Source organism: Globicephala melas, chromosome 4, assembly GCF_963455315.2.
Source record: "Globicephala melas chromosome 4, mGloMel1.2, whole genome shotgun sequence".
Lineage (NCBI taxonomy): Eukaryota > Metazoa > Chordata > Mammalia > Artiodactyla > Delphinidae > Globicephala > Globicephala melas.
The window spans coordinates 78,152,599-78,440,956 of NC_083317.1; the positions used below are offsets into that span (position 1 = coordinate 78,152,599).

A 288,358-nucleotide genomic window follows, 5' to 3' on the forward strand; every position below is an offset into this window, starting at 1 on the left:
TGGGTGCATTAAAAAAAAATGCATTCCTTCCTAAATTACCCTCAGGTCAGCTAAAAAAGTTTAGCACTAGGGAGGAGTAAGAGGTAAGGATGCAACAACAAAACAACAACAACAAAAACCACTGCAGAATGGCTGGAGATTCTAGAGGAATAAATGTAGAGAATTTAAAAAATATGCTTCATACCCATGGCCTTGCAGACTTGTGTGAATATTGGTATTTCTGTACAATAGATCCTAAAGAGTAGACTTGCTAAATAAAACAAAAAGGATGGAAATTTTAAAACTAATAGGTGCTGTCAAATTCTCCTTTCAGACTATTGTAGCAAGTTATACTTTGTGCCTGGGGGCCCTGTCTTTGACATCCTGGCCAACAGAGTCTACTGAAAAAAAGAATAAGCTGAAAATTGGAAACAATCCATCAATCCATCAACAGTTAATGGATCAACAATTCTGGTGTAACCCTGTGGCGGACAACTACTGCACAATAAAAAGGGAAAAAAAGTCACTGATGTACACAGCATCATGATAAACTCAAAAGAATACACTAAATGAAAGAAGTCATACAAAAATAATACATAAGATTCCACTTGTTTGAAATCCTAGAAAAAACAAAACTATTCATAGTGACAGGAACCCAAGGCTGGAAGGGAAGTGGATTGTCTATGAAGTGGCAAGAGGAAACATTTTAGGTGGATGGAAATATTCTATATCTGACTGGGGTGGTGGTAACATGGGTGAATATTGGTCAAAATGCTAAGTATATCTCAATAAATTCCATTAAAATGTAAAAGAATAAGACAAAAAGAGGGAGGGGTGATCTCCAGGATTCAAATGTGGTTCCGATTGTATCTGACCCTGGATTCTAGTGTTTCTTTCTGTCACAACACCTTCTTTTAGAATATTTTATTTTCACTTTATGCTCCTCTAAAAGTTGAAATCTCAAGGACCAGGGCACTCTTAGACTCTTCCAGGGCTGCCAAGCAAGTAAATTCACTTGGTCTGTAGTCTTTTACAACCAGTGTAAATTTCAAGGAGTCACGTTCTGTATGTATACAAGCGCTTGCTTCCCTGAGACATCCATACCCTCCCTGGGCTACTGGAAGGCGTTAGGGTGCCTTCTTGCCTCCCTATCGTGTGCTTAGCTTGGCTTTGAGTCTCACTGAGCCCTTTCCCACCACGGAAAGCTTTGCACTTATCTCTTTTTACGATCTTTTGATTATATTCTCTTATGGTCCAAGGATTTTCCCCACAAAATTGAAATGACAGAAAATATAAACAGATTTCTAGATACACATGTTCCTACAAAACATTTTCACATGTCTTATCTCGTTGGTTCTTCAGCAACCCTGTAAAATAGGAACATCTCCCATCACTTTCAGGATGTAATTCCAACTCTTTGCGTTAGCTCACAAAGTCCTTTAGCATCTGGGTCCCTCTCACCTGGCTTGCCTCATCTCTAACCTGCAATCCCCTACATCCATCCACCTTTTCCTCCAGCCAGCCTGAGACACTAAGGCTTCCTATCCTTCCACACCCCTAGACATTAATACATGTTACTCTTTCTGCCAGTCACAATCTTCCATCTTTGCCTTCTTGCCTAAAACCTAATTACCTCTAAACGTTGGCCTGCGTCAACCCTCTGAAGTCCACCACTAACTGCTCCCAGGACTCTATTGTAACGCAAAGCAGAGCATTCTTATCGTGGTTTCCTGGATTTCCACTCCCACTGTGCGTTCCTGAAGGCCAGGACATTGCCTACTTTATCTTCTAGCCCCGCAGTGACTAACATGACTGACACATAAGAAGTACTAAAAAAGCATTTGCTGAATGAATGGATGTGATGTGAAATTTCTGGACAAAAAGATGACTGTCCAATGTCTAAAGTCTGAATTGCAGACTCAAAGGAGGAGACAAGATCCTGATTCTGAGCTCTACCCTGAGTTCTACACATGCCTTGGTGGCGTGACTGTAGTCTTTTTGTTTGTCAGAAAAGTCTGAGGCCAACTTAAGGACACAGAGACTGTAATTTCGCTGTGTCGATCTCAGCTGAAACCAAGATATTTTGGCACGAGACAGTAATCACTTAACTGCCTTGCACCTAAGAACACTAATATTTTGGCCTTTCCAGACAGGCTCGGGAATGTGATTAGGAGCCATTTGAAAAATGACACCCCACAGTAAAATGGAGCTTTGTGGCCTCTTCCTCAATCCCAGCTTCTGATCCTTTAAAACCGCCTTTAGAAACAATTATTTTCCTCTTCTTGTGTATGTTTATTTAAAAAATGAGAATAACAACTCTCTTCTCAAACTGCTCTTCGCTGTCAAATTATCCAGTATTTATTTAGGCAATATTCAAGTCTCCGTATTTAGAATAAACCTGAAATCTTCCTATCCAACCGACTAATGAAAGTCTATGCTAGAAGACGTGTCCAGTCATTATACTTTGCCAAAGGCATACAAGCAGAAAATGACTTTGTGAGTTAGGTCCTCATTTTTGGTCTTCCCCGTATCCTGCTGAGCCTTTGAGATCAATTTGTCTCTGTCGATGTTTTCACAGGGCCGTCATTAGCTACTAGAATCTCAGGTTTGGACTGGAACTTGTTGTTTGATCCTTTCTGTACAGCTCTCTGCCAAATGGCTCTGGAATTTCTGTTTGAAAACTCCCTCTAGAAAGAACTCACTAACTCCTAGGAACAGTTCATCCCATCTTTGAACAACACTGGCTACTTCACCTTGTGAAATCATTTTTCCTGGAGCTTCCATAACTTTAGTCCTACTCTAACCCTTAGAGCACAAGTATAATGCCTCCTCCATGCCAGCCTTCAGATGTATGAAAATGATAAAGATAATTCCATTAAATCTTCTGCAAGTGACTCCCTCATAGGAAGTGGCTTGAGTCATGCTCCCTAAAGATTCCTGTCAATCGAAGGTCTGGTCCCTAGATCTAGAACCTGCCACCCACATATGTTCTGATGAAACACATAGAGCAGGACCATTGACTACCTCCGTCATCACTTTACACGATCCCCACAGCTCTTTCCTTCATCTTATATTTTCCATTCTGCTTTCAAATTTCCCTTCCAGTTTATTCTTTCATGAAGCTCGTACACTCATTATATTGTCCTTCCTTTACCCGTGCTATTAAAAAGTGTAGCACATATGGTATTTCCAATACAGAAAACACAGATACACAAAGAAAACTGTAATACAGTACATTTGTATATAATCTTTATATATAGATATATATCAAGATATAAATCTTTATATATAGATATCTTATATAATTGAAATCCCAGTTCTGTCTGGTGGCAAAAGTTGTTAGTTTGTTATTTGACTTTGCTTTTTCCTGACCATGAGATTTTTCCAGATCCACAGGCTGCTATCTCTGAACCCTCCAAGTTGATGCCTGGAGCATTTCCCATACCTTCCATGCCACTCTGAGGCTGCAGACCCTTCTGAGGTACGTCTTTGTTCTTTTTTGCCCAGACATGATGCACCACCAATCCTTGTTCAGCGCCGCTCCTCTGTGTTAGACAAAGTATCCTAGAACCTGCTAGAATCCAGACAGGAAGTAAGCTCCTGATCAGCTATTAATCTCAGATCACCTCACCTGGGGAAAGTGTAATACTTAACCACTCACCTCCCAGTTCTTTCAAGTGAACCACTGAGTAGGGGGGAGTCACTTTCTCAGGAACTTTCCTCAGCTTCTCACTAGTTTGTTCATCTCTCTTCCCCATCTCCAGATTTTTATCTAGCTACCATCCATATGAAAACCATTCTAGGCTTCCTTCTAGGCCAAAACCAATCCATGCCAGAACCTTCATTATGAATTTCTAGAAGAGCCAGACTCTGAAAAGTTCTACCGCATTTGCTCTGAAAGTTTTCATTTCTGTCATGGGCTTTGAAAAGCCTAATTTGAAACTAAAAAATCAAGCCTTTCCCCCTATCTTGTTTCTGTGCTTCTGCAGTAACAATTCACCTTGACAGCGTGAGGCTAAAGAGAATAGCCCCAGGATCCAAGAAATTGGAAGGAGGTAAAAATATTAATTAATATCTAAAAATCTTATTCAGCTTTCCAGAAAACAGAATGTTTGGGATCCCTTGCCAGGAAGGAAGGGTTAAAAAGCACTTACAATCCAGAATTCCCATACCCCCAACCTTTCAATCATCCAGGAGCTCCTGCTGCAGGGTCTTAAGAGACAGGCTCAGATGACCCTGCAGGGTATCTTATTCCTCCTACTTTATTAATCTCCTATCCAAGTGAAATCACAGAATGTATCCCTATCTGATTTATCTCCTGTCCAGTTAAAATGCATGTAAGTCACAAGAATTCCTTTTGGCCCTTAGAATCTCAGGTAGCTATTAGAGTCCCAGTGCAGAATCATGTCAGCAAATGGACAGGAGGCCATCCTAGGGACGGCCTACGAGGGGATCTAGGCAGGCCCAGGATGCGGAGGAAGAGGGTGGCTGAGTCTGCTCAGAAGGCATCCGTATGTTGGTCTGCTAACCTGGAAAGTGGTGACACCTTCCTGGGTGGAAAAAGAGGGCACTATGAAAAAATCATCACCAGATGGAGGGCTATTCCACCTCTACTCACGTGCAAGCCAAGGCAGATCTCCACCGTCAGAGTACCTTTAAAAAGTTTTTTAATTGAAGTTGACACACCATTCTTAGTCAGTTCCTTATGGGTCAGTCAACTATTCAAATTATGCAGTGTTTTCTAGGTCCTAGTCTCAAAACCAGGTAAGCACGGGAGTGTGTTGCCACACAGGAAACCTCAGGGAAGTCCCAGGACCAGAGTCAGGCTATGTTGAATGGTCAGAATGGGAAAGACAATATTATGGCTCCGATGAGGGGGAGCAATGAAGAAACTGGTGAAAAAGAAAAAGCTCAGTGGCTAGGAGAGTCAAGAGGCTTTGAGAAGGAAGAATTAATCCGGGGTGTCATTTTTATTGCATTTCTAGCACATCGTTCCTTTGCATCCCAATTCTACCATAATCCACTGTGAGCTCAGGTAATGCAAACTCATTTTCATATCAGCAAAAGGGATTAAGAAGGTAAATCTTCAGAGGGAGAAAATAACCATGATGTATTTTAAAGCTGAATGCAGTATAAATGATTTTGTATCCGCTCTTTTGTATTATTCATGCCTCAGCTCCCTGTCACGGCCATGAATAAATGAAATTTAACAAATGTTGTTTGGTCCACAGTGGCCCAGAATCACCCTAGAAGCTGAAGATCAGCTGCAACCCCATTCCAGGAGCTCTTAGAGTATGAATGTGTTGGTCTTGGAGATCATCAAAATCAAAATTAAAAGACTTCCTCAGTCTTTTCAAGCTCCCTTTGATAAAAAAAAAAAAAATCACACGCCCACATTTAATTGCATTTGAAATTCAAGGTAAATTAAGTATTGTGACAAAAAGGCAAACCAGATCAATGGAACAAAGTGTGCTGCTGTGTATTCATGGCACACGTCTCCCTTGAACTTTTACAGACCCTCCTTGGCGAACTAAGATATGGGTCAGTGATTGGTAAACTATGACCTGCAGCCTGCTTTTATATGGCCCATGAGTTAAGAATGGTTTTTACATTTTTAAATGGTGATGAAAAAGAAGAATAATACTTCATGACATGTAAAAATTATATGAAATTCAAATTTCAGTGTCCATAGATGAAGTGTCACTGGAGCCCAGCCACACTCACCCTTATTGGCCGTGGCTTGCTTTTGTGCTACAGCAGCAGAGCAGAGCGTGTGCAAAAAAGATCATGTGGCCCCCAAGTCCTGAAATATCCACTATCTGGCCCTTTACAGAAAAAAAACAAAATTGTCTAGCCTTTGTAAACCAATGCTTTCTTTTAAAGATGAGAAAATTAAAACTGAAGGAGAAGAAAGATCTCAAGGTCACCCACCTGGTATTCGGCAGAGACATCTCCAGAATCAACTCATCTAAACTCCACGTGGGATCCTTTCTTATTATACCAAGTGGTCTGGAGTAGAGGTGAGGGGGGCTGTCCCCAGGATTACAGACAGCAAGCCCGTGACTGAACAGGCTGTAGGAACCAGAGCCATGGTTTCAAGAGTTCAGGAGCATACGTGAATAATGTGTTTCCTAAGGAGAAGAAAAGAAAAAACAAGACAAAACAACACTGAAACTAATTATGTAGGTGTGCAGCAAATTCATTTTGGCCCAGCACATGCTCTACTGTGAGATCTGGCCATCTAACCTGGTCTGAACTGAATGCCGCATGCCTTTCGGTCCCAGTACCCATCCACTGCTTGTACTTACTCTTACTTTGCTGCTTCCATTTAAGGGCCCTCAGAAACAGGGATGTGAAATGCTTCATGTAAGGGAAGGCACTGGGAATAAACAGAAAAGAGAATCTGGGGGTGAGGGAGAGAGTTGAGCTTGGTTTTCTGCTGGAGGCTACATTTTTATTTTTTTCCGACTGGCACGCGTCTTCTTTGTTTTGAATAATGGAGATAATTATACATTCAAGGGATCACACTCTAAACCCCCCAAATGATTAAGAAATCTTATTGCAGGCAATCATGAGAAAATGTAAGGGAGGATTACCCAGAGAGACAATGCAAATCATATATCTTCAAGTGCCTCGCTTAGCACAGAGACCTAATCACCATTCTCCTCTCTTTCCCATGGCTGGATTGTTTATATTCCAGGCCTCTCTCAGGGCACAGCAATGTTCTTTCCTAAACCCTGCTCATGTGTAGTCAAAGGTTCAGATGGGTCCCTCTTGGGAAACTGCTACCTCGGTGATTTTGATTCCGACCTGTAAGCTCCCATTTACCAGCAACTGGGAATAGAACAAAAGCTTGCATTATGTTCAGGCTGCAAGATTCTTTATCTAGGGAGAAAGGAATCCTGTGTATCATTTGCTCAATTCAACAAATATTTATTGGGCAGCAACCACAAAGCAGACATTACTCTAAAAGCTGGGATAAAACAGTGGAAAAAATATAATCCCTGACCTTATGGGTCTATATCTAGTCAAGCCAGATAGATAGACAAGGAAATAGGAAAATCAAACGTGTGTCATGAAGGAAATTAAAAAAGTAAGTCCAGATTGTTCAGGGGTTGCCTGGGTGGAGCAAATCAATTCGAAGAGTCCATGGAATTAACAAGGAAAAGAGCTTAGAGGGAGCATCTGTCAGGTGGAGGGGACAATTGTGAAGCCCTGCAGATGAGAGAGGTCATGGATTGTTGACAAAACTAGGGTGGGACTGATCAAACCTTGGGAAGGGGAACAGCAGACACGTGGATAAGGAGGGAAGATGACCAAGGATGGGGCTGGGAATATCAGCTGATGCCAACCAGGAAGGGTCTTGTGAGCCTTATCCCGAGGATATGGAAGGCAGGCATTTCGGAAGGCAATGCAGAGTCTCAAAAGTGTTTTGATGACAGTGGGGGATCGGATCAGGTTTATCTTCCTACCATACCTCGCTGTCCAGGGATCACATATCTGACTCACTATGCCCTCAGGTGTATGGTGTAACAATAATAATAATAAGAAGAAGAAGAGCTAATACATATTGTGTTAATATGTGCCTGGGATTGTGTTAAGCACTTTACCTGAATTATATGAGTTACTCCTTACAACAGTCCTATGAAATAGATATTACTATTATCTGTAACTGACAAATGAGGAAACTGAGGCACAGAGGTTGAGTAACATGCCGAAGAGTGTACAGTTCTTAAGGTGAGGAGCTGGAATTGAAAGCCAATACAGTCTACCTCCAAAGCTCAGACTAAACATGGGCCTGTGAGTGAAAAAATCAAATACAACTTCCAGCTCTGGTTCTCAGTGTGATCGTGGGCTTTCACTCTCTGGTCTCCTTGTCTTTAAATAAGAAGAATGAGCTACGTAACTTTCAATCCTCTTTCTCTTGTCTAATATCAAGATATTGTATTTCTCTTAGATGTCAGCAGAAAAGCAATAGTTCAGGGTAGTCATTTGACTCTTAACTGTTCTTAAGGCAAGAAATAGTTACAAGAAATCAACCCCTATAGAAGATTTATGATCTCTCTCGGGGATAATTCCAAATCTTTCTTCCTCTCCCCTCACTCTCTCAGTCGTCTTTCCCAAGGTTTGTGATGGAAATCCAGTGACAGAGTGATTTCCATAAACACGTGTTGATTGTCAGTGGATCAGAAAATACAATATCACTGGAACTTCCCCCCCACACGTCACTGTCATCAGGTTTTGTCTTCTTTGTGGTCCATCGACAGTGACAATAATCCAGGCTCTGTTTTCTCTCTGTCAATTACACTTTAAGCTGGTCAGGGTGAGACTTCTCATTAAAGAAAAATCAACGGCTCTGAAAAAGCAGGTGTTAAAAGTTAACAAAAGGATTGAATATTCATAATGGTTAAATTGTGTTTGTTTAAGCAATTTTTGTGTTTGGCATGGCCAACAGGTACCTTTTCCTGAATTTGCACCACCATCCATAACATAGAATGGAAGTCGTGACTGGCAAAAAAAAAACAAAACGGTTAGAGAAAGGTAGAGGACCATCCTATTTTAGTGTCTTCAGGATGCCAGGGGACTATCCATGCTCAGTTGGGTTTTGATACTAAAGACATAACTCAGTGGTCTCAGCTGCAGAATTCTTAGACTTCGTGGAACCACAGGTCTAAAATCTTGGCAAGCCTGAGTCATGGCTTCAGTCTCTGTCTCCTTCGAAAAAAATCTGAAGAGCAAGTGATTTATGGTATTTCTTCTTCTAGAAGAGCTCTCCAACCCCTGGCCACTGAATGGACTTTGAAATATGCCCACAGGGATCCTTTATCCACGGACAATCTCTGAGTGCTTATTATTCACTTTACTAGTGTAGAAGCTCTTTAATCATTGTCTCTGCGTTTGCTTTAATCTAGAAACTGTCAATTTATTAGCTCATAATGTGCCTGAAGCTTTTCACCATCTTACTGGAGAAAGACTTGTATAAATCCAGGAGATGATTCTAAAGAAGTCAGATTGATATGAGATAAGGATACGAAGAGACAAAATAATATAGCAATTAGAGTACAGAACTAAAGTTTATTTATGAAAAAAAGCATTCTATATTTTGTTTCCAGAAGAGTAAAATCATTTTTAACTCCACCCAGTGATAACTGATGAGTGAGTAAAAGAATTATTTATTATAAACATGAAATTATCCATCACAAAGGATTTTCAGCACCAAAGTCTTAGGAAGTTACCCAGAGTGCACACTGGAGGGATACTCCTGAAAATGAAAGTGGTTAAGAAATCAAAGACCATGAGCTACAAATATATATATATATATATATATATATATATATATACACACACACACATATACATATATATATATGTATATATATATTTCTGAGGTTGAAAAATCTCAAATGTGTGTGTATATACATATGTGTACGTGTGTGTGTGTGTTTTCATGGAGAATAATCAGAGCATCAAGAAAAATAATGTTCAGGACACAAAGATAAGTAAGGAGCCCAGCCCAGCACAAGAGCAAAGCAGCACAGAGTGCACATGCTATAGAGAAGATAGCAAAAAGAGTCTAGAGAGAAGGGACTGAAAGAATGACTCCACCTTGAAATAAAACTGTGGAATACTTGGCTTCCAGATGACCTAAAGACTGATCACAGCTAGTCTAATAGCTATAATCACTATGAACTCTACCTATGACATTCCTGATCTGTTGCTGTTTGTCTTCCATCTTTCTCCCAGGGTGGTTTTATTATCAAGTAAAATATTTGCTTCTTTCTTTTTCCTTACAGAAGAGACCTTTACAATAACCTAGTCCAATTCATTCACTTTACAAATGAGGAAACCAGGACCCCGAGAGGTTAAAGTGAATTGCTCAGTCACCTAGATGGAGAGTACCATAGACAGGACTAAAATCCTGAATCTTCTAATTCCCAAACCACACTTCATTGCAAGAGCCCATTCTTCCTCTGAAATAATTACCACTTTCCTCTTCATCATAGTGGTAATTTCTGCAAAGGCAGAGAAATACTGTGGGTGATTCTCAAAAGTTAGATGTTTAAATTAGCATTTGGGAACTATATATCTACATAGAATTACTGGAAGTTGAAAGGAAGACAAAATTATCACCTTTACTTTTAAGAGGGTCCCAACACAATCTTCCAGCATACTTGCTTAAAATTGGTTCTTCCTTCCCTATCAATTAGGCATCTTGTTTTTATTTTCTTACCAGAGATAGAATTTAATGATTCAAAGGATCTTGGAGATCACCTAGACTTACTTTCTTATCTTATAAATGAGAAAGCTGAGGTTCAAAAAGGATGCCTTACCAAATCACAAAATATTCGAATTTGAAGAAGAAATAATATTTAGTCAACTTTTTTTTTTAATTTAGAGAAATAGGAGAAGTACTTAACTATTATAACACCTGTATTTCTCACTACCTATAATTAATAATTCTTCATATTTTTCTATATTTCTTTCAAATATTTTATATAAGAAATAAAGCTATGCAGCTACAGTTGAAATACATTTTTCCCAACCCTTAGTCTTACTGACATCCTTATCAACCCAAGGACAGCCGATATTAGAAATTTGTGAATCCTTGTGATCTACTTTGTATAATTTAACATACACATATAGATATCAATGGACAATGTATATTCCCAGCTAGTGCCAGGGGATTGGGGATATTAAATCAAAACTATTCTGAGTTTGTTTGATTGTGTGTTATTCTTCCTAGAAATATTTAATAGAAAACTACTGTAAGACAACAAAATTGCAAACAGTTTCAATCTAATAGACCCGTTTATCAGGTCAGAGAGGTTAAGTGACTTGCCCCAAGTGACACAATGTCACCATCCAACTAGAACTCAAGATGTTTTCCCCCTACACCCATCTCCACTTATCTTTTCACTAGAAAACCCCACCTGATTGTCTCTTTCCCCTTAAGTCCTCTGGGTGTTTTTCTTCATCATTTTCAGAAAGCCACATTTCTCTCCCTTACCTCCCTTCAGAAAAGAAACAATTCTGGGGTTGAGAAATCTCATACCAGAAACAATATACTCTTTAACTTCACACTTTGTTCTGAACAGCAGGGCAGCCAGGCAGACACCAGGCTCACACACCATTATGAATCTGTCAGCAATTAGAATTCTAAACCCTATTCGGTTTTTACTTGCTTCAATCAACTTGTCACTGCAGTGAGGATTATCTACTTTCTCAACATAAACATCAACAGAAATGAGTGCAATGGCTTGCGTCCTTGGCGACAGCACCGCCAGGGAGAATGTTAAATAGAACATTCTGCAGACAGGAGGGATCTGGGGCCTTAATGGGCCATAATTAGAGGGGCAGAGCCTACACTAGCCTTTGTGTAAGGCTTCAGAATTCCCCTCCTTAGGATGGGGAGACATCTTGGGATATGCAAGGAGACTGCTGTTGTCTGCTTCTCCCTTCTCTGTTTCCTGAGCTAGAGAAAGAAAGGGAAAAGAAGAAAATGTATCCCTGCAATGTCTTCACTCAAAACCAAAGGACCTTGGGAGTCATGCCATTCAACCCCCTTATTTAAAGGATTAGGAAGCTGAGATCCAGAGAGGGAAGGCTGTGGCCAAGGTCGAACTCATGAGCCCAGTGTCCTGACTCCCAGTGCGGAACCCTGCTCCCTTCAGGGGGAGTAGAAAAGTTCTGAGTCATAAGCCACGTTCTAACCCAAATACCCAATGATGCAAAAGACCAAGCTACACAGTGCCACGATATGAGGACAGGGCAAGCCCACGGTGCCAGGGTCACCGAGAGAAGAGATTCACTCCACCTCAGATCCATTGTGAAGACAGAGAGTGTGTAAGTACACAAGTAGCAATTAATTTGATTCCTTTCACAAGTTATTTTTTTAAGGATTATCTAAGGAACTTAGAGTTAGGTGGGTCAAGACAAAGAAAGTTTGGTATCTTCTACTACTAAAAAGAGCTAAATTATGTATACTAACTTATTTAATCTTCATAACGACTTTACAAGGTTAGTACTATTATTTTAGTCTTTATGTTACAGATGAAGAAACTGAAGTATGGAGGGTTGGGTACCTTGTTCATGTTTTTGCATATGGTAACGGCAAAACTAAGATTGGAACCTGGATGGACTGGGTCCAGAGGCCCCACTCTTAATCACAAGAGTAGGGTGACAAACCGTCCTGATTTCCTGGGACTGTCCCCATTTTAGCAATCAAAGTCCCATATCCCAGGAAACCCCTCAGTCCTGGACAAACTGGGACAGTTGATCACCCTACGCATAACTATACTGACTCTGTGGTTTGTCAACGATTCAACCCAAGCCTCAAAAACTGGCCCAGTTATTCTGGTTGCCATATCCGTCTTCAAGCCTTGGGAGGCTGAACTCACAGGGAAGGACTTACTCATAGGTGCCAAGTATTCTTCTGAGCAGTTTTGAGGCTTTATGTTATTTAAATTCTCACAAGCACCCTAGAGGAGGTATATGGATAAGAAAACAAAGGATCCGAGAGGATTGGATCAGTTGCCTAAGATCTTAGTGTTAGCAAGTAGAAAGCTAAGATCTGAACCGAGGCAAGGAGGAAGATCTTGGGACTTCTTTAGAGAGAAATAGCTAAAATGAGGGAGTCTCAAAATCTGAAAGTCCTACCTACTTGGTGTTTTTTTCTGGAGGTGGGAATTCACACCTAGGAAATTAGATATAACTCTTTGAGAATTCCCTCTATCTGAGTAGAATTTTGTGCTTCCTCCTCCTTCTGACTCAGCCATGGGATATAGCATCAGCTGACCACAAGTTGGGCAACAACACCCTCAATGCCCTCCCCAACTCCATGCTGTGTCCACACTACTTCTCCCTCTTTGATGATCACCCCCCTGCCATTGTGTGCATGTAAAATTCTTACCCATCCTTTAAGACCTGGTCATATACTACCGTCCCCAAAAGCCTTCCTTGGACTTAGTTTAAATTAATCTTTCTCTCTTCTTCTTTCCCTTAGTCATCTTAAACCTTTTAAAAATAGGTATCCCAATCTGCCTTATTCTACAGTCACAGTGTGCAAGGGTGGGAGAGGGCCATGCCTGGCTCTCTTGCTGTGTGAGGGACTCCCACCTCAGCATTATCTTATTTCCTCTCTCAGTAGTTCACAGGACAAGAGACAGCACCTGCACATAGCCCGTAGTTTGACAGCCTCTTGAATGAATATATGTATACATCAGTGTGTTTAGTTATGAACTATGATGTTTGTATGTGGAGATTTGGATACGGAAAACGATATCTAGGATGTCTGTGTATGTCAGGGGATAAGTTCTTTGGCACTTCTAGGCTCGGTTTTACTCCCAAACTAAACGATTGAGGCAATTAGCTCGATGTTTGTAGTAGGCACCTAAGTCTATAAAACATACCTAAAGTATCTTTGCAAAATTATTTAGAGTTAAGAATAACGATTATTAAATGGTCTAATAGAAAGAAATACAGGGTAAGGAGTTAGTTTCCACTTTCTCGGTAATGACCCCAACTCACTGCATAAACTTTGGTCCTCTTTTTGCCCAAACTGTAGGATGATGGTGGTAGAATTACATGATTTCTAGGATCTCTTCCAACTCTACATGCCTATAATCCAATAATTCTAATACTTAGAGCAAGTCTTCCCCCACAGGGACATTCTGTTTCCTACTGTAGCCTTGGCATTCAGAACATTCTGGGTGAGTAGCAGAATCAATAACAAAGTCAAGGACCAGTCAAAGCCACTGAGGGAGAAAAGGGTGTTCTGTTTGAAGAAAGGAAGCCAGAGATTCTGGAGGGACATGATGTGTGAAATGCAGGCTTGGGGTTAATGAGTTTGAGGCGTGAAAACCCAAGCTTCAGGCCACATTCTCTGGCAGTGTTGAGCAGGGCATGTCTCCATGCCCTCTGTGGCCGAGTTCTATTTTAGAATGTACTCGAGCTTGAATCCTCTTAACACAGCTGTGACTGTCTGTTAAATTTTAGGCATGGTTCTCCATTCAAGCAAGTGGCTCTTGGTCTTACATTGACAGACCTGCGGAAAAGCAGCTAGAGGAGGACAGACCTGGAAACTGTCAGGGAATTGATTGGTAGTGAAAGAGGTGTATTTATTGAGATTGAGATGTAGTCAGTGTAGCCCAATGGACCAGGGTAGAGAGAAGATTGTTCTATGAAGGTCAGAAGCAAATGCGATGGGGAAGTCTCGCTGGACAGCCCCACCCACCAAGAAATGTTTCATTCAGCATTTGAGAGTCCCTTACGCCTCCTTAGCCATTAACGTTCCTTTCTAGCTAAGACACACCTCTTGAGACCTTAACCCATGGAAAAAATGAGAGCACAGTTGAGTCATTTCACCACGCTCCCACCCTTCTCCCTTCTGGAATCCCTTCCAGGGCCCAAAGTGCCGAGCTGTCAAGTCCTGCCCTGAATGCTTTGGTTAAGTGGATGCCCAACCCAATTGAGGAAGCTGTGTCAGGGCTGGGTTAAGCCCTCCAGCTGCTGGAAAGAGCAGAAGTGGTCACCATGGAAACAAGCCCCTCATCAATCTTGTAGTGACTCACAAGATCACTGGGATGCACAGGGGACTAGAGTCCCTGGAAAGACAACACCTTTTTCCTTGAGAAGAGATGACTGCATTCTTGAAAACCAAGGCAGCTGCTTCTAAAACGGAGTGAAAATAGCCAGGGTTGCTTCTGCCTCCTGAATTTAGGCCTAGATGATATGTGCCCTGAGACCATGAAGGCAGGAAGGTCCCCATTTGTGTGGATTTTGCTACTGCAGCCAGTTCTATTTGACACAATTCAATGTCAGAGGGAGAAGAGAACTGGGTGTTACCTAGTCAAACTCTTATTTTTTAAAGGAATGACTGAGGGGCCAGGGGGTGAATAACTTGTCCAAGGTCCATATTATGAATCAGTGGGAAAGCCAGGACTAGAATCAAGACTTTGCACTCCAAATCTGTTACTCCTTCCACAATCCTAGGGTCAGAGTGGATTTTTTGTGAAGCTAATAAAGATTAAATTTCAAAATACCTCCCTTAATGGGTCCATTCTGAGGCTGCGAGAGGGGCCCTAGCAATAGACGCCCATGGCCATTTTTCTTTCCTTTTATTCCTTCATTTTCAAAAGTAAATTTTATTTAACTGAAATTGGTTTAAAGTGCTGTTCCTTTCCATTTTGTCTCCCCCTTTATCACTCGTCCCCTCCAGTTGGGTGTCAGAATGACCATAGGCATTTGTGAGATATGGTTAAAGGGACGTTGAGGTAGATTAGCATTGAGTTGTGGTTAAGCAGGTAGGATAAAATTATATGGTTCCCACTCACTTTCACAAAGAGTTAAGTTATCCGTTATCTTGATTGAAGACTGGCCTCTACTTCCGTAACCAACTAGCAACAAGATTCAAAGAAAGGGCAAGACCAAAGTTCAGCTCCTATGAAGATACAAATAGTCCCTCAATTATCTGGCACAGGAAACATGAGGGTAGTGGAGAAGAACAACGGTTAAAATATGTAGAGCCAAGAGGTAGCCCATGAAAATTCTTCCAAATCTCATATCTCATATGTGGAAGAAACTTGATGAATATTTTGCATTATCAACAATGAATTGTAAAGTTGAATGAAACTTTTCAAAAGTATTAATAATAATTTTATGAAAATACACTTCAATAAACTGAAGAAAAAAATGAATGAACAATTCTCCTTATGGAAAATATTTTTTTTTCCTGTGTAAAAAGCACAATTTATTGCTTTTAGTATATTCACAGAGTTGTGCATCCGTAGCCGTCAATGATTTTAGAATATTTTCTTCATCCCAGAAAGAAACCTGGTACCCTTTAGCTGTCACTCCCACCCTCCCCACCACCCAGCCCTGGGCAACCACTGATCTACTTTCTGTCTCTGTGGATTTACCTCTTCTGAACATTCATGCACATGGAATCATACAACATGTGGTCTTTTATCACTGGCTCCTCCCACTCAGCATCATGTTTTCAAGGTTCATTCATGGTGTAATTTGCATCAGTGTTTCATTCCTTTTCATGGCTAAATAATACTCCATGGTGTGGATTACTCAAGCCCGTCTTCCTTGGTTATCCTTGGAGAGACCAAGGTGGACGGTCTGAGGGAACCTCACTCCTGGACCCCAGACCCCCTCAGGTGGAACAGCCTTTGAGGATCAAATGCGGAAGGAGACACAGATCTTTTTTTTTACTTTCTTTTTTTTTTTTTGGCCGAGCCGCTCGGCATGCAGGATCTTAGCTGACCGCAGTGGAAGCACGGAGTCCTAACCACTAGACCGCAAGAGAATTCCCTTTTTTTTTTTTTTAACTTTCTTAAAAAACAATCTGTATAAGTGAAATAGGTACCAAAATCTCGGCATTATCATTTTACTCTGCTGTTGCAGGCCACACTGTTGACTTCTGGCTTAGGACCCAAGGCCACCTGCTCCCCTTGTCGTAGGAAGAGGTAGTCAAATAATATGCAGTCACAATGAGTATGAACAAAGTATTATTACATAAGTGTGCTAATTAACAAAGGTATTATGTTATTTTCTGAATTTTTAATTTTGTAGTAAATTTCAGGTTTGTAATATCTATACTTTTTAATATTGATTGGGATGATATTTGATTGGTATGTATTGTGCCATTCAAAAACATTCATTTTTGTGCCTAATTGTGTATTTATAGTATTACAGTCTTTTTTGCTCAAGGAGAGCCCCCTTGTCATATAAGCTGCATAAAATCTGGATCTCTCTCCTGCCTGAGATACCTGTTTAATGAGTTTGCATTAATCACAGTGTTACTGAAAATGATAGTAAATATCCTGGGTCGGTTTTGTGGATCAGGAACCCATCACTACTGCACAATCATGCTATCACGATCCTCATTGGAATTTAGCAATTTAGAAGAGTGTTCGGAGTCATTTGCGTTGTGCACGAGAGCAGTTCCCAATGCCAATTCATTGGGGTCAGTTTCACTGCCGGTAACGGAAGTAAAGCCTCATAAGACTTCACTATTACTCATCAGTGTTATGTTTGTCTACACCTATCTCCCAAGTAACCAAACCACTTAATCTCATTTCCTTTTACACATTCAATTCATCTTCCAAATATGCACACTTGCAAAATATGTCTGGGGGACAGGTTATTCTACCCCATTTTAAAGAAGGAGAAGACTCAATGATAGGGGTGAGTTACTGACATTCAAATTACTCAATTCCATCTCTAATATGTTCTCTACTTAAAGAGTTGCTGTGAGGGGCAAATAAAATAATGAGTATGAAATATCCTAACCTGGACACTGGCACATGAGTGCTCGGTAAATGTTAGTTTAATGTTGTATGATTCTTTACCGATAGGTAAGCATTTGCCAACTTGTGTTCATGATGTACCCAGATGCCTGGAGGTATTTCTGCAGTTCCTTGAAAGAAAATGTGGCCACAGAACACAAGCTTCAAACTTCTCTGCTCCAAAATGAACCATGGATTTTAAACCTAAAGCAAGAAACCCAACCCGTTACTTTTTTGCAAACTTGAGTGGTCAGGGAACTTTACTGAGAAAGATTTGCAAGGTGATATGTCATCAGAAAACTTAACTTGACTGTCAACTTCCCTACTTCCAGTTGCATGACCTTGGTCAAGTCATTCTATTTATTTCTATTTCAATTTCTTTATCTGCAAAACAAGGATATTAATAACTTATAAGCCTGTAAGAAAATCATAAGATACTATATGGTAAATTTGGAGACATATAGACAATGAGTTATTATTTTTGCACCAGCAAAGTAAAACGGAGAACTAAAGCAAAGCATAGATAATTTGTCTCACGTTCCTCCTTCCACAAGCCTCATCACTTCTTTTCTCAGAATTACCAAGTGCAGACAAGTGTGACACACTTCATATGATTCCAGAACAGAATGTAAATGTTTATAACCTGGATAAGGTAGAAGTAAATGCATATTTGACAAAAGGCAAAAAATAAGAGTTGCTGGAGAAATCTAGAGTTATCTCACCAACATCTTTATTTTCACAGAGGGGAGATGAAATAGAAACTAATATTGATAGAGAAATAGAAGTGAAAATGTATTATTTAAGTAACAAATTTTATCAATAGAAAAGTGAAAATAAACAGGTAGAGAGGAAAGAGAAGTGTGAAGGATAGTATATGTGAACTAAGTCTGGTCCTTTCATAGAAGGCAGTCAACAGATAATATCTGATATTGACGAATCAGTATAGAGAAATAGAAGGTCACTACCAGCAGAACCAGAAAGAAAGGCTCTTAAGTTACCACTAAGCTGGAAGTGGGAAGAGGTGAGTTGGGAAGCTGTTGGTTTCCGACACAACTCTTTGGAATCATTGGATTTTCTTTACCATTTAATAAAATATGAGAGGGGAAAAAAACTCTCAAAAAGTCATGTGTTCTTTTTTATCTTTGGTGCTATCAATATAAGCTCAGATATTCAATATTGCTATTATTAAGTATTTCATTTTCAGCATCTTTTTCTTTATTCCTATACCTGTGCTATTCAATAGGATAGCCACTAGACACTTTTGGCCACATGAGGTTAGATTCGTTAAAATAAAATAGAATTTCAGTTCCTAAGTTTCATCTGCCATATTTCACAACAAACGGCCTACTGTGTTGAACAGCATAGAATTCTGGAATTTTCCATCACTGCAGAAAGTTCTATATCCTCACTCTAAGCAATTTCATCCACACTAAAGGTTTCAGCTACCACTCATTCTCGGATGACTCCCTGGCCTTTATCTCAAGCCAAAGATCTTGCCTCCTGAGCAACATACCTTCACATGTACCTGTTGATGAGACAGGAATATTTTCACTTATGTCCCACAGCCCTTCATACTAAACTTATCCAAATCTGAACACGTTGTATTTCCTGTGGAAGTCATTTTTACTTTCTACGTTCTCCACCTCTCTTGTCGGAATCATCATCTGAAAAGTCACTAGAATCAGTTGGCTGGCGTCTACTGCTTGCAGCTCACTTTCCCTGAAGCTGGTGGTAGCCTGGGAGAGCCTCAGCTCATCTCTTCTTCCTGACACACTCCTTCTGGCCAGAATACCTACCAGGTCATCATGTTCTGCTTATTCTAGGTGTGGCCTACACTTCTGGTAAACTAGCTCCATTCTAAAGCTGTCAAGCTCCTGGCTGGTGCTCCGGGCATCACTCAGCTAGTTTTCTTTATGATTTTTTTTTTACCCCAGGAAAATGCTATTCCTCACTTTCTGTAATGATGACACATTCTGAGTGTTGCTATGTATTTTTGATTTAACCACAACAAAGTCTGGGGGAAAAAAGACTTGGTAAAATCAATATATTATTTCTTTTTAAAGTCAGGGAGAAGGCCTAAGTGGGTCTGCTGCTCTCTAAAACCAGACTACAAAGAGGCAGTGTTTTCCTGGAAGCTTAAACAAGTGCTACTGACATGGATTGAAACCCAAATGCCTATGAGATCAGCATCATAAAACACATTTACCAATTACCTAGGTAACTGTGTGTGGTGGAGGAGAAACGTGGATATCGTCAAGGAGTTGATAATCAGGCTGAAACATAGTTCAACAGTTATCTTAAATATGTCAGGTTGAGGATTCAGTGCAATGACCAGCTCAACATCTCTTCCAACCTTGTCTTAGTAGGCTTTTTTTTTTTTTTTTAACTGCAGAAGTTAGAAAACTAAACATTACAATTCTCAGATTCCTTTGTAGCTAGATTCTGGATATGATTGAGTTCTAGGTTAATCCAGGTCTTCTACCAATGTGTACAGAATCTTGGCCAAGTTCCTTGGCCTCTTTGTACTTTTACTTTCCCCATTTCAAGATGGAGGTTTAGCATTAATATTATATTGAGAGATTCATTCGAGGATTCATTGATGTAATGAATGCAAAGATATTAGCACCCTGCTTGGTACCTACAGATACTCAATAAATTCTTGCAATCACTATTAAGAGGAATAAACAGAATGCTCTTCCCACGTCCTACTTCAGAGTAAGTAAGGAGGATGGGGGCAGAAGTTGTCATATTCATTTTGCTGGTACAGATCTAGCAGATGGAAAGAGGCTCTGAAGCCAACAGTTCCAGGAAAAAACTCCTGGTTATTGAATTATAGCTAAGGGGCTGTGCTCCTGGTACCTGCTATTGTGATAGCAGCCTCCTGATTGCCTAGCTTCTTGTGTATGGCAGAGATAACTAATCCTTGGGTGTGCCACTTTTGCAGTGTTGTTCTGGGAATCACTTCCGGAGTCCCAGCCTGTGCCTCCAGCCTTTGTAACAATGTTGTAAATACTTAATTCCATATATTAAAACACTTTGTGTTTAAAATTGTGAAATGGTTTCTATTACGTGGAAATGGACCCAACCTGATACAGGCAAAATGGAAGACGGCATCATGTCTCTACCACTAGGAAGCAGTGGTGGCTCTGTGAGACAACGTGGGAGAGTAACTAGATCACACCCCTACTCCAGATACGTTTCCTCAGTTATAAACTAGAAAGTAGTCTTGAAGCAGAACATGGAAATGGAATTCCATTTACTCTGCCCACTAGGAGGCGCGTTCTTCAGCATCGTCTTTCAGGACCACCATGGAGAAGATGTCACAGCTGTCCACGTCCAGGTGATGCAGCAAAGCATGCAGAGCCATCTATGAATCAGGCTTATTGTTCTTGCCTCAGTCTATTGATTGTAGGGAAATCTCCATGAAGCCATAGGTGTAGGTTGAGAGAGAAGAAAATGTAGTAGGAATAGGTACCATTGTTCACTTACTCATGCAGCTTGCTTGGCCCTCTGGACCTACTTGAGCGTTATCAGGTATATGTCACCTCCAACTGATAAGACAGTGCTGCTGTGCATGCCTGAACTTAAGACTTGGTGGGTCAGACTACATCCAGTTCATTATGGGCAGCTTAGGCTGCACTGCAACTTGATGGTGTGTGGTCAAGTGCTCAGTCTCTACTAGGGCCCAGGAGCAATCCAAAAGGAATACTGTTATCTAAAAGAATGGCATATCTTTGCTTAATATCCTGAGGTCTATCCAGTGATTCATCCGGAGGGGCTAGCCAAAGGTTCCCTGCAGCATTTCTATTTGCCACAGAGATTTTAAGCACCACTGGATCTACTGGGGATATAGCCCAAGGGACAAAGTAGCTTTCACAGCAGACTGGACCAGTTGCAGAGCCTTTTCCTTTTCTGTCCCCTACTCAAAACACCTGGCAGTCCTAACACCTGGCAGTAAACTGCCACTGATGATTTTTAATATCAAGTAAAAAAAAAAAAAAAAACTTGCCAGATCTATAACTGGCAATACCAGGTGCCAGGGAATTTATCGTTTCACTCAAGCAAAAAAAAAAAACAAAAAAAACCCCACAATTGGATCAACAATTGTAGTCAGTCAGCTCGTGATTAAATGTACAATAATCTATTCTCATTCTGCATTGTTTCTAGACTTATAACCAAATTCAGCTTCTAACAAATAAGTTAAAAAAATACTATTCATGAGAAGGTGCAACGTGCCCCTAAATAATTTTGAGGTTTTGCCAATTCATACTAACAGAAAACATGTATGGGAACTGATTCAAAGCGCATTAGATCTAGGTGGCAGCAATATAATGTTGGGACAAACAAAATGTTATTGATTAGAGGGTACCAGGGTAAGATTCTGAATTCAATGTGCTTGAGTCACTAAAAATGGCTCCAACAGGGGGGCCTGGCGCAGGGTGCGCAGAGAGACACGCGGGTGTGGGGCCTGATGTGGAGGGACCCACAGTGTGAAGGTGGCGCGGAGGGTATGCAGGCGGATGTACTGCCACCTGCCCAGGGAGGCCCTCGCCAGGGCCTGCGCCTACAGGGACCGCCAGGCACCCGGACCGGTACTGCCCCTCGTACAAGAGCCTGCAGGCCAGCAGCCCAGTGCTCCTGTCCCGGGTGCACTTGGAGAAGGGCACAGACTCAATTGAGCATATCGTTACTGCCATGCGTTGGGGCTTGGTCCCTTCTTGGTTCAAAGGAGCTGATCCTTCCAAGCTGCAGTTCAACACTCCGAGCTGTTGTAGTGACACCATAATGGAGAAACGGTCCTTCAAGGTGCCTCTGGGAAAAGGAAGACGCTGTGTTGTTTTAGCAGATGGATTCTGTGAGTGGCAGCCATGTCAGGCAAGAAGCCAGAGGCAACCCTACTTCATCTACTTCCCCCAAATCAAAACAAAGGTCAGAGAGCGTGGGTGCTGCATAGGGACCTGAGGACTGGGAGAAAGTCTGGGACAGCTGGAGGCTGCTGACAGTGGCCGGGATCTTTGACTGCTGGGGGGGTGGGGGTTGGAGGGGGTTCTTGTATTTTTACACCATCATCACAGTGGGTTCCTGCAAAGGCTTGAATCAACGTCATCCACCCCAGGAGGTCTGCCATATTAGATGGAGAGGAGGCAGTCTCTAAGTGGCTGGGCTTTGGTGAGGTCTTAGCTCAAGAAGCTCTGAAGTTTAGCCACCCCACAGAGAACACCAGCTTCCATCCAGTCTCTCCCTTGGTGAACGACTCCCGAAACAGCACTCCTGAGTGTCGGCTTCCTGTCCACTTACTGGTCAAAAAGGAGCAGCAGCCAGAAGATACTGCAATGGCTGGCCACAAAGTCACCCAAAAAGGAAGACCCCAAAACACTCCAAAAGGTAGAGTCAGATGTGCCCCTGTGGTCCAGCTGGTTCCTGCGGAGGAGCCTCCCCGGCCCCGCCCCCCCCCCCAAGAGAGGCGGGGCAGGACTCCTTGAGCAACGCCTGAAGCGGAAGAAGGAGAGGCGGGGTTGCTTGGGAGGAGGTAGCACAGTGTTAAAGAGTTGTGGCTTCTTGGGCGAGCGGCTGTCCTGGTTGAGACCAGGAAGCCCCCAGTGGGGTGGGTGGGCGGGCAGCCTGGGAAGAAGAACGGCCACCGCCATCAATTCCTGGTGGGAGGGGAGGGGCTCTTGTGCCTACCGTCGTCTGCTGGTAGGACCGGTGGGCTTTCCCTCAGAGCCTGACCCTGCTGGCTGTTCTCAGCCTGACCTGACCTGGTGCTGTTACAGAGGCTGTTTTCTGCTCAGCCTTTGGGCTTTTTCAGTCTTCTTTTGGAATTAAATTCTTAAAACACTGTATTTTTTCTGAATAAATTATATTTGATAAACTGTCTACATTTCAGAAAATGCTGCTGGTGGGAGGAATTCCAGGTCTCACTGTTTTCTCCTGGCATCATACCTAGGGAATGATTTTGTAACAAATGTGGGGCACTGGGATTTTCTGTGGACAAAATTGCTTTTTTGGAAACAATAAAAAGGCTTGGTGGGAGAAAAAATGGCTCCAATAATTTGCTTGCTTAATTGATTGAGAGGTGTACCCAGAGGAAGGGTATACTGAATGAAGTTGAAATGCTAGAAGGAGGTACCCAAAGGCTTAGGGAGATTGTGATGCTCAAGTGTATTTATTATGTAAGAGCTTCTCAGTTTCCCTCTAACTATATCCCCTCAGAAGATTCAGAGACACTTCCTTCACCAAGGCCAAGAGAAATACATTCGTGAGGGGAAACCCAACATTCTTAAACAGTTTCATTGTGGCTAGTCTCCATAGGCCAAAAATGACAGTGGGAATTATTGCCATTGAATTGGGCAATCTGCATTCAATGAAGATAATAGTATTGTGGTGAAACGGAGCAGGACCTTACGGTCCTTTCTCCCCCACGTCCTCTGCCTGCCTTTTGTCTGTAGAAAAACTTTAGCCAAAGAAGAACTTTAATCAGAGAAGTGAGAAAATGCAGAAACAAAGGAAAACAGTCAAACAGGACAATATAATAATAGTTTAGTCATTAAGCAAAGTCAAGGACCTTTAGCTCCTCCTCAAGGGCTATAGATAATACTCTGAGCCATATCCTTTGAGCTGTTTTGTAGAGACTGAAACCCCTACCAGCTGGAAGAAGTTAACTACATAATGACCAGACTGTAGCCATGACATAAGCTGCCACAATTCCGAGAACTGGCCTCAAGGAAATGGGAAGAAACTGACTCTGGAACTGAAGACTAACTGTACTTTGAACAATCAAGATGATGCTGATCAGACCACCACATGATCAAGTTCAAGATGACTGTCAGAGCTAGCTGCGCTGTTGCTGCATGTAGCCCCCTCCGTCTGCCTATACACGCCTGAATCTCCCCTTTAAAGGTCTTGCCCACTGGTTGTCAGCATGGGGGAGTTGGCCTTTGGACATGAGTCCACACTCCCCTCCAACCCCATTGCTAGCCCCTGAAATAAAGCAAATTTCCTTTCCACCAACCTTGTCTTTTTGTTGGCTTTAGAGTGGCAAGCAGCTGGACCCCACTTTCAGTAACAGTGGGGTGGTAGGTGCTGATTCAAGTCAGCCTTCTGTTTACTCTTGCCTACACAGACCAAATAAAACTTGAGTGGACTGCCCATCTATTTTTGCTCTAAGGACAAAATGATCAGCTAACCAATACCAAAGATCTCTATGGGGCTTCCCTGGTGGCGCAGTGGTTGAGAGTCCCCCTGCCGATGCATGGGACACGGGTTCGTGCCCCGGTCCGGGAAGATCCCACATGCTGCGGAGCAGCTGGGCCCGTGAGCCATGGCCACTGAGCCTGCGCATCCGGAGCCTGTGCTCCACAACGGGAGAGGCCACAACAGTGAGAGGTCCGCGTACCACAAAAAAAATAAAAAAGATCTCTATGGAGTAAACCATTCTGATTACTGTACCTCTTTGGCTCAGCTGCCCATCATGGTAACAATTCCCACTTTGTCCTCTAGACGGAAGACAGAAAAAAATTCCACTTAAAAATAATGTTGGTTGCCAGATACTATAGAAAAATAAGTCTGACACTGATTCTGGATAAAATATTAAATACATACTTTAGAAAAAATTTAACAAATAAATTTAAAAGTCAAAAGAGAAAAGCAGTGATTACTAGGAGCTAATCCAGGTTCGTTACAATTAATCCATACTAAAGTGGCCTCATTGGTTCCTTAAATGATATTATTAAATCAGAAAAATAATGTTATGCATTATATATAGTATGAAGTTGACCATAAGCTTCATGTGAACAAATAGTATAATAAAGAAAACCTGGATTTCATTAATAACAGTACATTGGCAAGTGAAGAACAACTACATTCTAACCTGCACTGGTCAGACCATATTTGAATTGCCATGCCAGTGTTGAATACAATATTTTAAAAGAAATGTTAACCAAACAGAATAGTCCACGAACAAGGAGGAGTTCAACAGGGGCTATGGATAATCCAGCACATGAAGAACGGTTGTGGTAACCGGGGGTCTGTGTCAAAAAACAAAAATAAAACTACTTTGTTGGGACAGCACCAGTTAGCTGCCTTTATTTGAAGTGTGGCCATATGAAATAGGAAATTGATTTACCCGGGGTAACTTCAAAGGAAGATCAAGGACCAAATAGGTAACTTTCCAGGGAGGAAGGTTTGGATGTAATATTTAGAAAAACTTTCAACTCACTGCAGTTGCTTGGCAGTAGAACTAGCTGCCGTAGAAAGCAAGGGATTCTCTGCCCTGGCAATGTTTTTGCAGAAGCTGAGCCTGCATCTGCTGTGTGTTTTGGTTGAGGGCATTCCTGCAATAGGTAGGAGGTTGAACTAGATGACCTTTAGGGTCCCTTCCAATCTGTTTCAATAATTCCATAAAGAGTGAGCAGGAGATACAAAAGGAAGGAAAAGTAGTTCCTGAGATGCATGAGGTAGCCCTGTGGACAGGATGTGAGAGACGAGGTGGTAATTCAGAGAAATTGATATCAACATACTCTCTACCCATAATGTAGCATCACAGTCTCTCATATCTACCTAAAAACATGAGAGTTAATTAAACTGGACCTATTGTTTTCTCACCTCAAAGTAACTTATGATACACCGATTTAGATGACAACTGTGAAACACTGATTTAGATGATATGCCTTTCCCTGGGAATGGGGATATATGGAAAGAGCAGTGGCTAGGAGCAGGAAAATGGAAGCTTTAGAGTTTCATCCCAGTATTGCCCAAAACTCACCATCTGCTTTTTGAGGGATTTCTTGCAAATTCCATTTAGCTTCACTGAAAAGGAGACTTTGAGTTTACTACAAACTTTTAAAAACTGAGTGTAAAATAGCTCATCAGATACAAGATCTAGGCTCAGAAGCAACCTCCTGACTTCGCCTCTCATATTTCATATTGCAGCCCTGAAATGAAACAGAGCTTGTGTTTTTTTGTCTTGGGTTTTGAGGTTAAAGGGAGGATTTCGCAGAGGATATCATAATTCCTCCCTGTGGCTATAGAATTATCCTAAGGGGTTGCTACAACTGAGTGGAGTAAGGTAAGTACTGATCAAGTCTCAGTCCCTCCCAAGGCCTTAAACTGAGTTCTTCCTTAATCTCTGAGGAACTGGTATCTGTAAGAAAATCAGGAGGCCTGGTCCCCGAACTGCCTTCAGAGCACATTGTGGGAGGTGCAGACCAAAGGTGAGTTTACACATCAGTGACTAAAGTTTCCTGCCACTAAGCATAAGAAGTCACTCATGAGCAGCGTCCCTAAACCACAGCTACAGGATGTGGGCACAAGCCCTCGTACAGTTGTTGGCCAAAAGCCAATGAACATTCATCCCTGTGCAAATACTCGGGCTTTGTTGTTGTCGTTAACCTTTGAAAACCACAGGCATTCATCTCTCTCTTTCTTCCCCTTGGCAGGAGTCATCTTCTTTTCTCCAACTTGGTCTCCTGTGTGTAAAGAATTTCTGAGGAGCTTTTAAGCCTGAATTTAATACTTTTGCCCTCCCCTCTTCTGCCCCACAAAATGCCAGGCAGAGGTAAGGCTGCCTTACAAAATATCTGCTGGCTTCCGCAGCTTTGTTTGGGCTTTTAAATCAGATAGGACATCAGAGAGCTCCATGAGTGACCTTAGCCTTTAAGAAAATACAGGTAATTTCTGGAAATTCCCCCTGAACAACGGTGACCTATTGTTTTCTCACGTCAGAATGAACACAGAAACTATGATACGCCGATTTAGATGACGTGCCTTTTCCTGGGAATGGAGGTATACGGAAAGAGCAGTGGAGCTGGAATTGGAGATTGGAAGCTTTAGAGTTTAATCCCCATACTGCCAAAAATTCGCCATCTGCCTTTTGAGCAATTTCTTTCCAGTTTCCAGGCCTTTGCTCTGTGTTCTGTGAAATGAAAGCATTAGATTCGATGGTTTCTTTGCTTCCTTAGCCCCAGGGCTCTATGAATCGGGCTTCCTTAGTAAGGCTTCAGCAAAGGGACAATGAGAAGGGGGTGCAAGGCAAAAGATCCTCATAAATTGGCTTCTCTTTTCTGCCTTAGAGGCTGGTCAAATGTCAGCCTCCAAGAAGGCCCGACTGCCCACTGGGAGGCCAGGCGTGGTGATTCATGGCAGCTCCCCTTCTTGTCACGTGTTAGAGAATCCATCAACCTTGGTTCCATAACCCCAATGCCCCACATTCAGGTACTGAAACACAAGCTGAACCTACTCCAGCATGGGAATGTTATTTTTAAATAAAAGAGATGGCAGATGGATGTTCCCGAATCTAAATCAACAGGAGAACTTTCTAACCATCAGAGCTGCCCAAGATGTATCAGAAGACTATGAGCAATCTGCCAACAGAATTGTTCAAATAGTTTCTGAACAGAGATTTATTGGAGATTTTCTAGTAGGGTTTCTTGAATAGACAAAGATCAGATAGAGAAAATGGCCAACCATGACATTTTTATGATGTTATGCTTTGTACTTAATGCCCCTTGTATCAAATCTTATTCCCAATCAAACCTAGGATGCCCCTTTGGGAGACGTTATTGGTATAGTTCAGATGATAGCCTGAAGGAAAAGCCCAGGTATACATATAGGTCTCCTGATTTGTGGGTTGTGGTTACTTGTCAAGCTCATGGACAAGGAACCCAAGTGAGAATACCATGTGTCAAATGGGAAAGAGGTGGTCGGCAGGTCCATGGTGACCAAAAAACAACTCCCAGAAGAACTGAATTTAGTTCCCTTGGATGGTGTCCCAGCTTCTGCTGCCAAAGTGACATTGCACTACAGGCAGATACTCAATGATTTTTATTTAATAAAATAATTTAACCTCATTTCCTGGAATCCTCACAAGGTCTTTATGAAGTAGACAAAAGAGATAGCATCGTCTCCATTTTACAGATGAGGAAATTAAACCTTAGGAAAGTTCAGGTAATTTTCCAGGGTCTCACATGATTGATTCAACTCTTTCCAAAAAAAAGGATGTATTACCTAATCATCGACAACAATTATTTGGAGAATCATAAGGTCTCTGGTTTTAAATGATTTTATCAATCATCCCTTTAACAATCCCTTTCACAATATCCACTTTATCTAGTCCCTACTAGTACACATCAAGTGATGGGAGACTCTTTCAAGGAGCAAAGCTTCCCATCTTTGGACATTTTTAACTATAAGAAGTTCTTTCTTGTCTTAAACTGCCATCCAAATCCCTGAATCCTCTCATCCTCTGGTCATAATCCTGCCTTCTAGATCCCATTTATCAGTTTCTGGAATATCCCACAGGACAATCTGTGTGAAATGTGAAGACAATTCTCATGTCATCTCTGAGATCATTCTTCTCCACACTAAACAACCTTGGTACCCTCTTGGTACAGACTGACCTCAGGGCTAAGAGATATTTCCCTCCTCTCATCTTTTCTGATTTGCTCCATTGATGATGCTGCACTGTGTCCTTTCGAAGGTCATTTGGGAACAGTCCAGCCTAGGTTACAAGGGGAATAAATAAGCAGAAAGAAGTCACTTGTCAGACTGATCCTTAAATGGTAACTCAAGAGAATGTGCTGGACATTTCGGAGGCTTCTGTCAACAAACGCCACTACCTTGAGGCAAATGGGGATTTTCGGGCAGTGGTGTTATAATAATTTGCCAATTGTGCCTGCTTCAGAACCACTGCCAAAACAATCCAACGACTTTTCATTCCACTACTGTTGACAGGACGGCTAAGGATTTCAACATTTCCTTTTACAGTCTGAAGAGAAGTTCCCTGCCTTGGGGACTATACCAATATTTGCCGTCATGAGGGGAAAAAAAGTGGGTGCTGGGAAATGGAAAGAGAGGGAGAGAACTACTAATGGAAGTAAACAAAGATAAAGACAAAATAAAATGAGGGTTATTCAAAGTTTGGATTTTGAATGCCTCCATCAAATTGATGTTTGTGAAATATCAGAGGAAATCTTTGAAATCGAGGAAGTGAGCATTTTGAAGAAAAGACTTTAGACTTCACACAAGCACCCCCTTCCCCCTTCCCACCCCCCAAAAAACAGCTGGAATTTTTAACTTGAATACCAGCCAAGGTGTCTCAACTTTGGTCCTTTGGACAGGCAAAGAGCTAATTATAATAATGTTTACAGTGCTCAACATTAAAAGTTTCTTTTCAAAATAAATTAAAAATACAATAAAATTGAAAAAAAAATTTAGAGATGAAAACAGATGAGATGACCTCCTGAGTTCTTCACAATTAGACCTAAGTCAAGGAGCGACAAAGAGGAAATATGAGAGAAAAGAAAATAGAAACAGAATGAGCTAGAAGAGTATTTTTGGAAACATTCTTCTTAAACTCCTGTGGGATCCATAGACATTCCACAGAGGCACTTCTGAGACCCAAAAAAGAGGAGATCAGTGGCATTCCCATCTCTATTTCAATCCTAGTGGTCCTACTTCTATCTGTTTTACATATTGGGCAACTGAAACAGATTTCATTAGAAGGAAAGGTCTGCTGTTAAAAAAACAAAACATATGAGCAAACAAAAAAAAAAAACCCTGCAAAAGGAAATGAGCCATTGAAAGTTCTTGAACAGGGAATGATATGATCAAATTGTGCTTTAGGAGTCTGGCAACCAAGTATAAAATGGATTAGAAGAGGGTCAGCCTTGGAGCAGGGATACCAATTAAAAGTCTATAACAAATATCCAGGTAAACAGAATTTAAAACATGATCTAATAACATACCTGTGAGAATGGAAAGGAGAAGGAGTATATGAACAGTTTTGAAAGAAGAATGAACCTTAAGTTTGACATCTGGGCATTGGGCACAATCTAAGTCACATACAGATGTGGTACTTCTATGGTCTGAACGTTTATGTCCCCCCAAAATTTATATGTTTAAATCCTAAAGCCCATTGTGATGGTATTAAACAGGGGGCCTTAGCTTATGAGGGCAGAGCCCTCATGAATGAGATGAATGCCCTTATAAAAGAAGCACGAGAGAACACTCTTGCCCCTTTACCTGTAAGGATATAACAAGAAATCTGAGCCCCAGAAGAGGGCCCTCACCTGACCAGGCTGGCACCCTAATCTCAGAATTGCAGCCTCCAGAACTGTAAGAAATAAACTTATGTTGTTTATAAGCCGACCAGTACGTAGTATTTTTGTTATAGCAGCCCAGACAAAGACAGATACTATATGGAATGTATCTGGCAAGAAGTTTAAAGACATCAAAACTGATGGATTTCAGGGATGATGACTGGGACCATTAAAATCCCATACAGAAATCCGAGATTTTGAAGATGCTGAGTGTAAGTGGCCATTGGAACACTGATATAGATGATCAGCAGACAGAAGTACAAAACTGAGTCTTAAACACCAGGGATGAGAATATGGATTTGGAAGTCATCCCCATAAAAAAAGGTAGCTAAAATAATATAGATTGAGACCCCAATGAGAGAGAAGATCAGGATCAGAGGGCTGAAAATAAAAACCCAGAACAAGCCTACATTTAGAGGACAGAGAAACAAGAACCCAGAGGGTCCTCCCCAAGTTTATGATCAGGTGTTCATTTGTCATTCATTTGCCAACATTATTTGATGGGCTCAGGAGAATTTATTTTCTGGTTTGAAGAAATTTGATTATCCTTATATAAAGTCTGAAGTGTGCATTTATCAGTCTAATCAAGCTTTTAAGTCCCCTAAGATACTGAATCTTCAAAATCATGTAATACTATTTAACAATAACTAATTGTTTCAGTCCAAAAATACGGTGGGCTGAAACAGAATCTTCAGTAATGGTGTAGCTATGGATGATGTACTTATACCCCCAAAAGAGTGTCAAAAACCAACATTCCCCCGGGCAAAGGAATAGCCAAGTTTGTTGCAGTTTCCAATGAATGACATCAGACCCGTGTAGGTCTCAATCAAAACGGGTTCAGTTAACACCATCAATCCCTTTCCTCTTCCAGATCCAGTGGAATTCCTGTGGGCATTCTGGATAGCTGGAACAAGCTTAGACATGAACCTGGACGACTAAAGAGGAGAAGGCACAGAGTTAGTGAATGCAGAGTAGGTCCAGAGACACCTCCTCCCCAGCCCGTGCTCACAATGGTTGACCACTCTCCTGGAGCTGCAGTTATTCTTACTTCTTAAACAGAAATCATATCTCAGAATTGTTAACATTGCTTCTGTTAGTCTTTTAATAAATTAATCCGTTAATAAATTATGTACATAATAAAATTAGCTACCACATCTTGTTTATTTTTCATTATTCATAACTTGTACAACATTAAGAAGTCAGTTTAATAAATATTTGCTGATAGTCTATTATGGATCAGACACCAGTCGGGTACTGCTGAAGATTCAAAGACAAGGGAGATATAGTCTCTGCCCTCACAGAAGTGACACTATAATAACATAAAAAATGAACTTGTGATGATCGTACAAAGTCCACGAAAATAAACAGCAAAAAGAGGCACATGATGCTAAAGAAACACAAAAGAGGGAGAAATCATATGTGGTTAGAGGATTAGGAATGACTTCAAAAGGAAACTCTTGAGACAATCCTTTAAGGGTTAATAGGGTTTCAATGGGTGAAATGAGGTTAGAGAGGGCCTGTCAGCAGCTGTTCTTTCCTAGCCAGCATCTTTTCCTCCATTTGAGACTCTTCTTCCAATAAGAGTACCTCGATTTTCCTTTGCAGAACCACATTCTTCCATTTAGTCCAAATAGCTTAAGCAGAGCTGACTTTAGCACATGACTCAGTCCTAACCAGTCAGAGGAATCCATTCCTCTGGTCGAGGAGATTGATTCAGGTATGGGCACATGACCAATGTGGCTGTGAATCTGATAGCATCCAAGCCCGGAGGTATTCATGGTCATTTTGGCCACACAGTGAGAACCTGACTGAGACTGAAACCAACAAAAGTGAAAGAACTAAGACATGGAGAGAGAGTAATTCTTCACAAAGCCATTTGGGTTACTGGATCAGCCTATCCTGAACTTTAAGTTAAATGAGTGAAAAAAAAAATTCCTTCTTTTGGTAAAATCAAGTTGAATTGGGTTAAGAGGAGGGTAATTCAGGGAGCACTGCAAACAGAGATATAAAGAAGGAAATGAATTAGGAAAGCTCATATTTTTGTATTTCCAATAAGCTCTTTTATATCCATTATTTCATTCCAGTATAAGCCTATCAGGTAAGTAAAAGAAGGTATCATCATTCCCGTGTTGGAAATCAAGACTAATAGAAGGTAAATGATTTGTCCAGAATTACTCCACTTTCTGCACCATGGTAAAAAGGAACATGAGGAATAAGGGCCTGCTCACAGTAAGATCCAAATATGTTTCCTAGGCAACTGGCTTACAAGTCTAAATTAAAACTTTTAGAGTATATTCCAATATCAATCTAAATTATTAAGCATGTACAATAAAGACACCATTGTTTTTCCTTTTCTCCATGAGGAGGCCAATCTTGGCTTTGAGGGACTGATACAGAATGACGATTCAATGAAGAATGAGAATGTAGTCTTTCCCCATAATCCCATTTTCAATATAGGTTTTATCCTGGATTCTTAATTTTATACCAAATTGCCCTTGGGCAACCACTTCTCCATTGGAGGTTTAGCTTCCCTGTTGGTAAGAAAAAGAATCTAAAATTTAGAATATGTCCATCACTACTATTTGACCTAACCTATAAGGAAAAAAAAGAAAGAAAGAAAAGCCATGCAAATAAAACTGCTGATTTACTTGCTCTGTGACATTGTAAATTCCCTTCCACTTTTCGAGCCTCAGTTTGCTCTTTTGAAAAGATGCATTTAAATCTATGGTTTTGGGATAATATCAGAAGTTAAAAAAAATAGTGACTTTATGATAAACAACATAGAGTTTGCTAGAGTGCCTCAGTATCTGTGGGTTTTCAAAATAAACTAAGGTACTTGTCCCTCTACTTTAGTTCAAGTAATATTTACCGAATTAGATAATGTCAAACCTTAATTTAAAAAACAGACTCACTTCTAAATATCACTGACTAAAGAATCCAACAGACAGGTAGGATTTTGCTTGCTTTCCATGAGCCTATAGTGACAAAGACAGACAGAAGTTACCTCTTATTACTAGTTCCCAGTCCTAGCATCCTCTTTAAGACCTTAGAATGGATCTAAATATTAGTATCATTGAATGAAATAAACTATAGTCATGTAGCCTGGGGATTCTGGAAAGGAGGACATTGTACCTTACAGCAAACTCCACCAGTTCTTTAGTTGATTAGATAAGAAAGCCAGAAAGGGGACTTCCCTAGCGGTGCAGTGGTTAAGAATCCACCTGCCAATGCAGGGGACACGGGTTCGAGCCCTGGTCCGGGAAGATCCCACATGCCGCGGAGCAACTAAGCCCGTGTGCCACAACTACCGAGTCTGCACTCTAGAGCCTGCGAGCTACAACTACTGAGCCTGCATGCCACAACTACTGAAGCCTGCATGCCTAAAGCCTGTGTTCCACAACAAGATAAGCCACCACAATGAGAAGCCCACACACTGCAATGTAGGGTGGCCCCTGCTCGCTGCAACTGGGGAAAGCCCGCACGCAGCAACAAAAGACCCAACGCAGCCAAAAATAAATAAATAAAATTTATAAAAAACAAGAAAAGAAAATACATCATCAGTATCTTAAAGAAAAAAAACAGTCAGAAAGAAGTGTTCTTTCTTAAGTTTCCAGGAGAGAAAAGCAAAATCGGAAGAATAAATTAATAACATGGAATAATCAAGGTCAGAAGTGATCTTAGGTTTATAGATTCCAGCCACTCATCTATTGTTTAATTTGCCTACACTCATCCTCTCCAAGAAGCCACACCCCTCTACATGGACATATACAGTGATATGGAACTCACTGCAATCTAACCATGTCCATTCCATCACTGCATATAGGGGGAAAAAAGTATGTTCCCTTGCCCTATCTGTTACTGATGATTAGACTTTGGAAAAATCATTTAATCTCCCTGAGCCTTAGTTTACACATCTGAAAATGGGAAAATAATAATAATGATAACGATGGTAAATATCAACCTCATTAGACCCAAGTGCATTGCTCAAAAATATTTTTAAAGCATACTATTCATAGATATAAATATTATCACTTACAAGCAAGAACGATTTTAGCTTCCTTAGTCCTATTCCCTTCAGTTTCAGACTTTGAATGCCATTTCTTTAATATGCATGATAGACTCCAGAAAGCACTTTTGTAAAAACCTGTGATATGCACTATTTTAAAATAATAAAAGTTCCCTAGATGCCAAAGGCTATATTAAATTCCACTCAGAAACCATGACTTCAAAAAATATGGGTTGAGCATCAAAGTACCTCTTCCAAGATATTTATCAATTATAAAGGGAAAAATACTAACTTTACAAAGGAGCAATATAGCATACCCCATCTTAGACAAGTGATCAAGGTTAACATCACTGGTAATAAGACATACAGGCATCGTGAGCCTGCAATAGAGGTAGTGAAAGGACACATCATTTCTGCAGTATCTGTGCCCCCCAAAAATCTAATTCAATTCAATCTAATCATGAGAAACCATCAGGCAAACTCATAATGAGAACATTCTACAAAATAACCGACCAGTATTCTTCAAAATCACCAAGGTCATGAAAATAAAGGAAAGACTGTGAAACAGAATAAAGAGACAGAATAATTAAATGTAATATGGGATCCTGGATTGGATCCTGGAGCAGACAGAGGACATTAGGAAAAACAAAACAAAAAACTGATGAAATTTAAATAAGGTCTGTAGTCTAGTTAATAGTATTGCACCAATGTTTAATTTCCAGGTTTTGATATCTATATCATAGTTATGTACATTGCTAGAAGCATTTGAATGAAATCCTAATATTTAGGAAAGAATTTATGTTCCTCTAAATAAATTTATGTTCCTCTAAATAAATTATGAAAATTTATTTTCAAAAGGGATAGAGAAAAAATCAGACTCAATAATTTTCATAACTTGTTCCTTAGAACACTAGATTTCTTCATAGGTTGGGTGACCATATAATTTATCATCCAAACCAGGATTCTTTTGAAAAGAAAGAAAGTGCTATTATTAATAGTATTCAAACAACAGATACCTGAGGATCTGGGGAGAAGATATGGAAGAAAAGGTAAAAGGTAAGCTTCAGTCCCTATAGTCACATCGATCAGAGCTGCTCAATTTTTGTAGGTTTTATGTATTTGGGTTCTGAGTAAGATCTTATTTTAAAAAGTCTTTTCCTTTAAAAAAATTTTTTTAAAAACCCACTGTACTAAGCTTGCCTAAGAACCTCTAGCTCTGACAGTCTGTTCAATCCACAAAGATCTATAGTGCTCATTTTTTTAACCAAGAAAAACTAAAAAACCAAAAATGAGTTTTGAAAAAACTCACTTTTCAAAACCAAGCTCAAATCCTATCTCTTCCATAATGCCCCGCCAAATACTCAAGGCAAAAATTATTTTTTATTCTGTTGCATTTCATGTATGCATCTCAAATATTTCATCCAGTTTTCTAAGAATTAAAGTCAGAAGTATGGCTGGCCATCTATACAACTAATCCAAGATTTCTCTACCTTGGAACTATTGCTGTTTTGGACCAAATAATTCTTTGCTGCAGGGGAGTATGTCCTCTGTATTTTAGGAAGTTAAGCAGCATCCCTAGCTTTACCCACCAGATACCAGTGTCACCACAACCCCGGGTACGGCAACAAATAGTGTTGCCCAGATATTGCCAATGTGCCCCAGGGGTAAAATCATCTCCTGTTGAGAACCACTGAACTAAAGGAAGTATATAGCATGATGTAACATGAGTATTAAGATAAAACAGATCTGCTCTTACATCGCAGATATGGCCCTCAATAGCTGTGTGACCTTGGGCAAATTACCTAACCTCTCTGAATTTTATAGTTTCCTTTCTATAAAATAAGGCTATTAATACCATCAAATTCATAGGTTGGTTACATAGATTAAATTAACTTTAATAAACAAAGGGTTTGTAATAAGCTCTATGTGTGTGTGCCCACATGCTAATGTCTTTCAGGAAGGGTTGGGGAAGGTGAATAAGATAAGGCTGGAATTTGGAGTCATATTGCAAAAGCATTAAAGGAAGCCTTATTGCCAGTAATGAATATTGTCAATAAATCATTAACTACATCATCACTGTCATCACGGAGCTATGATTTCCTCAAGTCCAAGGTGCAATTCATCAATTCACCTCAACATTTCCATGGTCAACACTCTCTGGATTGTCAGAATGCCTTTTCACAGATCAATATATATCAGTTTGGGTTACTGGATGCCTCCCCAGAGTCCTCATCATAAGCTTTATTTCATGAGAATTCTCTGTGGCCTCAGAATCAAAGTGCTGGAAAGAAAAAGTTGACACTATTTCATACTCAGTGAACTTGGCATTTCATTCGAGTCAGATGCACTTCATTTCTAGTCATTTCTGTGAGCCCTTTAAAAAGAGGAGGGGCTGTGAAGACAGAGGGACAAGCTGTGCATTGAAGGAGGCAGACAAAAGGCCAAGTCCCCAAGCTGGCTCTCGAGCATTTCAAGCACCTGAACTCAATCTGTGTGACAGGAACGCGGTGTCATTTGATATGAATGCCACCAGCCACATACTTTTCTCTAAAAGCTTTTATACACCCACCCCTGGCTCTCTCTTTTATTCCAGTCTCAAAAACAGAGGGTCAAGTTTTAACAACTCCGGTTACATAGGGTCTGTGTGCTGGTTAGGGTAAAGTATAGCTGTGTGTGTGTGTGTGTGTGTGTGTGTGTGTGTGTGTCTGTGTGTCTGTGTGTGTGTGTGTGTGTGTGTGTGTGTGTGTGTGTAATGTTCTTCTTGACTTTACAGCGATTATTTACCAGCTGAGTGACTGGGCCCCTGGTTTGCTTCAGATGCTGTCTGCCAGCAGTTCACTGTCCAGAGTCTCAGTTTTCCTTATTACAACCATCACTTGCTTCCTGTTTACACTGGGTAAAGAGACCAGGTTTCATGCCTGCAGGCCCACATTCTTTAGCTGAGCAGGTTTTCCAAGCCTTCAGGCTACAGGTTTCAGCCACCCCATGCAGCAAGTGAAGCATGTTGGAGTAAAACGTCCATCCAATACCCAGCAATGGAAACCCCTTGGGAAGCCACACAGCTGAACAGAAGATAAACAGATGTTTATATCATCCTTGCACGTATTACTTGGAATTATCTTTATAGAGACACCATGACTGTGGGTATGTTCAGGAATATAGATGGAAAAAGGAAGATGCGGCAAAAGCTTTTTTTCCTACACAAAAGGGTTGTTTCTACAAATCCTCATCCTACAAATTTCCATCCTCATCCTATTCCATTTTCCCAACCCTCCCCGTGCACACGCGCACATGCGCACACACACACACACACACTTTAAACTCTAGCTTAAGTGAACGACTCTTTGTCCAAGAACATTTTATACACTTCTGTAATTTGCAGCTTCTAATCATGTTTCTTTTATTTAAAATGTCTTTCCCCACCTGCTTTGATGCTTAAATCACTCTTACCTTGAGTTTCACATCAAATGTTATCACATTTGTTAACTTTTGGACTTAACTGTTCTCTCTGCTGGGCTCTGATAAAAACTTTGAATCTTTCTATCAACAGTATTTGCATATTAAATTATAATTTGTTAATTACATTTTTTGCCTTCTTCGTCTACACTATAAATATCTGGGGGCAAAATCTGTTTTATTCTTCTTGCTATCCCAACAATTATCTACAGCATTGCTCAGCATGTAGTACTCAATGCCAGGTAGGTATTCAGTAAATATTTGTTAGGGAATTCCCTGGCAGTCCAGTGGTTAGGACTCAGTGCTTTCACTGCCAGGGCACGGGTTCAGTCCCTGGTCAGGGAACTAAGATCCCAAAAGCCGCGTGGCCAAAAAAAATTAAAAGAAAAAATATATAAATAATTCAATAAATATTTATTGAATTAATGTAGCAGGAAACCAAGGGGTTAAGAATATGAAGTTACATTTGATTGCTAAAACATTGGTTCACTTTCATAATTCCCTTGAAAATAAGGAGAAAGATGCCAGACAAAAGCAAAAAAGGTTGGTCTGTAAATCACTTTGATTAAGCTGTAGAGCATCCACGATCCATTCACCATCATTCTACAGCTCTACAGCTCAATCACTAGTTCCTCTCAGCAAGACTCCACACAGTCTAAGAATCCAGCAAGACAATGTGAAACCAAGGGCAGTCATCAATTAGATCCCTTGAACTAAAACTTGCTTAATAAATACTATTCTGTAACCTGCCTTCATTGACTAAGCTCTCTTTAATTGTTCCTGCCAATTGCATGCCCTCCAAGCTTCATGTAGGTTAGAGAATATATCGCAAGATTCCTTTAACTGCCCCCTATAGATAACGCCTCTAACTTATGGGTGGCCAGAGAAACGGTGGCTTGAGTTGTTTTTCAGGAACATGGAGCTAGTCTTGTCCAGTTCAAACTGGTCGAGACCACTGACCGTTCCACTGTGTAAGTGTCCAGAGGAAGACCTTTCGATGTCAGAAGGCCAAAAACTCCACCCTCAGATTATACCAACACCATCATTTTCTGAATAAGCACCCTAAGAAGAAGAATGTAAATCCGATACGCCTGCACAGAACACAGATTACCTCAGTGTTTTCTTGCCTCCAATCACCTTTCCCCATGCCTCAGACCACCCTGTTTCTTTATCCTATAAATATCCCAAGCCCCTTGTCTTTGGGGAGGCTGACTTGAGATCTGTTCATCCATCTCCTTGCTTGGCTGCCTTGTGAATAAACCCTTTCTCTGCTGAAAACCTGGGCACCTAAGCGTTTGGCTTGCTGCCCATTGGGCAAACAAAACTGATTCTGTTACAAATGGTTAAAAGGGGAAAGATAATGCTAAAAGTTGCAAATATAAAGTGGATGGAACAATTGAGAATAATTAACCTTGGTTGTAAAGTATCATATCATATTATATCATAGCAAAGACTATAATAAACACACACACACACACACACACACACACAGAGTTCTTTCTGGTTTTTAACTATTTCCCTGAGCATTTGCAAATTGTGTGTAGAAATACAGTTATGATTATAATACCTCAGTCAATTCACTTAGTCACTCTAAGTACCTTCACTTTTAAAGTGGAGATAGCATCCTGCCCTCAAAGGGTTTTTGTTACTTGAATTACATGAACACGTGCAAATTGTAATCAATAAATATAAAGTGTAATTACATAACTGATGAGATCATTTTATGTCTTGTAATATAAAATCAATACCAAAAATATTATTTCCTATTTTCACAACTGTTTTATATGAATAATGCAAAGTATGTGCATGCACAAGTTGAAAACAGTTGGTAAGACTTGGAGATAAGCAAGAATGTCTGGAAAGAAGCCATTTGACCATCACACTTACCGGAAGTAGAAGTGATATAGAGTTAGTGAGCTGGGTAAAAGAAGTAATGTATTTTGACCTAGTATTTCATAAATTTGACAGTGATTTTTTTATATCAGTGCTGAAGGACTTAGAGATAGTATAAATTTGAATTTGAATGCAATTTTTTCCATTAATTCCTCTTCCTCAGGTACTTTTCTGACCAATCAACCCCATCACTCAGCTTCGACCCGGTGTTGTGTGGTATGAAACCTATATAAACAGCTCAACTTTCTCTCCTGAGCTTCGGACAGACCTAAATTTCTAACTGCCTGGCAACCAACTCAACCCCACATTCCATGGACCTTTCAAACTCAGCATGTCTTCAACTGAACCTTTAAACCTACTCTTTTTTCAGTTTTCCTCATTCAAATTAATGGACTCATCACCTACCCAAACCAGACCATGTCATCTTTGACTTCTTCCTCTCCTTCACCTATCATATCATGCCAGTTACCGTCTTCCATTGATACCCTGAATATCTCAAAATCTCTTCATCTTCTCTCCATTCCTAGCACTCCTAACTTAGTTTAGGTCCTTATACCTATCATCTGAGCCAATACAATTATGGTGGGAAATATACAAGATTAAACTCCAGCTAAACTGTCTGTCTCTAAGGTACTCCATGTACCTTCAACTATCTCCAATTCTCTTCATCTGATCCAAACTCTGTTTCAGTTCTTTAGCACTTATTTAAAAATCTTTGCATTTTTATCTGCATCCTCTATTAAGCAATGCCTTCCACAAAGGGAAGAATCTTGTCTCATTTATGTTTGTATTCTTAACAACAATCAGAATAGCTGCACATTTTAGGTACCAGAAAACATTTGTTAAATAGAGAGAGTCCAGGTTCTGTAGAAGAAAAGACTGAGTAAAAACAAAAAAATGAATTTTATAAAAGTACTTCTAAAAATAAGTTATTCAATTAGATTGTAAATAATTTGAAATTTTTGACTGTGGATATCTCAGCTGTACATGATTCCCTCTCCTCTGCCATAACAGGTTTGCTAACTTGAATTAAATTGCTTCAAGTGTTTTATTTAGTTATGCATTTCCCCCGTGTTCTTCTACTTTTTCCTATTTCATTCATAGGGGAAATGAAAAAACTAGTTTATATCACCCTTTTAAAATCTTATTATGTCAAAATATTCATACAAAAGATTCTATACCCCCAGAATTACTGTTCTTCTTATTTATACTTTCACACTAATAAAACTGAATATTAATCAAAGCCAATTTTGGAAAATGTCCTGAACACAAATAACTTCGTGACATAAAAACCAACAACAAAAGAGAAACCAAGACACAAAGAACTGGATCAGAGTAGTCATCATCTCATATCCCAGACAGAGATCACTTGTTTTCTTAGGGAGCTGGGACTCGGGGTGGCCTTTAACTGAGAAATGGCTTGGCAAATAAAAGTTCCAGACTGTTTTCAGGAACGAAATAAAGACTTTAAAACAATAATTTAATGAGAAAAGCCTTAAAGAAAATACACTTAACAGATTCAAAAAGTAGTTTGATTGACTGGAAACCAACCAACTAACTAACCAACCCCTCATGGTGCTCATACCCATGCATGCATGTGCACACACACACACACACACACACACACACACACACCTGTTGCTCCTTCTTCCATCCAAGGAGAGCTATATGAACATCAAGTTTCCCCTTTAGCCTTGGCTGACAGGAAGTCTTGGGCAAAACTTAATGCTCCAGTCTGCTAATTGTGTTCATGGGCATTTGGGGAACAGTTATTCCATTCCCCCTTTTTTTCCATTCCCCTTTTGATATTTTATTTTTTAGCTTCCTTCTAAATTATTAATTTTATTTCTCTATGGCAGAAAAACAATAAAGCACTATCAAGTATTAGACTAATGCAGTGGCATATCTCTGTAGTTCATACAATTTCTTTTTTAATCCTTTACCCTGAATTTCTTCCAGCAAAGGACAAGTACAAGAGGACAAGTACAAAAGGACAAGGACAAGAGAACAAGTGCTTAAACACACCAGATATGAGAAATAAGAGAAGACTTTGCCCAGGAAGTGATGGACATAATAACCCAGGCAGTTGGTATTTATTTTTGACTTAAAATAAAAAGAATTACTACTACTTCAAAATATATATTAAATTAATTACTAGAACCAGTTTTCCTTTAAAGGCAGGATATAGCTTTGGAAACATACATTATTAAGTTCTTTCAGTTGGATTAACAAGTGTTAAAAAGAAAAAAGAAACAGATAAATGACTGCACATTTAATAAGAAAGAGAAAAGGAACAGGAGTTTGGGGAAGAACAAGAGCAGGATAGAGAGAAAAGGAGAGGAGACTATGAAGCGACGTATCCGAGCATTATTATTAATAAGGTCTTTTAACAATAAGGAGAACAGATATTCCATTTGAATTTGGGGGCATTATTGTGATGTAAACTCCCACTCTATCTCCCAGAAGTCCTCAGTGAGTCTACTCTCACATAAATGCCTTTGTGTCAGTGTTATGTTCTTTCTGGTTTTCATTTTGGTTTTTTGTTATTGTTGATTTTGGGTGGTTAAGAGTCAGGCTAGGGGCTGATGTTGATGCATGGGTTGAGGTATTGTGAACTAGGAGTATAACAGGGAGACTAGCAAAACGATCCATACAAAGAACTAATTTAGTGCCTGCAAGAGCTTGGTGTCAGAGGCAAACCTGGAGACCAGAAGCCCCTGAGGACATCTGCATAAATCTTGAGAGGACAACTGAGCTTTGCTGAGAGCAGAATGGGATTCAAGCCAACTTCACCTACAGGTTAGGAGGAACGGAGGCCCCATCTAGCCTCTAACCACATACATTTTGCCTCAGATCCTTTTTCATAAAATAGGGAACTTACCAATTAAAAATATTTGTTTGTACATATACATATTCACTTGTATGAATAAATGTGTTTAAAATAAGGCAAGAAATGCAATGTATGCCATCCAACCACAGGACTTTAGATGTAGACTGTCATGTTTTGAATTTATAGCAAATAAAGTTATGCTATTCTGAAGTGAATGACAGCATATAAAGATAAACTTAGAGAGAACAGAGAAGGCAAGAATTTCTAGGCCGTAAGCACACTCTTATGTGAACATCTGGTTTTGTCGAAAGTACACAGGTTGCTCGTTCACTGCATTTACAGCTCCAGCTGTTTCACTTCCTGACTACTCAGAGTGTCCAAGGACTGCTTAAGTCTCCCTAGGGAAGATGAAACAATATTAGAAGGGGACCTCCCTGCCACTGATGAATTTTAAATTTACTCGGGGAGATGAAATTTAAAGGCATTAAAAATAACTCTTAATTGCTTTACGATTTACAGAACATTTATATATGCTTTATCCCATTTAACCTTACAATGGCCCAGTGAGGTTGAGAGGAAGGGCAGTTGTTCACTGTGTCCATTTTAGAGATGAGACTACCAAGTCCCAGAAAAAAAAAGTGACGTAAACATGACCACCGAGCCATATCTGACTTCATATTTCACACTATTCCAAATTCCTTCTTTGAATAAAATAATTCAAATTTAATTATACCCAGAAAATTTCATGTACCCTGTAAGCAATAAACACAGACAAACAATACTACTGCAATTTTAAAACAATATTACACTACAATTTTTGCTCAGAGATTAGCAAAGAGGAAACAGCAGTGGTATGGTTACTATAAATATTGCTATATATATTTTGTCAAATATAAAACATCTCTACTGTTTACTGAAAAAGTCCTATAAACTTTTATAGTTTTTATCTATATAAACCCCAGGTTGTATCTTATTTTTTTTTTTTTAACAATACCTGGTTTAAAAGCACATAGCTTCACCAACAAAGCTAATTGGAGAGTGATGCCCAAGCCGTCTCCTACCTTGCAGATTTCGAGAAACTTCTCACTGGTGTATTTCATAGGGTGCTCAGTGAAGGTAGCATAAGGCACCTCAGTGGACCATGGGTTCCAACCGGATAATAGTGACTGCTGCTCTGGACTTCCCCAGTACATCCTAAGGCCTTCTCCTTGTCTCCTGCAAGAAAGGAGTTTTTCTTTAGATTAGCCATTTTCATTAGATTAAAACAAACAGAAAAGTGTGGGAAGGGAAGGTAATGCCCCAGTCAGCCTTTCTATTGATGCTGAGATAATTGGCTGACCAACTAGTTAAATTGCTACAGGAAATTTAGGAGGTGAGAAGAAAAGTGTGGATTTGGTTGCAAACATGATGAGTTCAAGATGTTGTTGAGAATTCTGTGGGTAAATGCCTGGTTGGAAATGTGACACTGGTGCTCTGGACAGAGGCCATGGCTGGAAATATGGATACTGAACTCATGCCAATATTCTGGTGGTCAAAGTTAACAGAGGAAGGAAGAAGGAAGAGTCAAGGTGGTGGGACAGGAACTGAAACATGGAAGACATCATCAACATGGGAGACAGTTTCGAGGAGAAGGAAGATGACTACAACTACAGTATCCACTAAGCAGTAAACTCAAGCAAGAAATGACTGAGAAAAGAACTGGGACTTCCCAAGCACTGGGAAGAACTGGGACCTTCCCAAGAGGGTATGCCTGATCTTTAAGAGGGTTGATGACCAATTCAAAATACCCTGCGACCTCAGCTTCTACGTCTCATGGTTCTCTATTCTCTGCACACATTCCTTCTACCAAAATTGCAGCAACAAACACGTCAGAGCTCATAGGAAGACTATGCCTGGTCACAGTCCTGACCCACATTTTGTAGGAGGCAGTAACCATCTGTTACAGCGCAAGCCTGGTCATCTGGTAAACCCAAGTACAGAGCAAGAGAAAGTCAGCTTGGGAGTGGTGATGGGAGGAAAGTTGTGGCAGGGGAATGTGGCCACACTGGATAACAAATTTGTAATTTCTGCGGCCTCTGCTTTTGCATGTACCCATCAGAATTTATGGTTTATGGTTTTAGACATCTCTGAATGCAAAAGAGGTCCCTGGAGATTAAGCCTAGCTCAGGTGCTTTGTATTCGACAAGCTTTAAAACTAAGTTGCCTGTAATTCTAAGCAGACCCATGGAACATCACAGAGGTCTCGTTTCTTCTAGAAATTAAATCCTGGGATCTAGAAGGAAGAACCAGACCTCAAGGGAAAACTAGAGCTCAATTGTGATGCCTTCACAAAGCTGTCACTTCCTGTATTAAAGACAGGATTCCTCTGGGAATGTCACTGTGGTTTCTGAATGTTTATCTGTGTAGAAATGTCTGTAAACACAATCTCACACGTATGCATATAACACCCCAACGGGCTGATTCCTCAGCTTCTTCTTTCAAAAGAGAAGTAAGAAAAGAGCCTGGCTCATTCTGCTGCTCAGTTCTCAGATTCTTGATGATTATATTTGAAGGCTGATACCCACCTTTTTTGTACTTAATCCTTTGCCAAGGAAGGGGAAAAAAAGAAAGAAAAAGAAGAGAGAGGAAAATAAAAACATCATAAATACCTCTAAAGTTCCCTTTCTAACCCTTCATTTTCTCAGCTGCTATACTGACATTTATCTTCCCCAGCTGCTATACTGACATTTATCTTCCCACCCTGTACTTTCCTTCATTCTTTTTTTTTTTCCCACTGGCCTGGTAATAAGCCCTAAGCTCAATGAATATTCTATGCATGTTAGTTAATGGAGCATTCTGGCTTGAGTCCCTTAAAACAACTTGCACGATACAATTATTTACGCTTCATATGTCAATTTATGTGCTGGGTGCAATTTTGCTTTTATTCAAAGGCAATGAAGCTCTTCCAAGATAGCTTTCCTAGTAAATACAGTTTCTATCTTTCACTTTAGGGAAACCTCAAATGAAGTTTAAGCATGAAATTCAAGAGGGGCCCTATTTCTAAATAATTAATCAATTTGAGTGTGGCAATGCCCTTTCTCAGAGATGTAGTATACTTCTAAACATACAAGCTTAGCCAACCTTCTCTCCTGGGCTCCAAAGGTGATAGATGGGAAGAGAAATCTACAACCACGCAGTCTCTCCAAAGGTAAAACTAAGGTGGTATTTCTCAGCAAAACTTTTAGTACTAGAGTCGTATAAAAATCTATCATATTCTGTCAAATGTCTCCTTAGGGCAACTGCAGAGAATATAGTTCCCTTTATGACTGGGAATGCTTTATTAAACAGTTACTCGTGCTTACCATGAGAGTGGTCATCCGAGGTGACAGGAGTAGAGTAAAAAATGCAGTGAACAGGAGGTCAGGGAGTGCTGTGTTAGTCTTGGTTTTGACACTTAATGCTGTATGACTATGCGACTATAGGCAAGCTCATTTCTCTTTCTGAATCTCAGTTTCCCCATATGTCCTTCAGGGTGTCTCGATGTGGTGATATTCCATGACTTCGGTAACTGTGTAAATGGTATAGACAGCTATGGTCATGATGCTGCTAGCATTCACCCTGTCAAGGACATACAGGATCCCTAAGAAGCCTCTGGATTATGGCTTCTGTAATTTAGGGGTACCAAAATAGCCTCCTTAAGTAGAACAGATCTTCTGCTGCAAAGCCTACACCCAGTATTATCCCATCACTCCTCAGAAACTTTAGCACCTACCACGCTATTTTACAAACATGAAAAAGCACAAATCAGCCACCATGTGGAGGAAGAGTAGTTTAAGGTTTATAAACTGTAGAATGTCAGAGCTAGAAGGGCTTTTGGAAGCTATAGCCCGGTGTCTTCTTTCTGGAGATGAGTGGAGATGAGAAAATTGAGACTCAGGAAGGACTAAAACTTTCTCAAAGCATCTCAGCAGGCAGGGCTGAGCTGGTGAGAGCCCTGGTCTCTCAAGACTTCAGTTAGGGTTCTTTTCACCATCCTGGGCTATAGTCACAAAATACATTCAAAGTGAAGCTCCTGCCATTACACAACATAGCCGGCTTTATTTCCAATAGACACAGAGTTAAAAGAATTGCCCTTCGGAGCCTGCCATGATCTGTGGGCAAAAAACCTGCCCAGGGATCCTAGCTAAAGGTCAGAAAGAAAATCTCTGTCTCAAAAGGAACTGTAAATTTTTATATATGCTCAACAATAGCAATTATGAGATTATAGGAAAATAAGTTAGCACTAGAAGGGTAGGGGGAAATTACAAAAATGTTATGTTGTCAGGGTAAGAAGATTGGGTCTTTCTCGCTGAGCTGCTTTGGTCAAATTAATCAATGTGGGAGTATAGTCCCAGGTAAAGAATGCCAAAATCAAATTATTTAGCAAAGAAAGACTTTTGGCAGCTCTCTTCCCAATATCATACTCTGAGTGTAAACCCTGGCTTTCGCTAGCTCTGTGTCTTTGGGCATTTCACACCACCTTTCTCATCTTCAGGTAACAACAATTTTGTGAGGGACAAGAGGATAATGAATGAAAAAATGTTTTGTATGCTGGAAGGCTCTGTCCGACTGAGCAAACATTAAGTCCCTATTATGTACCATAATGCTTACTGGGTACTGTTAGAGCCTTTATATATTTTTTCATTTTATTCAACACTTATAAGCAATTTTTAAATGTTTTTGATAGAAATAGATGAAGTTAACAGGACATAAGATAAAAAGTACGACCAGGTTTAATCAGATCATCAAGTCAAGAACCACTAGTGGAAGAGAATAAAAAGAGGGAGGATAAACACCATGATCTCTGGACATAGACAAAACCAGAGGAGCAAATCTTTAGCACAGAGGAGGTGCTGGAATCTTCTATGTTCTGCTTCACCTATTAATCCCTTTCTTTCATCTGATTCTGAGTCCCAGGGTATTTCTTATGCATTCAGCTTCTGTTTCCCATCAGTGTATTGATGTATATAATTTCCTACTTAAATCCATCAGAGAGACTCTCATTCACCTTTAAACACCCTTTCAATTCTCTGTTCTTCAGACTGAATAAGCCCAGTTCTGTAAAAGTTTTATAATAGGTTAAAACTGATCTTTTAAATCACCTTAGAGCTGGTTCTCTGAAACATTCCTAAGTTGTCTATCTTCAATTCCACCACTTAATTAGCACATTCTCTGTGCAGTGTGTTATCTCGAGTAGAGAAATGGATAAGGCCCAATCCCTGAACTCCAGATGCCCATGCTCTAATGATCTCTGGGCGTATTTTACTATTATCTGCTTCCCAGGCCTAAACAGGTACACATAGAAATCTGACGGTCCCATTACGGAAGTAGAGGAGCTCACCTATTGCAACTTATTTTGTTCGCACTTTCTATCCTCAAAGACACCAACTGGATCTGGCCTCCATTGTCACAGTAGTGGAAGCAAGAAGGTTAATGTACCCTTCACTTCTGATAAATTTCAAAACCTCACAGAAAGGTATAGAAGTAAAAGAAAGGATCCATTAGGACTCATATAAGAACTTGGTAGAGGAAGAGGGTTTATAGTAATAGCTGGAGATTTTTAGGATCCTAGACTGAGTTGGAAGGCCCCTTAGAGGTGTGTTTCTAATTCTTTCATTTTATAGATATATAAACTGAGGACCAGAATTTTCAAAGACCAGAGTTCTTCCTTTAGTCATGTTAATTACACGTTTTACTCAGTGATTCAGATGCAAAATTCTACTCAAATACAGTTGCTGGCAGGGTGGAAGGCCCAAGCAATTACTACTTTAAACCATCACAGCAGCCCAGTAGAAGATTTGCTTCCTACCCCAGAAAAGCAAAGCCATGTTGAAGCGATGAGGCTTACACAGAAGAAGCTATCAAACGAGGGCCAAAGGACCAATCATGGAAAATAAATACGGTTTAACAACACAAAGAGGAGCTCAAGTTCAATGAAGGGAAAACTTTCTTCAATTACAAACTTTGTGAGACAAAAGTTATTTTTGTCAGACTCCTCTCCTTGAAGTCATTTTTAGCTGAAGTAGAAAAATATGCCAGCCGGTCACCAGTCTGGGTTCATTTGCTCATTCCACACATTTTTCTTTCTTCGGAGAGAAGCCATGCATCCTTTTGCACAGTGTGAGATAGCCAACATCTTTTCCCACGACGGCCCCCTCTCCTTCCATCCTGGCCTTCGCAGATGCTGTGCTGAGGTATAAACTACCTGTTCAAAGAAGCAAATGAGGAGTCTAGCTCCCCGGAAGGAGCAATAGCAGCTTCCATTACTACATCCATCCGCTGCCCCTCCTTTCTACTCATTCTCGACTCTCAAAGCTCCACCACAGAATTAAAAACATAGCTCCAGGCAGCAAACCGAGATTTACGAGGAAGCACAGACATTAACGCTTGCTCTAAACGCAGGGCGTGTGCTTGTAAGTATGGGTGAGCAAACAGAGGGAGGCCGCACAGGAGGAAGGAGGAGGGCGGGCAGCCAGGGGGAGAGAGCAGTTCAGAACAGCACAGTGTGTTTTCTAAATGGCTCCTTTTCCCTACCTCCCAGCCTGTATTGTTGAAAGGTGGGCCTTCTAGGCCCATGAAACGTTAGTTCCTTGCTTATTTAACCTGGACAAAAGGGGGGACTGGGTTGGCACCCTGGAGGGTATTCAGTGCTCCTCTGTTCAATGAATGACCTCAGAGGAAACATTTTCCATGACAAGAACCCAAAAGACGCTGGCACAGAGTCAGACAATAAGATTTGCAGAATGTGTTTACATTCTCTCCGTGTCCCCAGGCTGTTCCAAACCCAAGGCAGGTGCTGCCTTTATCTGCTCTCTTTGCTCACCTGGCTCCCTCCCAGAAGTTTCCAGGGCCTTGGACTCAGTGCGATTAACCATTTACTGGCATGGGTAACCAAGAAACTCTGTGAGTTACATTCCTTGAGGAAGAGGTGAGTGATAAAGTTAAAAACAGATCAGCGGTGTCTATAAAGAGAGAATTCAGGGGCAGTGTGGTGTCAGAGGTGGAACTTTGTGTGGCATTAGGAAGCCTGCATTCAACGGATTGATCTGCCACCCACTTGCCGAGTTACTTGAACCATTTTCTTCTCTCTGGGCTCCAAGGGTCCTCTGTGAAACCAGGTAGTTGAACTAGATCATCTCTAAGATCCTTTTCTGTCCCAATAAATTAATATCTGTGCAGAAAGACCAAAATAATGTGCATTAATAATGTATATTATTAGACAAAAAGCCAAAGGATAACTTAATGGCTAAGAGAAATTCTCAGACGGCTGCTGAGACCTGACCTTTCTCCTCCTAGAAGAAGAAGAAATCATCTTAAATGGCAGAATAAAAGACCTAGGGTGAAAACAAAAGCAGAACTCAGAGAAAGTGAGGGTGAATAATTACAAAAAGGGTAACAGAAAAAATGTATGGAAGCTCCAGGGCTGAAAGTCCTTAAAGGAGAAGTTGATCTGCTTGGGAAACTTTAGATGTGCTTGTCCTTGAGCTGGTCACATTCAGGGTTGAGGTGAAGAAGACTGAGGTCCAAACCAAAGGATGACCTTTGATGAGCTAAGATTTCATGGCTCACAGTGCTGTTGTTGCGTGTGTGTGTGTGTGTGTGTGTGTGTGTGTGTGTGCTCACAGCAAATACTTAGAATAAAGTAAAAAACATGGACACTTATAGTGCCAGGTACATAGCAATCACTTAATAATTCCTTCTTTAATGATGATAGATGAATAAATAAATTCACAAACCAAGTTAGGATGCCTACGAGTTTGAATGCCATATGAGTCCATCCTTAGAATGTTACATGTTATGGCAGTATGTTTCCTGAACTGGCAGTCACTAAAACCTGGGTCTAATCCTAGCACCAATGCTAACTTTCTGTGTGGCTTAGAGCTGGGCACACTATCTCTGGATCTTCATTTCCCTTTGTTACGTTTTCACAGTGTTTGTGTCCTCCCAAACCTTATATGTTGAAATCCTAATGCCCAAGATGATGGAATTAGGGAGTGAAGCCTTTGGGAGGTGATTAGGTCATGAGGGCAGAGTTCTCATGAATAGGATTAGTGCCCTTACAAAAGAGATCCCAGAGAGGTCCCTCACCCCTTCCGCTATTTGAGGACACAGAGAGAAGGCACCATACTTGAAGCAGAAAGCAGGCCTTCACTAGACGTTGAGTCTGCTGGCACCTTGATCTTGGACTTCCCGGATTCCAGAATTGTGACAGAGAAATTTTTGTTGTTTATAAGCTACTCAGTCTTTGATGTTTTGTTACAGCAGCCCCAGAAGACTAAGACACCCTTCTTATAAAATACTGAAGGTTCTAGATTAGTTCCCCTCTAGAAGACACTCAACTATGCACATATCCAGCATTTCTGACCAGAAAGAGCCAAGTCTTATCTACTATGGGGTTTCATTTAAATGACATACAGAAATTTTTTATTTTCCAGAAGTTGTATGAATGGATTATTTGGATGGATATCATTTTAAAACTTACATTATTACTTTCTTAAACAGTTTATATTAAAAATAACTAATTCTTTTATGGCCTAATAAAAATCATCACGAACCCCAGACTTTAAGACATGGAAGGGATTTATTATTCATGTATGTCCTATGTCCTTCACCCATTAACTCTGCCAAAACAGAGACAGAAATTTAGAAGAGTACCTAGATTAATACTTAAACCTCCATACTTCTTTCCTATCCTCTCACGTTTTCCTTTAAGAAAGCCAACTGTTGTATATGAAGAGTGAGGCTATTACTCAAGTTCTAAAACATTCTTGACTGCTAACTTTATTAGTTCTTATAACAGCTCTCTTTTCTCTCACCATCAGGCTGTCATTTCCTGCTGCTATCAACACTCCTGACTCCAGAGCTCTTCTTTCTAATTTGCTATTTCTGTACTCCTACTCACAGGTTAACTAGGAATGTGTTACTATTGGAGTCATGGGCAAATAAACAAACAAACAAACAAACAAACAAACAAACACACTTCTCAGTCCCTTTCCTAAAGGGAAATGTGTCCATTTTATAGCAAAAGCTTTGGTTTCACAGATGCCACTTAAATGGAAAGCTAATCCCATAAGGTTGAGGGCAAATAAGTTTTAGATAAAGGAGATGAAACTGTATGGTTCTTTTAGTCTTGGGCACCTAAATGCTCATGTTTTAGAAGGTCATTTGGAGCTCCATGCTTGTCAGAATGAAACAAATTGTGATCCCAGGATTAAAAATGATAACCTGCTTGCCACTGATGAAGATGACATGAAATTTTGTCATCCTTAGAGACATACCCTGGTAGACTGGCGTTATGATATTCTGTACAAGGAGCCTCATATTCTGATCCTTCCTTCAAACCTTTTAGAGTGTAACTCCCACAATATTTAGCAATTGCTTTGAGTGTCAACATTATGAGCAAATCCCTATTAACATTCCTCTATAAAGCCCAGAGAAATTGCTCTGGATAAAATTGTAAATAAGACTTAGAGATTGGAACAACCCCTTAGAGTTGAATCAAAGAAGGTTTCGTTTATTTAACACATGTTTAATGATCTTCAACCCTGTACCAAGTACCATGCAAAGAGCTTGAAGAACATATAACAAGTCTTCAAGAAACTCAGAGCAGTCTAATGGTTTTGTAAAGTAGATGGTCTTTTAGCTGGGGTTTGATGGATATGAGGACTTTGATAAGTCAAGAAGGTGACTGAAAAAGAATAGCATTAAGTGCACTGAAGACAGAGGAAATCATGAGAGCAAAGACTCATTTGGGTTGGGGTTGGGGAGAGAAACAGAGAAATTCAGTGTATGTGTCATGATTTGTATTTTTATGATGCTCTTATCTATTTCCAGTTTGACTACATACGAGTCAGCAGGGTAGTGGGAGACAGGCCAGAAGAAGGCTACATAAGTGGTAAGATTGAGGTTAGGTGGTTGATCAGGACTGTGAAAGGTCTGGAGCAGCCTAATCCTAACATAGAAGCTAAGATGGGACTTCCCTGGTGGTCCAGCGGTTAAGACTCGATGCTCCCAATGCATGCGGCCCTGGTTCGATCCCTGGTCAGGGAACTAGATCCCACATGCCACAACGAAGATCCCGTGTGCCGCAACTAAAGACCCAGTGCAGCCAAATAAATAAATAAATACTTTTTAAAAAGAAGAAGAAGAAAAAGCTAATGAGAAGCTATGGGAGAATCAGTGGGGAGTGCTTTAATTAAGTGAGAAAATATGTCCCTGACAGGCACACTCAAAACTACAAAAAATATCAAAAACAACAACAACAACAACCCAAACAAAGATGGGCAGAAGACCTAAATCGACATTTCTCCAAAAAAGACATACAGATGGCCAAGAAGCACATGAAAAGATGTTCAACATCACTAATTATTAGAGAAATGCAGATCAAAACTACCATGAGGTATCACCTCACTCCAGTCAGAATGGCCATCATCAAAAAATCTACAAATAATACATGTTGGAGAGGGTGTGGAGAAAAAGGAACCCTCCTACACTTTTGTTGGGAATGTAGATTGGTGCAGCCACTATGGAGAACAGTATGGAGGTACTTAAAAAACTAAAAATAGAGTTACCATGGGATCCAGCAATCCCACTCCTGGGTATATATCTGGAGAAAATTATAATTCAAAAAGATGCACGCACCCCAATGTTCATAGCAGTGCTATTTATGACAGCCAAGACATGGAAGAAGCCTAAGTGTCCATCAACAGATGAAGAGATAAAGAAGATGTAAGATACACACACACACACACACACACACACACACACACACACACACTGGAATATTATTCAGCCATGAAAAAGAACGAAATAATGCCATTTGCAGCAATACAGATGGACCTAGAGATTATCATACTCAGTGAAGTAAGTCAGACAAAGACAAATATCATATGATATCACTTATATGTGGAATCTAAAAAAATGATACAAATGAACTCATTTACAAAACAGAAATAGACTCACAGACATAGAAAACAATTTTATGGTTACCAGAGGGGAAGGGTGGGGGATAAACTAGGAGTTTAGGATTAACAGATACACACTACTATATATAAAATAGATAAACAATAAGTACCTACTGTATAGCATAGGGAACTATACTCAATATCTTGTAATAATCTATAATGGAAAAGAATCTGAAAAAGAATAGATTTGTATATATAGGTACAACTGAATCACTTTGCTGTACAGCAGAAAGTAGCACAACATTTTTACAATATAAAAATGTTACATAACAACTATATTTCAATCAATCAATCAATCAATAAAAAAAAGAGACATTTATCCCAACCAGTCGTTCATTCCCCAGTGAGCCAATGTAAAGACAGTCATTTTGTTTGTTTGTTTGTTTGATTGTTTTAACATCTCTATTGGAGTATAATTGCTTTACAATGGTGTGCTAGTTTCTGCTGTATAACAAAGTGAATCAGCTATACATAAACATATATCCCCATATTTCCTCCCTCTTGCAGCTCCCTCCCACCCTCCCTATCCCACTCCTCTAGGTGGACACAGGGAGGGGGAAGGGTAAATTGGACAAAGTGAGAAAGACAGTCATTTTGGAGCTCACATTTTCATTTGTACTCTCTCTTCATCTAAATTAACCCACCCTCTGCCTTTCTCCACAGTACTGATCCAGCCAGCTCCGAAACTTAAAGGCACTTACAGATGCCTATCAAATTCGAAACACTTGCCCAGCATGACATTCAAGCCCTCAAACAGCAGAGTCCTAGTATTCATTTCCAATATTCAAAGCCAGAACTCCTCAAGCCTCCAACCAAACAATTCAACTTGCTGAGCCTATCTTACAGCATGTGTGATCATTTCACCAACATGAAAGTATTCTGAATATTTGTCTTATATCATCAGATGAACTGGAACTGTTTAAGAATAGAGTCTATGTCCAAACCATGGCCACTGCCTTCACAATATCCACCTTGTAATTCATGGCCAGCCAGTTTTGAAATGAATAGACCCATGGTCTTTACTGTTAAAAATACAAATCACAACACAACAGAAATATTCATCCCTCAGACTAGATTGATCTGGCCGCTGCTTTTTCCTTTCGTTAGTCTACATTTCTGAATTTCATAGTTTTAAAAATGAGCTCTTGAATTGATTTTTGTTTGTTTAAGGGAGATTGGGGAATCCATCCATTCTGAGGTATACATAAAATGAGATTTTTAGAGAAATGCCCAGAACAGAAGGGGTTGTACTTTTGTGTGCAGGTAGTCTATCTGTGATCCTGCTCTGAAAGCACTGTGCTGCTGAGGCTGGCATGCCAGTCCCATATTGGGATCCTTCTGTGCCAAGAGGCTGTCATGTACACAGAGGAGAGGTTAACTCTTGCAGAGCTACCAAGAAAAAATGCCACACAATAAAGGAAACAATTTTGAGGCAACTCCCTCTATTATCAATTGGTATATTTGGCAAATTGCATTGGCTTCAGGCTTGTGTAAGTTTTTGTTCCTTTCTTAAAAGGAAGTTACTTTTAAGCACCCCCAAATAACCAAGTTTCAACAAGCACAGAGTAGCTAAGTTAAAAAAACAAACAACCAAAACACAGCTTCTTCTGAGAAAAACATTTTTTGAATCTTATCTGTTTCATTTCTTCTCAAGACAGGTTGAGAGTAGATTGTCTGGAATACATAAAAGGGCAATTAGATAGACCAGTTATTGTAAACTCCTGGCCCACCTCTCCATGGCCCTTTGGGAAACAACCAGGGTTGCCCAGAAAGGCAATGGGCAGAGAAGACTGACTGACAGAGCAGAAACCCAGATCCTCTCCTAACACTGCCCCTTGGATCATGCTCCGATGGCTGCAAACGTTTCGCTTTTCCAGTTTGGGGGAACTGAAACAGAATAAATTTCAAGAGACTGAATGTCATATACTTATTTATTTTTCCCTTTAAGTTTATGAAAACACTTCTTCGGGAAGTTTATTTATGGTATTTAATACAGTACCTTTTGTGGACAAAGCAAAAATGTCCATCTCTAACTCCCACACAAAAATGTAGTCACAATGAACATCACGTTCCCTCTTGGTCACGGTCAACGTGAGCCGTTTAAACTGTTCAGCAAGAATTGGGTGTTCAGTGGCCCCTTCCATCCCTGCCCAAAAGGAATATACTCTGCCTATCACAAGTGAAACTCAGACAACAAAAAGACCCCATGGTATTTAATGAGGTACTTTGATGTACTAAAAGAAGTCATAAAGTTTAGAGGATACAGACCTGGGTTCAAATTTCAGTGTCTTCATTTACTACATGGTCTGGGGAAGTCACGTTAATCCTCATAGTCTGTTACCTGGTTTGCAAAGTGAAGATAAGAATGCCTACCTTGCAGAACTATTGTAGGGTTATATATCGAGTGCCTGGTGCTTCTCAAAACAGGTTTAAAGCACTCCTTTAGCAGAGCTCTGTAAATTAAATCAAAAGAAGAGTCTGAAATCTCTTGCCCTCCTGCTAGTTTCTTTTGCATTTTTGCAAAATCTGCCAAATCATAATTTGATGGGGGAGGGTGTGTGACCAAGAAGGAACATGGTGTAAAACACTAAGCTATGTACAAAGTTAAGAAATTCCAGACAGTTCCTGAAATAGAACTGATTTACCTACATTCCACAGTGTATATTTGCTTTGAGGTAAGTGAGGTAGAGTTTACTTGGGGTTTTTGATTTATCTTCATGTTGAAATAGTATTGTTTTGCATACATATGAGCTTGGTTTTATGATTTTGTTTTTACTTAAGATTTACCTCTACCACAGAGCTTTATATTTCCACCCAGGCCCAGAGCAACAATACAGATAGAGAACTGAGATCCTCCCTCTTATTTCAATCCTTGTTTTCTCTCCGTCAGTGTGGCAGCTTTGCGTACATGAGTGAGAACGATTAGCCCATCTCTCCAACTTCCATCCATAGCTGTGCTTCCTAAATGGTCATCTCTTGGTCACCGCTCAGGCCTAAGTACATGTCCATTGGCAGCATGGTATGCTCTTGGGAGGACAAACCCATTGAAGAGCCCTGAAAGCAGGTGTAAGGCCACTTGGGCCAAGAATTCTAGCATCTCAGGTACCCAGAGCATGGTCTAAAACAATGCTTGACAAATTGTAATACATATTTGAATCACCTGGGGAACTCGTTAAAACACAGATTCTGATTCAGTTGTTGGAGTGGACCCCGAGGTTCTGGACTATACTTCTAATAAGCTCCCAGGTGATCCTAATACCACTGGTCCTAGTAAGAAGTAGCTGGGAGGGAGGGACATGGGCTATGGGTGGGCATAGCCCTTTGGCCCTAAATGCTCCTCACCCTGTAGGGATGGGCACAGCTAGATAAGGATCAAAGGAGGGCTATCTACAGTGAGGACCTAGGGCAGGGGTCTTGGTTGGCTGGTGGAAGGCACAATGGTTTGTACATAATTGCAAGGCAGGTATGTAAGAGAAGAGGGTTCTTCTGGTAATCTATTATAGTTCAAGGCAAAATCCAAATGCTAAAATTGAGACAGTTTTCCTACCATATAATGGAATTATAAAACAGAAACCCTCAAGAAAATTCATTTTTCATCAAGAAAATTGACTTGTATTAGGTTTGCTTGAAGATTATTCAAATGTTGACAGTGATACAGCTTTCTATCATAGAATCTCCCTCTGTGTATGTGTGTGTGTGTGTGTGTGTGTGTGTGTGTTTTAAAGCAACAACAATGACAACAAACACCTAGTTCCTTCAACCATTCCTCACTTGACAAGGTCAAAAATCCCTGATCAGCCAAGTTACCCTCTTCTGAATATGTTCCAGTTTCTCAATGCCCTTATTAAAGTATGTGGCCAAGAAAGGAAAACACCACTCCAACAGTGATTCAGGCACTGTGGAATACACTATGACAGCCCGCTCCTTTTTTCTAGAGGCTGCATATCTGCTAATCTATCCAACAACAACATAAGCCGTGCTGGTGACTTACCACACGGCTGACTTACCTGGAGTTTACCATAAAGTACAGTTTGTAATTCCTGAGTCTTTTTCACACCTGCTGCTGCTAAAATATCTTGTGAAAAGTTGATTTTTCAAATTGACTTTTGGAGAAAGTAGACATGGAAAATATAACTCATAGTTAAATTCCACCTTTGGCACCTGGTCTTTCATAAAGAAGTTTTTGATCAGAAACTATACGGCAGAACAAACAAGCCCTTCCGATGACTTATGTAGGCTAAAAGCTCAAGGCAAAAGCAAAAGGAATTCAACATGCTATATCATGGCAAGACAGGCATTGAATTACCAGCTTATCATACAATGTACCTCCATTTTAGAACTAATTCTTGAATTAAGGAGGATAGAACCTCAAACAGGTGACACTGATAGATAAATAGATAGATTGATAGATAGGTCTCCTATCTCCTAACCTGGCCAAAGGTTAAGAAATGACTTAAGTGTTAAAAACAAAAGAGATAGTTTAAAAATGAAACCAAATAAATCACCTTCCCGCAACATAATCAGGAAGTGGCAAAACATTTCAGTGTCTGGCAAAATTAATTCCCTTTGTATTATGAGCATTATCCAAAATGCTGTAAGAGCCACAAAGACAGTTTGAGCATCGTCTTTAATTAATCCTGCATCGTGCCTCATACAGTAGCATGCACCCTTGGGAACTTCTAATCACTGAAATTAAAATCTGCACATACGTGAATCCCCTAAAGATGCTTCCGGTCCAACTACAGCCTTCTTCTACCATATCCCCACATATTTCTACAGACAGCAGAGAAGAAATGAGTCTCAGAGTATCAAAGTAGCTTCTTCATAATAATTTAAAGGACAAAGAGACCAAGGCCCTTTTTGTAATCAGAGTGATGCCCAACAGAGTTTATGTTAACTAAGTACTGAATACTAAACAAAGATGAATTTCCGTTTAAAGCCATAGAGACGATCGAGTTTTAAAGATGTAAAGGATTGAACTCTATCTTAGCAACAATAATATTCATTCAGCAAACGTGGGCTCAGTGGGACCAAATACTGCCCTAACAGCATTCACTGGTCCAAACACTGCCCCAGCAGCATTCACTGGAGATAAGCCAGGGAAGTCCTCTGCATTAGGCTGTTCACAGTCTACTGGGAAAGACATACGTGGTCTAAGAAAGAAGGGAGGAGAAAACCATGAAAAGAAAAGCAAAAAGAGAGATTTCACCACTGACTTAACGATCAGTGAATACTGAAAGAAGTAGCGATTGGAACATGAAGGTATAAGAAGAAGTGGATACCCATAGATGAGAAAGGTCATTCCAAATAGAAAGACATGATACGAAGGCATGAATGTGGGAAAGTGTCGGAGTTTTTCTACTTCTCACCCTAGGCAAGATGAATATTGAGAACTGTCAATATTAATATTACACTTAAGTCATGAACCAGTTGCTCCCTGCGCTAAAATAAGGGAGAAATTCTCTCTCTCCACTGCCCCCATTGTGTGTGTGTGTGTGAGAGGTGAGTGATTGGGGATGACACAGAAAAGGGGAACATTCATGTTCCGCATGGAAGCACGTAGTGTGTACATAGAGAGCTCTCTCTGGTAAGTCATGGCCTGGTATGATAAGAAACATGGCTGTTATTTAATAATCAGACCGTTTACATTCATTGCCTGTACACCTTATAGCAATCTTTCAAAGCAGATATCATTTTCTAGATTTATGAGGAAATTGAAATGCAGACTATTCAAAAAGCCTAGCTGAAAGTAGTGAATTATTGTCTTTGGTCTATTTGACCTTAAGGCCTATGTATTTCCCCCTAAGATACACAGCCTACTCTTCATCTCTCCAAAGCGGGTAGAGGCAGGCTGGCAGTAGGTTTTACCCGGCCAAACTCCCTGCAAAAATCGTGTAAGATGCAGAGTCTTTCAGTAATGTTAGTTTATCATTCTAGTTCTACCTTTGCTCAGTCTCCCCCACTCAAGAAGTAAACTGGGTCCCAAGCACAAATTTTACTGTCTCATATGGTGATATTATGCCATCAATCTGATTGTTACATTATTTAGAAGTAGTTCCAAGAAAAGCTTGCTTTTTTCTTTTTCTTTTTTGTTTGTTTGTTTGTTTTGTTTTTCCCATCTGTAGGATCTTAAATATCACTGTTGCAGAAGCAACACAGTCTGAACACTGAATCCCAAATCTTCTTCACACTAATCCTTCTCTACAAACTTAAACTTCAGTTCAAATCACCAGTCAGTCCCCCATGGGCAGAACCAGCTGGTGGGAAGGTTAAACTGACAGGGAGACATTCACATATTTCATATATCCAGCTACTCCCTTGTACTTAGAATATTGCATCATATTCCCAGAAGAAATTGTCAAACATTGCACAGAAAATGTTGAGTATTCCAGTGTGACTTAAGCCTGGTATACGTGGGAGAAGTCAACCCAGAGGTTGGACAAATAGACGGGAGTCAGGTAATAAAACATATTGAAAACTAGGCTAATGAGTTTATCCCTATCCTGTAAGATATGATCCTATCAACAATTGGGAGCTGAGGAAAGCTTTTCATAAGAGTATAGATATGAACTTAACTGCAGCTTTGATTTAAAGAAGATTAAGTGGTCAAAACTTGAGAAGCAGGTTGGATTGGGGAGAGTAAAAAGTAAATGAGATCATTTAGGAGCCTCTGCGTGAAGGAATCACAAGACCTGGAACAAGGAAGTAACAAAAATATTAAAATAAAAATAATAATAATAAAAAAAAGAACTACAAAGCTACAGTAATCAAGACAGTATGGTACTGGCACAAAAACAGAAATATAGATCAATGGAACAGGATAGAAAGCCCAGAGATAAACCCACACACATATGGTCACCTTACTTTTGATAAAGGAGGCAAGAATATACAATGGAGAAAAGACAGCCTCTTCAAAAAGTGGTGCTGGGAAAACTGGACAGCTACATGTAAAAGAATGAAATTAGAACACTCCCTAACACCATACACAAAAATAAACTCAAAATGGATTAAAGACCTAAATGTAAGGCCAGACACTCTCAAACTCTTAGAGGAAAACATAGGCAGAACACTCTATGACATAAATCAGAGTAAGATCCTTTTTGACCCACCTGCTAAAGAAATGAAAACAAAAATAAAAAAATGGGACCTAATGAAACTTAAAAGCTTTTGCACAGCAAAGGAAACCATAAACAAGACCAAAAGACAACCCTCAGAATGGGAGAAAATATTTGCAAATGAAGCAACTGACAAAGGATTAATCTCCAAAATTTACAAGCAGCTCATGCAGCTCAATATCAAAAAAACAAACAACCCAATCCAAAAACGGGCAGAAGACCTAAATAGACATTTCTCCAAAGAAGATATACAGACTGCCAACAAACACATGAAAGAATGCTCAACGTCATTAATCATTACAGAAATGCAAATCAAAACTACAATGAGGGCTTCCCTGGTGGCACAGTGGTTGGGAGTCTGCCTGCTGATGCGGGGGACGTGGGTTCGTGCCCCGGTCCGGGAAGATCCCACATGCCGCGGAGCGGCTGGGTCCGTGAGCCGTGGCTGCTGAGCCTGCGCGTCCAGAGCCCGTGCTCCACAACAGGAGACGCCACAGCGGTGAGAGGCCCGCGTACCGCAAAAAAAAGAAAAACCTACAATGATGTCATGTCACACCAGTCAGAATGGCCATCATCAAAAAATCTACAAACAGTAAATGCTGGAGAGGGTTTGAAGAAAAGCAAACCCTCCTGCACTGTTGGTGGGAATGTAAATTGGTACAGCCACTATGGAGAACAGTATGGAGGTTCCTTAAAACACTAAAAATAGAACTACCATACGACCCAGCAATCCCACTACTGGGCATATACCCTAAGAAAACCATAATTCAAAAAGAGTCATGTACCACAATGTTCATTGCAGCTCTATTTACAATAGACAGGACATGGAAGCAACCTAAGTGTCCATCGACAGATGAATGGATAAAGAAGATGTGGCACATATATACAGTGGAATATTAGTCATAAAAAGAAACAAAATTGAGTTATCTGTAGTGAGGTGGATGGACATAGAGCCTGTCATACAGACTGAAGTAAGTCAGAAAGAGAAAAACAAATACCATAAGCTAACACATATATATGATGGAATCTAAAAAAAAAAAAAAAAAGAAAAAGGTCTAGGGGCAAGACAGAAATAAAGATGCAGACCTACTAGAGAATGGACTTGAGGACACGGGGAGGGGGAAGGGTAACCTGGGACAAAGTGAGAGAGTGGCATGGACATATATACACTACCAAATGTAAAATAGATAGCTAGTGGGAAGCAGCCACATGGCACAGGGAGATCAGCTCGGTGCTTTGTGATCACCTAGAGGGGTGGGATAAGGAGGGTGGGAGGGAGACGCAAGAGGGAGGGGATATGGGGATATATGTATATGTATAGCTGATTCACTTTGTTATAAAGCAGAAACTAACACACCATTGTAAAGCAATTATATTCCAATAAAGATGTTAAAAATAAAAAAAGTTAAATAGGTAAAACTGTTCTATTATGGAGATTGTCAATTTTTTTTAAAAAAAGAGGGAAAGTAAAATCCATTATGTTCCGCTTATAAAAAATGCTCCTAAAACAAAAACACACGTAAAGACTGAGTATAAAGTGATAGAAAAAGATATGCCTTGCAAATTACTGCACAAAGTATTTTAGCAATATTAATATTAGTCAAATAGAATTTGAATAACAGAACATTAAGAGAAATTTTTTTTAATATTAATAAAGAACAATCTTCACACACAGACACACAAAGAAGAGGTAGACTTCAGAGTCAAAGCTAATAGGTTCTTGACCTCAAGTTGGAAATATCCTTGAAGAATTGTTTACTGCACCCTTCTCTCAGCTTTTTGATGGCCCTGAAGTTTTCATTCTCAGTGAGTGAGAAGACAGTTGTGCCCTTAACCAGAAGAGTCAGTGCAGGTCTGGGAGGAATATGGGTTTATTCCCCATCCTGCTGAGTTTGAAGAGTCTGTGTTGTAGCAAACCCACCCTTGACATTTCTTTGCTCCCTTTCCTGCCACATCTTTCCCCACCTTCCCTCAGCCAAACCCTCACCAGGAATGAAAGAGCTCTTCAATTATCCAGGCCCCAGATCTGGAGGCCCTAGGTTTTACATGCAGAGGGTAAAAGGAAAGTGGCTGGTTCCTGCAGGCACTTTGCCACCAGGGCTCTTCCCCGTGTGCGAAGGTGAGGATAGAAGATGGGGGCCTCCCATCCACACAGCCCAGGCCTCCAACTCTGTGGAAATTGGGAGCCAATCTAGGGACACTGCCAGAGGAGCTGCCACAACACCTCATTTATAACCTGGGGAAAAACAAAACAGATATGGGTGTCACGGAATCTCTTCTCACAGTCTGGCTTCAAGTCGCCAACTTTAAAGAAAAGAAATTCCTAAAGAATGACATAAACCAATTAGAGAGAGCTGCGTACACTGAGCCCAAGCTCTGAAACGGAGGCCGCAGGTTCCTATTAGGCGGAGTGATCTGAACAAGGGCCAAAGCGAGCAGACGCGGGACCCCGGGATGCCTGAATTCTGGCCTGTCCCAGGAGAAAGCCAGACACTCCACACTGCACAGGCTACTGCCTTCCGTCTCCTCACTGCTAAGGATGTCTTTGCAAACAGTGCTTCACAGCCTCCTGTCTATGATAACCTGGCAGGCTTCTCTGTTCTTTGCCACATAGCATTTAATTAGACTATCTTGTAAGAGCCTGTCACCAAAGGACATGTGGGAAAGAATTGAGATTTGGGTAATTAGTCACCTTAAAGCATTCACTTAGTTTTGCAAATGTGTATATTTTATTCCACATAGAATTATTTTCCAGCCTAAAACTCCTATAAGTTTGAAGAGTAGGAAAGAAGAGGTTAGGGTGGTGGTAGATATATATTAATTGATCACCTATCATATGCCATGATCTTTATGTTATTTCTTTTAATCCCTCACAACTCTGTGAGCTGTGTGTTATTATTATCATATTTCATAGATAAGGAAATTGAGATACAGGGAGGTGAAGGAAGTTTTCCAAAGTCACCCAGGTAGCAAGTAGAGGGGACGCACACCAGCTCCAAAGTGTGGTAGTGCTGCCAACCTAATATAATTGCTATTTTTACATAAAATTTAATGAGGAGTAAAAAACAAGCAGCAAGTACAGAGAAGCAAAAAAGCAAAAAATAAGGAAAATTACATCTAATCCCACCACCCAGAGATAATCCCTCTTAATATTCTGTTGTAAATCCTGCAATTGCAAAAGTTTTAACTCGCTTTTTGGAGCTCCTACACTGATGCTGTAGAAAGCTTTCAAACAAATTACATCTTTTTGCTATATTCAGAATCATCAAGCAAAAACAAAAAAGACGTCTTTAGAGTTTTTAAAAAGTGAATTTGAGAAGTAGTCAACAAGGCCTCCGATGTCCTTGAACACCACTTGGTATGCGGAAAATTAAAAGGCATCGGTGTTCTTTTAGTACCTGTCTTCCAGAAGCTCCCCCAAAGGGCAGCCATGGATGAGTAGAGGCATAAACCGGAACTCTGCGAGGTCTCTGCAACGGCAGCAGATGGATCCACTGTATCCTCCATAAGCTTGTTTTGTGACCGTGACCATAAAACAATGCTCCTGGCTACAGTTTTGTCCATCTCCCAGTTGGTGTTTGTCACTCTCACCCTGCTTAATGATCAGGATTGTTTTCAGGAGTTAATGAGATAAATATTTATGAAACCCCTTTGAAATAAACAAAGCACTATGCAAATAAAGATAATTGTCAAAATCTCTAATAATTAAGGACTTGAATTCTGAGATGAAGATTTTGCCAAGGGGTTAAGGGAGTCGTGATACTACTCCTTTAAAACCCTAAACAATAAATTAGTGGCAAAACCATAATCAAAATGCTACCATAATAAAATCATACCTTTTCATGGGTGTAGAATATAAGTAGTAATAATAATGATCATGATAATGATGACTAATACCTATTCCCCTTGGCATCATCTTTTCAAACACTTTGTAAATGATTTGCATGGCTTTCTCATTTAATCCTCAGCATAACCTTTGTGGAGATATATTATTATCTCCATTTCACAGATAGGGAAACTCCACTAAAATTTACAAAGTGTTTTTATATATAAACAGATCACCTAATTTGACTCATATCCCTACTATCATTTCTAGTTTTTGGATGATGAAACTATGACTCAGAAAGTCAATTTACCTAAAGTCACAAAATTTGTAGAAGTCAGATCTTGGTCTATAACTGGGTCTATCTAGGGTTTTTTCAACTAAATTTTGACTGCCTCAGTGTTCAGTCACACAGTCATCAAAAACTTCCTCATCCAGTTAACTCCCCAAATACCCCAAGGTCGGCCCCTGCACCCACTATTTTAAGAGGGGGTTTACCTGACTTAGTTCCAGCCCATATAACTCCAAAGACATCTGCAAAGGTTTTCCAAAATGACCACGTCCCCGACTTCTTCTCTACCTAAAGCAGTCTGCAGTCAAACATAGCCATTCCTCTCTGCCCTGGAATCATTCAGAGAGTTTTTCTTCACAAAACCTTATTCCTTCCAAAGAGATCCAACCTCTCTTTAATCAATGCTCCCCCCTGAACTGCTGATTCCACTGATGACAAATAATATATCTATTTGTTTATTTATCTCTAACATGGCTTAAGACATAGCTTTCTACATTAGGGTGCTCAATGAAAAAAACCTTCAAGTCACCTTTCATACCTCTCTTTATCAATTCATCATCAAGACTCTAGCTGTAAGACAGGGATGAATTTAGACCAAAGGAAAGTACATGCAATGTGTGTGAGTGTTGGTGGCGGTGGTCGAGTGGTTTAGAACAGTTCAAGAGGAAGGAACCAGGTGAGTCCATTTATTGACAGAGGAAAGATGGGACATGTATGGGAAACATTGATATGTCTGATTCGACGAGGTTTTCAATTATATAAAGGGAATTTAGGAATGGACAGACTAGAAAAGTAGGTTGGGATCATACTGCAAAGATCTTTTGAGTCAAGCTATGAAGGTGTATATTACTACTTCTCACACTTTGCAGTGGAATATCATCAGTGCTGTAGGGTCAAAGCCACTCACTACAAACACACGATTTATCATTTGTCATTAAAATTTATCATCTGTCATTAAAATCATGTAATTCTGTTTCCTACTGCATTTAATTTGCACGGATTGATTTTAACAAGAATTAATATTCTAAAATTTAAACCATTTAACATTGATCAAAATTTAGACTTCAGGAGGATAAGGCATGTTTATCCTGTGGCTTCTCGTAGCCCCTAGCACAACTCTCTGTTACCTGAGATTTTCTGTAATCCAGTTTATGAAGCATAAGGAGAAAATGTAGCATCACTGGTGGAACTTTGAGCAGAGAGATAAATTGATCAGAGTGATATTTGAAGAAGATAATCTGGTAGCGCTAAATTGCATGAATTTAAGGACTAGTGGACAGTGGAGGCAGGAAAATCTAATCATCTTACAGTACTTAATATTTATTCAGTGCAGTGTTAAGACATTTAAATAGTCTCAATTAATCCTCACAATCCTATGAAATACAAAATAGCATCATCTCCATTTTATGGATGAAGAAACTAAAAGAAAGAGAATATAAAAGATATTCTGAAGAGTCTCTAGTAGGTAAATGGCTGAACGTGAACTTAAGCCAGCACAGAAAGTCAGGAGAGTCCAGGCTCTTAACCGCCGCATTGAAGCACAGCCAGGAAACAGCCATAATCATTAAAATGAAAATGAAAGATAAAGACCCAGAAGAGGACCCGACACTGGAAATGGAAAGGGTTAGGTTTAAGAAATGCAGCAAAGATAAACTTGACAGTATGTAACAACCTGATTAGATGGGCGGAAATAAGAAGAAAAAGTCAAAGATGAGTGATTTTTCAAGGCTGGAAAACTGGGAAGATAATGAGGCCATCCTCATAAATAAAGGCCTGCAGAAGAGAAACAGGTTTGCTGGGGGAGCATGAGATGGGGGGCGGGGGCAGGCGGAGATGATGTGTTGAGCTTGAGATGCCTGTGAGGCACACAGGTGGAGACAGCCAAGGGGAAGAAATGCAGGTGTGGAGTGCCTTCCATCACTGGGCCTCCACATTTGCTGAAGGTCCAAAGCAGCTATCGTCAGCCTAGGTTTTCAGTCTTAGGCCTACCCTGCACGTTGGTGAGAGACACAGGATAAAATTTGCCCTAAATGCTTGGAACTGAAAACAAGAAAAAAGGCTCACTCACAGACACAGGCACCCAGAAACTCGACCACCTCATAATAAGCTGGAGTCTTTTCCAAAACCATCTTAAGCTGCTTATTTTCCAAACTCAAAGTATTAGGCACACAAATCAGTGGCTTGAGGATAGATGCAGTGACATCTGAGTACTTCCTTCCTTCTCTGCAGCAAGGTGCCCTTGTAAAGGTGAATTTGCTCCTGCATATGCTAATGAAGTCTATTTAGGAATTCTGAAAGTGCAGGTTGGCTCAAAATGATTTCCACTGCTCAGGGTTGGGCCTAAAAGGGCCCCTGGCCCTGCTGAGGTGGAAAGAGAAAAGAAAGGCAAAAGGGGACAATGGAGAAGAGTCCAAGGTTGGCAGAAAAAAGAGGAGATGAAATACAGAACCCCCAGGGTCCTTTACACAGCTGGCTCTGGATGTCAGTTACTAGGGATTTATGGTCATGGGGTTTGCCCTTCCTAAAAATAAGCATAAACCCAAAATTATATGGTAAATAGTATGTAGCTTTTCATAGTAGTTTTTTATACTATACTTATCTTTCCTTTCCTCCTACAATGTATGTTGACCTTTGGAATTATGTTCTTACTTCTCACTGCCATCTCATTACAGATTCCAGAAAGAACTAAACAGAGTATATAAACTTTGCTATCTCATTTTTTCACAGATAGCAGCATCTGCTTGTTACACACAATATATTACGTACTTTTTAAGATAAAAGTGTAGTAGCAACATTATTTGTCCAAAGCCAAAAAATTTGAAACTAGTTTTATTATTTAGCTGAACTTTGGACATGTACACACACACATTTTGCACATCATTCTCTCTTTTTCTCTCTCTCTCCTCTGTCACTGTTTTTAATATAAACTGTTTGTTAAAAATCAAAATGCTAATTTCCATGAGTATAGAGTTAGGTGATATAGCCCTATTTCATCATTGTGAACTCAGTTCTCTAAATCTTTCCCCATACTCCCAACTAATTCTTTTCTTTAAAAATCAGACCTTAAGTTGGGGAAATTTTTACAAAGATGAACACATTTGAGTTATGCTTTCAAGATTTGACTTTGCATTGAAAATGCTGATATAGTAAACACTCATTACAAACCCTGGTGATTTTTCTGGGCGACACTAACTCAGCATCTTCAACCAGACTGACATTGGTAATGACAGATATTGTGATGCCCATAGCACTTAGAACAGTAAAGCAACACCAGAAGCTCTGAACACTTCCCCTCTTAAATCATCAGTACCCAGAGCAAATTGCTCAGATATTAGAAACGCTTTCCTGGAAAAATCACAATCACAATGCCCTCTGAGCTGCCTGGAGTGCGGGGGATCTAAAGTATTTCTTGTTTCTTTTCTCATCTTATCTGTTGGCTTCCACTTTCCCTCTCACTGGTGCTCATAGCCGAAGTCTATCATCACAGTACTAGCAGATGACCACTTAAAACAAGCATTTTAATCATTTTCAGCAAAGTTTATAGTCATGTCCTTTTTAGAGGATCTTAATCTTAAGATTTAGAGAATCTTAATCTATAGGAAAATTATTTATTTATTTATTACTAAAATCAAATAAAACATTACTTTTATTTGAATTCTAGAAAAATACACAAAAATTAAACAGTACCAAAAAAGTTTTAAAATGAGTAAATTATTCACCCTCTGGCACAGAGAGTTCTAAGATCTGGTACTCAATGACGTGTATATTCACTTTTTACAAATTCATTGAGCACTGACCATGAAGATAGCCTTGTTAGAAGTGTATAAAAGAAAGTTAAGGCCCAGCCCAACCAGCAACTGCTTACAGTGGAGCTATAGAAGAGTTAAGACATGAAGTTACACAAGGAATGCTGTTGGAGTCAGAGAAGACGGCAATTAATATGGTTGGAGCTGAGCCTTCCCTCATGGAAAATAAGATTCTCAGACAAATTAAAATCCATGATCACATTTCATATGGATACATGTTATATGTCCAGCACTATACTGCATGCTCTGAAGGTCACAGAACAAGCATTAGATGTGTTCCTTCTCCCAATGTCTTGCTTTCAAATTGGACAGAGAAAACAATTGAGAGCAATTAAGGCTCAATTCTGTGATACACAGCAGGTTCTTTGGGCCTCTATTTGCATCAAATTCTGTTGACCAGCTAACCAAAAGTCATTTACAACCTCCTTTTCCTTTGCCATCTGAATCTAAAAAATCTAAAAGCTAAAATACTTGATTTCTCTGCTTAAGAATGGGACACTCTTCTGGACAATGAGATACAGGTAGCATTCCCCAAGGAAGACTTTCTGTCCAAAATGAAAAGGCAAAGCCTCACCAGGAGAACATTCTTTGCCTCTTCCTCCTTCCCCTTTTCTCTTGTATGACGTACAGAAGTGAGGCCAGGAGGTGCAGTGCCATCTTGCCCATGAGGTGACAAGCATGAATACCATGGTCTTCAGGCGAAGGATGACAGAATGGGAAGATGAAAGGAGGCTTGATTCCTGATGGCCTCAGTGAGCCATCATGGATGCCAGCCCTGAACATCTAAGTGTTTAAGCCACTCAATAGCTACAAAACAATCCCTACAACTAACCACTCAAGCTCACCTAGTGAAAAGAAAGAATTTAATATAAGAATTTAATACAGAGATCTCTCCCCAAACCTGGTAGAGAAATTCAGCCTGGCTTCCTAAGAAGTAGAGAACAGAAAGTAGAAAGCTACCCAGGAACCCAGACAGCTATTCCATCTCCCTCTATCCCAGGCCACGTACTCTGTTATGCCTCTGTGCATAACAGATTCTGTGCAGCCTCGTCATCATTCTCTCTTTGGAAAAAGACCAGATGTTTCCTCTGCCTCCATGCACATGGCTGGCCTCCAAATCTAAGGTTACACGTATTTTCTCATCCTACTCACAACCCCAATTCCTAATCCCCACTTAGTGTCTCTCAGACCCGACTCCAAATACCCGGGTGGGAGAATATGATTGCTCCTGCCTGGGAGAGATATCTGCTCCTATGGCCTGGTTGTAGGGTAGCACAGAATGAACGTTTATTCACTTAGTTGCCGTCAGCTATTATTTATTGAGCTCCTACTCTAGGCTGGAGCTGTTTTAGACACTGGGGATACAGCAGTGAACAAAAACAAGTCTTAGCTCTTGTGGAGCTCACCTTCTGGTTCATGAAGACAGGCAAGAAACACACAAATATATAATATGTTGTGGAAATATGTGGTATAAAGAAAAATAAAGCAGAGTCTAAAGCAAAAGATCAATACAACAGGGAAAATTATTTTTTTCTGTAGGGTGATCTGGGTTCTGGAAAGGTGACATTTAAACATAGATCTAAAGAAAATAAGGGACCGATCCACGTGATACCTGGGGAGTGATGTTCTCGGCAGAGAAGAGCAAATGCAAAGACCCTGAAATCAGAGCATTTGCTTGGCATTTTTTAAGAAACACCAAGGAAGCCAGCATATTTTCAGCAGAGGCAGGTAGGGTGCGAGTTGTAGCAGATATAAGTCAAGTGAGGGATCAGACTATGACTTCCGGAATCTCACCTTTGAGAGCAGGGCCCCCATGCAAACCAGACTGATATGGACTGGACAACAGCCCTCAAAATATCTAATACAAACTGGTATAAATGGATTAGAGTACTTAGAAAAGATAAATCATCATGTGTGGAAAGTCAGAGAAGTCTCTATGGAGAAAGTACAGGCAGAATTGAATAAAGGGTAGATCACGGGCTGTAGAATCAGAAAGACCTGAGTTCAAATCCTACCTGGACCACTAGAACTGCAGGACCTTGGACAAGTGAATTACCCTCTTTGACTCTCAGGTAAAACAGAGTTAATACCCACCTTAAAGGATTGTTGTGAGAAGGAAATGTTAAATTATGCACAGTGCCTCTGATATTTACATGCAGAAAGTCTATGAAGAAAGAGTTCTATGATCAAAGAACTTTGGGAAACACTTCTCTCTTCTAGACATTCTCAATGAACGTTAGTCTAATAACATTCTGGACGTGCATCAGGAAGAAATCCTTGACTTCATGCAGGCTGATATGTCTTCATTTACTTGGAGTACCAAACACCTCTCTTACGTGTGTGATTCCATGGAACACATCAGGCCTGATGTCCTGGAAGGACGCTTCCCTCTCTGACAGAGAAAAGCTGCAGTGCCTCACTAAGTGGAGCCCTGCAGCACCGCAGACCCACCTTCCACAGGTCTGCTGGGTCCTGGCAGGTACTGGAGAGAAAGATTCACAAATCAAAATCCATCAACGTTTTCCAAACTACTTGTAACACCCTTCTTCTCCCAACAACGTGACAACCAGTATTACAGAAGAACGATAAAGTCCATTCTTAAGGAAAAGTGGGGAATTTGAAAGGGAAAGAAAAAATGAGGACAGAGGACAGGGAGAACATTTTCTTCCTGAAGTTAATGGGACAACATTGATCCAGAGCTTGGGAACATGAGTGGGACCACGTTGAATACCCGCCGTTGTATTAATAATATCTGTGTATCCCTTTTCTGTTAAATGTCCTTGCTCTGCCCTGCTTTTTTTTTTTTTTTTTTTTTTTTTTTGCTGTACGCGGGCCTCTCACTGCTGTGGCCTCTCCCGTTGCGGAGTACAGGCTCCGGACGCGCAGGCTCAGCGGCCATGGCTCACGGGCCCAGCCGCTCCGCGGCATGTGGGATCTTCCCAGACCGGGGCACGAACCCGTGTCCCCTGCATCGGCAGGCGGACTCTCAACCATTCTGCCACCAGGGAAGCCCCCTCTGCCCTGCTTTTAATATAATTCTGGTCATAGGAGAAGGAAGAAAGTCTCCAGTCATCTTGTTTATTGCAAAACATAAAAATGGCAAAGTTCAAAGTGTCAGTCCCTCTATCCAGATGTTTGATTTATTTAACACAAAAGTCAGGTTTAGATCCTGGCTCTGCTAGTTTCTAGCTCTGTGATCTAGACAAGTCACTTCATCTCCCCATGCCTTACTTTTCCTGTTTTTAAATGAAACATTTGGGCTGGAGGCAGTGACAATTCCTTGCCATGCTCAGTTTTAACAGGTGTTTATGGAAGCAGTGACTGACTGGTCACTGCTAACCATTCTCCATCATGAAAATACCTTCCCTCTTGGCTTTCATGACTCCATCCAATATTATTTTTAAGGATATTGTTGAAAACATCAATTTCATAGTCAGTAAACTCTAACTGTATCCAGTTACTCTCTAGTAAAATATATTTTAAAAAAATAAAGCACTCTAATTTCATAGCATTCAAATTGCCAAGTCATATTATAAGAAAATCTTATTAATTTTCATTATTGATATAAAATAAATGATTCATTGTCTTTTTGAAAGAAAAACCAGAATAAAACCTAAGAGTCACCTAAGAGACATTCCCAGTCTTAAATGCTGAAGGAAGACGAATACCTATTTAATGGATCTGAAAATGATTAGCAGTCCATAAGATCTAAGATGTCCCATTACTCTAAAAACTAGGCACAAACATGAGGCACAAATAACTGAGGTTTGATATAAAAATGAAAATGAATGGTTGAGGAACGCCAAAGCCTTTAATAATTAATACATAAACCTCTGGTAATTTAAATTATGGGCAAGGTAACTCAGACCCAATATACTAATTCACCTTGAGAGTGGGTCGACTTAAAGTTTCCTTTTTAGATATGCATGGTTTACTCAGTAATAATAATGAAAGACAACCACAAAATTCCACATATACAGCATCACTCCCTCTGAACCAGCCCCAGCATGCCAGGTTGCAGAGCTCTTAAACCCACACACCAAGAGTTTAACTTGAGCTTGGCTGGAGGACTTGGACGAGACTTTCACTATTTAGACACAGAAAATATTCATTATCATCAAATCTGTCATTATCTTCCCATCCCCCCTCCACATCCTCATCTCACCTATCTGAGCCTTTTTCCCTCCAGCCAGCAAAATGAAAAGCAGTGATTTGCTGAGTGGATTGTGGTTTCACTCAAAAAGAAAAGGGGCCAGCTGTGTATAACTATTCGAAGTAATCAAAACAAGGAGATGGGAAAGATATTCCTTGAAGTGCCCCAAGGCGATTTTGTAGAAAATCCAGAAAATATGATTTCTTTAGAACAGCTACAAAAGAAAGGCAGAGAAGAAGAGGGGAAAGGGAGAGAGGAAGACAGAGACTGAAACAGAGAGAGACGGAGGGAGGGAGAGAGGAGATGACTGAGAGGGAGTTGGGGAGAGTGAACTGACAAGAGAGGAATAAAGAGAAAGAATAAGAGAGAGGAAAGAAATCGAAGGAGAAAAGAGACAAAAACAAAATGAGGCTCGAAACCACGTGTTTAATGCCCTCTCCCCGACTCTCTCTGACTTTTGAACTGCATGTCCAGGCAGATAAAGGTGTGCAGAAGCAGCAAACAGAATTGGCCTGGCATCCTGAAAGAATACACAAACGCCTACAAGATATGACTTCAGGAGCGCCTGGATGACCCACTGCCCAAAATAACACCATTCATCCACTGGCTGATGCCTAAAATTCCACTTTTCATGCTTCATTTATTTTGGAAAGCTCTGTGATGCCTACTGACATTGCCCTGGGTTAGGGAACTCTTTCAGCCCGCTTGCAACCATTTCTAATCGTCTTGTAGGTGACTTTCAAAATCTTTCCTGGGTGGTGGTTTGGACCCGGGGGGTAAGAAGAAAATATATGACACTAGTAGATACCTGAGCAGGAAAAAGAGTCAAACCAGAAAGCTACAGTCATGGAGGACAAAAATTAGCCTGCTCAACTAGCGTTCAATCCTTGTGAAACCCAGGCTTACAATGAACATTAAGTCTGTATTTAGAAATTAAGGATGATGAAAAAATACCAATTATTATACATTTTGACTTTATAAAGTTATATATGGTCCTCCCAGACATTTACTTATGTTAAGAAGCAGTATTGTTTAGTGTTTAGGAGTAGAGAATTTGGGGCCAGTCTCCTAGGTTTGAACCCAGATCTACCACTTATTAACTGTGTTGCATTGGACCTGTTACTTAACCTCTCTGTTCATTAGTTTCCTCATCCATAAAACGAGGTTAACAGTATTTACCTCATAGGATATATGTAAATGTATGTAAAGACCTTATAATAGCACCTGGTTCATAGAAAGTCCTATTACATGTTAGCTGTTATGTCTGAATTGGGTCATACACTTAACCCTAAAGCCTTCACTGACAAGAGAGGGAGCTCACCAATCACTCATCTTAAGTCCTGGAGAGCCCCCTCTCTGAATCACATACTTCTCAGAAGAAAATCAATACACAAATAAAACTAGTTCTGGCTAGAATGGAAGAAGGGGGTAAGTGATTGCTGGGTAGGCAATCAACAGTGGCTGCTACATGTGTTGTATCCATTCATCCTTATTACAACCTTATAATGCAATTGCATCATCCCCATATTACAGAGAAGCTAAGACTCAGAGGGGTTAACTGGCCTAAGATAATGGAAACAGCAATGATAGGTTTGGTACTTTAAACCAGGCTGTTTGCAAGTCCTTTGTTCTCTCCATCATGATCATCAGATCCACTTTAATGGAAGATCCAAGGCTTCTCCAAATATCCATTTATATAGCTTTCCCTTAGCCCTAAGGAGCTGCGTGCGGAAAGGATTTACGCCCTTGTCTCTATTCTACAACTTAGGAGAGTGGAGAAATGGAGGAAGTGGGTAAGAAGGACATAAAAAGAGCCACAAGTTCTTCAGCTATTATTATTATTATTTTTTTTAAACATCTTTATTGGAGCATAATTGCTTTACAATGGTATGTTAGTTTCAGCTTCACAACAAAATGAATCAGTTATATATATACATATGTTCCCATATCTCTTCCCGCTTGCGTCACCCTCCCTCCCACCCTCCCTATCCCACCCCTCCAGGCGGTCACACAGCACCGAGCTGATCTCCCTGTGCTATGCGGCTGCTTCCCACTAGCTATCTACCTTACGTTTGGTAGTGTATACATGTCCATGCCTCTTTATTGCTTTGTCACCGTTTACCCTTCCCCCTCCCCATAGCCTCAAGTCCATTCTCTAGTAAGTCTGTGTCTTTATTCCTGTTTCACCCCTAGGTTTTTCATGACATTATTTTTTTCTTAAATTCCATATATATGTGTTAGCATACGGTATTTGTCTCTCTCTTTCTGACTTACTTCACTCTGTATGACAGACTCTAGGTCTATCCACCTCATTACAAATAGCTCAATTTCGTCTCTTTTTATGGCTGAGTAATACTCCATTGTATATATGTACCACATCTTCTTTATCCATTCATCCGATGATGGACACTTAGGTTGTTTCCATCTCTGGGCTATTGTAAATAGAGCTGCAATGAACATTTTGGTACATGACTCTTTTTGAATTATGGTTTTCTCAGGGTATATGCCCAGTAGTGGGATTGCTGGGTCATATGGTAGTTCTATTTGTAGCTTTTTAAGGAACCTCCATACTGTTCTCCACAGTGGCTGTATCAATTTACATTCCCACCAACAGTGTAAGAGGGTTCCCTTTTCTCCACACCCTCTCCAGCATTTATTGTTTCTAGATTTTTTGATGATGGCCATTCTGACTGGTGTGAGATGATATCTCATTGTAGTTTTGATTTGCATTTCTCTAATGATTAGTGATGTTGAGCATTCTTTCATGTGTTTGTTGGCACGCTGTATATCTTCTTTGGAGAAATGTCTATTTAGGTCTTCTGCCCATTTTTGGATTGGGTTGTTTGTTCTTTTGTTATTAAGCTGCATGAGCTGCTTATAAATTTTGGAGATTAATCCTTTGTCAGTTGCTTCATTTGCAAATATTTTCTCCCATTCTGAGGGTTGTCTTTTGGTCTTCTTTATGGTTTCCTTTGCTGCGCAAAAGCTTTTAAGTTTCATTAGGTCCCATTTGTTTACTTTAGTTTTTATTTCCATTTCTCTAGGAGGTGGGTCAAAAAGGATCTTGCTGTGATTTATGTCATAGAGTGTTCTGCCTATGTTTTCCTCTAAGAGTTTGATAGTTTCTGGCCTTACATTTAGGTCTTTAATCCATTTTGAGCTTATTTTTGTGTATGGTGTTAGGGAGTGATCTAATCTCATACTTTTACATGTAGCTGTCCAGTTTTCCCAGCACCACTTATTGAATAGGCTGTCCTTTCTCCACTGTATATTTCTGCCTCCTTTGTCAAAGATAAGGTGACCATATGTGCGTGGGTTTATCTCTGGGCTTTCTATCCTGTTCCATTGATCTATATTTCTGTTTTTGTGCCAGTACCATACTGTCTTGATTACTGTAGCTTTGTAGTATAGTCTGAAGTCAGGAAGCCTGATTCCTCCAGCTCCATTTTTCGTTCTCAAAATTGCTTTGGCTATTCAGGGTCTTTTGTGTTTCCATACAAATTGTGAGATTTTTTGTTCTAGTTCTGTGAAAAATGCCAGTGGTAGTTTCATAGGGATTGCATTGAATCTGTAGATTGCTTTGGGTAGTAGAGTCATTTTCACAATGTTGATTCTTCCAATCCAAGAACATGGTATATCTCTCCATCTATTTGTATCATTTTTAATTTCTTTCATCAGTGTCTTATAATTTTCTGCATACAGGTCTTTTGTCTCCTTAGGTAGGTTTATTCCTAGGTATTTTATTCTTTTTGTTGCAATGGTAAATGGGAGTGTTTTCTTGATTTCACTTTCAGATTTTTCATCCTTAGTGTATAGGAATGCCAGAGATTTCTGTGCATTAATTTTGTATCCTGCTACTTTACCAAATTCATTGATTAGCTCTAGTAGTTTTCTGGTAGCATCTTTAGGGTTCTGTATGTATAGTATCATGTCATCTGCAAACAGTGACAGCTTTACTTCTTCTTTTCCGATTTGGATTCCTTTTATTTCCTTTTCTTCTCTGATTGCTGTGGCTAAAACTTCCAAAACTATGTTGAATAAGAGTGGTGAGAGTGGGCAACCTTGTCTTGTTCCTGATCTTAGTGGAAATGCTTTCAGTTTTTCACCATTGAGGACGATGTTGGCTGTGGGTTTGTCATATATGGCCTTTATTATGTTGAGGAAAGTTCCCTCTATGCCTACTTTCTGCAGGGTTTTTATCATAAATGGGTGTTGAATTTTGTCAAAAGCTTTCTCTGCATCTATTGAGATGATCATATGGTTTTTCTCCTTCAATTTGTTAATATGGTGTATCACGTTGATTGATTTGCGTATATTGAAGAATCCTTGCATTCCTGGAATAAACCCCACTTGATCATGGTGTATGATCCGTTTAATGTGCTGTTGGATTCTGTTTGCTAGTATTTTGTTGAGGATCTTTGCATCTATGTTCATCAGTGATATTGGCCTGTAGTTTTCTTTCTTTGTGACATCCTTGTCTGGTTTTGGTATCAGGGTGATGGTGGCCTCGTAGAATGAGTTGGGGAGTGTTCCTCCCTCTGCTATATTTTGGAAGAGTCTGAGAAGGATAGGTGATAGCTCTTCTCTAAATGTTTGATAGAATTCACCTGTGAAGCCATCTGGTCCTGGGCTTTTGCTTGTTGGAAGATTTTTAATCACAGTTTCCATTTCAGTGCTTGTGATTGGTCTGTTCATATTTTCTATTTCTTCCTGATTCAGTCTTGGCAGGTTGTGCCTTTCTAAGAATTTGTCCATTTCTTCCAGGTTGTCCATTTTATTGGCATAGAGTTGCTTGTAGTAATCTCTCATGATCTTTTGTATTTCTGCAGTGTCAGTCGTTACTTCTCCTTTTTCATTTCTAATTCTATTGATTTGAGTCTTCTCCCTTTTTTTCTTGATGAGTCTGGCTAATGGTTTATCAATTTTGTTTATCCTTTCAAAGAACCAGCTTTTAGTTTTATTGATCTTTGCTATCGTTTCCTTCATTTCTTTTTCATTTATTTCTGATCTGATTTTTATGATTTCTTTCCTCCTGCTAACTTTGGGGTTTTTTTGTTCTTCTTTCTCTAATTGCTTTAGGTGCAAGGTTAGGTTGTTTATTCGAGATGTTTCCTGTTTCTTAAGGTAAGATTGTATTGCTATGAACTTCCCTCTTAGAACTGCTTTTGCTGCATCCCATAGATTTTGAGTCGTCGTGTCTCCATTGTCATTTGTTTCTAGGTATTTTTTGATTTCCCCTTTGATTTCTTCAGTGATCACTTCGTTATTAAGTAGTGTATTGTTTAGCCTCCATGTGTTTGTATTTTTTACAGATCTTCTCCTGTGATTGATATCGAGTCTCATAGCGTTGTGGTCGGAAAAGATACTTGATACAATTTCAATTTTCTTAAATTTACCAAGGCTTGATTTGTGACCCAAGATATGATCTATCCTGGAGAATGTTCCATGAGCACTTGAGAAAAATGTGTATTCTGTTGTTTTTGGATGGAATGTCCTATAAATATCAATTAACTCCATCTCATTTAATGTATCATTTAAAGCTTGTGTTTCCTTATTTATTTTCATTTTGGATGATCTGTCCATTGGTGAAAGTGGGGTGTTAAAGTCCCCTACTATGAATGTGTTACTGTCGATTTCCCCTTTTATGGTTGTCAGTATTTGCCTTATGTATTGAGGTGCACCTATGTTGGGTGCATAAATATTTACAATTGTTATATCTTCCTCTTGGATCGATCCCTTGATCATTATGTAGTGTCCTTCTTTGTCTCTTCTAATAGTCTTTGTTTTAAAGTCTATTTTGTCTGATATGAGAATTGCTACTCCAGCTTTCTTTTGGTTTCCATTTGCATGAAATACCTTTTTCCATCCCCTTACTTTCAGTCTGTATGTGTCTCTAGGTCTGAAGTGGGTCTCTTGTAGACAGCAAATATATGGGTCTTGTTTTTGTATCCATTCAGCCAATCTGTGTCTTTTGGTGGGAGCATTTAGTCCATTTACATTTAAGGTAATTATCGATATGTGTGTTCCCATTCCCATTTTCGTAACTGTTTTGGGTTTGTTATTGTAGGTCTTTTCCTTCTTTTGTGTTTCTTGCCTAGAGAAGTTCCTTTAGCAGTTGTTGTAGAGCTGGTTTGGTGGTGCTGAACTCTCTCAGCTTTTGCTTGTCTCTAAAGGTTTTAATTTCTCCATCAAATCTGAATGAGATCCTTGCTGGGTAGAGTAATCTTGGTTGCAGGTTTTTCTCCTTCAACACTTTCAATATGTCCTGCCACTCCCTTCTGGCTTGCAGAGTTTCTGCTGAAAGATCAGCTGTTAACCTTATGGGGATTCCCTTGTGTGTTATTTGTTGTTTTTCCCTTGCTGCTTTTAATATGTTTTCTTTGTTTTTAATTTTTGACAGTTTGATTAATATGTGCCTTGGCGTATTTCTCCTTGGATTTATCCTGTATGGGACTCTCTGTGCTTCCTGGACTTGATTAACTATTTCCTTTCCCATATTAGGGAAGTTTTCAACTATAATCTCTTCAAATATTTTCTCAGTCCCTTTCTTTTTCTCTTCTTCTTCTGGAACCCCTATAATTCGAATGTTGGTACGTTTAATGTTGTCCCAGAGGTCTCTGAGACTGTCCTCAGTTCTTTTCATTCTTTTTTCTTTATTCTGCTCTGCAGTAGTTATTTCCACTATTTTATCTTCCAGGTCACTTATCCGTTCTTCTGCCTCAGTTATTCTGCTATTGATCCCATCTAGAGTACTTTTAATTTCATTTATTGTGTTGTTCATCGTTGCTTGTTTCATCTTTAGTTCTTCTAGGTCCTTGTTAACTGATTCTTGCATTTTGTCCATTCTATTGTCCATTCTATCTCCAAGATTTCGGATCAACCTTACTATCATTATTCTGAATTCTTTTTCAGGTAGACTGCCTATTTCCTCTTCATTTGTTAGGTCTGATGGGTTTTTATCTTGCTCCTTCATCTGCTGTGTGTTTTTCTGTCTTTTCATTTTGCTTATCTTACTGTGTTTGGGGTCTCCTTTTTTGCAGGCTGAAGGTTCGTAGTTCCTGTTGTTTTTTGTGTCTGTCCCCAGTGGCTAAGGTTGGTTCAGTGGGTTGTGTAGGCTTCCTGGTGGAGGGTACTAGTGCCTGTGTTCTGGTGGATGAGGCTAGATCTTGTCTTTCTGGTGGGCAGGTCCACGTCTGGTGGTGTGTTTTGGGGTGTCTGTAGACTTATTATGATTTTGGGCCGCCTCTCTGCTAATGGGTGGGGTTGTGTTCCTGTCTTGCTAGTTGTTTGGCATAGGATGTCCAGCACTGTAGCTTGCTGGTCGTTGAGTGAAGCTGGGTGCTGGCGTTGAGATGGAGATCTCTCGGAAATTTTTGCTGTTTGATATTATGTGCAGCTGGGAGGTCTCTTGTGGATCAGTGTCCTGAAGTTGTCTCTCCCACCTCAGAGGCACAGCACTGACTCCTGGCTGCAGCACCAAGAGCCTTTCATCCACACGGCTCCTTAATTTGGGATGATTGGTTGTCTATTCAGGTATTCCACAGATGCAGGGTATATCAAGTTGATTGTGGAGCTTTAATCCGCTGCTTCTGAGGCTGCTGGGAGAGATTTCCCTTTCTCTTCTTTGTTCTCACAGCTCCCAGGGGCTCAGCTTTGGATTTAGCCCCGCCTGTGCGTGTAGGTCGCCGGAGGGCGTCTGTTCTTTGCTCAGACAGGACGGGGTTAAAGGAGCCGCTGATTCGGAGGGTCTGGCTCACTCAGGCCCGGGGGTAGGGAGGGGCACGGAGTGTGGGGCGGGCCTGCGGCGGCAGAGGCCGGCGAGACGTTGCAGCCTGAGGCGCGCCTGTGCGTTCTCCCGGGGGAGTTGTCCCTGGATCCCGGGACCCTGGCAGTGGCGGGCTGCACAGGCTCCCCGGAAGGGCGTGTGGCTAGTGACCTGTGTTCGCACACAGGCCTCCCGGTGGCGGCAGCAGCGGCCCTAGCGTCTCATGTCTGTCTCTGGGCTCCGCACTTTTAGCCGCGGCTCGCGCCCGTCCCTGGAGCTCTCTCAAGCAGCGTTCTTAATCCCCTCTCCTCGTGCACCAGGAAACAAAGAGGGACGTAAAAGTCTCTTGCCTCTTCGGCAGTTCCAGACTTCTCCCCGGACTCTCTCCCGGCCAGCCGCGGTGCACTAACGCCCTGCAGGCTGTGTTCACGCCGCCAACCTCAGTCCTCTCCCGGCGCTCCGACAAAAGCCGGAGCCTCAGCTCCCAGCCCCGTCCGCCCCGGCGGGCGAGCAGACAAGCCTCTCGGCTGGCGAGTTCCGGTCGGCCCGATCCTCTGCGCTGGAATCTGTCCGCTTTGCCTCCGCACCCCTGTTGCTGTGCTCTCCTCCGCGGCTCCCAAGCTCCCCCACTCCGCCTCCCGAAGCCTCCACCCGCGAAGGGGCTTCCTAGTGTGTGGACACTTTTCCTCCTTCACAGCTCTCTCCCGCTGGTGCAGGACCCGTCCCTATCCTTTTGTCTCTGTTTAGTTTTTTCTTTTGCCCTACCCAGGTACGTGGGGGGTTTCTTGCCTTTTGGGAGGTCTGAGGTCTTCTGCCAGCGTTCAGTAGATGCTCTGTAGGAGTTGTTCCACGCGTAGATGTATTTCTGGTGTATCTGTGGGGAGGAACGTGATCTCCGCGTCTTACTCTTCCGCCCTCAGCTATTATTATTAATACATCTATTAAATGAACTGTGTTTGAGTCTCAGCTCACTCAAGACACTCATACTCTTTTTTTTTCTAAAAGTTTGAAAGGCATTAGAAGTATCTTAAGTGCTTACAAATAAGAAAGAAATGATATGAATTCTGATGCACTTTTGACTCATTCTTCTAATATTTTCCATGAAGATAGGTTTTATGGAGTTTTCTTCTTCATGAATTAGTTTTCGTATTTTACATTTTGCCAAGAAATCATCTGTTTCCTTTCAGATGTCAAATATTTTCCCATGGAACTGTTTGTAGTATTCTCTTATGATTATTTTAATCTTTTCTCCAGAAGTGGTTATACTCTTTTCTCTTTCCTAATTTTATCTATTTCTGTCTAAAATTAGTGATTTTAGTAGCTAATTCTCTGTTTTCATATTAGTGACAGCTTTATCTTCCTTGTTTTGCCTTAAAATGAATCAGGTTTTAGATGATTTGTGTATTTATTGCGCTACCTTCTACTGTTATTTTTTTTAATTTCTATTTTCTCATTTCTTTTCATTTTACTTTAATGTTCTTTCTCTGTTTTATAAATATGAGAACTAAGTAATTTTTAGATAGTTTCTCTTCTGTCATAAACGTATGAAAAACTTTGCTGAGTAGACCATATTTCCTTTTAGAATTTACTATATCACATAGGCTATATTTTTTCCTAACTAATTTATCATTTCAAGTATGACTCTCATACTTATTAAAAAAAAAAATTTCTCCTATACTCTGCTAGGCTAGAGGGACCCAAAGCTAAGTAGAACCCAGCTCACCACCTGAAATATCTTCAAGTCTAGCATGGTGATAGTCCTGTAAACAGCTGATGCTGCTGATATAGGATTTATATTAACAGCAAAATCCCTAAATAGCAAAAGAGAAGGTTATTAATATCACTACTCCCTTCTGTCCTCTGCAATAGGAATCCCATCCAACCACAGAGATCACAGGAAGTGGCTGCAGATCCAGTTCAGAGATTTTCCAGATAAAAACCTGTGGTTTAATAGAATATTCAGACTATTCTAACTCCTTGTTTAGAGACCTCTTCTTCTAATTGCTCTGCCTATTTGAAGGCCTGGACCCAGTCTACCCTTTTATTCATAAGTTCCCCCTCTGTAACTTTCCATAAACACTTCACTAAAGAGCGAATCACCTTTCTGCACTGTTCCATTCAAAGTCACGATATACAGGTTGATAATGTGTCTAGACACAATGTGAAGTAGCAGTTGGGGGATTCTGCTTCAGTGTGATGAATCAGCTTATGTCATTTCTCCTCCAGACTGGACAGCTTCCTTTGTTCCTGTGATTGATTCAGTGAGGTTACTCATGCTACCTTTCATTGAGGACTTACTATGTGCCAGATATCACATTAAATACTTGATATACATCATCTAATTTAATCCTTACAACAGCCCTTTAGACAGGTAAAAATAGGGCTACTTCACAGAGGAGGAAAATAAAACTCAGAGAGGTTGAATAACTTACACAAGTTAGTAAGAATTCTTCCAAATAGAAAATGGCAAAGCTACGATTTAAATGTTGGTCCACCTAACTCCAAAGGCAGTGCGCTTAGCCACTAGACTATACCTTCCTCTTCCTGCACCCTAATCATGTTGCATAATATATTAGAGAACATTCTCGATTTCCTGAAATCGGCAGATTGACCAGGTGTGCCCTCTGCCTTCAACTGAATCACGCACAGGAATGCTGAACAGGACACAACAAGGCCTTGCTATGACCCGCCAAGGACTGCCCTCCATAACGCCAACTGTCCACCCTCTGGGGTAGGGACTGACAAACTAGGGCCTGTGGCTAAGTCTGACCCACTGCCTGTAATTACTTTAAAAAGCTTTATTGGGACACGGCCACATCCATTCATTTATATATTGTCTGCAGTTGCTTTCATCCTGTAACAGCAGAGCTGAGTAGTGTGATAGACACTGTATGGTCCATAACGTCTTACATATTTGCTATCTATTCCTTTAGCAAGAGAAAGTTTGCTGACTTCCAGCCTAGAACATACCTGACCTCACACATATCCTGAAAGGTTTGACCTGTGGAATTCTATTATTTTATGCTACGTACACACTTCCCAAGAACACTGAGCAGTGCTTGGCACTTTTCTCCTTCCATGATGCCATACCCAACTTGATGGAATGAGCACATGGACTATGACTGAGATAGAGGGAAACAGGCATTCCTCACAGCATCATTTACCACGTTACTGAGATGGGACATTATGGATCTGGAGGAACTACTTGCTCAGTCTGTACATCAATCCACTTCCCAGCATCCGCTTCTGACACCTCATGCTGGGCGAGAAGACCCAAGACTCCTCCTGGCCTCTGGACCCCTGCTGCTCTCCCCACTCAGGGGAGTGGTGACCACTACCCAAATGCTTGCCTTGAGAACACTCGTTCTGATGATCCAGACCCTAGATTTCCCAGGCCCCTCGCTGTTCCTGAGCCTTCGTGTCACAGCACCATTTTAACTCCACAAAGACAGAACACCATGCAGAGAAAAGGCACCAGGCCTAAATCAGCCAGCAGGGGTGCGAGGAAGGGCATAGAGACAGAGGACTTTGACAGAAGGGAACGTCCTCTGTGAAGAGGGTCGATCAGCCTGGAGACACAAAGCCTGAGAAATCACACGTTCACAAATCAGAAACACGTGTATGGATATGAAGAACTAGGCTTCCATTTGGCTACAGAGGCAAAAGAAGCACTATGGGGCAGATTTGGCAAAACAGGAGAAGTTTCTCTGAATGATAGCTCATTAGAAAATGGAACACGCTGCCTCAAGAGGTTGTGAGTTCCCAATTTCTGAGCACGTCAGAGCAGACACCTATTTCCCTTTGCTAGCTAATGGCGATTCCCACGTAGACTGTGACATTGGACTAGGAAAGCTGGAAACTACACTCTAATGCATGGATTGATGCTACCCATGCTCCTCAGTGCATTTGTTTTGAGGTTGCCTATACATCGTTCTCCAACAATTGGTCTCCCTGAATGGTTAATTGGCTTTCAGCACTTCAATCCATGAACTTTCATGTAGTCGTCTATATTCTGCCCACTGGGCAAACATGTGCCGACGGCAGAGCACAGACATGTGCAGAGCCCTAGTAAGTGGCACATTTTGATTTGGGGAGGCTTGAGTTACAACTTAGAAAAAGAAGATGTGGAACATACATACAATGGAATATTACTCAGCCATTAAAAAGAATGAAATGATGCCGTTTGCAGCAACATGGATGGACCTAGAGAATGTCATACTGAGCGAAGTAAGTCAGACAAAGAAAGAGAAATATCGTATGATATCCCTTATATGCGGAATCTAAAAAGAAATGACCCAAATTAACTTATTTACAAAATAGAAACAGACTCACAGACTTCGAGAACGAAATTATGGTTAACAGCAGGGAAGGATAGGCGGAAGGGATAGTTAGGGAGTTTGGGATCAACATGTACACACTGCGATATTTAAAATGCATAACCAACGAGGACCTACCGTATAGCACAGGAAACTCTGTTCAATGTTACGTGGCAGCCTGGATGGGAGGGGAGTCTGGGGGAGAATGGATACATGTAATGCATGGCTGAGTCCCTTTTCTGTGTACCTGAAACTATCACAACATTGTTAATTGGCTATACTCCAATATAAAATTTTAAAAAGCTTGTTTCTAATAGAATAGAACTGTGTTGCATTCTTATTCTTAACTTCATCCTACTATCTGCATTCCTTCTTCCACCAGACAACCCAAATCAATTCCTCTCCTTACTTTGAATTAACCCTTTTTCTGCAACATGTATAGGGGTTTTGAAATTCCCCTAAGATTGCAGAGTAGGAGGTGTTGTGTTTGCATATATCTGTGTTTAAGCTGCCCCTTCAGAGCAAGATAACGATACTGGGGACAAAAGCAGCATCTTACACTCCCATCTTACACTCAATGTCTTGAAAGCCCTCGGAGGGCTAGGAACTGTAGGGGAAGCTGCCTTGGGGGCAGAAAGCCACAAGGCTACATGTTTCACACAGACCTCCTGTCCCATGTTATTTCCCCTCTACCTTTCTGTTGCCAAACCACCACAGTGTAGCTAATTCCTCCTCCAGCAGCATCTCCCCCAGCCCTGCAATTACAGTGGAGACAGAGATGGAGTTGCAAACGAAGTAATAAGGAGGCAAGGAGAGGAGGCCACCATGATTCACCCCTAAAGCATGTGGGGTCATTAAATATATATATGTGGTCCAGTAATCAATAATTTTCCCCACTATGTTAAAAGAAAAGGGGAAAAAGAAATGAAAATTAGGTGTTTGGAGAAAACCCTGCCTCTGTTGGTTTCTTCCCCAGGAAGAAGTTTGCTTAAGGGGGCAGGTATATGTTCCAAGAAGAACGCCAAACCTGTCATCATAAATAATCCCAAGGTATTACTTAGAACATCCATAAGCCAAGCTAAGGAATTGTTAATAATATCTGGTTTTTACACTTTACAGTTAATACACACAATCTTTTTGCCCTAGACAACAGCACTTTAAAATGTACTTGAGGCAACAGTTGGCCACTTGTCCTATGTCCTGAAATTTTCCAGGAAGGAAGAAAGAGAAACTATGACATCATAACGCAAGAATTTTGCTCATGGCCCAGTTTTAGGAAATTTGATTTTTCTGCTTTTCAGTAGTCACTCAACACTGAATTCCACACATTTCCCCTGAAACCAGCTTCTCATGACTGCTACTTTCCCTAACAATAATAGCATCATCTTCCTCACCTCTCAGACTGCCAATCATTGTTTTTAACTCCTTTTCTCATTCTCCTCCACTTCTGCCATTCCTACCCCCATTCCCACTCCCAGCATCAAATCGTGATCTACTGCTGCTGCTTCTTTCATAGGAGTCACCATCTCCTCATCCTCACAGCCATCTCAGTGGTCCAGGCTCATCCTCTCTTACCTATTCTGTTGCAGCAGCCTCCTAACTGGCCTCCCTCTCTTCCCCATCCTTCTTTCCCCATCCCTCCCACTCAAATCTCTCTTCCCGGTGTTCCTTGTGTTAACAATCATATAAATTGTTCCAAGGGTCTTATTGGAGCAGAATTTCTCATTTCCTCCACCTAGATGACTCCCATCCAATCCTTAAGGTTTATTGCCTTTAAGAAACTTCCCATAATCCCCTAGTTATGTGAACAAGATATCCCTCTTGGTACTCATACCTCTATCAAAATAATTGTATTTGCCTCTCCTCCCTGCAGACCTTGAGGTTTGAGATCGTCTATTTTCTTTCTTTGAATTGTCAATAGTTTACACACTGCCTGACCTATACAGAGCACTTCAAAAAAATTTTGTTAAATGGATGCACTTCCTCATTTAAAATTCAGTAGTAGCTCCATTTCCACCAAGAAAATACAAACACTTTATACTGGCATTCAAATCCTCCCTCCTTTATCTGGCCCCATCTCTAGGCTCATCATTCCCTATGCCTGCATTATACTCCAGCAAAACTGCATCCACTCACTCTTCTCTGAATTTCCCTGCTCTTTCCTGACCATATGGCTTTATTCTTGCTGTTCCTTCCACCTGTACCACACTCTTCCCCTAACCCTCTCTTTACAACCCAGCTCACCACCAATATTCTAGCTCCCTCCTTCAAAGTCATGTCATAAAGTATTTCTTTTATGCTCCCCAGATACAGCCTCAGCTGTATGAATCCTCTCTTTGGTGCCAACTTCGTTCCAATGGCAAAGCTTACTGCATCTTAAAGCATAGCTGTCCGTATACTCAAATTAGCTATCGCAAAATGCACCCTTCATAGCAGAGACTATGTTACTTAGCTCTATATCTCTACAACACCTGATATAGTGATATACACATATTCATACCCAATGCATGCTTATTCTAGTTGAACAGATTGTTTGAACCTGGTTTGAAATATTACTTTTACACATGCTACTTGGTGTCTGAGCCAAGTTATCGAGTAGAAGCTTGATCTGGGGGAGATCAGTCGAAAAGGAAAAGGCCTCAGGCCTCCCTATAGGTGATGCATTTTCTATTCTCTTCTTCCTACAGCAATCAAAAGGCATAAATATGTGCAGTGCCTTTACCTTAGTACATTTTTGATAAATGAATGGTTTTGTGGCTTACAGTGGCTTATTACAGTAAATAATAAACTTCACTTTTATACATATATCAAAATTCACTAAACTCCCAAGATATGCTCTTGGGAAGACTTAGCGTCTTGTATTTGTTTCAGAAGAAGCACAGATGAAAATTAAATGTAAGGTAGGAATGGACAGCTAGTCATATGTTCTCAAATATGATCAAAATTAGTCAACTCTCTCCAAATGTTTTTAAATCAATGAGAAATACCTATTGCCAAGTTGAGGGACAAGCCTTCTTTCCTTTAGAAAAAAAATCAAATAAGAGGAGGTAGAAAATCCTGGGGACTCTTTTGCAAAAATCTGAATCAGTGGTGGAAGTTTACTGAAATTTCATTAGAAAATCTATACCCTGACAACATGGTCTTAGAGAACTCTCAGTGCTGCTACCTAAGTCCCATGCCTTAATTACTACTCTCCCTACCACATACGTGAGAGTCATTCAAAATCCAAAATTCAGTGACTCCACTGTCTCTTTGAGTCCATGTTCTGATTTAAGTCCTGCATAATATAAAAAACCTCCCAAGAAAGATTGGCATTGACCTTGAAATTTACCCAGACTGGCCAAAAAAAATAGCAATTATATTTTTTCCTATTCCAAAGAAAATAATATTTTATGTAATGGACTTGGAGATTGGATTCCATATCCCATCATGAAGAGATTTCCCTCCAGTGATTGTGAGATGTTCCATTCACCCAATATTTTCATTTTATTTTAGTTCCCAGAGCTTATCAGAGCTTGGTTGAAGCATGTGAGAGTAATGCCTATCTCAGCTCTAAAAGACTTCTCAGACCCCTGAGTCTGGTCCACGAGCTCTTTCTCTGAAAATCCCTCCAAGGATCAGTGAAAAAAATTGGAATGAAAGAATTTTAAAAATAAAGGATTTGAGATATCAAGGCATTTGGGGCACAAAATAACTTGTCATCAGGCCATCTCCAACATAAATTTTTTCATTGTCCTTCAGACAAACGCAACATTATTTCCACACAGGAGTGGGCAGACATTGCCTTAGTCATCTTTTTTTGTGCTGGTCAAGGGAAAGATCCCAGGGGCAACTTCCAATTTGCCTGGACACGTTTAAAATTTCTGTGGGTTTCTCTAAGTGTGCTTTTAAATTTAATGCTTTTTAATTTAGTGCTGGGAACTGTTCAGGCACAAGCTAAGGGTCGCCCCCATGTAGGTACATAGTATGGAAGAGGGGGGCTCAGTGAGACTTGATAAGGTCCAGATACAGGGAGAATTAAGTGCTAATTTTCTACTCTAGGCTGACCAGTGAGGAACGGAAATAAAGAGGAGGGAAGTACCGGGAGATTCATCAGACGAGTGCGTCGACTGTTTATTTTAAAACGTCCAGGACTAGTAACATGAAATGGTGCTACCTGCGTCCTCTACTACAGGACATGGGCTGATGTGTTCCATGTCTCACAGGGACAATGGTAGCAAAACTGGGATTAGAACTCAAGTCTCCCGAGCCTTTCTGTAACTTCCAAAATTACACTGCCTGTCACATCCTAGAAGTACAGTTAACATGCAGAGGATAGAGATGAAGGAGGACATAAAAACGTTTGGTTTTCAAACTCTTTGGGGTATCTTTCCCGCCCTCCTTCTCTGAGTAAGATGCACTCCTCTGTGTCTCCATTTTAAAGCAGCAATTGTTACATCACACTGCAATTGACATTGTACTTGTCTAGCTCTTCAGCGACACTATAAGCCCCTGAAAAAAAGATGTCATATTTTGCCTTTCCAGAGCTCAGCACAGTGTTTGACATATAATAGGAACTAAGTAGCTGTTGAGTTAATGAACTGACGTTTGATTCTGTGTAGCTACAGAGGACAATACTAGGACCAACAGTTGATAGCTTCAAGAGGAGCTTATTTCAACTCACTAGAAGAAAGACCATTCTAACCTGAGCCTCCCAGAGTGGGACAGACAAGGCGAGAAATAGTGAATCCTCTTTTACCAGAAGCCTGAAAACAGAGGCTGGATAACCACCTGTCAGGTTTACTGGAGAGAAGATATCTGCTTTGGGTGGTCTCCAATTTAGTGATTCTGTGATTCCATTCCATTCCAGATCCTAGGCCTTCTCATTTTTCTGAGACAAGAGTCTCTAGTGCCATCTTCCTGTAACCTGGGGTACTTTGTAAAGGTCTATCCTTGCCTGAGCTGACTAGTGAACTTGCTGATCTTATTTAGTATTGGGGCCCTGCAGTTAATATCAAAACAAAAACCAAGAACAAAAATAACCATAAACCCACCCAATTTAGCAGGAGAAGTCTATGGTTAGGAAGCCGCTAAAACTTGCACTATTAGGTTGATCTGAGTTAGAAGAATGACACTTGCTCACATCCCACTAGAGCACAATACAGTCATAATAAACAGGGGTCTCAATATATACCAGTAGAAGAAATATAGACAAACCAAATCTGAAAACTTATCAGAAACTTATAGATCACCTGAACTAAAATGCTCAGGTATAGTCCTCAAGAGGAGACATTTATAATCACATAGCTAGTGCCTGGTCGAGTTGGCACAAAATTCCGCTGATTATAAGGCCAGAATTCTTTTCATTACCCAATGCTGTGAAGCCCACTATAATATAACACTTAATTATACAGGTTCAGAAATACAAGTCAAAGCAGATCCCAATGTGATAAGAGATGCTAAAACTACATATGGGAAAGGCATGCTATAACATGGTTAATCTATGACGTAAATAAATTACAAACGGATTGATTGCACTGTATTTTTCCTATCAAGGACTGAGTTGTACTCCTGTATCATGTAGTTCATCTGTGCTGTAAACTCTAAAACACATGATCTCATTAGAATCCAAACCAAATAAGAGACATTGGGGCATCAGGCTAGATAAGAAAGACAAAGTATACAAGCACTAGGCTTTTGAATATATCAGCTTATTTAGACTAACCAACTACCCGTAGTTATAATTATCTCTATTTTTAAAGATGAGACTGGGGCTCAGAGACATCAACTGTTTAACCTCTTGTCACACTGCCAGTAAATAAGAGAGTCAGGATTCAAATCCGTATTTATTTGGTTCTCAAGCCCAAGCTCTTGTCCCAAGGGATCAGGACACCCCAGTCACCCATGACTCTGTAAATGAGTTTGATTTAAATAAATAACTTTCCCTCTTTTGGACCTAGATCATCTCTAAGGCCCATTCTAGTTCCAGAAGCTCTCTGATGCAACCTCCAATATTCAAGATTTGAAAGAAGTTCTTATATATATATATTCTATCCAAAAATAAATAATGTAAAACATAAGCATGAACAATAGCGAAGATATCTAGATTGCTTTCTTTGTTATTTTCTGCTAGGACTCATTTAGCTAAGTTTGTCTGAATGTTGGCACAAACTGAGGGCCTTCAGTAAAGAAGCAACACATTCAGTTTCTTTATGTGCATGATGGGCAAACTTAAGTGAGACATATACTCTGTGCAGAGCTCTGTAACCAGCTGCAGCTTACACAGGCATCATCATAAATGCAGGCTGGAGTCAGCTTGTGTTAAAAGATGAGGGCCACCAAATGGATGGAGACCATCTCAGTTCTATGCATTAAGGCAAAGGTGAACGGTCCCTCTACCTTTGGTCCAATTGATCTTAGAGGACAGCCCGTGTAGAGAAAATAACCCATCTCTTCAAGGCACTGTGGTTTAGTGAAAAAGCCCCAGCCTAGGGATCAGGAGACCCAGCACTGCACTATTTACTGAGGACTTTGCCAAGATGACTTCACCTTCAAGTGAGTCTCCGTTTATTCACTTATAAAATTCAAAATTAACCAACCTTCCTGCATTTATTATGAGATTGCACATGCATGTGTGTGTGTGACAGAGAGAGAGAGAGGAGAATCAAATCAAATAATGAGTGTGCAAGGTGTCTTGCAGATTCCAGGACACTAACATACTGGGAACAGACATTACTATTCTCTCTCTAGCCAAAATTTTGCCTGACCCATTGATTCACCCACCTCAGAAACAGAGGTGAGATGTCTGTTGTTGGCTTTATTTTTTCAGCACTCCCACAGTAGGAAAAGTCTAGGTTTTGGTGTCATAGGGATCTGTGTTTCATCCCAGGTAAAGTGCTGGATGGCTTTGTGACCTTCAGCATGGTTCAGATAATTTTTCTTTTCTTCAGTTTTCTCATCTGTAATATGGGGATAATAACACCTTGCCAATGGTGATATATGAATTCACAATGACATATCTAAAGAGCCTAAGGCAGTGCCTGGTCCATGGCAGCTGTTCAGTAAATTGTAGTGGCTACCATAATTATTTACCACCCTTTTCAAAGGACCAGTGACAAACAATGGGAAAGGACAGCTTCTTCCTTTACCTGCCAATCCCAGCCCTACTAGCCCTTCCAGCTGTATCACTCACTTGCTATGCGGACTAGGGCATACACTTGGTGCTCAATGAGTCTCGGAATGATTTTGCCATTCTGCTTTTTACATAGGCCACCACTTCAGCACTTCTGCTGCCACCCAGCAACTGCCCAGGGAAACTGCATAGATTTTAAGAAAATTAGGATTTAAAGAGATGGTTATTTGAAAATTCTAAGAAGCAATGAGGGGAAACCTTTTTTTGAAAGACTCTTCCCAGCAATGACAATTGACAAAGGCACAAGGGATTAAATGCTGAGATCAGGTCAAATTTAAAACTACTTCCATATAGTATAATTTCTATAAAACCACCTGGACCTTTTTTTCACCTTAGTGTATCACTCTTATTATTATTTTTAAGAGCAATAACAGTTTCATATTATAGAATTTTGGTTTTGAAAGACACCTGGAAGATCACAGACTGCTCTCATCACTCTACAGATGTCTAAAAAACAGTCCAGAGAAGAGAGAAGATATTCAAGTGTAATGTCAGGAGCTCATTCATGGAAAGTCGAAACTCTTATTCTACATCTTCTATCTACCTGGCCAATGAGTCATTCTCTAGATGTTTCTAAAAAGCAGATTCCCTGTTTTCTGATGACATAAGGAGAAGAAAACCTAAAATGCTGGAATTTACAGACTTAAGTCAATGAACAACCTCCTTGGTTGTTTCTCCATCTTTAAGCTCTACTCTCAGCTTTGCCATTGGGGGTCTGGACCACAGTCCCCTAAGACCACAGTTTACATCTATAAAATGAGGAAGATCGACCCAGATACTCTAAATTTCTTTCCAACTCCAAAAACCTATATTTCTTGGCACTCATTCTCATTTATTGAATGATAATAATAGCACATTGAAAGAATTTAAACACATCATAAATAGCAGTTTTTTCTGCAATAAATCAGAAGAAACCAATCTTGAACTTTGACTCTGCCAAGTGTCCCCCAGTCCCCATGTCATTCCTCCAGATGGATTCTCACCAAAACAGACCCTACATAGCCCGGGGGCTCAGCCCCATCTGTTAAACTAGCCTCTTCTCACTTGTATTTTAGCTGGTACACATGGGTAAGGTTTCTTCTTTCTGACATGATCTATGTCAGTGGATCCCCTAATGAAAGGCATCCAAAGTGTTAAAAACAAAAATCATATATTTAAAAAATAAAATAATACTAATAAATAATACATCACTAGTGATTAAGTTATGATTCAGAAAATCATGGGGAGAGTCCCAGCTTGTGACCTTGATGCCACATGTTGTCATATATGTTTAAGATGGATCTTGAGAGGAGGATCCAAAAAATGAACTCTGATCCAGAACATTGGCGTGATCATCTCTTTACTTGTGTTTTTGCTTATGCCTGGTTTTTTGCTGTGTGTTTTCATTTGTGTTTTGTTTTGAGTTCTTAAAAGAAAAAACATGAGGATGTTAACTGGGGAATTTCTAAGGACAGATGATTCCCAAAAACGTTATAAGATTGAATTGCTGAGTCCTAATAGTCTCATTCAGTGAAAATGGAAAGAAAATACATAAACTAAAAGGATGCTCTCCATAGAGAGACCAGAAAAAGCTAAACTGGTGGGGCCTGAAAAACCAACATTCAAACATGGATTACAAAGAGCAATAGCAAAGGCAAGAGTGACTTACGTCTGAAAGATCCAATTCCCTAGCTTCCCAGACTCTGTGATTGGATTCCAGAAAGAACCAGGCTCTTTTTCAGAGAACTGACTTCTCTCTTTAAAGCCAAATCCCTAACTTGGATTCCATTTGTTCTTCAGAGTCCTGCCATTATGACACTGAAGACCAGAAGCATTTCCCCCAGAGAAATGTAGTGTCTCTAACACTGCTGGGTTTTCTTGTAATTCAGAGCAACAGAGTTCAGAGAACCTCAAAGTGGATGCTCTCACACTAAGTGTATAGTGAGTACAGAAAACATTTTAGGGTGGTTCTCAAACATTTCCTAGCAGGGGTGGGATCCTGCCCTCTGCAGGAATTCCTAGGCAATAACTTCCTAAGGAGGTATTTCTCATTTAAATATAACCTCCTGGCAACCAAATATTTATCTAGAGGAATAGCCCTGTCCAATCAGGCACCTGGGTTCAGTCCATTACTCAAAAATAACAGTATTGTGGCATTTGGGGAACGCCTCCTCTCAGAGATTTGCCAAGAAATAGCTCAGCAAAACCCCACCATCCTTGTCAACACGCCTCCCAGGGCATTATGAGTGAGTGGACAGCACCGCACCCAAGATCAAATCCAGGGCATTCTTGGCACAGATTTCCAAAGGCAAAGTCAAGAGCATGTGTGACAAAATCCTTGCCTGTTGCCCAGTTCATCGCAGTACGTGATGTAACTTGATACTTGCTGAAGATGGTAGGTCCATAAACCCTAAGGCAATTCTGTTTCCAGATTTCATCATCGTCCAAGCAAATCTCAATGACTTTGCTCCATTGGAGTCTGAGGCCATTAATCAGTGTTGCCTTCAAGAGAATGATACTCAGATTCTCATTTATGACTTCTCCTTTCCACACTTAGGTCAAGCATCCAACACTTCTCACCAGGACTGACTCAAAGATCCGATCATATTTTTCTCAGTGCTCCAATCCATCCCACACACCACTATCTGGTGTGGTCAGGTACTCACCAGTCACTGAGTACACAGTAATGTGCCTGCCACATACAAATGTACTATAGGCCGTAGGGACACGAGAGAGGCAGAAAACCTCTCTGCAATGAAACCTTTATGACTCCCACTAGCCAATCAAACTATATACAACCTCCTTATTCTGCCATTTGCCATTCTCCATGAACAGGCTTTCCTCTCCCCCTCCTCTCTCCCACCACTCTCCCTACACTCCAGCCACCCAGGAGGCTACTCATGGTTTCTGAAGCAATGTTTTATACTTTTGTATCATCACATCTTTTGATAATACTCTTCCCCTAGTCTATGAGGCACCTTACTGCTCTCTACCAAAATTCATCAGTCTGTCTCTTTAGCAAAAATTCCCAACCTTAAAAAGAAATAATTGGGGCTTCCCTGGTGGTGCAGTGGTTGAGAGTCCCCCTGCCGATGCAGGGGACACGGGTTCGTGCCCCGGTCCGGGAAGATCCCACATGCCGCGGAGCGGCTGGGCCCGTGAGCCATGGCCGCTGAGCCTGCACGTCCGGAGCCTATGCTCCGCAATGGGAGAGGCCACAACAGTGAGAGGCCCGCGTACCGCAAAAAAAAAAAAAAAGAAAAGAAAAGAAATAATTGCTTCATCATTGTTCCCATAATACATTGCTTCTGTCTTTCACTTAGGGTTGGTCATGTTATGTTTTGTTCTGTGAAAATTAGTTTTCTATATATTTACTCTCCCTGTTCCCAATTACAGCTCAGACTGAGGGCAAGACCAATATATAATTCATCTTTCTTTCCCTACAGAGACTACTAGGCACTGTCTTCCATTTGTCAAATCATCACATTAAAACTACTACAATTAAAGCTTGTTTCCAGAATCCAGGTGCAGCAATATCCAATTTACTGTGAAGGAGACAAAAACGCAACGGCAACACACAAAGACTGTAACTATGTGAAGTAGCTGAAACAACTTTTTAACTAAAAAATCAAAGATTATTAATTACTTAATGTTCTTAATTGTAAGTCAGGTTTTACGCTAGAACCAGCTTCCTCTGCCTGCTGCCACATCACCAAATGGTAAAAAAAAATATAACCCTAGTTGTTTCAGGTGGCCGTGTACTGGGTTTAAGGCCACTTCTCCATGCATACCTGTAGAGTCGTCCCTTCTTATACGTGCCTCCTGCTTGGTCTAAACTGAGGGCTACCATCTTGTTCCTAGGAGAATTTTAACATGAACTTTCCCTGCTCCCAGAAAGACCCCATCTCCCATTAACAGGGCTTAGGCTTTCTCAAACCAACTCATCAAGTTCCTACTTCCATCAGAAAACAGGCTCCAGTTCTCCATTATTTTGCTGCAGAGTAACAGGCCTTGAGTTGAGTGAATAATTAACATTTCTTTCCTGTGAAACTTACAGCATAGACCTGTAGTCCTAACTGTCCCATCAGTGACTCAGTAACTTTTCAGGTAGTGTCTCTCTATTAGCATTTTGTAATACTTTAAAGGATACTTGTAGCGTGCCACCTTCCTAATTGAAAAAAAAAAAAAAAGCAGAGCATATTGGAAAGCAAAAAGAAAGTAATGTGTCTGGAGCACCTATAACAGTCATCAGCTTGGCACTCCTCAAGTGTTCTCATTTAATCTTCACAACTCTATATGGTAGATATTTATTAACTCCAAAATATGAACTATATGGCTGGGTCCAGGGAGTTTGGACTAAGAGAAGAGCAGGGGGGTAAAAAAGAGGAGAAAGAAGAAGAATGTGTCAGTTGAAGCTGGAAAAAAAAAATGTATCAAACACCAACTCTGGCCTGTATTCTCTCCACTGGTTCCATCTTTCCCTGGGGTCTGCAAAATGAATGCACAAAAGTTCAAGTTCTGCCACCAATGTTAAACACTTTCCCAAAACAAAAACTGTCATTGGTCACAATGTTCCTTGACTGCTGACAAGGAGTTCTTACTGTTCTCATTTCACAAGAGCAATGGTGGAAAGAAGGTTATAAAATCATTGGTCCACAAGATGGCAGAGACCTTAAAGGTTGTCTAATTTCATCCCTTTCATGTTACATGGGGGTAGAGCAAGGCTCTGAGAGGGGAAACAACTCTCTTTCAAGGACATACCGAACACTGAAGACACAATAGGGATAAAAATTCAGATTTTCTTATTCCCAGCCCAGCAGAATCTCCATGGTGCCTTTCCAAGTAGTCACATTCATTTGACTTGGATTGATGAAGGCTAGTGCCCTTCAATAGCAGAGCAGATAGCTAAAAAGAGAGACCTCCCCAGCCCCCACCCTGCCTCTCCATGCCTACACCCATTCCGTCCACCTCCCAACAGCTTGCTGCCTCGATTTCCTAACGTGAAACCCTCCTCAAGAACTCACATGAACTTCCCAGGTCTCTTAGTTGGGAGTAAAATGCCATAACATCAAGGTGCACATCTGATTTTAATCCCCCAAGTCTGTTTCCATCATCACTGATAATGCCTTGTGTTTATATACCTTTCCCCAAGTAGCCCAGCATGATTTATGAACATTATTGCATTACACAATAAGTAATTATTCTAAGAGATAAGTGGGCAATTTGACTCATTTTATACACTGAATCAGACCCATTTTCCAGCAGTTCCAGAAATGGTCCTACAGTTTACAGCAAGGGCTTTCAAACTAGTTTTTACCTGTGAACCCCTTCCCTCTAGGGAATGCCAGTGCAAGTGACAGACACAAGCTGAATTACTCTAATTCTTCCAAAAGCCATAGCTCATCAACAACTAAATATAAAACTCATCTCCACATCGGTGTCCCTTGGGCCCTCATGTTGGCCTGTTTGGAGTTCCTCAGAGGTGCCAGGCTCTCTCCCTCCTTTATACAAACTCTTCTCTCTCCCTGGACCGCTCTCCATAACTTCCTTCACCTTGTCAACACCTACTCATTCTTTCAGTCCGAGTTCCAGAAGCCCTTCCTCAGAGAAATCTTCCTTCATCTTCACCCTCCGATTTAGGTCTAAATCCTGTAATAAATGCTCTGATCGCCCTCATGCAGTAGGCTACCTGTCCCATAGCCTCCAGCGTCTACCTCCTGACATGCATGGCCTCGTGTGGCATCCACCCCTTGAGCATAAGCTGGATTTAGCAACTTGCCTCCAGTCAATAGAACATGGCAGAGGTGATCAACTGTCCCTTCCAAGATTAGGTTACCTAAAGACTGTGGCTTCTGTCTTGCTTAATCTCTCTCTTTCCCTCTTACTTCCTCCCTTTTTCCCTGTGAGGGAGGCCAGCAGCCATGTTGTCAGTAGTCTTAGAGAAAGGCTCACACGGCAGGAACCGATCTCTCTGGCCATCAAGGACTTCAGCCTGCTGACAACCACATGAGTGAGCTTGAGATGTCACGGCCCCAGTGACCTGAACCACAGGACTCAGCTCAGCCACACCCACAGTCCTGACCCAGAAACAGAGAAATAATAAATGATTTTTATTTTATGCTACCAAGTTTTGAAGTAGTTACTTAGCAATCTATAATTCACATACCGCATATAGCTCTTCTTCAAAGCACTTTCACTGTTGTAATTTTATACTTATTGGTATGATAATTTGACTGTCCCCTTGACTGTGAACTCCGTGAGGGCCGAAACTCTCTCTTTAGCACAATGGCATCACAGTGCCCAGCCCAGCATCTGGTAATGGCAAATGCTTGGTGAATGTCAGTGGCGTGAATAGTTTATTCCAACCATCGACTTTTCCCCTAGCCAAGCAGGCCCCCAAATAATAAGCGTGATAAGCGTCTTCCACTTGTAGGCTCACAGCTCCTTCCCTCACTCCCCCTCCCATACAAAGAACACCTGATTCGGAGTTTCTACTGCCAGAGTTTCTACTGCAGCCAAATCTCACATCCATGGTCTCCTTTTCTCATCCACTGACCCAGTTCAGATTATTATAATTTCCCAACTCTACCCTCAGAGAATCTGAGAATCTCTCCCTTAGCCTGCCCCTTTCTCCAATATCTGTTTCCTCCAAACCATCTCTTATATTGTTGCTCCCCAATCTTCCCAAAGAAAAATGCCAATTGTTTTAGCTCATCCCCTAAAACCTTCAACGTCTCAGATCCTAAGATGATTAAAACCTAAACACCTCATATTACAAATATCATATGATATCACTTATATGTGGAATCTAAAAAAAGGATACAAATGAACTCATTTACAAAACAGAAGTAGAGTCACAGACGTAGAAAACAAACTTATGGTCACCAGGGGGTGGGGGGGGGAGGGATAAATTGGGAGATTGGGACTGACATATACACACTACTATACATAAAATAGATAACTGATAAGAACATGCTGTATAGCAGAGGGAACTCCACTCAATACTCTGTAATGGCCTATCCAGGAAAAGAATCTAAAAAAAAAAAAAAGAGTGGATATATGTATACGTATACTGATTTATTTTGCTGTACACCTGAAACTAACACAACATTGTAAATCAACTATACTCCAATAAAAGTTTAAAAGAATAAAAATAAACACGTCATATAATTATCCAAAACCATTCAAAAGCTTCCACCATGCCTTCTCAACAGCTGAGACCCAGCCCCACAGGAGAACTGGCATGATCACACCAGTTGGGCATTCGTCTGCTTATGCCTGAACTACTCCTCACTCTCTGCCCCAAGTCTGCTCATCCTATAAAGACCTGCTTAAATTCCACCTCCTCTCTAAGACCTTCCCATATCTCCCAGGAGAAATTCTCTTTCCCTCTCCTGTGCCCATGGCACTGTTGGCTTTCCACTGGAGCAGTCATCAAAGCCTGGTTAAAGCATTACATCATATGTGTCTGTCTTCCCATGAGACCATAAACATCCTGGGGACAGAATCCAGGTCTCATCACCTTGTCATCATCATGCCTGCTACATGGCCAGAGCTCAGGAAGGACTCAGTGAATGTAATCGAGTTACTACTTTGAAAGAACAGACATGTAGGGAGCGCTTTTTATTTTCAGAACGCTGCTGGGAGGGCAGATGACTAAGTCAGTGGCTTTTTTTTTTTTTTTCTTTTTTTAAGCAAAGAGACCACAAACCACCTTTGAAGCCAAGAAAAAGATGTGATTGGAGGGAAATGAACTGCTACCTTTAATCCTCCAGGGAGTTTGGAAAAACAACAAGATGCCGGCTTCCACCAGATCATTTATTTTTAATTAAAAGTTAGTTGGATTCCTTTGGAGCACTCAATTTTCTGGTCAACAAGAAGTAACCAATGCTATCCACACCCCCTCCCCTGTCCTTCCACCGCCACTCCTGGAGTTAGGCAACCCTTGGGGGTGGCAAACACTTCAGCTGTTTGCTCCATGCTCATAATTAGATTGTCTAGACAGGAGATGTTGCTGGAGCAATAGGAAAATATTTTACAAGGCGTTCCGCAGAACTACACTTTATAACAGTGATTAGGACGCACTGACAGACACGAAGCCAGCAGAATCAGCCTGGGCCATGAGCTGGTTTCACCCAGAGCAGAGGAGAGGCCCCTTTGAAGCTCTCATCTGACAAACGTATGCCCAAATTAGAACTCTGGGGGCATGGAGCAGCTCGTCGGCCTTTGGATCTCAGGGAGCAAGGTTGAGGTGATGGGTTAATGTCTGGAATGCCCTCCTCTCTCATGCCTTCCTCCTGCTGATACTAAGTCAACAGGGACAGCTCCTAGCCTCTGCTTTCACCAGCGTCTCTACGGACAGGATGAGGGGTGACCACCTCAAGCAACTTCCGAGCCTCTCTCCTGCAGCATTCTATCCCTTATATTTTGCAGAATGCAAATTTTCAACGGCATGGAGAGATAAATGTGTAATGCCTACTCTTGCAGGAAGGCATTTCTAGCCCTGACCTTCCCACTCAGCTTTTGTTGGCATATCAATGTGACAGCAACAATATTTTCCAGCAGAAAATCTTAGACCTTTTTCACAGGAGTAATTGATTAGGTAAAATCATTCAGCCCTCTAAGATGAATGACTTGGGGAAATTGCTATATAAATAGAGTACCACAAAAGCACAGGATTTCAAGACCAAAAAAAAAAAATTAAAAAAGGAAAAAAATTTAGAGATTCAGGGATAAATTAGGAATTTGGAATTAATGTATACACACTACTATGTATAAATAGGTAAGCAACAAGGACCTACTGTATAGCATAGGGAACTATATTCAGTATTTTGTAATAACCTATAAGGGAAAAGAATCTGGAAAAGAATACATATGTGTGCGTGTACATGTGTGCATGCATATATATATATATATATATGAATGACTGAATCACTTTGCTGTACAACTGAAACTAATACAACATTGTAAATGCTAGGAGTTGCCCCCTGTTGACTTAGTATCAGCATGAGGAAGACATGAAAGAGGAGGGCGTCCCAGACATTATACTTCATAAAAAAAATTCAGAGATTTTATAAGTGAGGAAACTGAAATTCAGCCAGGGGAGGAGACTTTCCTGATTAAGAAGGTAGATCAGGACCCTGATCCCTGAATCCTCAATCAGTTCTTTCTCCCAAACCTATTATAGAAGCTTACATCCTTCAAGTGCTTATTACATACCAGATATTTTTCTAAATATTTTATACGTATTATCTCATTTAATCTTCAACATGGACTGAGATAGATACTATTACCCTCTCCAGTTTCCAGGTGAAGAGACTGAGGCACAGATTGTTGTGTGACTTGCTCTAGGTCACCCAGAAGCAGATCTAGGATTGGCTCCCAGGCAGCCTGACTTCAGAACCTGCTCTCTAAGCTCTGAACTACTTACCCTCTACCTCCTGATTACAGACTTCAGATAGGAACAGAGGTCATGAAATGGGGCCCATTTATCCTCAAAAATTACAATGCATTTGAGGACCAGTAGGAACTAGGTGCATGACAAAGGGAGGAGTTGAAATCAGAGGATCTCATGTTCAAGACCCCACCATCATGTTATCTGTTTGATTACATACAAGTCACTTGACCACTCAGTTTCCTCATCATTATCTCTTGTGGGCATATTTTTAAAAATGGGAGAGTTAGCAAGTAAATATGGATTTTTAGAACTCTTTAAGTAACAATTATTTTAACACCTTACAATTTACAAAACACTTTTATATCCTTTATTTAAATCTATAATGACCTATGAGTTAGGCCTGACAGGGATTTTTATTATTGACATTTTATAGATCGGAAATTGAGAGCCCAGGAATTAAAATGAATTGTCTAAATTCAAGCAGTAAGAAAATTGCTGTGGCTAAAATTGGTCATAGCTTTAACCTAATGGTTAATCTCATAGAAACGGAGTCTTCCTCTCCCTCCTCCACTTTTCTGGGAGGTTATAGACACAGCAGGATTACAAAAATTAAATTTTAATTAAAATCTGGGAATGAATCCAATTATGATAGAAATAAGATATAGGGTTCTCATCTCAGATAAGGAACAATAAAGGCTATGTACTAGCAACTAATTAAGCTAGTTAGTCTGTAAGATCAACCAGACCTTTTACCATTTCCTGGTTTTGTGTCTGGTGAATGTTCTAACCCAAAGAGAATCTTCCTTCATCTCACAGATAAATGATCCATAGCCTGTAGGTGTCTCTTCCCATCACACTCTCACTTCATATTAAGCCAAAGGCAAATCAGTGAATAAAACAGAACAACTCTGTTTTGTAAGTACCAATACGTGGGATACACTGGCACAGGTTCTGCTAAGTTCCAATAGACCTCTTCACAGCTTCTTAAGAGAAGCAGAAGCTACATTACCAGGAGAGGTTATCTTCACCCAGAGAGACAGAGAGGAGGAAAGGAGAGGACAGAGGATGAAAACACAGAAGCAAGATCATAGACAGAGAAAGAGGAGAGAGAAGGGAAAGAAAGGGACAAGGAGGGGAGGGGAGGAGAGGGGAGGGGAGGGAGAAGAAAAGGAGATAAAATATTATTTATTAAAGGAAAAGAACACTGGACAGGAAGTTAGAAGAATTGATGTTGAAGCCCAACTCTAATACTAAATAGCTGATGGTGCAATGAATCCCTGGACCCCTCTCGGTCTCACTTCTCTCATCTCTAAAATGCAGTCAGTCCATGCTATTTATTCTTGCTGTTGAAGGTCAAATGGCACGAGGGAGGTAAGAGCTCTTGGTAAACAGTGTCAGCATTGCCTTCTGCAGCCAGCAGGTGCTAATGTTAAGTCACTGCATTTTCTTATAACAAGGGAATGTGCTCACTCTATTCAGGCTTTCCTCTGGATTCAGTTTATGATTATTTAGCAGGTGCTTTTCCCTTGCCTCTTCCTCCTTTCCCTGCCTGATGAACTCTGACTTATAATGGTGACTTAATGCCCAACCAAGAAGGGCTAACTGACTTGGAAATAAAGATAAAAAATCAAATTAATCTACTTAGTTCCATGTTAACAAAAGCTTTCATCTGGGAGAAAAATCAGAACTTGTTAACACCTGATATCTATAAGGCATATTACAAAGTGCTTTCAAATTATCTCATTAGAGCTGTACAATAAGACTATTAATGAAACAGAATGACAGTATGAACGACCTTTTGAAAGATGAGGAAACAAAGTTAACAGTTGTAAAATTAGGACTGAAATCCAAGACTCTATCCTCTGTTCAGAACTCTACTATGGAGGTTTGCTAAAAAAAACTGAGCAGAACTTTAAAAACCACCCTTTCATCACACCATGTTTCTACACCTGGGGGGCACCCAGAATAAGCATTTTAATTTTTAACAGCATGCTAGCTGCTGGGACACGCTTTCTTACTCTAACCCAGGATGAAAATCTGAGTAAAGCCACACAAGTTAATTAGGAGGCCCAGAAATACACCAACTCTCTATGGTAATAACCAGGTGCCTCATGGGAAATCAAATAAAACAAGCCATAAAAAGTGAAATTTGTCTGGTAAAACTAATGAAAGAAGGGAGGTGAAGGATGAGAGGATGTGAGAATAGTATGAATATGCAGATTTCTTATGTCTCACCATGGAGCTTTAATATACACTGCCGAAGATGGCATATCAAGTGGAAGCATATTCTTTAAATAAATAACCATGATATAACTAATAATAATAATTATACGCAACTTTAAAAAATGAATGATAGAGAAGTATAAAAAGAAGATGAAAAAGTGGGTTGTTAATGTAAATGAGTTTATCTTAGGAAGTAAATAGATAATATTCAAAAAAGATAGAATTAAGATTACTATAAATTACACTTATAGTCACTAGTAGAAAAAGACTCTAAACTTTCTTGATTAAAGAAAAATATGCTCAATGGAAAACAAAGGAAATATAGAAAATATGGTAATATATTTAGAAAAATGCAATAATACAAAAATCAAGATGGCAGAACTAAGACTGTAACTGTCACATTAATATGTATAAACAGGTTAATCTTACCAATTAAAAGAAAAGACCCTCAGGTTGGATCACAAAGTAAAATTCAATCATATGCTGCATACAAGAACACATCAAAAAATAAAGAAACTCCAAAAGTTTACAGTAAAAAACAGGCAGAAATATATGAAGAAAATTCAAATAAAAAGGACATAAGGTTTGCAATATTCAGCAGACAAGACCAAAAGCAAGGAAGACATTAAAGGAGATAAACTTTATAATGAAAAAGAGTATAATCTAAAATAAGGATTCAACATCTATAAATGTTCCTACATCAAACAAGACAATACGAACATTCATAATGTTAAGTCACAAAGTTAAAAAAAAAAAGCATAATAGTTAAGGAAAATTTAATTCTCCTCTCTCAGTCTATGAGTAGATCAAGTAGCCAAAAAAACTTAATTAATGAATAATAGGCAAAGACAAACAAGACACAAAGAACATAATGATAATGGATCTAAGTACCATTTATCGAATTCTATACAAAGAAAGCAGAGACTGCACATTCAAGTATTTATGAAATGTTGATATAAATTAACAATTGAAATGTAAAAATATTCAGTAAATCCCAAGGAGTAGAAATAGTAGAGAAGACATTTTCTAAACACAGTATAATATTAAAACTAGAAATTAATAGCAGAACTCAAGGGAGTAGGCACATGATAGTCAAACTTCTGAAAACTAAGATAAAGGTAACATTTGAAAGCAGCTAGAGAATACACAGAGGAATAGCAGGTCAAATGACTGTGGACTTCTGTCCAGAAATTATGGAGGCCAGAAAACAGTGGAACAACATCTTGCGAATGCTGAAAGAAACAAATGTCAAGTCAGAATTCTCTAACCAGAGGAAATATTCTTTAAGAATAAAGGCTAAATAAAGACCTCCCCCAAAATAAAAAATAAGAAATTTTATCATAGTAGATTACACTACAAGGAATGCTAAAAAGTAATTTTTCATGTGTAAGGAATATGACCTCAAAGAGAAACTTGAATCTTCTGGAACAAACAAAGAGCATCAGAAATGAAAACATGTGCATATAAAAGATAACTTTATTTTCTAATTTCTTTGAAATACATATGATTTCTTAAAGTAAAATTTATAATGTTATCTTGTGGGGTTTAAAATGCACATGAAAGTAATATGCATGACAACTGCAATGTAAAAGGCAGTGAGGAGGGGATATAAATGGAGCTATATGTATATTGTATACATATATTTTAATTTTCTGTGTATTATAATGTTCTGACATCTTTCTGGCAGGGAAGAGACTGCCCCTCTTAGGGGTAGCCAACTCTTAGAGATAGCAAAATGCCCAACACATGGACTTTGATATGCAAATTAAATAATCCAGAGGCATACCTCCTCTATCTGGCCCATACTTCCCATAAGGCAATATTCTTTTGCCTTAGCTAAGAACCAGGGACCAGGCAACCAGGAACCACCTGTAGTTTAAAGTCTATCAAAATTATTCATACTGGCCAATCATAAACTGTTTACCCTGCCCTGCCTTGCCTTTCCTGTGGAAACTCTAAAAAAGATCATGGCCTAAGTTGTCCCCCAGCTCCTGCCCCTCTGCTTCTTGATGGACACTGTGTCTTCCCTTATGGCCCTACATGGCATATGGTGACTCCCTTTCTGGGACTTGTGAGTGTAATAAACTTCTTCCTTCAAAGCCTCATTCTTGTTACCTCCTGTGACTACACTGACTTTATCATGTCATTTCCAACATTTACATTCTTAGAACAATGTATTTACAAGGTTTCTATGTTTTAAGTGTAGTGTTATAATATTAAGTGTAGTGTTATAATATTAACTCTAAGTGCATGGTGAAAAGTATTTATATTATAACTTCTAGAACAGTGGTTCTCAATTCAGAGTGATTTTACCCCCAGGGCACGTGTGGCAATGTCTGGGGATATTTTCGATTGTCATAACACAGAGGCACAGTGCTATTAGCACCCAGTGGGTAGAGGCCAGTGTTGCTGCTAAACATCCAACAGTGCTCAGAACAGATTCCCACGCCAAAGAATGATCCTGATCAAAGTGTAAATAGTGCTGAGGTTGAGAAAATCTGCCTAAAGCAACTACAAAATTATGTAAAAGGTTATAGCTAAAAAGCTTATATATATTGTATTGGGTTGGCCAAAAAATTTGTTCAGGTTTTCTGTAAGATCTTATGGAAAACCCTGAACGAACTTTCTGGCCAACCCAATATAAAATTATGAAGAATTATATATATGTAATTATATATATAATTTGAAGAATATTTATATACTTACAAAGAAGGTTGAAAAAAGTACAAAGAAATTAAAAGTAGAAGGGGGAAAGAGAAAACAAGTAATAGGTATCCTTAACTTCAATCATATCAAAATTACTAAATTACAAAAGGAACTAAACACTCTAATTAAAAGGCAGAGATGATCAGAACAGATTAAAAGTATGACCCAATTATGTGATCTCTACAAGAAATGCACTTTGAATACAAAGAGAGATAGTAAATGGATGAAAAAATATATATACTATGTAAAAATAAGTATAAAAATGATAGAGTGCCTATAATAATATGAGATACAAAATAGATTTCTAGACAGAGTATTGCCAGAGATAAAAAGCAACATTTCATAATGAAAAAAGGCTCAATTCATCAAAACGGCATACCAATCATGAATGTGTGTGCATCTAACATAGACTCTCAAAATACCTGAAGCAAAAAATAATAAAATTAAAGAGACAAGAGAAAATCCCACAATAATAGCAGATTTTAACATTCCCTTCTCAGTAACCAATAAAAAAAAATAGTAGACAAAAATCAGTAAACCCATAATCTAAACAACATTATCAAACTCAATGAATTAATTGATATCTATAGAAAACTAAACACAAAATTCTTTTCACATGCACATGATACATTCAGAAAGATGTACTATATAGTTGCGTCAATAAAAATGTCTCAATACATTTACAAGGATTAAAGTCAAAGACAGTATATTCTCTAAGTTAAAACTCAGTAATGTTAAAATATTTAGGAAAACCCAAAATATATGGAAAATTTCCAGTACACTTTCTAAAGCATCCATGGGTCGAAGAAGAAATCACAAGGAAAATTAGAAAATCTTTCTAACTGAATGATAGTATAAACACAACATACCCAAATCTGTGAGATGTAGGGAAAGCAGTGTGTAGAAGGAAATTTATAGATTTAAATGCTCACGTTAGAAACAAAGAAAGGCCTAAAATCAATGCCCTCAGGTTCCACATTAAGAAGTTAAAAAAAGAAAAAGAGAAGTAAACCAAAAAGTAAGTAGAAGAAAGAAAAAAATAGAATAGTAGGAATCAACTACATAGAATCAATCGTGAAAATTGGCAAAGTGAAAAGCATGTTCTTGTTAAAACCAAAAAAAAAAATCAATAGGTTCATCAATAGAAAAAATAAAGAGAGAGAATGCAGATCACGAAAATTAAGAAAGAAGACATTAAATGGATAACGATGGAATATTAACAACTATATGCTTTCAAATAAAACAACTTAAACAACAAATTCCTTGAAAAATATAATTTACCAAAACTAACACAGAAGAAAAAATACGAGTAACTCAATATTTATAAAACAAATTAACTTTATTATCTAAAACTATCCCACAAAGAAATCTCAGGCCCAGAAAATTTCCTTTGTAAGTTCTATCAAACATTCAAGGAAGAGAGAACACCAGCTATACACAAAATCTCTTAGAAAATAAAAGAGAAGGGAACACTATCCAGCTTGTTTTCTGAGGCCAGCATAACACAAATACCTGGCAAAGACATTACAAAAGAATGAAAATAATACACTAATATCCTCATGAACATAGACACAAAACTCTCTAATAAAACATTAGCAAGCTGAATTCAACAATGTATAGAAAAGATAATACACCATGACTAAGTGTGTTTATTTTAAGACTGAAAGGTTGATTTAACATTCGAAAATCCTATTAACAATAGGATTTTTTTAAATTAGGCAAGCTGATGGAAAACTAAATATGCATAAATAAATAAATTCTTGTAAAAAATTAATAAGAGGGGAGTAACTCTACCAGATATTAAAATGTAATAAAATGTTATAATAATTAAAATCATTTTGTACTCTAGTAAACAGATGAATGGATAATCCAGAAATAAACACAAATACACATGGTAAAATATATATTGATGAAGGAGAGCATTGAATAAATGATGTTGAGAAATCTAGCCTGCCATCTGGTTAAAAAAATAAAGTTGATTGCTTATCTTTTTTCTTACTTAAGGTAAATTCCAGAGGAAACATAAATTTAACTATTTTTTAAAATAAATTGTAAAAACTTTAGAAGAAAAGGTGGAAATATATTTTATAATTTCAGTGTGGAGAAAACCTTTCTCAAAAAGAAATAAACTCAGAAGTCTTGAAAGATTGATACATTTGACAACCTAAAACTCAAAGACAGTAAAACATAGCATTATAAAGTTAAAAGAGATATGACAAACGGGAAAAAAAATTTGCAATATATATGGCAGAAACAGGACCAAGTTCTTTGATATATAAGGAGCTCTTACAAATCAGTAAGAGAAAAATCAATATCTCAATAGAAAACATATGGGCTCTGATGAAAAATAGGCAGTTCACAGAAAAAGAAATAAAATTACTTTCTAACCTAAGATAAACACTCTCAACTTCCTTCAAATTCTAGTGATGGAAATTAGAACAAAAGTAAGACATTTTTCTTTATTTCCCTGGCAAAGAAAAAGAGTTTCATAATACAGGATATTGGTGACAGTGTGTGAAAAAGGATGCTCACACACTGAGGGAGCATGAACTGGCATCACCTTTTTAGAAGGCAATTTGACAGTAGCTGTCAGTTGAAATTCACATGACTTTTGACCTAATAATTCCGCTTGCAGAAATTTACATTACAGATACATTTGCACATATGCGCAAAGTCCTGTAGACAAGGATATTTATAGCAGCTTTGTTTGTAGTAGAGAAGATAAAAATAAATATCCATGAATAAGGGGCTGGATAGATAGATTAGACTTGAAATGGAATATTCTGCACTATTAAAAGGACTGAAGTTAATCTTTCCATGATTACATAATAAAGTCTCCAGGCAGGACATTTTATGGTATGTGTACCCGCTGGGTAAAATAATTTGTGATAAATGTATGTGTATATCAATATTACAAATATGTGTAAACCCACATATATACATACAAAGACATTTTTATCCTTATATATTTGCAGATTATTTCTCAAAAAAAAAAAAGCATAAAACACACGAAACTGCTAACTATCACCTTTGAAAATAATTCTGGAAAACTGAAAGTCTGGGTTAGGAGAGATATCCTGACAATAAATAATTTTTTGCGACATTTAAATAGATGTTTACCACGTGCCTATATTATTGAAAACTCCACCAGTTCAAAAAAGTCAGTGAACTAAATCAATCATTTCTAGCATCCATGAAAAGAGCAAATAAGAAATAGGTTTCTGATATGATATGCTTTATGTAAGGAAACCCAATCACTTGATCGGCCTATACTTTTTTCAGTATTTTAGAAAGATTTTTCAGCCAGGTGCTTAAAGAAGGACAACAACAAAAGGTACCTGCCCTAAAAGAGCTCACAGTTCCATGGGAAGAGTTCACATTCAGAGGTTCAGAGGAAGACAGCTGTCCTCCGGCTTAGATTTAAAATGTTGAAGAAAGTCAGTTCTTCCTGAGACCATAACAAGAATTTGCTCAGTTCAGCAACCCTCCTCTATAGACCTCACCAGGTCTCTTGGTAACTGTCAACCTCTCCGAGAGAGGTGATGTCCCCTCCTCCACTAAGCTTCCAGGAAAGATCCCAAAGAGACTTCTTTCAAGAAGTCTTATTAGCCATCTTGGGTTCTGTTCATTAAGCTTTGTAGAATAATTTCAATTCCCAAAGGCAAGTGACAGCTGCTGGGGGTGAGGATGGCAGCAGGACCCCAAGAACAAGGCCCTCCAGTGGTTGCTGTTATAAAGCCACACTGGTGTATTTGGCCGCACCTCTCCCTGGAATGTTTCAGACCTGGTTGACCCTGTGTGGTAGGCATTACCTTTGTAGAAAAAGTTGCAGGAACATTGTACAGCAAGGAAGGGTAGAAATGGTCAATTGCTTGGGGCTAGAAGCCACGGGTTAAAATGTCACGAATAAAGGCACCAAGGTGTCTAGAACCAGACTGCCTTAATTAAAAGCGCTGGGTATTTTGCAGGTGACAGCACTCTTAGGAGAGGGGGGTATTCAGGCTTACCTCACAGATGGGAGTGGTACTGTATGGTGTTTACTCTACAGAACTTTTTCCTACCTTCATTCCTTTGGTTGCTCTCTCTTCCTTCTGCTTGGAATATTCTTAAGCTTTTGTTCTTCGGCTGACTCCTACCCCATGTCAAATATTGGCTCAAGCTCTTCTCCAGGAAAGCTTCTCTAATCTCTGCCACAGGGATTAGGTGAAAACCGCTTCCTCCATGTCCCCACAGCTCTTTCCACTTTACATTCAACCACTGACTTGTCAGGTACTCATATTAAAGTACAAATGTACTTAAAATTGTATCCCTGGTGTCTGACGTAGCGTGGAAACTCAAGGATTGTCTGATGAATTCGGCGACAGCGTCACTGTTCTCCCCTGGATTCTCCCAGCTTACAGCACTGAACTGAACGTGGTGATTGTTTTCCCTGCCTGCCCCACACCCACTGCACCACTTTCCTGAGTCTAAGACATCATACTCACTTGTCCAGTGACATTGTAGGGAAGGAAAACTTGCCCAGGCAGATGCCATAGACAGCACTCAGGGGAATCCATTGCAACCGCACACAGCTGAGCATGATGAAGTCGTATTTGCAGATCAAGAGAATCCTGTCTGTGACCAGCAAAATCCTCTCCTCATTGTTCCAGTGGTCTGTCCTGTAAAAAATCACCACAGAGAACAAAAGTTATTTGCATAATCTTTCCAAGTTGAAAATAATGGAATTGTCTGAAACATATCTACTGACACAGAAAATAATGAGGTTTGATCTCCTCGGAAGAAAGAGAAGCTGAAGAATGCCATCCCTTCTCTCTCATTCCAGCCCCATGACCAAGGGAGGAGGGAAGTGGAGGATCACAGGGAAAGGATTTGTTTTGTTTTGTTCGTTTTATTTTTTGTTTTTTTTGGCTGTGTTTGGTCTAGGTTGCTGCGCGCGGGCTTTCTCTAGTTGCGGTGAGCGGGGCTGCTCTTTGTTGCGGTGCACGGGCTTCTCATTGTGGTGGCTTCCCTTGTTGCGGAGCACGGGCTCTAGACACGCGGGCTTCAGTAGTTGTGGCATGCGGGCTCAGTAGTTGTGTCTCACGGGCTCTAGAGCGCAGGCTCAGTAGTTGTGGCGCACGGGCTTAGTTGCTCCGTGGCATGTGGGATCTTCCCGGACCAGGGCTCGAACCTGTGTCCCCTGCATTGGCAGGTGGATTCTTAACCACCGTGCCACCAGGGGAGTCCACAGGGAGAGGTTTTACGGCCACAGAGCTCAGAGATGATTAGCCTTGACAGGATCCATTAGGGGAATAGCAAGATTGTATCATGTTGGCAGTCAACTGATTCATGCTCCTCCATGTCTTCCCAGTTCTCTAGAAAGCCTTCATGGAGCACATCTTCCTCAAAGCACACCAAAAATAATCTTTGTTCTAACTCAATCTGGATGACTCACTAGGCATTAGTTTATGCTAATCTCCAAAGGTCGCATTGCTGACTGAAGATAAAATGGAGACTTGGGGCTTCCCTGGTGGCGCAGTGGTTGAGAGTCTGCCTGCCGATGCAGAGGACACGGGTTCGTGCCCCGGTCTGGGAGGATCCCACATGCCACGGAGCAGCTGGGCCCGTGAGCCATGGCCGCTGAGGCTGCACATCCGGAGCCTGTGCTCCGCAACGGGAGAGGCCACAGCAGTGACAGGCCCACGTACCACAAAATAGAAAAAAAAAAAAAGGAGACTTGAATATAGGTCCAGTGACCTCCACCCAAGCCATCACTATTTCAAGCTCATTCTGTCATTTTCTTATGGTATAAACATAGTGAAACAAGTGAACTGAGATTCTTACAAGCCAAAGACAAAGCAGACACTGGGTAAGTGTTTACTGAATTGATTTGCTTCAGATTTAAGAGCCTTTCAGGATATGCATGGAAAATTCTGAGTTAAGAATCTCTCCAACAGAGAGAACAGAGAGAACCAGAAGCAATGCTTCTGGTTAAAAGAAAGGGAGCATGGTCTGAAATTCTCCTCACTCTCAACGCTTTTGCTGTCTGTCTGCTACAGCCTTTGTATATAGCACTGCATGACTTATATGATAACCGTTTCAGTGCATGTTTTGTCTTCCCTAAGAGACAGAAAAGGATGATTTGTGACTGATTCATATCTGAACCCCCACTACACAGAGTCAATCTAATGTAAAAATTAGGACTGGGCACCCTGCTCCCATCCATTCTCACATAGTAACCAGAGTGCTATTCTTCAAATACAAAAGGAATGATGTTACTCCCCTGTTCACTCTATTAAATGACATCTTTTTGATTTCAGAATCAAATCCAAGTTACATAATATGGACTACAGGTCCCTGTATGGTCTGGCCTCTGCCCAGCACCATCTCATAGTAGGCTGAGAAACTCATTGTTCAAGTCATGGTTCAAATGCCTCACTCAAAGGAGATTTCTTAAACTCCGATATAAACTTGTCCCCCTATTACATTTTTTTAAGCTTTCTGATCCTTTTCCATTTTCAGCACTTCTCATAGTTTGTAAGAAGGAATGATATGTTAAAAGTTTAGTAACTGGTACCACATGAACACTGACAAATCAGAATGGACACCAAAGTACAGAGGGTAGGGCAATGCCAGTGAGTGTCATCTGAGGATCATCCCTATGTGTGTGTGTGTCGTGTCTTTGTGTGTGTGTGTGTTCCATGAGGGCTGTGACTGTGCCTGCGGGGCTATTTACTCTGTTCCTGTCAAACAGCCTGCTCTAAATAAATAGCTGTTGAGTGGTAAAGGAGTGCCAATCATAATCATTTTGGAGGCCTTTGGGCTGGGTGAGTAACTGGGGATGAAAACTTCCAGCTAACTAACTCTGTAAGATTGGCTGTTGAGCCTGTCTGTAGCTTACGTTCCTTATCTGTGAAATGGAGACAGTACTCATCGCCTAAGTTTGGGGAGAGGATTAAGGGACATGATTCTCAATCGGTGGTTTGTAAATGAGCTGTTATTATCATTGTCAGGGACCTAAGTGTCCTTGGGTAACCCCAATATGTGCCATTCCTCAATGCAGTCTAAAGACAGGCGAGACAAAATTAAAAGTTTAATCAACAGGAAGAGGAACAGGAAGAGACATGAAGGAGAGAAAAAGGGAGATGAAGGAGGAAGAAATAGGGAGAAACAGAAGGAAAGAAAGAAAGATGAGATCATGCCTTATTATATGCCGGCCCTTATGCTTGTACAAGTATTAGCTCTACATCTCCCCACCACCCTTTGAAGAAAGTCACATTGAAAGCCACTGAACTAGAATACGGTAGTAGTGTTAGTGATGTAGGGTCAAGAGATCTGGTTTAAATCTTGGTCCTATGGTTTCCATCCGCTCTAACAATGCTGCAATATTCAACTTCTACTCCACCAAGAGAAGGAAAGAATTCTTGATAATCTGTTTAACATTCTCCGTCTTAGTCAGAAAGAGACGAGGATTCTGAAATGTTGTATCAGATATCTACATAAATTTCTCTAAATAGATTGTATCTACTTAGCAGCAAGTTATAAGCTGCTGCCTAATAAACCAGACTTGTTTTTAGTCTAAAAAATCCTCAGATTTTAGTTTAATGGTTTTACTGAAAATGTCAGCACTCCATAATGAGATTTATTTTAAAAGGTAGAGGATGGATTCAGGAAAAAAAAAAAAGAGAGAGAATTCTTTTTAGGAACAGAGTGCTCTGCTGTGACACAGACTGCATAATTTACATGTCGGAAAAGTCTGAATCCAAGTACACACACAGGCTTATACATAGTTTGGGGCCACCATCTCTAGCTTCTGGGTGGTAGATTTATTTATTTAGACTTCAATCACACCTTTTTTCCCAGAGAACTCTTGGAGAAAACATTGAATTTTATATTCCTAATATTAATATAAGTTTGGCGGTAATATTCAGAACAAATATAGGAGTAGAAATAACAATAACATATTGTGTTTGTGTAGTCCACGGACATTCACAAAGCTCTTGAATATCAATGCTTTTGTTTAATCCTCCCAACGATCTTTTGGACTAAAAGCTATTACCCTCATTTTAAGGATAAGAAACTAAGGTCCAGAGACCCTTAAAATGACTTGCCCAATGCTTGACACCTAGCAAGTAGTAGTTCAAGGCCCTGAAATAAGTATGGAGACAGCAAATCCAGGCATAGTGTTTGCTTTCTCCATGGGACCACTCACCCCCAAATAGAGGACCCTTCAGTGTGGTGTGCAAGTGTGGTAAGAGCTATCTCTGGAAGGAGCTGATGTGATGACCTATACCACTCCTGAAAATGTTATCTCTGGGAAACAAAGCAAACATCTATGACTGTCCCCTCCAAACTTTGACCTCTTCCAGTGTTCCTATCATGGGGGAAAACCCTTCTTCTATCCAGTTATGTATGCTAGAGACTTAGGAGTCTTTCGGGACACATCCTATTTCTTCACCTCACATGCCAAGTCCTAAACATTCTACTACCCAGACATCTCTCAAAACCATCCACTTCTCTCCAACTAGACTTTCACTATCTTAATCCAGTCTTCCCACATCTCCTGCCTGGACTCGTGCAGTCCCCTTCTCACTGGGCTTGGGCAACTAGCCACCTGGACCTGGTTTATCTACATATACTTTATTTCCCTCCCAGCCTCATACCATACTGCAATGAGGTAGACCTTTTTACAAACAAATCTGGGGCTTCCCTGGTGGCACAGTGGTTAGGAATCCACCTGCCAATGCGGGGCACACGGGTTTGAGCCCTGGTCCCGGAAGATCCCACATGCCGCAGAGCAACTAAGCCCGTGTGCCACAACTACTGAGCCTGCGTTCTAGAGCCCACGAGCCACGACTACTGAGCCCACATGCCACAACCTGGAGCCCGCACACCTACAGCCCGTGCTCCACAACAAGAGAAGCCACCGCAATGAGAAGCCCGCACACCGCAACGAAGGGTAGCCCCTGCTCGCCACAACTAGAGAAAGCCCTCACGCAGCAACCAAGACTCAACGCAGCCAAAAGTAAATAAATAAAAAAATAAATAAAAACAAATCTGTCTGTCCTTTACCTCCCAACCCTGGCTTCAAACACTTCAACGGTTCCCCATAGCTCTTACAAGAAATGACAATTTTCACCTGGTCTAAGAGGCTCTGTAGGGTCAGGCCTTATCTATTTCTTCAACGACATTTCAGACCTCTGCACTCCCTTCTCTTTGATCTACTTTCAGTTTCTTGGACTCAACGATGCCCACTCCTGCTGAAGGGACTTTGCACGTGCTGTTCCCTCTGCCGGTCACGTTCTTCTTGATCTTCTTTACTTAATTAACTCCTATAGTGCTGAGCTCAATTACTCCTTACTCTGGAAAGCTTTCCCAGACCTCCAGGACTACTTGTCTTCTTTCTAATATATACTTTCATAGAACTTCACATCTCTCCTTCACAGCACTTCTCCCAGATGCAATTTTATAGTTATTTCTGTGATTACCTAATTCATGTCAGTCTTCTCTCCTATACTGTAAACATCACAGAGAGAGTCAGTTCTTAGTATGGTGTCACCACTGTCGTAGGTGTCCAAAAACTATTTCTGAAATGAATTGGTGAAGAATTAACAATTCTTGTGCAGTGCAACCTATATGCTTTTCCTCATGCTGCTTGAAGAATCCTACCCACAGTTGTACAAATTGAAATGCTCCCCCATAAAATAGCACATTTTCAAAAAAAAAAAAAAAGTAACATTGGGAAAATGTTCATACCAAAAGAGTGAGAAAGAGGAGGATACAAAATGGTACCTTCAATGTACTTCCAATTTTGTAACAACAGCAAAATATATAGATCAAAATGTTAACACTGATTATATCTGAGTGCTGGGATTTCAAGAGACTTTCATTTGTTCTCATGCTTTTATTAGCCAAAGTTTAATTTTTTATGATAAACTTCCTACTTTTATGATAAAAGAGATATATCTTTTAAAATTTTTATTGAAATACAGTTGATTTACAATGTTGTGCTAGTTTCAGGTATACAGCAAAGTGATTCAGCCATACACGCATATATAAATATATATATTCTTTTTTTACATTCTCCTCCTTCATAGGTTACCACAAGATATTGAGTATAGTTCCCTGTGCTATACAGCAGGTCCCTGTGGGCTATTCATTTTATATATGGTAGTGTGTGTATTTTAACCCCAAACTCCTAATTTATCCCCTTCCCACTATCCCCTTTGGTAACCATAAGTTTGTTTTCTATGTCTGCGAGTCTATTTCTGTTTTGTAAACAAGTTCATTTGTATCTTTTATTTTTTTTAGATTCCACACATAAGTTGTATCATGTGATATTTGTCTTTGCTTGCTTAGTATGATAATCTCTAGGTCCACCCATGTTGCTGCAAATGTTGTGAATTCATTCATTTTTATGGCTGAGTAATATTAAAAGAGATATTTTTTAAGTAAAAAAATCACCTATCCTTCAGGTTCCCAGCTTAAATGCTATCTGTTTAATGGCACCTTCCCCTCACCTCCCTCGCCCCCAAGTAGATACCATCTCTCTTTCCGTTAAATACACACAACCTTTATCAAGGTTTCAATTGTGGCCTTAGTCACAATTTTCTGCACTTCTCCTTCCGTTCCCCACACACATGATGGAAGACCCTATGGTGTAGAGTCAGTGACTGAGCCCTATCTGGGTCTCCTCACTGTGCCCAGCATAGAGCCAAAGAGAGAGCAAGGTCTTAGTAAATGAACAGAGCATGGAATAAAAAATTAGAATCATAAGATTCATCCCCACAGTGATGAGAGCCTGTCTCTCCTGGCAGAGAACTTGCTACATTCTCCTACCACTGCTGTTCCTCAGCACTAGCTGCATTTCCCGTCTTTGATGGGAAAGGGGCCTAGACCTCCTGGTGGAAACAGGGAACCTAGTTGCTCCCGGAGATTTGCAGTTTCCTGGTACTACAACAGTTTGGCCAGCAGAGGGCAACAGCGAACCACCAATGACAGGTGGGACCCATCCGAGCAAGTTTCCAGGACCCCCACCCCATTACTCAAACCATCCCAGATGCTTTGCCAGTAGCCCCAGCCCTACTCCTAACAATACTCTCAGTTGCTCTTTTAAGTCTGTGTCAAATCAGTTTATGGTTTGGAAATGATTTTTCTCCCCCAAATATATTCTTCTAATATTATTCCCCCAAATATGCACACACATGCATGCACACGCACACACACACACGCACACACACACACACACACACCACTAAGACATCGTCTCTGATATTGAATAGAATGATTATACCTGATTTACAAATCAATCTTCTTTCCTGTGCCCCCTAGCCTCTTAGAAAAACCAGCCCTTGAAAGAGGAAGACAGCTCCTTGGCTAGCCAAGAATCAGCAACTCAGGAGGAAAACACTGAATCATTCATTCCACACATATTCCCTGAGCACCCACTGGGTTCCAGGCCCTGAAGAGAATCCAGTTTGGGTTTACAATTCAAACACAAACAGATGAAAAATGCATGGCATTGAAGCAGAGCAATTTGCCTCCCCCTGAGTTAAGTGAAGTCTTATAAAACATTTAGCTAAATAACCCACATGCAGTTCTTTCAATCACTTGGTTAATCTCTCCCTGGGCCTCTCCAATGTGTTTAAAATAGGGGACCCTCCAAGTAAACACAGCATTCTAATAAAAACCCGATGTCCACAAACCTTCCCTGTTCCCGTCCCCTGACTTGACTTCCTGTGGTTCATTTTTTTCCCACTACCCCATGCAGCCGGCCATGTACCTGGCCCTGCACTTAGCTACTGGGAATACTGAGAAAAACATTCAACTCTTAAGGAATACACAGTTCTCTAAGATGTGAGGTGAAATCACCTAAGGAAGAGTTAATGGGTATGATGAGACTGGGTAATGAGAACACAAGTCCACAGACTCAGGTGTCTGGATTCCCAGCCCATTGCCCACAGGGCTCAGGAAAAGGAACCCTAGGTATCTATTTGATGTCCTTAAAGAAGACTCTCTTATCAGCTTTTCATTTCCTGCTGTTTGGTGAAGATCTCAGTGTTGGAAAAGCATGAGTTGCAAAGTACGGATGATTCTCTGGAGGTACACTAAAAAGGCCTCAGGAATATTTATTCATTTCTCCAACACATCTTTAACACGTACCACTCAGTATAGGACAAAGTGTCCCTGTAAAATATGGACAAGGATGAACCTGGAAACATCCACTTTTGTATCCACAGAACTACTTTTTGACTGAGTAAGAGAAGTCCTACCATGAAATTTCATATTGCTCCAATTGAGTGCAGAAAAAAACAATGGTCACTTTTCCCCCTGGAAAACAAAGTCCACAAGATGGGATCCATCACGTTTTATGAAACAGCAAGGAAGCCAGCGTGACCACAGCAAAAGGAACAAGGAGGAGAGTGGAAGGAGATTTAAGCAGAAGCCACATCTCGTGCTGAAATCACCACGATTTCTTTGCAATTTGAGAATGTTTTCACGTTAAATGGTTATTATCCCCACTTCACAGGTGGAGGAACCAAGTCTTAATAAAGTGACATGCATCTAGTACCAATGACAGAGCCATGGTGAGAATCCAGCACTTCTGACCCCCCAAGCCCAGGCCATATACATTCCATCTAGCGGCTTCTCCCACGTGTCTTCCCCGTGCAGCAGGCATTTGTGCTCTCCCCCACCACAGTACCATCAGTAAGAGGATATTTTAAAAGCTACACAAAAGAGAAGACTCTGGGCACACCCCATCCTTCTCTCTTTCCCACAAAACAACTAAATAGCTGTTGCATAGCTACTGGGCACACCAGGTTCTAATAAGAGGCCCACCCTCGAGGGGCTCTCTCCTCCCCGCCTCCCCCAAATTCACTTTAGGGGATTCACTTGATCAGAAGCCAAAGAAGCGGCAGGAGAACAAGGACTAATTTTGAGGAGGCAACAGAGAGGGAAGAACAGAGGGATGGGATACAACAAACGCTCACATCTTGCCACCTCCCTTGTTTTATTCTTTTAAATGGGAGAGATATTTGCTTACTGTACTGTGTTAGTTACACCTCCTTGGGTACAGGAGACACATCCCACATCAGGCAAGTCCAGGAAGAGGAGATGTGTTACAAAAATACTCTGAGGAATCCCACAGAAATCTACGAACAGGAACCATAACACAGTAGGGATTTAGGAAACCTAGAAAGTCACAAGGAATGAAATGCACTCTCGAGGGGCTGTCTCTCTCATGATGTCTGTGTATCGCTCCATGCATCTCATCTGTTTCCTCCTGACTGATGTGGCCTTCTGCCTACTGCCAGTGTTTGCTCCTCTTTAATTCCACCTTGCCTATGACCTTATTGTTTCCTTAGTCCTGACTATACATGAACTTGCAGAATCTGCTCTCGTAGCTAACTGGCCTCTGTTGTCCTAAATCTCCCAGTTCAGACTCTCAAGATAAGGGATTCTGTTAGCCCAAATCATTCCTCTGAGTTATCTTCTTGAGTCTCACATCAGCTAACCGATTAGCCCCCATTTGTCCAATCAGCTCTGGCCAGGGGCTGAAGTTATATAGTAGAAAATAGGATTTGCCAGTGAGAAACACTTTATTATTCTTTTTTAGAATTGTTTTAACTATTCTAATTCCTTTGTCTTTCCATAAAAATTTTAGAATAGTGACTTCCCTGGTGGCACAGTGGTTAAGAGTCCGCCTGCCAATGCAGGGGACACAGGTTCGAGCCCTGGTCCGGGAAGACCCCACGTGCCACGGAGCAACTAAGCCCTTGTGCCACAACTACAGAGCCTGCATGCCACAACTACTGAAGCCCGTGCATCTAGAGCCCATGCTCCACAACAAGAGAAGCCACTGCAATGAGAAGCCTGTGAACTGCAACTAGAGAAAGCCCGCGTGCAGCAACGAAGACCCAATGCAACCATAAATAAAGAAATAAATATTTTAAAAATAAAATAAAAAAATAAAACAGGCAAACTGAAAAAAAAATTTAGAATAGTTTTGTCCATACCTACAAAAATCCTGCTGAGATTGAAAGGAATTATGTTGAACCTGTATGTCAAATTTGACATCTTTACTATATTGATTCTTCCAATCTATGAACATGGGATTTAGATCTTTGTTTCTTTCATCAGCAGTTTGTAGCTTTCCGTGTGTAAGTCCTATACATATTTTGTTAGATTTACTCTTAAATATTTTTCTTTTTTTGAGTGATTATAAATGTTATTATATTTTTGTTTGTACCTCCTCAATGCTAGTGTATAGAAATATAATTGATTTTTTATTTTTAAAAAATTATTACTAAAATATTTTTTGTATGTTTATCGTGTACCCTGCAAACTTGCTAAACTCATCTAATAGTTCTGGAAACTTTTTGGTAGATTCCTTGGAATTTTCAACATAGACTATCATGCCATCTACAATTAGGAACAGTTTTTATTCCTTGCTGTTTGACCTGTATGCATTTTATTTACTTTTCTTGCCTTGTTACACTGGCTAGAACTTCCAGGACTATGTTGAATATTGGTAGTGAGAGTGGATGCCTGCCTTGTTCCCAATTTTAGGGGGAAAACATCTTTTCCCAATAGCATGATGTTAATTATTATAGGTTTGATATAGATGTTCTTTGTCAAATTGAAAAGGTTCCTCTCTGTTATTTTCTGAGGGATTTTGTCATGAATGGGTATGTTGAATTTTGTCAAATGCTTTTTCTGCATCTATTGATCTGATCATATGGTTTTTCTTCTTTAGCCTGTTAATATGGTGGATTACATGGATTAATTTTCTAATATTGACCTAGCCTTGAATCACTGGAATAAACCCCACTTGGTCATGGTACATAATTATTTTTTTTATATTGCTGAATTCTATTTGCCAAAGTTCTGTTAAGAATTTTTAAATCTATATTCATGAGGGGTATTGGTCTGTAGTTTTATTTTTGTACTGTCTTTGTCTGGATTTAGTATCAAGTTAATACTGGCTTCATAGAATGAGCTGGGAAGCATTCCTTTCTCTTCTATTTTCTGGAAAAGATTATGTAAATTGGTGTTCATTCTTCTCTAAATGCTTAATAGAATCCTCCAGTAGAACCATCCAGGCCTAGATGTTTCTTTTGGGGAAGGTTTTTTTTTTGTTTTTTTTTTTTGCGGTACGCGGGCCCCTCACTGCTGTGCCCCTCCCATTGCGGAGCACAAGCTCCAGGCTCCAGATGCGCAGGCTCAGCGGCCATGGCTCATGGGCCCAGCCGCTCCGCGGCATGTGGGATCTTCCCGGACCGGGTCACGAACCCGTGTCCCCTGCATCGGCAGGTGAACTCTCAACCACTGCGCCACCAGGGAAGCCCTGGGGAAGGTTTTAATTACAAATTTAATTTCCTAATTGTTATAAGGCTACTTAAATTATCTATTTCATCTTGGGTGTGTGTATTGAGGAAAGGGTTCATTTCATCTAAGTTGTCAAATTTATGTGTGTAGAGTTGTTGGCTATAATTCCTCATTATCTCTCTGGTGTTTGTCGGGTCTGTGTGATACCCCCTGTTTTATTCCTAATATTCGTAATTTATGACTTTTTTTGTTTTTTGGGTCATCCTTGCTAGCAGTTTGTCAACTTTATTGAAATTTTCAGAGAACCAGCTTTTTGCTTCTTTAATTTTTCCCATTGTTTTTGTTTTTTATTAACTTCTACTTTTATCTTTATTACTTCTTTCCTTCTCAGCTTTGGGTTTGTTCTTCTTTTTCTAATTTCTTGAGGCTGAGGCTTCTACTATTGACTTAGGATGTTCCTAAACCTGATTTGAGCACTTTGGCTTTAATGCTGTAAATTTCTTTCTCAGGACGGCTGTAGCTGTATCCCACACAGCTATGGATATGTTTTGTCTTTATTTGCATTCAATTCAATGAACTTTTTAATTTCTTTGAAACTCTCTCTTTGACCTCAGGATTATCTACCCATATTTAGAAGTATGTTGTTCTGTTTCCAAGCATTTAGATATTTTTCTGTTATCTTTCTATTATTGATTTCTTGTTTGATTCCACTGTAATCAGAGAACATACCCTGTATGATTTAAATTCTTTTAAATTTGGTGACGTTTGCTTTGTAGTGCAAGATATGGTGGATCTTGGTATATGTTCTGTGGGTGTTTGAAAAGAACATGTATTCTGCTATTACTTGGTGGAGAGTTCTATAAATGCTGATTGGGTCATAGTGTTGTTAAGTTCTTCTAAATCCTTGCTGAAGTTTTGCCCATTTTTTTATATCAATTATTGAAAGAACAGTCTTGAAGTCTCCAACTGTAATCATGGATTTGTCTATTTCTCCTTTCAGTTCTATCAGTTTCATTTCAAAAATTTTGCAGCTCTATTATTTGGTGTATACATATTTAAGATTTCGCTGTCTTCTTGGATGAAAGGATTGACCCTTTCATCATTATACAGTTTCCTCTCAATTTCCCTGCTAAGTTTCCTTGCTCAGAAGATTACACTTTTACTAATTCACATAGCACAGTGTTTTCAGAAGCCACAGCAATTCTTAAACTTGGTAGTTCTTTCCATTGAACATACTAGTGGAAGCAGAGGCTCTTTTCTCTTTCACATTGATTACTCTTCCTAAACCCAACCTACTTTCCCTACAACAGGGCATTTTGGGATAACCTAGGGACCCAATAGAGTGGAGACAATTTCCTCTTTGTGTATCAGGCAGCACGTTTATTCGTAAGAGACTATAATAGTTGTCTGTATAACAGCTGTAGTGACCTAAATGTGTTGATAGCCTCAATATTAAGGTTGAGGTCTTATTTGTTTTCTTTAATAAACCACACATTGGCAGTCCCCTAAATAATCAAGACTAAGTTTAAATTATTGGGCAACTATTTCCAGAATCTATTGCCTGTCTAATAATGTCAACACCCTATTTAACTCAAGACAGCAATGCCTATATAGTGGTCATGAAGGAAACAAAGGCAGTGGTGTGCTGTAAATGGTAAACACATTCTAAAGTAACAATAATGATAATGATGAAGCCCTGATTTTATTTCCTTGGTATAAATTCTCCTGTCATGACTGATTTCAATATCCCAAGGTGACGTCACTGGACCTGGAGTTGGAAGAGATGCACACAGCTGGCCATCATGAGTGGGAGAGCCGAGCACACACCACTGCATCAGGGAATGAAGAGGGGCCAGTGTGAGACAATGGGAAGTGACAAGGTGTTGGCAAACTGGAAGCACATACCTTAACTAAAAACATTCAAATTCAAATTTTGAAAAATACTTAGCAGGGTGGAAATGGCTTATGGATCTCCAATTTGTGACTCAAGAAAAAAATGTGATCCATGCTCCTTAGCCTGGTGTTCAAAATTCTTTCCTTTCTGGTTCCTTCCTGCCGTTCCAACTTCTTTCTAGTTCTCTGACTCTTGCTCATTAATCCAGCCATAGAGAACTGTCTGTGGTTCCCTGAGCCTGTCTCAGTTACTCTGCACAGATTCTTCCCTCTTCCTGAGATGTTCTTTCCCATCATATCTTTTTTGGAAATTTCTCTTCCTCCCTTGACCTATGTCAACAATACAGACACACTGAGTTCTGAGCTCCCACAGAATAATTTGTAAGACCGTGTATCAGCAAGTGTCATACTGTGCTGTGACTTCCTTTACATGTCCTCCTTCCCCACAAGACTGAGAGTTCCTTGAAGACAGAAATTTTGTCTTACTTGTTTCTGTATTTTCATCATTTAGGGCGGAGTCTGGCTTATGTAAGGAGCTCAGTAAACACGTAAATGATTGTATAAATGGGTGAATATTATTATTAATAATAATAACCATTATAAAAGCAAACTCTTAGGTGGCACATACTATGTGGCCAAAATTGGTCTAAGCATTGTATATATTTTAAATAATTTAATTCTTAAATTAATATCCCTCTTTACATGGTCATCTTATAAATGATAAAACTGAGGCCCAGAGGACGTAAGAGACTAACATACCAAGGTCACGTAGCTAATAAATGATGGAGCTGGGCATTTAGCTTCATCAGACTTTCTTTTCACCTCTTGGCTCTTCCTGACACCTCCTTAACTCGTAGCAGTCTTGGGAAAACAAACACTTCCAAGTACGTTTGTGACTGCAGCATCTAAATGCTCTCACTGTCCTGTAATTCAGGTTACTTAGGGACCATTAGCTATCTGGTTGAGGCTGTTGCCATGGAGGAATTTATAGAGAAAAGCAATGTGTTTAATTAAGTGGTTGTCGAAAACACCCACCCAGTATAAATGGATTCTGGCAACAGAGGTGCTTTTGTTCCTGCCAGAGTCCTGCCACAGGTCATTAACATCTTGATAGATTTGAGGCATTTTCAGCCTGAGTGCTTTCACCCAAGGATGGAGGAAGTCTCGTTGGGCTTTGAGCTGCTTGGAGGCCCAGGGTAATAGAGTTAGGACTCGATGGATGGACCCTGCTAGTGTCAGTGAAGGGCTTCAGGCAATAGAGGCTCTATCAGAATTAGATGCAAGTCAAGCCCATGATCAGTTCTGAGCCCCTACCAAATGCCAGACACTGTACTAAGTACTGGGAGGTGGGCCGAGCTGGGCTTGGACAAAGGTGACTCCGAATCAGGCCCTGACTTAAGGAATGCTTTCCTCACAATGTACACCATGAACTATATTATGTTGTATAAGGTGAGCACAGAGAAGGGAGAGAAGATTATTCTGGTTGAATTAATATGGAAAGGCTTTACAGGCACAGTGTCCCTGAAGGACAGGAAAGGTCTGGATGAACAGGAAGGAGAGAAAACATACCAGATAGAGCAAATTGGATGAGTACAATCATGAAGCCAAGGTATTGTGTCAGGAACTCTGGGGGAACGGCAGGTAATTCAATCTGATTGGCAGCATTTGTTAAAGGGCATAATGGTAAATAAGGTTGGAAAGGGAAATTCGGTCCATGACATGTAGGGTCTTAAAGATGCAACAGAAGGGTATATAGGCAGTGAGAATCCACTGATATCCTCAGAGCATGAGCATGAGAGTGATCTAGACCGGTGCTTCTCAAACTTTAATGATAGGAATCAACGGGAGATCCTATGAAAATGCAGACCCAGGTTTAGTATGACTGGGGTGGGTCCTGAGGGTCGGCATTGCTAACAAGCTCCTAGGTGATGCTGCTGCTGCTGATTCCAAGACCACACTTTGAGTAGCAAAGTCTAGAATAAATGAAAGGATGCAAAAATGAGTGGGGTTGGGGAGGAGATACATTTCAGGTTGTTAATTTGTATATTACATTTATTATTCATGACTAAAATGTTTAGCAATCCCCGATTCCTCAGTTTACTTGGGGTTTTTGTTTTATGTGTGTCTTTATTTTTTAAATTATTAGTAGCAGTGTTTTTCATTACAAAAGTAGTTCAGCATTCCTAATTATACTGTGACAAGATAAAGTATGATTGACCTTAGCCCATCAACGGCAGCCACCATTCCCTACAAGTATCTGACTTTTTAGTTGATTCTGGGAAAAGACTAAATAAAGTCAAATGGACAACACAAGGCCAGAAAGATCTGGAGAGGAAAAGAGGAAAAGGTCTCTGAACCTGCCCAACGAATCACTGTCCTCCTCCCTGAAAACAATAGACAATCAATGAAGAAACCAGACACAGGCACAAAGATCATTTAACCAATTTAAACCGTGGTGATGGCTGTGTTGGGAGATGAAAAAAAATCACAAAAGGCAGCAAGAGCAGTACAGTGAGAAGACAACTGGGCTGAGAGAGAGGTCCCGGGAAGTCAAGCTGTCCTGTGACCCTTAATAAGTGGTTGCCCTTAGATAAGTCGTTTAATCTCTGGGTTTCTTCAACCAGAAAATAAAACCAATAGTTCCTTCTTGCCTTCTTCCCTGGGTCTGTTTGAGGATCAAACATGAGTGCAGGTGTGAAAGCAAACACAGGCATTGCTTTGGGGACCAGTGAACTCCAGTGGCACCCTGTGCCTGGGAAATCGTTTGGTCTCCTCTGCCTCAACATTGCTTCGCTTCCCGGATGCCTTTCTTTTTATTTAAACATCTAGGATAGTTCTTTCTTCTGGGAAATCATTCTAAATTAAGCAGAGATGCCCTGCACAATTCCACTTACCCCACCAAGCCCAAGAAACAGAATTCTGAGTTTAACCATTGGGTTACAGTCTGAGAAGGGGCACACATGGAATCTGGGCACAGTAGCAAAAGATCATTTTAGCAAAAGTCAGGGCAGAATAATGCATTGGAGCCCTGTCTCTGCTACTTTAGAGCTGTGTTACTCTTCTTTTTCAAAAATTTTTATTGAAATATAGTTGATTTATAATGTGTTAGTTTCAGGTGTACAGTAAAGTGATTTAGTTATACAATACATACATATACATATATATACATATATATTCTTTTTTTACATTCTCTTCCATTATAGGTTATTACAAGATATTGAGTATAGTTCCCTGTGCTATACAGTAGGTCTTTGTTGTTTATCTATTTTGTATGTGTTACTCTTCTGAGCTTTGATTTCCTCATCTGCAAATTGGAGTTCATGTTTCCTGCCTCAGACAATTGCTCTGAAGATTGAATTAAATGAAGAAGAGTAATTTTTAAACTATAAAGTGCTACAGGAATATTACCTACTATTTTTTATCAAAAAATAAGTGGGGAATGCTTTATACATTTTCATTTCTCTTTCCAGTTGTGGAATGTTACTCTGGCCCACTGGTAACTCTCCCTTACTTGGTGCTTCAATTCTAAAAAGATAATATAAACCTTTACATTTGTGTAGCCACTGACAGTTTAAAAGTAACTGTCTAATACTTTACAAAAACTACAAGATAACCAAGAAAAATACGAGGAAAAATCCCTAAGAAAAATGCCATTTAGAGATCATCAAAATTATATAAATTATACAAATATAACGGCAAATGCATGGAAAGCACTTATCGCAAGGTACAGTTTAAGTGCTCAGTAAATGTTATCTATTAATATTATAACAATCTTTGACAGAAGATTGCATGGAGAAAAGCTGGAATGATATATACCAAACATTAATAGTAGCTGTGCTTCTTTCAAGAGCAGTGGATTTCTAATGGATTAAAGACTGTATTAAAACAAATTCACTAATTTAGAAAAACAAAATGGAAAGCCCACTCAAGTTCACCTAGCTACACTGATAATAAGTAGCAGAGCCAGGAATCAAACCCAAGTCTTCTGATTCCAAATTCAGGACTCTTTCTATGACACCAGGCTGCTTCCTTGACCTCACTTTCATTCTACTGTCTTTATGTCCAACACAGATAATTAGTCGGATTTCACCAAAGTCTGAGGATAAAAACCTAGGTGGGTTTCAGGAGAGGTAGGCAATGAAACATGCTGAAAGTATTTGCCATGAAGATGAAGAGCAAGAGTTACTTGATCCCAGCCACTAGAGGCAAGTCCTCTCCTTCAGGAATAAGGGGAATGAGAACAACAACCCTCACCACCACTTCACACTAATGTGTGTGGAGGGAAGATCTCATCTCCCCCCGCCTCCTTAACCACCGCAGACAAAGACATCTTGAGTACATTTGACTGAAGAGCCACGTCATTGCCATCGTATCGCACTTTTCTGAGACTCCACAGAGTGTCAAGATGTTCTCCTTGGTACTGGCTTAATGGATCACTTCTAAAAGCGTAGGCACTATTTATTGTAAAAGTCCTTTCCCAGAGGGCCAAGAAAGACAGTACGAGGAGGAGATAAACATCATCCTGTCTTTACAGCTATAAAGTTATAAAATTCCTAAATGGGCTGGGCTGGGCTGGAAGCCTGAGTCTCACTTGAAGTCTCCTTACGGTATTCTTTTTTTTTGAATTTTGAATTTTTAAATTTTATTTTACTTATTTATTTTTTATATAGCAGGTTCTTATTAATTATCTATTTTATACATATTAGTGTATATGGTACACTTTAAGAATACCTTAGGGTATTCTTAATGGTTTCAGCTAACTGGGATCTCGCTGGAGCTGATAGCATCTCTCCAGTTCTCCTTTTGGTCTCTCTGTCCATCCTCCTTGTATTCGCTACCCAAGTGCCTTCAAACTCATTTTTCTAATCTGCTGAATGATATATCTGTCTAAATTTAGAACATGTCAAAGAATTTAATCTGCACTAGTTTGGGTGATATCCCTTGGAAAATGCTTTGACTGACTTAATGTTATTTCATGCCCTTAGCACCTATAGAAGGCAGGCCTATATAAATACGTCAGGATTACTGTCCCTTTTGAAAAATAATGAAGAGGGCATCTGTACACATACGTAGAACCATCTATTCAATACCACTATGAGGAGGCACGATGGATACCTCAGGCACATTTTTTTCCCCACAACTTTATACAACAAGTTCTGTAAAAAGTGAATGACAAGACTGTTGGGAGGATTAAGTGAGACTGTGTGCACAGTTTCTCCTCCAATGTTTGGCATATGGTGGTTTCTCAATAAGGTAGAGTTACCATGTCCTTCTTAACTTAGAATTGTGGCACAGACAGCCCATCAGCTTGCCAGGCCAAAGCCCAAGCATTACCCTGAACTCCTTCCTCCTAGATGATTAAACACAAAGATCCACAAAGCCCAGCTATGTCAGTTATCAACTTACTGCTTCTCAGTTCCTAATGCACACTTCAGTATATGCTCTATGATAAACATCAGATTCTCTTAAGCACTTCTGCTTTCAAGTGTGCCCCCATGTTACGATTTTGCAGTAGAGAGCACTAGAGGGATACAGAGGAAGAAGAGGCCTTTTGGAATATCCAGCTTAGGCTGGGAGTCAGCAGGTTGATGCGAGAACAGCCAATGGCCTCTGCCCCAGCCAGAACACAGACCCTCTGCAACCCTGCAACCTCTGCTTGGCGTTCATCTTTCCTCAGCCACCTGTACAGACTTCATCCATTCACCAATGAAAAAGGTGACTTTTTGCTAAATTGGATAATAGTTTTTGAATTCTGGAAGAATATTTCCTCAAATTTTTTGTGCTATGACAATATTATAGCCACAGACACGACTCACTTTTAAACTTAATCTGCATTATTAACATATACTCTATTACTTTCTTAAGTTTAGACAATAAACAAAACAATAAATCAAACTCTGACCTCTAGTTGGCTTATTTTCACGGGATAATTGCTGCCACCGGGGCCAATTCCAAGCTACCAACCTGATATCACTGAACATCCAGGTGGTAGAAAGGGGCAGGAACACACTGTCCTGTATTATTTCCACCACACAAATAGAATAGGCAAAAATAACCCCCAGAGCATACATAACAGCAAAGTGAAGTAAAATCATCAGAGGATGAGGCATTTTGAGTATATTACCTTTGTTTTAAATTTATTTGGGGTGAAAGGTAAAAACCCACCAAACCAAACAAATGAAGAGGAAATAGGCAGTCTACCTGAAAAAGAATTCAGAGTAATGATAGTAAAGATGACCCAAAATCTTGGAAATAGAATGGAGAAAATTCAAGAAATGTTTAACAAGGATCTAGAAGAACGGAAGAGCAAACAAACAATGATGAACAACACAATAAATTAAATTAAAAATTCTCTAGAAGGAATCAATAGCAGAATAACTGAGGCAGAAGAGCGGATAAATGACCTGGAAGACAAAATAGTGAAAATAACTATGGCAGAGCAGAATAAAGAAAAAAGAATGAAAAAAATTGAGGACAGTCTCAGAGACCTCTGGGACAACATTAAACGCACCAACATTCAAATTATAGGGGTCCCAGAAGAAGAAGAGAAAAAAAAGGGGACTGAGAATATATTTGAAGAGATTATAGTCCAAAAACTTCCCAATATGGGAAAGGAAAGACTCAATCAAGTCAAGGAAGTGTGGAGACTCCCATCCAGGCTAAATCCAAGAAGAACCACACCAAGACACATATTAATCAAACTATCAAAAATTAAATACAAAGAAAAAATATTAGAAGTACAAAGGGAAAAACAACAAATAACATACAAGGGAATCCCCATAAGGTTAACAGCTGATTTTTCAGCAGGAACTCTGCAAGCCAGAAGGGAGTGGCAGGACATATTTAAAGTGATGAAAGGGAAAAACCTAAAACTAAGATTACTCGACCCAGCAAGGATCCCATTCAGATTTGATGGAGAAATTAAAACCTTTACAGACAAGAGAAAGCTAAGAGAATTCAGCACCACCAAACCAGTTTTACAACAAATGCTAAAGGAACTTCTCTAAGCAGGAAACACAAGAGAAGGAAAAGACCTATAATAACAAACCCAAAACAATTAAGAAAATGCAAATAGGAACATACATATCAATAACTACCTTAAATGAAAATGGATTAAATGCTCCAAACAAAAGACATAGACTGGCTGAATGGATACAAAAACAAGACCCATATATATGCTGTCTACAAGAGACCCACTTCAGACCTAGGGACATAAACAGACTGAGAGTGAGGGGATGGAAAAAGATATTCCATACAAATGGAAATCAAAAGAAAGCTGGAGTAGCAATTCTCATATCAGACAAAATACACTTTAAAATGAACACTATTACAAGAGACAAAGAAGGACAATACATAATGATCAAGGGATCAATACAAAAAGAAGATATAACAATTTTAAATATTTATGCACCCAACATAGGAGCACCTCAATACATAAGGCAAATGCTAACAGCCATAAAAGGGGGAATTGACAGTAACACAATAAGAGTAGGGGACTTTAACACCTCACTTTCACCAATGGAAAGATCATCCAAAATGAAAAAAAATAAGGAAATACAAGCTTTAAATGATACATTAAACAAGATGGACTTAATTGATATTTATAGGACATTCCATCCAAAAACAACAGAATACATTTTCTTCTCAAGTGCACATGGAACATTCTTCAGGATAGATCATATCTTGGGTCACACATCAAGGCTTGGTACATTTAAGAAAATTGAAATTGTATCAAGTATCTTTTCCGACCACAACGCTATGAGACTAGATATCAAGTACAGGAAAAGATCTGTAACAAATACAAACACATGGAGGCTAAACAATACACTACTAAATAACGAAGAGATCACTGAAGAAATCAAACAGGAAATCAAAAAATACCTAGAAACAAATGACAATGAAAACACGATGACCCAAAACCTATGGGATGCAGCAAAAGCATTTCTAAGAGGGAAGTTTATAGCAATACAATCCTACCTAAAGAAATAAGAAAAATCTCAAACAAACAACCTAACCTTATACCTAAAGCGATTACAGAAGGAAGAACAAAAAAAACCCCAAAGTTAGCAGAAGGAAAGAATTCATAAAGATCAGATCAGAAATAAATGAAAAAGAAATGAAGGAAACAATAGCAAATATCAATAAATCTAAAAGATAGTTCTTTGAGAAGATAAACAAAATTGATAAAGCATTAGCCAGACTCATCAAGAAATAAAGGGAGAAGACTCAAATCAATAAAATTAGAAATGAAAAAGGAGAAGTAACAACTGACACTGCAGAAACACAAAGTATCATGAGAGATTACTGCAAGCAACTATATGCCAATAAAATGGACAACCTGGAAGAAATGGACAAATTCTTAGAAAAGCACAACCTTCTGAGACTGAACCAGGAAGAAATCGAAAATATAAACAGACTAGTCTCAAACACTGAAATTGAAACTGTGATTAAAAATCTTCCAACACACAAAAGCCCAGGACCAGATGGCTTCACAGGCAAATTCTATCAAATATTCAGAGAAGAGCTAACACCTATGATTCTCAAACTCTTCCAAAATATAACAGAAGGAGGAACACTCCCAAACTTATTCTACAAGGCCACCATCACCCTGATACCAAAACCGTACAAAGATGTCACAAAAAAAGAAAACTACAGGCCAATATCACTGATGAACATAGATGCAAAAATCCTCAACAAAATACTAGCAAACAGAATCCAACAGCACATTAAAAGGATCATACACCATGATCAAGTGGGGTTTATCCCAGGAATGCAAGTATTCTTCAATACACACAAATCAATCAATGTGATAACCCATATTAATGAATTGAAGGAGAAAAACCATATGATCATCTCAATTGATGCAGAAAAAGCTTTCGACAAAATTCAACACCCATTTATGATAAAAACCCTCCAGAAAGTAGGCATAGAAGGAACTTACCTCAACATAATAAAGGCTATATATGACAAACCCACAGCCAACATCATTCTCAATGGTGAAAAACTGAAAGCATTTCCACTAAGATCAGGAACAAGACAAGGTTGCCCACTCTTACCACTATTATTCAACATAGTTTTGGAAGTTTTAGTTACAGCAATCAGAGAAGGAGAAGTAAAAGGAATCCAAATTGGAAAAGAGGAAATAAAACTGTCACTGTTTGCAGATGACATGATACTATACATGGAAAATCCTAAAGATGCTACCAGAAAACTAGTAGAGCTTATCAATGAATTTGGTAAAGTAGCAGGATACAAAATTAATGCACAGAAATCTCTTGCATTCCTATACACTAGTGATGAAAAATCTGATAGAGAAAGTAAGGAAACACTTCCATTTACCACTGCAACAAAAAGAATAAAATACCTAGGAATAAACTTACCTAAGGAGACAAAAGACCTGTATGCAGAAAACTATAGGAAACTGATGAAAGAAATTAAAGATGGTAAAAACAGATCGAGAGATATACCATGTTTGTGGATTGGAAAAATCAACATTGTGAAAGTGACTATACTACCCAAAGCAATCTACAGATTCAATGCAATCCCTATCAAACTACCAATGGCATTTTTCACAGAACCAGAAGAAAAAATTTCACAATTTGTATGGAAACAAAAAAGACCCGAAATAGCCAAAGCAATCTTGAGAAAGAAAAATGGAGCTGGAGGAATCAGGCTCCTGGACTTCAGACTATACTACAAAGCTACAGTAATCAAGACAGTATGGTAATGGCACAAAAACAGAAATTTTTGGAGTATAAGTGCTTTTTATCCTGTTAAAAAGCCCAGAGATAAACCCATGAACATACAGTCACATTATCTTTGATAAAGGAGGCAAAACTATACAATGGAGAAAAGACAGCCTCTTCAATGAATGGTGCAGGGAAAACTGGACAGCTACCTGTAAAAGAATGAAATTAGAACAGTCCCTAACACCATACACAAAAATAAACTCAAAATGGATTAAAGACCTAAATGTAAGGCCAGACACTATCAAACTCCTAGAGGAAAACATAGGCAGAACGCTCAATGACATAAATCACAGCAAGATCCTTTTTGCCCCACCTCCTAGAGAAATGCAAATCAAAACAAAAATAAATGGGACCTAATGAAACTTAAAAGCTTTTGCAAAGCAAAGGAAACCACAAACAAGACAAAAAGACAACCCTTAGAATGGCAGAAAATTTTTGCAAATGAAGCAACTTAAAAAGGATTAATCTCCAAAATTTACAAACAGCTCGTCCAGCTCAATATCAAAAACACACAAAAAATAATTCAAAAATGGGTAGAAGACCTAAATAGATGTTTCTCCAAAGAAGATGTACATATTGCCAACAAACACATGAAAGGATGCTCAACATCACTAACCATTAGAAAAATGCAAATCAAAACTACAGTGAGGTATCACCTCACACCAGTCAGAATGACCATCATCAAAAAATCTACAAACAATAAATGCTGGGGAGTGTACGGAGAAAAGGGAACCCTCTTGCACTGTTGGTGTGAATGTAAATTGATACAGCCACTGTGGAGAACAGTATGGAGGTTCCTTAGAAAACTAAAAATAGGGCTTCCCTGGTGGCGCAGAGGTTGAGAGTCCTCCTGCCGATGCAGGGGACGTGGGTTCGTGTCCTGGTCCAGGAAGATCCCACATGCCACAGGGAGGCTGGGCCCGTGAGCCATGGCTGCTGAGCCTGCACGTCCGGAGCCTGTGCTCCGCAACGGGAGGGGCCACAACAGTGAGAGGCCTGCATACCACAAACAAACAAACAAACAAAAAACTAAAAATAGAACTACCATACGACCCAGCAATCCCACTACTGGGCATATACCCTGAGAAAACCATAATTCAAAAAGAGTCATGTACCACAATGTTCATTGCAGCTCTATTTACAATATCCAGGATGTGAAAGCAACCTAAGTGTCCACTGACAGATGAATGGATAAAGAAGATGTGGCACATATATACAATGGAATATTACTCCGCCATAAAAAGAAACGAAATTGGGTTATTTTGTAGTGAGGTGGATGGACCTAGAATCTGTCATACAGAGTGAAGTAAGTCATAAAGAGAAAAACAAATACCATATGCTAACACATATATATGGAATCTAAAAGAAAAAAAAAGGTTCTGAAGAACCTAGTGGCAGGACAGGAATAAAGATACAGATTTAGAGAATGGACTTGAGGACACAGGGAGGGGGAAGGGTAAGCTGGGACGAAGTGAGAGAGTGGCATGGACATATATACACTACCAAATGTAAAATAGATAGCCAGTGGGAAGCAGCTGCATGGCACAGGGAGATCAGCTCAGTGCTTTGTGTCCACCTAGGGGGGTGGGATAGGGAGGGAGGGAGGGAGACCCAAGAGGGAGGGGATATGGGGATATATGTATACATATAGCTGATTCACTTTGTTATACAGCAGAAACTAACACACCATTGTAAAGCACTTATACTCCAATAAAGATGTTTAAAATAATAATAATAAATAAAATAAAATACAAAAAAAATTTATTTGGGGGTGAAACTAATTTTATTTAATTTTACATATAATAATAACTTGTAAAACTATTTAATTTAAATTTAAGAATTAACAACTGACTGTCAAAATTCCTGAAATCCTACCATTCACCTCTTATGAGCAAGTGTGAACCAGCTCCAGCATGCCACTGGATCAGACCTTCATGGATATTGCATAAGTATCTAAGGTGTCACCTAAACTCCCACCCATTTATTGATCCTCCACATTTCAAACATGTCCGGGCCACAGACCCTGATCCACAATTTCAAATTCAACAAAGCTCTGAAAATTGCAGCCGTGGTGCAAACTCACTTTGCGGTAAAACCAGATCTGAACCAGATGACGATTTATTCTATTTTTAATATCACATGTTTCCCTGAAAAGAGATTAATATGTTTGATTAGGGTGGGTAGTCCCAGACCTCCACTTGGGGCATAAAATAAACAACATATGCATTGTTTTACATTTCCAAAATATGAAAAATTCTCAGCTGATGCAAGCGTTTTGGATAAGGGATTGTGGACTTTCAGTGATCTTCATAAAATATAAATACAGAGCCTCACCCATCAGAGCCTCCGGATCACCTAAGGGATAGAATCGAAGTTCTTAAACATGATACACAAGGCCCATAAGTCCTTTTCAAGTTTCCTCTCAACAGCTCCCACCTTGCCCTCCTATATCAAACTACTTCTAGGAGTCTGACAAACCATGACTAAAGATGGAGCTGGGCTTATCAGTTACCCCTCATCTACACTGTATATACTTGGGGAAAGAATCAGAACCCAGCTAACGCAGGAGTGTGGTGGTCCATCTTTCTTGCTCTATCACTTATGGGATCTTCATCTGGCCACTTCATTTTCCCTAGTCTCCACCTCTCATCTATAAAATGGGAATCATACAACTAACAAGGATGTAGGGAAGGTAAAGCAAGTTCATGGACATGAAGATACTTTTACATGTGCTATATACTACATTAAAAGGTTTTTTACTATTCATCATTCTGAAACTGGAATACTGGTTTGAAAGCAGATATTCTTTAAACCACTGATGAGTAGCCAGGGATTTCTCATCTGCCCAGAAGGAGCTGAAAGTTGATGTACATGAAGCCCAGCCTTTTCTGTCACATACAAAAAAAGTGTTATGCTTGAAAAGAGTCTTGTGTGGTTGGTAAGGCTGGGGAAATAGGTCTATGTTACAGCCCCTGTAACTCTCAGGAATGGATGGGTCTTATTCCATTAGAAAAAGGAGGAAAGGGGACAAGAGCAGCCCAGGTTCTCACCTTTCTGGGCCTGTGTGTTTATACATTTGTTTTGTTTAGTCTTGCTGTTGTTATTTTGGAGGTTTTGTTTTTTGTTTGATTGGTTTTGCTGTTGCTGTTTTTTGCTGCACTACAAATAAACAGAGGACTTAAGTCTGAAAGGTCATTCAAAACGTATGCATGCCCCTCCTTTGACAAACAGCTTCCTATCTTCTGCTTGAACAGTCACAGTGAATGGGAGCCCATTCATTTAGTCCAGATGCCTGAACATTTTCTTTACAACTGGTACCTCCTCCTTCCATTACATGAAGGCAGTCTGAACCAGCTACAAAGAGTAACACGGAAAGAAAAGAAACTGGCAATGTCTTACACTGGTAAAAACGACTGGAATCAGATCTTTTCCTGAAAGTAGATTTTGATGGAGGGTTGTGGGAGAAGTAAAAGAATTTTGAGAGAGAAGAATGACCAAAAAAGAACACAAAATCACTACCATTTAAAAAGGAGAAATGGGTTCCAATGTGCAAAGGAAGAAAGTCTGATAGCAAATAAGCAAATATGATTGCTTGAAATTCTACATGCATAGGATACATGCCTCATTATTGTCCTTAATATAAATGGGTACCACAAGACAAAAGAGAAATAGAAAACTAGCTGCCAGAGATTTCTTACCAACTTTCTGAACGTCCTATTAGGTTCAGAGGTAAGTACAAGGCTTGCGTCTTTGGGGCAAAGCTGTTCATATTTACCTGAAAACTGCTGGTGTTAGCAATCATCCTAGCTGATGTTAAATCAAGCACACAATTATAGTGCTAAACCTCAATGCAGATCACACAATCAGATTTATCTTCCAAAAATTGATATCTACAGGCCACTGCAATCACTGAGCAGAAACATTCAAACAAACAAAAAAACAAGTCAAACTTCTGTACAAATAAAACCAAACAAAATATGCACCCTTAAAGAAATTACTGATTCTATTATTTGAGAATTCAAAAGTAGCCACCACTGGATTTGAAAGACCATGTTTGTGCATTCTTTCTTATAAATGAGATACATTGTAGAAATGAAATGAGATATATTGTAGAAAAAAAGTGAGATACATTGTAGAAACAAAATAGGTAAGTGTTTACTTCTGACGTGACCTTCAGAATTTATGTAGACATCTTGCTTAATCAAGGCAGCCTTTTCTTTCTTTCTTTTTTTTTTTGCGGTACGCGGGCCCCCCACCGCCGCAGCCTCTCGCGTTGCGGAGCACAGGCTCCAGACGCGCAGGCTCAGCGGCCATGGCTCACGGGCCCAGCCGCTCCACGGCATGTGGGATCTTCCCAGACCGGGGCACGAGCGCGTGCCCCCCGCATCGGCAGGCAGACCCCCAACCACTGCGCCACCAGGGAAGCCCAAGGCAGCCTTTTCATTTGCACAAATCATATTTTACTCTGCAGATGGGAGGTGGAGAGTAGAGAATAAAATGTAAGTTGGTGAAAGTGAATAAATTAAAAGACTTTTCATTAAAGGTAACCCAGAGATGATAGAGATAGAGATGGACAAGATAGAAATAAAGGTAGAGGCTACCAATAACAACATCAAAAAGTATTGCCTTTTACCAATAGTTAGTACTTGAGAACAGAGGAAGGACACTGATGTCCACTGAAAATCCACTATGTGCTAAGGACTTTGCTAAGAATTTTACAATGTTACCTTGTTTAGTCTTCATAACAACTTGTCAGGTATATATCATTATCTGCAATTCATAGATGAAGACACAAATGCTCAGAACTTGTCAGCTTGGTTTTCAAAAATTCATTTTAATTCAAGTTTTGGAACTCATTTGAAACAAAAATATGCTATGGTGGTCAGAAAGATGGACTCACAGTTTATTTGGTTTCTGCATTCCTTTGATTGAGGGATTTGTTCTGCTCGACTGGAAGGTTAAACATCCCAGTGTTGTTCTCCTAAAATTTATTCAAAGAAGATGTCCCTCCCAGAAGGGAAAGATAAAATGATTCTTCACTCAGGTGTAGAAATGACTGAGCTTTTCGGCTGGAACCTTTGGTGCTTGTACTACCAAGAAAACTTACTGAACCAATGAAGTATCTCAAATGGAGTTCTAATTGCATTCTCCATTTAATATCATGGATTCTGCAGAAGAAAAGAGATGCCTCTTACCCTTATTATGTGCATATTTTACTTACTACTATAAGGACTATGGCATTCCTAATAGTCACCTGGTGGGTGAAAAAAAGGTCACACAGACACTAGAGTGTCAGGGTAGGACAGAAAGTTAACCATCTTCATTGTGTCTGGCAATGAAAACCCCTGTAGCTAAGATAAGCCTTGAGGGTGAATGGAGCAGTCATTAAAATGACAAGCACTTAAGTGTTAGATTTGGTTTTTATCTTAACTCTGGACAGGTGGCCTTTCTTTTGAGGGCTTTTTATTTGCTTCTTTTGTTTTTTTTTAATTTTTATTTTATATTGGAGTATAGTTGATTAACAATGTTGTGTTAATTTCAGGTGTAGAGCAAAGGGATTCAGTTATACATGTACATGTATCTATTCTTTTTCAAATTCTTTTCCCATTTAGGTTATTATAGAATATTGAGCAGAGTTTCCTGTGCTATACAGTAGGTTCTTGTTGGTTATCAATTTTAAATATAGCAGTGTGTACATGTCAATCCCAAACTCCCAATCTATCCCTCCCTCACTCCAAGGTGGCCTGTCTTTATCCTGCATGATTTCCCTAGTTTTGTTGCTCATGTTATTGTACCCAATTTACTTAATGATAAAATTCACACTGTATATGTTGACCTCATTCATCCTCTTTCCCAACCTTCCTTTCCACTGTACCCAGAGTGGGATGGTTAGTAGCCTGATGTGGTTGGAGGGAGAGTGCTTACAAGAAACAGAGATTGGAACCAGAGAGATCAGTGAGGAGGCTAATACAATGGTCCCTGAGAGCCCTGATGAGGGCCTGACCTAAGGTAGTCACAGTGATGGTTGAGTGAAGCAACTAGCCTGGAAAACAGTGATAGAAGTCAAACCTGGTCATACCATCAGCCATGGGGCACCATGAAACTTTACTCTCCTGCTCGATATGTCAATCAATTATCTCACTGTAAGCAGGAGAAATTCTTCCACTGGGCCATCTCCTATTCTATTATGGTGTTGTCAAGGAAAAGGCTAGATTTCCACTGCCCTTCATTTAGTCATAACTACTCACTCTGTCGAGAGCCAGAAGCCTTGAATGTTCTCTCCAGAAGTCTTGGCAATGTGGCCTTTCAAGTCTTCCGTGGCAGGCTCAATGGCCCCTGGCTGAGTAGGAGAAAGAGAATACCTAGTTTAGAGAAGACTGAGTCCTCTTCATGCTTATGATTAATTACTATATCCCAGCAATTCCTCCAAAAAGTTGACCAGGAAAGATAATTCTTGGAGTTGCCTGTTTGTTGTAGGCACTGCCTGCTGGAGAGCTTAGTCTTAAACTCTGGTATTCACTAAGTTGCTCTCCTTGGGTGGGACAAAAGTGATGCAAGTCCTGTGAGATTTCTATAATCTTACTCACATTTTCTCATAGAAATGAAGATAGCTATTTTCAGAGCACCAGTTTTTCTAATAAACAAATGTGTATCAGGAAGTTCAATGCATTTAGCAATACATACATTTTTAAAATCTAACCTTTCTCTCTTCAAAGAGTACATGGTCATAAAACACAAAGAGGAAAGCTTCTTCCAGTATTCTGACTATAGTTTTATCTGGCTCTGGGAAATGAATTTTTTGTCTCCTTACCTCTCTTTTTTTACCTTTATCCCAAAAGGAATTCCTACTATGAGCCTGCCTCTAGCTTAAAAATGGATTAACCCTGTCTTAATAATACATTCATAGACCCTCTAGCTCAGTGATTCTTAAACTTCAGCACACATCAGGATCACCTGAAATGTGTCTTAAAACAGATTTCTGGGCACTGTCCCCAGAGTTTCTGATTCAGTAGTTCTGGGGTGGGCCTGAGAATTTACATTTCTAACAAGTTCCTGGGTGATGCTCTTGGTGTGGGACTCTACTATAAGAACCATTGTTCTCTAGGCAGTTACTCTCAGCCTTGGTTACCCATCAGAATCACTGGCGGAGCTTTTGAAAATCCTAATGCCAGGGCTGTGCACCAGGCCAATTATATCAGATACTCAGTGGACTGGATTCACCTAACAGTACATCAGGATTTTTTTAAAGCATCCCAGATAACTCCAATGTATAGCCAAGGTTGAGAACCACTACACCAAGGGCTTATCTATTAGAAGCCATCCCATTTTATAAGTGTGAAAACAGGGGTCTGTGTAGGGAAGTATATAACTTGTCAAGTTCACTCGGCCAAGAAGTGACAGAGACAAGACAGGAAACCCAGACATTCCACTTCTAGGCCTACAACACAGTGCTGGTCTCATGCCCAACCCTGGGACTAGTATGTTACAAGTTCTCATATAGTCTCTATGTAATAGGGCTTTATGCTAGACACCTAATCTTCCACAAACATTAACATTCCTAATCCTCCTAGCTTGAGACCTTTCTCTCCCAGAAGGAAATGGGGATACTAGCCTAGCTAGGACCCATTCAAATATCTTCTCTCAGAGGTGAGGTGATTGTAGGATTTTGGTTTGCTTGTTTTCTCAAACTACGATAAAAGGCTTTGAAAGACTACAGCCACAGAGTCCATCAGTTAAGAAAAATCTTAGATGAGTCCACATGTAAAATACAGGAAAAGAATGGAGCTGCTTCAGATGAAGTGGTAGTAAATGGTACAGAACTTCAAGTACTTATCTGTCCCCCTCCCTTCCACTCATTCCACACAGCACAAGTCATCCAGGAAATGGATAGGACAACTACAGGGAATTGAGTGACCTGTGTTCATATTCCAGATATGTCATGAATAAATTCTGTGGCCTACAGATAATTATTTAACTTTCCTTGGCTTCCATTTCTTTATCTATAAGACAACTGAATAGACTGAACCAAAGCTTTCTGAGCCAAGCTGATGATCAAAATCTCCTGGAAATCTTTAAGAAAATATGACCATAGCCTTTTACACTGAGAGATTCTAATTTTCAATTTTAACAAGTTTCCTGTTGGATTGGACAGTCAGCCAGGGGACTGAATGATTTCCAACTCTTTTGTCATCCTCTGCTGCTGGTTAAAGGATTGTCAGAAAGCTAGTATGGTACCTCGTGCTTGCTGAAACCCGTGTGTCACAAAATCAGTAAGTTCTGGGACACTAGTCAAATATGCCTTGAGCTCCCACTGACACAGGAGATTGTGTCAACATCACTGGTTTCCAGTAATCCAGCTGGTAGGACTGGACTACCCTGCAGGGAAATTTCCTGATTCTGTGACAATTCTCCCATCATCCATCATCCTTGGCTCCCCGTGATACAGCCTGACTCTACTAGGCCCACTGGTCAAAGTTCTCTAAAAAATGATGCTTTCTTTGATGACTCATCGTGGCTATTTTTCCTGTCTCTTTTCGTGTAGTCACATAATTTCTGCCTCAAGCTAATATAACTTGGTAGTGAAACTAATACTTTTCAGAAGAAAAACATTATAAGTGGAATTGGAGAATAATGAAATAATCCTAAAATAAGCATTTTGTTGGATGCTTTTATGCCAGATACTTTGCCAAAAACATGTAAAGATGAATAAAAGAATGTAGAATTTTTCAAAACCTTACTTGTCTTCCCTATGGAAGGCAATTGGCAAAAGCTATCAAAATGATCTAATCTTCGATCCACACATTCCATTTCTGTGAAGTTATACTATAGATACTCTTGCATATGTACAAAATGACATATGTATAAAGTGTCCTTTGCAGCCTAGTTTGTGGATAGCAAAAACTTGGAAACCATGCAAATATCTATCAATAGTAGAGTTGTTAGATATATTATGGGACATATCCATGCAATGAAATATGATAAATATGTAAAAAATGAAGAAACATGTACTAATCTTTGATTTCAAAATACGTTATTAAGTGAAAGGAAAAAAATGTTCAGAAGAAAGGGTAAATATGGCAACTTTTTGTGTGAAAAGGAGGAGAATGGGTAAGAATAAGTATTTGTGTTTGTACAGGCCTAAAGTCACTCTAGAAGGATACATAGAAAATGTTAACAGCGGTTCCCTAAGGGTAGGGAAGGAACTTGGTGGATGGAGCCAGTGGATGGGTGTTGTTTGGCTATACACATTTTCAAAAGTTAAACACTAAAAATGAAGTGTATTCCTTATAGAACAGTTTGGAAGTCTCTGGAGTTCTGTCCGTGTCCTCACTGCCTGAATTCTTACCTTCAGTAGAAATATCAGTTATGCCTCTATGGAACAGTTATGCATCATATCCTGATAGAGTATTTTACTCTCCTCCATTTGTTATTATTGGTTACTGTGATAAATTAACTTCAGCCTTTTAGTGTCAAAAATGAAATAAAGTGTGTGAACACTTTGACTTGTGTCTGGGACAAGGTTTTAAATCTCAGCCTTTCTGCTGGCTGTGAGACCCATGGTAAGTCACCTTGTCATTCCATGCATCGGTGTAAGCATTTGTTAGATGGATAAGATATCATTAACTGTAACAGCTGTTAGGGAATGGTGAAAACATTTGGTAACACTGAAGAATAAAAGACTTCATTATCATTCTTCTTGTTAACATTAAATAGAAGGGAAATCATTGTACCAGGATTGGGGGATCAAATGGTTACTGAACAATTAGCTCTGAGACTCCTTGCACTCTAAGACTCATACGAAAGTATAATGGAATGATATGTACTCATCACTCGACCAGAGAAAGCCTGGCAAGAGAGTACAAATACATTTCTAATTCTAAATTTTAAGAAAAAATCATTAGGGGGATCCTTACTTATAAGTCACTACATAGCTTAATGGTCAATATTTTCTCTAATAGTCTAGCACTAAATATTTTCAATCAAAACAAACGTACTGAGGAAAGTTCAAAGACATATGTATTTGTCTCCTTGTGTTTCCTCGAGCTAGAATAGCCCAGGGCCAGGAGCCACACAAACAATATTCATGTCTGCTACTAATATTTTCCCATGTACTGGACCCCTTAGCTAGACAGTGAGAGGATGGGACAAGATAGAAAGGAATGCTCCTAGGGACTTAGACACAATCAACTCTCCCTTGAGGGTGTCGTCATACCAAGAGTTTACTTTGTGGTATCTTCATAAGGTAAGAAAACCAGCTGTGAATTGGATGTGATTTGTAAAGCCCAGACAGATTTGTCTCTCCCTGAAAATGAAGGAAATGCTTCTTATTTCATGATTGTTAAGTGTCTGCCCTCAGATAGAAACATCAACTTTATTACCATCTTCAAAGGATTTCAGTGTAAGGAGGGGATTCAAGAAACACTTTGCCCAGTGAGATATATAATTTCTAAATCACAAAGAAGCTCATACAGACAATAACAATACAACTAATATATTTAGTTGTTCCCAGTACAAGAGCAAGACATGGGGAAGCGTGTCGTAAGAGAAGAGGGAAAAGGAGAGAGTATGAAAGTCAAATTAGTGTCATAAAGGCAACAACATCTTGCCACACAATGGGAAGTCCCAAACCTGCTTATTAAAATCTTGTTGCTCACAATAGAACACAGGCTATAAAAAGGCCATGGGGAACCATTAATTAAATATTAAAAGATCAAAGAGTTTTAGTCCCATTAGTTTGTATGTAATTTACATTCTCAAGTATAAATTTAGAGATAATTCCCCATCTCTAATCGCTTTCAACTTTCTGATAAGGTATCTGCAAATACAGAGTCCTACAGGGAGTTTAAATATATCTTTCCCCATGCGGATCAAGTATTGTTCCTTTCATAAGAAGTTGCTTTTGAATATCACTCTCCACGACTAAAGTGATTATCATAATATACCTCAAGTTATTAGCCTTGAGGGGTACTTTTGTTGAGAGAAGACAGTAGGCCATTTTTAGATATGTCTAAGCAATAATAGCAGATGAACAAAAATATGAGGAAAAGGTTATCCAAGCACACTGATAGCAAGTGGTTCAGACCTTCATTACTGTGACTCCTCATTCATTGTCCAAGGCCAGAGGCAGTGGATGGGTGGTAGAAAGTTCCAGGAGTCTTGGGTTCCTGGCCTGCTATGACCCCTAAGTTGCTGGTTGTCTTTGGACAAGTCACATCCTCTTTATGTGTCTCAGGGGTGGGGTTGGATATTTTATGAGGCCCCTCCTGGCTCTGAGAAAGAATGCTAAGCTGTATCAGAACGGCAAATTTGCAGTAAATAAATAATTGGCTGGAAGCCTGAGGGAAGAAAGCAACAACCCAGAGTGACCCATAAAAGAACACAAGAGGTTGAAGGGACCAGACTGGTTTGTTTTACGACCAGGTATTCAGAGATGTGATCTATTGCACGATATTATGATGCTAAAAATGCCTTGTTTGTCTTAAATTGATCTATACTTTCATATCAGTCACATCTTTGCATAACCAGCTTGAAACTCATATACTGATCCTCTTTCTTATTATAGCATTGGGTGTCCACTCCTGGCAGCTGAGTAACTGAGTGCCATCCTGCCTCAGCAAGCCAAGGAATAACTTTCCTTTCCAGATATGAACAAGAACCAACTTAAATATCCAGCAAAACTTACATAGATTGTACTACATCTCCATAGCGGGATATTATAGAGTGTTAAAAATGATTTTATGAAACTACAGTTATTGACATAATAAATATTTGGCATGTAATTCTATTCCTTTGCACAATAAAATGTACATGTAAGAAAAAGTAAGGTTATTCACCAAAATGTATAAAAGCACATTCATATATTTTGGTTAACTTTGAACTGTGGAATTATGGTGACTTTTATCTTGCTTGCCCACATTTTCCAATTTTTTTCAATAAACCACCTCCTGTGAAATTATTTTAGAACCCTGTAATAAAATAAAATGCATGGCTAAGGAATTTCTCCACTCAGTCACTTACTGCTTTTCTGAATTTGCAAGATATATCCTTAAAATTCTTACACTGTAATAAACTGATTTATTTTAAATCACTGCATGGGATCACAGAACTATGAATGGGAATTGGGGAACATTTGTTCTAACCCTAGCTTTGCTACTTACTAACCTCTTGGGCAAGTCAGTGCCCACTAACTGTTAGGACCTTGGGTGAGCTACTGCCCCTCTCTGGACCTTAGTTGCCTCTAAAAATTAGAGAATTGACTAGCAACTTGGTGTTCAAAGTGTGGTAGGTGGACAGAAAGCATGAGCATTGCCAGAGAGTTTATATAAATGCAGAATCTAAGGCCTCATCCCAGACCCATTGAATCAAACCAGTATTTTAACAAGCTCTCCAGGTGATCTGTTTGCACGATAAAGACTGAGAAGCATTGGCCCATATCATCCTTAGATCTCATTTCAGCTCTAAGAAGCAAAACATTATGATGTATGTTTCATAGATATGAGTCATTCAGAGCCCTGGCCTGATCTAATTATCCCTTGAGAAAATCAGTTAGCTTCCTTCATTTGAACCTCTTTCCTGCTACAGACCCTATAGGTCTACATTTGTATCTCACCTTGGGGTCATGGTGAGGTCACGGGCATCTTAATATCATTCCTATTACCAATAACAGGAATGTGAATGCCAAGTCAGCAAAAAAGAGAAAGAAAGCATTTAGAATAGCAAGAGATGCTGTTTATGAAATGTTAATACATGTGTCTTACACTGTATTAAGAACTCTTTAAAAATTAGCTTAAACTCCCATATAAAACTGACATTTTATCCATACTTTGAAGATGAGAAAATTTATATATATGTGTGTATATATATATACACACACACACACACACACACACACACATATACATACATACAATGTCTCCTCCCATTTCCTCAGCTACCACCACATCAGCAGATTTGTGGTTTACAAGGTAGTAAAACTGGATCATTATTTATTCAAAATAATATTTATCATTGTTTCAGTCGAACCAACAATTGTATTTTCATTATCCTCATATGCATTAAAGCACGTTCATTATACTCACATGCTAAAAAAGAAAAAACCTCTTCATATTTTGTCTCTTGGTCTGAAGGAAAGTTAATGCTGACTGCTTGGGAACGTAGCCTTTACAGATACCTCCTAAAGAGTCCTCAGGTCTACTTCAGACTCACTGATAAGATTAGAAGAAGGTTTTCCTTTCCCAAGCTCTTGAGAACTTAAAGTTACTTTCTATACACCTATTGGAGAAGATGTTCTTTACATGAATCGTAGTCAATCACTGAAAATCTTTACTAGGGGGCCATACGTTCAATTGTACATTATGGCAGAAAGAGCACTGGACTTAGAGACAGAAGGTACAGAGTCTAGCTACAGCTCTTACACTAATATTACGTGGCTTAGGTCACTTCACTCCTCTGAAACTTCAATATGTTTACCACTAAAACAAGAGTGATAAGCCCCTTCCTGCCTACCTCACAGTGCTTCTCCAGGGGACTGTATTTTATAAGCTACATAGAGCCACACACATAAAAGCATCATGTAAATAAATAAATAAACAAACAAAAGCTCTGTTGTAGCTTTAGACTGTGTCAGTTTAGCTAAGCTAGAACTACATTTTCTAGAATTTCCTTTCCTGTCTGCTTCTAAACTAGTGTTGGCCACAAGAGACATTTGTGTCAGATTTGAAAGGCAGAAGTGAAACATCAGTCATGATTCCTTATTGAAGATGAGGGCAGGACAATCAGGCCCAAGTGCAGCTCATGTTCACAGCTGCCAACCTCCTGTTTACTTGATGGCATGGGAGGGGGTGGGGAAGCCCCTGGACCTACAGCTCCTTTTGCTACAGTCAGACCTCCTCCCTCAGATCCTCCTTCCCTGAACTGGGTAAGTGTGCAGCTCACTCGGTGGAGAAGAGCACTGGCTTCTCCTGAAAGTGACTCACATCTTCAAGTTCAAACTTGGTGGGAGACAAACACAGGTTCCATTTTTCCATGGTGGGAGCCGCTCGGTCAAAAGGAATTCCAGTTTGTCCATCCAGGTTGAGGTTATTCCCTATTTCCTATTCCTACTTCACAACAGCCAATTGGTTGATCTATAGCAACTTCAGACCCATCATCAGATGCAAAGACAACAGCTTTGCATAGACTTCTCAGGCAGCTCTCTCAATTGAACCAGCTTCCAATGATAAAGCCCTTATTCTATATCATTCATCACTGTTCTTCTCTCGTCAAATCCTGTTCATCTCTCATCATCACTATCAAAGAAAAGGACACTCTAAGGGATGCTTTGATTTCTTTCCCAGCTATATCTTAAGCTTAACTTTGCATATTCAATAAAGTTCTTATACTTTAGAAAATAAACCATTTTCTTTCCCTATGCAAAAACACACAAACACACACATAGTACAGAACATGCCAAAGCACTCTGCACATATGAGTCACTGAATACAGGTAATATAGGTATATATCTTCAAACACACACACACACACATATTGAGTCTCTTTAGCTACAACTTTATCTTAACCAAAGATATATTTTAAAGGCTAACAAATCAGGGTTTGTTAGTTAAAGCATTATAAATAGTCTCAAACTCTTGGCCACCACTTATTTAGCAGTTGAGTTGAAAAGTTTTTTTTCAACAAAGAGATGTTCCACGTACACTTGAAGAAGCTCTCTGCTGCCACAGAGCACAATCTGCAGTGTTGCCCCCAGTTGATGATAGCCTACAAGCTCACTGCTTTGACGCACACGGAAGAAGCTCAGCTCCAAACTGCAGCTACAGGATTGGAATAAAGTGTTTGTCCCCGTAGTGTTATACCAGCATGCCCGTGTAGACCCTTGAGGTTTAGCCCATGCTCAGTAACCCTTTCCACTCCATCACCCATGTCTTTTCCAGACTTACAACAAATATTCCCTCTGGGCTCCCAGCCTTATATTCTAGCCAGTCTGGTTCTCTCTCCATAGAGCATTAATTTATTGAGGTCAGGTCTAGCATGAATACAGGACTCAGGAGCCAAAGACTCATGGAGGCTGGAGAACATGCTTCTCCTTGACACTATCTGGTAGTCAAAAATAGACCCTTAACTTCTCCGAAATTCAGATCTTCCGCCTATAAAATGGAGATAAGGATGACTACTTCACAGTTATTGTGACTATTACACAAGATAACGAACATGAAAACAGTTGGTAAAACATGTGGTATATGGAAGGATATTAGGATATTTTTAAGGAGAAGTTTTATGTAGTATTTAAATTCATGATTTTATTATTTTACCCGTGTAATGAAGTACTTCCGTGAGATATAAGGCTGGTGATAGGGACTGGGGTAGAGTGCTGATTCGGTCACACTTGGAAGCCTTGAAGTCTGCCTTGGCCCTGAGACAGTGCCTGGGTCACCCTCCTCCGTGGACAGCTGATCAGTCTCAGAGTTTAGGTCATCTCCCTCTTGCTTCGGAGACACAGGCTGCAATCCTTCAAAACTCCCAATGGTTGACATTTCTTCAGCCTAAAACAAAGGAAGAAACAATCTTCTCAGAAAAAAAAAAAAGTCGCCTGTGTCCTAGCTATGACAAAACAGTGTATGATGAGCAAATGATGCTCCTGAAACTGACAAACCCACCGCACATTAACTAAGCAGAGGCACTGATGGATGCAGTTCAATAACACAGACTCTGCAGTCCTCTGTGGACGTTTACCAGGGGAAAGGAGCAGAGACCCTCTGGACAGAGAAAAGGAAGCTGCAAGTATTTCCATTTTCCCCGTCTTTATTCCCAGGGACAGGAAGCTGAACAAGGGAACAGCAGTATGAGATCATTATCAGACAATTTCTCTTCAAGTTTTCATAGCATTTTTGCTTGAAAACCTACTAGCCTGCAAGCTTATTTAAGAGTTAAAAGCAATGATATTGCACCTTCTTGTGTACTTCTTGGGTAGTAATAGGGCACGAAAGCACTTAGAACTGAGCATATTTTTAACCGCAAGACTGCAATTCTAAAAATGTATCTTCAAGGATACACGGGGAATATAGCCAACTGTAAATGGAATATAATCTTAAAAAATTGTGAATCATTACATTGTACACCTGTAACTTATATAATATTGTACATCAACTATACTTCAGTAAAAAATTTTAATAATAAATAAAAATGTATCCTAAGGAAATAATTCAGACAAATGCAAAGACATAAATATAGAAGGTTGTACATTACAACACTGTGTCTAATAGTAGAAAAGTACATAATTTTATGTCTAATAGCAAAACATTGTGTACAATAGCAACATTACACACTCACACAACATTGCATCTAATACCAAAAAAATATAGTGAAACTAAGGATCCATCAGCAGAGAATTGGCTAAATAAGACACGTTATACTGCACAGTGAATACAATGTGGTCATTACAAATGTGAGGATATATTTTTACCATGGAATGATGTCCAAAAAAAAATTGTTAGTGGAAAAAATGTTATAAAATATTATGAATAATGTTATTCAAATTTGTTACAATAATTCAGAAAGAAAGAAGGAAGGAAGGAAGAAAGGGAGAAAGGGAGGGAGGGAAGGAAGGAATATTACCTGGACTTACATATGTATATACATGTGTGGTAGGACAGAGGTTAGAAACAATCTAAAAGGAAATAAAATAAAGTATTAATACTGATTATCTCTGACAAATTAGTGGTTACCAGTGAGGAGAGGGAAAAAGGGAGGGGCAAGATAGGGGTGGGGGGAAGATGGCTGAAGACTAAGACGCGGAGATCACCTTCCTCCCTACAGATACATCAGAAATACATCTACACGTGGAACAACTCCTACAGAACACCTACTGAACGCTGGCAGAAGACCTCAGACCTCCCAAAAGGCAAGAAACCCCCCACGTACCTGGGTAGGGCAAAAGAAAAAAGAATAAACAGAGACAAAATGATAGGGACGGGACCTGCACCAGTGGGAGGGAGCTGTGAAGGAGGAAAGTTTTCCACACAATAGGAAGACCCTTCGCCGGCGGAGACTGCGGGTGGCGGAGGGGGAAAGCTTCGGGTCTGCGTAGGAGAGCACAGCAACAGGGCTGCGGAGAGCAAAGCGGAGAGATTCCCGCACAGAGGATCAGGGCCGACCGGCACCCACCAGGCCGAGAGGCTTGTCTGCTCAACCGCTGGGGCGGGCGGGGCTGCGAGCTGAGGCTCGGGCTTCGGTCGGAGCACCGGGAGAGGACTGGGGTTGGCGGCGTGAACACAGCCTGCAGGGGGTTAGTGCGCCACGCCTAGTCGGGAGGGAGTCCGGGGAAAAGTCTGGACCTGCCGAAGAGGCAAGAGACTTTTTCTTCCCTCTTTGTTTCCTGGTGCGCGAGGAGAGGGGATTAAGAGCGCTGCTTAAAGGAGCTCCAGAGACGGGCGCGAGCCGCGGCTAAAAGCGCGGACCCCAGAGACGGGCAGGAGACGCTAAGGCTCCTGCTGCCGCCACCAAGAAGCCTGTGTGCGAACACAGGTCACTATCCACACCCCCCCTTCCGGGGAGCCTGTGCAGCCCGCCACTGCCAGGGTCCCGGGATCCAGGGACAACTTCCCCGGAAGAACGCACGGCGCGCCTCACGCTGGTGCAATGTCACGCCGGCCTCTGCCGCCGCAGGCCCGCCCCGCACTCCATGCCCCTCCCTCCTCTCGGCCTGAGTGCGCCAGAGCCGCCGAATCAGCGGTTCCTTTAACCCCGTCCTGTCTGAGCAGAAAACAGACGCCGTCCAGCGACCTACACGCAGAGGCAGGGCCAAATGCAAAGCTGAGCCCCGGGACCTGTGAGAACAAAGAAGAGAAAGGGAAATCCCTCCCAGCAGCCTCAGAAGCAGCGGATTAAAGCTCCACAATCAACCTGATGTACCCTGCATCTGTGGAATACCTGAATAGACAACGAGCCATCCCAAATTAAGGAGGTGGACTTTGAGAGCAAGATTTATGGTTTTTTCCCGTTTTCCTCTTTTTGTGAGTGTGTATGTGTATGCTTCTGTGTGAGATTTTGTCTGTATAGCTTTGCTTCCACCATTTGTCCTAGGGTTCTATCTGTCCATCTTTTTTTTTTAAATTTTTTTCTTTTATTCTCTTAATAATTATTTTTTTATTTTAATAACTATTATATTTTATCTTACTTTATTTTATTTTACTTTATCATCTTTCTTTCTTCCTTCCCTCCTTCCTTCCTTCCTTCCTCCCTCCCTCCTTTCTTTCTTTCTTTCTTTCTTTCTTTCTTTCTTTCCTTCTTTCTACTTCTACTAATTCTTCCTTTCTACTTTTTCTCCCTTTTATTCTGAGCCGTGTGGATGAAAGGCTCTTGGTGCTGCAGCCAGGAGTCAGTGCTGTGCCTCTGAGGTGGGAGAGCCAACTTCAGGACACTGGTCCACAAGAGACCTCCCAGCTCCACATAATATCAAACGGTGAAAATCTCCCAGAGATCTCCATCTCAACACCAGTACCCAGCTTCACTCAACGACCAGCAAGCTACAGTGCTGGACATCCTATGCCAAACAACTAGCAAGACAGGAACACAACCCCACCCATTAGCAGAGAGGCTGCCTAAAATCATAATAAGTCCACAGACACCCCAAAACACACCACCAGACATGGACCTGCCCACCAGAAAGACAAGATCCAGCCTCATCCACCAGAACACAGGCACTAGTCCCCTCCACCAGGAAGCCTACACAACCTACTGAACCAACCTTAGCCACTGGGGACAGACACCAAAAACAACGGGAACTATGACCCTACAGCCTGCAAAGAGGAGACCCCAAACACAGTAAGATAAGCAAAATGAGAAGACAGAAAAACACACAGCAGATGAAGGAGCAAGATAAAAACCCACCAGACCTAACAAATGAAGAGGAAATAGGCAGTCTACCTGAAAAAGAATTCAGAATAATGATAGTAAAGATGATCCAAAATCTTGGAAATAGAATGGACAAAATGCAAGAAACATTTAACAAGGACCTAGAAGAACTAAAGATGAAACAAGCAACGATAAAAACACAATAAATGAAATGAAAAATACTCTAGAAGGGTTCAATAGCAGAATAACTGAGACAGAAGAACAGATAAGTGACCTAGAAGATAAAATAGTGGAAATAACTACTGCAGAGCAGAATAAAGAAAAAAGAATGAAAAGAACTGAGGACAGTCTCAGAGACCTCTGGGACAACATTAAATGCACCAACATTCGAATTAGAGGGGTTCCAGAAGAAGAAGAGAAAAAGAAAGGGACTGAGAAAATATTTGAAGAGATTATAGTTGAAAACTTCCCTAATATGGGAAAGGAAATAGTTAATCAAGTCCAGGAAGCACAGAGAGTCCCATGCAGGATAAATCCAAGGAGAAATATGCCGACACATATTAATCAAACTGTCAAAAATTAAATACAAAGAAAACATACTAAAAGGAGCAAGGGAAGAACAGCAAATAACACACAAGGGAACCCCCATAAGGTTAACAGCTGATCTTTCAGCAGAAACTCTGCAAGCCAGAAGGGACTGGCAGGACATATTTAAAGTGATGAAGGATAAAAACCTGCAACCAAGATTACTGTACCCAGCAAGGATCTCATTCAGATTTGATGGAGAAATTAAAACCTTTACAGACAAGCAAAAGCTGAGAGAGTTCAGCATGACCAAACCAGCTTTACAACAACTGCTAAAGGAACTTCTCTAGGCAAGAAACACAAGAGAAGGAAAAGACCTACAATAACGAACGCAAAACAATTAAGAAAATGGGAATAGGAACATACATATCGATAATTACCTTAAATGTAAATGGACTAAATGCTCCCACCGAAAGACAAAGATTGGCTGAATGGATACAAAAACAAGATCCATATATTTGCTGTCTACAAGAGACCCACTTCAGACCTAGAGACACATACAGACAGAAAGTGAGGGGATGAAAAAAGATATTCCATGCAAATGGAAATCAAAAGAAATCTGCAGTAGCAACTCTCGTATCAGAGAAAATAGACTTTAAAATAAAGACTATTAGAAGAGACAAAGAAGGACACTACATAATGATCAAGGGATCGATCCAAGAAGAAGATATAACAATTGTAAATATTTATGCACCCAACATAGGAGCACCTCAATACATTAGGCAAATACTAACAGCCATAAAAGGGGAAATCAACAGTAACACATTCATAGTAGGGGACTTTAACACCCCACTTTCACTAATGGACAGATCATCCAAAATGAAAATAAATAAGGAAACACAAGCTATAAATGATACATTAAACAAGATGGACTTAATTGATATTTATAGGACATTCCATTCAAAAACAACAGAATACACATTTTTCTCAAGTGCTCATGGAACATTCTCCAGGATAGATCATATCTTGGGTCACACATCAAGCCTTGGTATATTTAAGAAAATTGAAATTGTATCAAGTATCTTTTCCGACCACAACGCTATGAGACTAGATATCAAGTACAGGAAAAGATCTGTAAAAAATACAAACACATGGAAGCTAAACAATACACTACTTAATAACGAAGTGATCACTGAAGAAATCAAAGAGGAAATAAAAAAATACCTAGAAACAAATGACAATGGAGACATGACAACCCAAAATCAATGGGATGCAGCAAAAGCAGTCCTAAGAGGGAAGTTTATAGCAATACAATCCTACCTTAAGAAACAGGAAATATCTCGAATACACAACCTAACCTTGCACCTAAAGCAATTAGAGAAACAAGAAGAAAAAAAAAAAACCAAAGTTAGCAGAAGGAAAGAAATCATAAAAATCAGATCAGAAATAAATGAAAAAGAAATGAAGGAAACAATAGCAAAGATCAATAAAACTAAAAGCTGGTTCTTTGAGAAGATAAACAAAATTGATAAACCATTAGCCAGACTCATCAAGAAAAAAAGGAGAAGACTCAAATCAACAGCATTAGAAATGAAAAAGGAGAAGTAACAACTGACACTGCAGAAATACAAAAGATGATGAGAGATTACTACAAGCAACTCTATGCCAATAAAATGGACAACCTGGAAGAAATGGACAAATTGTTAGAAATGCACAACCTGACAAGACTGAATCAGGAAGAAATAGAAAATATGAACAGACCAATCACAAGCACTGAAATGGAAACTGTGATTAAAAATCTTCCAACAAACAAAAGCCCAGGACCAGATGGCTTCACAGGCAAATTCTATCAAACATTTAGAGAAGAGCTAACACCTATCTTTCTCAAACTCTTCCAAAATACAGCAGAGGGAGGAACACTCCCAAACTCATTCTACGAGGCCACCATCACCCTGATACCAAAACCAGACAGGGATGTCACAAAGAAAGAAAACTACAGGCCAATATCACTGATGAACATAGATGCAAAAATCCTCAACAAAATACTAGCAAACAGAATCCAACAGCACATTAAAAGGATCATACACCATGATCAAGTGGGGTTTATGCCAGGAATGCAAGGATTCTTCAATATACGCAAATCAAACAACGTGATACACCATATTAACAAATTGAAGGAGAAAAACCATATGATCGTCTCAATAGATGCAGGAAAAGCTTTTGACAAAATTCAACACCCGTTTATGATAAAAAACTCTGCAGAAAGTAGGCATAGAGGGAACTTTCTTCAACATAATAAAGGCCATATATGACAAACCCACAGCCAACATCATCCTCAATGGTGAAAAACTGAAAGCATTTCCACTAAGATCAGAAACAAGACAAGGTTGCCCACTCTCACCACTATTATGCAACATAGTTTTGGAAGTTTTAGCCTTAGCAATCAGAGAAGAAAAGGAAATAAAAGGAATCCAAATCAGAAAAGAAGAAGTAAAGCTGTCACTGTTTGCAGATGACATGATACTATACATAGAGAATCCTAAAGATGCTACCAGAAAACTACTAGAGCTAATCAATGAATTTGGTAAAGTAGCAGGATACAAAATTAATGCACAGAAATCTCTAGCATTCTTATACACTAATGATGAAAAATCTGAAAGTGAAATGAAGAAAACATTCCCATTTACTATTGCAACAAAAAGAATAAAATATCTAGGAATAAACCTACCTAAGGAGACAAAAGACCTGTATGCAGAAAATTATGACACTGATGAAAGAAATTAAAGATGATACAAATAGATGGAGAGATATACCATGTTCTTGGATTGGAAGAATCAACATTGTGAAAATGACTCTACTACCCAAAGCAATCTACAGATTCAATGCAATCCCTATCAAACTACCACTGGCATTTTTCACAGAACTAGAACAAAAATTTCACAATTTGTATGGAAACACAAAAGACCCCGAATGGCCAAAGCAATCTTGAGAAAGAAAAATGGAGCTGGAGGAATCAGGCTCCCTGGCTTCAGACTATACTACAAAGCTAAAGTAATCAAGACAGTATGGTACTGGCACAGAAACAGAAAGATAGATCAATGGAACAGGATAGAAAGCCCAGAGATAAACCCCCACACATATGGTCACCTTATCTTTGATAAAGGAGGCAGGAATGTACAGTGGAGAAAGAACAGCCTCTTCAATAAGTGGTGCTGGGAAAACTGGATAGGTACATATAAAAGTATGCGATTAGATCACTCCCTAACACCATACACAAAAATAAGCTCAAAATGGATTAAAGACCTAAATGTAATGCCAGAGACTATCAAACTCTTAGAGGAAAACATAGGCAGAACACTCTATGACATAAATCACAGCAAGATCCTTTTTGACCCACCTCCTAGAGAAATGGAAATAAAAACAAAAATAAACAAATGGGACCTAATGAAACATCAAAGTTTTTGCACAGCAAAGGAAACCATAAACAAGACCAAAAGACAACCCTCAGAAGGGAGAAGATATTTGCAAATGAAGCAACTGACAAAGGATTAATCTCCAAAATTTATAAGCAGCTCATGCAGCTCAATCACAAAAAAACAAATAACCCAATCCAAAAATGGGCAGAAGACCTAAATAGACATTTCTCCAAAGAAGATATACAGACTGCCAACAAACACATGAAAGAATGCTCAACATCATTAATCATTAGAGAAATGCAAATCAAAACTACAATGAGGTATCATCTCACACCAGTCAGAATGGCCATCATCAAAAAATCTAGAAACAATAAATGCTGGAGAGGGTGTGGAGAAAAGGGAACCCTCTTGCACTGTTGGCAGGAATGTAAATTGATACAGCTACTGTGGAGAACAGTATGGAGGTTCCTTATAAAACTACAAATAGAACTACCATATGACCCAGCAATCCCTCTACTGGGCACATACCCTGAGAAAACCATAATTCAAAAAGAGTCAAGTACCAAAATGTTCATTGCAGCTCTATTTACAATAGCCCAGAGATGCAAACAACCTAAGTGTCCATCATCGGATGAATGGATAAAGAAGATGTGGCACATATATATAATGGAATATTACTCAGCCATAAAAAGAAACGAAATGAGGTGGATAGACCTAGAGTCTGTCATACAGAGTGAAGTAAGTCAGAAAGAGAAAAACAAATACCGTATGCTAACACATATATTTGGAATTTAAGAAAAGAAAAATGTCATGAAGAACCTAGGGGTAAGACAGGAATAAAGACACAGACCTACTAGAGAATGGACTTGAGGATATGGGGAAGGGGAAGGGTGAGCTGTGACAAAGTGAGAGAGAGGCATGGACATATATACACTACCAAATGTAAGGTTGATAGCTAGTGGTAAGCAGCCGCATATCACAGGGAGATCGGCTCGGTGCTTCGTGACCGCCTGGAGGCGTGGGACAGGGAGGGTGGGAAGGAGGGAGACGCAAGAGGGAAGAGATATGGGAACATATGTATATGTATAACTGATTCACTTTGTTATAAAGCAGAAACTAAGACACCATTGTAAAGCAATTATACTCCAATAAAAAATAAAAAAAAAAAAAAGAAAGGGGTAGGGGATTAAGAGGTACCAGCTTCTATGTATAAAATAAATAAGCTATGAGGGTATATTGTTTAGCACAGGGAATGTGGTATTGTATTTTATAATAACTATAAATGGATTATAATCTTTAAAAATTATGAATCACTATGTTGTACACCTGAAACTTATATAATATTGTACACCAACTCTACCTCAATTAAAAAATAAATGATTATCTCTGGGTGATAGGGTTACAGGTGATTTTTATTTTCTGTTTTCATAAGTCTCTGGATGCTTACAATGACTACATCTGACTTAAAATAAATAGAAACACAATAGATTTATTTATATTTTGTAAATATAAAGAAGTAACACAAAGCAAAACAAAATAGAAGGTACATGCTAGCTTAGCAAAAAGTGCCCTCAGTCAAGTGGCCATTCTCAAGCGGAGGCCACATAGTTATGGCTACAGCACGCACACCACCAATGCTACAAGGTAGGAGGGTCTCACACACAGCATCACAGTGGGACTGGAAATGCCATCTTAGTGTCAAGGTTGCCTCAGAGTTCTTAATCAGACAAATTCCATTCCTTTGTTCTTGTGAAATACCAGAAAGTGAGCAATGGCCCCTACCCATGGCAAGTTTGCATTATTGAAACTGGGAATAATTCAAGTATTCAAGAGAGCTAAAAATAGTATGAGCATATAATTTATTGCCTAACCCTGGACACTTTTGAGCATGAAAAAAGTGTTATTAACAATCATGCCAGGATTATAGGAGTAAACCAGCATTGTCTCAGGAAAATGTAAACATACACAGTCACCCCGAGGGGCTTCAGTGGAGGGAAAACACAGCTGGTTAGGGACTCACGAGTGAAAAACCCTCTGTAGATCATACTACAGGTTATTTCCTCTGATTCTCCCAGCAGCCCTAGAAGGATGGTTTTATCTCCATCTCTCTGGGGATCCCAGAATTGGTGGGACCCCCCCCAGGGCACACTTAGATAGTAGTGACAGCACACAGCCTTCCACTCAGGACTCCCAACCACGATTGGAGTCCAACAAGCCCACCATGATGCACACTGTCTTACAACAGAAAGGACCTGGCTGAGTTTTCAGATGATTTTTTAAAGTTATTAGCCTGTGGGAAATACAAGGGCACGCATGGAAAAGCAAGAGAAATTTACTGTGTGTGTGAGAGAGAGAGAGAGAGCATTGAGGCACTGCGGCCTCCCTGGCAACTGCATGCTCTATTTTTGCAGGTCTGCCGCCTCTATTACAGTGGCTGTTGGGAGGATGTGTGTTTCTAGAGTTCCCTGTAACCTGTGAAGGAAGGTTTGTGCCTTTGGAGAAGGAAAGCCTGCTTCTGCATTTGCAGAATTCTGTGAACTGGAGCCTAACAACAGACATCTGTGAAAGGCTCCAGTGCCTGGAAAACAGAGGGAGGATTTAATTAGCACCACTTCCTCTCCCTCAGGCTGTCTTCTCTGGAAATACTTGGAGAAGGGAAGTGAAGCACTTGGAGACTGAGATTTTGAGGTCCAGGAAGAAGGAAACTCGCAGCTCCAGTTAAATTCTGACAGTCATGAAGCGTAGAAAAACTGAGCCCAGCCACCTCAGTGCAGAATGATTCCAGCTCTGTTGCAGTCATGGGGGCATCTTTGCAAGCACAATGAACATAACTTCTTCAACAGCCTCCCGGATATGAGAGAAGTGCCATGCGTCGAAGCAGCCCCCAACGGTCCTCAGCGCCACCTGCCCAGACAATGTTTATTCCCAATTCAATAAAACACATCCTCCTATCTCTGCTTAACCAGACTATATACATTGAAATACTAAAAGCTTGTACCTGGATAAATTACGCCTTGCCTCAGACCCATCTAGAGCCATTTAGATTTGAAAAGGATCATCATTCCCTAAGATTGCCCAGTAAATTTATCTTAGCATGTGGTGCTCAAGAAAGTAAAGGCAGTATAATTTCTAAAGGAAGCAAAGGGTCAAGGCTTAGCAAAGAATTATGTCCATACTTTTTGACCTCGTCTTCTCATTTGAGGGAATTCATGTAATGAAAGTTATCCTAAAAACAGAAAAGCCTACAACACTGCACTACTTTCATATTCTAGGCAGTAATGAAAAATTGGGAACCAGCTAAACACCCAATGGCCAAGGAATTGCTAAGCTACCCAACTGATATTGAGCAGACATTTAAAATATGTGTTGCAGCAGCTGGAGTAAAGGATGTATCCCCACATTCTAGCACTTTCCAATCTCCTTATAAAACCATGGGTAATCATTAGTCAAATCCATCTCCCCTGCCTTCACTAATCAAGGTTGTTTAAGATTTTGCATGTCCTCTGAGCAGCATGTAGCCTAAGTGAGAAGATGTTTGCCGGAGGTGTGTTCCAGGAACTTGGAGTCAGCTGTGGCTAGTTCGAGCTGAGTCATTTAGGACTGGAGAGGACCACTGACCCTCCAACTGGGCATGTGTAAGTGTCCATCTGCTTTCTGACATTCTGATGCCAGAGAGCCAAGACTCCACTCTCAGATCATGCTAAGCGCCTCCATTTGTGAACATGAAAGGCCTGTGGGCTAGTTATATCTGCGCAGAATGTCTGTCAATTACTGCATCTTTTTCCAATCATTTTTCCCCACACTCCCCGCGCTCTCCACTCCTCAGACCACCCCGCTTCTTTGTTCTTGATCACGTAAATACTCAGAGCCCCTCGCCTTCAAGGAGGCAGATGTGAGACTGGCTTGGCTGCCTTCTGAATAAGCCTTCTCTCTGCTGCAAAGCTGGGCGCATCAGCATTTTGACTTGCTGTGCTTCTGTCAATATGGACGCGGTTCGGTAACACTTGCCCTGGAAAACTCTGTTCTACGATGCACTGAAAGATTTCTGTCCTTGTAGACAAACTGTACAATCTTGAGATAACTATTTTTGCTTTCTTAAAATCAAAGGGAGATCCAGCATAGTCAACCTCCAATGAATATGTGTTTCCCGGAGAAGTAGATGAATAACTACCCTGAGAACTTCTACTAATCAGCTTGAGTGGCCACAACCCCAGCCAGAGGCAAAGAAACGTGGAGTCTGGGGATTTTTTTTCCCTCTCTCAAGAGTTTACTATAGAACAGTTTGGACATAACAAAAAGCATCATATTTCTGATCAAGAAAGCAGGACTGACATTACATAGAGATACTGGTAAAACTCGGGGCTGTTTCATGGTGAACCCCTTCTTAGGGCAATGTACTCTCCATTTCCACAACACGATTTTTCCTCTTTGTCCATCTAGTTTTAAAAAGTCCTTCCCGGCTCCCTGCTCTCTCTGCCACTCTGGAGAGCCCGCGCGGCCAGTCTCAACCTTGCTTTCTTTACTTTCCATGCCTGTCTCCTAAGAGCTCCATTAAGTCTCCCTGAGATTTATTGATTTATTTATTTTATTTATATTTTTTTGCGGTACGCGGGCCTCTCACTGCTGTGGCCTCTCCCGTTGCGGAGCACAGGCTCCGGACACGCAGGCTCAGCGGCCATGGCTCACGGGCCCAGCTGCTCCGCGGCATGTGGGATCTTCCCGGACCGGGGCACGAACCCGTGTCCCCTGCATCGGCAGGCGGACTCTCAACCACTGCGCCACCAGGGAAGCCCCCAGTCTATGATTTGTTACCAAGAAATGCTCCCCTCTTGCAGGGGAGGTAGCGCTGGGCTGGGGAGGAAGTGTGAGCCTTAGTTCCTGTGGCTTGGGTTGCATTCAAAGATGTCAACTGTGTTTTTCTGATGGTGATGCCTCTACCCACATGAAGGGGTTAACTTTCTCGAGGCACAGTCCCCAAATAAAAATCTGCTTTTAGTTTTGACATTTCATAAAGGTAATTTATGTGTGCAGCCTTTCCTGGGTCTCTCTGTGAGAACAGCTGAGGGATGTGCAGTGGATACACAACAGTACTCTAACACCTCGAAACTCTGTGCCAGTTGAGATAAGAAAATTGGCAAACAACTCTTCACAATTTCACATTTGTACATTAGTGATAACATGCCAGCAGGGCTGCTCTGTGTCCTGAGAGAAAGTGGAATTTATGGAGGGTCTCTTCCCTCCCAGCTTCTCTTCTGCCAGGCGGGGCCCTCTGCTCTGCTACCTGAACTTTCACTCAGTAGACGGGGTTGGGAGGATGAGGGGAGAATACAGGCCCCGGATAAAGAAGTGTGGGTCCCCACTCCCTGCCTCCCTCACTGGGTAACCCTGGGCAATTGCTTCCCCCCTTTTGCAAAGCAGTTCTTCATCTACAAAATGAGGGGCCAGACTTTATGGTTGGCAAATGTGTACTCCTGAAAATGACTCACCCATTTCAATCAAAACAGACCCACTTATCTGTTTCTGTACTTCCTCTGAAGCTTTCATTTGCCGGGGGAAAATGTATTGAAGTCTGAAGTTGTTGGACTAAATTATTCCTTCCAGCTCAATCACTCCACAAGATTTCATTTTTCTCCAGTGCCCAGAAGATTCCAGATCTAAGCCTACAGAGGCCATTCAATATGGCTTCCCCATCCCCTCTCCAGCTGAGCAGGTTACTTCCTTGTGATGCAAATGCTGTGAGGTCAAAGGAGGAGGATTGTGCTGGCAGTCGTGAATTCAGGCACCCACTGTGGAAATTCTGGGGTTTGGCCTCTGACTTACCTCTAATGCAAGTGGATATCCCCAACGACCAGAGATGTTAGGGACACCCACAGTGGAACATTGGACACCCCACCTGCACCATGGCCAGAGACATGCTAGATCCTCAATAACTATTCTTGCATTTAAGAAAGGAAAAATTTAGAATTTTGCTGAGCTTCTCACACAAAACATTAATTTTTAGAAGGGCTTCCTCAAAAATATACGGAAAAGAATTGATTAAGATAAGGATATTGGCTAGAGAACTCGGTGAGATTATAGATCCCTTGAAATTAACTTTGCCCATTTCCATGAACACTTCCACCACTCACCCAGTCCAGGTTACAATGACGCTGGAGTTCCTGACTCCTGTAGTGTATGTCACGCTGTTCTGTAGTCACCATTTACTTTGCCCTCCTGGCTTCACTCCTGGGCTGTGAGCAACTCTGGAGCAGGGACTGTGCTACCTTCATCTCTAGAGACAGCACTTGGCATGGGATGATCCAGAACAGGCACTGAGAACAAGTTCTCAAATGCATGAAGGGATGTCTTGCTTGTTTCTCTGTTAGGTCGGAGATCTGAGGGCAAGTCTTATGTCTGATCCGTTGTTGTTTGCACATTACCTCATGCGTCATCCATGAGTGCTCAGTAAATGCTTGTGCACTGAGTAATGAAGCCCTTTGTGGGGCATGAATGGAAATAGCTCTGTACACGTGCACTTACACTCAGACACACATCGAAACACATTCCACAGTCTTTCATCTATAGAAGCTCATAGTCTAGTGGAGGTGATGGAAACATAAGTGGATAACTGCAGACCGATATGATAGAGCCGGAATACAAGAATGTGCACATGGGCTTCCCTGGTGGCGCAGTGGTTGAGAGTCTGCCTGCCGATGCAGAGGACACGGGTTCATACCCCGGTCCGGGAAGATCCCACATGCCACGGAGCGGCTAGGTCCATGAGCCATGGCCGCTGAGCCTGCGCGTCCGGAGCCTGTGCTCCGCAAGGGGAGAGGCCACAGCAGTGAGAGGCCCGCGTACCGCAAAAAAAAAAAAAAAAAAAAGAATGTGCACAAATACAATGGAAACAGAAGTGAGTGGAGAGAGAGGCTGGGGAGGGTGGAAAGTTAGAGCTATGGAGAAAGGTGTCTCAGAGCTGACTGCATGTTAGAGGATGGGTGAGGACATTCCTGGCAAAGGTGCAAAGGTGTGAGGTGTGAGGAGAAGGGTGTGTTCAAAGGATGGTGGGTAATATGGTGCGTGTAATTCAGATGTCAGCTGCCCACATCCAGCCCCTACCCCTTGAAGAGCTGGTAACACTTGGTTAAAACTTCGGCTCTCTGACAGGATGAAACTCTGGAATCCTCCTCATGCGTCCTCTGAATTCCCTTCTCTCTGCTGTCACACCTCCATCCCTGCTGGTATAGGTCCCTCACAGTCAACCCAGATGCAGTGTCTGGGCTCAGCACTGTAAGATTCCACTTGCTTCAAGAACTTCATGAGATTAACAATTTCCTTAAAGATTTAGAGCAGTTGTGGAGAGGTGAGTCACATTGTGTATGGTCCAAATTTGCCCCTTCATTTGTTTCTTCTCTGTCCAGGATAACAATTTCTGTTTTGTGTGTGTTTTCATTATTTGAAACACTTATCTATTTTATCCACATAACCTGATCTCTCAGGTTCTCCCCTCAACATCCCAGAATAAATGGAATTCCCCCACCGAGATGAATTCTGGAGGTAAGTATTAATATAAACCTGTACAAGGATTTGTGAGTCAGGGAGATGTGTCTGAAAAAGTAGAAGGCATCCAACCTATAAGCCAGACATCAAGGGTAATGACTTATCTCAGGCAGTAGCAGAAGCATCTACTTTGCAGCTGGCCTAGGGCAGAGAGGGGACAGGAAAGTGGTGGCATTCTCCTCCTGCGGAAGAGAATAATTAAGGCTAAATCAACAGCCTCCCTACATGCTCCAAAGAAAGAATAAAGAAGCATGCGAGGAACTGACCAGGTTAAAGACATTGGTCCCAACAATGTACTTTGGGGGTCTTGTAAGCACTCAAATATTTTTTTTCCTGTACAAGTGAAAAAGAAAGGAGCAAAGAAATGAAAAGGATCAACAAAGGCCAACAATTCAGCTGGCAGCAGCTCCATGTTTTTCTCTCTCTAAAGTAATAAGATCCCTGATTTTGAGTCTGCTGATTCAGAAACTAGATGGTGACAATGCCTAGAAATTAGAGCCAGCCTCTTTCCCAGTTATTGGGACGCCCCAGGGGAGTGTGTGGGTTATGAGACCAGGGATTACTACCTACCCAGCATTAATCCTGGTGCCAGGGAGAGGGGCACTAGCACACATTCCTCAACCAGGTGTTCCTGTCTGGGAGCTCTGTTTCAGGAAGTCGTCCCAGAGCCTGGGTTTCCTGCTAGGCCAACTGTGACTTCTCACGTACAGGTTCATGAAATTCAGGGAAAGACATTCATCCAAATGCTAACAACAGCCTTTTTCTCCCCCAAATAAAAACTACAGCCTTTATTATATTAATGACGTTTTCATTATAAACATTTTTATTGAGTAGGACATGCATTCCAAAAGTCGTAAGTGTGCAGATCAAGGAAGTATCATAAAAATAAACACACGCATGGACCCATCACATAGGTCAAGAAACACCACATTACTGGCACCCTGATAGGATTATTTTTCTCAAAGTGAATATTCAGTTGGTTTAATGGAATCACTGCCAGACAGTTGACATCTAACTCAATACCCTCGGTTTACAAATAAGAAACCAGATGCTCCCATGGGATCAGGGAAGTGACCACCTCAGGTCACAAAGCAAGTTAGAGGAAGTACCAGGGTTTCAGGGCCCTCTTTCCTGTTTTCATTGCCTTCAATTCCTAGGAAGCCTTAGCTGGCCTGTGAAGCAAGAGGAACTTGCTGGGTGACTCCTTTCTCCAGGAGTCTGAGGTCAGCCCTCTCCTGTCCCCACGAAGCCAGGCTCTGAGGACCTGTCCTGAAGACACTGCTCTGAAAGCTACACAGATCATCACTTTCCTCTGTCAGAGTGCCTGGTATACTTCCAACACACGGTAAACTGTTAAGTGAATTAATGAAGAGACACTTCCTGTTATCAACAGATGCTCTTCAAATCCTCCCTCTTCTTTTTCCATTACCAGACTGGTCATTTGGACCCACGGCCTGTGAGATGGCCTTCCTCTTTTCTAAAGAAGTTATCACATGGACGGTGAGTGACCACTAACTGCGTCACAGGAAGAACAACAGAGGGAACTGGAGAAACTGAGTTGAGAAGAGAGAAAATGTGGAGGACTCTGATCATTCTCTTTGGAGATCTAAAAGCTTCCCAGGAGGAAAAGAGCACATTTATTTCATTTGACCTTAGAAAGTCCAAGAAGGATGAATGGATCTCTTGTTTTTCATGACCAAGTTTCTCGAAAAAAATGGTCCCTTCTTGCTGTCTCTCATTTTATCTCATCCACCCCTTAATCCACAGATTTTAGCACATCTTTGAAATAATCTCAACAAAGCTCTCATGACTTAAGCCAATACTTTCCACTCTTTATCTCCCTTGATCTCTTTTGCACTGTTGATTGCTGACTCATGCTTCTTGAAATTCTTGTTTCCTTCTGTTCCTGGGCATGGCAGATTCCCAGTTCTGTTTTTTTTTTCCTACTTCCTTGCTCATGGCTTATAGTTTCCTTCATGGAAACTATACCTCCATGCCTGTCATGTTGATGTTTGCCAGAAATCACTCTGTATGCTCTCACTAAGCTATCTCCTTTGTTCTCATTGTTTAACCACAGTTTGTAGATCTATGACTCCCATATCTACAACTACAGTCAGATCTCTCTTCCAAGCCCCAAATCCATCTACACAACTGCCTACTAGATCTGTCCTCTTTGCTGGCCCACAGGTAATTCTTCCTGTCCAAAGATGAACTTATCATCTTCTTACCTCCCCCATAAACATGCTCCCCCTTTTTGTTCCAAGCTCAGTGAAGGAGATCACAGCCATACAGTTGCCCAGGCCAGAGAGCTGCCTGATTCCCTCTTCTTGCCCAATACTGACCAATCAGCTGCTTAGTCCCACAGTTTTTAATTCCTTAGTAGCTACTGAATTCTCTACTTTGCTCCACTCCTTGCCATAGCCTTCGTTCATCTCTTGAGGATCATCATAAAGGTCTTCTAACTGATTTCTCTCCAATATTACTCTCTCAAATGTATGCAGCACACAGAGGGAAGACTCATCTTCCTAAAATACAAACTGTATCGTGTCACTAGTCACTTACCATTCAATGAATCCCCACTGCCCTCTAGATAAAATCTGACTCCTGAGCATGGTAGGCAAGACCTTCATGATCTGAACTCCTACTAACCTGTAGAGATTCATGTCTCACCAAGTCTTTTCCTTCCTTTATCTTCTCCCTCTTCTTCTCCCATCTTCCTCACCCCACCACGCACTTATATCCTATGCTTCAGCTGTACTACTCTACCTGTAGACTCATAAATTCACCAACCTCCTGCTCATTTCCTTTACCCGATTAACTCCCATTTCCCTTATTTGTCTCAGCTTAGAAAGCAGCTGTAGGCTTCCTTGGCCAATGTCATCTCATGACTTATATGCCTCTCCACTATTTCTCCTTGTAGACCGTATTTATCATTACAACAGAACTTATCATACAGTACCTGTCAACTTGCCTTAACTTTCACAGCCTCCTCACTAGTACGTAAGATCCCTGATGATAGGGACAGGATTTTGCGTTTTTTCACTACAGTATCCTTAGCACCAAGTGGAGCACATAGAAAGCATTCATTATGTATCAACTGAACAAATGGATCAATAATAAACATCCGTACGCCATGGAGCGCCCGTGGCGGAAAATACAAAGGAGATTCATCTTAGAGAGTCTCTCTCCTCAGATGTGATGGAGTGGGACCTGACAAGTGATGATTTGAAACCCTTTCTTCTAGACCAAGCTCCAAGCTCACCAGTTCCCTCAAGTTTAGCATAAATGGCAATTTAGAAATGCAATTTGACCTGTGCTCTCCACAGACACCATGATCTTTTATCAACCAGTTCTTTAGTCATTGCCTGTAATTGGTCTCCATGAGGAGATCGTGAGCTCCGTGAGGGAAGGGACCATGCCCTCACTTGTCCTCTTGGATGCTCACAGGATGCTGGACCCTGTGTTTGGCACACTGAGCTCAGTCACAGAGGATGTCACAGAAGATATCTATACCACAAGAGACACAGAACAAGGAAAAGCTCACTTCTGCCTGAAACTACCCTGCGGGGTAAATGGCAAATATGAGAGCCTCTCCTAAGAGCTGGATGGAGGGAATAGAGGAGAGTTTATCTGAAAACCAAAGGGCAATACTTGTTGGGGAGCAGGCATTTGAAAGGGGTGGGAAAAGACCAGAAAGCAGAGCGTCTAGGGTCACAAAAACAATACTGCTACCTTCTCATCTTGTGGGTCACCATCCCTGAAGGACAGTCTGTGGTTTAATAATGAAGTGTACATTGAGTTCCTAAAATGCTGAATGCTAAACAAGACACCTAATTGGACAAAATAAGTAATATAAGAAAGTGTTAGAGGAATATTCTAAGGCAACTTTGACCCTTTTTCACTCCTACTAGGCGAGAATGTAAACAGAAATTCAGTCTGTTCTACAAGGTGCAAGAAGATCTAAATAGGTCTAGAGAGTTCCACCAGAGAGAGAGAAAAGGCAAGAGAACTAGAGCAAAGGGGTAGCTCTCATGAAAATAATGAAGGCCAGGATACAAGTATAGAGAAACCAAAGCAGTTCAGATTCATTACAAGATGATTTAAGAAAAGTGCACGGTTCAGAATGCTAAAGAATAAAAATTAAAAATATATATATATAGTATATAGAGTATGCATATATAGTATATATAGAGAGTATATATAGAGTATATATATATTAGCTTGCTGAAGGTAGTTAGATAAGAGACACAGGTGAAGAACAGTAACATCTGTCCAGAAAGGCTTTTTCTTGTTTCTGTATTTCAGCAAGAAAACAAAACAAAAATATGTGTCTAAGAAAATAGAATTATACACACCTATAAGTGCATAATTTTAGAAAGTAAGGATAAATGTATATTTATGTGTGACCTGCTACAACTACTATTAAAGCAACCAGCAACATTAGCCAGAATAAATAGTAAATGCACTGAGAAAATGAAAATGCTACCTTGATACTCTGATTTCCTTGGTTCTGTGAATGTGTATCTCAAGGCTGGCTAACTCGGGAGAGAGGATGTTTGTTTTCCGTTTTTTGTTTTTTTGTTTTTTTGCGGTACACGGGCCTCTCACTGCTGTGGCCTCTCCCATTGCGGAGCACAGGCTCCGGACACGCGGGCTCAGCGGCCATGGCTCACGGGTCCAGCTGCTCCGCGGCATGTGGGATCCTCCCGGATCGGGGCACGAACCCGCGTCCCCTGCATCGGCAGGCGGACTCTCAACCACTGCGCCACCAGGGAAGCCCTGATGTTTGGTTTTGATCAGCCTTTCTGTAAATGTATGACTTTACTCAGAGTGATCAAGATAGGGGTAGCATATGGACCAGGGAAAACAAACATTATTAAGTGTGGTCAGTAATGTCATCTTCATATACTAAGTGTATGCATATGTCCTAGTAATACCTCTCAACTTCTTTATCTGCAAAAATGTGCATGGAGACACCTACCTTGCTTACTTTCTGAGATTTTTTTGTAAAGATCAAATAAAAAAGTTGTGAAAGTACTTTGTAAATGATGGAGTGCCTTGATCTTGCATCTTTTGAAGAGCCATTAGTATATTATCATAGGAGGAGAAGGCAATAAAATAATATTTGAGCAGTGCTATTTGCAGTCTCTGAAAGATGCCAAAGGGAGAGTGGCACTGCCCAAAGGTTTTAGGGAAGGTCAATTCTATATTGACTGAGTTGAAATTACTGGCAAGATGTGTGGGTGTGGGTGATGGTGAGGAGAGGCAATGTACTGAGACCAGGGCTGTGCCAAACCTTCCCAGGAGGCCATCTTCCCACCCAGCCCTGGGGAACAAATGGAAACCAAAGTCCACAGGGCCAGAATTTGATGCTGCCCAAGTTACTTGCACACATACTTCCTGAGTCAATTCCTGCTCTAGAGTATCCTTTCAGAATACAAAAGCAGTGGAAAAACATCTGTGGCTTTATGTCCTATTTGTGATGGAGAAATTCAACTGAATGGATAAGTTTGACCACTCCTTAAACCTTCTCTTTTGAGATAAGTGTCACCAAAGTAGGTTAGTTCACAGTATAACTGTTTGGCTGTATCTCTGCATCTAAGAACTTCAACTGTGACACTGCATGGTATTTAAAGAGATCAAGGAAATGTTTGACACATCTCCAAAATACATTCCCTGTTATCTGTAAGGGAAGTTCCATCTTCCTTTCTTATTTATTTATTTATTTATTTATTTTGCGGTACGCGGGTCTCTCACTGCTGTGGCCCCTCCCGCCGCGGAGCACAGGCTCCGGACGCGCAGGCTCAGTGGCCATGGCTCACGGGCCCAGCCGCTCCGCAGCATGTGGGATCCTCCCTGACCGGGGCACGAACCCGTGTTCCCCGCATCGGCAGGCGGACTCCCAACCACTGCGCCACCAGGGAAGCCCCCATCTTCCTTTCTTAATGAGTTGGGACCAATCTACAATAACCAGTACTATTCCTATTTAATGTTATTCATTACTTCTTCTCTTGCAATCCCCTGAAAATAGGTAATGCCAGGTTCCAAATACCATCAATGTTTGACTGTGAAACTCTGTAATTCTCCCACCAAAGCCCAGTCAGTGGATAAACTTATTAGAAAATGCTACAGAGAGAGCTAAAACCAGCTCTCCTGTTGGGACTGACTGAATGTAGAATCTTGAATTTAGCAGGGACCTTAGATAGTTCAACATCATATCCAGCAGGTATCTCTAAGCTGGTCACTTTGGTTTTCTAATAACGTTACCTATCTATAGATTTAGGTCTCATGACAAAGGAAGTGGGATTAATCAGTACATCATTAGAAACTGTGATGGTATATTTTAACATACAAAATAGAGAGATCATTTAAAACAAGTGATATATCTAGCTATCTTTTTAATTCATCATCTTCCAGTGGCAAATCTAAGTACATTCCTTATGCCAATGCCCTTTTGAAAATAGCGATACTATATTATATTTTATTTAATAGCTAAACCACCTAAATGTAGTTTAGATAAAATATTATGTAGCTGTTATAATTAACATTGTACAAATACAATAGGAAAACATCCACAGTATATTTTTGAAAGTTATAAAATAGGACATAGAATGATCTTAGTTTTTATCAAAACAAAATATCATTATGTGTAACTAATGTATTACAAGAATATCCACAAAAATGTTAACATAGGTTTTCTCTGGGTAATTTAGATTATAGTTTTTTTTTACTTAATTATCTTTTCTAATTTTCTACAATGAAAATATTATAAAGAAGATAAAATAAGAAAAAATTATTGGCACTAGTCATAACATTTGAAAACGTAAAGGTTTTTTAAGCATTCACATTTTCATCACACATTACCTATTCTCCAGTACAAGGGGAAAAAATAGTTTCATACAGTAAATACACCAAAATTTAGCCCTCAGAAATTTTCCAAAAATTAAAGTCAAAAGAAGACTAAAATTCATACCCAAATAAAGACTTTCCTATACACAGATAACTGTATTTTGGGGCAATGACTTTTACCTGCCCACTAATATGCAAAAGCTGCATTCAGGAAATAAAATCAAAGAAGTTTTGAGAGATGGTGACAGATAGTGTCTCTTGGGCAAGTTTTATCACAAGAATTTATGAAACTGCTATGTGGGCCGAGAAGTTACAAACTCTTTATGTAAATTATGTAATGGAAAAAGGTGGGAGAAATATTGTCTTAGAGAGATAAGTCCAATGCACCTCCAGTGAACAGATCCTCTGAGAACAAAGCCCTTAGTTACAGAGGGACTGGACAGAATAATTTGGCAGAAGTTCTAGTTTTCCCAGCAAAAGGTCATAGCAAGTTATGTGGAGTTGGACAGGAAAGGGGTGGCAGTGACCCTGTTTTAAAGAGTAACCTTGGGGAGGCACAGTTGGGGGGCTGTGGAGGGGAGCCATTCCATCCACCCTAACCTTGACTTAGGCCAGCTTCAAAAACATTGGTCTGAAACGAACTAGAGGAAAATAATTTTCCTTTTTCCTCCTGTGTTACGTCAAAAGAATTAGAAGTCGTGGTATAGCCCATCTTTCTTTGAAAAAAGGTCAAGAAAAAATGCCTGGCCAAGGGAATCCACATCCCAAAACATAGCCCTAAATTTCTTTCAAGCCTGCTAACTCTTCCATGACTCTTCTGACATCAGCGCTTCTCCTTGAATACATTCTCTCTCTTAGTAGAGATGCCATTACTTAACTTGAAAAAGGTTTTTTTTCTTTCTTTCCCTTTCATGCTTCTACTTTCTTCAACTTTTGCAAAACTTTAATTATTGTTTGTTTTCCATTGTTAAGCTTCAATCCGAATTGAAGCTTAGCAGAGCTCCATTGGCCTGAGGCGACTCAGCACTGGAGCCTACCTGGCTCTTTAGTGGGGCTAATGGCAGACTCTGGGAGGGCTCACGCCAAGGATTACTTCCCAGAACTTCTGCTGCCACTGTCCTCGTGCCCGCGGTGAGTCACAGCCACGCCCCACCTCTGCAAGAGACCCTCCAACACTAGCAGGTAGGTCTGGTTCAGTCTCCTATGGGGTCACTGCTCCTTCCCCCTGGGTCCTGACGCGCACACTGCGTAGTGTGTGCCCTCTAAGAGTGGAGTCTCTGTTTCCCCCAATACTATCATCAAATCCCTCTAGCCTTCAAAGTCTGATTCTCCAGGAATTCCTCCTCCCGTTGCCGGACGCACAGGCTGGGAAGCCTGACGTGGGGCTCAGAAACTTCACTCCAGTGGGTGGACTTCTGCTGTACAATTGTTCTCCAGTTCACCCAGCGGTTATGAGATTTGATTTTATTGTGATTGCGCCCCTCCTACTGTGTCATCACAGCTTCTCCTTTGTCTTTGGATGTGGGGTTTCGGTGCTCTCGCAAGAGGGAGTGAGCGTACATCCTTCTACTCTGCCATCTTGAACCAATCCAAACAAACACTGAGTTGAGCTCCATTGGGAGCTCAGCCAATCAGTAGGAGGGGCTAAGACACGCAGTTTAGCTCATTGGGAGCTCAGCCAATCAGTAGGAGGGGCTAAGCCACGCAGTTTAGCTCATTGGGAGCTTAGCCAATCAGTAGGAGGGGCTAAGCCATGCAGTTTCGCTTCCTCCATTGGAACCTGAAAGATGCCTTTATTTTTTATTTAAACACAACTTTGTGGGCTATGTGTCAAGATCACTCACCTACAACTCAAAGACACAATAATGTTTGGAGAATTAATGAAGCCAACCTTTCCACAAGATAATGGATAAGGAACAGTAAAGACATAAATTGATTCATTTCGTGTAATCAATTCCTGTATCAGGAAGTAGGCTGGCATAGCAGAGAAAGCTTTGGAGTCAGACAGACCTGGGCTTCAATCCAGACTCCACAACTTACCAGCTGCCTGAGGTTGGGTAGCAATTTAAACATTTTGAGCTTCAGTTTTCTCAAACGTGAAATGGATCCAATATTTACCTTGTAGGACAGTGTAAGAATTAGGGCAGCTAACGGATCTAAAGGCCTCCCTAACAAAGTACTTAAAATATAGTGGGGTTTCAAAACATAGTTTTAAAGGTTTAAGGAAAAGGATGGATAGAAGGAGTCTAATAATCAACTGAATCTATGTGAGAGCAACTTTGAACAACTGGGAGAAGACGCTACACTAACTAGTGATGGTGGAAAATGCCTTAAAGTGATAGGAGTCAGGAAATCTGGGTTCAGATGTAAGTCATTTCTTCTCTCTGGGCATCATTTTTTCACCTTTACTAAGAGGGTATGAACCACTTGACTCCCACATTTCCTTCTAGCTCTGGTAGTCTAGGACTCCACACAGACCTGATGGGGAGTCTCCATTCTAAATCAAGGTGGAGAGCTAAGAGGTCATCTGCAAAGCAGGTCAAATACCAACAATAATAAGGCTGGAATATTTTTAATTGTATCACCTTTATCCCATTACAAATCAAAACTTTCTAGTCCTTGGTTGTATGTTTAAAGAAAACTGCATCTTTAAGAGCATCCTGGAAAAGAAACGAATAAGAACAAGAGACCAAGTTACTAGCTTGTTTTTGTTTTTGAATTTAACAGGCAAGGAACACTGAATGGTAAGAACTTCTTGTTTGGTTTCGTTAGCTGATTCCTCCAACCTATGAGAGCGGCACTTCAGAGAGGGCTGACCTTTCTAGGCTGGGACATCATCCAGCTAGACCTGGTCCACCCAGAGTAAAATTCTCCCTCCCACCAACCCAATTACAACATTGTGAGTAAAGCCTCTTTACCAGTCTCTGAAATAACCCAGTCACAGCTTCCTGGATCCCTGAATATCATAAAGGCTTCCACTTAGAGTTCATTTCACTTAGAACAAAGGATTTTATCTTTGTCAATTGACTACAAGACTACAAAGAAGAATCAAAACTGGATCTTCCTGCATGGAGTTCAGAACTTAGAAGAGGAGATCATGATTTAAGCATCAATCCTAAATTAGAGGTACTTATTATATTACACTATATGTACACACTCATAGTGGAATATTATGCAACCCTCAGAGATGGTATTTTTTAAGACAATTAAATGACAGAAAAATATTCACAGAATAATGCTAAGTGAAAAGTAGGGTCCTAAGCTACACATATCCTATGGTTTTATTTTCAAAACCACAAGTATATACAAATAGGCAAATAAAGATACTAGAAATTCACATATTGAAGTGTTAAAAGGAGTTTATCTTTAGGAGAGGGATCTCACAGAATAATTCTGTAGACAAATATTAATTGTCACAAAAAGATATATTATTATGAAGCAGAAATGCAGCTTATAAAATAATATTAAAACTCACCCACACATGCACTGGAAGCACATGCACCAAAATGTTATAAATGATTATTTCTGCATGACTAACTTATGGATGATTTTTACATTTTTTTTACATCTTTCTAAATTTTCCAATTTTTTTTTTGGCACTGAACATACATAATACTTATGATTGAGGGAAAATATATTCAAGGAAGTATCCCAAGTGAATATAAGTCAGAGTCATAGGGCTATGGCTACAAAAGAAATTAATTGAAATAGAATAAAAATCAAAGACCCCAAAAAGTGGTGGGTAAAGAAACAGTCATACAAGAAATCTCATCAAAGGTAATGTGACACAAGGAGCTTGGAAGGACTCCATCCTAGTCAAAGATGACTATACCTGTGGGCTATGGAAACATAGTTGCTTTTAAAGTCCATCTAATAATCGTTCAGCCCTACCTCCTTAAAGGAGGTTTCCCTAGCTACCAAAACTCATTTGCGACAGATGGACCTTCCCAACAAGATGAAGCACTTCAACAAGATGAAGATGAAACATACACCATTAAGGTAAATGTCCTTTCCCTCTAGGGCACTCTAAACTCCTCTAGGTCAGAAACCACCCTCTGTGCTGCTTGACACCCCACTGTCAACACTGAGTGTTCTGAACAGAACAGGTATTTATGGTGCACACCACATGGGGTATGGCAGAAGGACAAGGATAGAGGGGCAAGGGAGACCTGGAGGTAATCAACCAAGCACTACCAACCATTGGATATATAGCCTTCATAACAATAGTATGGAGAGATTTTAGTGACTTGACAATGAGGAAACGGTGATAACACAGGCAAAGAACTACTGCATTGATAAATGTTCATTTATTTTTAGGGATGGATGTTAATGATTCATTGGACCCATTTAACTTTTCTTATTACATTATTGGCCATACATAAAAGCAAAAGAAGGAAAAGAAATCTTTCCTTAAATCGACCGTGCAGAGAAAATGAAAGTAAATCATTTTGATGTATATCCTTTAAGACTTCTTCTACATTTATGACAGATAATGTTATTTTCTCTACTTCAAAAACTGAGTTATGCTGTAAACATCGTTTCAAAAGCTGCGCTTTACACTTAACATATTGACGAGGATGCTGACACTGACAACGGTAGCAATGTTTATTAAGCACTTACTATGTACCGAACACTGGGCTTTAATTGCATTGGCTCATTTCACACTCACCATAGCCCTGTGCTCCAGGTATTACAATGATCCTCATTTTCCAGATTAGTTACAATGATCCTCATTCTCCAGATTAGTCTACTGAAACTCTGAAAGGTTGAGGAATTTGCTCGTTTGCACAGTCAGTGATAAGAGCTTTAAGTTGATCAAATATCTCTCAGATTTCAAGCCCCTATTTTCCACCACTGTGCTACACTACTCAGTTCATGAATAATTTTCTACAACAGCACATTAGTGACTGTGTAGGGTTCCATTATATAATCATCCATATTTATTTAACTCACCCCTTACTTTTACTTGTTCACGTTGCTTTTTTTCCCCCTTTGCTTTTATAATGACCATGCACTGAACAGCCGTGTAGGTACAGATTTTCATAATCCTTAATTTTTTCCTCTGCATAAATTCCTAGAAATGGAAATGCTGGGTCAAAGAGTTTGTAGATTTAAGGTTCTTGGTATATATGGCCAAATTGCCCCTCCCAGCAATGTTGTAGCAGCTTAAGTCTTAGCAGATTATGAAGCTTATTTATATGTGGAATCATTTTTTAAAAAAAAAAAAAGCTCACAGATACAGACAACAGATTGGTGACTGCTGGGGGTAGAGGGTGAGGAGGGGGCTAAATAGGTAAAAGGGATCAAAAGATATAAACTTCCAGTTATAAAATGAATAAGTCTTGGGGGTGACTATAGTTAATAACACTCTATTGCATATTTGAAAGTTATTAAGAGAGTAGATCGTAAAAGTTCCTACCACAAGAAAAAAATGTGTAACTATGTGTGGTAATGAATGGTAACTGGACTTACTGTGGTGATCAATTCCCAATATATACAAATATTAAATCAGCATATTGTGCACCGGAAACCAATATAATGTTAGATGTCAATTTTACCTCAATTTTTTAAAAATTACCAAAAAATTTTTAAAGAATATGAAGCCCATTTTTCTGCAGGTCAGGAGAGGGTTTCATAATTTAAAAATATATATTTGGCAATAAATAGTTTAAAATAGCACAATATTTGTTTAAATTTGCAATGCTTTTTTGTTTTTTAGTTGTAAGATTGAAAGGTTAGGGGAGTGTATGTTTGAACATTTTTATTAGTCTCATCTCCTTCGTCTTATTGATCCACAAGACTTCTTCATTTATTAAATACATTAACAATCAAACGAATGTTTATGACATCAACAGCTGTTAATGACTGTACTGGCACTCCTGAGGGTTATAGGCATGAGTAATGATGATGTGAAAATTTCAAAACGGACACATCCATTATACAGGTTTATGTATCCCTAACTATAGAGCAAAATGAACCACACCAGCTAGCTTCCAAATTAGAGATTTGATTTGCCTCATTCATTAATTCTGTTTATAAGGATATCTTAACTTGGATACTCTACTTTTTTCTTATATGACTTAGGTTAACCTCCATCGTGAAGCTCTACATGGTACAAATTGTTTCATTTAATTTAATATTTCAAACACATTTGGGGGGACTTTCTCTGTGCCAATCACTGTGCTAGGGAAGAGAGAGAGAGAGAGGTGGAAAGTAGAAGAAAACCTGCAAATATAATTTCTTTCTTTTTTTAAGGAGCACACTGTCGGTGAAAGAATTAGAATTAAATCTGCAAATAGATAATTACAAGAGGGCTGGATAAAGCCTAGTGCAGTAGGAGCATTCTAGGGGCACCAAAGAATCACACTAAGCTATCTAGATACATTTGGATCGAAGAGCTCTTGCACAAGGCAAAACAGGCGCCAAGGACCCAGTATGACCTGCTGCTGAAAGATAACAGCTATATTTTATGTTTCCTTTTGGTGCCATCAGTGATGGGAGAGAACACCTGCCAGCAGGCAGGAGGGTGGGGGGCTGAGGGGGGGAGGGGACAAATGGTATGCAAAGTTTTTTATTCTAGACTTTGATGACAAATTGCCATTATAATGGAATAATCATAGTTCAGGTAGACAAAAATGGAATGGAGTGGCCATTGAGGATCTGGTCTCAGACATGTCCCTGTCACCACTGAGAACTTGAATTTTCTTTACCCAAGGACACCACCAGCATACTCAGAACAACAGCCAACAGCTGCAACTTTATGGTGTCAAGGTCCTGCTTTGTAACTATCAACCATTTCAGATCCCAACCAATCCTTGCTTAACAAGCTTCTCACTTCTTGCCAGCTGCGATTCTACTTCTTGACAAACAACTTGTGTAACTCAATAGCCTTGCAGCTTTTGCCTTTATAAGCTTCCTCTATTTTGCTGTCCAGCCGTCATAACAAACCCAAAGTAATTGTCTCTTTATTTCAAGCAGGTCTCCTTTTCTGCAATTTTGGTTAACAACCTGCATTGTCCAGGGCTGGATCAAACAATATGTGTTTCACTGTATCCCTGTTTAGGGACTAGCAATATCCTGACCCTGAAATGTGTGGTTGGGGCTCCATGTAAACAGAAAGAACTTTAACAGTGTGTCAACCTCAAGTGGACAGAAAGCAGACAGCATTAAGAATGTATCATGAATGTCAGCGAGCAGATAGAAATTCACTACTAGAGGAAGAGATTGATGTGAGAATCAGTCCAAGATTACCCGCCCAAGAAAGTGCATTCCCACCCCCCAGCAGGCAGATGGTTCAACCTGAAGCCCTGTGTTGACCATATTTGAAACGCTCTTTCCTAATATTGCAAGTTTCCATTGATGCAGATGCTGAGTTCTAGTTCCCTCCTAGGGTCCCAAACATCCTGCGTATAACAGCACATGCAGCTCAGGAGACATACCTGAGAAGTGTGAATTCCTGGGATTTAGGAAAGGTCCTTAAATAATAACAAAGTGAAAGTTCTCTAGAACTTCATAGAGAGTTCTAAAGCTATAAGTGACCTCCAAAATTATCTGTTTAGTATGAGGCAGTGGCAGTGAAGAGAAAGGGGAATTCGACTTTTTGAACCCAGGTGTGAATCCCCTCTGGTATTAATTTGCTCTGTGATTTAGAGCAGATGACTTCAACCCCCTGAGCCTTATTTTCCTTCCCTGAAAAAAAGAAAAAAAAAAGTAAGCAATAACCCTTACCAGGACTACTTACAGGGGTAGGAGAGAGAAAATAAAATACTCTGTGGATCAATCAAGTTACAATCTCTATAAATAAAGTTCATTTCCATCATCTTCCAAAAGTAAGCTCCTGCTGTTCCTTCCAAAAACCTGCTCCTCTCATGGTCTTCTGCGACCCCAATGAAGGCCACTCCTTCCTACCAGTTGCTCAAAAAAATCTTGGAGTCATCCTTGTCTCCTTCCCGTCTCATTCCTCCCCATTAAATCAATCAAACACAGGTCGAAACACTTCTTACCACCTCCACCACTACCCGCGTGTCCAAGCTTCCACAGCAATCATCTAGACGCTAAGGAGAAGTCAAAGTACCTAAAACTTGCAATTGAAAGGAGTCTTAAAGGGCATCTAGGTATAGTCCCCAAAATGACAGAGCTAATGCTTCTACTTAGGGGTGCCCAGCACCATTCACTACATGTAGTGGGCAGTGAAAGAGTTACAGCCCCAGAGACTACTGGCTGCCTGGCCTTGTGCACACCGTGTCATCTTTCTGAGCCTCAGTTTCTCTATTTTGAATAAGGTAATTGGTTAAGTGATTTCTTCAAGACCCTTACAGCCAGAAAGACACTTAAGAATATATAGAAGCCTGCTATAAATTACATAACATTGCAACCCACTGCATTGTGGTGGGCCCACGGGGATGAATATTAGTACTGTCATAACAAACTCAAACAGACACACACACACACACACACACACACACAAAGGAAACATTTCCTTCCACAACTAAGAAAGATACAACCTTTAGCGCATGAAGAAAAAAAATGATAGCTAAAATTAGCATCTTAAAAAAATAAACTACATAATCACTGAAGATGAGATTTTCTTAAAACTGTAGAACAATGAGATATAATGATAGCTGTCATAAGAGAGGAAATTGTAGGAGTCAATCTGAAAGGATTTGGGGATGTTCCCCCCCCCCATTGAGATTTGTTTTTCCACATACCACAGTAAGACAGAAAAGCTAAAGTATTTCCCCAGGGCTGTTTTAATCGGTGCCTCATAACACTGTTGTTGACATTAAGAAATTGTCATTCACATTGACTCATTTGCGTATATTGAAGAATCCTTGCATTCCTGGGATAACCCCACTTGATCATGGTGTATGATCCTTTTAATGTGCTGTTGGATTCTGTTTGCTAGTATTTTGTTGAGGATTTTTGCGTCTATGTTTATCAGTGATATCGGCCTGTAGTTTTCTTTCTTTTCGACATCTTTGTCTGGTTTTGGTATCAGGGTGATGGTGGCCTCGTAGAATGAGTTTGGGAGTGTCCCTCCCTCTGCTATATTTTGGAAGAGTTTGAGGATAGGTGTTAGCTCTTCTCTAAATGTTTGATAGAATTTGCCTGTGAAGCCATCTGGTCCTGGGCTTTTGTGTGTTGGAAGATTTTTAATCACAGTTTCAATTTCAGTGCTTGTGATTGGTCTGTTCATATTTTGTATTTCTTCCTGATTCAGTCTTGGCACGTTGTGCATTTCTAAGAATTTGTCCATTTCTTCCAGGTTGTCCATTTTAATGGCATAGAGTTGCTTGTACTAATCTCTCATGATCCTTTGTATTTCTGCAATGTCAGTTGTTACTTCTCCTTTTTCATTTCTAATTCTATTGATTTGAGTCTTCTCCCTTTTTTTCTTGATGAGTCTGGCTAATGGTTTCTCAATTTTGTTTATCTTCTCAAAGAACCAGCTTTTAGTTTTATTGATCTTTGCTATCATTTCCTTCATTTCTTTTTCATTTATTTCTGATCTGATCTTTATGATTTCTTCTGCTAACTTTGGGATTTTTTTGTTCTTCTTTCTCTAATTGCTTTAGCTGTAAGGTTAGGTTGTTTGTTCGAGATGTTTCCTGTTTCTTAAGGTAGGACTGTATTGCTATAAACTTCAGCCCCAAATGAAAGCCAAAGCATGTGTCAGGCTCCTCGTAGTGATATTCTCCAATTTGCATAACAGTGTTCAGTTAACAAGGCCACCTTACGTACATATTCTCATCCATTCTCTAAAAATAGTCCATTTGATGAAGCCTAGATATCACTAGAAAATCTCTCTCAGATGAATTCAAAATATCCCTCTCAATCTGCCTGAAAGAAAAGAACACCTTTTGTTTGCCATTTGACAGTTCAGGAAGCCCTTTCACTTCTCTGGGCTTTTAGAGAAAAGGTGTGACCTGCTTGGGGGGGCGGGATGCAGGGGGTGCAGCAGAGAGGGAGAGAGAAGGAGGCATCAGATCTAATCTTGGCCTTAGTCTGCAGATCAAACTTGAACAAATCACTTCTATTCACTGAGCCTCAGTTCCTAAGCCACTGAATAGAGACGGTTCTTACAGGGCAGTTAAGATCAAAATCAATAGAGAGAGAAGTATGTCCAGGGATTTTGTAGGCTGAAAATGCTGGTCTACAAATCTCATGAACCCTGAGCAGTAAGGAATAGAGCATTTTTCATCGGGTCATGGAGAATATGAGTCTAGATGGAATTACAAGGCAGTAGTGGAGGGGACGCGAGACACAAGTTGGGGACAAGAGGAATCAGCTCATAGAGAGGAGCCCCATCTCTTTGTAGAACCAGTGACAGGCCACCTGGCCTTACCTGAGTAGACTCTGGCCAGTCCTCAAGGATCTTCCTCTCTTCTTGGACAAACGGGGCCAGACCACAGACAGTGGCCAGTGGAGATGTGGTTGGCTCAGAGGAAGCCAAACAAGAGGGTGTTTTCGTGCTGTCACCCCACTCGGTTTGAATCTTGCCTCACCCAGAGGGCTGAGAGTGACGTGCTCAACCTCCAACGAAGGGTCAAATGAAAGGACTGGAGATATTTACAGGGAGGAACTCCACCTGTCAGAGATGGGGAACTGGGTTTGTGGGTGGAGCTTTTCTTGTTCTACAATGACACACCTCTCTCTCCTGTCCACTCCTTCAAGAAGTCCTGGATTTTTCTGCCCACTCCCTCTTTGATTGACCTCTTATGATGGCGTGGGCAGAAGCAGCCTGCTGTCCATTCCTCCCTGGCATCTGTATGCTTCCCATTCACAGTAAGAAAGCTTAAGCCTGAAGACTATCCTCCTTTTATTAACATTATCGATGAGTTGGGTTTTTGGCTATTTGTGATTTTGAGTATCACCATCACTTTCAGATCAGGAGAGGAGAGGCATGTAGAGCAGTATGTCTATAAGAACAAACACAAACTCTCCGGTCAGTATTCCTATTAGACTATTTGCTACGTGACACTCTTTTCCACTTAAGTGGATGTCCCTCTCACTAGACTATGAGCTCCTTGAAGGCAAGGACCACATCTTATTCTCCCATAGATTCCCCACAATGCCCAGTATGTGGCAAGCAGCAAATAAATGCATATTGAATGAATGGTGATCAATTAGTATCTAGTCAGTGAATCCTGATCTGCCATTTAATGGCTTTGCAACTTATGGCAAGTCATATTTTTACCATTCTGAGCTGATATTTCTGTAAATTGAGGATATCATTCCTCCTTCAGGGATGTGGATGGAATTTGAAAGGCAGCCTATGAAAACGAATGTAGGATAAGACTTGACATGGCAACAATGGCTAGAAAATGTAATTGAATCTTAGATTTTGAAACCCAAATAAAAGTTTACTACTTAGAGAGGCATTATAAAGTAAAATATGAACTGTGAAGAGAATCACAGGTCCACGTGTCTTTTTTACACGTCTCCACAGTATCTATGATGTAATCAGTTTATGCTTTCATGCAGCAAGTAGTTAACTGAGCAAGGACCTTGGCCAGTCTCAGCTCTCAGAGCAGACAAGGATCGGAAAATGAACTAGACACAGCCTCTGACATAAGGAGTCAGGAAGATGAAATATGTAGAAAAATGATGAACACCTCAGATAGGATCAGAACAAGCACTGTGGTGAGTCACAGGCAAGAGCAATCCAGGGAGGCTTCACAGAGGAAGAGGCAGCCTTCACTCTGGGCTGTTAAGAAGAGCTGGCATTTCAACAAGTATAGACAATGGAGTTGGATATAAATGTTAACTGTGGGATGGACTGAGCCACTGTTCCCTGATCTCACTGATTTTTGTCCTCCTTAATATAGACTCCAGGATGAAAAGTTTCACATAACTGGTGTGTAGGTCACACCACTTACACACCACAAAACTACAGGGCCATTAGAAGTAATTGCGAGACAAATACTGTTCCCACTGAGCTCCAAGTGTCTTTATGATGGCTCAGGATGGGGGCAAAAGGCGGAGAGGAGCAGAGAGATGCTGGATCCCAGCCCGGTCATTTAGGAGGGGGACCAACCAATGTATTGCTGTTGAAGTTATTGCTGCATTGAGTTAGTTTAAAGGGCAAGATGCTCTGTGAGAAGACACCATGTGTCCACGTGGCGGCTATCTAATTATCACTGGTTTCCAGGGGCTGCTGAACCCTCTTCCCAGCTCCTGCTGCACTCCTGTCACATTGCAGCCTGCGGTAACTGGAGCAGGAAACAATATACATCCAGGAAAGACAACAATCAGAAGAAAGAACGTCACACAGAAAACATGGGCTCTGGTCCCTCATCCGCCGCCCAAGGGGATCGGCAGCAAGTACCTTAGTCTTCGCCAAGCCTCAGTTTCCTCTTCTGTGCAATAAGAATTATAATACAGACCCCACCCACCTCCCTGCGCGAGATTCTGGAGGTAACTCCAGCTTTGTAAATGCTAATATTTAGGCATGAATGGGCAGTGCTATTATGATGGGACATATGATGACACGTGGGATTTGCCTCATGTCTACTGTTCCCAGTTGTATCACAAGCTATGTACAGATCTCCTGGTGGATGAGAACATAATCAACAGCTGAGGAGCACAGAATCACAGAAAAATTTTACTAGATAGGCACTTAGAGATCATTTCTCTTGGAGTGTTGCTTCTCTCTCTTTTGCAACAGCCTTTACAATTGATTCCCCTTCCTCCGCTATTTCAATCCTGTGCTCCCTGGGAGAGAATGTTAAGTTGTTCCTTATTTGGGTTAGGAAACACTGGTTTATTAGACTTCCTCCTCTCCCGCCAGTTTTCAGATGGAGATGGAGTAACACCCTGATGCGCACTCAGCTAGCTCTCATCCTGGCCTCCGCAGGGCTATTCTCTTACATACGTCCTGGGGGCAGCAGATGGACAGGAGAAAGCATGAGTAGGCACGGATCCTCACCACATCTGAACCAGAACCACCTTTTCCACCCTAGCTTTCCCCCCACCCCCAGTGCAGAGGATTGGTACATAGCCATGCATCACTGAGGATAAATAGATTCTGTCTATAAGAATCCCACATCCCTACTCCCCAGCTATGCGCCCTCCCCAGGAGTCTTTTAGGAAAAAGGAGCAGAGTGATGATAAATAGATCCAGGCAGCAGTTGTTGGAGCAAACAGGAACCAGCAGGCTGATTATCAACTGAGGCATGTAAGTGGTATGACTTTCTCCTTCTCCTGAGTTCCAATAGCACACAGCAGGCATCGCTAGCATTACTCCTATTGTGGTTAGTTTTCTCCCCTCACACAAAGCTGTCTACTTTCTGTAAAGGTAGGGGCGATCTCGTAAACATTCTTTTCAGGATCTAGCATGGTACAGGAGCTAGAGGTACCATCCACTAAGGAAGCAGAGGTGCTCAAGAGATGCCTGATAGATGGAAGAATGAATAAATGCACGAACATGTGATCTACTCTGCTCCCCTTCCTGGCTCCATGAGGTCCTGATGCCTGAGAGATGACAAGCAGGAGAAAGAAGCAATAAGTTCCCCCATGATTTTGACATGGAACTAAATTCAGCCCAAAGCATCTTTTTTCCTCTCTCTATTTACTCTGGACAATCTGTCCCTTATCAGATGAGCTCAAGGCTGGTTGGAAATATGCGTATTTTATTTGAAAATATCATCTTCTTCCAGTTTTGTTTTGCTGCACAGACATTTGTCTGCTTTGCTGTGTGTTGTGCATCAGACAGGATTCAGACAAACTGCTTTGGCTTCCTAAACTGTTTTGTTTTCTCCATTCAATTATCATTTACCTCATTTCCCTTCCTGCATCTCGCTCTTATTCTCAAGTTCCAAGTTAACCCACAATTTTGTTGTTACTCAGCTCCAGGCTGAGAAAGGGCACGGAAACTAGAAGGTCTGAGATTTAATCCCCATTTGTCACTCACCAGCAGTGTGACCTTCCAGGAATCCCCTTTCCTATCTTGGTGTGCTTCTCCTTTGCAAAATAAAGTCTGCTCTTGACTGCCACAGAATCTAAGGGCAATTGCTTGAAACTCTCGGGGCACCAGGCTGTAGTCACCCTTGTGCCATTTTCCACATTCAGTGCAGCTGGGGAAGACTTCTCGTCACTTCTGGCTTTGGTTCGAGGCAATGGTCTGGGGTCTACTGGCCGAGTCAAGTCCCTCCCTCTCCACCCCAGATTCCCACCCCACTCCCTGAGCCACCCTCCCGCAGGGCAGCTTCGGGCCTGCAGTCTGAACATTGTACACAGCCCGGCTTACCGAAGGGCCCCATGTTTGGTTTTGCTCTGCTGTCACCATCTTGAGAGCCTTTATAATTTTTGAACAAGGGGCCTGCATTTTCATCTTGCACTGGGGTCACAAACTATGTAGTCAGTCCTGCCCCTTCTCTTCCACCCCCAGCCCCCCAAAGCAAGAAAACTAAGAATCGTTAGGAAGAGGGCAACAATGGGGCAGCTTTGCCAGGCAGGAATGGCCCTGAAGGGATCACCCCAAAGCAGAGCCTTGCCATGGACCTCCCTTCCTTATACATAGAAAACCAGAACGTGGAACTGGCCATAAGCTTCCTCTGTATCAACCTTCTCCCTCTTGGGAGGCTTGGGGGCCTGACTCATGCCAGGGTGTCTCACCATTCCTGCTAAGTACTGGGCTCCTCCCTGCTCTTAGGGCTCAGGTGGAAACGTGGGCTGCCCTGGAGTGGATGTGGAAACCATCCAAACACCACCCGACATGGCAGAGCTGGGCAGGATCTCAGAGAAGAACCCAGACAGCCGTCACAACCCAACTTCCTTTATCAGTGAAACAAACCGCAGCAGATTAGAGAAAGGACTGACCCAAGTTCACACTGTGAGTCAGTTTCCCGGCTGCTCTTGTCATTGATTCTCTTTTAGATCCTTCCCATTTCTATGTAGCTGGGATCCACACGGGGGGAAAAATACTATTCTTCGGTCCCACAGATAACATAGTCCCACACCCAGTGCAGAGACCAGCAGGTTCCGCTCCTCAATTTATATTGGTCAAATTAAATCAAAGATGATCCTGATATCTTAAAACTGCAGCAAGATGAAATGATTACCATTGGGTCTCTTCTCCTATCCCAAGTTCTTCTGAGAGCCTGAGTCATTTCACATGTCTCAGCGGGAAAGAAATCAAAGGAGGAGGGGAAGCTTGACCAAATTTAAACATGTAAATAAATAGAGTAATATAAACTACAATGCAAATAAGACATGCTTTTGAAACACTGAGACTCCAAGGAAAATAGGAAGGGCACTGGTTAGGATAAAAGGTATTGTACATCTGTGTAGGTATGGAGAGTTACTTCTGGGTCCTAGTTCACTAACTCTCTCCGGGTGTTCCTGAGCAAATACATCTTTGAGAAAGTTTCTCTCTCTGGCCTTTGGCTTCCTGGTCAACCACATGAAGACGATCAGACACACTCAAAGTGAAGTCCCTTCGAGGGCTGGCATTCTATGGTTCTAAGTACCGACTGTTATCACCTCCATGTCAGTGTCATGACCAAAAGACTGATCTTCAGAGTAAGATTACATTCTAGAACCTAAGTTGGTGTGGCAAAATAATGAAGACAGCAAAAGAATTCAATTCAAAAAGTTGAGCTCTGACTATAGGAAGTGACCCAGAGAAGAAACTGCTACAGAATTCTTCTGATGCCAAAGAGGATACAACTCTGAGTGACAAAAGCATATCGGAGTGGGTTGGGCCCCCAGATCAAGCCTTGGGCAATAAGGCTCCCACTCCCAAGTGACTCAGTTTGGACTGACACCCCCAGCCCAAGCACAGTCACTTGCACAGTCATTCTGTTCTGTTGGGACATGTGAAGATGAAGGGAAGAGTGGCCTCTGAGGCCAAGGCCATATTACTGAGGGACTTCAACACTAGGCCAAGAAATTTGGTCTTAATTTTCATCTTTATTATGTTTTAAGGACCATATTCCCTGATTGTCTTGACAGTTGATGAGTTCCTGTGAGATGTGACAGCCTCAGATAGCCTCCCCAATCCCATGGGGAAGGGGAGGGAGTGTCCCTTTTGTCTCACTTCATCCCTGACCCAGCCACACTCCTGCAACATGAGGGATCTGGCATGTCGGAAACATTCTGTGACATCTGAACCAAAGCCAGAGCTGCAGTGTGGGCTTCATGACCCAGTCTCAGGCCATACCTTCAGCTCAGGGCATCCTTTAGTGCCGGGTCCAGGAAAGACAACCCTGAAGATATTTGATGTGCGGGCAGTCCGCACCACTGGCTTGAGAACTTTTCACTAAAAATGCATATTCTCGGGTCCCATTCTTGATTTGCTAGGTGAGAACCCCTGGGGCGGGCCCAGGAATCTCCATGTTAAGAAGTTCTGCCAGAGAGCTGTTCTGTACACAAAAGCTTGAGAAGTAGAGTGTTAGACTTTCTCAATCTACTACAAGAAAATTCCAAAATGGAACAGCCTGTGAAAAACTCAGGGGCAGGAGCTTCGAGGCTGAATCCATCTGCCTGCAAGGAGGCAGTGGTGAAACCCATGCAGCTGAGCGGTGGGCAGAGTGGAGTGTGTGATAAAGTTAGAAGACAAATAATTTGTCCATAGATGACCCACAGCCCTTTTATTTCTGTCTTGCTCCTGACTCCAGGATGCTAGAGGTCTTAGGTGAACTCTGAGTTTCAGCACTCTCCATCCCAAATTCATAGCTGGATTCCTGTTCTCTCACTGCCTTATTATACACAAGAGAGGTGCTTGCTTAGCAACGATAATAAGAATTAAAGATGCAAGGGACAGGGGCCAGAGCCACCCACATGATGGGAAGGTTCACAAGAGAGAAAGCCTGAAGGCTCTAGTGAAAGGAAGGAGTTTGGCCATCCGTGCTTCTAGAGAGGCTCTCTGCCACGTTCAGGTGTGGGGTCAGTGAGGACAGGCTGCCACTCTCTAGAGTTTTCTTAAAGCACCCAGGTGACGTGGGACTGCAGAGGGAACCTGCCACACAACATGCCATATCCGTTTTCAGAGGGTGTCAACACCCTCCTTCCCACACCTGCTGTTCCCAAATATCACAACCTGATTTTTTTCTCCAACCTCCTGTCTTGATGATGATGATTAAATATTCATGGGATGCTGTGATGCCAGCATACTTTGTGAAATTTCAGATACCTTTTTTTAAATGGAAGCTTTTTTTTTTCTTTCAGATGATCCCAATTTTGAAGAGAGGTAAAAAGAAGGACAAATGCCAGTGACTCAAAAACTAGAAACCGAACCAAAAAATCTAGTATCCTAAGTTTTCACAAATGTGTACCAAGCCCACAGCATCCCACTTTAAGAAGAAGAGGAAAGCACAGAATCTAGAAAACAGAGACATCCAGGAGTTGTTCGTACTACAAAAGAATGTTTCATTTTAGCGTGGGGTCCATTTACATAGCAAAATCCCCAGCTCTGAGTAAAATACAAGTAAATTTATTCCTGTCTGTATATATTTATCATTTAGTTAGTTATCACGCAAAAAGAAGTTCACCTTATTTGAAAATAAATGTATATTTTTTAGAAGCAGAGTCTGTTAGCTAAAAGCATCATCTTACCCAGTTGTTTTCAGAATGAGATTCAGGGGGCCCTGGGTCAACCAAGATGTCTTGGGGGCTACCATGAGACATAGGCTGAGCCCAAAAGGGTAGAGCTGGGGGGTGACCATCCCAAGTCACCCAGCACGATGCTACTCCCCCCAGGGTATATATTAGAGGTACTTATAGGATTTAATTTTTAAGAAGTTGGGCGGAGGTCTCAGTATACACAGAAGCCTAATTCCTTAATTTTACATTTTGGGAAACTAACACAGAGAAGTGACTTCCCCAGAGTCATATATTTTAGCTTCAGTCCAGTATTTCCTTTTACACTGTACCTTATTGCCCCACAGAATTTGATTAAAGAAGCTTGTTCATCTCCTAGAAAAGTTAGGGCTTAAGCCTGAAATCAATCATTAAAATAACCAGTCATAATGCCCAGCTCAGAAATAATCATCAACCGAAGGTAAATCGCAAAACATTTTCTTGTTGAACAAGCCTGACATTCTCAAAGGTCTCCAGATGAGCTGGATAATGTCAGTGTTGATCACAGCTCCGTCTTGAATCACAACACAGATAACTTGAGCTAGCACCTTCTAAAATGTTATTCAAAATAGCAACTAAAGTAAGGCACCGTCAAGTTGAATCAGTGCCTCAGAGAGAAGTCACTCAGAGGAAGATGTATTCATAAGAACCTTATGTTGGATCAACGTGTGTCCTATATTCATTTATTTCTAATTATTTAACAAATACCTGTGTCGTTGCTTGCTATGTGCCGGGAACTGCTGTAAGCGACTTACGATTATTAATTATTTCATCCCCACAAAAACGCTGTGAGGAAGGTACTATATATCATTGCCATTTTACAGGTGGGAGAGCTGCTCCCCAGGAGACTAAGTAACCCTTAGTTACCACGATCACACAGCTGTTCAGAGTGACGAGTCTCAGAGACAGTCTCCTAGGTCACATTCAACACAAGGGGTACTAGATCGCCATCAGGATTATTTCCCCAACCTCCTCCGAAGTTACTCCAAGACCTCCAAAAAGCAGAACCAATCAGAATCTGTGCCGTTCATTTCATTATTAACATTCAGCTGATAATATCATCTAATATCAAGGTCTTGTAGTCTGCCAGCACCGCGTTAATATACTTAAAGGCATGACAAGTCTATTAGGGAGACAGCATCATTAGACCCGTTTTGCAGCTGAGGAAAGAGGCATAGAAAGGTTATGAAATAGGCCCAAAGTTATGGGAACCTAAAAGGTAGAGTTGGAATTCAAAAGCAGATTTATCTCACCACACGATGTGTATTCTAGTAGCGTTCTTTAACTGACTCCTGCAGATTTGTTTGTTTTGCCCAGAGTGTTTTTACAATTTTTTTTGAATGAGATGCTGAAATCTACTAACTGAGAAATTCCCATGAAAAATCCAGAGTTGGTAGGAGGCTTCCCTCTTTAGAGGAGGCATATGCCCTTTCCAGGATGTCGTGGTTTCCCATCTTCGGACACCCAGCTGGCTTCGTGCCGTTATGTTTCTAGCCTGGCTCCGTGAAGCACTTAAGCTTGAGCTGCTGGGCAGGATACTCCGGGAGGCTCCCCGTGGCAAGTGATCCTTGGCAGACCCTCAGTTTTTCAAACTTGAGAAATGTATGGACAGGTTTTACAAGGAAGAAAAAAAACAATAGTGGCGCGAACCTCTGAAATACATCAAAAATCTCTGAGTTACAAGAGCCCTATTCAAAAATCACTACGTTGAAATGTAATTGCTGTGACCTACGCAAATATTTGCAACTGCAAATTATCACTGCACAGCATCAAAATTGATGCCGCTTGTCATTACTACTGAAATAATACAAAATATAAAAGCTTCTATAGCATAATGCTTTCCAAGGTCATCAGCCATGGTGGAGCATGTATCAGTCCTTCATTTCTTTTTAGGGCTAAATAATATTCCACTGTATGGCTACGCCAGATTTTGTTTATCCATTCATGCATCTGTGTTTGTCAAAGGGTGGGGGAAGGGGAGAGTAGGGAGTGGCAGCTTAATAGTTATGGATTTCCTTTTGGGGTGATGGAGAAGTTCTGAAACCAAATAGATGATGGTTGCAACAACATGTAAATGCATTTGATAGTTCAATGGTAATTTTATGTTATGTGAATTTTACAGCAATTTAAACAAAACTTTAATAGCATACGAACCTTCCAAGAAAACTGACTTCAAGGAAGCAGTAATCAAAGTTAACTTATTTAGGTTCTTTCTTTGATAGACTTACACGTACTCTGATCTCTTTTAAAATAGAAACCAGCATCACTGATATGAACCCTCAGAATCCCATTGTCTTTACTTTAAATTCATCTGGTCAGTTCCCCTACTTGTATCTTATATTCACAGCACCCTGGATTAATCTGTTTTCAAACGATTCCCAAGGCTTTCCCACCTCTGAGTCCTTACTGTCTGCTTGACTTAGAACTTGGAATGCTGCCATACTAGCCATCACAGACCCAGATAAATACCATTACCTGGCCATTGCTAGAGCCAGATGTAAACATCACTTCTGATACAACTCACTGTACCTTTCTTGTCCTCTCAAAATAGCTCTTAGTGTTTCCTCATTGCAAATCAAAATGAGTACAAAATTAGTATCCTGTCATTAACGACTCTTAACAATAACGCCTCACCTTTATTCCCCATTATGTCCCTTTATATATCATATCTTCCATCCAAACCAAACTGTCACCATTCCCCAAATGTGTCTCATGCGCTTCTACACCCAAGCCTTTTCTCAGGATGTTCCCTCTGCCTGGAGCCCCTCCCCATCACCTCCACCTAGAGGAAGTCTTCATAGCCCGAGACTTTCTCAACTGACCTTCTCCACCGAGTTTCCTCCAATTGTCACCAACCTGCCACCGCTCAGGTGCTACCTGCCTCGACTTTTATCCTCGACATTCTTTCACCTCTTTTCCAGCACATACAGTCTCTGTCTCATTATATAATTATTTCTGGACTCTGCCATTCCCTGATCTGGGAGCTCTTTGAGAGAAGAACTGTCACTTTAATCACAGTAAGTCCTGTCATCCCTGGCATATAATAGGTGCTCAATTAACATTTATTTCATGGAAAGGAATGGTATAAAATGGAACAAATAAAAGGTGAAAAAAACCAGATAAAGACCTAGGCACAATCATTTAGACCTAGTGCCAGGGGCTTTTGATCCTAGAGAATGAAATATTTTGTACAGTCGTGGCACCTGAAAAAAAGTAGTTGGTGAGGGGAGGCAGGCAGATGTGGATAAGAAGGACAAAAGGAAGAACTTAATATTTATTAAGCTAGGGAGCCAAGTACTCTGTTGGGCAGTTGGCATATTTGTATCGTTTGGTTCTCACAAGATTCCTGCATTCGATGGCTGAAGAAAGCTAGGAGAAGCAAGAGTGAATGCATATATCCATGCCACTCTCTCACGTCGTCCCAGCTTACCATATGTACACTACCAAATGTAAAATGGATGGCTAGTGGGAAGCAGCTGCATAGCACAGGGAGGTCAGCTCGGTGCTTTGTGACCACCTAGAGGGGTGGGATAGGGAGGTTGGGAGGGAGAGGGAGGAGATATGGGGACATACGTATACGTATAGCTGATTCACTTTGTTATGCAGCAGCAACTAACACACCATTATAAAGCAATTATACTCCAATAAAGATGTTAAAAAAAAAAAAAGAGTGAATGAATTAGTTGCTCACGGCCACACAGGCAGTCTGATTCTAATGCATGTGCTATTTCCCGAAGCATGTGGTTTCTCGTAACAAAAGAAAGGGGAGAAAGACCACGGTGCCTATTCCCTCTAATCTTGCCCTCCATGCTGATCTTCTACTAGATTACGTCAGCAGTCATATGTAATAAAAAATTAACGATAGGGCTTCCCTGGTGGCGCAGTGGTTGAGAGTCCGCCTGCCGATGCAGGGGACGCAGGTTCGTGTCCCGGTCCGGGAAGATCCCACATGCCGCGGAGCGGCTGGGCCCGTGAGCCATGGCCACTGAGCCTGCGCGTCCGGAGCCTGTGCTCCGCAACGGGGGAGGCCACAGCGGTGAGAGGCCCGCGTACCGCAAAAAATAATAATAAAAAAAATAACGATAAAAGCTGTACATGTACATGTCTACCACGTACTCAGTGAATAGGTACTTCACACACACTGTCCTAAAATTTCCTGATCATCCCATGAGGTAGGTATTACAAATATCATTACAGGGAAGGAAACTGAAGTTCGGGGATGTGTCCATGGTCATGCCACAGTGCAAAGCCAAAGATCCAACCCGGATCTCTATGAGGTGCCCTTTCAGTTAAAGCTCATTTCCTCTACTCCATAGATTCTACTCATAAGGGATTTAAACACAAAAACAAAAACAAAACACCCTAGAAGGAATCATTGCTTTGAATATGAAGCACACAAGAATTTTCCATTTGGTGATCTACATTTTTATCCCCCAGAGAAGAATATACATGGAAACAGTTCTGGCAGGTGAAGAGGGTGGGGCAACGCCAGCATCCCAACACTTCCTCTGAGCTTTCACCTTTCCCTGGAGTTCTTTTATTTTGATGCCTGTTGCCACCACCAAGCTAAGTCCCCATCTCCCAGGGCTGGGGAGGCAAGGAGGATGAGAGAGAAATACTTCCCCGCTTTTCTTCTTCACTCAAGGTAAACATAATCTTTCTCCTTGTTTTTCTTAGCACAACTGAGACAGGCTGACATATTCAAGATGGAAATTTACCAAACACTGAGAAAAACCTAAAAGTAAACAAAGAAAATAACAGTACAAAATAGACGACCGATCCTAAGACTTCTAATTAAGGAAGGGGTTTATTGAGCACCAAAGTCTATTGTATTCCGCCAACCAAAGATTATTGTAAATAATACAGCAGCACCTTGCAGGGGGTCCCCACCCCCTTGATGCCCATGTGGGATTATCTTCCCACCGTGAAGAAGAAATCGCCCAATCAGATCCCCAGAGTCAACTCACAGACTGCCTAGGGTCCTTCCACTCAATTTTATTTTTCTTTCAGAAAATTCAACTCATAGATCATTTGTCAAGAGGTGCTAACTGACATCCCAGACATCTGTAAGTCCCAGTGAGGTCTGTAGCCCATCTCAGTTCAGGCTGACAACTCCACCCACTTCCTTCTCAGCAATGTCTACCCCTCCACCCATCTGCCCACCCAACCACCAGAGAGGTGTTCCTTTGGAATTTGAATTTTAGAATTTATTATGACATGAAGCAGAGAGTGGCAATGTCTGAGAAGGCCACCTCCTACACTCTTTTGCAATGCTTACAAGACTGATGACAGTGAATCTTTGCAGCTCAAACTCCACAAAAAAACTTTCCATCAAAGCATCACCTACCACAACAGACTTTACCCCAAAGTTACGGGTATGAACCTGCAGGACCTGAGAAAAACAGAAGTCCTGTTTCTCATTGCCCATCCCACATTGCCTTCCTAAGACCAAGAACAACATAGAAGATAATTTAAAAACACCAGCCACTGAATCAAATCATTCCTGTGTGGGACTCGTGGCTGACTTCAAGTCATTGATAATAACAATGACAAGAACACGTGAATAACAATATCGGTATGAGCAAACGCAGCTGCCTTATATTAGTGCAGCGCTCCATAGTCTATGAAAGCTTCCCATCATTCATCTCTATTGGGCTTGCCGTCAGTTCTAAGAAATCACCAGGACTGGGGATATAACTCTGTCCTTCTATCTTCCCAGCCCTCCTCCTCCAGAATCATCTCTCACTTTCCCCTGGTCTCTCCCTCTCTATGATCTTGACACACCATGCTTGCTTATGCTTCTCTAATTTTGTCCATCCTATTTCCTCTACCTGAAATACCACCGCCATCTCTTCCTTTACCTGATGAAATATGCCACCTTCGGAGACCTATTCCTTGGGTAACTTTTGTAATTCTCAGAGTTGGTTCTTCCCTTGCTTATCTCTTTATCTGAAAAGCTGGAAAGAAACTTTCTCTTTTTTTAAGTGTATTGCTCAGATTAATTACCATTTAAAATATTTTTTAAAGAGTATACTTTGATTCAACATTGAAGCAAAAAGTTGTGAGCACAGAATGGCACAGACCCAGGGCAGCAGGGTGTAAATGTGGTGTGAGTGGAGTACATTTTTATCATTTTAAGAATAACTACCAGCTACTCTGAAGAAAAGTCTGGAGGCAATAAGCTTTATTGTCTTCACAGCTTTCACAATAATTCTTCTTAAGAAGAAATTTGCCTTTGTCTAGGGCAAAAAGAAAAAGAAATACCTTGATAAGCTCTTGAGATAGAAAATGTGTTTTTGCGGACAGCTTCAGAGAAGTGGGCAAACCTCTGCAGTGAAAATGAGAGTAATCTGGTTTTATTCCTCAGAAGAGGGAATGAGAAAAGAAGCCAACAGAGCTGTGAAAAGAAGGAAAACAGAGAGAAGCCAACAAGATGGGAGCAAACTGAACTAAATAAATGGAGGCCGGTGTAATTCCACGTTGGTGGGAAGGATGGTTTAAGAAAGGTGATGCCTCCTCTTCCCATTTGATGGTATTAAAAGGCTTTAGGTCCACTTGATTTCTGGGAGCCTCAGTTTCCACAGCTGTCCAAAGAGAATAATAATGAAACCTAGTTCACAAGGGCTGTTTGGTGGACTGAGTGATACAAATTAGTAAGAACAGTTTGAAAACCAGGAAATAATGATAGTGACTATTTCCTACATGAGATGGTTTGAGGGACCCTCCCGTGGTGATGGTGAATAACTATGAGGTCGTCATTCAATATCTTTTCCATCACAAAAGGTTTGGGCAGAGTCTTTGTTTTATAAATGTAATCCCTGAGAACAGAGTGATGTAACATTAATAAAGTCCTGCAGTAAATAGACAATATCCTTTTAATCCATTTGCTTATTTATTCAAGCTTTTATTAGTCTCTATAATACACATTGCACAATACACGGCACTAGTAATTCAGTCTTTGGTGTTGTTAGACAGATCAGGTTCCCCACAGCCAGAAAGGAGAGAGGATGGTGGAATTTATGAGAACTTCTGTCACGTAGACCCAGCAAGCTCCAACTCATCAACCTGGTCCAGGGAAGGAGATGGGGGGCACATTCACAAAGCAGATGTGCCCGTCCTCCTGGGAGGCAGCAGGAGGGTGTTTTGTTTTGTGTCTTATTTTCATGGACATGTCCTCCCTAAAGGTCAAGGATTTCTGCCACACTCTCTAAACAGTCTAATCCCTTCCTTCTTTGCTTTTTCTCTTCTTCCTTGTCTTTCACCAAAAGCATCATTAGGCAAACCAGAACAGAAGGTGGCCGGAACCTGCCCTGTGTGTCTGCCTCAGAGAGCTCCGAGCCAGAAGGAAGGTGCCCCTCACCGAGTCCCTGGCATTTGATGTCCAGTCTGGAAAGGAAGTGTGGCCATCTGCCTTGGACTCTACTGAATAGATAGAGCCTCACAGCTCAGTCCTGCGGACATGTGAATCGCGGACCACTTGGAACAGAAACAAGCCCTCTAACGCAGCCTAAGAAATGATCACTCCAGGGTCAGAATAAAGCCCAGTGGGACGGCAGGGGAGAGAAGATGAGAGAAGCAGGTCAGTGCCTGCTCCTCAGAATGCAAGACAGAACCATGGCTGGCTGAAGGCTCGTTCAAGCTTCTAAGACACACCGCTGATATTGGTGAGAACCAGAGAACCAGGTTCAAGGAGCCCCATGGAAAACATTGGCTCCGGAACTCTCAATTTACAGATGAGGAAACTGAAGCTGAAGATGAGAGAGGGACAGCAGGTGAGTAGCAGAGCCAGAGCCAGAGCCAGAGCCAGAGTCAGAGGGGCCTGTCACTCCCCTCACTACTCTAATAGGACTCTGGTCACCTGCTGAGGATAGCCAGAGAAGGGCAGTGTTGTAGGCGGCTGTTTCAGTGATGCTCTGTGTAAGGAATCTATCCCACAGCCTGAGAACCCCATCAGCAGACCATCAACAGGCCTCCAGATAATACAGTTTACGTCAAAATGACTTTTATTTCCTGAGTGTTTTCTCAGCTGTGCCTTAAAATAAAATATATGTGTCTAATCTCATCCAGCTCTGTGCTACCTGCTGGCATCAGAGCACAGTGAGGGAGTGCTGATAGAGAGAAGCTGCAACAGAGTGTGAACTCTGCCGGGAAATTAGGGGAAGGGTGATGGCAGTGGAGAAACCCATCTGACCAACTGAGCTGGGTGCATCTCCCATGAATGTCATCCTGGCTCAGCTCTTTCGCATAGTAAGGGGAGAAAGGGCACAGCCAGATGGACCTGGTCTCACTGTCACAGAGCAGGTCTTCCCCATCACAATAAAGGACATCCTTCCAGTGACTCCATCAGACTCTTAAAGTTATCCCCGACTTCCTTTTTCTCCCATTTTGCATCCATTCCATCAGTAAACACTGTTGGTTCTAACGCTATAATATAGCTTATATTTCTTCCCTGTTGCTGCTATAACAAATCCCCACAAATGTAGTGGCTTAAAAACACAACACAATTTATTTTGTCTTATAGCTTTGGAGGCCAGAAGTCTGCAAGGCTGCATTCCTTTTAGAAGCGTTAGGGGAAAACCTTTTCTTTGACTTTTCAGAGAAGCTTCTGGAAGCCAGCTCTATTCCTTGTCTCACGGCCCCTTCCTCCATCATCCAAGCCAGCAGTGTAACATCTTCTCTCTCTCCTTCTCTTATCCTCACGTTGTTTTTTCTCTTTCTCACTCAGCTGCATCCCTCTTATAAAGACCCTCGTGATTACACTGGGCTCATCCAATAACCCAGAATAATCTCCCCACCTCAAGATCTTTAAACACACCTGTAACATCCTGTTTGCCATAAGGCTCTAGGGATTAGAACACGGACATGTTTGGGGACCATTATATAGCCTCCCGCAGAGCCCAACTCTGATTATATTCTCAGCAAGCTTAGCCTCCATTATCACTCACCTGGTCTATTGCAGTAACATCCTAACCAGTTTCCCTGCTTTTGCCATCCCTCTACCAACACTGCCCTCCCCCACCCCCAGCCCTACACACAGGAGTTCTTCTAGAAACAGCAGTCGGAGTGATTTATTTGAAATGTAAGTCAGATCACGTCAGTTCTCTGCTCCATACATTTTCTGATCTCCAAAGCCCCTGTGATCTAGCCCAGTTACCTCCTCTGGCCACTCTATTCCTTGCTCGCTCTGCCCCAAACACACTGGCTTCCATGCAGGTCCTTGAGCTTGCCAGGTGCAGCCGTGCCTCATAGCAGTTTGCACGTGCTGTCCACTCTGCCTGAGAACACTCCTCTCCAGACCCTCACATGCCCACCCCCTTATCTCCTTCAGGTCTTTGATGAAATGTCACTGTCTTAGCGAGACCTCCCTTGACTGCCCAACTTAAAATGGCAAAATCTTCACAATAAGGCCGTTTCCCTCCTCTCCTTCCCTGAGTTATATTTCTTTCTAGTATTTATATTGATCTGATATACTGCAGGATTTACTTATCTATTATTTTCTGCCTCTATCACCCCCAACACACACAGACATGTACACTACATGAGGGCAGGGATTCTTGACGATTTTGCTCACAGCTGAAACCCCAGCACCTAGAAGAGTACCTAACACGCAGTAGGCACTCCACAAATATTTGATGAATAAATGATTGAAGGTTCTTAACCTCTCTAAATCAGTGAATGAAGTTACTCCTCTGAACCTCAGTTTTCATACCTATAAAATGGGAGTAACAATAGCCATTTTGCAAGTTTCTCAGGAGGTGTTTTGCACATGCCTTCCATTTTCTGTCCAGCATCCAACCTTTCTTTCTATTTCTGAAGAATATCCCAGGACGTGAGTTATGGATAAGATGAAGTGTCTTCTTCCCATCCAAGAAAAACAAAAGAGTTTCCCTCTCTTTATGTCCAGACATTCGGTAAATGGACATATGATCTCGATTTGGCCAACAGATGCTTCTAACCAGAGGGTCGGCTTTGAAGGCATGATGGGATTTACTCACAGAGGCTCTGGTCCAGTCCAGTGGCATCTAGACATGGTGCTGTCTTAGCTAGTCAGTTATGGCTGAAAGATCCTCACTGCACTGAGGGTCTTCTGAGACGTGATCCTCTTGGCCCTCTTAAGACTGCGTTGGCTTCTGCCAATGGTCCAAATCTAGTCCCCCTCCCTCTCCTCAAATCAGTCAGCCCTCTATGGCTTCCAATCAGTTCTTCTTTTGCCTACGCTAGCCAGAGATTTTTTTGCCTGCAGCCAAGCCCCTGTAGTAGACTCAGGGGGGAGATCTGGAATAGATGCTACTGGTGCCCCATCCAGATCCCGCTTGCCAACTGGTGCACCCATCTTGCAGCCCCTGAAGGTAGTGCGGCAACAGTTTACACACGTGATGTTCAAAGAACCACCCTGGGCTAATGGAAGCTGACTCCCCAGAGACACTTGCGAGATTACCCCATCCCTCACCCCTTATATTCAATGACTGACTGATCCAGGAGTCAAGAAGCCCAGACCTCTTGCTTCAGGTGGGAACCACTCTCCTGTGTGAATTCTACTCCACACCTGCCCTGAATCAGAACAAGCCTTGATGTCACCTGAGATCACATTGTTGCTTGGTTCTTCCCTTCCCTCTCCTTCCCTTTCCTCATTCCCTTGGTGACATTTTTCTGCAGAGCATACCCTCAATTCACCATGTGCACCCAAATCCCTTCTCAGTTTCTGATTCTAAGGAACCTGAATTAAGACAGATCTTGACTGATAACCAGATGAAGAGAACTAAAATATTTACTTGAAACAACCCTAGCCATGCTTGGCACGTAAACGCCCAATCAGTGCTAATGATGATACCTGTCAAAGTCTGGCAATGGTAAACTCATTATCTGATATAACCTCCAACTCCATCTATATTGTGCTCTGACTGTCAGAAGAAATATTTTCCTTAAGTTAAAAGATGTTTCCCTATATATGTCCTGTTCCTTTGTCCTATTTCTCTCCTCTAGAGTGATCTGAGACATACCTGATACCACTTCCATAAGATAGCTGTGTAAATACCAGTGTGGCAATCCTAGTTCTTCTAAGGTGTTCTCTTCACCGAACGAACATTCCCAGTCAAGCAGACACAACTGCCCCACCATCACACAGTCCTCTGTAAAGGAAACTACCCTTGTACCGTCTTCACTGAGTGATGGGATCTCCCTCTGGGTTTAGAGTAGTTATGTGGCTTCTGGCCAAAGCTGTTTAGACCAGGAAGTGCCCATGACCTAAGGGTTGCTGAAATATAGGCTAATCAACAACTATGGAATGACTTGAAGAAAACAATCTACCCAGCCAGGGGTTATGGTAATTAACCACAGTAATCAGATCATGTCTCACCAGATTTTATAACGTGGACTAAATGACGAAGCTTGGTAGCATGGAGAGAAAAGGATAGATTCTGAGAGAAGCAGACATGACAGCAGCCGAGCTGCACTGAAGACGAAGCACAGGATCAAAGCAGGTGTGCCTTCCTTCCCACAGTCCTTAGAGCAGGTCTAAGTCAGTCTGTTGGATCCAGATCGCCTTCCCTTTCCAGGCGCTGGGTGAGGCCCGATGGTTAAGATTCACCTGGCTTCCAGTGAACCCAGAGGCCTGTTTTCACATGTATGCACCCTTAAAATTAATCCTCCATCGCTCGATCTAACTGGAGTGACTTTCCCTTTGTCCCAACCAAGGGAACTTAACACCCTCAGTTACTAAGTACAAAGTAGTACCCTATTCTAAAGGCCTTTGCAGTGCAGTGGTTTTAGCTATATTTCGGGTCAGTTTTGACTCCATAGAACATCTCCAACGTACCTACATTACAAAGTGAGAAGACTGTTACTGGATATCAGCTCTCCCTCTCAAGTCAAATCAGTTTCTTCAGCATTGGTGAGTGCCTAATAGTACAGGAACTGCAAAACCCACCTGCTCTTCTGAATGCTCGAACCTATTCCACCCCAAGGACAAGCAGCGCTAAGGGACTCGTTTTGGAGGCATGCATGCCATTTGAATTATCTCCACTGATCTTCGCCCAGACATCTTGAGAAGCGGATGGGAGCCAACACTGGACTTTTACTAATTGAAAATTACTCAGCAGTTTCAATCAAAACGTTGGGGGTTTTTTGGTACCTGAGACAAAACCAACGAAATCCAAGGCACTGTCAGAGATGGAAGGTCCTGGAGAGTCGATGTCCTTATTTCACAGGTGGGAAAACTGAGGCCCTAAAATGAGTGACTTACCCAGGGTCACGTATGCAGGAGCTGGGAGAGCCAGGGCTCTAATACAGACGTCAGAACCTCCAGCCCCGCCTCGCTCCCTCAACATCCACCCCTCCCTGCCCTCAGGGAGCTACAAAGGAAGCTGAACAACCCCAATGCATGAGTAGCACTGCATTGTGTTTACTTATTGATTTTCATTTGAAATTATTCCAGAAAAAAAAAAAAAAAAGGGACATCCGGTTTAAGGAAACTCTACTGAGGGCCCACATGTCTTCTGTATCCATATGGGTTCTTATATTGAAAATCCATTGAAAAAGTAGTTATTGATCATGTACTGTGAGCCAGGTCCCAATCCAAGCACTGAAGGCTTCTTCCTTCAAGGAGTTCAGAGTTTAACAAAGGGAGACGAGCATCAAAACCAACAGTTACAACTGAGTGAGGTCAGTGAGCAGTGGATATTCATACGAAAGCTAGACAGTGGGCAAAGACCGTCCGGCCTCGCCTCGCTGCTCGTCAAGGGCTATAGGCTAAGTTACGTTTCCACTTTCTCTAATAAAACAGAGAACGGCCCCAACCCATTCACTCCAAAGTGTGCTATTCACTCGGTTAATGTTTACTGAACTTGGCACTGGGTGCATAAAAGGACACTGGCCAATGTGTCCTCAGGAAAATAACAATTAACTTAAGGAATACAGGCAAGAGTCTATGCTAAAGTACCTGTTCAACCATGTGGAAAATTCTGGGTACATAATCAAGTCCTGGGAAAAGTCTGAATGGAAGTTAACATCTTTTTGTGAAAGCTTCCAAGAAAAGGTGGGAGCCTGAGTTGGAAAGATGTGGCAGATGTCAGCTGCCAGATGGCAAGAAGGAGGCAGTTCCGGACACAAGCCTGAAACAGAGAAGCTAGTGTGGGAAGGTGAGAGCAAACTGACCCCATCGTGCAGAAAGAGTGGGCAAGGCGTGAGGAAAGACAAGGAGCAAGAGAAGGAATGAGAGGAAGTGCTGTAGGGTGGGTGGCATTTGTGTTTTGAATATGAAGTGTAGATCTGAAAGGGTAGAAGGATAACCACATCAGGGGAACAAAGCAGCTTTTGGCCATCAAGGGAACAGTCACTATTGATCAATTAGACTGAAATCCCTCTCCTTGTGGCAAATGCCATCCAGAGGCTATGCATCTTTACAGAACAGAAAGACCTGCAGCTCTCCATAATTCAGCCACTCATCAAAAGGCTCTTGAATACTTTCCCAGAGTGCAGTTCTTAGAATGAAAGCAACAAGTTGCATGACATTAGTGAGAGCCAGAAGATTCCTTCTCAAAACTCCTTCATAGATGGTCTGTGGGCTGAGGATGGAACATATGCTGTAGATACTGAATGTGAGTTAATAGACTGGGCAGTAGACAAATGATGCTTAATAGACACTGCAGAGATGACTGGTGTCTAGTCACCTTGCTACAGATGCCCTCTTATAATGGGAGCCAGGGACTGGGTGATATAGGTTTAGTGTTTAAGAAAGTTAATTTACTCATAAAATGGGGGTTACCATAAAATGGGGTTTTCAAAACTGTAAGCAACTCTAGTAAAAGGCATAGGAAAGAAGTCAATCTGAAAAGGGTACATACTGCATGATTTCAGCTATATGACTTTCTGGAAAGGCAAAACTTTGGAGACAGTAAAAAGGTCAGTGGTTACCAGGGAGTGGGGAAAGGGATGAACAGGCAGAGCACAGAGTATTTTTAGGGCAGTGAAACACTAATGCGAACTGTGCACATTGGTTGATTATGATGTGTCAATGGAGGTTCACCAGTTGTAACAAATGTACCCCTCTGGTGATGGATGTTGATAATGGGGGAGGTTATACATGTGTTGGGGCAGGGAGTATATGAGAAATGTCTGCACCCTCCTCTTAATTTTGCTAAAACTACTCTAAAAAAAAAAAAGAGTATTTTTAAAAATCAAAAATAAGTAACACATTTTTTTGATTAATTTAAAAGATCTAGAACCTAGTATATGAAGACCCATGTCATAGGAGGGAAGGATGTAGTTACCTTCAAAACCAGGCAGAGATGATCATGTTAGCTAAGGGACCCTCCACAGTGGTAGGTATCAAACCATGTTTTGCTGGGCCTTAATATTGCCCCAGAGCATCCGTATATACCAAGGATGGGAGATGGGAGATGGGAGACAATTCTTCAGGCTCTGGACTGTCACTTCTGCTTCAATCTGAATATCTGTGGCTTCACCTCGTTCACATAATGGATTTCCATAGAAGATTTCAAATAAACAAGAGGGTCCAGATGCTTAAAATCATACGTACAGACACTTGTCTATATTACTTTACCAACGAAATCTGATCCCATCTTTTCCTGCTAACTCATCTTGAGTGGACTCATTCCCTTGCTCAGACATTCAAGGTCCTTCGTGGTCTGGCCTCAGACTTCTTCCAGCTTTTTGTCTATAGCTTCTTTCCCACGTTCCTTACTTACCAACCAGACTACCTAACAACTTACACTTTACACTCCTAAAATGGTGCTTTTTAAGTTAAAATTACTTGCTAACATGTCAAGTGCTTCCATTAGACTGGGAACTCTTCAAAGGCAGGAACCATGTTTTGTTCATTACTGCTTCGTAACAAAGCGTTCGTTGAGTAAACGTTCTCATTCAAATTGCAGTGACCAACAGTTCCCACCAGATGGCAGTGTGTGGATACCAATCAGAAGGGAGGGGAAGGGTTTAGGGCAAGTTGCCTTTCATCTCTGCCCTTGCAGACCGACAAGCAAATCTCTGCAGACATCAGGGCTTGTGACTGGGCAGGAGAATTCACATCGCTGAATCAGAACCTCAGGCGGCCGTTGCATTCCCTCGATACTGCCTCTCTCTGCAAACGTTCCTCCTGGAGGCTAGGAAAGGATTATGCTGCTGTGTTCTAGGAAGGACAGAGGAACTTGGAGTTGAGTTTGATCGTCACAGGCACAAGGTGACCATCTTTTCAGCACTTAGGAAAAATGGCCACCAACACCCACTGATTGCTGCCATCTGTCGAGGTTCTTTAACCTCCTGCCCACCCCTGTCTGCCAGACCCAGGCAGCAAGCAAAAGTCAGCCAAACTTGCAGGCTGACTTATGAAGACAGTGTCTTCCTGGGGTTCCTGCCTTCTCCACTTGAGAGTACTGGGATGGTCAGCTCAGCAGACCTGAGGTGCTCTGAGCATAGAGCACCTCCCCTCTTTACCTGGGGACCCTGTGCTCTGCTCTGGAGCTTCTCAGAAGCAAAGGGCTCCCAAATGGAAGACATCCCCAGTCCAAATGAAAAGCAATGAGAAACATCTCCAAAGAAGGTCCCAGACTAAAAACGCCCAGGGGCAAAAGGGGCCTCACCTTTTCACGTCCTTCTGTTTCTGTGAGTCTCTCTCCTCACCACAGTCCTGGAAGGCAGGAGCCTTCCCTTCTTGCTACTTTGAAAGCTTCTATGTTGTTTCTGCCATCATCCTAGATGCTCTAGCTCCTCTAAACTCATCCTATTCTTACAGACCTCTCCTTTCTCACTGCTAGAGCAGAATTTATAATGGGATGTGAGTCAAGAAGATTCTGGACAGTTCAGCTTCTTTTAACCATGCAAGGCTCTCATTTCTAAGGGGGGTCTCCCTGGAGATGGGACTCACTGGCTAACTCTGCCCCGCCCTGGGCGACATGCCTCATTCAGTGAATAGCAGGGTGGTTAACACTCAGGCTTTGGAGTCAGCAGACCTGGGCCAGTTCTGGCTATGCCACGTCCTAACTGTGTGACCATGGGTGAATTGCTGAGCCTCTCCGAATCCTTGTTTCCTCATCTATAGTATGGGGAGAGTATCTACATAGCTCAGAGGGATGCTGTGCTAGTTAAATGACATGTATGTAAAGTGTTTAGCACACTACCGGTTCAAGGTGCACTAAATAAATGCTAGCAATCACTACAAGCATTAACAGAAATACCCTGCAGAAGACACAGCTCCCTAGGAGTAATTCTTAGTGTTACACTCAGCACAGCTTCAGAAACATCTAAAGAACCCAAAAGCTCTTCATAAATCGTGTCAGGACCCATCCCTTAAATGAGAGCCGTTTTGCTTTTATTTATTTAGTCTTTCGTTCAATAAGATCTAACTGAGTCTATAAGCTGGGGCAAGCTCGGGGGAGGCCATGAAGATACCCGTTTGTATGAGACATGGTCTCTGTCCTCAAGGAGCTCACAGCGCATGGAGAAGCCCACCCATAAGCAATTATAGTGTAGTGGGATCCGTGCTCTAACCTGGGAATGCACATGATACAGCAGATGCAGAGGGAAGGAGCCTGAGACCTGATGACAAGGCATTGCCATCCTTCATGCTCTAACCCTTGCCTTCCTGTCAGCGTCTGCTCCCAGAAATAACTGTCTCCCTGATGATACATTATGATATCTCAGACATCTAAACTTGGCACTGACCATGCTCTCTTATGGAATGCCCGCCTGCCTCGAAAACGCCTACCAATCCTCCAAGTGTCTGCCTAAAGGTGGCATCCTGTGAGAAGTCTTCCTCAGTCCCCCCAAGGAGACTTCGGGGCTTCTTCTCCCCAAGTAGCTGTGGTCTCACTGAAAGTGGGACCCGCACACTTCCACGTTGGCCCTCAGCACTTGACTCAGTGGCCAGTGCACAACTGGCATTCAGCAATGGTGATGCACAAATGAAACCTGCTTCCATGCTCCCCACACCGTCCCACCCCTTGCAACTAGCACTGGCCTTATTTCAGCCAGTCCAGGGAAACTCAGCTGGCCGAATAGAAGGTCCGCCGTCCGTCAAATCACCCGGATCCATTATAGGAATGCTCTATTGCCACAGCAAGTTTTCTAATGTCATCTGAAGCTTCTTTCCTACTAACGCCCACCAGTTTGGGCCTGGTTTTTCTCTTTAGAACAATGCAGAATAAATACGTTCCTATTCTCTTCAACACGGCAGCCCTTCAAATAAATAAAGATATCAGAAAAATATAATATCAATATAAAATCCTCCTTTGTGCTTTTCCTCTTCAAACACACACAGCTAATTAAGCCATCATTAACACACATTATTTAAGTGCCTAACATACGCTGAGCTCTTCTTAGAAGCTTTTTTCCTTTTTTTTCATAGAGATATATTCACGTTTCGTCCAATTTCTTCCTAAGCAAGAAAATGATGAATGGTAGACAAATTTATGATAGTGGTTACCTCTGGAGGGGAGATGAGGAAATGGAATGGGAGGCTCCCTTCTCCCCAAAGAAAAATAAATTAATCAGTTATTACATCCCCAGAGAGTATTCACTGGATTTTTTCTCTCTCACACACACACACACACACACACACTGTACTTTATTTTTACAAGAGATAAATAAACTGACACCAAGCATTGTAAATGGGTGACCACAACAAAAGCAACAACGACTGCAATTACCAAACACGAAACACACTCATACTACGTCATAATATTGACATTCAGTCCAGGAATCCTCCGCTATAACAGCTCCTTTATTTTGCAGTGCAAATTGATTTCTATATTTTTTGCCTCTGAGTCCTTGTGGGTTCTTAGAAGCTTTGAGTGTCATAAATTTAGTCCTGATACCTCCACCACCACCAGCATTCACATACCTAAGTTTTGATTTATTTCATCATGTTGGTTTCAGTCCCACGTTCTAGAGGTTCTAGATCATTTTAGATACTAAAGCTTCATTATTGTTATTAATATTGCATTAATTTATTAAAAATACATGCCAAGCATATTAGGCTTCTTTTTAGATACTCATATTGAACTGAAAGGGCAAGCAACTATATTGCTTCTTTATAGGTAATGAGACTGAACCACCAGAGATTAACCCCTGTTCAATGTTACCTTGCTGATAAGGGTCAGAGACAAGAGACAAGGTCAACCCAGCCTTCCTCCAAGACCAGGCCTCCTTCCACTGTATGTACAAGGCCATCTCTTTGTGCCAGTCTGTGGCATTTGCTTTTCATTTTAGTTTGGTGTCATCTGCAAATTTGGACATTTCTCCTTCTAGAGAACCTTTCAAGTCATGAATAAAAAATATTGAAAAAAGCCTTTGGTCCTCGCCAGGGATCTCTTTCTAGCCGACATGGAGCTGTTAGCAACCCTTAAGAGACATTTTTGTTACCTAACTGTGACACCAGTGAATGCATGACACAATCCTGCTCATATGTCACCATCTTATGCAAAATCACATCACAGGAAGCCGTGTGAAGTCCGTTGCTAAAACTTCCTCATCCTGCTGATTCACCAATTTAGTGGCACAATAAGAAGAGAAAATGTGGTGTGTCTAGCATGACCCGTTAGTGGTACACTTGCATGAACTTCCAGTGATCAGTGACTTTTCTTCAAAATGCCCACAGATCAGCTGTGTAATGATCTGTTTCAAAATTTCAGCAGGAACCTAGATAAAACTCATTATTTCCTGGCTTCAGCGTTTAGTCCTGTATTAGGATGCCAAGTAGACCCCTTTATTCAAAGGGGAAACCCTTATGAACTTGTCAAATTGTTACCTGTTCCCAGGGCTATTGAGAAACATCACCAGTTACGTCGAATGCTCAGTTTGACAGCAGAACCTCCTGCTTCTTCATTTTGGTGCACGACGTCACATCTGTATTTCATGTCCCTTTTTCTTTCATTGCCTATTTGTCACCTGGCAGATTTCCCTAACCCCCAGATTGAAGGCTAAAAGCTCTTTAAAATTGTAGGAATAAATGGCTGCCTATGAGGTATGCGGATCTCAGAAGTCCACTTACAGGAAACAGCTTTCTTGCCCCAAGTGTGTTAAATCCAGGAGGATGTGGGTGAGGTCAGATTGTTTATCATTGTATCCCCAGTGCCAGGAGCATAGTAAGTGCTCAGGAAGTATTCTTTACAGCAAGTGGGGAGAAGATACAGCAGCTGCAGACCAAAGAATAAAAATACGAAAGTACGTATACCTTTAGGAGAGGGAACTCAAAGTTTCGAACTCATACTAAATTATGTGTGATTGACCTGAGAGACTTCCTAGAAACTAGGTCTCATTGGAAGACTGCAGGAAGAGTTCCTGAAAAGGGAAGGATGGGAGGATGGGAAAGCTGCGGAGAGAGGAAAGGGAAGGGAAAAGTAGAAGGGCCGGGGAGCTGCACTGGAAACAGTAGAATAAGCTATAATGTTGGAGACAGAGGTCCAGGGTTTAAGCCTCCAGTGTCCACTGTTGGCTGTTTGCCCTTGAATAAACCTCACACCTTAACAGAGCCTCAATCCTAAGTGACGTGACAGAAATAAGAAGTCACATCTCACAGAAGCGCTGTGAGCATCTAATGAGATAAAGAATATGAAAGCACTGTATCAAATCAGTGTCACCTACACCCAAATCTGTGTTGGGGTCAGCCTGAAGAGAAGAGCAGTGGATCACAAGAATATAGCTGGGATGGATTAAGAGACCGCTGTCTAACCGTGAGCTTTCAGGCCAACTTGAAATGTTTCTGACTTAGGAGAAACGTTGATCCCCACCAGGTTGAGAAGACAGTGCTTATGCAGTATTGGAGCAGCTGAGAGACAAAGCCATACACTACCCATCCAGCTCTGGGTCCTCCAGTCCACGGAAACTCAGTACCTCCTAAATTGAATTTAGAATCTTTCACAGAGAATCAGTCATCCCTATTTCTGTTACTGATAGAACTGTATCTCAAGCCACTTGAGCCTGAAATCTGTGTCTTCATTATCAACCCTCTACCAGTCTAAGTGGGGGGGGGGTAGGGATGGAGAGAACTGATGCAGATAACTGCCATCCTGAGACATCTTTTCTCTGCTCTGAGCCCCCTTATTCTCATCTGTTGAATGGAGACGACTCCACCTGCCCCACTTGATTTCAGCATTTTATGAGAATCAGTGATTAATGTGAAAGCTTTTTGAAAACTGTAAAATGCTCTGAAAAAAAATAAAGATGTTCTTAATATTTGCAATAGTTAAGACTAAACTTGCAAGACTGCCTTTGTCTAGCTTGTATGCAGAAAACTGAGTCCAAAACACTGCTATTTAGTAATACCAAAAGATATTGTCACAAACAATTCATACTACCACTTGTCTAATTGTTCTACTTGTTGTCTAGCTAAATAGCTTGAATCTACAGAGTTCTGATGCTGAAAGAATTAAGGAAATCATTACCACATTAAAAGTGCAAAATTTTTTTAAAATATATTCATGAAGTGGTGGGAAGCAGGCTGAGAGTAAAGGAAGTTTGGAAGTGTTTGCTTTCCCTAATTAAATGGAGCCAATGAGTTTCTCCACTGAGCCTCAGTGCTGGGCTAAACAGTCGAACAAGCCTCAGATTGCTGTGATCTCAATAAGAAATGGCCAACTGGCAGCTGAAAATAACCTGCATCATGGGGTGACTCATCCTTCACACCTTTGGGTGAAACCTTTGCAGCAGAAGGCAGCAAGTCGCAAGCACCACGCAGGGCTGAAGTCAGATCCTCTGGGGTCTTCAGAAGCTGCAGATTCCTCGTGACGAGGGACCTTAGCATCATGTCACGACGAGGTACAGAGAATCACAAAGTGAAAGCCACCCTAGATCACGGATCAGAACAAAGTGGCAAAGAGGAGATGGAATTTAATTTAAGTGACATTCATTGAGCCTGGAGGTGCGGAGTAGGATACAGAGATATAAAAGGCATAGTCCTGCCCTCCTCCTACAAGCTTTCGAACAAGTTGAGGAAATAGATATGATTTTTAAAAATTAAAAGACAAGGGGCTTCCCTGGTGGCGCAGTGGTGGAGAGTCCGCCTGCCGATGCAGGGGACGCGGGTTCGTGCCCCGGTCCGGGAGGATCCCACATGCCGCGGAGCGGCTGGGCCCGTGAGCCATGGCTGCTGAGCCTGTGCGTCCAGAGCCTGTGCTCCGCAACGGGAGAGGCCACAGCGGTGAGAGGCCCGCATATCGCAAAAAAAAAAAAAAAAAAAAAAAATTAAAAGACAATTTAGAGCATCCTCAGGGCTTCCATTGTGTCTCCAGATATAAGCAATCCCTCAGCATAGTTTATGAAGCCAGTTATGACATGGCCCCGCCTCCCTCTCCATTTCTGGCCATGCCCTGAATTTCTCGCCAGCACACCCAAGGGGCGAGGATGGAGCTTCTCTCAGACCTGGAGTGCCCTTTCAGACCCGTGTGTGTGTGTGTGTGTGTGTGTGTGTGTGTGTGTGTGTGTGTGTGTGCGCGCGCGCGCTGCCCCTTTTGCCTGAAATGCACTGTTTTTCCCTCTGGCCTTGGAGAACCATCCTTAGTGAGGCCACATGGTCAAAGCCCTTCCCGGTCACCCCTTCTGGTCACTCTGTTTCTCCCAGTTCTTCAAACTCTCTGTGCTCATTTGCCTGTGGGACTTTGCGCATGCACTTTCCTGTCTCTCCCATTCTTGTTCCTACTCAACTCTCAGGTGTCCACTTAAATACAGCATAGAGAAGCATTCCCTGACGCCCCACCGCATCTAAATCAGGGCCCTATCTTATTGTCAGCTAGAATCCTGTTTTCTTCCTTCATTACACATATGGAAGCTTTGAAGTGAGTAACAAGTAATAAATTGTGGCTTAATCTGTCTGCCAGCTTCCTTGTGGCAGGAATGGATTATTTACCACTACATCCCTAGTGCCTAGCACTGTGTCTGGCACACAAATAATTTTTTTTTTTTTTTTTTTTTGCGGTATGCGGCCCTCTCACTATTGTGGCCTCTCCCGTTGCGGAGCACAGGCTCCGGACGCGCAGGCTCAGCGGCCATGGCTCACGGGCCCAGCCACTCCGCGGCATGTGGGATCTTCCCGGACCGGGGCACGAACCCGTGTCCCCTGTATCGGCAGGCGGACTCTCAACCACTGCACCACCAGGGAAGCCCACAAATAATTTTTAAGAGACTAAATGAATCAATGAATGAATGAGTAGAATTTCTTCCCCCATGTTGTCCCGATCCTCCAAAGTACTCTTCAAACGTTGAAAGAATATTATGTCCCAGGTCTCTGGTGTTTCATACACCTTCTATGCCTGTGATTCCCGCTTGGAGCACATCCAGTAAAATGTATAAAACTTCCTATTTACAGAATAGTTGCACAACGAGAGCATCAACTACCTTGAAATAATGATTTTTCTCCACAAAACGATGCAAAGACCTGGAGGCATGAAGCTTCCCTCTCCCACTGAATTTAAAGCATCATGTGATTTATTGAAAATTGGTATCTTTGAATTTCCCAAGGAGACGTCTATTCTGTAAAGCTTGATGTAGTCCGGCAAAACATCACTCATCACCAGATAGGACCCAGCAGATAACACGCCCCCTCCAAATACTGTGCTCACTGTGGCATGGACACACCCCAAGCAAGTCCGAGAAGAGCGGCCAGGCTGGAAGCGGGGCTCAAAGCTGCACCAGAACAGATGAACCGGTTTGCAGGGCAGAAATTGAGACACAGACGTAGAGAACAAACGTATGGACACCAAGGGAGGGAAAGCCGCCGGGGGGCGGGGGGATGAATTGGGAGATTGGGATTAACATGTATACACTGATGTGTATAAAATGAATGACTAATAAGAACCTGCTGTATAAAAAAATAAATTTAATTTAATTTAAAAATTAAAAAAAAAAAAGATGCACCAGAATAGGAAGCTGAAGGTATAAGAGGTGCTGCATGAGAGTAGAGAATGTTTGCAGGGTGCCTGATAGCCTCTCCAAATACCAAAGCGCTACCACCCAATTCAACTTCTGTTGTGTGTCCCAGAAGAAAGGCTCAAGGTGGGGGTGAGATTTGTGATTAATATAAGGAAAAACTGTTTCACAGAGTCATACAGAAGAGAATGGGCTGCCTTAGAAGAGACTGACATCCTGGACACCAAAGGGATGCAAGACCAGAACAAGAGAACAATGAAGGGTGAATCTGTAAGAGACGTGAAACATCTGATTTGGGAATGGGGATGGTAGGGAAGAGGTAGTGAATACTAAGGGGCATAACTGCTTGAGTCAGGTGTGTACTTAGGCATTTAATCCTCACAACATCCTAAGTTGTGAAGGTACTCTTAACACCCTCCATTTCATAGATGAAGAAACTGAGTTACACGAAGCTTCAGAAAGTGCCCTATGGCATCAATCCAGGGATGGCATCAAGATTCATGCCCAGGTTCACCCTACTTCAGAGCCAGTGCTCCAAAGACTGCTAAAGTCCCTTGCAAACCTAATATTCTGTGACATTTTGAACACAGAGATATCAAGGAAAAAAATCAATAAACCAGTCTCAAATGTAACTCATGGAGCTGAGTGAGTCCTTTGCCTTCTCCCTTCCTTTGTCCTCCAGTGTAATGCCTATGCTTGTGAGTACAGAGCATCTAACCAGGTTTCAAGTTTCCCGTGTGTCTCTGTGTGTATAGATCTGACAGGGCTAGTTCATTTCAAGTAACCAAGTATGTCTTTGGACAGCTCTTGTCAAGATCCAATAGAAGAGCCAATTCCAAAAATATGTTCCTTTAGTGGTTTTTTAGGGTTCTCTGCTCTGCACGGATTGACAATGTGGTAACAAGAGACATTCTGGAGACTGGATTTAATGCAACCATATGCTAGACAGAATGAGAACCCATATTGCAGCAGACCAGCCGGTACATTTCCATGTTAACAGAAGCTTGACTGCAAATTACATTTAGTCTCAACAGCTCAGTTCACTGCACACAGATGCCATGGGGGACTGTAAAGTTAGCGAGATGTGGGGGAGTACGACTAACATTTTTTTTTTTGAAAAAAAAAATCCTTCAGCTGATAGAATGCCAAGGAGCATCAGCGCTGATGCTGAAAAGAAAATGCTGCTATATTTGTTTTGCCAGGAAAGGAAAAGTAATCATTGTCGCGAGTTGTTAGTCAAATTATGAATATGAGCTCGGCTGGTAATTGTCTGATAATACAAACAGTGATATCAGGGCTATCAGATGCTTCATGTGCTGTTTGACAGCTAACACGTACGTGCTCTCTGAATGAGGAGTTGGTTCACTAATTCCAAAAGTTAAGCAGACAGAAGGGCGGGTAATGGAGGAGAATTTCCCCAGGCTCCTGGCTTCATATCCAGGACTGGATCTGGGTCAGCTTCCTAAAGTGTGGTCAGTATCTCTCCCATGCAGAGGCGGATCTGTGGAATTATAGAAAGAGCACAATATGGGTTTGAGTTGCAGGTCTATCTTTACTTGCTGTGCAACCCCGGGTAAGTCATCTAACCACTCTGGGCATAGGTTTCTCCACTTCTAAAATGGGGATGATAATATTCAACCAGGTCCTCTTTCCAAGGATATTTTGAAGATCAGCTGAGAGCTGGTGTGTGAACATACAGTAAACACATGGTGCTCTAAATGTTGGGGCTATAATTTGCCTACTTGGCTGCGTTTCTTTTTGTTCCCATTTTAAGAGCTGAGCTGAAATGATTTCTTGTCCATTGTCTCGTGCCTGGAGCAGAATTTTTTTGTCTAGGTACAAACACTTTTCAGTTAGGATCATCCATCTTCTTTCTTTGAGGAGTCTGGCAACCGGGCACCTCTCACCCAGAGCCTGACTTGACTCCTTTATCAGGTGCTTTTCCCATAGGGAAGCTAGAAGGCTTTCATCAGCTCTCATCAAGGATGCAGAATGCCTTTATTCTCTCCACCCTCCTGTACTCCAGACTCCAAGCTGTGGTAGAGACTGTTCTATTCAACAATACATGTTCTCCCCTTAACCGCTAGTTCCCAGAACCCCATTGCAGCTAAGTGTGGCCACGTAGCTAGGTTCTGGCCACAGGAATATGAACAGAAGTAAAGTCTACGACTCCCTGGTCTTATCTTTAAACTTCTTGCCTCATTCTCTGTTGCCATCCACCAGCTGAGTGGCAAAGACTCAAGGATCTACGGGAGGACAGAGCCACAGATAGAAGGAAATTGGGCCCCTGAATGGCTATCTGGAGCATAATTCCCTGCCAACCTGCTCTAGGGTCTGAACTGAGTGAGAAATGAAAGTCTACTCTCTTCATCCACTGAGGTTCATTGGTTGGTTGTTAAAGTCGGTAGCCTACCATAAAACCCAAGCAATCATCTATTTTATCTCACCATATAAAATGTACTGTTACCAGAAACACAATGAGTATCTCATCAAACACACCCCCAACACAGCACGCACATTCACACGTTTCCTCTGCCTCCGTCATGCCCCTCAACCCCAACTATATACTTTTCTACTGAGCAAACTCCTACTTCCAGGGTTCAGCTCTGAAGAACCCACTCAGATGGAGTTAATGGCTTTCTTTTGGGGGGTTTCACAGAACTTGTAAATGCCCCTTATTGGATTATAGTGGAATTATGGTTGACATACATCTCCCTCCTCTTAAGGCAGAGAAACTGTCTCACTCAAACCCTCAGTGACTGTGTGAGAAAGCATCTTTCTTATTTTGCTTCTGTTTTCTTTCGTCCACTAGCTGTGGGATTGGGGGCCCTGGGGCTGTATCTTCAGCTGAAAGATGGAAGAGCACAGAGGCAAATGTAAATGCCCATTTAACTTTACAAGCTCTCTCCCTACAGCTCAGGAAAAGAAAGATCATATCTCTCTTTCTATGCATCCACCCACCCCTGCACTTGATACCTACAGAGATGTGAGGAGGGGGCGGGTACTGGCCTGAGAAAAGCCTACAGAATGTGTCATGGGCATGAAGCATGCCCCATGAATGGAGGCCTCCTCCCTCTCCCTGCTCACCCCATCTCCCACTGTCACCCCACTGGAACCCCTATTGATCATCCTTCAAAAGGCAAGAGGTAAAACCATGGCCTTTTCACATCGGAGTCCAGCTCAGCCTGTCAATCAGGGATGCTTGGAAGATACAAATGTAGAGCTCTGTCCACAGCAGGATGAGATGCTCGCATCAAACACCGCTTTGTACAACTTAAGGACACCCTGCTGGGTCCCAGCTCTAAGGGAACAAACCATTCTTGTTTTTGTTTTCCAGTGGCTATTGCTCTTGTCCTTGTTTTGGTTTGTGATCTATTCCCCTTCCCCCACTTTGGGGTTTTCAAGAATTGCTTTATTTACTTACTTTCTTCTATTTGTTACTTTGGGCTTTTCTATTTGCTGCTCTCACGTCCATCTGCGGTGGCATTAACTATTTTTTTCAGCTAACACCTAGGGGAAGCTCAGGGATTTTCCAATGGCGGTGAGACACAAGGATGGCTACATTAGGGTCCTGGATTGGGAATGGGCAGTCCAGCTGAGTTCCAGCTCTATCACCTACCAGGGGCAAATCATTTCACCTTCGTCTCCTTGTCTCTACGAATAAAAATATGAACTCGGTCCCTCTAGACTGTAAGCTCCATCAGGGCAGGGGTCATGTCCATGTTGTTCAAAACTGAACACACCCAGTGCTTGGTATGTTGTAAGCCCTCAATAAGGATTGTTCGGTGACCGACTGTCTATTGTAGAGACCAAATAAGGTAATAGACATAAAAAAAATCTTTGTAAATCCTGTAGTGGTATACCCAGGAAAGCGTTATTATTGCACAGATGGGGAATGCATGGACTGTCCTCAAATTGAGAGTTGCTTAGCTATTTTAAGATATTGAAAGATACTTCGGCAAATACGTTTCAAATATGCATAATATCCTTGGAGTGGCCCAGGGATGCAATTCAAATGGGAGACAGGGCGGAGAGGTAATTGCTGTCTTAACAAAGATGAAGAGAGGAGAAAGCAGCATGTGTTAGAGAGGCCTGGAATGTTCCAAAGCAGAAGAGTTACATGCCAGAAGGGAATCTTATGCTCACTTGTTCTAGCAGAACAGGTTTTATTGGCTGGCCAACGTCACTGAAATCTAGAGTCCGATAAGGATTTTCCCAAGGAGTCATTATTTCTTAATGTGTTTTATGTTTATTTATAATCCCACCGAGTCTGAAAAATGACTTACTTGTCAAAATAGACCATCCCAGCTGACACTTGAGCTGGTCGAATCTCTCATCTCATTGATGGGAGGAGAATTAAGAAAATGATGTGCCCAAGGTAACTCAGCTGGTGTGATATTCAGTGCTAGCCACATTCCGAACACAGCTTTCTGAATCACAAAGAGCTGGGAACAATGATATTGGCCTATAGCAAGAAGGAAGATTAAAACACAGAAAAGGCACACGGAAAGAACAAGGGCAAAAGTAGAGCCGCTTCTTGGGTTCCCTATGGCTCTCCATCCTTTGGTTCCAGCTCAGTTCAAGACCTAGTTACCTCCTTGCCCCTGGGTTCTGACACCCAGATAAATTTATCTTTGTAGTCTGGCTAGCAGAGTTGGGTTTCTGTTCATGGGAACTAGGAGTCTTTACCAACCCAACTACTTGCGAGATGCTCCTTGAGGGTTCATATGTTCCCACAGCTCTGGCACAATGCCCTGCACAGAGAAGGTGCAGTAAATATAAGATTTGATACTGAAGCTTCAGGAATCTTCCCCAATATCCTCTCTCCAGGAGTGGCTCTCCTTTCCCCGAAGTCCCCTCCCATACAGATCTTGTACTGTAATTGTATTGTATTGTAATTGCCAATAGACTCATCCCATCTCCCTTTCTCAATGCTCCCCTGTCCCAACATAACCCCCACAGGTTGCCATCCAGACCAGGTAGTAGTGGTGGAGGTGAAGAGGCTGGAGAGCACTGTCCTAGAACTGTAAGCTTGTGTATTACATGAAGTTCATCAAGCATCCACCATAAATTACTCAATGAATGTCAAAGGCACTGAAAGGGAACAGAATCACCATTCCAGACTTGTGACAAAGAAATGAATAAAATAGAGTCCCCAGCCCTTAAGGAGCTTAGAATTTGTTGGGAGATACAAACTAACACACACAACTAGAATATAACTTAAACATCATAAGAGACACAAGTACATGGTCCTCTGAGAGCTCAGACATCATTCTGGGACGTGGGATCAAAGAAGGCTTCAGGGAGTAGGAGACATTTGAACTGGGCCGTGAAATATGTGTAGGACTTCCCCAGATGGCCAGAGTCAGGGAGAAGGGCATTCTAAGCAGAGGAAATAACAAATGCAGTGACAAAGAGGGGTGGACACATGTGCCAGTGATGGGGGGCTACAATTCATCTGGAATGGCTAAACTAGTATTTTCCAGGAGATGCTCTGGAAAAAAAAATGCTCTATGGCCAATAAGTACTGGAAATGCATCCTGTATTCCCATTTAGAAATTTAAAATGCCTATTTGCCTATCAAAGTCTCTGAGAAACAAGTTAGGAGACTACATAGCTAGTCCAGGGAAATATGGCACAGGCCCTGAAGAGGGGCAGTGGAAGTGAGGACAAAAGGGCATGTATGTGAGAGAGATCTCAGAGGACGCATAATCAAGACTTACTAAATGCAGAAGAGGAAGGGATTTAAAAGGACCAAGTTTTAGCTTGTTGGACTGAATGGGTGGCAGTGCAATTTGAGAAGAGAAGTATTTGAGGAAGATAGCACAGATTTTGCTTCAGTCCTGTTGAATGTGAGCTGACAATGGGGCAACCATGTGAAGATGTTAACAGAGAGCTGACAATACAGGTCTAGGTTCCAGAAGTAGTTCAAGAAGTTGCTGGACAACAATTATAACCATTATGGAAAAGATCAATCGCTGGACAGGGCATGGGATTGGATAAGCTCCAAGGTCCCTTTTGGCCCAGAACTAGTATGATTTTATGGCCAGAGGGGCCCACACTGAGGAGTGCAGATGGTCCAGCCTCTGCCTGCTGATCACGTCCAAGTGCATAACCTCTTGCAGCTGGTCATGGAAGTAATGATTGCAGAGGAGTTTGACATCTGCACACATCCCAATGAATGGAAGTGGTTTTTAAAGAAATGTCTTTTACTAGTAAAACTTTATAATGACCCCGTAAAATGGTTCGATTTCTTATGGCCTGGCCTCACTGGGGAGAAACAATGGAAGTACAGGATATTCAAGAACCATCATGGAAATTGAGTGTGTTCCTTTCAGTGTATTTCACTGACCCTTCCTAGGTATCCATGCAGCCTGGGAGAGTGGAGACAGCACTGGGCTGAAAGTCAGGTAGCCGAGGTCCTGACTGTATCATTAAACCACTTTACATCCTTCGGAAAATTACCTACATTCTATGTGTCTCCATGCTTCAATTTACACATCTGTAAAATATGTTAAAATAATGTTACCCTCACTGCTTATTCCTAAGGTTGTCAGGAGGTTTCAATGAGATGGGTTTGTATTGTGAAAGATAATATTAACAATGGAGACCGCCTGTTCTAAATATACATCTTAAACTAGTGGAGTCTCATGGGGCCCTGGACACGGAATCACAGAACAGGCTCATTTTGCAGATGGGAAATCAAGTCCCAAGGAGGGCAGGTGATTTACCCAAGATCAGACAGGCAGCAGAGCAAACCCAGCATATAGGTATGTGCTCTTCCTTCCAAGCACCACTGCCTTCCAAAGACCAAGAACTGGGACCATGGTTGGAAAGGAATCACAGGCTGGAAAAAAATGTGGTTGAGTAGCCAACCAATAGTATTCAGAACCCCAACCAGCAAATCAAGCCTTCAGTGTGAGTAGGCCAGCTAAAACCTATTTACCCCATATTTCTACAAACTGAGCAATCTTCCTTTGTTTGTGTCAAGCTGAGTTGGCCGCAGCTGAGTCTCCCTGACCCCTCAGCTCAATGACTTCAACATACACTAACACATTCTATGATGATGAGCATTTTTACATTGATATCTTCACTGACTCGATGAGAAGTTTAGACATATGAACTTCACCCTCTCTTGTAGATATTCTCCTCTCTAACCCCAGAGGGAATGTTCTAGGTGGGGAGCCACGAGCTGTCCTCTGACACCAACTGTGTGTGGGATGGTTTCCTACACCAACGAATTGTCCAGCTATCTAACGCTAATGACTCAGGATTAAGGTGGACCCCACGGGTTAAGAGCTCATTTCCGCAAGACTGTCCCCACTTCAGATGCCAGTTTTACTATGTATACCTCTGACCAAAGAGTTATCAATTCAGGGGCTTCACACAAGCCTCTCCTCACGTTTGATAATTTGCCACAGTAACTCACAGGACTCAAGAAAACACTATTTACTATCACAGATTTATTATAAAGGATACAGGTCAGGAATAGCCACATGGAAGAGACGCATAGGGCAACACATGGGGGAAGGAGCATGGAGCTTTTCTGCCCTGAGTGTGTTACCCTGCCAGTACCTCAATATGTTCACCAACCTGGAAGCTCACCAAACCCCATTGTTTAGGGGCTTTTATGGAGGTTTCCTTACGTTGGCGTGGTTGATTAAATCCTTGGCCATTGGTGTTTAATTCAACCTCCAGCACCTCTTCCCATTCCAGAGGCTGGGAGATAGGGCTGAAAGTACCAACCCTCTAATCATATCTTGTTCTCTTTCTGGCAACCAGCACCAATCCTGAAGCTATCTAGGGACCCCCAAACACCAGTCATCTCACTGAAAAAAAAAAAAAGACATTCCTATCACCCAGGAAATTCCAAGGGATTTAGGAGCTCTGTGTCAGAAGAGCAAAAGATGCTCTTATTACTTCTATCACTCAAGAAATGACAAGGGTTTGAGGAGCTCTATGCGAAGAACCAGGGACAAAAACTGAGTAGTGTATATTCCTTATTATGCCACAGTGGTCCCACTTGATTTAGGCAGTGTCTCCTAAGTGACCCTCCTGGATCTGACTTCTCCCCACACTTGACTTGTTATCTTCCATAGCGTCACACTTCTCCCCCTCCCCAACTCCACAGAATACAGGGCAACACCCAAAACTTCATCTTGGCCTTCAAAAGCTTTTTGGATCTGGTCCCAATCTGTCTTTCAAGATTTATTTCTTCTACTCCCTTACTTGTACCCGACACGCCAAACTAAACCTGGACTCTTCACTGAATCCTGAATACACACAGGCCTTCCTTCACACTAATCTCACACTCTGGTAGGCCATTCGTCAAGGTCCACCTCTGTTTCCTTTGCACTTTCATAGTCTCATGTTTTTCCTGTTTTCAGCGCACATTTTCTTTCATAATACCGTGATGTGTGTACTTGTCCCACTTCCTCATTAGATGGTCCTCATATCCATCCCCCACTGCACTCAGCTCAGTGACTGAAAACCAAGTCTTAGCCAGAAAATAACATATTATTTGAGAGAAAAAAAGATACACACACTGCACCAGAACTGAAGACCACCATACTCAAAAACAAAAGCAAAAACAAAAACAAAACACCATTGGCTAAAGATGAGAGCAGTTCCATGCAGCTTCAAATCAGAGCTAAGTAGCTGGCTCTCCAGACAAGCACTTGGAAAAACTGTTTTACCTGTTCCCCCTCTTGTCTGTTCAGTTGCCTAAGTTGCTTTGAAGTCTGTAAAATGGCCAATACCTCCAATCAGAGCGGCATTTCCTTTCCAGACAGGAAGACTGCTAAGGAGAGAAGCCACGCTTGTTTTTGAGGTCTGGGCTGCTGCGGTGACTCATCCAGTAAAGCCAGAGCCTGTCTATTTTGATCTTTCTATGTTCAGAGTCTATTTACGGTTGTAATTTTCTTTCTTTCTCTTTCTCCCTTCCCACCTATGGTGACTTATCGGACTGGTCACACACATTTGACAAACGGAACCTGTATGAGGAGAGAGTGAGCAGAATGGAACAGGCTTTCAGCTAAAACCCAGGAATGAATGAATGCTGTGTTTACAGCTCTGATGATAGTGTTCTGGTAACGACTTGGCCTTTTTCTCCTTGACTGAATATTCCCCTGGGTCTGCCAGTCTGGGCTCCTGTTATTTAATGAGGACATTGGAGCACAACCTCAAGATGTATGCAAAAATGACCTTTTCTTTGGGCTCATTCCAAATGCAAAGAAAAGTAGAGCCCCAATTAGACAGGGTGCTTCTGGAATAGAGCTTTGGAATCCACTCTTTTCCCCAGAAGCTCAGAAGCTTGGAATCACACCCTCTCAGAGCCAGAGAGAACCATAGAGATGATCCGGTTACCCATTTTCATTCTGTGGATGGAGAAATCCAGGACCAGAGAAAAAAAAGCAAGTCGTCATAAATCATCACCGGGCAGGCATAATCACAACAAAGTCAGGCTTGGGGCCTAAGTCTCTACATTGTAGTCAGTCTACTTTTGAATGGGTCGAGATAGAAATTAACAGCTGGCTAAATGGTGGCTTACAGAAAGGAAAAGCTTCTCTTAATTTCCCCTGTGTGATACTGTGGCAGCATTACGTTCTCCTTTAGCTGTGCTCACAATGAGAGACTAGCTGCATGAGCAAAGGAATTAGCCTCTAACTACAAACTCTAACTATAAACTCAGTGTCACACTTATAGCTTTAAAACGCAAGAGGAAAGAGATATGGGAACATATGTATATGTATAACTGATTCACTTTGTTATAAAGCAGAAACTAACACACCACTGTAAAGCAATTATACTCTAATAAAGATGTTAAAAAAAAAAAAAAAGCCAATATAGGATTAGCATAAGAGTCAGTGGTGTTGAGTCTTAAATAGGACAACCTCTGGGGTCCCAGAGTTGCCTCATTCACTCTACACCTGCATTTTGGCTTCACCTGCAAAATGGGGAGGGAATTCGTTTACTGACTGTGAGCTTTCTTATAAAGTTTAAATGAGAAAACATGGTCAGAAAGTTCTTGGCAATATAAAGCTCTGTTCTGCTCGTGAAAAGGATTTTATTATGTTGTTAGACTTCCACTTATAGGGTCTTATTTTCTTCAACTTGGTGATTTCATAGTCTCCTATCAAAGGAGACCCCTTAATTCTAAATGAGAGATTTTAAAGATTATTTTTTGCTACAAATGTTTCACATGCTCGTTGTAGACTACCCGAAAATCCAGAAACGTCTTTTTAGAAAAGAAAATCAACCATCTCATTACCCAGCTATAACCACATGCTTACACTGGGACTAAATTACTATAATTTTGCCTTTTTTGTGAGCTTTTTTCCCAGGTCATTTAATATATGTATATAATATATATCTGCATACTATTCCATCATAATGCATCATAATATATTTAAATGACAATCATTTTTTAAATATTTAAGTAGTTTATTAGTGATTTCCTTAACATAAGTTTAAAGACTGCATGCAACCCAAGTTGGAATTTCTCTGAGCCGTCCTATAAATAGGGTGACCCTATGTTCTCTGGTCCAAAACAGGGCATTTTTTTAGAGTAGAAAGTCAAACTATTGATAATTATGCCGTGACAGAAAGCATAAATCTGAACCGTTTTGGGCAAAGTGGGACATATGGCTACTCTACGTACAGTCATAAAGAATTTTGAAATATCACTGCCCCCAGGCAACACTGCCTAAGGTAAAAAATACACACTCTAGAATCAGAGCATTTGGGTCCAAGATCGGGATCCACCATTGTTAGCAAAAATAACAGAAGACCACTGGACTTCAGTTTCTTCATTTTAAAATACAGGCTACTACCTGAATCGCAAACTTATCTGCATTTGAGTAAGAATGTAAATGAAGGCCTGTTGTAGTTGGAATAAGCTCAACAGTTGGGAAGATTTTTTTGTTTTTTTTAATGGTATTAGTGCAATGGAGCTGGGTTCTCCTCACATCAGCATTCTTCATGGGGTGTTCTAAACAATTCACATTGCGCCTGAATATGCAAAGCATTCCTCCAACAGGAGGCAGGACAGTAAACCACTGACCCACACAGGGAGAAGCGACATCTGCCCCTAGATGGATCTCATTACACTGCACATAAAAGGACAATTAGTGTTCTCTTTAAAGCTGTCCTTTAGCTTTATTGACTGCTGCTTAAAATAACAGGCTACAGCTTAGAAATCGTTTGACCATGCCAGTCCTTTATCCTCTGATGATATCTGGGTCACTGGGATTATACCTATATGGTCTGTTTCAGTCCCCTGTTAAGAAAGAAAGCACCAAGAACAGAAGTTTAACTTTTCCAAGTAATTTCCAATTTCCTACTGAGGAACAATGCTTGAATTCTCTGAAGCCTCCTAGTTTCTCTCAGGCAGGAAAGGAATTGTGTGTCCCAAAGGCAGTCAAATGGTTATCTTTTAGTTGGGTTCTTCTCTCTATGAATTAAGAGAGACTACGGTGCTTATAACTCTATGAACGAAGGCATCCAAGATCTGCACATACATCATCATATGGCTGGGGTTGCTGTACACTACGCAGAGCGGACCTTGCAGTGAGAGCTTGATAACTGCATTCTGGATACACCTGCTCTTGCCATAACCACCAAAGCAGTCATTTATCCGTTCAGTATTCAACTGAAAAGCTTCATTATCACTTTCATAAAGTGCCTTAAGTATTGACCTTTATCAGCCTCCTTGAGATATGTGTACATCTTTCTTTTCTTCACAGTGCTTCACCCAATGCCTTATCTAGAAATAAGTGTTTGATCCATACTTGTGAAGTGAACAAAATAATTCCCATTCCCTTTCCAAGGCACACTTGAAACAACCATACGTTTACAGTAAACCAAACCCTTTTACTTTCTCTTTCACCTGTGCTTTAGTGACAGGAGCAATAAACTCAGAATTACAATAACTGAGTTTAAATGAGAGTGAAGCTACAACTCTTGCCTACAGAAGAATTTCAATTAATAAATGTAGAAGGAATAAGAAAAATAGAAAATGGCCAGAATACCACAGTAATCGTGCGGTAAGCAAGGTCCACCAATAGATGCTAAAATTAGTTGGTGAAAGTTTAAACAGAAACATGGTATTTATACCTCCTCAAGGCATGTCCTCTCAAAATATTTAGTAATCACAAAGGAAAAAAAAATAGTAAATTTACAGTGGAGAAATCCAGCAGATGCCTTTTTTTACCAAGTGATTAATGTTAATGTTTCCAGTAGTACCTATCAACGTAATCTGATATGCCTTGAGAAATATACATCCCCTCTGCATTATCCTTCCCAATACCTTCAGTATAATCACAAAAAAAACCATGGTAAGCCAGAATTGAAGGTTATTCTACAAACTAACTCATCAGTACTCTTCAAAAGTGTTAAGATCATGAAAGACAAGGAAAAACTGTGAGGCACGGTTCCAGATGGCGGCAGATGACGAAGGAGATGTGGCAGTGACAGTAGTGTGGGAATCAGAATTGGATCCTGGGAAAGAAAAAGGATATTAGTGGAAAAATTGGTGAAATCTGAATAAAGTCTGTACTTCAGTGAATAATACTGTACCAAGGTTAACGTCTTAGTTTTGATTATTGTTCTATGGTTATACAAGGCATTAATGTTAGGGGGAGTTGGGTGAAGGGTAAACATAAATGCTCTGTACTATTTTTGCAACTTTTTGGTAAACCTGAAATCTCAAAACTTGGGTGCTAACTGCCACCATCCATGTCATGTCCTTGGGTAAGTTGCCTAACCTCTGGGACCTTCACCTTTCACCATCTCTAAAGTTAGGAGACCTGTCCTGCTATTCGTTAATGTGAGGTCAAAATGAGACAAGAGAACTAAGGGCACTTTTAAAATTATAAACTCTTTCTTTAAAAAGGTGTTTTTATTATCATTTACCCCCCTTAGACTTTTCTGCCTCATCCACCTAAGGTTGCCAGATAAAATACAGGATGCCCACTTAAATTTGAATTTCAGATAAATAATAGATTTTAGTATAAGTATGTCCCCCATGATAATTGAGATACACTTAAAAACCGTATGTTTGTTTATCTGGAATTCAAATTTAACCGGGTGTCCTATATTTTCATTTACCGAATCTGTCAATGGTACCTCCACCCAACTTCCAATACTCTGTCCCTTTCTTTAAGACAGCCATTCCTTCGCTCATCCAGTCTCTCTATACACTGCTGATGCTCTCGGCTCTGAGCATCCTCTAGCGCAAAGATTCCACCTATGCACTACAGCAGTCCCTGCTCCAGGAATAACCCACGAAGGTTAGTCAATAACAGGATGCAACTCTGGCAAAGTGAGTTCACAGGGAATGTGTGACTCAGAGGAATCCCTTCTCTCTGACTTGTGATTGTACGCAATTTATTTTTTAATTGTTAGGGTATTTTTATGATTCACCGCTCTCAACAGCCCAATGATAGTCTTAGGCACATTTTTAAGCCACAAGGAAAAATCGGAACAACCAACAGCCCAGATGATAGACCACCTCTTGAGACCTGTGGTCTGGTTTGGGGAGGGAATGAGAAAAAGAGGGAGCACTGAGCACAACACTTTCACATACATCACCTAATCACGTGGGGAAGTAAGCCTGTTCTCTCTTTCCTGAGTAACTGAGGCTGAGGGAAGACGAAGAACTCAGACTCTCTTAAACTTATAAGGACATGACCATCTTTTCGCTTTAGGTCTTTCACTGCATACACTTCTTATTCCTCCATCATGTGGTCATCAAGGTTCTGCTCAAGGGCTACCTCTTTTTCTGAGTCTTCCCCCCGATTCTCCAAAACAGGTATGGTTTGTTTTTTTTTCTGACTTTCCACATTACTTTGAAAAGAACTAAGACCTTTACCTGGGATTGTAGTCACACATGTCCACATCTGATCTCGTTTTTTGGCTCTGAGGGCAAAGACTGTGTTATGTTCATGCCAAGATTTCCTACAGTACCTCCAAGCAAAGGTGAGACTTTCTAAATTGGGGATCGAGAGGCCAAGTCCTGGTTCAGATTAACCACGAACTTGGCCCACTGGTAACAGTACATACTGTTATAGGTAGAATTTCAACATCGGTAAATAGTGTCTGTTTATTCACATATATAATTGCCTAGATGATTTCTAAGATCCTTCCAGGTCTGACATCCTGCACTCCGGGACCCTGATGTCTGACGGAGCAGGCATCTGAGTAATGGTCTTGCGCTGCCTGGTTACTGAAAACAACTTCCCGTATCACAATCTTCCCTTTAGGTTGAGACTCCCGCATTCCTTCTCTCCACCTCGGAGGTGTATCAGAAATATTAAAAGCCAGGATCTTCTGTAGGGGATGCCCCAGGCTCCAAGCATGCCACTGAGTGAGCAGTAGGCTTTCCGTGAATCCACAGCATTAAATCTCGGCTGCCTTTTCCCCCAGGTCATCTTCAGGAATGATGTTTGCTGCCTCAAAGGGAAGATGTAGTTTAATTCTAACCAGCAGTGGTCACAGGCTCTAAGTTTATATGTTGCTTTACAGAATATTCCTGCTAGATTTAAGTAGAGTAACTTCAATTACATTTCATCTTTCGGGGCCTTAGGTTACCAATTGTTCCACAATGGAAACCGTGTGAAAAAGAGATGCTCTTCTTTCCTCACAGTGTTAGGTAGAAATCAAATAAGATATAACTAGTAACCACGTAGAAAGTGCACATCACAAGCCAGGAACTGGGTACTTCACATGTATCATTTAATCCTTCTAATGCCCCTGGAACTTTGGTATTACAATTCTCATTTGAACAATGAGGAAATCCATGCTCAGTAGGTTTAAGCAAAGTGTGCAAGGCCACAAAGCTAGGATATAATTGGAATGGGATACAGATGCATTGCTGCCCCACAAACCCATGCTCTTAACCTCGTGCTCCCCACTTCTTACAAGAAAATGCTTTAAAATCAGAAGGCATCACGCACATGAAGGAATTGTCACTTAATCCTCACAACACATCAGGGGATGGTAACGCAGATATTTTTATCCTCACTTTATAAATAAACATAGATCGGACCTATTTTTGTCCAGCTAGTAAGCTGTAAAACTAGGAGCCAAACTCATTGCCTGGTTCCGTGACCAGATTCCCTCAACTAAAGAAAGAGGTATATAGTTCCCTGTGCTATACAGTAGGACCTTGTTGTTCATCCACTCTCTATATAATAGTTTGCATCTGTGCATAACTGAATCATTTTGCTGTACAGCAGAAACTAACACAACATTGTAGATCAACTATACTTTAATAAATAATTTTTATGTAAAAAAAGAATAAAAGGTATTGCAAAAAGAAGAAAAAGAGAAAGTCATAACCTTCAAGCTCTGTCTGAAAGTAGAATGGTATATATTTTTAATACTAGAAGAAGGTCATGCCACCTAACAAGAGCATGGCTCTCCCCTCCATGTGTCTTCTGAGTCAAATTGACTTATTTCCTCTGGAACAAGGAATTTTCCCGATGTCAGCACCTCATAGCTCGAAATGGGCTTTTCTGTGTCATGTATCATCCCCCAAACCTAAACTGCCAGGAAAGTCCTGCTTCCAGAATTGTTATTATCTATAATGATGCTCTAAACTAAGGGAAGGAGCCGACCTCTGTTCCAGGCATCAGCAGTGCTTGTTGCGTTGGCAGGGAGAAATCCACCTTGCACTTTGTCAAGAAAGTTAATCTGACATGAGACAATAAAGATGGAAAGCCATGAGGGCGATGTTCCCGCAGAAGCACTTTGCTGATCATGAAAGACATTTTCAAAATAAAATATAACAACAGCTAAAAACCAGAAGCTCCATTTTCTGAGCAGATAATGAAATCTCTCACTGAAAAAAAAATGTAAAATCTGCCATGAAGCATCTTGCAGAAGAAGAGGATGGTCTGCTCAGAGGTCTGAGGTCCTGGAACTGCCAGGATCCTAACGTGGGGCTGGAAGGTGCTGTTTCCTTTGTGCCTGTTATTAAGAAGACACATGAATAGGGAGCCCAAAGAAGGATTAAGTGGGAGAGAAGCTGTTTACATGAAGCTGTAGCTTTTCATTTCTTTGCCAATCCCCTACGTCTGTGGACCTCAGAAAGCAGGAGAAGCAGGGAGGAATTAATCAACTATAAACAAACAAGCCTGGAAAAGATCATATGGTCTGGCAGGCCCAGGGCTCAACAAATAATAAGCACCTTCACTTATGTAACACTTTATAGTTCACGGTACACTTCCAGTTAGATTATTTCTTTTGATCCTCAAAAACAATAAGGGAAGTCAGCTGGGATTAGAATCCCCATTTCATATGGGAGAAAACTGAAACCCAGAGAAGGAACGAAATTTTGCCAAGGTTACACAGCCAGTTTGTAACAGAACAGGAATTTGGAGCACTTTCTCTGACTCTAGAATACGGGTTTCCCCCCACTATGCAACATTATTATCATAAAGTAAATGCTTAAAACAATAACACTTATGGTTTGAGTATAAGCACAATTCTTCATATAGCTGCATAGAAATTAATCAAGTGAATAAAATCTACCTTTATCATCCAAGATGAGAAAACAGAAGGTATAAGCGAGCACTTAGTGCAGGCAGGTACCTAAAAGATCACCTATTAAACTGAGTCAGGATGAATCACTTAGGATCTCATTGCAAGATCTATTGTTGCTTTGGTATAAAGTTTATTTCACTTTCAAGATAACAGACTAAATGTCACGATTTCTTTAACGTGGGTCTTCTATACGAAAATAGGTCTAGTCACTGCAATGGTTCACCCATTCAACAAATATTTAAGGGCTTCCCTGGTGGCGCAGTGGTTGAGAGTCCGCCTGCCGATGCAGGGGACACGGGTTCGTGCCCCGGTCCGGGAAGATCCCACATGCCACGGAGCGGCTGGTCTCGTGAGCCATGGCCCCTGAGCCTGCGCGTCCGGAGCCTGTGCTCCGTGACGGGAGAGGCCACAGCAGTGAGAGGCCCGTGTACCGCAAAAACAAAACAAAACAAAACAAATATTTACCTTGCTCCTAGCCAGTTGCTAACCTTCCCAAATTGAATGCAAAAATACTTCAGTAGGTAGGTTTCATGGAGGAAGAACTAAGGATTACTAATTTTAGCAATGACTACAAAATAGCAAATATTTATTTAAGATAAATATTTTCCTCATGTGTGAAACGTGGAGGATATTGACTCGTGCTACCAGGAGTTAATAAAGACAACTTATATTGTTTGCCCGTATTTTTTCTATAAAGTCCTTTGCTCTCAAAAACTCATAAGAGTGGAGAAAGGACAGCCTCTTCAATAAGTGGTGCTGGGAAAACTGGACAGGTACATGTAAAAGTATGAAATTAGAACACTCCCTAACACCATACACAAAAATAAGCTCAAAATGGATTAAAGACCTAAATGTAAGGCCAGAAACTATCAAACTCTTAGAGGAAAACATAGGCAGAACACTCTATGACATAAATCACAGCAAGATCCTTTCTGACCCACCTCCTAGAAACATGGAAATAAAAACAAAAATAAACAAATGGGACCTAATGAAACTTCAAAGCTTTTGCACAGCAAAGGAAACCATAAACAAGACCAAAAGACAACCCTCAGAATGGGAGAAAATATTTGCAAATGAAGCAACTGACAAAGGATTAATCTCCAAAATTTACAAGCAGCTCATGCAGCTCAATAACAAAAAAACAAATAACCCAATCCAAAAATGGGCAGAAGACCTAAATAGACATTTCTCCAAAGAAGATATACAGACTGCCAACAAACACATGAAAGAATGCTCAACATCATTAATCATTAGAGAAATGCAAATCAAAACTACAATGAGATATCATCTCACACCAGTCAGAATGGCCATCATCAAAAAAATCTAGAAACAATAAATGCTGGAGAAGGTGTGGAAAAAAGGGAACACTCTTGCACTGCTGGTGGGAATGTGAATTGGTTCAGCCACTATGGAGAACAGTATGGAGGTTCCTTAAAAAACTACAAATAGATCTACCATATGACCCAGCAATCCCACTACTGGGCATATACCCTGAGAAAACCAAAATTCAAAAAGAGTCACGTACCAAAATGTTCATTGCAGCTCTATTTACAATAGCCCGGAGATGGAAACAACCTAAGTGCCCATCATCGGATGAATGGATAAAGAAGATGTGGCACATATATACAATGGAGTATTACTCAGCCATAAAAAGAAACGAAATTGAGCTATTTGTAATGAGGTGGATAGACCTAGAGTCTATCATACAGAGTGAAGTAAGTCAGAAAGAAAAAGACAAATACCATATGCTAACACATATATATGGAATTTAAGAAAAAAAAATGTCATGAAGAACCTAGGGGTAAGACAGGAATAAAGACACAGACCTACTGGAAAACGGACTTGAGGATATGGGGAAGGGGAAGGGTGAGCTGTGACAGGGCAAGAGAGAGTCATGGATATATATACACTACCAAACGTAAGGTAGATAGCTAGTGGGAAGCAGCCGCATGGCACAGGGATATTGGCTTGGTGCTTTGTGACCGCCTGGAGGAGTGGGATAGGGAGGGTGGGAGGGAGGGAGACACAAGAGGGAAGAGATATGGGAACATATGTATATGTATAACTGATTCACTTTGTTATAACGCAGAAACTAACACACCATTGTAAAGCAATTATACCCCAATAAAGATGTTAAAAAAAAAAAACTCATTAAGAAATATGTCCATACAAAGCAAGAAAAAGAGGAAGTCTTCACTTGAGGGGAGGCGGGTGGTGGCGGGGACGGCAGAAGAGTTAGCCAAGCCCTTCTGGTCAGCCTGTCTCCAGCCTTCTCCTGCCAGAGCCCCATTAGGGAACCGCTGCTTTATTCCCTGTACAGGAGAGCCCTCAGGCCCCTCCGAGCCCCCTGTGCACGTTGCAACTGCCTCTCTTCTAAGCCACTGCGTTTTACTGTCATAAGGAGTTTTCCTGCCTGACCTCCCCCACACCCCATCAGACTGAGCAGCCCTTGAGGACAGGTCCCATGTCTTATTTCACGCCCCCACGCCAGAGCCTTCCCCATACTGTCTCCCACACTCTGGAATCCGTTCATTAATGCGTTCTGAATAGAAGTCTGAATGAGTGAGTGAGCGAATGAACAATAAGTATCTTTAAGGGGGAAGGCAACATTCCTGAAAGATCTGATCAGAACAAATACAATCAGGGAAAGACAATATTCTGTGGCATCGCTCTAATGCGTTTTGAGACCTAACTGATCATAGGGGAACATCCCTATTTTGTAAATGGAGGAGACGCCCGCTTCGATGGACCTGCCAAGACCAGCAAGTCAGGGTCTGGGCGAGAGGGCCCCCGGAGAATCGTTCCCTGGCACATTCTTGTCCTTAAGGAGCATGGCTGCTGTCAAGTGAACCAGCCAAATTCTCCTGATTACCGGAGGTCAAGAGCACAGGCAGCAAACCATTTCTCTGCTGGCTTAGGCCAAGGAAAGCCTTGACAGAGTGCCAGGAAGTACAATGAATGTTTTACCTTACAAATGCTGAGGAGACAACATGTTCCTTTTAGCATTAATTGCTTAATTCAAAAGAAGCCATTTAGAATCTGAGCCTGGTCTTTTTCTTTGATGAGTAATTTCAGGCTGCCTACCAAAGCTTTTGTTTGTTGGGAGGAGAGAGGAAGAGAAAGCATTTTGTTAAGGCATTTTAATTTTCATATTTAATGAAACAGACTGGGTAGCAGGTTCCTTTGATTTTATTTTTCTGTTCTCTGAATACCTTCTTGTGTATTCCATATTCTGCTGGAGCTTCCTGCAAGAACTTTTCAATATTTCATGAGTTAAGGCTGTCAAACGTTACCCACTGAATCAAATACATTTCTTGCACAAATATTTGGTTGTTATTATTATTGTTACAGACCAATCATAAAAAGCTGGAGAGAAAGGGAACATGTACTGACGTTGCCCCATATTCTCTTGAGCACATAAAATTATACAACTCTCTGAAGCCCTGTTTTTATTGCTGCATCTAAAAGGCTTTGCATTCTTTACAGAATAATTTTTGAAGGGGTTATTTCTCCTTATTAAAAGAGAATTAATCAATCAATCAAATATTTCATTTGTTTTCGTTAATTAACAAAAACACCACTGGATTAGTGTCAGGAGGCAAGCTCGCTCATTTCAGCTATTATTTATTATAGTGCTTTCTCTCTCTTTCTCCTGGATAAAAGGAGGGCAGAGACTTTGTCTGTTTCATTCATAATTATAACAAAACAAGAACAGTCCTTGGACCACAAAAGGGGCTCAATCAATATTTGTGGAATAAACGAATAAGATAATTCAACGATTTGACTTGCTTTTTCTGGGCCTCAATTTCCTTGTTTGTGAAAACCCAAAAGGATTGACAATGTCTGTGTTCTCCAGCTTACATAGTTATTGTAAGGATCAGAAGAGATAAATAATGGCTTTGTGAAACTGTTGAGTTATGCACATAATTAAAGAAGCAACAGCATTAGTAATAACAGAGGGTCTGTACCTAATCAGCTCCTGTGACCTTGGACTAAACATTCCCATTCCCTAGGCTTTCATTTCATCATCTATAAACAGATAGGCTTGGACTTGATGATCCCTAAATTTCTTTCCAGCCCAAAGTAAGATCTTTAAACCAGTCAGCAAATACGTAGTTAGTCCCCACTCTATGCAAAATACTCTTCTAGGAAAAAACACCAAGGAATAATGGAAGAGATTTCAAAGAAAAACAAAAACAATAACTTTTCTAAAGTACTTCTTCCTGGTTATTTTTTGAAATATAAAAGCAGCCATTAAGCGAAGAACATGGGAAGATGTGAAAAGCAGATTTCACAAGAAAAAAGTCATTTGGGGAAATCAAAAATTGAGTTAGCTGCTGGTACATATCTTGTGGACATCATTCTGACCTTCCAAACTGCTTGTGCAACAAACTTGGATTTGACATGTTGTGTTGGCTTTTACCATCTATCTAAGGAGAACTATCTTTAAAAAGAGCAAGAGTATGGTGCATAAAAATGTTCAGGAAAATGTAGATTTGGGGGGAGGGGGAGCCGAGGAGAAAGGAGCACAAATATGCTGTTATGATTTAAACAATCTACTCCCTTTGAGTGGGTGGACAACTCAAGGCCATTCCAGCACAGAAAGAATAAGCATCTTCACAGCTCTCTGGGGAATTCATTGAACCAAGGAATCAGAAAAATTCCTCCAGAATTCAGCTGAGCCATGAAGGAACCAACCCATCAACAAATGTAGGTGTTATATCCATAGATTCTACAGGAAATTAAACCTATAAGACCACAAGTATATACACAAAATACCCTCAGTGATATTTATAAGATCATTCATGATATAAAGCTAAATATTCTTCTAACATAACATGTCCAAAATTAATTTCATACTTTTAATTCTCAGACCTACTCATTTCAATTCACCATTTCACCTACACAAACCAAAAAACGCAAAAGTTTTTCTTGAGTTTTGCTCCCTCACCTTCTATGTCCAATGATTGATCAAGCCTTATTTTTATAAATGACCCTCACAAAATCCAAAGAAGGGCACGGGAATACCTCTAAGTGGAGGAGTGTATCTGTCAGAGTATGCCAAGCTATGCCTCAGTAACAAATAATCCCCAGAATATCAGTGGCTTAACACAGCAAACATTTACTTCTTGCTCATGATACAGTTTGACGTAGTTTATCTCTACTCAGTGGTTCTCCTAAGCCATGATTCAGGGATTCAGTTGCTTCTGCTTTTTAGATACAAAAAATATATTGTAGAAAGGCAGACAATATATGAGATATTTTCACAGGCCAAGCTTAGGAGTGGTTTACATTCCACTGGTTAAAACTCAGTCACACAATCCTAATCTAATCCTTAATCTTAATCAGTCACTCAGTCCTAATCTAGCTTCATGGAGGCTGCTGAGAGATGTAGCCTTCTAATGTATCCAGGAAAAGACTCAGAGCCATAAGGACTCAGAGCCATAAGGACTGATACTTAAATTAGATTATCTTATCCTATTAAAAGAAATTTATCAGGCACTAAGATTCACAAACACTCAGGGTTCTCTACCTAACTGACAAAATCCACTCCTACTTAAACTGTTCCTATAATTCTTACGGTTTTATCCCCCAAGAAAATTAAAATATACAGATCTGTGCCTTTATTGTCACTTATCTCATTCTGAGATAAAAGACTTCTGCACATACAGTTCTGCACAATTTAATAATTTAGCTTTCCCACAAGTGTAATCCTTTCTCCATTACACAATAAAATGCTTTCCTAGTCAACTAAATTTTCCCATTTTCCCACATTCCTTTGAAACTGCAGAGATCTCAACATAACCTGGGCTCAGGCAGAGTGTCTGACAATGAGGAGAAATTTAGATTTCAAAACCCTGAAGTCCGTTGACCCACACCATCAAGGTTGACCAGGTGTGCCTTTCAGCTATAATTTAGACAAAATTTCCTGAGTCCTCTTAACATTTTTGCCTCTCCAGCCCCATTTAGCCAACCAACCCTCATTCATCTTTCAGGTCTAAACCTAGATATCACTTTTCTCTGGGAGGCTTTCCTGGCCTCCAAAGTCTGTTTGGGTGTCCCTTTTATGTGAACTCAAAGTACACAGTTCTTACTTTTCTCATAGCAATTGCCATGCTCTGTGTTCAAAGCATCAATTTTTTTTTCCCCCCGATGGGGAGGTGGTCAGTATTCCTCACTAAACTGTAAGCTCTTTGACATAAAGATGAGTTCTGGTGGCAGTGATGGTGGTGGCGGTGGTGGTCATTGTGTCTCCATCTCCTAAAGCCACGTAGATCCTCAAAACCATGTTTGTTGAATGAATAAATGAATGAATGAATGCATGCATGAATAAGGAAAAGTAGCAGCTAAATAAATTTTGGAGTAATTTAAGGGAGGCCAAAGAGTGTGGCAATTGGTGATCACCACTGAAGTCCATGTAGATGGGAATAAGAAAGTTTCAGAAGGATTACCTCTGGAAAAGAGCAATGACTTTCAAGGCACACTTGAACAACACTTCTTTCACAAAACTTGCTCTGGTCACCTCAACTTAGAAGTGGTCATACTCCATAATCATAGGACCTATATAATACATGGGGTCTTTCTTATAGCACTGAATATATGTGATTTTGTGTCATAGTGTCTTTTTCTTATGGTTCTAACTAGATGGTGAACCCTTGAGACAAGGAATATACTGTGTTTTAGTGTATTTCTCAATACTTAGTTCACTGCCCTATGTGTAGTAGGATTCCTAAATATACGTTGTAGATATTATACCCTACAAATGTATGTTGAATTGAGTGTAGATACAACATAGAGTAGAATTTTATATCTGAACACACAATAAATTTTTACATCTTTAAATCTGTTCTTGTGTGTTTATGTTGTTTCAAATCTTATCTTGAAGACTCTGTTTCCAGTCTATCTCCCATTTCATATAATTGTTCAGGAATATCAATGACTAATAGTTTATAGACCATAAAGTAGCTGCATGACTTTTGGCAAATTCTTACACCCTGTGTTTCATTATTCGCCTTTGGAAGAAGAGGATAGCAAACCTCTTCCTAGATAAATCACAATGTGGTCTATAGCTCAAATTGGATATTGTTTATTATCACACTTATAGTGTGAGAAAGTCTTTTAACCATTTTACATTACAGGCCACCTGAAGACAGACTAGCTGTTCACTTTGAGGGAAGAGACCAGCAGACTCTTGGGGTAATATAGCTCCCACCTTTATGACAGTTACTCTTAAACAACCAAGTTGTTCCTTTGTGTATCTTCTGGGACCAAGGTGGGCAGTTTACCTTTTGCCTATAAAATATTCAAATGGGTAAGAAGAGGAATTCATATTATACTGTAGACCAAACATTCTCTTGTCATTCTAAATTATTCCCTTTAGCATCGTTCAATATATAGAGAGACAATGAGATCAAATGTCAAAGTAAAGATAATTTTTTTTAAAATTCAATATAAAAATGTTTCAGAGTTGAACAATAAGAATTTCAACCTATTATCAAATTCTCATGCAGAAATTGAGATCCAAAGATTAATGTCCTTTCTTATTGTATGTTTTGTACCAAGAGACAAAATCTTCCCTATTTCTTTTTCATTTCAGCCAGAAGGTCGATTGGCTCAGAACCCTGGACAGAGTCTGAGTTCCGGTATCATCCTCAGCCTGAACTCTGTTAATAGAATAGGGTAGTTCCTTAAATACCTTCCAAATTAAATTAATCTAATCACGGCTTTCTCGTGGCTCACGAGTTTTAAACACCAGAAAGTTAATAGACACAAATATCACAATGCCTGCTCCACACCATCAAAATATAAAAACCACAAGCAAATTCCCAGCCCCTAGCACAAAGACACCAGTGAAAATGATGCCCTAGATCTCAAGTATAGAACATTAAGACATGTAGCTGTTGCCAGGGCACAAGCAGATAACCAGGATATCTGAGTAGAGGAGAGTAAAGAGAAAAAAATAATATCCACACCTTTCAGCCTTACCAATCTCTTTGCCCAGAGTCTACTTTGAACAAAACTTGGAACTTATACTTGGTAAGAATAAAAATCACTAAATTAAGAATAAGGATATTTACCCTAACTGCATGTGGGGAGAATTCACCTGTGCATACTTTCAACTTTTCTTCAGAGACTGACTTTCTTGCTTTTTTTCCAGGTTTAGAAATTTTCAGTGGTCGCAGCCCCAGGCATCAGTCATTGTTGAGTTTGTTTGTTTTCCTCAATCCAACATACTAAACCTCTAAAAATAGTCAACTCTACCTTGAACCTGTGCTCCTGATACATCAGCTCTGGATTGAGAGCTAATATAGCCTCCACACTCTATCTTAAGCAGGCATTGTAAGCATAGTGGCTATTGCCACTGCCTCTGACAAACACTGCATGTCTAGTGTTTTTGCAGTAAGCACCTTTGCTATAGACATTTTTGCCACAAACTTTTCATTGCATAACTAATTATCTTAAGGCAGTTTTGCTGTGAAAGATAAAATCACTTGTTGACAGTTTTTGGTTTGACAGTTTGGTTTTAACTGGTTGAAATGTGTTAGTATTTCTTCCAGTTACTGATATTACTGATGGCTTTATTGAGCTGACAGATGATGTTGATTTAGCCCAAGAGTTGGTTTCTTATTTTGAAATACACTACATCGGAGGAGAGAGGCCCAGGGCCTCATAGGTGCAGAGTTGAACCCATATTTCCCATAGAACTCCAGAATGTCTGTCAACAAACATGTGACAAGATGCTAAGAGCAAACAACACAATACAAAGCTCAGTTACAAACATTCATCCTAGTATTTGGCACTGATACCTCTCTTAATGAAGGAAGAAATTTTAGCGAAAAAGAAAAAGTGTGATGCCGAACAAGGAGACGAATCAACACGCCAAAAAAAAAAATGTATAAACACTATGAACCAAAGACTTGAAAGACAAATGCTTAGGTACAACCCACAAAACAAAGCCATTTATTTGCACAGTATTGCCATGAACCTACACACATTTTAAATGTATTCAAATATTTTGTATTTCACAATGGAGTCTTTTTAATTTTGTTATTCGTATCTCATGTTTCATTACATTCTTTTTAATTCCCTCTTTTATTTTTCATGATTTTCTCTTTTACAGCAAGTTAGTTATACAGCAAAAATGCTTGTGGCAAAGATGCTTAGAACCCAAACACTGATATTTGGCGTTTTGTTACAGCAGCTGGTATCACTTACCCTTACTAACATAGGGACTCCTTCACAGAGAAAGTTATGAAGTCATGAGTTCTGAGTTTTCCAATTGTGTTTATTTTCAACAGGATCTGGTCTGTCCACGTCTCCCAGCATTCCATGGTCAGATTTTGAACATGCTGTACCATCAGATTAATATTTTTATCAAGCCTGGACACCATCTCTATCGACTTGGTATTTTTCCTTTAGTATGTCTCTGTGTTTGGCACAGTTAAAATGCCCTTTCAGGTCTCACACTTTCTCACTTGTTTCCCAGATATTCAGCTCTTCCCCATGGAGAGGTCGGGATGCCTCTGCCATCTCCAACACCTCCTCATCTGCTAACAGGGTCTCCACTGTGCCTGCTCTGGCTACAACCAGAGTAGCTCCAGAAGCCAGGTCACAAAGGTGCTGCTTCCTTCTACCACTTCTGGACTTGGATGCAGTGCAAACCCATAGGGTATGGAACCCGGCTTCCCCAAGGACTAAGTACAAGGGAGTCTCTCTGTAATGAGAAGTTTGAGTAACAGGTGGTTGTAAGGAGCTGACAGGTTAATTCCTCTCCCTCCTCCTTCCAGAGATGACCCCCCTGATTGAACAACAACTGATTGCTTATGAAGATGTGGACAGCTCAGTAACTCCCACCTTGTATTTCCTTACCCTCTTTTCCTCTTTACCCTCTTTTCCCTCACTCTCTCTGCCTGAGATTGTACCTCCCAGTGAAGTATTTGTATTAAACTTTGCCTCAGGTGAAGGAAGAAAGACTGTTTGAACTAGAGAAAGAGAGATTTCCTTAAGGGAAAGTTTGAGATCTTGGAGGACAGGCAAATTGATATGAAAGGAAAGGGGGATACAGCCAACTCTAACTTCTCTTTGAGAAGAATATTTTTAGTGCCTTTTTTTATTATTTTATTTTAAATTGTGTTAAAATATGTAAAACATAAATTTTATCATCTTAACCATTTTTAAATGTACAGTTCAGTAGTGTTAAGTACATTCACATTGTTTCGCAACCAATCTCCAGAACTCTTTTCATCTTGTAAAACTGAAACACTACACTCATTAAACAGGTCTCCATTCCTCCCTTCCCCCAGCCTCTGGCAACCACTATTCTACTTTCTGTCTCTATGAGTCTGACTACTCTAGATGGCTTATATAAATGGAAACATACAGTACTTGTCTTTTTGTGCCTGGCTTATTTCACTTAGCAAATGTCCTCAAGATTCATGCACGCTGTAGCATGTTTCAGAATCTTTTTCTTTTTAAGGCTGAATAATATTCCATTGTATGTATATGCCATATTATTTATTCATTTACCTGTCAATGGACACTTGGGGTGCTTCCACCCTTTGGCTATTCTGAATAATGTTTCTATGAACATGGGTGTACAAATATCCTTTTGAAACTGTGCTTTCACTTCTCTTGGGTATATACCCAGAAGTAGAATTGCGGGGTCATAAGTTAATTCTATTTTTAAATTTCTGAGCAACTGTCATACCATTTTCCACAGTACCTGCCCCATTTTACATTCCTTCCGACAGTTCACAAGTGTTCCAACTTCTCCACAGCCTTGCCTAAACTTGCTATATCTGTATTTATCTATTTTATAGTTGCCATCCTAATGGGTGTGAGGTGGAATCTCAGTGTAGTTTTGATTTGCATTTCTTTGAGAAGGATTTTTAAAAGAGATTTTTCAGTTGATAGTAGATTCAAACAGGTAATGAGCCCAAGGAAAGTCTCACAGAGAAAGAGAGGGATGATGATAAGAGTTAGAACTCTATTGTTCTCTCCTTTGCCCCAGAACCAAATGCAATTTCAAATAAGATAAAGAGTAAGGGAAATAAGGCACGTTGATCTAATGCTAAAGGCTAACACCTAATACAATTTAGACACCGTGTCTCACCTACTGTTACTTTGTGGAACTCAGTTTTAGCTTTTATAATTTTAAAACCCAGCCTGCAATCCTGGAAAAATACACAGCAGGGAACCATTGGTCAACTATTAATACTTTAAAGGTTTGTATAATGAAACACCAACTGCATGGTACAAATCTATGCCTTCTTTTGTCCAAAGTACACTGTAGATGTGTGTACTAGTGGAAATCCAGCTACATGGGTAAAAGGTAAGCCAGTGCCAATCACCTAAGTCAGATACACACAAGAATTTGGCTTACCAAAGTATCAAAGCCTACACCTATTGCTCTAGCTATTGTGCAAGGCTCAATTTCTCCCGGAGGTCAGCTTCCAAACATCAGCCCTTGGGATTATTGCTCAAGGTGCCCAGCCCATGTACCAATCTGTTGAAGTTTGCATTGGGAGACAGTACGTAACACTCCTTTCTCCTCTCAAGATCTGATCCATTTAAGAAATGACTCAGGAATCATCAAAGATCAAAATATCAGTTTTACTACATAGAAAGGGCTTTTCTTCCTCCTCAGTTTCATGCTCCACTCCTGAATTGAACACATATATCCTGCCTTAAGCAGAGCTGGGCAATATAACCACAAGCTCCCACCAAGCAGTGTGTGTGTATGTCCTGGGATCAAGCCTCTCCAACAGTAGGTGACTGGAGCAAAAATAAGTGTTGTCTTCCCTTTACTTCTGCAAAAACAGAAATCCCTACTTTACGTACTTTACTTTCTCAAAATATTATCTTTGTCTATTAAGAAAAGTTACCTCCAGTGCCTGAATGGTTGGGAAAGGCTCTGGAAAGCATAAGGGAGATAAAAACATTTCCCACTTTAATATCTCCAAAAACTGCAGACGCGCAGGCTCAGTAGTCGTGGCTCATGGGCCTAGTTGCTCCGCGGCATGTGGGATCTTCCCAGACCAGGACTCGAACCCGTGTCCCCTGCATTGGCAGGCAGATTTTCAACCACTGCACCACCAGGGAAGCCCCTTATTTTTATTTCTAATTTAAATTTTCTATAACAATCATGCATTATCTTTAAAATCAGAAAAGAACATTAGAGCATTTTTTTAAAAAAGAGTGCAGTGTTATCATTTGGACAAGTTCATATAAGAAGAAAATTACCAGATTTTAGGAAGTACTGGTTCCCCACCTATGAAATTTTTTTGAAGTCAAAAAAGATAACCTGAATACACAGCACCTAGATGTCTGGCATAATCTCTGTGCCCAACAAATTGGTTTCCTTCTCTCCAAAAGCAGCAAAGCTTGCCCTAGAGCTGGTGCCATTGGAAGGAAGGAAGGAAGGGAGGAAGCAAAGAAGGAAGGAGAGAATATAATTATATAGCAATATCTCTTATGAATATAGATGCAAAATTTCCACAAATTACTATCAAATAGAATCCAATAGCATATAAAAAGGATTCAATTGATCCTTTTTGTATTCATCATGACCAAATAAAGTTATCACAAGAATGCAAGGCTGGTTCAACATTTAAATATCAGTCAGTGTAATTCATCATATCAACAGAATAAACAAGGAAAAAATAGGTCACCTCAATAAATACTGAGAAATTTTTTGGCAAACTCTGACATCCATCCTGATTAAAAAGAAAACCTCTCAGTAAACTGGGCATAAAAGTGAGTTTCCACAATCTACTAAAGAGTACTCACAAAGAGCTAAGCTAACATCATACTTAATGATAAAAGACTTTCTCCCTAATGCTTTTCCCCTAAGACCAGGATCAAGAAAAGAATGTCTGTCCTCACCATTTCTATTCAGGTACAAGCCAGTGCAACAAGGCAAGGGGGGAAAAGGAATATAGGATAGAAAGGAAGAAATAAAAGAGTCTCTATTCACAAGTAAGATGATTGCATAAAGACAGAATCTCAAAATGTATCCAAAAAAGTAACCAGAACTAACATACGAGTTGAGCAAGAGTGCAGGATATATGGTCAATCATATTTCTGCATGCTAACAACGGATAATTCGAAATTTAAAATGTAAAAGTCTTATTTACAATAGTAGCAAAAAGCATGAAATACTTATGTATAAATCTTTCCAATTATATAAAAGACCTTTGCTGAAAACTATACAATACTGATGAAAGAAATCAAAGAAGACCTACATAAATGGAGTTATATACTATGTTTATGGGTCAGATTACTCAACGTTATTAAGATGTTAATTTTTCCCTAAATTGATCTACAGATTTAAAGCAATTCCAGTCAAAACCCAGTGGGAATTTTTTTTTAGAAATTGACAATCTGCTTCTAAAAGTTACAAAGAAAGGCAAAGAAGGCAACAATGTTGAAAGAAGAAACAAAGTTGGAAGATTTATACTACTATTTATAGGATACTATATATAGTCAACTACTATAATAATCAAAACAGTTCGGTATATAGAGAAAGGTTAGACATACAGACTGATGAAATGCAGCAGAGACTCTGAAACAGATCCACACATGGTCAACTGAGTTTCAATAAAGGTGTAAAGGCAATTTCAACAGTCATCTTTTCAACAAAAAGTCCTGGAACAACTGGATGTCCACTTGCAAAGAAACAAACAAGCAAACAAAACAAAACAAAACGAAAAGAACATAGATCCTTGTACCTTATGCAAAACTTAAAATGGGTCATAGACCTAAATGTAAATACTATAAAACTTCTAGAAGGAAAAAGGGGGAAAAAACCTTTATATCTTTGGAATGAGCAAAGAGTTATTAGATAAAGCATAAGCCATAAAAGAAAATTTGATATATTGGACTTTATCAAATGTAAGAACTTCTACTTTTTAATGACACTTGGTAAGAGCATAATACGAGGCATAGATTGGGAGAAAGTATTTCCAAATGATATGTCTGATTATGAACTTGTAGCCAGAATATATTAAAAACTCTCAAAATTCAGCTACTAAACTAAAAAACAATTTAAAAGTGGGTAAAACATTTGAACAGATAATTTACCAAAGATATAAAAATGGCAAGTAAGTCATGCAGATTAAAATCACAATGTAGTACCATTACATACTCATTAGATTAACAAATAAAAAACAAACAAACTGACAATACAAAGTGGAGCAGGTAGAACTTCTCACACATTGCTGATGAGAATGTGAACTGTTGTAGCCACTTTGGAAATTGATGTGGCAGTATCTTATAAAGTTAGGCATAAATCACACAGTGCAGCAAACCTATTTCAAGGTATTTACTCAAGTAAAATGAAAACCTATGTCCACACAAAAACCTGTGTGTAAACGTTTATAGCAGCTTTATTTGCAGTCACCCAAACCTGGAAGCAGCCATGGTACATATGTACAATCAAATACTACTCAGTAATAAAAAGGAACAAACTATTGATACATTGCAATAATGCAGATGAATCTCAGACGCGTTATTCTAAGTGAAAGAAGCTAGACTCAAAAGGCTTCAATAGTTTTGATCCCATTTAAGTGACATTCTTGAAAAGCCAAAATCACAGGGAGAAAAAACAGATCAATGGTTGCCAGGGGAGAGGGACTGACTACAAAGAAACACTGGGGAATTCAGGGGAGTGAGAGAACTGTTCTACATCGTGATTGTGGTGATGATTAAAGACTAAATATTTGCCAAAACTCACAGAACTTTGTACTAGAAGAATGAATTTTACTATTTGTAAATTTTACCTTAATTTTTTTAAGTGAGAAAAACAGTTCTTGATTGTACCGCAAGTATGCCTCTCAGTCCTCTCACCTAGGTATACAATAAGCATTCATTTTCTATAATTCAATGTAATATTTCTATCTTGAGTTTCTATTCTGGTGGGTTGGTGGACAAACTTACTGCCAGTTCTTCCTGAGACTTCTCCCCCTATCCTTGTCTCTCCCAAGCTTATGCCATAGTTAGGACTCCGTATGCAGTAGCAAGGTGAGAGGGCAATTACAAGAGAGTTACAGTCATAAGTCCACCTGAGTTGCTGTATCCACTGTCCCATGGTGCATGGCTCATTATATCTGATAACTCTCCATTGTTTCCCTATCACTCTTGGGGAAAAGAAATTTTTCTTACAAGGCTGCTGCATATCAATTTTTACATTGTATTCCATGCAGGAGGCTGCCATTTTCTCTTTAGGATATCCTTACTGCTCCATCAGTGCTGCTGGGAAGTAGCGGGGAGGGGTCCTTCTTCCCTCTGGACCACAGAGCTCTTTGAGTCATCCTTTCTCTCTCCCCCTCTCCCTTTTCCTCTCTTTCTTTCCCTCTCTCTCCCTCCCCCATTCTCTCCCAACCCACACACCCTCACAGGCTTACAAAGTGCCCAGAGGAATACTCTGCTCTCTCCTCTGCCTGCTTCTGGCCAAAATACTTTGTCTATATCCTTAAATACCAACCTTTCACCTTCTCTACAAAACTCTCAAAGTTCCCCTGAGGGCTTAGGCTTTTCCGTGACAAATGTCAGAAGGACAAGCAGGCTATTTCTGAGCTCAGCCCTTTCCCTGCCTCCCCTGAAGCCATCAAGTGCTGAGTTAACTACAGGGGTGCAGAGAGAGGGAAGGGAGAAACACTGGTTGGGAAAAAAAAAAAAAAAAAATCTCAAAATATTACTCCATCTCATTTGGATAAAAAAAATCTAAAGGTGCTACCTTTATTGCAGTTTCCTCTACAGGAAGATGGAAATATCTGAGCAAACCACATCATTTCACAAGGTACCATAAATGTTGGGTTTTGATTTGACATGGTTAAAATTATGTTATTATGTTATAAATTATGTTATTCTACAGAATGCAGAAACGAATGTAAGGAATAATGTGTGAACCAACAAGTGACAAAGAATGTGCATAAAATCTTACTTAGAAAAGTTGTGGTTCCGGGCTTCCCTCGTGGTGCAGTGGTTGAGAGTCCGCCTGCCGATGCAGGGGACATGGGTTCGTGCCCTGGCCGGGAAGATCCCACATGCCGCGGAGCGGCTGGGCCCGTGAGCCGTGGCCACTGAGCCTGCGCGTCCGGAGCCTGTGCTCCGCAACGGGAGAGGCCACAACAGTGAGAGGCCCGCGTACTGCAAAAAAAAAAAAAAAAAAAAGTTGTGGTTCTATCAGCATTCTGGACAGCTGTTCTGAAGGAAAAAAAAAAAAAGAAAAAGAGATCCTAAAAACTACAATTTATTAAAACTGTACTGCCCAACGGTAAATAAAAAATAATCAGTGAAAAAGACTAATTAATTCACATATTTACATATTCCCCTTTTTTTAATCCTCCCCACTGGCAGTCATGTACTTTTGAGGGGGACATCTTGAACCCCAGGCTCACTTAAAACAGTCTTTTTCTAGCAAACAGCTAGCCCGGAATCTCCATATTCTGAAAGCTGCTGTCAGCTTACCCATGCTTCCAGCCCCACATGAAGTCAGCCTGCCTTGCTACCAGACAGTCCAAACAATCGCACACTGGCTCTGAGAGCAGAGAGCACTCTCCAGGTGTCCAAGATTCAGGGAAGCTACTGTCCAGACATAATGAAGCCCCGTACTGCACAAGCCAGCAACTCGCTGGAGGGTTAGAGGGACCACATTTAGTCGGGTAGGCAACCGACCTGGTTTACCCCTGGGTGTATATGGTAGAAGTGAGGCGGTGACTTCCCCATCACACAAAGCACTCAAGCAGGCAAAAGATGACTCTGGAGGACACAGTGTAGAGGAGATTCAAAGGCAGTTGGTCTAAATGACCTATAAAATCTCCTGCCACCGTTAAGACCTTATGATTCTATGAACTTCCCTTTTTTCAAAGAAGTGAGAAAAAAATACTACATGATAAGAAATTTCTCTTCCTTAATGAATCAAAGCCTGGCTGATTCCATACAGAAATGAAAATAAATGATACCATATTCAGGAATTATATAACCTGAGATATAAATCAGAGATAGTATACAAATTAAGGAGTATTTTTTTAATATACATCAATTCAGTGAAATACTTGTAGTGATATACATAACTCTTCATTTGAACTAAGTTTGTGTTCTATGACTGTTCTGGGTTTCTATGGTTTTCTGACTGTAGGAGAATAAACAATAGACCTTACTAATTTGAAACAATGAAAGAGTAGTATGACTCAGTGGGGAAAAAAAGGCTAATGTATGGAATTTCTATAGAGGAATTTCTTGCATTGCTTTCAAGTCTCTACATTATTGCAAAGCAATGACAAAGTGAAGTAAACAACAGGAAAAAAAGCATAATTTGTAATAGACATATTGTGATGCAAAAGATATGTTTGAGAGTATTTTTAATTTTTTAAGCCACTGGCTTGATAAAAACTAATGTTTTCATTTTGACCAATTGCTCTCATAAGAAAAATACATTAAATGTATTCAGATGGAGACACTGTTTCCTTTAATCAATATATATTACATACAGCCTGTGTGAAGTTCTGTGAACCCCAAAGAAATGGGATCAAGTCAGTGAAATCCTCCCCTCACATTCTTCTCTAGCATAGGTCACATGAAGAAATCAAGTTTTAAAAGTCATGGGGTTGCAGGAGACAAAGGAAAATTCTCTGTACCTTTTGCTCAATTTTGCCATGAACCTAAAACTGCTCTAAAAAAATAAGTATACTGGAAAAAAAAATTAGGAGATTATATTTTACCTAGATCTTTCTAGGAAGCGGTTACTATTTTTTTCCAGGTTAAAAAAAAATTCAATTGTGGGCATTAAATCATTTCTAAAAGAAACTATTTTTAAAAATTACTAATAGAAAGAGCACTAGACAAATAAATAAAAGAACAAAACAATTTTTTCAAATCAAAAAATTTATTTTAATTAAAACAAAAGCACTAAACTGAGTCAACAGCTCCACATGTCACCAGCTAAGTGAGTGTGTGTTAGTTCCTTTTTCTGGACCTCAGTTTCATCAGACAAAAATTGGGACAGTAATGACCACCCTTCCCTACCTAAAATGACAGGAACCTGAAAACCCTTTGAAAACAACAAGGCCACATACAAATGTAAGCAAGGAAGAAAGAAAACAGTATGCTCTAGGAATCATTCATTCATTCCCAACATAAACCAGGCTCTCCGCCAAGTGCTGGGATTTTCACAATAAATGAAGCAGACAGAATTGCAACCTTTTCGGAGTTTACGGTGTAGGGGAGAAGGCAGGTGCTACATAATCATACAAGTAAACATATTTAAAACTGTGATGTTTGCCATGAGGAAAAAGTAAAGGCAAGTTGGAAAATATATCATGATGGGTGACATGATTTGCATGGGGACTGGGAATAAGGGGTAAAGGAATCAAAGAAAAGTTTCTCAGAGGCTTGAAGCATGAGGAGTTGGCAGGCAAATTTTTGATGAGAAGAGGTTGCAGGGAGTATTCCAGGCAAAGCAAAAAACACGTACAAATGCCTTGAGGTTAAAAAAAGCTTGACACATTCAAGGCACTAGCAGAAGGCCAGGGTTGCTACTGATGGTTTTTGTGTTCCTGCTACCATGATAATGATTTCATACTACTTTTGAGAATAGGCTGGAATAACTATGAATATTGACACACTAATTTTTACTTAGGCTAAACTTTCCTCAACCAATGTTTCCAATTTAGATGTCTCTATATCCAAAGCAAATCCTAATCTCTACAGTTTTAGTGTTTATTATGCCTAAAGGACATTTGAAATATCCTCTATTCTGTAGGCTTCAAAGAGAAAGTCAACCCGTTAAAATTAAACATTTTAAAAAGAAAATTGATACACCAGAATCTATCCTGAGAAAAGCTAAGTGAACCCGAAACTATAACACATGAGCGACAGTTGAAGGTCCTAAGGCTGGTGGTGCTGAAAAAGAGAAAACAAAGGAGACACAGTCTTGATCCCACGTACCTCCTCAAGCTGTCATGTGGAGAAGAGGCGATGCTGACTGTCTTTAGTGGACACCAGAGGATTTCACAGTTAAAGCCTGCAGGAGGGCAAAATGTTCCTCAGTGCATAAGAAAGAACTGGATAAGAGTGGGAGATGCCTAATTTTGCAGAGGGAATAAATAGGTATTCCTCTAGAAGTCACAAATAAATCATAAATATAAGCACAGATTACATCGCTCCTTTGGGACACTTAGAGAAGATTCAGGTATCTTTAAAGACCAATGTAGTAAACAACCTCTAAAGTGTCTTCCGGCACTGAGAGATGCCATTGAAAAATGTCACCTCAACAGAAAGATTTAAGAAACTATTCTCAGTAACGGAGAAGTTTCATCTCCCAAAACCCTTAACCATTTAAAAGACTGGCACTGTGATGTAAAAGAATGAAATTAGAACACTCCCTAACACCACACACAAAAATAAACTGAAAATGGATTAAAGACCTAAATGTAAGACCAGACACTATCAAACTCTTAGAGGAAAACATAGGCAGAACACTCTATGACATAAATCACAGCAAGATCCTTTTCGACCCACCTCCTAGAGAAATGGAAATAAAAACAAAAACAAACAAACAGGACCTAAAGAAACTTAAAAGCTTTTGCACAGCAAAGGAAACCACAAAAAAGACGAAAAGACAACCTTCAGAATGGGAGAAAATACTTGCAAATGAAGCAACTGACAAAAGACTAATCTCCAAAACTGACAAGCAGTTAAGGCAGCTCAATATCAAAAAAACAAACAACCCAATCCAAAAATGGGCAGAAGACCTAGATAGACATTTCTCCAAAGAAGATATACAGATTGCCAACAAACACATGAAAGGATGCTCAACATCACTAATCATTAGAAAAGTGAAAATCACAACTACAATGAGGTATCACCTCACACCAGTCAGAATGGCCACCATCAAAACATCTACAAACAATAAATGCTGGAGAGGGTATGGTGAAAAAGGGACCCTCTTGCACTGTTGGTGGGAATGTAAACTGATACAGCGACTATGGAGAACAATATGGAGGTTCCTTAAAAAACTAAAAATAGAACTACCATATGACCCAGCAATCCCACTACTGGGCATATACCCTGAGAAAACCATAATTGAAAAAGAGTCACGTACCACAATGTTCATCGCAGCTCTATTTACAATAGCCAGGACATGGAAGCAACCTAGGTGTCCATTGACAAATGAATGGATAAAGATGTGGCACATATATACAATGGAATATTAGCCATAAAAAGAAACGAAATTGAGTTATTTGTAGTGAGGTGGTTGTACCTAGAGTCTGTCATACAGAGTGAGGTAAGTCAGAAAGAGAAAAACAAATACCATATGCTAACACACATACACGGAATCTTAAAAAAAAAAAAAGGTTCTGAAGAACCTAGGGGCAGGACAGGAATGCAGACGTAGAGAATGGACTTGAGGATATGGGGAGGGGGAAGGGTAAGCTGTGACAAAGTGAGAGAGTGTCATGGACATATATACACTACCAAACGTAAAATAGATAGCTAGTAGGAAGCAGCCGCATAGCACAGGGAGATCAGCTCGGTGCTTTGTGACCACCTAGAGGGGTGGGATAGGGAGGGTGGGAGGGAGACACAAGAGGGAGGGGATATGGGGATATATGTATATGTATAGCTGATTCACTTCATTATAAAGCAGAAACTAACACACCATTGTAAAGCAATTATACTCCAATAAAGATGTTAGAAAAAAGACTGGCACCATGATCAGGCGTGGGATGGCCTTGATACCATGGCCATCTGAGAGTTGTTGAGAGCTTTGTAAACCATAAACGGTTTCAACAAAGTATTTGCCAGTGGAGAGAAATTTTTATTCATCAGAAACCTTCTTTAGCATTACCCAGTATGGGTTTAGAAGAAACAGTTTGGTAATGGAAACTGGGGTAGGAGGTGGGAGCCCCAGGTATCTGGCTTGAGCAAAAATCCCCAGGTCTGGGGAAAAGTTGTTTTATAATTTCTGGAGGTAGATGGGGATGGGTCAGGAAAGTTATAGAGCCAGAACAGATACTGAATGTTGAAGAGCTATGCAAATGAAGGTAATGGGACAGAAGAATGCATTTCAATATGAGATAAAGAGCAAGTGTGACCCGAGAGAGAAGGTATGTTCAGGAAAGTACAAGAATCAATAGTTTGGGTGCACGTCGTGTGAGCTAGTTTGGTGAACAGGTAAGCTAGAGCTTTGCTCATGAAAAAATAAAAGTTGACCCAGTAGGTCAGGGATTCTTAACCTTGAGTTTCTGTTAGCCTTCTGAACACATGAGTATAGTCACTTATTGGTACAAACGAGGGCTTTGTTCTGTGGTGCCCTAGATTTTTCTTAAGGAATCTGGCAACTCAGGATGAGCCGAGGGCGAGTCCTGGCTTTATTTATGTTGACTTAAGTATGATTATGAGACAAGATGGGGCATAGAGACTGATAGAGATTTTATCAGGTCATCATGCTGATGAAATTTTTAAAAGGTGACCTGCTATGATAAATTGTCCTTAAATCCTCCTCCCAAATCCACCCCAAATGAGGGATTAGAAAGTTAGATAGCATTAACTGAACGTCTATTACCTACCAAGTATTGTATAAGTGCTTTATTCTCAACTCAAGCCTGTAAAATAAATGCTATTCTCATTTTACATCAGAAGAAGAGGTTAGCTCCTTTACTCATTTCGTTTAGTCATTCATTTACTGAGTCAACTTATATTAGTTAAGTGCCTCTTATATGCTACTATGGGTGGGGGCATCTATCAGGTGCTATTACAGGGGGAACCTGCCAGGAGCTACTCCAGGAGACACCTATCGTTTTATCTGTTCAGCACCTCTTCTTCTGAATAGTACCACTTCTGTTTTTGGATCTTCTTCTTTCTCCAGTCTGTATGTATCACTAAAACTTCCATTTTCTCATCTACCCCTATTCCCTGACCACAAGCGATGGTCAACTAACTTTTGGGATATGGGACTAAGAGAAAACCAAAACAAGGTCTGGTCAATAGCTGAAAGCTATAAGGTGAAATATTGAGGAGCTGAGATGGGCCGTGATTTTGCCAGCTAGAGGAAGTCCATAGTGAAAGGGGAAAATGAAGTTGCCATAGCAACAAACAGCAGAGGCATGAGACAGAGACCAGATCCTGATAGCAGTCATTTATCTGGTCCATTGTATGCCTTTCTCTAGGTGTTCACCTCTTCCTGAGTATATCCCAGGGTCCTTCAAAAATTCTTTCTACATAATCCTGTCTTTTTTTTTTTTTTTTTTTTTTTTTTACTTCTAATTGCTCATTACTGTGCTCGGCATGGAAGACACAAAGATGAAAAACACACAGTCCCTGCCTTATGGCACTCTTAAGAGGTGTTTCATAAGGACACATGTGTGGACATAGACCATTACAACATTATCAGTGGGATGCAGGGCGGGGGGGGACATGATCCCCTACGTTGTGTATCTGAATCAGCCAACTACCCCTTTCCTAGCCACTCATCCTCTGCAAGATCTTGATCCGCTTCCTCCCTCCAGGCATGGGCATCTCTGACTAAGAATCTGGCTATAGTGATGCACAGTAATTGATGCAAGGTCAGGGGCCTGCAAACTTTTTCTGTAAAGGACCAGATAATAAATATTTTGCTTTGTGGACTACATAGACTCTGTCACAACTATTCAATTCTGCTCTTATAGTGCAGAAGCAGCCATGGAGAATATTTACATGACTGATCTGGCCTGTGTTCCAATAAAACTTTATTTACAAAAACAAGTGAGAGGCTGGATTTGGGCCCATGGGCCACAGTTTACCAACCCTAGCTCTAGGTGTTTGGGGCAAAGTGAAGTTCAGAACCATTATGTACTGTGTTCATCGACTGGCAGACGTATGTACCAAGTGCTGTAGAAACTCAGAGGAAGCAACAAACTATGCTATGAGCATCAGGAAAACACATTTCTGCAAGCGATGACATCTGAACTGAGTCTTTAAAGAAACACAAGGTGGAGTTGGCCAGAGCAAGAAAGGATGGTAGGAAGAGAAGCATTTACAAATGCAATGAGCTTTGAAAGACACTGGCACTTGAGGGACTGCCAATAGTTCCCTACTAGTGGGGCAAAAAGTAAAATGTTAGGAGGATAGCAAAAATAAGAAAAAGGAGAGAAGCAAAGAGAATATTTTGTAAAAGACTTAATATGCTAGGAAATTTAAACTTTATCTTGAAAGTATGGGGGCGCCATGGAAGAATTTTAAGCAGAAATCATCTCCCAAAAATCATTAATCAGACATCACCCAATTCCTTTGTTTTTTTCTCTAACAATCTTTTAGGACTATAAAAAGTAGAAGCAGGAATTTTACATAGGAAAACATTGCAATTGTTCAGATATGAAGTGATAAGGGCCTGAATGTAGGCAATGAAGTCAGTTGAAGCATTAGAATCAATAGGATCCAACTTAGAGATAGACTGTATAGACAGAAGGAAAAAAAAGATACTTATAGGGCAATTGGGTAGAAAAAAGGGATAGTCATCAATATTGAAACATTTGGGGCATGGTGAGTTTAGTTTGGGACATATTGAGTATGAGATACCAGTGAGATTCAAGGTGAGAGGCAGAAGGAGAGTCATCAAAGGGCTATGAAGGTAGACCAGCTTTTACATACATCTCCTTACTACATATGACCCTATGAGGTAGGCGCCGTTCTTATTTCCATTTTGCAAATGAAGAAACTGAGGTAAAGGAGAGGCAAGGGCAAGTGGTTTTTACAATAATTCCAGCTGGATTACAGAATTGCTACTTAACTGAATACAGGAGCAAGTGACAAGTTCATATGGAAAGAGTATGTAGGATGAGAAGAGAGGAAGACTGAGGCTGCAATCCCAGGAACAAAAACTCACAGGAGATGGGGACAGTAGTGACTGCGGTTATACACTAAAGCCAAAATGTCTGAGTTCAAATCCCAGTTCAGTTGCTTATTAGCAGCTGTGTGATTTGAACAAGCCATTTAGACACCTCCAGCCCTGTTTCCTCATCTGCAAAGTGAGAATAATAATAGCGCCTAACTCCTAGGTTGTATGCATCAAATGAAAGGACGTATGTGAAAATCTGTCCAGGTAGCATGGCAATAGTGATTACTCAAGAAATAGTTGCTATTATGGTTATTACTAACTTGAAAAGGAAAAAGAAAAAAGAAATGACTGGCAAAATAGGAAAAGTAGGAATAGCTACAGTCCCAGAAGCTAAGGAAAGAGAAACTTAAAGAGACAGGAAATACACAAAGCATCAAATACTACAGAGAGGTCAAGAAAAACAGGTCTCAACCAGATCTGTTCGGTTTACCCACTTCAAGGTCATGTATGGAGTTGTGGAGGCAGCAGCCAGACTGGCTGGTTGAGGAAAGAGTGGGTGGTGAAAAGGCAGAATCAACAATAGCCAAGTATACTCTGAAACGGTTTGTAGGTGAAGGAGGCAGGCACTGTTGGCTAAAGGAGGTATCGGTGGGATGTAGTTCTTAATCAGTTTGGGTTGCTTAGAGAGGAGAGATGGGCAATTTTCTATGCTGCAGGGAAAAAGCAAGTAGTGAAGAAGATGAAGATTCAAGGAATAGGAGAGAACAGTTGGAACAGAGGGCTTGAGGAGGAAGAGGTACGTAATGAAATCCAGAGCTCAGGGGGCAATTGACCTGAAAGGTAAAGAGATACCTATCTGACAGAGGCAGGTGTGGACAAGATAAGGAATGATCCCAGATACAGTTCTCATCTGATAACATCAATATCACTGTGAAGTAGCAGATATGGTACATTGCTGACAGTGATAGAGCCATAGGATAGAGCAATTGAGTCTCTAGAAAATTCTACAATGTGTGTTGTAGGAAATAAAAGGAGGTCAAATTCTGGATACATAAAAGACTTTACAGGTGTCACTGATGACCAGACTGAAGCTGAAACCATGAATTTGTAGTGGTTACAATTTATGATTTTCCCCAGTTGGCTCAGCGGTCTAAGTGCAGGAGCAGAGGAAACAGAGTGGAGTTGATCAGAATGTGCAGTGGTCAGGAAAAGGGATGTATGATACCAACAAGAATGGCTCTCTAGGCTGGACAGAATGAACAGATGGACAGGAAAACAGAAAACTGGTAGGTGAAGGAAGGTAAGCATGGACATCACAAGGAGTGTCGAAACTTCAGGGAATAGATGAAGAGGGTGAGAGGTGGAAAGATAGAGGTTTGTGGTCAAAGGATGAAATGCTGAAGTTTTTGAAAATCAAGGAATTGGATAGCCCTCTAGATAGTGACCACCCAGTAGAGGAGTAGGACCTAGGGAAGGAGGGAGAACAGCCAGTTGCGTGCCTAAGTCTCCAATGAATGTGGAGAGAGATTAAAAGGGCCATGATTGGCAGTGGGGCTGGGGTGGAATGTGGAGGATTTGGGTGGTGTAGCCAAAGACTATGCTATTTGAGAGCAACAGAGAGTAGGAGTAAGGGTAATGACTTGGAAGCAGCAATGTGGGGCGCAGGAAAAAGTCCCATTGCTCTGACATCAGGGTAAGACTTAAGAAAAATGTGTTGGAAATTCAGGTAAGAGAACTTCCAGACAAGTGGTACACCCTGGGGAGACCAGCTTTCAGTAAATGCAGAAGATAAAGAAAGAACTCAATAAAGAAACTAAAAATACAAGTTTGTTGGCATGGACAGGCAAACTTCAATGGAGCAATGCTAATGGCTGGGAGGGGTGATGTGCAAAAGGGAAAGGGAGGAAGCAAAGCAGGACAGGGATGCAGGGATGTGCCCGGACGAGCAATAATGACCCAAGGGCATGATTACCAAGGAGAGCTGTGATGTGAAGACTGGCAGGGCTCACTGCCTACGAATTTCCAAAAGAAACTTTGGAATAAACCTGTTCTGATGCTAGAAAACCATGGCATTTACTCAGAGTTCCAAAAAGCATGTTGGTGAAAATACGATGCCTCCAAAATAATCTTTTTCTGTGTGTTCCGGGCAGCATTTTCTTTTACCAAAAACATAGCTTGTGGTGGAAACTGTAGTGATTCCACTACCAAATAAGAGGGCGCAGATCTCTCCTGCTGGCACCAACAGCTACCTGGACTGATCAAACCAAGTGTCCCAGCTCACCTGGTCACCCAACAATAAAGCTTATACTCAAACCCTTACCTAATGGAATCAAGGTCTGTGCTTTTTTTTTTTTTGCGGTACGCGGGCCTCTCACTGTTGTGGCCCCTCCCGTTGCGGAGCACAGGCTCCGAACGCGCAGGCTCAGCGGCCATGGCTCACGGGCCCAGCCGCTCCGCGGCACCCGGGATCCTCCCGGACCAGGGCACGGACCCGTGTCCCCTGCATCGACAGGCAGACTCTCAACCACTGCGCCACCAGGGAAGCCCAAGGTCTGTGCTTTTTGTATTAGTTTACCTCTATTTAAAGCAGACTATCAATAACTATTCTAGCTGTTTCTCAGGGTTACTATAGAGAAAGAGTTAACATTTGGAAAAGCAATGAATTTTGCTAGCGGAGATAAGCTACACCGTACAAATATTAGTCACCACTACTACCAAATAATTTATGGTGTGACAGTTTGAGGTATATACGATAAACAAAATATGAAGTGCAATAGAGTGGGGTAGAGAGGTAAGGCCAAGACCCAAGGGGAGTGACTGGGCAAGGGTTTCTGGAGGAGGTGAGACTGGAGCTGGCCATCGAATGATGTGTTTCATTTTTCCCAAAGGTCCCTCTCCTCTAAATTCCCAGCCATACCTTGCCTAACTCCATTTCAACCAAGCTGAGGAATCCTGACCTTCAGTAGGGAATGGGGGGAAACCAGCAAGGCCTCCCTCTGTTCACTGGAGCCGGGTGTGGGATGGGAGAGCAGGGCCCACCTACCTCACAGGCCATCATCTTCCCTTGGCAAAAACACGTCTTGCTGCTCCAGCACAGCTCCTGTGGCCTGACCTCTTTTTCAAGCCTGTGCTCAGGCTGCTTATCGGGCCTGACCTCCTCCAGCTGCATCTTGTTTTCCACTTGGCGTCCTTCTTCTCAGCTGTTTCCATTTTAGGCCTCTGTTACTGATTCTTGAAAGCAAAGTAGCCAAGCTTCTTCCCTCTGCCCAGGTCATGGCAAAGGGATAGTATTTGGGCACAGTGGACCTAGGTGGGACCAAGGTGTCCATCATTGGCCTTCTGGTAGAGGTCTCATTTGGGTACAGCTGTGCCTTCTCTAAGAGTCTGGGGCTCAGAAGAACAGGACTAGATAACCTACTGTGTAAGAACAAAATGAAGAGAGACTCAACAGGGAGGAACCGCAAAGACTTTGTTTTTCAAAAAAATGTCTAAAGGACAATCCAAGGCCAGAGGGAGTAGATCCCGGAACAGCCATTGTCCACTTTCCTTCCATTTTGAGCAGCTGAGCTACCAAGGGGCACTCAGTCCAGCCCCACGTATTATACAGCGTTTTTCCAGCTCTGAGGCCCAGCACGTACAGAGCCAGAAGCTCACCCATGCTGTCACATAAACAACAAAGACACACAGAAACCTTTCTCTACATTTTTGTGCCACAGATTTTGTGTTGTGTCTCCACCTCCAGGAGCAAGCGGCTTCCTGGAAGGCTCAAGGGGATAAAAGAAAGCAAGACTGGTTCTCCCTATTACCCACTGTCACGCCACCGCCCTGCCCGCCTTCCCCTTCCCACCCACAAGCCCTCCTACTCCCCAGGGTGCCATTCTGGAGCCAAAATCCACTTTGTCAGTGTAAGAACAGCCCTGCCTTCTCTTGCTCCACACACCATGTGACCCTGGAGAACCTCCAGGGTATATTTCATCTGGCATCAGCAACTAGAGGTCACCGTGACCCAAGACTTCCTGCATTCTCGGGCCTGGCAGCCCCTGCCAGAGCCAGCCATAGCGGGGGAAGGAGAGCGCCACTTGGTGGGGAGCAGACCACGTGTGGTGTCTGTCGCCCCGGCTGCCAGCAGACAGCAGCACTGGTTTTCCACTGCCGGCCATTCATTGGACTTGGAGAGATTTGTTCCCTCCCTGGGACCAAGTCAACAAGCTGAGACCAGAGGAGCTGCAGCCCTGGCATGCAGAGTGAAGCCATTTCTGTTTGCATGCACACCGTGGGCAGCAGCTGTGCTCCGTGGCCCCCAGAGATGCTGATTCCCCACCTGTCCTACCTGCTGGGCACTGCAGTGTGACAGGGTTCAGGATTCCCAGGGATTGCTTTTTTTTTCGTACATAAGAAAAAACAAATTGTTATAGAGCCCAGAGACTTCATGTTTAAAGAGAGTGAAGGTGAACCTCTAAGGCTGGGAAACAATTTTAGGATTGGTTCGCAGAGGCCCCTTGCATGCAAGAACCATGAAGTTTTAGGGCAAGAAAAGATCGTAAACCAACCAAGTCGGTGGTTCTTCATCCAGTTTGGTAAAGAGACCCTTTGGTAACTGGTGAAAACAACTCACTCCCTGCCCTAAAATAACCCATGGACACACAAGGTTTGCTCACAATTTGGGGAGTGCAGGGACTCCTGGAGCCCACCTGTGGAAGGTCTTGTCTACCTCCAGTTCCATTCCTTTCCCACTTAGCCCTCTCATTTTGCAGAAGGGGAAATGTGAGGCCCAGAGAGGATGTAAACTCTTGCAAGAATAGGGGCTATAAGTGGTCCTACTGAACCCAGGCCTCCTATTCACATCTTTCTAAGAGATCGCATGATGCCCTCTCACCCCTGGAGCCTCTCTTCCCTTTGTCTTATTTTCTTTACTCTTATTGTCTTTCTTTTTCTTCATTTTTTCCCCTTTCTGCCTTCTCTCCTTAGTTCTTCCCTCTTTCATTCTCACATGCTTCCTCTTTAAACCTTGTTTCCTCTGTGCTTTCTCTGACCCCACTCTCTTTTCTTTCTTTCTGCCCTGTGCCTCAGGCACTCAATCAACTGATCAATCTTAACTCTGGGGTCCTCTGAATAGGTCACCAGCTCCTGGTGAATCCAAAAACATAACGTGTAAACCTAGGAAAGACTGAAATTGCAGAAAGTAATCAAATCAAGAAGAAAATCTCTCTCCCCAAATCTTCAGGATAGATCTAGCACAAATGGGTCTTTTCTTCCTTAGTAAAGAAAAGATGCATACAGAAAGAGGGAGAAATACAAAATCAATCCTATAGGTCAGTGGTTCTCAGAGTACCATCCAGGGACCCCTAGGGATCTCTGAGACTCTTTGAGGGGGTCTACAAGGTCAGAACTGTTTTCACCTTATGGTGAAAAGATAAGATATTCTTTGCCATTTTCACTGTGTTAACGTTTGAATTGATGATACAGAAACCACGTGGTTAAAATTTTCTGGGGCCTTAGCATGTGTCAAGGCATTGAAACCAAATTGGATTCATGGTCACTGTACTCCTCACTGCTATGGAAAAGAGTTTTTTTAAAAAAGTAAATTTTATTTAAGAATGCCCTTAAAGAAGTGGTTCAAATTATTTATTTTATTAAATTTAGAACCTTGAGTACACATCTTTTTCTGTTTCATGACAAAATGAGAAACAGGTGTAACGCACTCCTACTGCCTCCTGAAGCATAATATTTGTCTTAAGGAAAAGTAGTCATGTAACTGAGAGGTAAGCTATACCGATCACCTTTTCCAGTTTTATCTGGAAGAATGACTGACAAACTGTGGTTATTTACACCTGTGTGTTTAGCAGATGTTTTCATAATAATGAACAAAGTGAGGGAAAGGATGTCGCTTCAAGGGCAGATTGACAATACTTTTTACCAATCGTACATTCAAGCTTTTGGTCAAAAATTGGAATGTTGGAAAATGTGTATCCACCACCATAAACTTCATGGCTTCACAATACTTAAAACTTTTCTGATTAGATCAGTGGAGATGGTAACAAATGGGACTACTTGAATTTTGGAATCAAATATGTTAACATTTGAAAGATCAGTGTAAGTCAGTAAAGCAATGTTTTCCAAATGACCAATGCCTGCATTGGAAAAATGTCCCCTTGAAATGTAAGATAGATTAATAGATTTCACTATATCTGAGTACCAAATGTTCATTAATATGGTTTCAGACTCCACAATGCAACTAAATTTTAAGAAACTACCACATATTGAATTTTTGACGTAGTAGCAAAGAAAAATGTCTACAATAATCTGAAAATGTTATTAAAATATTCCACCCCCTTTCCCAACTGCATGTATGTACAAGGCAGAATTTCCTTCATCTACTTTAACTAAACACCGTATTATTGCAGGTTGAATATAACAGAAGATAAAAAAAAATCTACCAGTTTCAAGTCAGACTTTAAAGAGATTTACAAAAATGTAAAATAATACCACTCTTTCTTTTGGAAAATATGTGAATTGGTGAATTTTTTTAATTTCTCAGTTTTTTGTTTTTTTGGTGTTTTTTTTTTTTGTGGTACGCGGGCCTCTCACTGTTGTGGCCTCTCCCATTGCGGAGCACAGGCTCCAGACGCGCAGGCTCAGTGGCCATGGCTCACGGGCCCAGCCGCTCCGCGGCATGTGGGATCTTCCTGGACCGGGGCACGAACCCGTGTCCCTTGCATCGGCAGGCGGACTCTCAACCACTGCGCCACCAGGGAAGCCCTAATTTCTCAGTTTTAATTTCTAATACAGTAAATATGAATAGGTATAACCCATACAAGAAAAACTCTCTAGAGTCCTCAATAACTTGAAGGAACACAAAGGAGTCCTGAGGCTAAAATGTTTGAGCACCCCTGCTATAGACTGTCCTAGGAGGAAAGAGGGATAAATCAGTGCAGCACTCATTTGCTGAGCATCTAGAATGGGCAAGGCTCAGTGCTAAGTACTATGGGGGATCGAGCTCTTACAGACCTCACGGTCCAGTGAGAAGACAAGACATTAAGGTCAATAACTACACTACGAGCACAGGAGTGCCACTGGAGAGAAGAAATGAAGAGCCACCAGAGCGTCACGTGGGGTATAGGGAAGAGGTCTAGAAAAGTCTTCACAGAGGAGATAACAGTCGAGAAGCCCAAATAGAAACTGAACATTTAGAAAACAAAACCAAAAAGAGGCAGAGGGGATGGGGAGGGGTTGTGCCTACCAAGCAAGGGGAAGAACCTGGGAACAGAAGAGCAGACGGTTTATTGAGTGGAGAGTAAATATTCCATTAGGACCAACCGAGGTACAGTATGCAAAGCCTCATGGGAGAAGCCCCTTGTACAGTTAGTGCTCCAGAAATGTGTGTCAGACGAATCTATATATAAAAACAATAATTGACTAAGCCATGGATGGGCTTATCTGTATCTTATCAAGCCCACTTCCCACAGTGTAAAGGAGAAAGTTTTATGGATAAATCTGCTAGAGGCCAAGAGAAGTGACATAATTCATACAAAATCAGAGGCAGAGCTGGGCCCTGATCAAACTTCCCTATCCTGTCTTCAAAGTCTCCTTCACCAGTCAATTCCTTCTGAAGTCAAGTCCTGGCTGGAATTTCTCTGCCCAGCTTGGAAGTGATACCGAATGAATAAGGGTGAGCCAGACAAAAACTTGGAGGTTTATCATTTGAAGCACTTCCTCAGAATACCCACACCCTGATAGGAGCAGTGAGTACTCAGAAATGAAAACATACTGCTCTTGTCCTCATAGTCTCTTGAACAAGACATGCAGGGGGGCAAGACCCATCTGACCATGACTGAGAGAGAATAAGTACAGAGCACAGAGAAGACCTCTGTCTAAAGACCTCTGTCTAAAGACCTCTGTCTAAAGACCTCTGTCTAAAGCTTCTTAAGAAGCTTTCAAGAGGGATGGAGAAGATGGGAGTGATTCAAGAGACTTTTAAAGGATAAAGGCTGATTAGATACATAGATACAGAGCACTCATTCACAGCCCTGCAGGGCTGTGAGTCTGTCTTCTTCGTCTCTGGATCCCTAACACTCAGCATAGGCCTATCATAACAGAGACGTTCCATACATGTTTGATGAGCTACTCTGAATACAAGGGTGAGAAAGAGATATGCTACTGAGACCCAATTTTTTTCCACCTTTATGAAGATACTTTTGATGCATAATATGTGTAAGTTTAAGATGTACAACACGATTTGATACATATATATATTGAAAAATGACTACCACGATAAGGTTAGTTAACACCTCCATTGCCTCTGATAATTACCATTTTTGTGTGTGTAGTGATCACTTTTAAGATCTACTCTCTTGGGCTTCCCTGGTGGTGCAGTAGTTGAGAGTCCGCCTGCCGATGCAGGGGACGCGGGTTCGTGCCCTGATCCGGGAAGATCCCACATGCCGCGGAGCGGCTGGGCCCGTGAGCCATGGCTGCTGAGCCTGCGCGTCCGGAGCCTGTGCTCCGCAACGGGAGAGGCCACAACAGTGAGAGGCCCGCGTACCGCAAAAAAAAAACAAAAACAAACAAAAGATCTACTCTCTTAGCAACTTTCAAGTATGTAATACATTATTGTTAATTATAGTTACCGTGCCATACGTTAGATGCCCAGAACTTACGCCTCTTATAAGTACAAGTTTGCGCCCTTTGACCAACATTTCCCCATTTCCCCTACCCCCCAGCCCCTGGCAACCACAATTCTAGTGTCTATTTCTTTGAGTTTGATTTTTTTTAGATTCCACATATAATGAAGAACATAGAGTATTTATCTTCCTCTGTCTGACTTATTTCAGTTAGCATAATGCCCTCAAGGTCCATCCATGTTATTACAAGTGGCAGAATTTCCTTTTTTATGGCTGAATCATATTCCATTGTAAATATAAGCCACATTTTGTTTATGCATTCATATCTTGATGGGCACTTAGGTTGTTGCCATGTGTTGGCTACTGTGAATAATGTTGCAATGAACATGGGGGTGCAGATACCTCTTCAATAGAGTGATTTCATTTCCTTTGGATATATACCCAGAAGTGGAATTGTTGGTCATATGGTAATTCCATTTTTAATTTTTTGAGGAGACTCCATATGATTGCACCAATTTACGTTCCCACCAACAGTGCACAAGGGTTCCCTTTTCTCCACAGGCTCACCAATACTTGTTGTCTCTTTTTGATAATAATCTTTCTAACAGGTATGAAGTGATACCTCATTGTGATTTTGATTTGCATTTCCCTAATGATTAATGATGTTGAGCATCTTTTCATGTACCTCTTGGCCATTCCTAAGACTCAGTTTCAAATATGCCACATTATCTATGCTCTGGTCTGACTCCGCACTCTCCCCTTCTCCACCATTAGAAATCTTGCCGGTCATTGGGACCCAAATCTGCCACTGCAGGCAGCCTCTCCTGGACTGGCATTCAAAAGGTAGAAGGTGTCTGATTTCACTGCAGACAGAGCTTCCTAGGCAGCCACGACAAATGAGACCGTAGCCACTGCAGATCGAGTCTGTGTCACCTTCACACAGTCTTTCTCATCTCCCTCTCTCATCAGGCAGGGACCACAAGAACTGCCCTGGTACCCTAGACGTGAACCAGAATCTCCGCAAGAAATGCTACAGTCAATACACATGACACAAGACTGATATGATGCCCTGGAACTGGGGGAGCAACCTGCAAAACTGATGCCAATCATCTCCTGAGGTCGCGCACTGTGCTCCTCCAGGATGGACGGGCTGCTCCCCAGCTTGACCAGAGCAAGGAGGAAGGCTTCAGTGATGGAGACGGCAAGAGGATGAGCACCGCTAAAGAAGGGCTATTGCGTACTTCTCTCACTGCCCCATCAGCACTGACGTGCAGAGATTCAGCCCTACCCATCAGCTCCAAAAATGCCCACATTTAAAACACTTCCCCTCTGGGGGATTGGCTGACAATACAAGTGACACCATGAGATAGTTAATTACACCTGGGTGAACTTTGGTGCTGTAACTCACAGAGCTGTGCTCATCAGAACAAATGACACAAACTTAAGATGTAAGCAGGAGTCAGTGAGCTTTCAACAGGATAAATAGCAAGCCAAATCCAAACCCATGGACCTGAAGCAGTCTGGTCAACCCAAGACTTCCTAAGCACCATTTAAAGGGGAATCTCAGAGCACTTTCAACAGATATTTTTTGTTTATCAACAAAGCTTTAAAAGTGGGGGGTTTCAGAGGCATGGTGTAGTCAGTAGGAGAAGCGGGGGGCAGTCATGGAGTGCCTGAGGATGTATAAGAAAGAACTAACTTTACTGAAGAATATCTATTCATCTTATGAATCCAGGTAGAAGGTTACCTGTCCTGGACCCCCACTTACTCATGTGGAGTGACGCCTCCTCTCAGCTCATCTCATGTGACACCCCTTGCATCACCTTCTTACAACACACATAATGTATCATAGCACTCTATTTCCAACTCTGTCTCCCTATAGGACTCTGATGGCCCCTGAACTCAGGGACCTGGTGGAATTATCTTTGTGTCCCAGGGCTGGAACCTAGGGCTGGGCCCATAGTAGGAGCTTGGTATATTTAGAGGCTGTATTTTGAGTGAGACTCAAGTGAAAAACTGAAAAATGAACAAATTGATTAGAAGTGGAGATAAACCTAAACAAAGCCAATGTCCCAAGGGCTGCTCTGACCATGTCTTTCTGTTAAGTTGCTTTCTTTACCAAGAATAATACTGTTTGATCTTAATTAAAAACAGTTAGAACAGCTCTTGGAGGCACAGTAAATTTCAAACTCTAAAGAAATAGATTTTGATAAATATAGAGAACTGGGATTGTGTTTCCTTTGTAAAACTAATACCTTTAAAAATAGGGGAGACATTTTTAGGTGTGTGAGCTTTGAAATTCCCATAACCCAACATACTGGAAATTAGTGGCCTGAGCCCAAAATACAGATGGTTTCAACTGTCTTTCCATTGTCCATCCACATCCTGAAAATTATAGGAACAATCCCTACGATAAAAGATCACATTGAGCTGCAAATTCAAATCAGTCAGGTTCCAAGATTTAAATGGCTTCCTCTTTGGCATCTAGGTAAATATTACCAGTAAAATCCCTGCAAGCCCACAAAATAAAAGACCATTTTATTTAGCTCACAGAAACAATCTATACAACACAGGACAAGATGTCTCTCCAATAAACTTATGAAAATCTGCCTTTTTGTAAGCCGAAATTACTATTCCCCCCGTTCTCCCGGGTTACATCTCTAAGGTCACTATAGCCAGAGCTCTCTCTGAATGTCAAGGGCTACTCAATTAATCTTCTTGTTTGCAGAGATTTGAAAGCATTTAAGGAAGGTCAAAAACTAACATCAAGCAAATGCAGCTGAATTCCCCACTCTTGTGCAAATTTCACCTTCACTCTGTTCTTCTTTCCCCTTTCACTGTCTTTTCTTTGTTGACACTTTCTCCCCAACTTCTTTTTATTTCTTCTTTCTTCTCTTCTCTTCCTTTCTGTTTTTCTTATTTGCTTTACTCTGTTCCCTTCCCATTATGCAGGGTTTGGCTTTTGGGTTATTATCCAATTACCCTGGAATATTTGGTCTATTTCATCCAAAAAACTATGTCTTCAGCATCCTTCCATTTACTCCCAGGAGTAAAGAAAGAAAAGAGTGTAGGATGAGAATAAAGACAAATTGTGTTCCTCAATCTAAGTAAGTTAGAGGGACGAAACCTATAGAGAGGAAGATTGCTGTGGTTTAGATTTTCAAGGTTTGACAAGTTCCATCCATTAAGTGAGTTAATACATGTAACACTTAGTGCCTTTCATGCCACAGACACTCAAAAATGTTAATTTAATTGTTTCTGTCATCTTAATTATTAGCTGTGCTGACCAGCCCTATCCCCAGCTTGTGATAAACAGCTGGTAGCAGCGGTTTGCTCATATGCTAAAGCAGTGAAAGGCCACTCTGAAGTTGGGAGGGGGCTGGATCTAGAACCCCACATGCTACCATGCACTCCTCTGAGCAGAAGGGCTGTTCCTCCTCCACCACACAGGAGCAGGTAAGCAACAGGTAACTGACAACCAACTTAAAAATAAAGAGAACAAAAGAAAAACAGGAAAGGAGAGCTTCCCTGGTGGCACAGTGGTTGCGAGTCCGCCTGCCGATGCAGGGGACACGGGTTCATGCCCCGGTCCGGGAAGATCCCACATGCCGCGGAGCAGCTGGGTCCGTGAGCCATGGCCGCTGAGCCTGCGCGTCCGGAGCCTGTGCTCCACAACGGGAGAGGCCACAACAGTGAGAGGCCCGCGTACCGCAAAATAAACAAACAAACAAAAAAACCCACTAACAGGAGCTTCAAGATGGTGAAAGAGTAAGACGCGGAGATCACCTTCCTCCACACAGATACACCAGAAATACATCTACACGCGGAACAACTCCTACAGAACACCTACTGAACGCTGGCAGAAGACCTCAGACCTCCCAAAAGGCAAGAAACGACCCACGTACCTGGGTTGGGCAAAAGAAAAAAGAAAAAACAGAGACAAAAGAATAGGGACGGGACCTGCAACAGTGGGAGGGAGCTGTGAAGGAGGAAAGTTTTCCACACACTAGGAAGCCCCTTCGCGGGCGGAGACTGTGGATGGCAGAGCGGGACGCTTCAGAGACACAGAGGAGAGCGCAGCAACAGGGGTGCGGAGGGCAAAGAGGACAGATTCCTGCACGGAGGATCGGTGCCTACCGGCACTCACCAGCCCGAGAGGCTTGTCCGCTCACCCGCCGGGGCGGGCGGGGCTGGGAGCTGAGGCTCGGGCTTCGGTCGGACCCCAGGGAGAGGACTGAGGTTGGCGGCGTGAGCACAGCCTGAAGGGGGTTAGTGCGCCACGCCTAGCCGGGAGGGAGTCCGGGGAAAAGTCTGGACCTGCTGAAGAGGCAAGAGACTTTTTCTTTCCTCTTTGTTTCCTGGTGCGCGAGGAGAGGGGATTAAGAGCGCTGCTTAAAGGAGCTCCAGAGACGGGCGCGAGCCACGGCTAACAGCGCGGACCCCAGATACGGGCATGAGACGCTGAGGCTGCTGCTGCTGCCACCAAGAAGCCTGTGTGCAGGCACAGCTCACCATCCACACCTCCCCTACCGGGAGCCTGTGCAGCCCGCTACTGCCAGGGTCCCGGGATCCAGGGACAACTTCCCTGGGAGAAAGCACGGCGCGCCTCAGGCTGGTGGAACGTCACGCCGGCCTCTGCCGCCGCAGGCCCGCCCCGCACTCCGTGCCCCTCCCTCCCCGCCGGCCTGAGTGAGCCAGAGCCCCCGAATCAGCGGCTCCTTTAACCCCGTCCTGTCTGAGCGAAGAACAGACGCCCTCAGGCGACCTACACGCAGAGGCGGGGCCAAATCCAAAGCTGAGCCCCTGGGAGCTGTGAGAACAAAGAAGAGAAAGGGAAGTTTCTCCCAGCAGCCTCAGAAGCAGCGGATTAAATCTCCACAATCAACTTGATGTACCCTGCATCTGTGGAATACCTGAATAGACAACGAATCATCCCAAATTGAGGAGGTGGACTTTGGGAGCAACGATATATATTTTTCCCCCTTTTTATCTTTTTGTGAGGGTGTATGTGTATGCTTCTGTGTGTGATTTTGTCTGTATAGCTTTGTTTTTACCATTTGTCCTAGGGTTCTGTCCATCCGGGTTTTTTTTTGTTGTTGTTGTTACTTTAAAAAATTTTTTTTCTTCACAATTATTTTTTATTTTAATAAGCTTATTTTATTTCATTTTATTTTATCCTCTTTCTTTCTTTCTCTCTTTCTTTCTTTCTTTCTCTTTCTTTCTTTCTCTCTCTCTCTCTCTCTCTCTCTCTTGCTTGCTTTCTTATTTTTTCTCCCTTTTATTGTGAGCCGTGTGGATGAAAGGCTCTTGGTGCCCCAGCCAGATGACAGGGCTGTGCTTCAGAGGTGGGAGAGCCAATTCAGGACACTGGTCCACAAGAGGCCTCCCAGCTCCACGTAATATCAAACGGCGAAAATCTCCCAGTGATCTCCATCGCAATGCCAAGACCCAGCTCCACTCAACGACCAGCAATCTACAGTGCTGGACACCCTATGCCAAACAACTAGCAAGACAGGAACACAGACCCATCCTTTAGCACAGAGGCTGGCTAAAATCATAATAAGGCCACATACACCCCAAAACACACCACCAGACGTGGAACTGCCAACCAGAAAGACAAGATCCAGCCTCATCCACCAGAATACAGGCACCAGTCCCCTCCACTATGAAGCCTCCAAAACCTACTGAACCAACCTTAGCCACTGGGGACAGACACTAGAAACAACAGGAACTATGAACCTGCAGCATGTGAAAAGGAGACCCCAAACACAGTAAGTTAAGCAAAATGAGAAGACAGAGAAGTACGCAACAGATGAAAGAGCAAGGTAAAAACCCACCAGACCAAACAAATGAAGAGGAAATAGGCAGTCTACCTGAAAAAGAACTCAGAGTAATGATAGTAAAGATGATCCAAAATCATGGAAGTAGAATGGAGAAAATAAAAGAAATGTTTAACAAGGACCTAGAAGAACTAAAAAGCAAACAAACAATGATGAACAACACAATACATGAAATTAAAAATTCTCTAGAAGGGATCAATAGCAGAATAACTGAGGCAGAAGAACGGATAAGCGACCTGGAAGATAAAATAGTAGAAATAACTACTGCAGAGCAGAATAAAGAAAAAAGAATGGAAAGAACTGAGGACAGTCTCAGAGACCTCTGGGACAACATTAAATGCACCAACATTCGAATTATAGGGGTCCTAGAAGAAAAAGAGAAAAAGAAAGGGACTGAGAAAATATTTCAAGGATTATAGTTGAAAACTTCCCTAATATGGGAAAGGAAATAGTTAATCAAGTCCAGGAAGCACAGAGAGTCCCACACAGGATAAATCCAAGGAGAAACACGCCAAGACACATATTAATCAAACTGTCAAAAATTAAATACAAAGAAAAAATATTAAAAGCAGCAAGGGATAAACAACAAATAACACACAAGGGAATCCCCATAAGGTTAACAGCTGATCTGTCAGCAGAACTGCAAGCCAGAAGGGAGTGGCAGGAAATATTTAAAGTGATGAAGGAGAAAAACCTACAACAAAGATTACTCTACCCAGCAAGGATCTCATTCAGATTTGATGGAGAAATTAAAACCTTTACAGAAAAGCAAAAGCTAAGAGAATTCAGCACCACCAAACCAGCTTTACAACAAATGCTAAAGGAACTTCTGTAGGCAGGAAACACAAGAGAAAGAAAACACCTACAATAACAAACCCAAAACAATTAAGAAAATGGGAATAAGAACATACATATCGATAATTACCTTAAATGTAAATGGATTAAATGCTCCAACCAAAAGACATAGACTGGCTGAATGGATAGCAAAACAAGACCCGTATATATGCTGTCTACAAGAGACCCACTTCAGACCTAGGGACACATACAGACTGAAAGTGAGGGGATGAAAAAAGATATTCCATGCAAATGGAAATCAAAAGAAATCTGCAGTAGCAACTCTCATATCAAACAAAAGAGACTTTAAAATAAAGACTATTAGAAGAGACAAAGAAGGACACTACATAATGATCAAGGGATCAATCCAAGAAGAAGATATAACAATTATAAACATTTATGCACCCAACATAGGAGCACCTCAATACATAAGGCAAATGCTAAGAGCCATAAAAGGGGAAATCAACAGTAACACAGTCATAGTAGGGGACTTTAACACCCCACTTTCACCAATGGACAGATCATCCAAAATGAAAATAAATAAGGAAACACAAGCTTTAAATGATACATTAAACAAGATGGACTTAATTGATATTTATAGGACATTCCATCCAAAAACAACAGAATACACATTCTTCCCAAGTGCTCATGGAACATTCTCCAGGATAGATCATATCTGGGGTCACACATCAAGCCTTGGTAAATTTAAGAAAATTAAAATCATATCAAGTATCTTTTCCAACAACAACGCTATGAGACTAGATATTACAGGAAAAAATCTGTAACAAATACAAACACATGGAGGCTAAACAATACACTATTTAATAACCAAGAGATAACTGAAGAAATCAAAGACGAAATCAAAAAATACCTAGAAACAAATGACAATGAAAACATGACGACCCAAAACCTATGGGATGCAGCAAAAGCAGTTTTAAGAGGGACGTTTATAGCAATACAATCCTACCTTAAGAAATAAGAAACATCTCAAATAAACAACCTAACCTTACAGCTAAAGCAATTAGAGAGAGAAGAATAAAAACCCCCAAAGTTAGCAGAAGGAAAGAAATCATAAAGATCAGATCAGAAATAAATGAAAAACAAAAGAAGGAAATGATAGCAAAGATCAATAAAAGTAAAAGTTGGTTCTTTGAGAAGATAAACAAAATTGGTAAACCATTAGCCAGACTCATCAAGAAAAAAAGGGAAAAGACTCAAATCAATAGAATGAGAAATGAAAAAGGAGAAGTAACAACTGACACTGCAGAAATACAAAAGATCATGAGAGATTACTACAAGCAGCTCTATGCCAATAAAATGGACAACCTGGAAGAAATGGACAAATTCTTAGAAATGCACAACCTGCCGAGACTGAATCAGGAAGAAATAGAAAATATGACAGAACAATCACAAGCACTGAAATTGAAACTGTGATTAAAAATCTTCCAACAAACAAAAGCCCAGGACCAGATGGCTTCACAGGTGAATTCTATCAAACATTTAGAGAAGAGCTATCACCTATCCTTCTCAAAGTCTTCCAAAATATAGCAGAGGGAGGAACACTCCCAAGCTCATTCTACGAGGCCACTATCACCCTGATACCAAAACCAGACAAGGATGTCACAAAGAAAGAAATCTACAGGCCAATATCACTGATGAACATAGATGCAAAAATCCTTAACAAAATACTAGCAAACAGAATCCAACAGCACATTAAAAGGATCATACACCATGATCAAGTGGGGTTTATCCCAGGAATGCAAGGATTCTTCAATATACGCAAATTAGTCAATGTGATACACCATATTAACAAACTGAAGGAGAAAAACCATATGATCATCTCAATCAATGCAGAAAAAGCTTTCAACAAAATTCAACACCCATATATGATAAAAACCCTCGAGAATGTAGGCATAGAGGGAACTTTCCTCAACATAAAAAAGCCATATATGACAACCCCACAGCCAACATCGTCCTCAATGGTGAAAAACTGAAACCATTTCCACTAAGCTCAGGGACAAGACAAGGTTGCCCACTCTCACCACCATTATTCAACATAGTTTTGGAAGTTTTAGACACCACAATCAGAGAAGAGAAAGAAATAAAAGGAATCCAAATCAGAAAAGAAGAAGTAAAGCTGTCATGTTTGCAGATGACATGATACTATAACATAGAGAATCCTAAAGATGCCACCGGAAGACTACTAGATCTAATCAATGAATTTGGTAAAGTAGCAGGATACAAAATTAATGCACAGAAATCTCTAGCATTCCTATAAAATAATGATGAAAAATTTGAAACTGAAATTAACAAAACACTCCCATTTACCATTGCAACAAAGAGAATAAAATATCTAGGAATAAACCTACCTAGGGAGACAAAAGACCTGTATGCAGAAAATTATGACACTGACGAAAAAAATTAAAGATGATACAAATAGATGGAGAGATATACCATGTTCTTGGATTGGAAGAATAATCATTGTGAAAATGACTCTACTACCCAAAGCAATCTACAGAGTCAATGCAATCCCTATCAAACTACCACTGGCATTTTTTAGAGCTAGAACAAAAAATTTCACAATTTGTATGGAAACGCAAAATACTCCAAATAGCCAAAGCAATCCTGAGAAAGAAAAACGGAGCTGGAGGAATCAGGCTCCCTGACTTCAGCCTATACTACAAAGCTACAGTAATCAAGATGGTATGGTACTGGCACAAAACCAGAAATATAGATCAATGGAACAGGATAGAAAGCCCAGAGATAAACCCACGCACACATGGCCACCTTATCTATGATAAAGAGGCAAGAATATACAATGGAGAAAAGACAGCCTTTTCAATAAGTGGTGCTGGGAAAACTGGACAGGTACATGTAAAAGTATGAAATTAGGACATTCCTTAACACCATGCGCAAAAATAAATTCAAAATGGATTAAAGACCTAAATGTAAGGCCAGACACTCTCAAACTCTTAGAGGAAAACATAGGCAGGGCTTCCCTGGTGGCACAGTGGTTGAGAGTCCGCCTGCCGATGCAGAGGACACAGGTTCGTGCCCCGGTCCGGGAAGATCCCACATGCCGCGGAGCGGCTGGGCCCGTGAACCACGGCCGCTGAGCCTGCGCGTCCGGGGCCTGTGTTCCGCAACGGGAGAGGCCACCACAGTGAGAGGCCTGCGTACCGCAAAAAAAAAAAAAAAAAAAAAAACATAGGCAGAACACTCTATGACATAAATCACAGCAAGATCCTTTTTGACCCACCTCCTAGCAAAATGGAAATAAAAACAAAAACAAATGGGACCTAATGAAACTTCAAAGCTTTTGCACAGCAAAGGAAACCATAAACAAGACCAAAAAACAACCCTCAGAATGGGACAAAATATTTGCAAATGAAGCAACTGACAAAGGATTAATCTCCAAAATTTACAAGCAGCTCATGCAGCTCAGTATCAAAAAACCAAACAACCCAATCTAAAAATGGGCAAAAGACCTAAATAGACATTCCTGCAAAGAAGATATACAGATTGCCAAGAAACACATGAAAGAATGCTCAACATCATTAATCATTAGAGAAATGCAAATCAAAACTACAATGAGATAACATCTCACACCCGTCAGAATGGCCATCATCAAAAAATCTAGAAACAATAAATGCTGGAGAGGGTGTAGGGAAAAGGGAACCCCCTTGCACTGTTGTTAGGAATGTAAATTGATACAGCCACTATGCAGAACAGTATGGAGGTTCCTTAAAACAGTAAAAATAGAACTACCATACGACCCAGCAATCCCACTACTGCGCATATACCCTGAGAAAACCATAATTCAAAAAGAGTCATGCACCAAAATGTCCATTGCAGCTCTATTTACAATAGCCAGGACATGGAAGCAACTGAAATGTCCATCAACAGATGAATGGATAAAGAAGATGTGGCACATATATACAATGGAATATTACTCAGCCATAAAAAGAAACGAAATTGAGTTCTTTGTAGTGAGGTGGATGGACCTAGAGTCTGTCATACAGAGTGAAGTAAGTCAGAAAGAGAAAAACAAATACCGAATGCTAACACATATATATATGGAATCTAAGAAGGAAAAAAAAAAAAGGCCATGAAGAACCTAGGGGCAAGATGGGAATAAAGACACAGACCTACTAGAGAATGGACTTGAAGATATGGGGAGGGGGAAGGGTAAGCTGTGACAAAGTGAGAAAGTGGCATGGACATATGTACACTACCAAATGTAAAATAGCTAGTGGGAAGCAGCCACATAGCACAGGGAGATCAGCTTGGTGCTTTGTGACCACCTAGAGGGGTGGGAGGGAGACACAAGAGGGAGGAGATATGGAGATATATGTATACATAGAGCTGATTCACTTTGTTTTACAGCAGAAACTAACACACCATTGTAAAGCAATTATACTCCAATAAAGATGTTAAAAAAAAATACACTAACAGTGGCTACCACTTACTGGGCACCAACAATGTCCCTGATATGTTGTATATTTGTTTTTAATGACCCTGACAGGAGGTGTCACTATCCTCATTACACAGATGAAGAAGTTGAGGGTGATAGAGATAAAGAACCGTGTTCAAAGTCACAGAGGCAGTGAATGACAAAAATAGGACCTGAAGCTGGATCTGCCAAGGATCACAGGTAACGACATGCTTATGATTCCACATCTAGAATTTGTCAGAACTAACTTGACATAGAGCACTTGGAAAATAGTTGTTTAATTAATTGACAAGAGAATAATAATTTCAGGAGATGAATAATGTTAGACTACGAGGATATTTCAGATCAAATCCAAAATCCTCATTTCCCAGACCACAGAACTTTGAAAAGTAAGGTGACCTATCTAAGGAACAAAGCAAGTCAGTGACAAAGCTGATATGAAAAATTAAGTCTCATGATCCCTGTTCCAACTGTTCCCTAGATCCTTGGACAAGACCACACGCCAGGCCCATGAACTAGTCTTTCAGCTACAGTGACCATGAGGTGCCCATCTTGGCCTTCCCTCTCCTTCTCTGGGTTCTGCTGGTTCTCCTCTGTTGCCCTCAAACCTTCTAGAAGAAGCCTCACCGTTGCTGCTGTAGCCCTGGTCAGAACGCAACATTCCAGCCACAGTGGTCAGAGTTTCCAGGCCTCTGTCTCCAGGGCTGTGCTGGCTTCCAGGCAACGTCCGTGAGAAGTGCCTCTTCCACAGCTCAGTGCTACCCTTGGTCACCTGGGCCCCAGTGGTTCTGCTTATGCCAAGAATCTCACAAAATAGTTTTTAAACAAGACCTGCCAGCTTCCTCCACCCTGCCCACCCCAGTCCACACTAATTATAGGCACTCAAAGCCATTCAATGGAAAGAATGAACCATGCTGTCTTCTTTTTCTTGTCTTTCTCTTCCCAGACTCTGTCCCCACCCAAACTTCATCTCTCTCTCCCCCCAGTTATGTATGTGATAAGACACAAATACCCATAAATATTTCCTCCGTGTGTGTGTGTGTGAATGTGTATAAACGCAGCAGTGATGCTATAAGCAGTCAAATATTCTGTTATGCTCGGTATTAATTTGCTGGCCTCTTTTAAGGGTCAGTCACACAGTTAATGGCTACCACAGCTGCCTTTATTAAAGTTCTGACCACTGGAATTTCTCTCTCTGAGCTCAGAAATTCAAAGTAAATTGTAAAGCTTGACACAGAATCAGTCCGAGAAAAGGGCAGTGAGTGACAGGGCACCTGAGAGTATTTGTCTCTGTTGCTCAAGTACTATAAGATGTCGCAAGTCTTGAACTGGACTTGGAATCAGTTGTAGGGACTCCATTAATGGGGGTGTGTACAGGTAAAGCCCAGAAGACTTCCTGCAACCTTGAGGAGTTAGGCAGAGAATTCACCAACTGCTGTGTGGCCTTCTGACAAGAAGCCTAACAGGTTTCTAGGTTTTCATCTTACTGGGTGAAGTATATTAAAAAAAAAAAAAAAAAAAAAAAGAGTTCCACATATTCATCTTCCCTTGGTAGATCCTCTCAAAAGCTATGTAAGGTCCAGAGAGGTTAATTAATGATCTGTCCAAAAACATGCACCCAGGGATGGCAGAGCCAGGCAAGGACCCAGGTCTTCTCATGTGAAATAGCATGGCTTTCCTGTGCACATACTTACCTGCAGACCTTCTTTCCACATATGAGACACTCCCTCTCCTATTTTCCCGTCTTGTCACTCACCACTAACAGACGCCTCTCTGGAGAGACAGTTGTAGAGTCTACTCTTCCCACTGAGCTGAGGCCAGTAGATACTGATAGCTTATTATCAAATGGCCTCCAACTCTTTAGAAATGAGTTTAACTCCCTCCTAAGTCTCTTTTTGATCTCAGAACAGAAATTAATTGAACCTAGATGACTCCCAGGCAAATTTCAACCTCTGTAGGCAGATAAATAGTACTACAAAAAGGAAGTTTCATCTATATGGAGTTACAACCAAGGAAACCTAAAACATGTAACACCATTAATGTTGTAGGACATTGTAAATTTTGACATACAGTTTTCACAAGGAAAGAAACTGGAAGAGAAGATAATTACATTGAGTGTGTGTATGTGTGTGTGTGTGGTGGATTTTTTTAATGGAAAGAAATACATCACTACATTTTAACAAAACTTGAGAATAGAGAGGTAATCTTTGTTACTAAAGGATACAGAGTAAATCCAGCAAGAGGTCTTCTTGGTCTGCATTTCCACCAAATTCTCTGTATCATTCAACACTTTATGACCATACTTTGTTCTTTTCTTCTATTCTTTCATTCAAACACGAATTTTGGCTTGCTTATTATGTGAGGACACGTTACCAGTTGAACCATATTCCCTGCCCCTGTACAATACTGACTCCTCAACATGTCCTGACTTGTCTTTTCATTTTCCTTCTTAAATTCTACATGTCTTCCTACCTTTCTAATTGCACTCTGTTACCTTTATGTCAGAAAGAGAAAAACAAATACTAACTCCTTTTTATCTCCTGCTTCTTAGGACATTAGCCAAGGCTAGTCCTTTGCTCTCACAATAATCCCTCTCCCATGCATTCTCTTTTCATCTCCTTTTTATTCATTCTCCTAGCCAGCTGATGACCTCCAAAACCACACTGCCACTTCTGTTCTTTCAACTACGTGCCAGTAGTGTGTCTGTTTTCCTAGATTTGTCTGTTTATATTTTGCCATTATCTCAAATCCAACTCATCCAAAGGGTATACATCATCTTCTTTCACCAGCTCATCTCAATTACAGTTATTCTTCCAGTTAGTCAGGCTGAAAAATTGGCATCATTTTTAACTTATTCTTCATTTTTACCTCTTATAATTAGAAAAGTCTGTCAAACACTGAAGTCTATTTATTCCTCTCTATACCTGCTGCCATTACCTTGTGAAGACTTGCTGGTCCACATGTGAATTATTGCAGTGGCTAGATTTGTGGCTTCCCTGTCTCTGGTCTCTTCTCACTCCAACCCACTCTGCATACCCCTTCGAGAAATTATTCCTTCAACACCATTTTCATCATGTCACTCCTCTACTCAATTATCTGTAATGATTTTTTTATAAATAATTCTGAAGCTCCTTGTCAAGTTTTCAAAGCATACCATGTCATGGTATAATCCTGTTGACTAGATTAATCCCAGTACTACTCTACATGCACTTCCTCATCTACTCAGAGTGGCTTTCCTATTCTGTCATAAATATGCCACACACCACTTTGTATTTGCTCACGTAGGTCCCATTTTCCACAAGTGGCTCATTCTTGACCCTTCAAGTCTTGAAATTCAACTTATCCTTCAAGACCTAACCCGTGCTCCTCTTTCTTTAGGAACCTCTGTTGGTCAGCTGCCAGTTTGCTCCCGGGTCCATCCTCTCCCTTCCCTTGTGCTTCCTGTATCATTACTAGGGAACTAGGCTCCTTTGCCCTCAAGCTCCTAGGTAGTTTTGGGCCCCAGAACCCATAGGAAAAGAGTAAAGGGGAAGAGGAAAACTAGCAGCATTTTTCTTTTCTTTCTTCTATGCTTTCTGTGATGTCTCCAATAATGCCTATGTCTCCTCCATGGCTCTGGCTAATATGGACAGTCCCAGCTTCTTAAGTCTGGAAACAACAACACCTTTCTTTGGTCCTACCAGGTTAAGGGTGGTTTTTGTTTTCCGTGTTACCTCAACAGACCCTGTTTGGTTTCTCAGCTCTTCTATCACAGGTATGGCCAATTCCCTACATTGAAATTCCCTCTATTTAAATATTTAGCATTTCTGTTTCCCTGTCCAGACTCAAGCAAAGTTGAACAGATAACTTTAAACATCCTTCCTTGCTCTAACAGTCTTTGTCCATTACCACATAATGTAGCCCTTTGTTATATAGGGGTTGGAATTGTGCAATACTTTTTCTCATTTATGCATTCATTCAACAGATGTCTATTAATATATATAATGTACATTCAACCATATCAGGTCTTGGAGGTTGAAGGGTGGGCACAAAAAACTATTGGGTACAAAGCATTTATAATCTTGGTGGTAGGGAGAGTTATCCACACACAAGTCAAGCACCAACATAGCAGTACTTGGATAAGGGTAGAGTGAATGCAACAGAAAATGATCGCTGTCCATATTTAAATTTTTTGCCCTAAGAGATGGGGTTTTAAATATGTGCTTAGAGGATGAAGTTTATGTCCAGAAGGTCATTAAATATCAACTGGTTTATTTTTTCACTGTAGAAATTGCATATGGTATTACTGGGTTATGGGAAGTATAGAATGTCAACCAAAACCAAGAAAATCAAAAAGATTTATTTATTTGGCTGCTCTGGGTCTTAGTTGCAGCACATGGGATCTTTAGTTGTGGCATGCGAACTCTTAGTTGCAGCATGCATGTGGGATCTAGTTTCCTGACCAGGGATCGAACCCAGGTCCCCTGTATTGGGAGTGTGGAGTCTTAGCCACTGGGCCACCAGGGAAGTCCCTCAAAAAGATTTTTAAGGCCAAGAATCAAACACCAATTAATCCTTTCAAAAATTATTATTAGGTTGCATGGCTATTAAATTAATAATGAAAAGAGATCCTTAAAATGAAACAAATTATTTATTCATTTATTTTTGAACTATACTGGGTGCTGGTGAAAAAATGTAAGTCATGGTCTCTGCCCTTGAGAAGCTTACAATCTAGTATGGGACACAAACAAGTAAACAAACAATAATGTATAGCCTGATAATGATAATAATGGCTACCTACTATGTACCAAACATTACACTATTACTTTACTTAAATTATAAAAACAAACATTTTTGCAGATATTATTACCACATATCACATTATTATTGTACAAGAATAAATACATAAATAAAAACATAGACTCAGAAATTGAAACTTTGTTTAAAGGACACAGCTAGTGTGTGCTGGAACCAAAATATTTAAACCTAAGTATGACTAAACTCAGAGTCATGAGTCACTAATTACAGTGCTTCATACTGTATCTGTCACCACCAGATCATTTTCCTTCATACAACCGTGAATTTATACAGCAAAAAAGAGCTTATAGGACTTACCTTACAAAGGAGTTTAGACTACAACCTAGCTAAGGGAAAGAGCTTTCATTGCTAATCTCATGTTTCCTCTTCTTCCCTTATTCAGTAGGAGGTATGTAGGAAATTAAGAATGCATTTGTAGGACATTCTAATTATAGAAACACAATTTTAAGGAAAAAGGTTTCAGGAAAAATGTAATGAGACAGTGTTCTTCAGAGTAGATTAGCTGGAGAAAGTTTCTGTGACCAACTTTGTTGGGAAGACACCAACTTTGTTAGCTTTGCTTGAGGAACATTGCATTAAATTTGAACCACTATATGTTTGGTTCTGTTCAGGTACAAAGCTGACAGTGCAATTTCTCAGTTCTCCAACTAAAACAAAGTTCAAGAAAACATGTAGTAAGAGATATTTGTGTTTCAACTAACCCATACTGAGTTCTTGAAAAGTGTAAGGTGTGAATAGCAATAGGCTGGCTCGACTGGAATTTATGTTTCTCTATGTCACTTTTTAATTGAGCTATAATTAACATACAATAAAATGAACAAATCTTAAGTGTTCAGTCCATTGAGTTTTGACAATTTTATACACCTGTATAGTCACCCCCTCAAATAAAATACTGAATAATTTCACCATCCCAGGAAGTTCCTTGTATCCTTTTCCGTCAATTCTTTCCATAGAGGCAACAACTTTCTAACGTCTAGCCCCATAGATTAGTTTCACCTGTTCTTGGGCTTTGCCTAGAATCAGATAGTATGTATTTTTCTTTTGCATGTAGCTCTTTTCAGTTAATATATTTTTTATGTCCACCCATGTTGTTATGTGTCAGAATAATTCATTATTCTTTATTGCTAAGTAGCATTCCATTGAATTAATATACCACAGTTTGTTTTCTTATTATCCTGAGAGAGGCATTTGCATTGTTCCCAGATTTTAGCTTTATTAATAGGTTTTCTAGAAACATTGTTGTTTAAGTTTTTGTGGACTTATGCTTCATACATTTTTGAGTAAATACCTACAGATGGAATTGTTCAGTCATGGGGTACATACACATTTAACTTTAGAAGAAATTGCAGAACATGTCTCCATAGCCGTGTACCATTTTACACTCCCATTAGCAATGTATGAGAGTTCCAGTTGCTCCACACCATCACTGACAATTTACTGTTGTTAGTCTTCTTGATTTTTGCCATTTATACCTTATCTCACTGTGGTTTTAATTTGCAGTAAGCACTTTGTCATGTGATTATTAGCCATTAATACATATTCTTTTGTGAAGTGTTTGCCCATTTGTCTACATTTAAAAAATTTAACTTCTTATCTAGTCTGATTCAACGTCATAATATTTAATTTGATAGTTCAGGTATTCATATATCGATTCCAGAATAAACAGTGATAGATTTGCCTAGGTGGCCCATTAGTGTATCCTTGGAAATTATTGGGCATGTTTTGCTTAGTTACATGACTTTACCTCTTCCAGTAATAATATATATGTATTTAAAAGCAGGGAAGGAGAGATATTAGCCCAGGGGTTAACAGAAACTTCCGTGTGGAATCATTAAATCACTTACTAAGCATCTGCTTTTGGTGATGAGCCCATTCTGTTTTATTACAGAAGGTTTTTTGTAAAGAACAGTCTTAGTGACACATAATGCACGTATCTTAAAAATAAGTGATATTTGACAACCTATAGCTTGTTGAGAAAGGAGCAAACTAAGGTGATTCAAAGACCATTACAGCTGGAAGGGAACTTAAAGCTCATCTCAGCCAAACCACAAAGTTCTAGAAAAGACTGAGGCCCATAGACTTAAGTAACTTCCCAGCCAAGAACAGAACCCAGGTAATTTTACTTATAGCCCAATGCCCTTTCACCGTATTATGATGCCGTTAAAGAAAAGAAGTACTCTCATCTCATTTATAGTCCAAAGTATTAAAGAATGTCTAAACTCAGTAGACGTTTAGAAAAATACTAAATGGAGAAATAAAAGCCAACAGAAAGGCTACTTGGAGTCACTAATAAAAATGTGGAATCTGAAGCCAGGAAACCCGGATTTGAATCCCAGCACTTTCACTCATTAACTGCACTTTAATATCCTCAACTGAAATTTGAGGTTGATGACAATAAATATGTTGTTGTATTGAGAAACAGAGCAGAAGTGTAAATTGGGAAGGGGATGTTGAAACAGAAGACCTGCTGGCCTCCAGAGCCAGAAGTCAGGAGTGGCAAAGAATAATGGGATAAAAGTGTTTTATGTAAGATGGGTGACAAAAACTAGGCTCACTGCTTGAGGCTAGGGATTTGCTGTAGGGGGTGTCCACATGCATAAGGGACAGGGGGGAAAAGGGTTGACAGTTTTATCCCTGAAGCTATGTTTTATAGTTTATAGAAAGCTGTGGAGCCAAGGAAGTAGGACTACAAAAACACAGCCTGATGTGGAAGTGAGCTAGAAACCCACTGACTCAAAGATTGGATCTTGGACTCTCCGGGTGGTCCAGTGGTTAAGAATCTGCCTGCCAATGCAGGGGACACAGGTTTGAGCCCTGGTCCGGGAATATCCCACATGCCACAGGGCAACTAAGCCCATGCGCCACAACTACTGAGACCGTGCACCACAACTACTGAATCCCATGTACCTAGAGCCCATGTTCTGCAACAAGAGAAGCCACTGCAATGAGAAGCCTGTGCACTACAACGAAGAGTACCCCCCACTCACCACAACTAGAGAAAGCCTGAGTGCAGCAACTAAGACCCAGTGCAGCCAAAAAATTAATTAATTAATTAATTATTTTAAAAATATTGGATCTCGATACCTCTAAAATCCCATTGAGCTGAAACCTTAAAATGCCATTATAATATCAGGCTTGGGACTGGGTTTATAGGAGAGGTAGTTTCAAAGGCCTGTGAAAATAAAAAACTACTGACTATGAAGAAAAAGAGACAAAAATAATCCCTCTGACTCAAAATTGGCCCACTAGCCCAAATTTGAAATGAAATGATGAAATCTGTAGCTAAGAAAGACAACCAATGAAATCAATGATTAGAACATGAATTAACTCTTTGTAAAATTAATTTTAAGAGACAGTGTGAAAAAGACTTAAATAAGAATGTTAGCCTAGCCAGAGATAAAGGAAGGCATAACATAATTAAAATGAACCAAAGATATGAACAAATGATAAATAATACAAGAATAAGTAGATATGACAATATGAACTTAATTGAAAAAGAACAGAACAGAGATAACAGAGATATAGAAATAGAAATATTAAAGAACAGTTAAGAACCATGGAGAATAAACTGAGATGCTCCAACACACATCTAATAGGAGTTACAGAAGAAGAGAAGAGAAGAAAGTTAAGAGAAATATCAGAGAAGTTTCCCAACTTAAAGAATAAAATAAGTTCTTAAAATAAAAAACACTCCAAATACCAATGTGGGTTAATAAGAACGAATCTACACTACAACACATGAAGCTGCAGAATTTCAGGGACTAAGAGAAAGGCCAAATTCTACAAATAACAATTATACTAATGGCATGAATGAAAAAATAACACATATTTGTGCTTACATTTCCTAAAAGAAACATGGAAAGGATAAACCAGAAAATAATCAAATTGCTTACCTACCAGGGACACAAGGGACAAGGGAGAATGACACTTCTATGAGTATCCTTTTTTTGTAATGTTTAACATGTGAGATCATGTTAATTACCTACAAATTCAAAACATAAAATTAAATCAGCAAAGATGGGAAAGGGAACAATAAAACCAAGTACAAACAGAAATCAATGAACATAAGTATATCAAATGACTCACATAATCACATTAAATGGGAAAGAAAAAGAGCTTATTCAGGTAACTTTTGACACTGTCCTTTGTCTATATATCTTTCATCTAAAGAAAAAAAAAGAACTGGAAGCAAATCTTGAATTTTTTAAAATTGGTTTGTTTTCATAGTGTTATAACAATATTTAAATAATTTTTTTGTGTTATGGGATTGAACAAAAGAGTAAATATATTGAAATTTTGGGGAGCTAGCGTTCTTACTTGGAAGGAAGGGAATACAAACATGGAATGTGGGAAGGGGAGGATTAACTCTGTGGGGGTGAAATGGAATTGGAGGAACCAGTTTAAATTCATGATTTCATATGGATGTCTATTTCCTGGACCTGTCCACTGAAAGGTCTTGAAAGAATGACACTCCCATAGCAATGAACACAGCTAGTGCCCAGATCTTGGATTCTAAATATCATTCTCATTAAAGAAACCAGTGCTCCTTGGGAAGAATGGCTGATTCGAGAACTGGAACAGGGGAAGTACAAAATAAGTATGAAACATCTTGTGCCAGAAAGTTAAAAAGTATCTAAAAAATGGAGGAATATACAAATACATAAAAGTCTACTTGAAAGTGCTACCATTTTAAAATCTAGGACAATTTGAGTGTAAAAATTAATAAGGATTGTTGTGGATTATAACCAGTTGAATATAAGAATCCATCAATCCATACTAATAATAAATAGGTAGATGGATAGATAGATATAGTTGGATGGATGGATGGAAGGGTAGACAGTTAGATAGGAGAAATGCTTCCTTACAGATGAATGCCAACTGGTAAATATAAAAGAAATGATGAAATTGGAAAATAACAGTTTGAAACCATTATAGTAAAAATTAAACTTAGGCAAAAAGCAATAATGAATTTTGGCTAGAGGAAGGTAGTTTTGTGAGTAACAGGACATTTACAAATCTAGAAGTATATCACTACAAATTACTTATAAATTAGGAAAGGAAAAAGCTGGAGAAACCAAACACTTTAACCAAGTGATCAAAATTAACCTTACCAATGAATGGGAAACAAGACATGTGTGTCTGGATGTGAGGTCCCCGAGAAAGACACAATACCATTTATAGAGTAAACGAACCAAAAGGAATATTATCATGAGGGAACATCTGAAAAATTCACATTGGGGAACAATCTTTGAAACAGTGGACCAGTATTTTTCAAAATTATCAATGACATGAAAAACAAAACTGAAGATTTGTTCCCAATTAAAAGAAAATAAAGAGCCATGGCATCTAAATGCAATGTATGACTCTAGATTGGATCCTGAACTGGGGGAAAAGTAACAGTTATAAAGGACATTATTAAGGCAGTTGACAATTCTAGAATATGATTTGTAGATAAAAGTATTGTATCAGTGTTAAATTTCCTCAATATATTGATGAAAGAAGGGAAATCCTTGAGTAATAAGCCCATCTGTTATGCCTCTTCCTCCATATAGTTTAGAATCCAAGTTCAGTAAGAATATTAAATATTCATTTTCCCCCTTCATCACTGTCCAGTCTGCCTGATGAGGCCCAATATGGCCAACGTTTCACATTTCCTGATCACTACTCCTCAACTAATTGAGGCTTAGCTGTATTCTTTACACACATGCCAAGGAGGAGAGAGATGATACAGGGCTTTAAGAGTCTGCAGCCTGCCTGAACCCAGCTCCGTGGAGACTTTCATAGAGATCCAGGTCCTGATTGTATTCGTGGGAACCGAAGCTGGATTGAATTGAGCACACAACCTAATTAACAGATTTTGAACCTTAGAAACCTTCATTATGCTAAAAATCCCACATCATCTTTTGAAGCTAAAAAAAAAAAAAAAATGTAGCTCTATTCATTACTTTATTGCAATAAGTGCATCATCTCTGCCTTTGAATATTCTGAGGCTAATGGTATGCCAAAGTATGCTGAAAAGAAAGATTCCAAATGTAAAATAGATAGCTAGTGGGAAGCAGCCGCATAGCACAGGGAGATCAGCTCGGTGCTTTGTGACCTCCTAGAGGGGTGGGATAGGGAGGGTGGGAGGGAGACGCAAGAGGGAGGAGATATGGAGATATATGTATACGTAGAGCTGATTCACTTTGTTATACAGCAGAAACCAACACACCACTGTAAAGCAATTATACTCCAATAAAGATGTTAAAAAAATAAAAAGGATTCATAATAGTTTTTCTTGTAGGGAGTTCTCTGTATGTATACACATATGCCAATGTGAATGAAATTTTTTATACCTGTGTGATGGCCTCTTTCAGCAGTGTGTGCACAAGGAGGTGTGTGTTTACAGATGCACACTGGTGTTTGTGGGTGTAGGTTCATGCCTCTGCACAGGCATGTGGACACCCCTGCACTGATGTATTTCTGTGTGTATATGAAAACTTACACACTGCTGAGTATAAGGTCAATAAACAATATAACTATTCAGGATCTCACAATTGCAAATGACATTAAATCAAACTGAAAATTGTTTAAGCAAAAAGGAAATTTACTGACACATTTAACTGAATTGTCCAAGGTTAGCTTTAAATCCCCATTTGGGAAAGGGAGAAGTAGGGACCCACACCTGGTGGTGACTAATTCTCAGCACAATGCTGCTGAGCAGGAATGCCCAGGATTCCCTGACTAGGAGTTCTTGCTTTTGGTCAGCTGATCTGGGAGCCTCCGCTGAGCTCTCCCCAAGGCACTTTGCATTTTTTGAGTTTTAGGCTCTTTGCTTCTGGGGAATTCCTGGGGCAAATAAAAAATCCAGAAGTCTTATCAAATCACCATATTTGAACCCAATAATTGGTCAGGGAATTTCTGTTTCCTAGCAACAAGCCTCTCTTCATCCCCTTCACCCTCAGCTTTGTGGTCTGTCTTGATCAGTCAAAGGCCAGTTTGAAACAGTGGTCTCCCAGGGAATCAAACTTCTTCAAGCCCTAATTTAATTTCCTGCCATATTTCTTGGGCCACTGCATTTGCTCATACTAACTGAAGATGAGGGACATCTGTTTTTTCAACACTAAGACTCTGGGATACCTGGGTACTCAGATATCTGAAATTTCAAGTTATAGGTAGAAAGGGTTTTCAGAGCAGAACTGTATTATTCTCTCTTTCTCTCTCTCTCTCTCTTTTTTTTTTACTATATGTTTATATAATTTAAATTATTATTGAGATTATTGTTGATTTACATGTGGTTATAAGACAAAGCACAGAGATATCCTCCAGACATTTTTCCCATTTTCCCCATTGGTAACATTTTGCAAAATTATAGTACATTACAATCAGAGTGTGTGGACTTTGATGATATAATCAAACCAATCTTATTCCAATTCCTCCAGTTTTACTTGTGATTATTTTTGTGGTGTGTGGTCTTTGTGTGTGTGTGTGTGTGTGTAAGAAAAGATGCTCAACATTACATCATTAAGGAGTTGCAAAGTAAAAGAACATGGAGATAACACTATACACCTATTAGAATGACCAAAATTCCAAACACTGACAACGCCAATGCTGGTGAGAATGTGAAGCAATGGGGGCTCTCATTCATTACTGGTGGGAAAGCAAGATGGCACAACCACTTTGGCAGTTTCCCACAAAACTAAACACATTCTTACCATATAACCCAGCAATTATAATCCTTGACATTTATCCAAATGAGTTGAAATCTATATCCACAAAGAGCCTGAGCACGTATGTTTATAGCATTTTATTCATAATTGCCAAAGCTTGGAAGCAAGCAAGTTGTCTTTCAATAGGTAAATGGGGAAATAAATGGTGGTACATCCATACAATGGAATATTATTCAGCACTAAAAAGCAATGAGCTATCAAGCCATGAAAAGACATAGAGGAAATTTAATGCATATTAGTAAGTGAAAGAAACCAATTTGAAAGGCTACATATTTTTTGATACCAACTATATGACATTTTGGAAAAGCTTAAACTATGGAGACTTAAAGCAATCAGAATTTGGCAGGAGTTGTGGGGAGACAGGGATGAATAGGCATAGCACAGAGGATTTTTAGGGCAGAGAAACTATTCTGTATGATACTATAATGGTGAGAACATATCATTATATATTTGTCAAAATCCATAGACTATACAACTCCAAGAGTGAACCCTAATGTAGACTATGGACGTTGAGTGATAACAATGTGTCAATGTAGGTTCATTGATTATATTGTTATTGGTACAATAGCAAATGTACCACTCTGGTATGGGATGTTAATATTGGGGGAGGCTTTTGCGGGAGAGGGCGAGGAGGAAGTATGTGGATTTTCTCTCTACTTTCTACTCAGTTTTGCTGTGAATCTAAACCTGCACTAAAAATAAAGTCTATTAAAATAATTAGTTCGGCATATTTGTGTGGGTCTATCTCCAGGTTCTCAATTCTGTTCCATCGATCTATGTGTCTATCTGTCCATCAAAACCACACAGTCTTGATTACTATAGCTATATGCCTTAATAGAATGATTCCTCTCACTTTATTCTTCTTTACAAATTCCTTTGCTTATTCTAGAGTCTTTGGATTTCCATACAAATTTTGCAATAAGCTTGTCTATGTCTACAAAAGACAGTTCTGGGATATTGAAAGAAATACCATTTTAGGAGAATTAACACCTTTAAGATGTTGAGTCATCCAATCCATGAACACAGTATGCCTCTCCATTTATTTAGGTCTTACCTGATTTCCTTCACCAACATTTTGTAATTTTCATATTCTTACAAAAATTGTAACTATGTGAGGTTATGGATGTTAACTAAACTTATTGTGGTAATCATTTTACAATATATACATACATCAAATCATTGTGTTTTACACCTTAAACTTATACAATATTATAGGTCACTTATTTCTCAATAAAACTGGGGAAAAAACACCTGTTTTGTTAAGTGTAGACACATAAGTGTTTTATTTTCTTTGGAATGATTTTTGATTTGCAATACCCAATGAAAACTTTGAACTTTTAGGCTCAGGCAAGTTTCCTTGACAGATGTTTTACATATGCAGTCACAATTCACTGCTGGAGGAATTAAGTGCATCCTGTGTGACTCCACTAGGAGAAGACTCTTAGAAGCTTGTGCCTGGTTTCCTTCAGACTTTGCCCCATACACCATTCCCTTTGCTGATTCTGCTTTTTATCCCTTCACTATAATAAACTGGAACCAGGAGTATAAAAACTTGAGTCCTATGAGTCCTTCCAATGAATCACCAAACCTGTTTCTAATGTAAGCATTTTGGTGCTATAAATTTTCCTCTCAGGACTGTTTTAGATGACTCTTACATATTTTGGTGTATTGTATTTTTCAATATAATTTCGTTCTATATATTTTTTAATTTCCTTTGAGATTTTCTTTTTTACCAATGAATTATTTAGAAGTGTGTTATTTAACTACATAGTTAGAGATATTTATTTCCATTATGGTCAAAGAACACATGTTGTTAGATTTCAATTCTTGTCAATTTATTGAAATCTATTTTATGGTCCAAGATATGGTCTGTTTTGGTGAATGGTTCACAGGCACTTGAAAAAAAATTGTTTATATTCTGCTGCTGTTGAGTGGAGGATTTTTTTTTAATATGTCAATTAGATACTATTGGTTGATTATGTTATTCACATACCTTATATATATAAGATACTTTCTTATATATACTCTCTGATTTTATGTCTAGGAATTCCATTATTTGCTGAGAGGAGGTGTTGAAGTCCTGAATTACAGATTTAACTATTTCTCCTTTCAGCAACATCAGTTTTTGCTTCATGTATTCTGAGGTTCTTTTGTTTAGTCTGTACACTCTAAGAATCATTATGTCTTGCTGGTGGATTGATCCTTTCATATGTAATTTAACTCTTTTTCCACTTTATCAAGTATTAATATACCCACACCTGCTTTTTTGTTTTCTTTTGTTTTGCTTTGCTTTGCTTAATGTTCTCATAGCATGTCTTTTTCCATACTTTTATTTTTGATATAGCTATGTCATTGAGTTTGAAGTGTATTTCTTATAAACAGTGTAGAGTTCTTATGTACTTATTTTTCTAATCAGCTCTGCCAATCTTTGCCTTTGATTGGTATATTTAGACCATTTACATTTAAGATAATTATTGATGTGCTAGTATTTAAGCCTGCCATTTTATTATTTGTTTTCTGTTTGCTTTCTGTGGTTCTTCTTTCTCTGTTTTTCTTTTCTTGCCTTCCTATGGGTTACATGAACTTTTTTATGATTCCATCTTGATTTATTTACAGTGTTTTTGAGAGTATTCCTTTTTATGGTTTTTGTAGGATTTCTTTGGGTATTACACAGATCATATATGGCACATCACATACTGCTGGCATCAATATTTTACTACTTCAAGTGAGGTGTGACAACCTTTCTTCCATTTAGGTTCCTTTACCTTCCTCACTTTTAAATATCATTGTCTTGAGTATTAGATGATGTTAGAATTTTTGTTCAATCATCATTTATGATTTAGAAAACTCATGAGGAGAAGGGTAGTCTATTGTATGTACTCATATTTTTGCTCTTTTTGCTATTTCTTTTTCCTCTCAAATACTCCAAGATTTTTCTTTTTTTATTGTTTCCTTTCTGATTGAAGAAATTTCAATAGCTGATCTTTAAGGGTAGGTCTGCTAGCAACAAATTCTCCTAGTTTTTCTTCATCAGTGAATGTCTTAATTTCCTATTTATTTTTAAAGGACAGTTTCACCTGATAAAAAATATTCAGTTGACTGTGCTTCCTTTTAACACTTAAAAAATGTTGTGCCAGGCTTCCCTGGTGGCGCAGCGGTTTAGAGTCCACCTGCCGATGCAGGGGATGCAGGTTTGTGCCCCGGTCCGGGAGGGTCCCACGTGCCACGGAGCACTGGGCCCGTGAGCCGTGGCCGCTGGGCCTGTGCATCCGGGGCCTGTGCTCCGCAACAGGAGAGGCCACAGCAGTGAGAGGCCCATGTACCGCAAAAAAAAAAAAAAAAATGTTGTGCCTCTTTCTTCTGACCTCTACGGCTTCATGTGAGAAATCTATAAGTAATGCTTCATTTCTCTCTGGCTGCTTTCAAGATTTTGAAGCCATTTTGAAAACTAGAGATTTTGTCTTTAGTTTTCACATATTTAATTATGAAGTGTCTTTTTGTGGATTTGGGGGAATTTATCCTGCTTGTGATTTGCTCAGCTTCTTGAATCTGTAAGTTTCTGTTTTGGCTTTAAGTTGTAACATCTTTGAATACTCTTTCAGCCCCATTCTCTTTTGCTCAGCTGTGGAACGCTGATGTTATGACTGGTGGTATTTTTGTTATTGTCATACAAGTCTCTGAGGCTCTGTTTTGTTTTCTTTTTTTCAGTCTGTCTATTTTCTTTCTGTTGTTCAGATTGGGGGAATTCTATTGATCTGTTGTCAAGTTCACTGATTCTGTTCTCCTTCACTTCCCTGCTTCTATTCAGCCCATCCAGTAAGTTTTTTTTTTTTTTTAATGTCTGACATTTTATTCTTCAGTTCTTTAAATTCCATTTGGTTCTTTTTTGTAAATTCCATTTCTTTGCTGAAGTTTTCTCTTTTTTCATTTGCTTCAAGGGAATTTGTAATTGATGTTGAATCACTTTTGTGTGGCTGCTTTCAAGCCTTTATCAGATAATTCCAACATCATATTCATCTCCAAGTTGGTGTCAGCTGATTGTCTTTCTCATACAAGTTGTGATTTTCTTAATTCTAAGTATGATGAGTACTTTTCTATTGTATTCGGGACATTGTTTCTATTATGTTAGGGGAATCTAGGTCCTATTTAAATCTTTTTATATTATCACTTTTTTTAGATTAAGCATGCAGGTAGGTCCTGGCCTACATTTTTGTGCTGTGGTTCTAATGATAGCGTAATTTGCACAGCACTTTCAACGTTACTTTTGTCTGGTTTATGTGAGTTTATTGGGGCTGGTCCCTGCTGGTGCTGCCTGAGGTGGTGGAAGGATTTCTCTGGGCTGGGCCACTGTGTGTTCCTGGTGGGAGAGAGGAGTTTCAGGCCTATGGACACCAAAAGGGTCTCCTGTCCAGGCACTTGTTGTGGTAGGACCCCCTACCTATGCTCCTCAGGTCCCCAGTGTCTCTGGGCAAGAAATGGAATCTCAGGTTCTTATTCTAAGAGGATTCCCTGGCTAGTCCTCTTCTTTTTGCTAAGTTTTTCTTCCTGCTTCCACCCACACACACTGATGTCTCTGGGCAGTGGAGGAAATTCTCAAGTCCAGTTAGGAAGGCCACTTCCCTCAGCTGCTCCAGATCAATCGCCCTTGCTGGTGATGTTTGGCACACCTGATGTTGTCATAGAGACTCCTATTTAATCTAGGAAAGAAGGAGTCTACCTGGGCTGCCTTCCATTGCTAGGTTGGAGGTCAGGAAATTCTGGGATTCCTTTTTCTGTTTTGGTGGAGAGGGGACTATATAAGAAAACTTGCCACTGTGTTTTTCCTCCAGTCCTGGGGTTCTAAATGAGTTTGCCTCTTTATTACCACTTTTTAG

At 40.7% G+C, this 288,358-nt stretch overlaps 1 protein-coding gene and 1 pseudogene across 1 annotated transcript; one reads left to right on the plus strand and one right to left on the minus strand.

The window, feature by feature from the left end:
- The first annotated feature begins 4,448 nt into the window (after positions 1-4,448).
- Positions 4,449-27,465, plus strand: LOC115857466 (abasic site processing protein HMCES-like; annotated as a pseudogene).
- Positions 27,466-31,110: 3,645 nt separating this feature from the next.
- On the minus strand, positions 31,111-148,764 carry TPRG1 (tumor protein p63 regulated 1). The gene is made up of 5 exons (XM_030856670.2): positions 148,543-148,764; positions 139,483-139,574; positions 110,768-110,941; positions 43,617-43,770; positions 31,111-31,305 (listed from the first exon to the last, which is right to left on the minus strand). The coding sequence occupies exons 1-5, from the start codon at positions 148,762-148,764 to the stop codon at positions 31,111-31,113; spliced, it is 837 nt and encodes a 278-aa protein (XP_030712530.2).
- Positions 148,765-288,358: the final 139,594 nt, after the last annotated feature.

Bases quoted from the DNA above. Each gene is read 5' to 3' on its own strand.
- TPRG1 (XM_030856670.2), bottom strand. From the start codon at position 148,764: ATGTCAACCATTGGGAGTTTTGAAGGATTGCAGCCTGTGTCTCCGAAG. The intron at 139,575-148,542 runs GTAAAATAATAA...TCTCCTACTCAG, and splicing joins GGAAGTACTTCATTACACGG to CCAGGGGCCATTGAGCCTGC. The intron at 43,771-110,767 runs GTGAGTATGATG...CCTTTCTTGCAG, and splicing joins CCTACAATGTCACTGGACAA to GAGACAAGGAGAAGGCCTTA.